General features: G+C 36.7%; 5 protein-coding genes and 1 pseudogene across 19 annotated transcripts; 3 read left to right on the top strand and 3 right to left on the bottom strand.

Annotated features, from left to right (window-relative positions):
* Window positions 1–11,185: 11,185 nt before the first annotated feature.
* DNAAF4 (dynein axonemal assembly factor 4) lies at window positions 11,186–106,626 on the top strand. Of its 8 annotated transcripts, none has more exons than XM_036919410.2 (9): window positions 11,186–11,419; window positions 11,771–11,918; window positions 15,408–15,541; window positions 54,515–54,746; window positions 59,532–59,677; window positions 60,857–60,966; window positions 74,248–74,401; window positions 75,418–75,523; window positions 105,582–106,626. In XM_036919410.2, the coding sequence occupies exons 1-9, from the start codon at window positions 11,297–11,299 to the stop codon at window positions 105,659–105,661; spliced, it is 1,233 nt and encodes a 410-aa protein (XP_036775305.2). In that variant the 5' UTR covers window positions 11,186–11,296; the 3' UTR covers window positions 105,662–106,626. The 8 variants fall into 8 exon arrangements, with proteins under 8 accessions (XP_036775305.2, XP_057344811.1, XP_036775309.2 ...); XM_057488828.1 differs by lacking the exon at window positions 105,582–106,626 and adding an exon at window positions 89,237–89,807; XM_036919414.2 differs by lacking the exon at window positions 105,582–106,626 and adding an exon at window positions 77,657–79,304.
* Window positions 91,357–109,575, bottom strand: PIERCE2 (piercer of microtubule wall 2). 2 transcript variants are annotated; one of them, XM_057488832.1, is made up of 2 exons: window positions 104,915–105,258; window positions 91,357–94,217 (listed from the first exon to the last, which is right to left on the bottom strand). In XM_057488832.1, exons 1-2 carry the CDS (start codon window positions 105,008–105,010, stop codon window positions 93,870–93,872), a joined length of 444 nt encoding a protein of 147 aa, XP_057344815.1. In that variant the 5' UTR covers window positions 105,011–105,258; the 3' UTR covers window positions 91,357–93,869. The 2 variants fall into 2 exon arrangements, with proteins under 2 accessions (XP_057344815.1, XP_036775313.1); XM_036919418.2 differs by lacking the exon at window positions 104,915–105,258 and adding an exon at window positions 109,359–109,575 and having other exon boundaries at window positions 91,364–94,217.
* Window positions 109,576–109,769: 194 nt separating this feature from the next.
* CCPG1 (cell cycle progression 1) lies at window positions 109,770–149,597 on the top strand. 4 transcript variants are annotated; one of them, XM_057488822.1, is made up of 11 exons: window positions 109,770–109,900; window positions 127,647–127,715; window positions 129,986–130,106; window positions 131,771–131,847; window positions 133,414–133,618; window positions 135,650–135,745; window positions 137,501–137,752; window positions 142,755–142,876; window positions 145,233–146,623; window positions 148,809–148,906; window positions 149,451–149,597. In XM_057488822.1, the coding sequence occupies exons 2-11, from the start codon at window positions 127,656–127,658 to the stop codon at window positions 149,465–149,467; spliced, it is 2,439 nt and encodes an 812-aa protein (XP_057344805.1). In that variant the 5' UTR covers window positions 109,770–109,900; window positions 127,647–127,655; the 3' UTR covers window positions 149,468–149,597. The 4 variants fall into 4 exon arrangements, with proteins under 4 accessions (XP_057344805.1, XP_036775296.2, XP_036775300.2 ...); XM_036919401.2 differs by having other exon boundaries at window positions 148,809–149,597; XM_036919405.2 differs by lacking the exon at window positions 135,650–135,745 and having other exon boundaries at window positions 148,809–149,597.
* LOC118929373 (ragulator complex protein LAMTOR5-like) lies at window positions 117,881–126,489 on the bottom strand (annotated as a pseudogene).
* On the bottom strand, window positions 149,568–211,966 carry PIGB (phosphatidylinositol glycan anchor biosynthesis class B). Of its 4 annotated transcripts, none has more exons than XM_057488824.1 (13): window positions 211,738–211,966; window positions 209,243–209,376; window positions 208,704–208,823; window positions 205,242–205,346; window positions 203,479–203,609; window positions 168,043–168,147; window positions 167,173–167,313; window positions 160,987–161,038; window positions 159,762–159,973; window positions 159,080–159,144; window positions 152,282–152,495; window positions 150,246–150,426; window positions 149,568–149,948 (listed from the first exon to the last, which is right to left on the bottom strand). In XM_057488824.1, the coding sequence occupies exons 1-13, from the start codon at window positions 211,868–211,870 to the stop codon at window positions 149,811–149,813; spliced, it is 1,731 nt and encodes a 576-aa protein (XP_057344807.1). In that variant the 5' UTR covers window positions 211,871–211,966; the 3' UTR covers window positions 149,568–149,810. The 4 variants fall into 4 exon arrangements, with proteins under 4 accessions (XP_057344807.1, XP_057344808.1, XP_057344809.1 ...); XM_057488825.1 differs by having other exon boundaries at window positions 203,479–203,597; XM_057488826.1 differs by lacking the exon at window positions 168,043–168,147.
* Window positions 211,954–214,763, top strand: PIGBOS1 (PIGB opposite strand 1). Its single transcript, XM_036919419.2, has 2 exons — window positions 211,954–212,282; window positions 213,450–214,763. Exon 2 carries the CDS (start codon window positions 213,524–213,526, stop codon window positions 213,686–213,688), a length of 165 nt encoding a protein of 54 aa, XP_036775314.1. The 5' UTR covers window positions 211,954–212,282; window positions 213,450–213,523; the 3' UTR covers window positions 213,689–214,763.
* The last annotated feature ends 1,192 nt before the right edge of the window (window positions 214,764–215,955 follow it).

Below are 215,955 nucleotides of genomic sequence, written 5' to 3'. Positions count from 1 at the left end.
TACTATCTGATGAAAAGATGTGTTAGCAAAAGTCGTAGTCAAGATTTTAAAGAAAAATGTTTAATCTCAGAACATTTTAAAGCTTTTTAGAGGCATTTATTTAAGAATACTAGTTTAAAAGCATTCTTTTGTCATTAAAACAAGTATCATAAGAATTGTAATAGGTAATACTTGGCCAATGCAAATTTGTACTTGAAATTACATGCTTGAAATTAAAAGAATGCTCATGAGTGCTTAAACTGCATATCTTTTAAAAATATTCAGATTTTTAGACTTATCAAATCAAATTGTCCTGAATTAATGAGGTTTTACTATATTAGTGATATATGTTTCAAAATAAATGTTTACCTGTTATGTTAATGATATCTATATACAGCATCATTTTTGGCATGGTTGTGGTGTGTCTTGTACATTTGATTGTCAACTATTGGTAGGATTGACTTAGCAATAAGTCTGATTCAGTTCTTAATATTTTTTAAAATGCCAGATACCATACTGTCATAGTCCCATTATATTTTACTTGAATTCCCATTGTATTCACAGGTCTATTTTTTTGTTTTAAAAATCTAGTATTACAAGGTAGGGATTTGTTTTTTTCCTAGTATTTTCACATACAGTCATTTAGAACTGAGTCTGTTTCTATTTAAATCATAGATGTTTAAAGAAGTATTAGTAGTAGGTGATTTATGAATTGCTTTGTGGAAAAAAAATAAAGTATGAAATAACTAGGTTATCCCCAAATCATTTATTTTCTTTATATGGTTAATATACAGGTTACAGTCTTCAGAGAAATAAAATTGGCTTGGTAACTGATTGACTATAGCAGATAATAGTTTGATTGTTTAAGGGCTTCCAAGTATTAAACCAAATAATTCTCAATTCTGAATTATTTTTTAATAACTACTATAAATAGTGGTAAGCCTATTTTCCTTTTTCTTTTTAAGATACTTAACTCACAATTTCCTTCTGATCCCTTTTCCTTCTTTAAACACCATGCTAGAATTAAAAATTAGAAGTTTAGCTTATCTTTCACATTTTAGTTTTTTATTCTACAGGTAAGTAGAAGATTACTAGAGCTTCTACTATCAAAACAGTCCATGTTGGCCATTCTTTTCAGGGATCATGCTAAATGTCATTTGTGCATTGTATAAAGAATGTTATTTATCAATATATAGATCTATTAGTAGAAATTATGTATGGCAGGCTTTCTTGAATAATATGTATTGTAATTTTGTTTCTGATAGTGCTGTGCCTCAGATTCCTTTAAATAAAGGTAGTTTCTAAAGAGAAAAATAACTTTTTAAGTGCTTGACTTTCATTAGGACAAGTAGGTGTGACAAATGTGGCTTTGAAGAGCTGTCCCAGGAAACATTAAGTAAAGCAAAAACCTATAATTTACCAGGAATTTAATTTTATACTGAAGAACAAACCAATATTTTTGGGTAAACTTTGCTACACACATATTTTTTTTCCTGCTAAATTTATACTAAGCACTGAGTCCTCAGTTTTCTTTAGAAAATGTAGCATAACCTATCTCTATTTTCATTTTAACAAATTAGGACTTTAGTTACGTTAATAGAAAATGAATTAGGAGTTCTACAATTCCAGCAGCTTAAAGATCCCTAAAGCAAAGACATCACTGTAGCAATAATAATAACAAACCTGCTTGAATGATAAGATTAGATTTACAAAAGACCTCGAAAGTTTGTTTGAAATAACCATCAAGTGCTTTGGTCTTACTTAAAAGGAGACTGTATAAAATGTGAACATGTCAACTGATGCAACTTGGCATTAGAGGTAATAGAAGTGACAATGAGAAAAAAGTACATCAAGATAAAATTTGGACATGTGAATGTTCTATTTAAACATATGGAAGGGAAAAATGTAAGAATGCGTGTATCTTACCTGCTGTAGGAGAGAGAAAAGATGTACAGACTTCTAATGAAATAACATTATGAACTGATGCTCTAAGACACCCCCTCTGTTACAAGCATATAGTAGTGACAAATATAAAAAGACAAAATTGAGTTCAAAACCAACATCAATATATACAAGGACAAGAAATATAGAAAGAAAGCATAAACCATACTGAAGCAGCAGCCTTACTGACTGGTTCCAGAGCAGGAATTTGCGGTCAGAAGTTCTAATCTGACAGGGTAATGAGGTCTAAAACTGCTACTACATCTCAAAACTTATATGAGATGCAATAATGCAGTATTAACAGGGAAATTACCACTGTAGATACTTTTCAAGGCCAGAATATAATGAGCTAAGTATTTGTTTCAAGAGGATAAGAAAATAAAATATCCTAAGAGAAGTAGAAGGAAGAATAGGAAACAAAATAGAAAAACTCCGGAGAGGAGTAATAAAGCCACTAGCATGTTATTCAAAAGAATAAATAAAATTGATGAGACTCTGGTGAAACTGATCTTTTTTTTAATGATACAAAAAACAGGAATGAAAAGGGGATAAAAATATAGCACTGCTTTTAAGCTAGGGGCTGAGCTGGGATTCCTCTCCAATGCTACAACACTTGTGAAAGAAAGCTAAAAAGCAAAACCTACCTCCAAATGACACCTGGGGCTCTAGCTCATAGAGGATGTGGGCCAAAGGTGAGAAATATGGGCCAAAGGCGACAGAAAAGCAAAATGACAGTTGTGCAATTTGCTTACTTGATAACTGGTACATATTATCACCAAAGAATTGAAATAGTGAATTAAGGTGTACCATTTGTCTGAATTGGGGTCCCAGGATACATGTTGATGGCAATTTAAAACTACTAGAAAGGAAGGGATTAACCCAGAGGAAAGAAGACAATGAAATAAAAGATAAGCCACATCATAAATTAAAATTTCAAAATATATGAAGAAACATGATAAGAAAAACCACCAGCAATCACCTTCTGAAATTTCAGTCTACTCAAAGTGAAAATAATCAAATCGCCTGAAAAAGACTTTAAGATAAATATGTTTAACAACCCTGAAAGGCAAACTGAAGAATTATTAAAATTATGAAATCCAGTAAGTAGACATTCATTCATTCAACATTTATTGAGTGTTTTTTATGTGTCATGCACTGTTCTAGATGCTAAGAATATAGCAGTAAATCAAACAGACAAAAATCACAACTTTCATGAGGTTTTTATTCTAAAGAGACAGAAAATAAGTGAACTATAAAAGTATGTTAGAGAATAAGTACTATGAATAAATATGGAATGGGATAGGGAAAGCTGAGGCTGGTAGGGCAAGAGACACAAAAGAAAATTTAAAATATTAAGAGCTCAATGAAATGATATTTAAATAATGACTTGCAGGAGTAAGGGGGACTGTCATGCAGACACCTGGGGAAGAGAATTCCAGACAAAGATAGCAGCAAGTATAGTTACCCTGTCGGGGGAACATGTTTGATACATTTCAGTTATTTCAAGGGAGACCAGTGTGTCTGGAATGAACAAGAGGAACAGCAAAAGAAGATGGGATTAGAAAATTAACAGGAAACTAGATTATGTGGGACTTTGTAGTTCCTTGTAAGGTTTTGGGCTTGTACTATGAATGCGATAGCTATTGGAGGGCTTTCAAGGGAGAAAGATCATACTGACTGCTGTGTTAAAAATAGATTAGAGCTGTAGGGAGTTGAAGACTAGTTAAGAAGGTATATAGAATTCATTTGACAAATTATTTAACTTGAACAATAGAGACAGCAGTGGAAGGCAGGAGTGAAAAGTAGATCTTGCTTGGTCTTGATTCAAACAAAATTACTGTAAAAACACACAATCAGGGAAATATACTATGAACTGGGATTATATGATATTGATAATTATTTTTGCTTTGTTACAATAGTGACCTTGTGTTTATGTAAGAAAAGATCTACTTTTTAAAAAAGATGCATACTAAAATACTTATTAAATCTACTTAAAAATATTCCAGGGGGGTAAAAATGAGTCCCCACCAAAATCAGTAAGGATATAAGATTTTAAAACATGATTTTCATACGTGATCTAGTTAGCATATATAGAATAAAGTGGTAAAACGTGTTGTCCCACTCAAGATATACATAAAGATACTAATAATTTCAGATTCTTTTAGAATATAGTGAATTATGTATATAAAAAGTCATAATTAAAAAAATGTAAGCCACAACTAAAATAATATAAATACAATGTAGTTTGTAAACTAGCACAGGGCAAAGTAGAACATAGAAAATTTCGTCGAGCCAAAAGAAGAGAGCAAAGCAGATAAAAATAATAAAAAATGCAAATAAAACCAAATCTACCAGTAGTTACAATAAATGTAAATGGATTAAATTCACCTGACACTGTCAGATCAGACCAAGAATATTTTTCTCCCCAAATGCTGCTTACAAGCAACACACATATAGAAATTCCAAAAGCAAAGGAATGGTTTATGTACAATGGTATTCATAAGAAGTGGGAAACCCAAATTCTAAATGACTATATGCTTAAAAAAAAAAAAAGTTAAAGCCATCTATGTAATAGAAAACTGAAGAATCAAAACTTCATGTTTTATAAAAAAAGAAATGGAAGAAATGATCACAATTGTTTAAAAAACTATAAAACCAATAAGTAATATACAGAATGATCACAAATAGTTTTAAAATAAATGCTTTCTATATCTATATGTACTGACCTAGAAATAAATATCTGGAATGATTGTATGCCAAAATGTTGATTGTGGTTATCTCTGATAATGTATTCATGATTTCTCCCCTTGGTATTGTCAGGAGTAAACATATATTCCTTTGGTCATCAGAAAAAAATATTTTTTTAAAAAAAGAGATTGGAAAAGGTATACCAAATGGAATATTAAAAAGAAGGAAATTCTGCCATTTGTGACAACAGGGATGGACCTTGAGGACATTAAGTGAAGTAAGTCAAACAGAGTAAGACAAATACCATATAATCTCACTTTTATGTGGAATCTTAAAAAACTGAACTCGCAGGAAACAGTGTGATGGTTGTCAGAGGCAGGAGGTGGGGGCTGTGTAAACTGGGTAAAGGGAGTCAAAAGGTACAAACTTCAGATATAAATAAGTTTGGGGATGTAAGTTATAGCATGGTGACTAAAGTTACTAATACTGTTATTATCTATTTGAAAGATGCTGGAAGTAAATCTTAAAAGTTCTCATCACACAAAAAAATAATTTGTAATGATGTGAGGTGTTAATTAAACTAATTGTGATCATGTCACAATATATAAATAAAGCATCATATTGTACACATAAAACTAATACAATGTTATATGTTAATATATCTCAATAAAATTGGAAAAATATTTCTGGTTACACATTTTTAGAAAAGAATATAAAGATGAAAAGAATTAAGAAGAATATAATTAAAGAAGGAAAAACCCACCAAAATGATAAAATAATCATAAACATGTATGCTTATAACAGAGCCTCAACATACATAAAAGACAAGACAGAATTTCAAGAATATAATAGTTTGGTGAGATTAAACAAATTTATATCCAAAAATGATAAATCATCTGTGTGTGTCTGTGTGTATACTGAGTCAATATGCATTTAGAATCTTCAGACAAATGTGGCTAAAACAATAGAGTTTAATTATTTTACAAAAGATGAAGTTTGAGGATAGATAGTTCCAGGACTAGTTAAATCATCAGCTTAATATCAGGAAACTGTGTTGATTCTCTTGGCTTTTCTTTCACACTTGCAAGATGGCTACCACTGCCCCATATATCATTTTCTCAGAGAACATCCAAAAGCAAGCAGCGAAGGAGGGTCATGTTGCTCTATTTTCTTCAGGTGGAAGAGGTTTCAGAACCCACAGGAGACTTTCTCTTTGAGAAATAGGAATGATTAGTTTAGGCCAAACATGAGTCATCCTTTTGGGCTAGACTCATCTTTTCTGAAATTATTGCCATCTAATATGGAAACAAACTAAAGTTTTGATAGCAAGGAAAAGGGGAGAATGGCTTTTGGATCAGCAATCACCAATAGCATGTACCACAAAAATTAATGAGCTTGATCTAATAAAGCGCCTTGTACCAAATAAATAAGAAATATACATTTATTCAAGCATTCAAGGATCACTTGCAAAACTTTACTATATCCTAAGTTATAAAAGAAGTCTGAATATGTTTCAAAGAATTATTGTGAAGATTGTGTTGTCTGACCAAAAGATAATGACAAGAAAAATTGTGCAGAAGGTAGAGATTTCCCATAACCACCTGCCCCACATATGCACAGCCTCCCCATTATCAAAATCCCCCACCAGAATGGTACATTTGTTACTACTGATAACCTATACTGACACATCATTATTACTCAAGTCCATAGTTTACATGAGGGTTTACTCTTGGTTTTACACATTCAATGGGTTTGGAAATGTATGCTGACATGTATCCACCATTATGGGATCATACAGAGTAGTTTCAATTCCCCAAAAGACCTCTGTACTCTGCTTTGTCATCCCTTCCTCTCTCAGTCTGTGTATAGTCTTTTCATTCTCTTGATAGTGTCACTCACAGAGCAGGAATTTTTAATTGTAATGAAGTCCAGCTTATCAATTCTTCCTTTCATGGATCATGCCTTCAGTGTTTATCTAAAAAGTCATCATCAAACTCAAGGTAAACTAGATTTTCTCTTATGTCATCTAAGAGTTTTATAGTTTGGCATTTCACATTCAGATCTGTGGTACATTTTTAGTTTATTTTTTTGAAGAGTATAATGGTTGTCTCTAGATTTTGGTTGTGTTTAGTTTATATGGATCCACAAAAGCCAACAATATTGAAAGAGAATAAGAAAGTGAGAGCAATGGCACTACCCAACTTCAAGACTAGGCCTCCTTGGAGATTTCTAGGGGGCTGGAATGTCTGGCCTCATACAGTGAGTTAGGAAGTATATCCACTGCCTCTACCATTCAAAAGAGATCCTAGAGAGTTGGTAAAATTTCTTCCTTAAATGTTTGGTGGAATTCACCAGTGACTGCATCTGTGCCTGGTTCTTTCTGTTTTGAAAAGTTACCGACTACTGATTCAATTTCTTTAATAAATACAGGCCTATTCAGATTGTCTATTTCTTCTTGAGTGAGTTTTGGCAGATGTGTCTTTCAGGGAATTGACCTATTTCGTCTAAGTTATCAAATCTGTGCACACAGCACTGTTCATAACATTCCTTTATTACCCTCTTAATGTCCATGGGATCTGTACTGATGTCTCCTATTTCAATTCTGATATTAGTAATTTATGTCCTCTCTTTTTCTTAGCCTGGCTAGGCTCACTGATTTTATTGATCTTCTGAAAGAGCCAAGTTTGCTTTGTTGATTTTTTCTATTGAGTTCCTATTTTCAATGTCATTGGTTTCTGCTGTGATTTTTATTGTGCCTTTCTCTCCCTTTTTGCTGCCTATTTTGGATTTAATTTGCTCTTTTTCTAGTTGCTTAAGGTGGAAGTTGAGATTAATAACTTTAGATCTTTCTTCTTCTGTAATATCTACCTGCAGTGCTGTAAATCTCCTTCTAGTCAGTTAAAGTCCAATAAAACCCCAGCAGGCTAGGGCCTGATTCTTCTAAGGACAGACATTATTCAGAAGAAAAGAATGCTCTTGCATATTTCAAAATGGTTCCTTTTCCACTCCCCCCTGCTGTGAACATGGAGGGATTTTTCTTTGATACTAACTGTAAGAACATGGAAGAGCTTCAGGAATTAAACTCACAAAGTGTGAGGGATCCCTGATGACAAGGTGTCCTTAGAGTTTTAATCTCTCAGACTTGCCCACAGTGAGCCTCTAGCAATTTGTCCACTATAGTTCAGGTTTTTGTACATCAGCCCTGGTCCCCAGGGAGGTTTCTGCTCTGATTGTGATTCCCTGTAATTATCTGTTGGTCTCTCCAATTTCGGGGCCAATGGTTTGCCCTGTGATCTCACTTTTCCTATGGATGTAAGAAGAGTTACTGAATTTTCATTCTGTTCAGTTTTTCTACATGTTAGGATGGAATAATGATTTCCAAACTTCTTACCTGTAAGAATAGAAACTAGAAGCATTAAAAAAATTAAGTATCTAATATTGTGCTAAAAAAGTTAAGTAGGAATAATCATCATTACACTCTGTAAATGTAAATCTAAGATATTTGGACCAAAAAATAAAAGTAAAAGGATGAAGGGTCATTTTATAATCTTATAATCTCTACATGAGCTACATATTCTTATGTAATTGTAAATCATGTTGTCTTTTCCTAAAGGCCAAATTTAAAATAATAAAATGAATAATGCATTTAAAATCTAGCATAGAGATTTTGGTGTGAAGAGCTATTCTCCTTGAAAAAGAAGTAAGGGTTCTGGGAGAATGACTGACTCCATTGCTTAGAAGTAAAAAGGAAAAAAAAAAGAAAACTTTAGAGTGGGTCTAAATCATCTTATTCCAAGAATAAAGGATTTTTAGGAGGCTTTCAAAAGTTCTGAAATGGTATTTAAAAATCATAGATAAACCTTTCCCAATGGTCAAATTTGACATTTGACCATGAAAAACAAACAAAATTATAGTTAATTAATTTTATGAGACTGATATAGTTAATTAATTTTAGATTAAGAATAATAAACAGATTTAATTTTTGCTTCATAATACACATTTTCAATTTCTAGGAACCTCACAATTTGTAAGAAGAAAATAAGGATTCTCCTCTACTATAGAGCTTGTTTTCAAGATTTTACTTCAATTCTGTAGTATTTCTTACATGCAAAATAATATCAATATTTGTATATGTGAATTATGACTCATAAGATGATTAATACAAATTCATCACCCAAAATCAAAGAGAGAAAAAAATAACTTAGCAATTTCTTTGATGCTCTGATGGCATGCTCTGAATTAAGGAATAGAAACAAACTATAGAAGATGACTTTGGGTGTTCTCTCTGCATTTCCTAGGGGAACCAGCCAATAGGACATAGACCTCCTGTCTCCCTGAAGAATGGACTGCACCTTAACTCAGCTGGCCCTGATACTGGTAGTTTCTTTCTTCCAACTAAAACTTACCATGTGAGTCAAATATCCAGATACCAGGAAGCTGGCTTTCTCAGACAAGTCTTTTAAGTTTTTGCTAGGAAGCTGCTATTAACAGCTACTTCTTTACCCAGTCAGAATTACTCTCAATTTCTGAAGGAACCCAATCAAGAGGAAACCCTCCTTCTCTTAGACTTTCCCCAAACTCTAACACCCTCTTACTGAGACAACCAATAGTGTCTTCTACTTTGCTCAATGAATAATGAACACAACTTGTTCAACTATGGGTGTCCCTGTGGTCTTTCTTTATTGTGCCTTTGGCAAACACCAGTTGGTAATTTTAGTTCAAGATTTCAATCTTTTTCCTTTATGGTTAGTGATTTTTATATCATATTTAAGGATTCTTTTCTTACTCCAACATCTTACAGATACATTTTTTAGATTTTCAGTTTTATGTTTTTAGTTCATCTGAAATTCACTTTTGTATGTAACACCATTTGCCAATCTCATTCTTCCCCATACAGTAACCAATTCCCCTAGCACCAGTGTATTCAATAGTCATTCCTTTCTTTGCTTTTCCCCATTTATGTACAGAGCCACCATTGCCATATATCAAATTAGTTTCTGTACATGGGCTAGAGATTATCTGTTTTTAAATCTAGTAAGAAACACAGATTAAAATGTTAATATTGAATTAATTTCAAGGCTTGTGAAACACCATTTAAATAAGTACATAAGTAATGAAACTATAATAATTAATGATGTTTTAAATTGATATCAGTTGATGTAATGATTCAGTAATAAAACTTACCATGTTTTTTGTTTAATGATATAATTAAGTCAGTAATTAATTAGTAAGACTGTGGTAGGAGAAAAATTTCACTGCAGAGGTATGTGATTACTAACAGATTTTCTTGAAAATCTCAAGTAGCACAAAATATTCTAATTATCTTCCATATGTACAATAGTTCACTTTTTTTATATAGTAGGAGAATCTAGACTTTAAAATGTTATATGAAAGGAGTGCATAAACCCTGTCTTTTGAAGACTCAGGAGAGTTTGAAACCAAATGGTAAAAATAGCAAGAGGGCCAAAGGGGGAAGACTGATAGGTTTCATAGGTTTCTCCACTTAGAGAGACAAAGCAACAGAAGTCTAATGATGGCTCTCAGTATTCAAAGTTATAGAAACTGAAATGATGACCCGCTGACAAAATTGGGTAAGGTAGTGAGGGGTGGCCTGTTTGGGGGGAATGGTGGTTTTTTTTCCCTCCCAAGTTTGCTGCTCCTAAAGTTTCATCAAGGAATTTTTCAAGGGGTTAGAAATTTGCGTTTATGTTAATTTGCGTAAATTTGCGTAAAAAGTTAAAAATCAAAATCCCTAGGCAGCAAGTATTTCTTAGGTGCTTAATTTTCATGTAATTCAGTGTTTTTTTTATATCAAAATCCAGTAATTTATAAACTGAGTCTAGAGAAGATAGCCTGGGGACAGAACAATGAAATGGGAGTTGAGAAGAGAATGTGAATCATGGTTCTGCCACTAATCCATGTGGAAGTGGGGTTAACTGTATGTACTCGATTCCTTAAATAAGCAGGATGACTGTCATCTTCATTTCCTTCCAACAGCTGAAGCTCTAAGTCGTCTTAAGCAATTGTAAAATATATCCGTGGAAATCCAACTTATCCTACCTACAGTTGAGTTGCAGCCAAGCATTTGTTCAGTGAGTCATAGGGCCATTTCTCCCCATTTTTCAAACCATGATGTGAACCCTAGCTACATTCTTTTGGTGGCCTCACAGTTGATAGGATTTGGAGAATTACACTAGTACAGGTAAGCTCCCAGTCCATATTTCCTGCATGATCAGGAAATCTCCAAAACTGTAACGCCAAATGGTGCTCTTACAGGCTCTATCAGAGCAAACAAAAGGCCGGGGCTGCAATGGTGCGCGGGCCTTGCACCTGCTTCTCCAAGGGCACGCTTTCCTACTCTGTGTGCGCACGTCTTTCTTTGAATCCTCAGGCATTAAGATCTTTTCTTAAACAGATGTGAGCCTATTTCTTCAAAGATTCCCTCTGATTGCAGGAAGGGTGGAAGACTCCAGGAAGTGATTTAATAGCCCCGCTACGTTGCCCAGGTAGCTACAAGGTGGAGTCCGCGGGGCTGTCGCAGGGCCGCGCCCGAGGCACGCTGGGAACGCGAGGCTCCGCGGCTCTGTCTGACCCGGAAGGGCTGGCGCTGAGTCACCCCGGCTTCCCTAGCAACCGAGCAGGCGCGAGTCCTAAACAGCAGCATCATCCGCCGCGGCCGCCTCCAGGGATGCCTCTGCATGTTAGCGATTACAGCTGGCAGCAGACGAATGCTGCGGTCTTTATCTCTGTGCCCCTCCGGGGCGTCTGCGTCAGAGACGCGGACGTGTTCTGCACGGAAAGCTACCTGAAGGTAGGAATATGAGTAGTGACTGCCGGTTCCCGGGGGTGTGGTCCGAAGCTTGTAAGAGCGCGGCTGTGTACACGCAACAGGCGCGTACTCGCAAACAAGCGTCCTAAAATTTTAGCCCTATTTTTTAAAAAAGCGAATCCTATGGGTGGCACCCCATCTGTAGACAGATCAGAGATAATTTTTATCTAGGGCTGCTAATCTTTTGCAACCTTCAATAAATTTAGGCATTTAAGAAAATTATTTCGGCTTCTAGCGCTTATTTCTTAAAGGCTGTCTTTAATTTGTAATTAAATCAGCTAAATTTAATTAGCAATTAAATAACTTCAATCCCCCCTCCCCACTTCTGATTAGGTCAACTGTCCTCCATTTCTATTTGAAGTGTTTCTCTATGCTCCCATAGACGATGAGAAGAGCAAAGCCAAGATTGGGAATGACACTATTGTTTTCACCTTATATAAAAAAGAAGCGGCTATGTGGGAGACCCTTTCCGTGTCAGGTGGTAAGTTCTTTATTAAAAGATGTTCATTTGGTTGTGCTTTTTATACTTTATTACTTTTAAAAAGTTGTCTTTGAGACAATTATGTTTCTCTTCTAGAAAGAAAATAGGAACATGAAAATGATTTAAATGAGAGCGCTTTAGGTGCCACATAAGAAAGATAACCCAAAGACTGACTTACTCAAAAGTTAGAGAACACTGAGAGAAGCTTTTAAGTAAATGTGGGCTTGTATCTTCAGGGGTTAAGGCCTCCTGATACGGTCTTTATTGAGCACTTATTTTGTATTAATCATTAACACACCTGTTAACTTCACAACAGCCTATGATTTAGGTACCCCACCCCTTTCTTTTGAAGATGAGGCTACTGAGCACAGAAGGGTTAAGTAATTGTCAAAGGTCACACAACTGATAAACGGCAGACTGGCACAGGAGCCTTAGCAGTTTGACTCTAGAGCAGCAGTTTTCAACCCTGACTGTATATTTGAATCATCTACATAACTTTTAAATAATACAGATGTCTGAAACTGAACCTAGACCAATCAAATCAGTTTCTAGGAGTGGGGTAGTTTTTAAAAAGCTTTCCAGGGATTATAGTGTGCAAAGTTGAGATCCTTTATTCTTTGTATTCTTAATCAGTACTCTTTTCTTCTGCCAAGATCAGCTTTGTTGATCAAGTCATTGCCCTCTACTGCTTTAAGTTCTATTTTCTTGTTCTAGTTTGTCTTTATTTATAGGTCTTTATATCCACTGCATGAAATTTCTCTTACGCCTCTGGCATTAAGCGTTGAGTAGAGACTATTGAAAATGGAGAGGTTGCAGCCATTCTTTATATTCTGCTTTCTTGTTATCTCATAGTGGTGTATTTAATTTTGCAATCATCAGGATCAGGTGGAATTTTTCCCTAAGATACGGTATTCAGCTCAGAAAATACAGTTAAGGTAGATTAACATAGCTAGGTTACTTTAATTCTCAGTGAGTCCCAGACTAACTGAGGAGTTTTTAAAAACTAGATTCTGCTCTCCTACTGTCTTCTTTTGTGATTCAGTAAATGCAAAGTTGGGCCTGGGAGTATGTCATGAAATACACCCAGAGTGTTCTGACTTCTTACCTAAGATTAAATATAAATGCTTTTATTTATTTCAACGCTTGTTGTAATCTTAATTTGGAAGTTAGGTGGGACCAGAACCATCATCTATTATAATGGCTCATTTAAAAATAAACAGATTGGGGGTGTGGAGAGAGACTTCCGAGGTGATTCTGATGACTGGCCAGGTGTGAGAACCACTGATTTAACAAGTTTGAGTGTGTGTGACTGTGTCTCCTGGTGGCCAACAGATTTCTCCAGAAAATGTTTTGTCTACCAACTTTATAGAGAATAAAGAAGGATCATATCTGTATACCTGTTACTTTCCCCTATTTCCGACACGAAACACTCTTCTATGTCACATTCCCTTTTATGTCACCTTATCCATGAGTGGGAAGAGAATTTTCTGTCCTAATCATGATCTTGCTCTCTGTTTTACACATCTGCTTTCATTGCTCAGCTACTTGATTCTTCTCTTCCATGGTTATATGGTCACCTATTCCAAATTTTGACCATTTAAGCCAAAGTTTCATAAACTTTTGTAAAAGACCAGATAATATTTTGGATTTTGTGGGCCATATGTTGTCTGTCATAATTACTCAGCTCTGCCATTGTAGCACAAGAACAGCCATAAATAGACACTGAAATCTGAGTTTACTCTAATTTTTATGTCACAAATATTCTTTTGAGTTTTTCAACTATTTAAAGTATAAAAATTATTCTTAGCTCATGTGCTGGAGGAAAACAGGCCACAGGTTGGATTTGGCCCTAGTTTGCCAACTTCTGATTCAGACTAGTCAAAACAGTCTTAAAGCTAACTTATATAACAAATAATGAACATTGATTTTACTTCAGAAACCAGGTGTGAGATTCCTTTAGAAATTAAACTCAGTTTCACATGCAATTCAATACAATTATTTCTTAACAACCTTTTTTCATATGAAGTATTGTGGAAATCCAGTCTATACTCCAAGCCTATTTTATTCAAAACATATTTGCTCCTTTTTTACTTGAATTTCTTTCCTGATACACTTTTCATTTCTGGATGTGGAGCATTTCATTTGGAAAGTAGATGTTCTTTTAATAATTTCTGCTCCTGAAGCTGCTCCAACCATCTGCCCCTCTCTTACTAAACGGGAGAGTTGGGGAGAGGTTTCAGACCTAATTACAGTGTTAATTCCCAGCCAAGATTTTGCATGAGTAAAAATCCCATACTTTTAATTTAACCTGTAACTGAAATTTAACATTACCTTCAGTTATGAATACAGGCAATAAAGTTATATCAACGAACATCACAAATATGTTTATATCACAGGTGCCTCTATTATACTTACTACTTAGAAATTATAGTATTTATTAGACTTGCTGCTATATGTTATTTAATGCATTAATAAATAAGCACATATTAGTATGTCACAAATTTATTTTTTAATATTTTTTAAGTGTATATATTTTAACATACCTAGTTTTCTTTGTAATCCTGCGTATTTTATTTCCTACATTTTAAAACATTATGAAGGAATCTATGAGGTTTTTAAATTCTGTCCACGGGTCTGCTGCCCAAAAAGGATAACCCTTGCCTAGGGCCTGATTCATCCCTCCACCCCTGCTCCTATTCTCTTCCCCACTTCATTCTCTCCCCCCAAGTTTTCTCTCCCTCCCATTTTTTTGTCCTCAAAGTCTAGGATCCCTTCCTGATCCATCTCCCTCTTAGATAATTTAGCAGAGCCCAGCCTGTAGTTGTAAAACATTGAGTCTCTGAATATATAAATAATTATGAATGTTGAAGTTCTACATATAGTGTCATGTTACTTTATAATTTTTCCTAGGGCTGGCCCTATACTCTTCCTATGTATAAATTACCATTTATGTTTGTGAAGGTGATGAATCATATCAGATGGTCTCAACACATCTCCTCTTGATTTATTGTGATCAGGTTTATAAGCAAATAGCCCTGGTTTCTCAACAGACAGGAGGAGAATAAATGTGTTCTCTTTACCCCCATCTTGTCCCTTCCCTCCCCCAAAGCCCTCTCCCTCTCATTCCACTATCCTCTCTATCCCTCTTGGGTCCCCCGCTTTCCTCCCCACTCACTCCCTCTCCCCATCCTTTTAGTCTCCCACCCTGTTGTTCCTCCTCTCATTCATATTCTTCTTCCCCTCCGCACTCTCTCCCTTTCTCCCCTTGCTCTCTCTCTCTCTCATACACGCATGCGTGTTCTATAATGATTCAAATGGCACCATTTAATGTTAACTTCTTGGCCAGTTTAATATTGAAAAATGTTTTCATTTCTCCCTGTGAAGTTGGACCCCCAAAATTCTCACCCTGAATCAGTATGTTAAGCAGTGTTTTCCTCACTAAAACAAATTCATCATAATCCTAATTGAGTGGTATTCCTTATGTTTTAGTTGACAAAGAAACGATGCAAAGAATAAGAGAGAAGTCTATTTTACAAGCACAGGAAAGAGCAAAGGAAGCTATGGAAGCAAAAGCTGCAGCAAGGCGGGAAGATCAAAAATACACATTAAACGTCATGATGAAGGTAAGCTGAAGATTGGTAGGAAAGCCCTCCACAGAGATAATAGTAAACTGTGTAGGCTTAATTGTTTCCAACCACTGTACTTTCTTACTTTTTTTAGTGTTATTATTTTTTATTTTATCAAATGTACATTACAGTGGTTCAACAGTCCTCCTCCCCCTCGCTCTCCCCCACTTTCCTCCCCCTTGGTAATCACTAGTCACTTCTCAGTGTCTATGAGTCTAATGCTGTTTTGTTCCTTCTGTTTTGCTTTGTTTTTATATTCCAAATAAGTGAAATCATATGATATTTGTCTTTCCCTGCCTGGTTTATTTCACTGAGCGTAATACTCTCTAGATCCATCCATGTTGTTGCAAATGGCAGGATTTCTTTTCTTTTTATGGCTGATGTACTTCCTTACTTTTTGTTCATACTTTGGTTATAGGACTTACTATGTTGTATAGGCTATCTACTGCTTAACATGTGTTCCTGAATATCTGTATGAAAGTCAAGAGTGTAAAGGGTATTTGAAAAATAGACTTACTTGTTTCAGGGAGAGTGTTCTATTTCCAAGGGAATAAAGAATTTATAAGGTTCTATGGTGTAGGTATGTTACTTCTATTTTAATGTTGGAATAATGAACATGATTATTTAAAACAAGAAAAACAGATTAAACACTAAGTATTGACAAATTAATACCTTTTTAACTGTTGAGGCTTTCAAGTTAAAGTTTTAATTAGCAATATATTTTTTGAGATAATGCACATACCATACACGTATTCAAAGTTTTCAGTTCTAGTGGCTTTTAGTATATTTGGAGTTGTGCAACCATCACCACAATCAATTTTGGAATATTTTCATCACACCAAAAGAAACCCCTTACTCATTAGCAATCACTCCCTATTCCTCCCACCTCTAGCCCTGGGGGCCTAATCTACTAGTCTGTTTTCTGTCTCTATAGATTTACTGTCCTGACTAATTTTTACAAGTAATTTCTTTTCTAAAATTGTCATTCTGGCATCTTGAAATGGTTAAGGAATCAAAATAGGCATTAGCTCATCAAGAATTCTGTCAACCCATGACTATTCTTTTGCGTTAGGATCACTATATTGTTTTTATAATCAATAGCTCATAATTCCAAAGATTTCTCCCCTGCTGCTTTTATCACTTCTACTTGATGTTTAAGTGTATGCTTTGGTTATATACTTTGTCCTTTACTTAATTCACCATGTGGTCAGCTGGTTAAAGATTCCTGCTTTCAGTATACTTGGTAAGTTCCATCTTTTATTGATTGCATTATCACTGCTGTCAGCCTTTTGATTTTTATCATTTTCCTGAATTTTAAAAAATAAAAGCAGAATAATACCAAGTTGTGGCAACAAATATTTACTGAACTCATAAAATAGTTAAATAATGGCACATATACTATTTTATTGGTAAAAACAAAACTGAACACTTGATAAGAGACAGTACCACCATGGTATACTAATCTACTGATATATGAAAGCCTGCTTTGGTATTTGGAAAGGTGGTTAGGAGTATTAACATACAAAATATGAAGCTCTAGATTGTATTAAAGTGGATAGAATTTACGGAAGTCTGTAGCCTACCCTACAAATTATCCATTTTTTTGGTCTCTTTCCCTCAGGAGTACTGAGAGTTGGGACTATCTTTTCTTTCATCCTTATAACCATTGCCAAGTAAACAGTAGGTACTCAAATACTGGAATGAGTTAATGTGAATACATTGCTCCAGTACCTTGTAACCATAGCAAAGTTCTATTTTGATAGATAGATGAAGATATTTTTACTCTGTTCAATCTTACACACAATTCAGAAAAGAACTTTGATGGTCCAGTAAGAGCAGATAAAGAGATATGACAACTCCAAGCTTAAGCAGTAAATTAGCATAAAGCTTGAATTACATCTATCAAAAAAATGTTTTTGTAGTAACCTTTTACAGATAATTAGCAAGGCTCCTGCTAGGCTGTATGTCAGTTTGCTATGCTGTGTGTATGAATGTTTGGGCTACCATAACAAAACACCGCAGTCTGAATGGCCTTAAGCAAGGCATCTCACAGTTCTAGAGGGAAGAGAGTCACGGATCAAGGTCCAGCAAGGTTGGTTTCTGATGAGGAGTCTATTCCTGGTTTGCAGATGGCTGATGGCTGAGAGAGATCTCTGGTGTCTCTTCATATTAAGACATTAATCCTATTGTATCAGAGCCACACTCTTATGACCTCATTTAACATTATTTACTTCCTCAGAGTCCCTTTTCCAAATACAGCCACAGAGGCTTCAACATAAGAATTTTGGGGGAAACAAACATCTAATCAATATCGATGTGTAATAAATCATCCAAAATTTAGTGGCTAAAAGCCACAAATATTTATTTCTCAAGATTCTGTGTATTGGCCAGGCATTTCTTGTGGTTTGGGGCTGGCTTTGTGGTAGCAGTGTGTTCTATGAGGACCTCTCACGTGTCTGGAGGCTTGCCTGGGAGAGCTGGAGCCTCTCTCAATGTGGTATTTCATCCTCCAGGAGGCTAGTCCAGGCTTCTTTACTTCACAGTCAAGGTTCCTGGTAACAGAAAAGGGAAAGCCCAATGCACAAGCACTTCGAAAACCTTTTCTGTTCATATTTGCTAATGTGTCCCATTAGCCAAAACAAGTCATATAGCCATGCCCAGATTCAGGGATTGGAAAAATAGACTACACCTCTTCTAGGAAAGAGGGATTAAGTTACATTGCAATGGGGCATACATGCAAATGGGCTTCCCTTTCAGTGTACGTCTGCACCCTAAATTAAATCTTGAATGTAAAAGATTAGGGCTTAAACAGTAGAGAGAAGCTGACTTATCTAACAGGAGAAGTTCAGAGATACAGCAGTGATCAGATGTAGTTAAATCAAGACTCTGACTGCAGCATCCTTAGTACTGCCTCTTTTTTTTGTCTCTGCTTCATCCTCGGACTGATAGTGAAATGATCCATGTCTGCACATATCACGGCCCAGCAGGAGACAGCCTGTCTTTTCTGTTGGCCCCCTTTTAAGCCCCATAAAACAATTGCTGTAGATATTGTAGAATGATAGCCCATTTTACACATGCTGAAATAAATTTTACTTCAAGTCTGTTGCTTCAAACTTGGTTTACTGCATCAACTTCTTGGAATCTTTGCTACTGATCTATCATTTATTAATTTAACAGACATTGAATACTGTGAAAGGTGCTGAGGCAGAGCTGAACAAGTCACTTTTCACGTTCAGTTTACTCATAGTCTAGAGAGGGCTACAGACAAGAAAAAGCAAGGATCACACCATATTATGCATGAGAGGTCATGGGAGGATAAAAAGAGAACACTGGCAAAAGAATGGTATCTCAGCCTGAGTATAATCAGGAAATACGAGGCAGTGTTGTTTGTACTGAATACCCGAGAATGAGTCACAGTTACCTGGGTAATAAATGGAAAAGTGACATTATAGGCAGCTTGGTAATTGCATGACAGACTATGGCTCAGTGAGGGAACATTTGTTGGTCAGAAATAAAATACTAATATTTTGAAAGATTTCCTGAAGGTAATAGGAAACTCTAGGGATTTTCAGCAATAATATCAAATTGATTTGGTTTGTATTTTGGAAAGCTCATTCGGGCTAATGTATTTGAAGAGGTGGCAGGGTGGAGGCAGAGCTTTTGTATTTTTAAGATGGAAGGACTTTGAGCATATTTATATGTTGAAGAAGGAAGTCAGTAAACAGAGAGGTTGATAATACAACCAAGAGACAGGATTGGTGATGGAACAGGTGAAAAATTTCTTCGGTATTAGGGGAGTATTTTATTTTTGGACACTAGAGGGCAGGAATAAGGAATAACTAAGGATCTGGAAAACTCTTAGGGACACAAAGATAATTAAAGGAATCATGCGTTTTCAGGTTATAACAGGAAATGAAAGAGGCAACAGGGAGAGAGATTGAGGTGGACGTAGACATTTTGAGGTGATTAGTGAAAGTTTAGAATACTGATGCTAGACCAATCTTATGAAAGAATGCTTTTTTTCCTCATTGATAGTTTTGACTGTTGATTGCCTGCTTTTCCTCTCTTCACTATTTTGTTTTGTAGGTTGTCCCTTTTCAATTTGAGTTTTTCTTTTGTTTTATTTTCTACTCAGAGAGAAGTACTACTTCCCTTTTTCCCACTAGGCTTTTAACCTAGATAGGTCAAATTTGAAGTGCATTTTCTGTCATTTTCTTAAAATTGAAAGCCAGACACCTCAACCTGTGAAACAACTTTCCTTGTTCATGCAGATGAGGTGTGAGTTGCTTCCTGGAAATGTCTAGGTTATCTACTATAGGGCGTCAAAAAGTTCTTATCAGTGAACTAACTGCATGCGCTGTTCTTTGGAGGCGTATATAATGTACAAAAATGCCCCCAAAACCTGCTTGACCATTTTTTATTCTGTTTTTACATAATAACTTTCATGTTCCCAGCATTTTTTTGTCCCCCAGCCCCGACTTTTGCTGCGTCTTCTTCCCTTCCAGTGTATGTCTGCACCCTACTGACCTTGTTGACTTTCTCAGCACCCTATTTTCTACCTTTACATGGTTAGCATTTTCCCTGCAAGCTCCTTCTTAGGACTCTGTGCTTTTCTGACTTCTTTGGCCTACTCTATATATGTGAAATTTTTATTTTTGTATCTTATTTGTCCAAACAGTTGTTACCATCATAAGACACTTAATGCTACTGTTTGTATACTCAGTCTTTGTATCACTATTCCTTTTGATTTTTTCACCTTTTATGTCTTTGATTTTTCTCGTTCAGAATTTCTTCCCACCAAATACACTTGTCTTTTTGTTTGTTTAGGTTTTTTTCCTTTCGCCTTTAAACTGCTGCCATAATGGCTTATATTTTATATTATTGTTAAGCTATTTTTTCCAGTTTTATTGAGGTATAACTGACAAATAGAAGTGTAACATATTTAAAGTATACAACATGAAGATTTGATATACATATACATTGTAAAAGTAATACCACAGTCAGATTAATTAACGCATTTATCACTTCATATAGTTACCCTTTTTTTTTTGGTGTGAACACTTATGATCTACTCTTAACAAATTTCAGTTATACAGTATGGTGTTATCAACTGTAGTCATCATGCTATACATTAGATCCTCAGCACTTGTTCACCTTATAGATGAAAATTTGTGCCCTCTTATCAACCTCCCCCATTTCCTCTGCCCCCTTGCCCTTGGCAGTCACCATTCTACTCTCTGTTTCTATGAGTTTGACTTTTTTCTTTTTTGATTCCACATGTAAATTATACTGTGCAGTATTTGTCTTTGCCTTATTTTGCTTCGCATAATGACCTCCAGGTTCACCCATGTTATTGTAAATGGCAGGATGCCCTTCTTTTTCAAGGGTGAATAATATTCCTCTGTGTGTGTGTGTGTATGCACATGTGTGTGTGTATTAACATATATATATCACATCACATTTTGTTTATCCATTCATCCAACAGTGGACGCTTAGGTTGTTCATATATCTTGGCTTTTTTGAATAATGCTGCAAGAAACAAGTGAGTACAGATCTCTTTGAGATAGTTATTTCATTTGAACATATAACCAGAATTGGGATTGCTGGATCAAATGGTAATTCTATTCTGAATTTCTTGAGAAATATCTATCCTGTTTTCCATAGTGGCCATATCAATTTACATTCCCTCCAACAGTGCACAGGTGTCCGCTTTTCTCCACATCCTTGCCAGCACTTATTTCTTGTCTTTTTGATAATAGCCCTCCTAACAGGCATGAAGTAATATCTCATTGTAGTTTTGATTTGCATTTCCCCAATGACTAGTGATGTTGTGCACCTTTTCCTGTACCTATTAGCCATTTGTATGTCTTCTTTGGAAAAATGTCTAGTCAGGTCCTTGGCCCGTTTTGAAATTTAAAAAATTTTGTTGCTAGTGAGTTGTAGAGTTCCTTGTATATTTTGCATTTTAAATCCTTATTGGATATTTGGATTGGAAATATTTTGCCCCAGCCCTTACGTTACCTTTTCATTTTGTTGATGGTTTCCTTTGCTGTGCAGAAGCTTTTAAGATAAAGTCCCTCATATTTATTTTTGCTTTTGTTGTCTTTGCTTTTGGTGTCCGATCACAGCCAAATCAATGTCAAGGAGCTTATCCTCTGTGTTTTCTTCTAGGAGTTTTAGGTTCCATTGCATTCAGATATTTAGTCCATTTGAGATGATTTTTGTGTATGGTAGAAGTTAGGGGTTTGGTTTCATTTTTTGTGCATGGTTATCTGGTTTTCCTTGCGCCATTTATTGAAGAGACTGTCCCATCCCCATTGAACATTCTTAGAGCTTTTTTCAAAAATTAATTGTCCATATGTGTATGGGTTTGTTCCCGGGTGTTCTATTCTGTTCCACTGGCGTGTGTGTCTGTTTTTTGCTGATATCATACTATTTTGATTACTAGCTTTTTCAGTATACTTTGAAATCAGGAAGTGTGATACCTCCAGCATTGCTGTTCTTGCTCAAGATTGCTGTAGCTATTCAGAGTCCTTTTTGGTTCAATATAAATTTTAAGATTTTTTTTGTATTTCTGTGAAAAATGCCATTGGAATTTTGATAGGGAGTACATTAAGCCTGTAGACCTCTTTGAGTACTATGGACAATTTAACAATAATAATTCTTCTAATCATGACCATCAAATATCTTTCCATTTGTTTGTCTTCTTTAATTTCTTTCATCAATGTTTTATAGTTTTCAGTATATAGATCTTTCACCACCTTTGTTAAAAATTTATTCCTAAGTATTTTATTCTTTTTGGTGCTGTTATAAATGGGATTTTCTTATTAATTTCTATTTCTGATCATTTTTAGTGTAGAAATGCAACAGATTTTTGTATATTGATTTTGTATTCTATGACTTTACTGAATTCATTTATTATTTTGAATAGTTTTTTGGTGGATTCCATAGGTTTTTCTGTGTTATCTGCAAACAGAGATAATTTTTGTCTTCCTTTCTGGTTTAGATGCCTTTTGTTTCTTTTTCTTGCATAATTTCTTTGGTTAGGACTTCCAGTCTATGTTGAATAGAAATGATTAAGTGGATATTCTTGTCTTTTTCTTAATTTTAAAGGGAAAACTTTCATATTTTCACCATTGATTATGATGTTAGCTGTGGGCTTGTCATATGTTTTCATTATTCTGAGGTATGTTCCATATATACCTAAGTTATTGAGAGTTTTTGTCATGAAATTGTGTTGAATTTTGTCAAATACTTTTTGTACATCTATTGAGATGATCATATGATTTTAATGCCTCACTTTGTTAATGCATATGACATTGAGTAAATTGTGTATGTTGAACCACCCCGCACTCCAGGAATAAATTTCACTTAATCATGGCGTATGATGCTTTAATGTACTGTTGAGTTCAGTTCTCTAACTTTCTTTGGAGAATTTTTGCATCTATATTCATCAGTGATATTAACCTAGTATTCTTTTCTTGCAGTGTTCTTATCTGGCTTTGGTTCAGGGTAGTGCTGGCTCATAAAATGAGTTGGGGAGTGTTCCCTCCTCTTCAGTCTTTTGGAAGAGTTTAAAAACGATTGATATTAATTTTTCTTTAAATGTTTGGGAAAATTTACCAGTGAAGCAATCTGTCCTTGGATTTTCTTTGTTGGGAATTTTTTAGTGACCAATTCAATCTCCTTACTTGTAACTGGTGCTTAGATTTTCTATTTCTTCATTATTCGTTTTTGGCAGGTTGTATGTTTCTAGGAATTTATCCATTTCTCTTATGTTATCCAATTTGTTAGCATAATTGTTCATAGTAGTTCCTTATGATTTTTAGTATTTCTGTATTATCAGTTGTAATGTTTCTTCTTTCATTTCTGATTTTATTATTTGAGTCTTCTCTCTTGTTTTCTTAGCCTAGCTAAAAAGTTATCAATTTTACTTATCTTTAAAAAAAAATAGCTCTTAGTTTGTTGTTTTTTCTATTGTCATTCTAGTCTTTATTTCATTTATTTCTGCTCTGTTAACCATGGGCTTATTTTATTCTACTTTTTCTAGTTTTTTGAGGTGTAAAGTTAGGTTGTTAGAGAACTTTCTTTTTTCTTAATGTAGGCATTTGTCACTATAAACGTCCTTCTTAGAGTTGCTGTTGCTGTATCCCATAAATTTTAATATGTTGTGTTTCCATTTTTACTTGTTTACAGAATTTTTTAAAATTTCCCTTTTGATTTCTTCTCTGATCCATTGTTGTTCAGGACTGTATTGTTTAATCTTTGCATGTTTTTGAATTTTCCAAGTTTTCCTCATTATTGATTACTAGTTTAATGCCACTGTGGTAAGAAAAGGTGCTTAATGTGATCAATATTCTTGAATTTTTTAAAACTTGTTTTGTGGCTTAACATATGCTCTACCATGGAGCAAATAGTACACTTTTACCACCTTGTTCATGTTTTCACTTTGTTTTTTAGTTACCTAGCAATTAAGTTAGGATGTTGGTTGTTTTATTATATGTTTTCCTTATAAAATTGTTGTGGCATTTATTTTCATATATCTTCAAAGAAATATTTTTTTTCATGTAAAGATAATAAACATATCCTTTACATATAGAAAATTCATTGAGATATGAAAGGGCACAGACTTGGAATAAATGAATTTTGTCACTTGTGATCCAGAGCAAGTATTTAAACCTCTCTGACCCTAAGTTTATCTCATCTATAAAAATAGAAATAAAATACAAAATTTATAGACTTATGAGATATATGTGTTTGTTTATGCATAGCCTTGTTCCAGAAAAAAAAAATTGAAGCAGAGTTAACAAAGCTCTAATTAAATAATATACACAGAAATTTCTAGAATAGTACCTGATTGTTAGAGGGGTTGTTATATTTATAATTTGTTTAAGTGATTTTTGGCTGTTGTATTCTTCCTCTGTATTTTCAGGTTACCCTATCTTTTCTATATCCTGCTTTCTGGTATTTTTCTTGTCTTTGCAATAGTATTCCTATAAAATTTATTGTTTAACAAAAGTTAATGATCTTCAGTATTTTTTTCTTTTTAAAAACACAATTTTTATTTACTTTATTGATTATTCTTCCTTATGCTATTCTATATGAATTCAAAATTTGAGTTCCAGAATCTTATAGATCCTGATACTCAGGCCATCTGACACAAAAATCATTTCCATTTTTCAACCAATTAGGTATAGATGGAACACATCTCACATTATTTCTTTTGTCTATGTACTTTTTTACTGCTTTTGAAAAAGCCTCGTAAAGAACTTTTCCTTTGCGTTTTACTTCTCAGTGCCATTAAAAAATATTATGGTGGGATACACAGAACACGAAACTTACCACCCTAACTAATTTTAAGTGATGGTAAGTACATCATTGTTATGCTACCATTACTGCCATCCATCTCCAGAACTTTTCATCTTCCCCAACTGAAATTCTGTGCATTAAGCAGTAACTCCCCATTCGAGCCCCTGGCAACCAACATTCTACTTTCTCTGAATTTGACTACTGTGGGTACCTCATATAAGTGGAATTGTACAGTATTTATCCTTTTGTGACTTGTTTTCACTTAACATGATGTCCTCAAGGTTTATGCATATTATACTTTTTAAAAACTGAATAATAATCATCGTGTGTGTGTGTGTATAGACACACACACACACACACACACACATACACACACATATACACACCATTGAATATATAAACAAAATTTGTTTTTCCATTCATCTGTTGATGAGCATTTGAGTTACTTCCTCTTTTTCACTATTGTGAATAGTGCTGCTATAAACATGAGTGTACAAATATATTTTCTAGACCTTGCTTTATGTATATAATTTATGTATCCAGAAGTGAAATTGTTGGATCATATGGTAATGATAATTCTATTTTTAATTTTTTGAGAATTGTTCTCCATAGCAGCTGCACCTTTATACATTCTCACTAACAGCGCAAAAGGGTTCCAATTTCACTAACCCTTGTTATTTTCTCTTTTTCTGATAATAGCCATCTTACTGGGTATGAGATATTAACTCATTACAGTTATGATTTGCTCCTCAATGCCATCTTAATTAGAAATGGATCTTTGAACCCCATCTGTTCCTCTCTCTCCTCTCTTTCTAAAGTTCTTTGAGATATTGGTAAGTAGAACTTTTAGTTTTGTTTGATATTTTCCTCTGTTTTCCCATTATCTGGCCTGTATTTATTCCTTTTTAAAAATAGTAACTTTATTGAGATATAATTCTTAGACCATAAAGCTCAGTCTTTCAAAGTGAACAGTTATGTGGTTTTTTAGTTTATTAACAAGTTATGTAACCATCATGACTATATATTTTCAGGACATTTTCATCATCTCAGAAAGGAACCTTTTACCCATTGATAGTCACTCTCCACTCATTCCTCCCCTCTTGTTCATGGAAATCACTAATCTACTTTCTGTTTTTATGGGCTTACCTATTATGGACATTTCACATTAGGGCTTTTGGTGTCTGCTTTCTTTCACTAAGCATAATGTTTTTAAGGTTTATCCATGTTGTAACATGTATGAGATTCCTATCCATGTTATAACGTGTAATGTTCCCTCTTATGGCTCAAAAATATTCCATTTACCACAATTTGCTTATCTATTCATCAATCGGTAGAGATTTAGGTTCTTTTTACATTTTAGCTATTGTGAATAGTGCTACTATGAACATTCACTTACAAGTATTTGAGCACCTGTTTTCATTTCATTTGTATGTATACCATGGAATAGAATTACTGGGTCATTTGTAATTGTATGTTTAACCTTTTGAGCAACCACCAAGCAATGTTCTTATAGTAGCTGCACCATTTTGCATTTCCTCCAGCAATATATAATGATTCCAGTTTCTCTACAGCCTTGCCAACTTGTTGTCTGTTTTGTTAATTATGGATGACCTAATGGGTGGGAAATATTATGTCATTGTGGTTTTGATTTGCATTTTCCTAACACCAGTGATGTTGAATGTCTTTCTAGGCCATTGTATACCTTATTTTAAGAAATATTTAAGTCCTTTGCCCATTTTTAAATTGGATTATTTGTTTTTCTGTTGTTGAGGTTTAAAATTTCTTTATATATTCTAGATACTAGATCCTTATCAGATAAATTATCTGCAAATATTTTCTGTTTTTCAGATTTAAAAAATTTTGAGAGTATCTTTTGAAACTCAAAAGTTTTAAGTTTTACCGAAATCCAATTTGTCTACTTTTTTTTTTGCTCTTGTTTTGATGTCAGTCATATCTAAAAATTCATTATCAAATCCAAGGTCATGAAGAATTATCCTATGTTTTCTTCTGAGAGTTTAATGGTTTTACTTCTTATATTTAGATTGTTGATTCATATTGAGTTAATTTGCAGATAAGATATGAGCTAGGTACTGCCTCATTCTTTGGCATGTGGATGGATATTTGGATGTCCCAGCAGCATTTGTTAAAAAGACTATTCTTTTCCCATTGCAAGGTCTTGGCAACATTGTCAAAAATCAATCAGCTCCTAGATGTATGGTTTTATTTCTGTACTTTCAGTTTTATTCCATCAGTCTATATGTCTATACCTATGTCATTACCACACTTTCTTGATTACTGTAGCATTGTTTAAAGTTTTTTTTTTTTTTTTTTTTTTTTTGTTTAAAGTTTTAAAATCAGGAAAGTGTGAGCCATAAACTTTGTTCTCTTGCAGGATATTTTCACTCTTCTGGGCCCCTTGAAATTCCATTTGAATTTATAAAGATTGGCTTTTCCATTTATTATTATATCATATCCATATTTTTTTATTAAGGTATCACTGATACACAATCTTATGAAGGTTTCTTCTGAGCAACATTGTGGTTTCAACATTCACCCATATTATCAATTCCCCCCACACCCCATTGCAACCACTATCCAGCATAGTAAGATGCTATAGAGTCACTACTTGTCTTCTCTGTTCTATACTGCCTTCCCTGTGACCTACCTATATTATATATTCTAGGTAGTGTGCTAATTATAATGCCCCTCAATCTCCTTCTCCCTCCCTCCCCACCCACTCCTCACCTCTCCCCTTTGGTAACTGCTCATCCCTTCTTGGAGTCTGAGAATCTGCTGCTGTTTTGTTCTTTCAGTTTTGCTTTGTTCTTATACCCCACAAATGAGTGAAGTCATTTGGTACTTGTCTTTCTCCACCTGGCTTATTTCACTGAGCATAATACCCTCTAGCTCTATCCATGTTGTTGCAAAATGGTAGGATTTATTTTCTTTTTATGGCTGAATAATATTCCATTGTGTATATGTACCACATCTTCTTTATCCATTCATCTGCTGATGGACACTTAGATTGCTTCCATGTAGCATATCCATATTATCTGAAAATTCATTAAAGTCTCTATGTAAAATCTAATTTTTAGAATTAAAAAAATGAAAATGGGTAGGTGGTAAGATCATTAGTAATATTTTTCTTTTGTTTTTTGTTTTTCCAGTAATAAACATTTTTTATAAGAAAACATTAATTTTTTTAAAAAGGGGCAGTACTTACCCTCTTTATTTTTCACACTTTTAATTTCTTCTTGCTCTAATGAGAATATACTGATTTTGTATGTAAGTCTACCAAATGTCCAAGTGTATGAGAAATTAACAGTAGCCATTAGCAAGGTATCATCAGGAAGGCAGGATGTTTGATAATGCCCTTCTTATACATTCATTTTGTCAAGTTGTACTGACCTACTCCCTTTTTTGTGTATGCATATCCCAGTTTCTCATCTATATAGAAATAAACTTTCAACAGTCATACTTGGATTGGGTGAGCTTTACTTCTTTCAGGTTCTTGGATTCAATTTCAATGTATGTGTGCTGGGGGGGGGGTCTTCCTTCCCCCTGCCCCCCACACAACATCAAGCAATTCTCGAACACCAGTGGGGTGTTTAAGAACTCAATTCAGTTTTGATGCTGTTTGCTTGGAGACAGCACTGGATTCCCCAGGTTAAGGGCTGTGTCTTAAGAAGACCACCTTTTATCCCCTACTCCAGTCACTGGTTACAAGCTTTAGGTTGTTACTTGTGTTTCTGACTTAACTGGCTACAGATTGGAGGTTCTAATGACCTCCATCTTAGGTTCAGTTAATTTGCTAGAGTGGCTCACAGAACTCAGGAAAACACTTATGTTTACTAGTTTAATAAAGGATACTGTAAAGGATACAAGTTAACAGCTAGATGAAGAAATACACAGGGCAAGCTCTTAAATAAAGGAGTTTCTGTTCTCTTGGAGCTTGGGGCCTGGCTCCATGATACATGGGAGCGTTCTGATTCCCCGAGCGTTCTGATTCCCCAATCGTAGAAGCTCTCTCTGACAGAGAAGCAGGATCTAAGAGAGCAGAGAGTGAGAAGCTTTTCTCAGGGCTTTTTGTGAAAGCTTCACTGCATAGTCATGATTGATTAAACTGTTGACCATTGGCTGATTCAACTTCCAGCCACTACCCCTGGATGGGGGTTTCAGAAGTCTCTCATTAACATGACAAGACACCTATTTCACTCTTAAGACTTTGTAGTGTTTTCAGGAACTGTGGCTGAAGATTAAATATAACTGGGGAATATATATTTTGTCATATGAATGACCAAGTGTATATTTCTTTTTTTTAATTAATTAATTCATTTTATTGTCATTAATCTACAATTACATGAAGAATATTATGTTTACTAGGGTCCCCCCTTCACCAAATCCCCCCCACAAACCCCATTGCAGTACTGTCCATCAGCATAGTAAGATGCTGTAGAATCACTACTTGTCTTCTCTGTGTTGCACAGCCCTCCCCATGCCCTCCCCCATTATACACGCTAATTGTAATGTCCCCTTTCTTTTTCCCCACCCTTATCCCTCCCTTCCCTCCCTTTCTCCCCAGTTACTTTCCCTTTGGTAACTGTTAGTCCATTCTTAGGTTCTATGATTCTGCTGCTGTTTTGTTCCTTCAGTCTTTCTTTGTTCCTATAGTCTTTGGGTTTGAGGTGAGTCTCTTGTAAGCAGCACAGAGATGGATCTTGCTTTTTTATCCGTTCTATTATTCTGTGTCTTTTGATTGGTGCATTTAGTCCATTTACATTTAGGGTGATTATTGAAAGATATGTACTTATTGCCATTGCAGGCTTTAGATTCGTGGTTGCCAAAGGTTCATGGTTAGCTTCTTTAGTATCTTACTGTCTAACTTAACTCACTTATTGAGCTATTTAAAACCCTGTCTGGTCATTCTTTATTTTTCTCCCTTCTTATTCCTCCTCCTCTGTTCTTTATATGTTGGTTGTTTTATTCTGTGGTCTTTTGTGCTTCCTTTAACTGCTTTTGTGGGTAGTTGATTTTATTTTTTGCCTTTAGTTAGTATTTGGTTGGTCTGCTTTCTTTGCTGTGATTTTATTTTCTCTGGTGACATCTATTTAGTCTTAGGAGTGCTCCCGTCTAGAGCAGTCCCTCTAAAATACCCTGTAGAGGTGGTTTGTGGGAGGCAAATTCCCTCAACTTTTGCTTGTCTGGGAATTGTTTAATCCCTCCTTCATATTTAAATGATAATTGTGCTGGATACAGTATTCTTGCTTCTAGGCCCTTCTGTTTCATTGCATTAAATATATCATGTCATTCTCTTCTGGCCTGTAAGGTTTCTTTTGAGAAGTCTGATGATAGCCTGATGGGTTCTCCTTTGTAGGTGACCTTTTTCCTCTCTCTAGCTGCCTTTAAAACTCTGTCCTTGTCCTTGATCTTTGCCATTTTAATTATTATGTGTCTTGGTGTTGTCTTCCTTGGGTCCTTTCTGTTAGGAGTTCTGTACACTTCCATGGTCTGATCAATTATTTCCTCCCCCAGTTTGGGGAAGTTTTCAGCAATTATTTCTTCAAATACTCTTTCTATCCCTTTTTCTGTCTCCTTCTTCTGGTACCCCTATAGTGCAGATATTGTTCCTTTTGGATTGGTCACACAGTTCTCTTAATATTGTTTCATTCCTGGAGGTCCTTTTATCTCTCTCAGCATCAGCTTCTGTGCGTTCCTGTTGTCTGGTTTCTATTCCATCAATGGCCTCTTGCATCTTATCCATTCTGTTTATAAATCCTTCCAGAGATTGTTTCATTTCTGTAATGTCCTTCCAGACATCATCCCTTAGCTCTTGCATATTTCTCTGCAGCTCCATCAGCATGGTTATGAGCTTTATTTTTAATTCTTTTTCAGGAAGACTGGTTAGGTCTACCTCCTTCTCAGGGTTTGCCTCTGTGATCTTGGTCTGTATCAATTTATTCTGCCTTTTCATGGTGACATGGTGATATTTGTGGGGAGCTGGCGCATGTGTTGGGTAAGAGAAAGTCCCTTCTTGCCAGTTTGTGGCCTTCCTCTCCTGGGAGAACAGCGGCCTCTAGCGGCTTGTGCTGGGCAGCTGTGTGCAGATGGGGCTTCTGATCTTGCCCGGCCGCTATGGAGTTTATTTAGCTCTGCAGTTGCTGTGGGCGTGGCCTGCCTCAGGCTGCTTCTCCAATATGGCGGAGCCGCGTCAGAGGGGGAACAGGTGGGAGGCTGTTTATCGCAGTGAGAGCCCTCCGAGCTGCGCTGTGGGGGTTCGGGCGCCCAGAGTTTCCTGGGATTCCCAGCTGCTGGGCTAAGTGTCCCGGGGCACTTCTGTCCAGCTGTGGGGTCCCTGTCCCTTTAAGACTTTCAAAAAGCACTCACTTTTCTTTGTCCTGGGTGTACCAGCTGAGGGGACCCGCTCACAGGTCTTAACTGTCCTGTTTCCCTAGTTTCCAGCACCCCACGCACGCACTGTGTGTCTGTGCTCTGGCCCGGATGGCTGGGGCTGGGTGTTCGGCAGTCCTGGGCTCCGTCTCCCTCCCGCTCTGCCTATTCTTCTCCCGCCGGGAGCTGGGGGGAGGGGCGCTCGGGTCCCGCCGGGCCGGGGCTTGTATCTTACCTCCTTCGCGAGGCACTGGGTTCTCGTGGGTGTGGATGTAGCCTGGCTGTTGTCCTGTGTCTTCTGGTCTCTCTTTTAGGAAGAGTTGTTATTTGTTGTTATTTCAAAAATATATATGGTTTTGGGAGGAGATTTCCGTTGCTCTACTCATGCCGCCATCTTGATTCTCTCTCTCCCAAGTGTATACTTCTTATGAGTCATTATATTGCACATATATATGTCCACTTTTTGTTTACTTCAAGCTTTTTCATCTTTTCCAGAGGTGTGTTTGAAATATTTTTTCATTTCATAGGTCCTCTTTGTCTCTCAGGGCTCCAGAGATAGTGTCTGTGGAAGTTTCCCAGAGCTCTTACTACTTGAGCACAGGGCAGTTAGTCTTCTTTCTCCTCTTGCCCCAGGCCCAGAACCTTAATGAGCTTCTTGGAAAGTCACTGAAAGTCTATAATGAGATAATTTTAGGATGATTTTTTTTAAACACTCTGTGTATGGTAGCAGATGGCCCACCCTTTGTGGAGGCAAGTTTGAGTACCAGTTGAGTTCTCAGCAGCTAAAAATAGGACTACAGGAAAGAGGAAGATGGTGTAGAGTCACATATTCGTAATACTGATTAGAGTGTTATTCTTGGAAAGAGCAAAGTATGGAGAACAAATACTTTTGTTTAGAGAGAAGTTGGAAGAATATAAGCTGTTGGATTGTTCCTATCTTCTTGACAGAAAGGTCTTTTGAGATGGAAGTAGCAGAGTGTGATTAGGCCTCTCAAAAATAGAAGTTGATGTAAGTTGGTCACAGGGATGGTAGTACACCATGCAGAATATAGGCAGTGATTCTGTAACATCTTTCTATGTTGACAGATAGTAATTGCACTAAAGGGAGTGGGGATTTAATAATACAAGTAACTGTTTAACCACTGTGTTGTATATTTGAAACCAATATAAGATTTACATCATTATACTTCAATAAAGAAATAGAAATTGTTTGCAAAAATGTTATCAGAGATGAATAAGATAATACTGAGCAGCAAGGATAACATGAAGAGTAGGGTATAAAAGTATATTAACTCATTTTCATTAGTCCAAATCTGTTTTAAACAACAGAATGCTCATTCTTTTTAAATGCACACAAAACTTTCTTCAGGATAGATCACATGTTAGGCCACGAAAAAGTCTTAATTTAAGAAGATTGGAATCATACCAAGCATCTTTTCTGACCACAGCGATATGAAACCGGTAATAAATTACAGGAAAAAAACTGGAAAAACACAAACATGTGAAGGCTAAACAACATGCTACTAAACAACTGATGGGTCAACAAAAGAATTACAGAGGAAATTAAAATGAATTTGGATAGTAATGAAAATAGAAATACAGCAATGCAGAGTCTTTGGGATTTTGCAGCACAAGTTGTTCTAAGAGGGAAGTTTAAAGTGTATAGGCCTAACTTAAGAAACAACAAAAATCTCAATCTAAACCTCCACCTAAAGGAATTAGAAAAAGAGCAAACAGAGCCCGGTTAGTATAAGAAAGGAAATAATAAAGACCAGAGTGGAAATCAATGAAATAGAGACTAAAAAAAGATATGAAAGGTCAATGAAACTATAAGTTGGTTTTTTGAAAAGATAAACAAATTTATAAACCTTTAGCTAGACTCAACAAGAAAAAAAGAGGCCTCAAAAAGAGGAAAATTTACAACTGATACCACAGAAATACAATTATAAGAGATTACTATAAAAAATTATATGCCTACAATTGGACAACCTAGAAGAAAAGGATGAGTTCCTAGAAATACACAACCTCCCAAGACTGAACTAGAAAGAAACCATGAAAGCCCAAGCAACCTTGAAAAAGAAAAGCAAAGCTTTCTTTTTCTGTAGTATATAGTATCTATCTACTGTCTGTAGTACATAGTATTCCAACTATGTACTACAGACCTACCAAAACAGTATGATACTGACACTAGAACAAATAGACCAATGGAACAGAATAGAGAGCCCAGAAATAAACTTATTCCTGTATGGTCAATTAATATATGACAAAGGAGGAAAGACTATGCAATGGGGAAAAGACTATCTCTTCAATAAATGGTGTTGGAAAAACTGGACAGCTACATGCAAAAGAATGAAACTAGATCATTGTCTTAGACTCTACAGAAAAATAAACTCAAGGATAAATACACGATCTTAAGCCATAAAACTCCTAGAAGAAAACATAGGCAGTAAACTCTTAAACATGAGCATCAGTAAGTTTTCTCTGGATATGTCTCCCCAGGGAAGGGAAATAAAAGCAAACATAAACAAGTGGGACTACATGAAACTAAAGAGCTTCTTCACAGCAGAGAAAACCATCAACAAAATGTAAAGGTAATCTACTGTATGGGAGAATTGCAAATGATTTATCTAATAAGGAGCTAATATCCAAAATAAATAAAGAACTCATACAACTCAATACCAAAAAAACCCAAATAATCTGATTAAAAAATGGGCAGAGGATCTGAATAGAGACTTTCCCAAAGACTACAAATAAATGGCCAACAGACAAATGAAAAGATGCTCAACTTCACTAAATCAACACCACAATGTGATATCGCTTCACACCATCAGAATGGGTAATATCAACAAGACAAGAAAAAAGAAGTGTCTGTAAGGACATGAACAAAAGAGAACCCTTAAACTCTCGTGCTGGGATTGCAAATTGGTGCAGCCACTATGGAAAACATTATGAAGGTTTCTCAAAAAACTAAATATAGAACTATAATATGATATAGCAATTCTGGAATTTACCCAAAGAAAACAAAAATAACTAATACAAAAAGATATGCACAACCTTATATTTACTTTAGCATTATTTACAATAGCTAAAACATGGAAACAACCTATATGTCTGTTGCTAGACGAATTGATAAAGAAGTGGTATATATATATTACACATATGCACAGTGGGATATTTCTCAGTCATCATTCTAATACCAGATTTTCATTTGCACAGAATACAACAACTAAATAATTAAATATTTAAATTTCTCATACTATGTTGTATAAAACTGGCAAGAGTGGGCATCCTTGCCTTATTCCTGCTCTTAGAAGAAAAGCTTTTAGTTTTTCACAGTAGAATATAATGTTAGCTGTCTGGGCTTGTCATATAGGGTTGTATGGTTAGCTTATAACAGACCTTCTATGACACTCTCATTATTGTGATCTTTCTGTTAATATTCTTACTAATCCAGCACTCACCTTAACAAGGATCTTATACCTTCAGACTTCAACTACAAATTTTCCCTGTTCATTCTCAAACAGGTCTACCACCTTTATCCACTACCCAGGCTTTCATTGCCCCACCCTGAAATGAGTCTACCCTTTTACCAACAAAGCTGCTGGGTTCTTTTTCTACCTTCATATTGGTAATACTGCCAGTCTTGTTATTCCAGCTGGAAGTGGGTGGTTGGGATCAACTTTAGGCAGAAAGGTACAACTTTTCACTGTTCTTACCTGTAACTTTAGCAGTTTTTCCAGAACAAACACTTCTTAATTTACAGGTTATCTCTGGTTAACTTCCAGTGCCCTGAACTAGTTGTTTTTGATAGATTTGTTCTGTTTTATACTTTATATTTGTGGATGAGAATCGTCAACCTCTTCATGCCTATATAAAACCTGCAAATTTTCTTTTGCAGATGAATTTCACATTTACTTATCAAGCTCCCTAAGAAGTTCTCTTGGTATTTTGATAAGATTTACCTTGACCTTATGAATTAATTTGCAGAATATCATCATATTTACAATGTTAAGACTTTCCTCCAGGAACATAGCCTCTGTTTATTTGTACTTAACTTTATATCCCTCAGCAGAATTATTTAACATACATATAGGACTTACTCATATTTTGTTTAGCTTATTCTTAATATTTTAAGTTTTTCTGGCAATTGCTAATGAAATGAATTTTTTCTGTTGTATTTTTCTAATTACTTATTGCCAGTTTGTAGGAAAGTTAGTTTGGTTTTATGAGTTTGGATAAGTTGATCTTGTATGTGACTGCCTTCATGAATTTTCTCTTTGGTTCTAATAGTTTCAGTTTGTTATTTTGGCTCTTTTAAGTCATCTACAATATATTTTTTTGCAAATAATGACAATTCTATCACCTTACAATCTATATTTTTATTTCTTTTCTTTAAAATTCCACTGTGTAGACTCCAAGAAGGGACTAGCGGTTACCCAAGGGAAGGCCTTGGGGAGGGTGGGTGGGGAGGTAGGGAGAAGGGGATTAAGGGACATTATAATTAGCAATCACAATATAGGTAGGTCATGAGGAAGGCAGTACAGCATGGAGAAGACAAGTAATAACTTTATAACATCTTATTACCGTGATAGTGGCTGCAATGGGGGGTGAGAACTTGGTAATATGGGTGAATGTTGAAACCACAGTGTTGTTCATGTGAAACCTTTATAAGATTGTATATCAATGATACTTCAAAAAAAAATAGAACTACCAAAAGGCAAGTGACTTTCTGAATAGTTCCTCTGAATAATTGAGAACACAGTGGTCCATAAAACTGCCAAAGTGGGAGGTTCCTCAAAAAACTAAAAATAGAAATACCATTTGACCCAGTAATTCCACTCCTAGGAATTTACCTGAAGAAAACAAGAGTCCTGACTCAAAAAGACATATGCACCCTATGTTTATCACAGTACTATTCACAGTAGCCAAGATATGGAAGCAACCTAAGTGTCCATCAGTAGATGAATGGATAAAGATGTGGTACATATACACAATGGAATATTATTCAGCCATAAGAAGAAAACAAATCCTACCATTTGCAACAGCATGGATGGAGTTAGAGGGTATTATGCTCAGTGAAATAAGCCAGGAGGAGAAGACAAGTACCAAATGATTTCACTCATTTATGGAGTATAACAAAGCAGAACTGAAGGAACAAGACAGCAGCAGACTCACAGACTCCAAGAAGGGACTAGCAGTTACCAAAGGGAAGGGGTTGGGGAGGGTGGGTGGGGAGGGAGGGAGAAAGGGATTGAGGGGCATTATGATTAGTACATATAATGTAGGGGACTCACGGGGAAGGGAGTGTAGCACAGAGAAGACAAGTAGTGACTCTGTGACATCTTACTACACTGATGGACAGTGACTGCAATGGGATGTGTGTGTGGGACTTGATAATATGGATGAGTGTAGTAACCACAATGTTGCTCATATGAAACCTTTATAAGACTGTATATCTTGTATGATATCTTAATAAAAAAAAAAGAAAAGAAGAAGCAAAGAAAAAGAAAGAATAAAAAACAAGACTGCCAAACTGTAAGCCAAGCTTTCAAACTGCCAGAGATCTATACTGGTAGTTAAATGCTATTCTGGAAAGGGCCATATAGGAAGACATCACACAGAGTAAATAAAAATAGCCCCTGAACAGGGGTTGGTGCACCATTTATGTACTAGGCCAGCTGGGCAGCACAGAACAACTGCTGTGGGCAATTTTGGTATGTATAATGAGGCTCAGTTGGACTTAGTGCTACACTGTCCCATCTCTGATGGAGCTCTGTCATTTATGCTACCAAATGCTAGATAAAGAGACATTACAATAAAAATTCCACTGTGTAGTTTATAACCTCTAGGAAATTAAGAAAATAGTAGGCATATTGCCCTTAATGACTTTACTAGAAATATTTCTCATGCTTCACCATGAAGAATGACATTCCATGAGTCCTTTTATCAAGCTACAATTTCTCTTTTATTCCTGGCATCAACTGATATTTTGGCATGTACTAAGATAATGTTTTTCTCTTTTGATTTCCTAATATCATAAATAAGAAATACCTATTTGATTAACATGTACTATAATTTTAGTATTTTCCTCAATTCCATTTGCTAATACTGTATGATTTTTATATGTAATTCATAAGTGAGATTGCCTTATAAAAATACCTTGATTAAACAGACATATTCCAAATTAGAGTAAAAATAGGTATCCCTAGAGGGAGCCAAGATGGTGGTGTGAGTAGAGCAGTGGAAATCTCCTCCAAAAACCACATATATCTATGAAAATATAACAAAGACAACACTTCCTAGAATAAAGACCAGAGGACACAGGACAATATCCAGACCACATCCACACCTGAGAGAACCCAGCGCCTCGCGAAGGGGGTAAGATACAAGCTTGGGCCTGGTGGGAGCCGAGCGCCGCTCCCCCCCAGCTCCCGGCGGGAGAAGAATAGGCAGAGCGGGAGGGAGACGGAGCCCAGGACTGCCGAACACCCAGCCCCATCCATCCAGGCCAGAGTGCAGACACAGTGCGTGCGTGGGGGGGCCCTGGATACTAGGGAAACAGCGCAGCAAGAACACTGAGCACGCACCAGAGGCGTGGTGCCGGAGGACAACGGAAAAGCGAACGACCATTTTTTTTTTTTTTTTTTGGTGTTTTGCTTTGGCGAGTGCTTTTTGGAAGTCTTAAAGGGATAGGGACCCCAATACTAGGGAAACAGGGCAGCAAGACCGGTGAGCATATGCCTGAGGCTGACGCCGGAGAATGAAGAAAAACGAGTAGCCACTTTTTTTTTTTTAATAAAATTTTTTTTTTTTGGTCGTTGTTTTCTTTTGGCGGGTGTTTTTGGAAGTCTTAAAGGGGCAGGGTGGGACACTTAATCCAGAGGTAGGGAATCTGGGGATCTCTGGGCACCCTAACCCCTGGGCTGCAGGGAGCAGGGAGGCCCCTTACAGAGATAAATAGCCTCCCAGCTGCTCCCCCTCCAACGTGACTCCACCACTTTGGAGCAGCTGCCCGAGCCAGGCCATGGCCACAGCAACAGTGGAGATAAACTCCATAGCAGCCGGGCAGGAAGCAGAAGCCCTGTCTGCACGCAGCTGCCCAGCATAAGCCACTAAAGGTCGCTGTTCTCCCAGGAGAGGAGGGCCACAGACCAACAAGAAGGGAAGTTCTTCCAGCCGTCACTCGTTCAAGCTCTGCAAACTATTCCTATCACCATGAAAATGCAAAACTACAGGCAGACAAAGATCACAGAGACAACACCAGAGAAGGAGCCAGACCTAACCAGTCTTCCTGTCAAAGAATTCAAAATAAGAATCATAAACATGCTGACAGAGATGCAGAGAAATACGCAAGAGAAATGGGATGAAGTCTGGAGGGAGATCACAGATGCCAGAAAGGAGATCACAGAAATGAAACAAACTCTGGAAGGGTTTATAAGCAGAATGGATAGGATGCAAGAGGCCATTGATGGAATTGAAACCAGAGAACAGGAACACATAGAAGCTGACATAGAGAGAGATAAAAGGATCTCCAAGAATGAAACAATATTAAGAGAACTGTGTGATCAATCCAAAAGGAACAATATCCGCACTATAGGGGTACCAGAAGAAGGAGACAGAAAAAGGGATAGAAAGAGTATTTGAAGAAATAATTGCTGAAAACTTCCCCAAACTGGGGGAGGAAATAATTGAACAGACCACGGAAATACACAGAAACCCCAACAGAAAGGATCCAAGGAGGACAACACCAGGACACATAATAATTAAAATGGCAAAGATCAAGGACAAAGAAAGAGTTTTAAATGCACCTAGAGAGAAAAAGGTCACCTATAAAGGAAAACCCATCAGGCTAACATCAGACTTCTCGACAGAAACCCTACAGGCCAGAAGAGAATGGCATGATATATTTAATACAATGAAACAGAAGGGCCTTGAACCAAGGATACTGTATCCAGCACGACTATAATTCAAATATGATGGTGGGATTAAACAATTCCCAGACAAACAACAGCTGAGGGAATTTGCTTCCCACAAACCACCTCTACAGGACATCTTACAGGGACTGCTCTAGATGGGAGCACTCCTAGAAAGAGCACAGCACAAAACACCCAACATATGAAGAATGGAGGAGGAGGAATAAGAAGGGAGAGAAGAAAAGAATCTCCAGACAGTGTATATAACAGCTCAATAAGCGAGCTAAGTTAGGCAGTAAGATACTAAAGAGGCTAACCTTGAACCTTTGGTAACCACGAATTTAAAGCCTGCAATGGCAATAAGTACATATCTTTCAATAGTCACCCTAAATGTTAATGGGCTGAATGCACCAATCAAAAGACACAGAGTAATAGAATGGATAAAAAAGCAAGACCCATCTATATGCTGCTTACAAGAAACTCACCTCAAACCCAAAGACATGTACAGACTAAAAGTCAAGGGATGGAAAAACATATTTCAAGCAAACAACAGCGAGAAGAAAGCAGGGGTTGCAGTACTAATATCAGACAAAATAGACTTCAAAACAAAGAAAGTAACAAGAGATAAAGAAGGACACTACACAATGATAAAGGGCTCACTCCAACAAGAGGATATAACCATTCTAAATATATATGCACCCAACACAGGAGCACCAGCATATGTGAAACAAATACTAACAGAACTAAAGGGGGAAATAGACTGCAATGCATTGATTCTAGGACACTTCAATACACCACTCACCGCGAAGGATAGATCCACCAGGCAGAAAATAAGTAAGGACACGGAAGCACTGAACAACACAGTAGAGCAGATGGACCTAATAGACATCTATAGAACTCTACATCCAAAAGCAACAGGATATACATTCTTCTCAAGTGCACATGGAACATTCTCCAGAATAGACCACATACTAGGCCACAAAAAGAGCCTCAGAAAATTCCAAAAGATTGAAATCCTACCAACCAACTTTTCAGACCACAAAGGCATAAAACTAGAAATAAACTGTACAAAGAAAGCAAAGAGGCTCACAAACACATGGAGGCTTAACAACACACTCCTAAATAATCAATGGATCAATGACCAAATCAAAATGGAGATCCAGCAATATATGGAAACAAATGACAACAACAACACTAAGCCCCAATTTCTGTGGGACGCAGCAAAACCAGTTTAAGAGGAAAGTATATAGCAATCCAAGCATATTTTAAAAAGGAACTACAATCCCAAATGAATGGTCTAATGTCACAATTATCGAAATTGGAAAAAGAAGAACAAATGAGGCCTAAGGTCAGCAGAAGGAGGGACATAATAAAGATCAGAGAAGAAATAAATAAAATTGAGAAGAATAAAACAATAGCAAAAATCAATGAAACCAAGAGCTGGTTCTTCGAGAAAATAAACAAAATAGATAAGCCTCTAGCCAGACTTATTAAGAAGAAAAGAGAGTCAACACAAATCAACAGTATCAGAAACGAGAAAGGAAAAATCATGACGGACCCCACAGAAATACAAAGAATTATTAGAGAATACTATGAAAACCTATATGCTAACAAGCTGGGAAACCTAGGAGAAATGGACAACTTCCTAGAAAAATACAACCTTCCACGATTGACCCAGAAAGAAACAGAAAATCTAAACAGATCAATTACCAGCAACGAAATTGAAGTGGTAATAAAAAATCTACCAAAGAACAAAACCCCGGGCCAGATGGATTTACCTCGGAATTTTATCAGACATACAGGGAAGACATAATACCCATTCTCCTTAGAGTTTTCCAAAAAATAGAGGAGGAGGGTATACTCCCAAACTCATTCTATGAAGCTAACATCACGCTAATACCAAAACCAGACAAAGACCCCACCAAAAAAGAAAACTACAGACCAATATCCCTGATGAACATAGATGCAAAATTACTCAACAAAATATTAGCAAACTGAATTCAAAAATACATTAAAAGGATCATACACCATGACCAAGTGGGATTCATCCCAGCGATGCAAGGATGGTACAACATTCGAAAGTCCATCAACACCATCCACCACATCAACAGAAAGAAAGACAAAAACCACATGATCATCTCCATAGATGCTGAAAAAGCGTTTGACAAAGTTCAACATCCATTCATGATAAAAACTCTCAGCAAAATGGGAATAGAGGGCAAGTACCTCAACATAATAAAGGCCATCTATGATAAACCCACAGCCAACATTATATTGAACAGCGAGAAGCTGAAAGCATTTCCTCTGAGATCGGGAACTAGACAGGGATGCCCACTCTCCCCACTGTTATTCAACATAGTACTGGAGGTCCTAGCCACGGAAATCAGACAAAAAAAAAAAATACAAGGAATCCAGATTGGTAAAGAAGAAGTTAAACTGTCACTATTTGCAGATGACATGATATTGTACATAAAAAACCCTAAAGACTCCACCCCAAAACTACTAGAACTGATATCGGAATACAGCAAAGTTGCAGGATACAAAATCAATACACAGAAATCTGTGGCTTTCCTATACACTAACAATGAACCAACAGAAAGAGAAATCAGGAAAACAACTCCATTCACAATTGCATCAAAAAAAAAAAATACCTAGGAATAAACCTAAGCAAAGAAGTGAAAGACTTATACTCTGAAAACTACAAGTCTCTCTTAAGAGAAATTAAAGGGGACACTAACTGATGGAAACTCATCCCATGCTCGTGGCTAGGAAGAATTAATATCGTCAAAATGGCCATCCTGCCCAAAGCAATATACAGATTTGATGCAATCCCTATGAAACTACCAGCAACGTTCTTCAATGAACTGGAACAAATAATTCAAAAATTCATATGCAAACACCAAAGACCCCGAATAGCCAAAGCAATCCTGAGAAAGAAGAATAAAGTAGGGGGGATCTCACTCCCCAACTTCAAGCTCTACTATAAAGCCATAGTAATCAAGACAATTTGGTACTGGCACAAGAGCAGAGCCACAGACCAATGGAACAGATTAGAGAATCCAGACATTAACCCAGACATAGATGGTCAATTAATATCTGACAAAGGAGCCATGGACATACAATGGCGAAATGACAGTCTCTTCAACAGATGGTGCTGGCAAAACTGGACAGCTACATGTAGGAGAATGAAACTGGACCATTGTCTAACCCCATATACAAAAGTAAACTCAAAATGGATCAAAGACCTGAATGTAAGTCATGAAACCATTAAACTCTTGGAAGAAAACATAGGCAAAAACCTCTTGGACATAAACATGAGTGACCTCTTCTTGAACATATCTCCCCGGGCAAGGAAAACAACAGCAAAAATGAACAAGTGGGACTATATTAAGCTGAAAAGCTTTTGTACAGCAAAAGACACCATCAATAGAACAAAAAGTTACCCTACAGTATGGGAGAATATATTTGAAATGACAGATCCGATAAGGGCTTGACGTCCAGAATATATAAAGAGCTCACACGCCTCAACAAACAAAAAACAAATAACCCAATTAAAACATGGGCAGAGGAACTGAACAGACAGTTCTCCAAAACAGAAATACAGATGGCCAACAGACACATGAAAAGATGCTCCACATCGCTAATTATCAGAGAAATGCAAATTAAAACTACAATGAGGTATCACCTCACACCAGTAAGGATGGCTGCCATCCAAAAGACAAACAACAACAAATGTTGGCGAGGCTGTGGAGAAAGGGGAACCCTCCTACACTGCTGGTGGGAATGTAAGTTAGTTCAACCATTGTGGAAAGCAGTATGGAGGTACATCAAAATGCTCAAAACAGACTTACCATTTGACCCAGGGATTGCACTCCTAGGAATTTACCCTAAGAATGCAGCAATCAAGTATGAGAAAGATCAGTGCACCCCTATGTTTATCGCAGCACTATTTACAATAGTCAAGAATTGGAAGCAACCTAAATGTCCATTGATAGATGAATGGATAAAGAAGATGTGGTACATGTACACAATGGAATACTACTCAGCCATAAGAAGAGGGCAAATCCTACCATTTGCAGCAACATGGATGGAGCTGGAGGGTATTATGCTCAGTGAAACAAGCCAAGCGGAGAAAGAGAAATATCTAATGATTTCACTCATCTGTGGAATATAAGAACAAAGGAAAAACTGAAGGAACAAAACAGCAGCAGAATCAGAGAACTCAAGAATGGACTAACAGGTACCAATGGGAAAGGGATTGGGAAGGATGGGTGGGTAGGGAGGGATAAGGGGGGGGAGAAGTAGGGGGGTATTAAGATTAGCATGCATGAGGGGGTGGGAGAAAGGGGAGGGCTGTACAACACAGAGAAGGCAAGTAGTGATTCTACAACATTTTGCTATGCTGATGGACAGTGACTGTAAAGGTGTTTATAGGGGGGACCTGGTATAGGGGAGAGCCTAGTAAACATAATATTTGTCATGTAAGTATAGATTAATGAAACAAAACAAAACAAAAAAAAGGCAGTTCCTGTTTGGTAACCTCCAATGAGTTCTAACCAAGGGTATAAAGGGCATATAAAAGTGTAGGCAAAGGGTCTGTTTGTGTTTATACAGAGGATCAAAGCCTAATTGGGCTACCCCGAAAATGAACTAAGGTACGATATGGAAAAGAACTTCCAACATCAGCACTCTCTGGAAGACTCATGCCAGAAGATGATCATCAAAAAACCCCAACAAAGATCCATGCACTGCTACAGCTGTAGATGCACTCATCCCACCAGTTCCTGGACTTGCCATGGGAATGAATTAGGAGATATCTAAGCTGGCCTGTGCATACAGTAAAACAACAAATTTGACTGGATCTGTACTGTTGGAACTCAAACAAGAATTAGGAGAAGTGCAAATTGTAGCGCTCCAAAATCTTACAACTACAGACTATTTACTGTTAAAAGAACATATGGGATGTGAACATTCCCCAGGAATGGGTTGTTTTAATTTGTCTGATTTCTCTCAGACTGTTCAAGTTCAGTTGGACAATATCCACCATATCATAGATAAGTTTTCACAAATGCCTAAGGTGCCTAACTGGTTTTCTTGGTTTCACTGGAGATGGCTGGTAATTACAGGTATGCTTTGGTTATGTAACTATACTCCTATTATGTTAATGTGTGCATGCAATTTAAGTAGTAGTTTAAAACTTATACATGCTGAAGTTACTCTACAAGAAGATATGTCAAAGAAATAATCAATCTTCCCATGTTTTCTTCTGCCTGCTACTTCTATAGCTTTTCTTCTTCCTTCCTAATTACAACCCTTAAATAGAATTCATGCCTCATATCAAATTTACTGAGTATCATAATTCTTCCAAGTGGTAAAGATACCTCAAGACAAATGCTGGGCATAGAAGCTACAGTGCATAAATATGCAAAGAAGTAAAAAGCTAACCTTTTCAAACAATAAGGCTTCTCTCTCACTTACCAACTTTACATTTCCCTGTATGGCCCTGGAAGATGACTGGTTAGCCAGAGACGGGTAAGATTCCTCAAGGGAGGAACAACCTAAGACAGGCACAGTCGCAGGGGGGCCATCAGGTGAGAAATTGGGGATCAACAGAGGTGAGGCTTAGAACCTCACCCCTCCTGTTCTGAGAGAAATCTTCTACATCCGTGGATGTTTTATTACCCTTTTCTAGCTTGAATTAACACATAGTCTATAGGCACACACCTGATCATCTACATTTGCTCTCTTACAACACTAAACTATGTTTTCTACCTTTATCTTGCATCTACCTACCACTTAAGCATTTTATTAAAAATAATAATAATAAAGAGAGAAATGTGGTATCCACATATAAATCAAGTATAAAAACCAAATGAGTATTCATATTTGAACTGACTGTTTATAGTTCATAATGCATGAGCAAAACCGAAAGTTTCTCTGATGACTGCCCTTGTACTGTTCACTATGTAACTTATTCATTATGTAAGAATTTGTTCTACATGTAAGAACTTGTGTGTTATGCCTCAGAAGATTGGAGACTGACGAAAATTAGGCTTGGGGTGGATTAATGATTGTGCATTGAGCACTGACTCCCCTATACAGAATTTTATTGTTGTTAACAACCATTTGATCAATAAATATGAGAGATGCCCTCACAAAAAAAAAAAAAAGGACAGACTTCCAATGGTAAAATAAATAAGTAACCGGGATGTAATGTATAGCATAAGGAATATAGTCAAGATATTGTAACAGCTTGGTAGGGTGATAGCTGGAACCTAGAATTATGTATATAAATGTTGTACCACTGTGTTGTACACTTGAAACTAATGTAATGTAATACTGTGCGTCAACTACCCTTCAATAAAAAATAATTATTAAAAAAAAAAATCAAATGAGTATTCATATTTGAACTGACTGTTTATAGTTCATAATGCATGAGCAAAACCGAAAGTTTCTGTGATGACTGCCCTTGTACTGTTCACCATGTAACTTATACACTATGTAAGAATTTGTTCTCCATGTAAGAACTTGTTTGTTATGCTTCAGAAGATTGGAGACTGACGAAAATTAGGCTTGGGGTGGATTAATGATTGTGCATTGAGCATTGACTCCCCTATACAGAATTTTATTGTTAACAACCATTTGATCAATAAATATGAGAGATGCCCTCAGGAAAAAAAAAAAAAAGTACACACTTCCAATTGTAAAATAAATAAGTAACCGGGATGTAATGTATAGCATAAGGAATATAGTCAAAATATTGTAACAACTTGGTATGGTGATAGCTGGTACCTAGAATTATCATGTATATAAATGTTGAATCACTGTGTTGTAAAAAAAAAATAAAATAGGTATCCGTTTCTTTAGGAATTTGTTCTAAGAGCTGCTCAGTATTCTCCTATTATATACATTTGCTGACTGTATTGAACTAATATTCCATACTATATAGCATCGTTTTTTGAGCAGTACAGCACACTTAAAATCCAGTTTCTTTACGTGTGATGACTGTTTTTCTAGCCCTCTTGAGGTTTTCTCTCAGTACACAGCCTTCATTTAATTGGTATGTTCCTCATATTACTTTTTTTCAAAATGAAAGAGCTTCAGGATTGTTTCACATTTGTCTCTGCCTTTGTTATATTTGACCCTCTTTTCCTTTTATCATAAGCTTTGTGCTATTACCTTCTTCATCTTTTCCTCTTCATTCTAGTTCCTCTGTCACCTGTTCCGTGAAGCCTTGCTTGGTCCCTCCTCTTCATTATTAGTCACTGAAGAGTTAGACTGTTGTTGTGTCTCTAATGCAGCATATTATAAATATATATATGTGATATATACACACATACATACATATGTATATGCATATATTTCCTTTCACTACATCTTGGTTGTAATACCAGAACTTTTCTGTTACTTTGGTTATAAAGACGTCTCATTTTTGGTGACTAAGACTTAGTCTTACGCATTTAAAAAATTTTTCAAAATTCACTTCACTTGCAAGTTTTTGTGAAGGGTGAGGGTGTTCTGACAGTTTACATACTTTGGCATTCTTCCGTGTGTTGGGGCAGAGAAGAAGAAGAGGGAGAATGACAAACATTATTAAACTGGGTAAAGTCTCATTTTACTTTTAGGTTTTGGCCACTTGTGGCTAATACTGACCATCATGCTGTGTTGTCAGGCGTTTAAATGCTGGCTCAGTGCCATGTGTAGGTTCTTCCTGCCCAAAGTATGTGCAGCTCACTGAACTTAGAACATGTAGTAATTACCATCCTTTGTGCTTAGTTTAGGTCTTAGATGGCATTCTGTGACTACTGGAAACTCCTCTTCAATAATCTGTGAAGATTATTTTTAAGTCAGTGTTTCACAGTTCAACAGGAATATAAACAGACTGTCCAGCAGAAGAGGGTACTAAGTCATGCCGATATTACAGAGCCCCTCTTCAGTCACAGTTTTTTACCTATAGTGTAAATTCTGTATCCTAAAATAATTGAGCCTCTAGGAAACTTGTCCCAGCCCATCATTCTAGAGCGGTGCTAGATATACTATTTAAGTATAAATTAATTTTAATTTAAATTAGTGAAACTTACATAAAATTTAAAAATCAGTTCCTCAGTCTGAGTAGCCACATTTTAAGTGCTTAACTTAAATTATTATTAGCACCATCATTGAAAAACTTTCTGCTAGACACTTTCTCTCTAGATAGAGGTGAGAATATTTTTTTTACCATAGGAAAGTCAGCTGCATAGAGCCAGTCATATACATCAAGCAGTTGCTCTATTTCTACGGGCGTTTCCTTGTCCAAATGAGGGCAGTTTTAAAGGGACAAAAGGTGGCACACTCCTGTGCAACATGTGCTACCTTCAAATTCATTTGATATTTAGCTTTTCACATGGGTTCTAGATACCTGCTATTGCAAACATAACTGGTAGCAGGACTCAAAGTTCATACATTCCACCCACCAGAGACAAACTCCCTAGTTTAGCTTCCCATTTCCCTTCTTACTTTTCCTTCATTCTTCAGTGAGATTTGGCACAACTTCAGTTCAGTCCTAATAGAGGTAAGTCTGGCCTAAATGGAAAGGCAAATGTGTATGCTTGTGTATGCGTTTTGGCGGAAGTGACTTGATTTTTAGAAAAATAGTTAATTGTTAAAAGAATAATATTTAATTTAATATTCATTTTTTTGGTATAATTAACCTACAATTACATGAGGAATATTGTTTACTAGACTCCCCCCATCACCAAGTGCCCCCCACAAACCCCATTACAGTCACTGTCCATCAGCGTTGTAAGATGCTGTAGAATCACTACTTGTCTTCTCTGTGTTGCACAGCCCTCCCCGTCCCCACCCCACATTATACATGCTATTCCTAATGCCCCCTTTCTCCCCATCCCCCTTATCCCTCCCTTTCCACCCATCCTCCCCAGTCCCTTTCCCTTTCGTAACTGTTAGTCCATTCTTGGGTTCTGTGCTTCTGCTGTTGTTTTGTTCCTTCAGTTTTTTCTTTGTTCTTATACTCCACATATGAGTGAAATCATTTGGTATTTGTCTTTCTCTGCCTGGCTTATTTCACTGAGCATAATACCCTCCAGCTCCATCCATGTTGTTGCAAATGGTAGGGTTTGTTTTCTTCTTATGGCTGAATAATATTCCATTGTGTATATGTACCACATCTTCTTGATCCATTCATCTACTGATGGACACTTAGGTTGCTTCCATTTCTTGGCTATTGTAAATAGTGCTGTGATAAACATAGGGGTGCATCTGTCTTTTTCAAACCGGGATGCTGCATTCTTAGGGTAAATTCCTAGGAGTGGAATTACTGGGTCAAATGGTATTTCTATTTTGAACTTTTTGAGGAACCTCCATACTGCTTTCCACAATGGTCGAACTAATTTACCTTCCCACCAGCAGTGTAGGAGGGTTCCCCTTTCTCCACAGCCTCGCCAACATTTGTTGTTGTTTGTCTTTTGGATGGTGGCGATCCTTACTGGTGTGAGGTGGTATCTCACTGTGGTTTTAATTTGCATTTCTCTCATGACTAGTGATGTGGAGAATCTTTTCATGTGTCTGTTGGCCATCTGGATTTCTTCCTTGGAGAACTGTCTGTTCAGCTCCTCTGCCCATTTTTTAATTGGATTTTTTTATTTTTGTTTGTTGAGGTGTGTGAGCTCTTTATATATTTTAGATGTCAACCCTTTATTGGATATCTCATTTATGAATATATTCTCCCATACTGTAGGATGCCTTTTTCTTCTCTTGGTGGTGTCCTTTGCTGTACAGAAGCTTTTCAGCTTGATATAGTCTCACTTGTTCATTTTTGCTTTTGTTTCCCTTGCCCGGGGAGATATGTTCATGAAGAAGTCACTCATGTTTATGTCCAAGAGGTTTTTGCCTATGTTTTCCTCCAAGAGTTTTATGGTTTCATGACTTACATTCAGGTCTTTGATCCATTTCAAATTTGCTTTTGTATATGGGGTTAGACAATGATCCTGTTTCATTCTCTTACATGTAGCTGTCCAGTTTTGCCAACGACAGCCGTTGAAGAGGCTATAATTTCCCCATTGTATGTCCATGGCTCCTTTATCATATATTAATTGACCATATATGTTTGGGTTAATATCTGGAATCTCTATTCTGTTCCACTGGTCTGTGGGTCTGTTCTTGTGTCAGTACCAAATTGTCTTGATTACTGTGGCTTTGTAGTACAGCTTGAAGTTAGGAAGCAAGATGCCCCTTGCTTTATTCTTCCTTCTCAGGATTGCTTTGGCTATTCGGGGTCTTTTATGGTTACATATGAATTAAAACTATTTGTTCCAGTTTGTTGAGGAATGCTGTTGGTATTTTGATAGGCATTGCATTGAATCTGTAGATTGCTTTAGGCAGGATGGTCATTTTGACAATATTAATTCTTCCTAGCCAAGAGCATGGAATGAGTTTGCATTTGTTAGTGTACTCTTTAATTTCTCTTAAGAGTGTCTTGTACTTTTCAGGGTATAGGTCTTTCACTTCCTTGGTTAGGTTTATTCCTAGGTGTTTTATTCCTTTTGATGCAATTGTGAATGGAATTGTTTTCCTGATTTCTCTTTCTGCTAGTTCATTGTTAGTGTATAGGAGAGCAACAGATTTCTGTGTATTAATTTTGTATCCTGCAACTTTGCTGAATTCAGATATTAGTTCTAGTAGTTTTGGAATGGATTCTTTAGGGCTTTTTATGTACAATATCATGTCATCTGCAAATAGTGACAGTTTGAGTTCTTCTTTACCAATCTGGATTCCTTGTATTTCTTTGTTTTGCCTGATTGCCATTGCTAGGACCTCCAGTACTATGTTGAATAACAGTGGGGAGAGTGGGCATCCCTGTCTTGTTCCCAATCTCAGAGGAAAAGCCTTCAGCTTCTCATTGTTAAGTATGATGTTGGCTGTGGGTTTGTCATATATGGCCTTTATTATGTTGAGGTACTTGCCCTGTATACCCATTTTGTTGAGAGTTTTTATCATGAATGGATGTTGCGTTTTATTGAATGCTTTTTCAGCATCTATGGAGATGATCATGTGGTTTTTGTCCTTCTTTTTGTTGATGTGGTGGATGATGTTGATGGATTTTGAAATGTTGTACCATCCTTGCATCCCTGAGATGAATCCCACTTGGTCTTGTTGTATTTTTGAATTTGGTTTGCTAATATTTTGTTGAGTATTTTTGCATGTATGTTCATCAGAGATATTGGTGTGTAATTTTCTTTTTTGGTTCGTTCTTTGCCTGGTTTTGGTATTAGAGTGATGCTGGCTTCATAGAATGAGTTTGGAACTATTCCCTCCTCTTCTATTTTTTGGAAATCTTTAAGGAGAATGGGTATTATGTCTTCTCTGTATGTCTGATAAAATTCAGCGGTGAATCCATCTGGCCCAGGAGTTTTGTTCTTGGGTAGTTTTTTGATTACCGATTCAATTTCTTTGCTGGTAATTGGTCTGCTTAGATTTTCTATTTGGTCCTTGGTCAGTCTTGGATGGTTGTATTTTTCTAGGAAGTTGTCCATTTCTTCTAGGTTTTGCAGCTTGTTCCCGCATAGAGTTTTGTGGTGTTCTCTAATAATTTTTTGTATTTCTGTGGAGTCCCTCATGATTTTTTGTTTCTCATTTCTGATTCTGTTGATGTGTGTAGATTCTCTTTTCCTCTTAATAAGTCTGGCTAGAGGCTTATCTATTTTGTTTATTTTCTTGAAGAACCAGCTCTTGGTTTCATTGATTTTTGCTATTGTTTTATTCTTCTCAATTTTATTTATTTCTTCTCTTATCTTTATTATGTCCTTCCTTCTGCTGACTTTAAGCCTCATTTGTTCTTCTTTTTCCAGTTTCAATAATTGTGACTTTAGACTATTCATTTGGGAATGTTCTTCCTTCTTTAGATATGCCTGGATTGATATATACTTTACTCTTAGAACTGCCTTCAGTGTATCCCACAGAAGTTGGGGTTTTATACTCTCGGTGTCATTTGTCTCCATATATTGCTTGATCTCAGTTCTAATTTGGTCATTAATCCATTGATTATTTAGAAGCATGTTGTTAAGCCTCCGTGTGTTTGTGAGCCTTTTTGTTTTCTTTGTACAATTTATTTCTAGTTTTATGCCTTTGTAGTCTGAGAAGTTGGTTGGTAGAATTTCAGTCTTTTTAATTTACTAAGGTTCTTTTTGTGGCCTAGTAAGTGGTCTATTCTAGAGAATGTTCCATGTGCACTTGAGAAGAATGTGTATTCTGCTGCTTTTGGGTGTAGAGTTCTGTAGATGTCTGTTAAGTCCATCTGTTCTAGTGTGTTGTTCAGTACCTCTGTGTCCTTACTTATTTTCTGTCTGGTGGATCTGTCCTTTGGAGTGAGTGGTGTGTTGAAGTCTCCTTGAATGCATTGCATTTATTTCCTCCTTTAATTCTGTTAGTATTTGTTTCACATATGTTGGTGATCCTATATTGGATGCATATATATTTATAATGGTTATATCCTCTTGTCGGACTGACCCCTTTATCATTATGTAATGTCCTTCTTTATCTCTTGTTACTTTCTTTGTTTTGAAGTCTATTTTGTCTGATACCAGTATTGCTACTCCTGCTTTTGTCTCCCTGTTGTTTGCATGAAATATCTTTTTCCATCCCTTGACTTTTAGTCTGTGTATGTCTTTGGGTTTGAGGTGAGTCTCTTGTAAGCAGCATATAGATGGGTCTTGCTTTTTTATCCATTCTGTTAGTCTGTATCTTTTGATTGGTGCATTCAGTCCATTTACATTTAGGGTGATTATTGAAAGATATGTACTTATTGCCATTGCAGACTTTAGATTCGTGGTTACCAAAGGTTCAAGGTTAGCTTCTTTACTATCTAACTATCTAACTTAACTCGCTTATTAAGCTATTGTAAGCACAGTCTGATGATTCTTTATTTCTCTCCCTTCTTATTCCTCCCCCTCCATTTTTGATATGTTAGGTGTTTTATTCTCTGTTCTTTTGTGTTTCCTTTGACTACTTTTGTGAGTAGTTGATTTTATTTTTTGCCTTTAGTTGGTATTTGGTTGGTCTGCTTTCTTTGCTGTGATTTTATTTTCTCTAGTGACATCTATTTAGCCTTAGGAGTGCTTCCATCTAGAGCAGTCCCTTTAAAATATCCTGTAGAGGTCGTTTGTGGGAGTCCCTCAAATTTTGTTTGTCTGGGAATTGCTTAATCCCTCCTTCATATTTAAATGATAATCATGCTGGATAGAGTATTCTTGGTTCAAGGCCCTTCTGTGTCATTGCATTAAATATGTCATGGCATTCTCTTCTGGCCTGTAAGGTTTCTTTTGAGAAGTCTGATGTTAGCCTGATGCGTTTTCCTTTTTAGGTGACCTTTTTTCTCTCTCTGGCTGCCTTTAATACTCTGTCCTTGTCTTTGTTCTTTACCATTTTAATTAGTATATGTCTTGGTGTTGTCCTCCTTGGGTCCCTTGTGCTGAGAGTTCTGTGGGCGTCCATGGTCTGAGAGACTATTTCCTCCCACAGTCTGGGGAAGTTTTCAGCAATTATTTCTTCAAAAACACTTTCTATCCTTTTTTCTCTCTTCTTCTTCTTCTGGTACTCCTGTAATGGAAATATTGTTCCATTTGGTTTGGTCACACAGTTCGCTTAATATTCTTTCATTCCTGGAGATCCTTTTATCTCTCTCTGCCTCAGCTTCTCTGTATTCTTGTTCTCTGATTTCTATTCCATTAATGGCCTCTTGCACCTCATCCAGTCTGCTCTTAAGTCCTTCCAGAGATTGTTTTATTTCTGTATTCTCCCTCCCTACTTGCTCCTTTAGCTCTTGCAGATTTCTCTGCAGGCCCATCAGCATGGTTATGACCTTTACTTTGAATTCTTTTTCGGGAAGATTGGTTAAATCTCTCTCCCCAGGTCCTCTCTCGGGGATTTTCTTGGTAATTCTGGACTGGACCAAATTCTTTTGCCTGTTCATGGTGATAGAGGTAGCTGTAGGCAGGTAGCGCCTGTGTCAGCTGAGAGAACAAAGTCCTTTCCTGTTTGCTGGTCACCTTGCACTTCTCCACTGCCTGTATCGGTTACCTGCACTCCTGGAGCAGCTTCTGGGTTAATCCCCTTAGCTGCTGTGGGCAGGGTCTCCATCAAGGTAGCGCAGAGCCCTGCGGGGAGTGGCAGGTGCACAGGGTGTGTTCTCCTGTGAGAGTGGCACCCCCTCCAGGCAGCTGCATGCTGGCGGCAGCCTTTGGGTCTCGCCTGGGCAGCTGTGCACCGGGAGGAGATTCTGGGTGGCTGTTGGAGGCGTGGCTGCTCCCAGGCCGCTTGGCTGCTGTCGCCGCCATGTCACATGGACTGCTCCTGGGGCCCTCTGGTGCCACCACCAGCACGCACATTTGCACCCTGCTGTGGGCACACACGGCCACTCTCCTGTTACTGGGCCTGTGTGTTGGGGTCCATGCCATCTGGGGGAATGACTGGCAGGCTGCCTATTGCTGTGAGGGGCTTCAGAGCTGCACTGCTGCCCATGGGTTAGGTCTCCTAGAGTTCCCTGGGATTCCCAGCTGCTGGGCTGAGTGTGCCAGGACGATTTTGTCCAGCTGTGAGTTCCCTGTCCCTTTAAGACTTTCAAAGAAGCACTCACTTTTCTTTTGTCCCAGGGTAGCCATTTGCATGGACCTGCTTGCAGGTTTTGCTTTTCCGTTTGTCTAATATCCAGTACAACATGCACCGTCTGTCTGCGCTCCTGGTGAGGATTACTAGAGTTGGTTGTTTAGCGGTCCTGGGCTTTCACTCCCTCCGACTCCCTTCTTCTCACCGGGGAGCTGGGGTGGGGGATGCACTCGGGTCCCACCGTGCCACGGCTTGTATCTTACCCCCTTCATGTGATGCTGAGTTCTCGCAGATGTAGATGGAGGCTGGCTGTTGTACTGTATCCACTGGTCTCTCTTTTAGGAATAGTTGTATTTGTTGTATTTTCAAAAGTATATATGTTTTTCAGAGGAGATTTCCACTGAACTACTCACGCTGCCATCTTGGCTCCTCCCCTCCTAATATTCATTTTTTTGACAAAGCCCTGAGATATCATCTAATTGAATGTGTGCCTTCATTTTACTTATGAGTAAACTGGGGCTTGCAAGAGGGATTTCCCAAGATCACATCAATAGGTCATTGTAAATCTGGAACTAAATCCTGTGTTCCATGATACCTAAATCACTGGGAGTTCATTGTTCCCATTTTAATTCTTTATTCAGTACTATTGCTACAGATATAGGGGAGACTTTAGAGGTAAGAATAACTATTGTAATGAATATCTTATTTAAAAAATGTTGCTTTTGATATGTTTTAATGGGTTTGGTAATTTTAACTTTTGAAGATTGAAGAAGAAGAGAGGAAAAAAATAGAAGATATTAAAGAAAGTGAACGGATAAAAGCAACTAAAGAATTGGAAGCCTGGAAAGAACATCAAAGAAGAGCTGAAGAACAAAAAGGAATTCAGAGAAAAGAGAAATTACATCAACAAGAGAAGCTAATTGAAGAAGAGAAAAAAAAATTAAAACAGAAAAGTCATACTAGAAATTCAGCACCTAGAAGTCTTGCCACAAAAGGTACAATGATTAATATTTTCTGGGAAAGTGAATGCTGTTGGCAAAGATGTTAGTTTTCTTGTGTGTAATCTCTTTACAATTTTAGGTCATTATTTTGGTAAATTGAGAATAAGTACTACAACACAAAGACTGAGGTGAAAGACATTTCATCTTCTAGGAAGTAGTGAAATGTTCATTATAAAACAAGGATTCAGTGTTGATTTTGCCTGTGTGCTTTGTTTTGAAATTTATGCAGGTGTTGAATATGTTGAACTCAGATCCAACTAGACTTGGAGTACACTAGCAGTGTCAGGAGCATTCATTTATTTTCTTATGTTAAGAAACTAGAAATTTCATTAAATACTTTTTCCTCACATGAATCAGGTAAATGAATACTATTAAGCAAACTTAATCTTAAGTAAACAAGGACTCCTTTGGCCTTTGATCCTGATGTGTTCAAAAATAGGTAAAAGAACATATTTCTTTATTGAAAGTCAAGAGTTTGATTTTATCTGGTTGTAGAATATTGAAGTTTATTTTGGGTATATTTAGTAAAAGGATCATTTTGTAGTAAGATCACTTATGTAATATGTTTATTGGGTAATCTCTATTCTAGGTGATTTTATTAGTTGTATCACTCAATCCTCATAACACTTTGGAATAAGTACTGCTATTCTTATTTTAGAGGAAGTAGATGTTCAGAAAGGATAATCAACTACCAATAAGTAAACCTGTGGGATTTGAACCTGGATGTCTGTGCATCTGAAACCTATACTCTTCCTACTAGGCTCTTTACTACTTCAACAGTGAGATGTGTTGAAGTCATTTTGAGTGAATATTAAAGAGTAACCATTATTAGATTTGTATGTTTTATTATGGTTTAATATTTACATGCACTTTAATTACCATATTACCTCCTTCTTTAATGCCATTTCAACAATATATTGATAACAACTAGAGTATACAAAAACATTTCCTTCCGTATTTCAAATACTGCTAAAAAAATTGGATGGTTTCAAATACTATTGGAATCCGAAAAACACTTTTATAGATAAGAAGTATTCTAAAGATATTTAAAAAATATTCCATGGGTAAGGGAAATTAAACATGTTAGAGGTAAAAAAAAATACATAAATTAGATTTTTTTGGATTTTTACACCAGAAGTCCTTTGTTCTTATTTTACAAGCATCATTACAGATACCTGAGAAGTTTGGTTCCTTTCTTCCTTCTTGTCCATCCACTTAATAAATACATATTTACCCAGTGTCTATGAATATCTTCAGTTAGCCGAGATTAAAAAACTATTTCTTGTCCTCTGTTTCTCCTTTCTCTCTTCTTAATATTCCTATTATTTGAATGTTGGACTTTCAGCATCCTGTGGATGCATATCTAATTGTCTTATCTTTCCATTTTTAATTTGTCATTTTTGGTCTGATTTCTATTTATCTTTGCTTCTTACATGTCACTTCTTTCTGGGTCAGATTATCTTCCCTTCAAGTAAATCAAGTAAATCCTTTAGTCATTCTTTAATGAAGATCTCTGAGTGTTAAGTTCAGTTATTATCTTCATATTATACTTGTTATTGAAGGATGGCTTAGCTGGTTATAGAATTCCAGGTTGACAGTTACTTTCCATCAGTAATATGAAGATATTTTTCTGTTGCCTTTTGCCCTCTAATGTTTCTGCTGAGAAGTCTGCTTTTGAACTAACTATTAATCTTTGTAAGATAATCCATCCTTTGTCTCTGGTGCTTTAAAATCCTTCACCTTGGTGTACTTCAATTTTATTAATCTCAGTGCAATTTAATATTTTTTGTCTTATAATATCAGAACTTGGAGTATGCTTTCATTCAGAGTAATTAAGTCTTTAATCAGTGCTGGGAAGTTCTAAGCTATCAATCGTTACCCTCTGTTCTCTCTTTCTTGGCCACATTCTGTATACTATCCTCAGATATATTTTCTAGTTTGCAAAAGCTTATGAGGTGTTATGCCTAATGAGGTGATAAACTTATCCTAGAGATTTTAAACTTTATTAAGAATATTTTTCATTTTGGAAGTTCTATTTGTTTTATTCACTCTTATTTGTTTTTTTGTCACTAGTCTATTATTTTTTATTATAGATTTTAGTCTGTCTTTGCTTTTAAGTGAGCATGTTACTTACTTAATATATAATATAAAATATATATACTTTTATATTATATATATTTATATTATATAACATAAAAAATATATACTTAATATATAATATAAAATTATTATAGTTTCATTCAGATTGTTCTGTTTAAAATTCTTAGGGAGCCAACCCTCCTGTTTGTCATATTGGCTGGCCGTTCTTTGTACTGTATTATTTCCTCATGTAACTTGTATAATTTGTATGCTCATCTTCAGCAAGGATTTTTTTTTAATGTGTGCATATGAGGAAGTCTCATGTTCTGGTTTGCAGAAGTAAGAATTGCTTATAAAGGATACCTGGAGTTTTGATTTCTCACAAGAGATGTTTTCTTCTATCCAGAGCCCCAGGAAGAGACAGGCTTCACTTTTCTGGACTAGAGGGCAGAGATTTTTAGGTGTACTTTACCCTGAGAGGGTAGCTCTTCTGAGCTTCTAGTTTCATTTCCAGCTCCCCACCTCTGCACCTATATCAGCACTAGAGTTCCAGCCTTCATATATAACCTCTAGTTTATATAATATATGTGTGTGTGTGTGTGTGTGTGTGTATATATTGATAACAACTAGAGTACAAAAACATTTCCTTCCGTATTTCAAATACTGCTAAAAAAATTGGATGGTTTCAAATATATATATATATATATATATATATATATATATAATTTCAGATACAGATATAGATATCTTTCCAAACCGCTTTTTGACATCTGTAAATTGCTGATAAGACTTTTCTGGTTTAATTTTTGAACGTAACTGTGTGTTTGAGCTATTTATTTGTTATATTTTTATCAAGCATGTTATGTGTCCATAGCTTTTTATCTGTTTATAAAATTGTAAAAATTTATAAAAATTTAACCTGTGCTGCTAGAAACAGAAAGCTAATTTTATGTTTTGTTGTTTATTTTATTGTAAGACTTTGGAAACTAGATACCCTATTTGTAATGTAACTAGTGGCCACTTTAATAAACATTTAAAAATGTTTAGCAAATTAATAACAAAATAATTTTTGACTTCTCATTATGGAAGAATTAATGCCTATTTCCTTTATGTTTTGTATCCTAGTAATAATTAGTATAATAATCTGAAGTTGTATACTTGATTTTTACTTTTTATTCTATTTTCCTTTTGTACCAACATTTAAAAATCTTACATTTTTATAGTGTTCTCCACTGTTAGAAAACCCATCCTTTTTCATTTTTACTCTCAAGTTCCCCACTTCTGGGTTCATAATTTTATTTCCTCATGTTCTAGAACATTACCTTGAGTAATTTATTCAGAAAAGATGGCTAGGTGGTGTGTTTACTTAGTTCTTATATATCTAGAAATGTTTTTGCCTTCACAAGTAAGCAACAGTTTTCTTGGATGATGTATTAATTAGGTAGGTTCATAATAAAGAGGTCCAAAACTACAGTTCAAATCAGATGGAATTTAGTTCTCTGTAATCTAATACTTGTTATGGCAGAGTGACCTATCTATGCCTGGTAGATGAGTTTGTTTCCACAAGGCCATCCAAACTTGTTGGACCACCTCTGTCATTATATAATTTAGCTTCCATCTCTGGGTGCTGCAGTTGGCATTCTTTTTTGCTAGTGAGAAAAGAGAAAGAGGAATTTTACAGCCAGCAGATTTACCTATAAGAGGACAATTCATAATCACTTCTGTTCACATTCTGTTCTTTCAGGTTTGGCATATAACCACAGCTAATCTTAAGGCAGGCCGGGTTATGTAGATTCTAGCCTGGCACAGTCATGTGCCTAGCTTAGAACTTGAACTCTGTTATTAAGAGGAGGAGGGTAGAATGGATAGGATACTGGAAGATAGCAGTCTCAACCACAAGCATCTGTACTAAATTTTCACTCAAATTTTTGTTGATACTGCTTTCTTTGAGTCCTTATTCTTTCCTTTCTGCCCTATTCCTCCCTCCCTTTGAAATGTCATTTTAGGTCATTTTCAAATTTTTTAATTTAGAAGGTTTTTTCCTTATTTATACATATTCATTTTATATCAAGGATATTACTGTCATATTTGTGGAAATCTGTTTTTCTTAAAATTTTGATATTTGCCTTTTAAATCTATGTATTATATTTTTGGTACTTTTACAAGCTGTGTTTCTTTCCCTTTATTCATATAGTTTATATTCCAACACATTAATTTCTCCTCATCTGTTGGCTTAACCATCACTACATGTAACTACCTTTATAAGAAGATATAGCTTTTCATCATCTTTGCCTGTCCTCATTAGCTATCTCTGATGGCTGAAAATTTTTACTCCATTACAAGGAAGCTTATAGAAGATACTGCTATGGGAGCTCAAGGAAGTAGAGGTAGTGTTGGCAGTGATGGCTCCTTTATAGTGTATGTAGAGTTACCTAGAGTGTGCTCCCCTGGAGTGAATGTAAATTAGACCCTGTGGTTTAACAAACAGAACCCCAGCAAAGTAGCTGGAGTCATTGATTAAAGAACAGATAATTAGCTGCAATACTGTAAGTGATGGATTTTATATCCCTTCTTGTGGAAAGTATCTTTGGTTTATTTGTATAGAATTTTAGAAGTGGTTTTGATGTGTAATTACTTTAAAAGTCAGTTTGACCAGAAAATGAGAGATTAATAACTCACTTGCTAATATTGTTTTCGAAGGGAGAAATTCAGAAAACATGTTTTTTGAGAAGTTAAAGGAAAACAGTATTCCTGCTCCTCGTTCTGCTAGCAGTATTAAAATCAACTTCACCCCTCGAGTATTCCCAACTGCTCTCCGGGAATCACAAGTAGCAGAAGAAGAAGAGGTAGATATAGTTGCTATTAGTTACAATGACCACAAATGAAAATATTTTTTATTTCACCTGTTAAAACCAGTACTGGTTCTAAATTTCTTAAGTATTCATTACACTAAAGATACTACTTCATGAATATACTTTAGTATTTCCTTATGAGAAAAAAAATATATTTTGCAGACTATTTTTTTGCTCCAGAATACTGGTGAAAGAACAGATTCAATAGACAAAAACATTGCTTATTCCAGGAGGTAAACCGTTGCACTTGCCATTTGTTTTATCAAATACATCTTTCTATGTTTGTAAATGTGTTTTGATAAGTAGAGATTTAGGAATGTATTATTAATATGTTGTTACAATTAATTATTAATATTAGGTATTTTTTAATGTGACATTTCAGAATTAATCTTTCATTCATTTATAAATTCCTAGACCCTGAGATTTCAAGCATTGTGTCTTAGTTGTATAAACCCTAAGAACTGGATTTTTTGACTACAGAGTGTAAACTGATGCCTCTCTAAATTGAAAAGTTGTGGAAATAATTGAAGATCCTAAGACAATGACAATTGATAAAAACTTTTTTCTTATTAAACAACATAATCTCTATTTTATTATTTGTAAAATTATTTCTATAATTTCAAAACTATATTATTTAAAATTATTTTTAATATATTTTTCAGTATAGAAAAACAAATATGTTATAAGCAAGTAAAATAATCAAATTAACTCCCAGAAAATTTTAGGAAAGTTTAAAATCATCATCATCAAGGTATTACTCTGCTCAGGCTACAGTAGCAAAATGCCCTAGACTGGGTGGCTTAATTAACAGACATTTATTTCTCACAGTTCTGGAGGCTGGGAAGTCAAGATTGAGGTATGTGGTAGGGTGGGGGGGCAGAAGGGTGGCAAGGGTAGGAGACTATGTGGTCTGGTCTCTTCTTTTTATATGAACACTAATCCAATCATGGGGACCCTACCCTCATGACTTCATCTAAGCCTAATTGCCTACCAAAGGCCTCACTCCAAATGCTGTCACATTGGTAGTTAGGGCTTCAACATACAGATTTTGTAGGATAAAAACATTCAGTACATTACAAATAGTATTTCCATCTTATGTAGGAAGATGAAAAATCTAAAAGTAACTTAATGAAACTAAGACCTTTGTGTTCTTAGACTTTATTCTCATTTCAGTGGCTACACAAACAAGCAGAGGCACAAAGAGCAATGAATACTGATATTCCTGAACTTTCTGATTTAAAAGATGAAGAAAAGAATCCAGAATGGCTGAAGGACAAAGGAAAGTAAGTTGAACTCTGGCCATGAGCTTTATAATAAATTCACAGAGATATTAGTACTTACCACATTTTCTAGTATCTTGACATAACTGTTTGTATGTGTGTGGTTTGCTGGAGAGAGATAATACAAATAAGCACATAGGTGTGTTAGGCCTCCATATTAAAAGAGTCAGATGGCCACAGCCTCCCTCACAAGCAGGAGTCCTAAAGCCCAGACCCTCCCTCCTCATTTCTCTCTCCCTGCCTTCCCAGTGCTGACACACTGGCAGTCATAGGATCCTGGCCAATAAGCTTGTTTCTGCCTCCAGCTCCTCCCCACACCTCAGGAGCCAAAACTACCCCCTTCCTCCTTCAGCGTGGCCTATTGTGAGGGACAGTGTGAAGGAGTGAGCATGGGCAGGTGGTCAAGTCCTGTACTAAGAATAAATGCTGCAAATGTTAAAAGGAATGTGGTAGGGATTAAAGATGGCAGAATGGGAAAGCAAGATGGAAACCTCTCAAAAACACATAAAAGGGGAAAATACAGCAAATGCAACTAGACCTGAAAATGACCTGAGGACTGCAGAACAGACTCCCTACACCTGAGGAAGAAGAGAGGACCACACAGAAAAGGGCCAGGCAGAGGGCATCCCCTCTCACTGCAAGCTCAACAGAGATTTCTGAGCTGATCACAAAGGCAGCTCAAGTGAACTTCCCACCCAGACTTAGACCACTACAGAAGCCAGACAGAAAGGCACCCCACCCATGGCATGCCAACAACTGGGGCCCCAGCAAAATAGAACCAGGAACTAGAGAGTAAAGAATCTTGAGCTTCTGGGCACCATAGCACACCTTCTTCATAAAGCTATTATTCTTTAGACAAGAAAGCATATCAGAGACATCTAATACAAAGTAAGAATCACAGAACCCCTGACAAAATGAGCAGGCAGAGGAATTTAATCCAATCGAAAGTACAAGACACAACCCTGAAAAGAAGGCCAAATGAAACACAGATCACCAATCTTCTTGATAAAAATTTCAAAGTAAAAGTCATAAACCTCCTTACTGATTTAGAGAAAAGTATCCAAGATCTCAGGGAGGACTTCAACAAAGAGATAGAAAACCTGAAAAAGAGCCACTCAGAGCCAAAGAATACAGTATCTGAAATGAAACATACAATGGAGGGATTTTAAAGTAAATTAGATCATGTAGACAAGAGAGTAAATGAAGTAGAAATTAGAGAATAGGGAAACAACAAAGCTGAGGAACACAGAGAAAAAAGGATCTCTAGAAATGAAAGAATGATAAGAGAGCTATGTGACCAATTCAAATGAAACAATATTCATGTAATAGGGGTACCAGAAGGAGAAGAAAAAGACAAAGGAATTATTTTTCTTAAGAAAATAATTCCTAAAAACTTCCCCAATCTGGGGAAGGATATAAACACTCAGGTCATGGAAGCACAGAGATCCCCTAACAAAAGGAACCCCAGCAAGACAACACCAAGACATATAATAATTAAAATGGCAAAGATCAAGGATAAGGAGAAAGTGTTGAAAACAGCCAGAGAGAGGAAAAATATTAGTTATAAAAGAAATCCCAGCAGGGTGTCACCAGACTTTTCAACAGAAACTCTTCGGGCCAGCAGGGAGTGGCTTGATATATTTAATGTACTGAAACAGAAGGACATCCAACCAAGAATCCTCTACCCAATGAGATTATCATTTAAATTTGAAGCACAGATTAATTTAAAGATAAACAAGAGTTGAAGGAATTTGCCACCACTAAATCAGTCTTACAAGATATGTTAAAGGGATTGCTGTAGATGGAAATGACCCTAAGGCTAAATAGCTTTCACCAGTGAAAATAAACCCACAGTAAAGGTAGTACTAATTACTACCAACTAATTTTACCAAGTAAAGGTAGTACTAACACCAACTAATTACCAAGCAAGTACAAAATTAAAAGAAGCAAAATCAAGTATACACAAAATGAGTCAAGGGATACACAAAAAGTGCAGATTATGACATCTAATATGAAAAATGTCGAGGAGGAAAAAAAAGTGCCTTTAGATTGTGTTTGAAATAGAGTAATCAGCAATTTCTGGTAGACTGTTAAATAGTAAAGCTATCCTTGACCCTTTGCTAACCACAAAACTAAAGCCTGAAATAAATATACACACACAAAAAATAAATTTTAAAAAGAGAGAGAAATCCAATTACCACAGTAACGAAAACCATCAATAACAATAAAATAAGACTAGAAGAAAGGAACAGAGAGGAGATATAAAAGACAGCAGAAAACAATAAAATGACAATAAGTACATATCTATCAATAAGCACCATAAATGTAAATGGACTGAATGTGCCAATCAAAAGAAAAAGAGTAGCAGAATGGATGAGGAAATAAGAACTATCCATATGCTGCCTACAAGAGACTCATTTCAGACCCAAAGACATAGACTAAAAGTGAAGGGATGGAAAAAGATATTACATGCAAATACTGGGAGAAAAAAGCAGGAGAAGCAGTTCTTAGACAAAATATCTTTCAAAACAAAGAAAGTAACAAGAGACAAAGGACAGACCATAATGATAAAGGGGTTACTCCAAAAAGAAGATATAACCATTATAAATATCTATGCGCCCAACATAGGAGTGCCAAAGTATGTGAAACTAATAGTAACAGAATTAAAGGAGGAAATAGATTGCAACACATTCATTTCAGGAGACTTTAACACACCACTCACACCAGTAGATCAACCAGACAGAAAATAAATAAGGAAAGAGAGGCATTGATCAATATACTAGATCAAATGGACCTAACAGATAATCTACAGAAAACTCCATCCAAAAGCAGCAAAATACACATTTTTCTCAAGTGTACATGGAACACTCTCCAGAATAGATCACATATTAGGCCACAAGAAGAGTCTCAAGGAGATTCTCAAGATGGCAGATAGGGTGGTGGAAATCTCCTCCCAAAACCATATGTATTTTGAAAAGACAGCAAATACAACTATTCCTAAAAAAATAACCAGAAGATACAGTATACCAGCCAGGCTACATCTACATCTGTGAAAATTCAACATTTCATGGAAAAGGGCAAGGTACAAAGCCGTGACCCGGCGGGACCTGAGCACTCCCCACACCCCCGCTCACTGGCGGGAGGAAAATCAGAGTGGGGAGGGAGTGGAAGCACAGGACTGCTACATAACCAGCCCTAGTAATCTGCACTGGGGGAACATGCACACATTGCATGGTGTACTGGATATTAGAGGAATGGAAAAGCAAAATCCGAGACAAAGACTGCAAACAGGTCCCCACAGCTGGCTGCCCTGGGACAAAAGTAAAGTAGGCACTTTAAAAGTCTTAAAGGGACAAGGGTTTAACAGGTGGACAAAATCATCCTGACATGCTCAGCCCAGCAGGCTGGGAACTTTAAGGAACTTCGGGTGCCCTAACCCCCTGGGTGGCAACGCAGCTCTGAAGCCCCTCACGGTGATAAGCAGCCTGCCATTCATTCCCCACTACCGGCAGTGCAAGCAAACTTGCTGACCTACCATTGCTGCAGAACAGCTGGGGAGCAGCCCCACCTACAGCAACCACACAGAGGCTTCTCCCTGTGTGCCAATAACTGGCCCAGACCCAGAGGCTGCCCTCTGTGCGCGAAGAACTGGCACAGACAGCGGAGACTGGCACAGAGTCCAGAAGACACAAAGGGGCTCTGCTCTCTCAGCAAACACACTCTGCTTGCATGCAACCCCTGCCAATGCCCTAGGCCATCCTGAGGGCTGCCCCCCCAACAGCAGCTCAGGGGATTAACCTAGAAGCTGTCTCCTGTGCGCAGTTGACCAGCACAGAAAAAGGAGAACAGCGCAGAGGCTGGGAAGCACGAATGGGCTCTGTTCTTGTGGCAAACATGCACTGCTCGCCTGCAAACCCTGCCAGTGTCCTAGGCCATCCTAAGGGCTGCCCCGCCCATGGAAGCACAGGGGATTAAACCAGAGGCTGCTCCCTGTTTGCGGTTGACCGGCACAGTCAGCAGAGATGGGCAAGGCAACCAGCAAGCAGGAAGGGACTTTTTCTCCCAGCTGACACAAGTGCCACTTGCCAGCGACCACTCCAATCACCATGAAAAGACAGAAGAACCTTGTTCCATCCAAAATCTCTCAAACACCAGAGAGAGGGCATGGTGAGACTGCAATCACCAATCTTTCTGAAAAAGAATTCAAAATAAAAGTCATAAGCATGCTGACGGAGCTACAGAGAAATATGCAAGAGCTAAGGGATGAATTCCAGAGGGAGATAACAAAAATGAAATAAACAATGGAAAGATTTAAGGGCAGACCTGGTGAGGTGGAAGAGACTGTTAATGGAATAGAAATCAGAGAACAGGAATACAGAGTAGCTGAGGCAGAGAGAGATAAAAGGATCTCTAGGAATGAAAGAATATTAAGAGAACCATGTGACCAATCCAAACAGAACAACATTCGTATTATAAGAATACAAGAAGAAGGAGAGAGAAAGAAAGGGATAGAAAGTGTCTTTGAAGAAATAATTGCTGAAAACTTCCCCAATCTGGGGAAGGAAATAGTCTCTCAGACCATGGAAGTCCACAGATCTCCCAATACAAGGGACCCAAGGAGGACGACAACAAGACATATAATAATTAAAATGGCAAAGATCAAAGACAAGGACAGAGTATTAAAAGCAGCCAGAGAAAGAAAAAAGATTACCTAAAAAGGAAAACCCATCAGGCTATCATCAGACTTCTCAACAGAAACCTTACAGGCCAGAAGGGAGTGGCATGATATATTTAATGCAATGAAACAGAAGGGCCTTGAACCAAGAATACTGTGTCCAGCAAGATTATCATTTAAATTTGAAGAAGGGATTAAACGATTCCCAGATAAGCAAAAACTGAGGGAATTTACCTCCCACAAACCATCTCTATAGTGTTTTTTAAAGGGACTGCTCCAGATGGAAGTGTTCCTTAGGCTAAATAGATGTCACTAGAGAAAGTAAAACCACAGCAAAGAAAGTAGACCAACCAAATACTAACTAAATGCAAAATAAAATCAACTATCCACAAAATCAGTCAAGGGAAACACAAAGAGCACAGAATAAAACACCTAACATATAAAGTGTGGAGAAGGAAGAAAAAGAAGAGAGAGAAATAAAGAATCATCAGACTGTGTTTATAGTAGTGTGATAAGTGAGTTAAGACGGTTAGATAGTAAAGAAGCTACCCTTGAACCTTTGGTAACCACGAATCCAAAGCTTGCAATGACAGTAAGTACATATCTATTGATAATCACCCTAAATGTAAATGGACTGAATGCACCAATCAAAAGACACAGTAATAGAATGGATAAAAAAGCAAGACTCATCTATATGCTGTCTACAAGGAACTCACTTCAAACCCAAAGACATACACACACTAAAAGTGAAGGGATGGAAAAAGATACAGGAGGGAGAAAAAAGCAGGTGTCGCAGTACTGGTATCAGAGAGAATAGAGTTCAAAACAAAGAAACAAGAGACAAAGAAGGACATTACATAATGATTAAAGGGTCAGTTCAACAAGAGGATATAACCATTATAAATATCTATGCACCCAACACAGGAGCACCTACATATGTGAAACAAATACTAAAAGAATTAGAGGAGGAAATAGAATGCGGTGCATTCATTTTAGAGACTTCAACACACCACTCACTCCAAAGGACAGATCTACCAGACAGAAAATAAGTAAGGACACAGAGGCACTGATCAAAACACTAGAAAGGAAGAACCTAACAGACATCTACAGAAATCTGCACCCAAAAGCAACAGGATACACATTCTTTGCAAGTACACATGGAACATTTTCCATAATGGACCACATACTAGGCCACAAAAAGAGCCTCAGTAAATGCAAAAAGATTGAATTTCTACCAACCAACTTCTCAGATCACAAAGGTATAAAACTAGGAATAAACTGTGGAAAGAAAACAAAAAGGCTCACAAACACATGGAGGCTTAACGACATGCTCCTAAATAATAATGGATCAGTGACCAAATTAAAACAGAGATCAAGCAATATGTGGAAACAAATGAAAACAACAGCACAACACACCATCTTCTGTGAGATACAAAGAAGGCAGTTCTAAGAGGAAAGTATATAGCAATCCAGGCCTATTTAAAGAAGGAAGAACAATCCCAAATGAATAGTCCAAATTCACAATTATTGAAACTTGAAAAAGAAGAACAAATTATTTCCCTCATTTCTGGAGTATAATAAGGAAGCCAAACTGAAGGAACAAAATAGCAACAGAGTCATAGACTCCAAGAAGGGACTAGTGGTTAACAAAGGAGAGGGGTGTGGGAGGGCAGGTGGGAGGGAGGGAGAAGGGGATTGTGGGGTATCATGATTAGTGCACATTTTGTGTGGGGGGTCACAGGGAAGACTGTGTAGCACAGAGAAGACAAGTGGGGAATCTGGCATCTTACACACTGATGGACAGCAACTGCAATGGGGTGTAAGGGGGACTCAATAATAAGGGTGAATGTAGTAACCACTTTGTTTTTCTTGTGAAACCTTCATAAGACTGTATATCAATGATAACTTAATAAAAAAATGAGTAGAAAGGTAAGATAAGGTCATTGAGCCAGAATTAGAATTTTGACTGACAGGTATAGCAAAAGAACAGTGTGTGTGTACACACATGTATAATTGACTGTTGGCAAAAGCAATTAATTGGCAGCAACCTAGTGCAAAAGTTTACTTTCCCACTGTCAAGCATGAGTGGTAGATTGTAATTACTTTAGACTTTGATGTTTTGTACCATTTTGCCTTACTACCTTCAATTAGGCAGAAAAAGAAAGAGAAGGAGAGTTAAGAGAAGGAGGAGCTGAAAATGAGAAGAGATAGGAGAAAGTATAGTAACTAATGACACCCAGAGAAACAGAGCAGAATAGTTAATCACAGTGGTAAGTACAAACAGATGAAAGGAAAGATAAAAATTGTTAGAAATGTGTCCTTTCTAGCAGTGTATAATGCAGTACAAAAGATAGAAACAGACACAGTAGGACGCATTCTGAAGCAGTATGTTAAATGTAAGCCAAAGGATAGAATACTTTCATCTCCAGAGGCTTTGCTTCATGTAAGCTTTCTTTATTTACACAGGCAAAACCAATCCAACTGTTTTCACTGTGCTTGAACCAATAGGACGTTTGTTTCACAGAAGAGTAGAGGTGGGCAAGCCTTTCAGAAGAGCAGTAGCTTGAGAAAACTGTTTAGGTGATTGTATTTACTCAATAAGAAGTTATTAGAAAAAACTACAGTACCTAGCCTTTTACTGCTGTGTCTTACTTTTAAATGCCAAGTATACCTTTCAGGAAAATACACAAACTTGGGTAATTTTATTTGCAGCTGAAAGCATCTTACCTTTTCTAATTAACATTATGGATCAGATAGGCTATTGCTGAGAACATCTCATATAAAACAGAGTCTACGTGCCTGATTTAGATATGTGCATGGGGTGATATTACTTAACAGCATTAAAGGACTCAGAATCTGTAAATAACTTTAAGTTTCCCTTCTAGACACTTGTAATCGTGTAAGGTTGATGGACCACTGTTCTGTCCCTCTGACATTACTCTGTACTTGATTTTTAGCATTACTTTTTTCAATAATCTTTCCTAAGCCCAAACTTAAAATCTCTTCTTCCTCCTCAGTAGGGCCACTGGAATCCCAACTGCATACCTCACTCCCTACAGCACATTCTAATTTTAGAAGGGAATTAAGGATATTACATTCTGCAATCTCCTATCCTGCGCAGTATTACTGTTCTTACATAAAATCATCATCTACCCTAGTTGCAGTGTTTAAATTTTCTTTATATTTTCTTGGGCTAAGTGCCAGATTTTGTAGGCCACCTAATACCCCAGTCCTTTTAAGATTGGGGATCTGCTTTGCTTTTGCATTTCCTCTTGCTGCCCAGGCTAAGTCTGCTTCTCAACCTCAGCTTTGTAGGCAGGAGCCTACTATCTGCTGACAGACTAGCCTAGTACTAGCATGTGCCTGTTTGGATTTCCGTATGCTTGCTATTTCTGAATTTTTGGTAGCTGGACTCTCTCTGCCTGTCTGTGTGTCCTTTTACTTCATATTGTACTTAATTGATTGTTGACCTTTTTAATTCTTGATTGATGATTGTGTTGACCACCTGTTACCATCTTCTCCCAACACAATTTATAGTTCTAATTGCCAAACTGAATGTCTTTCTAATACTTAGGTTTGGGTCCACACACTGGCAAGAACTGTGACGGGTTATCCTACCACAGTTTCGTGGATACTGGCAGAAGACAGGAGACTCATCGGTCAGAGACAAAAGAGTATTATTCAAGGCACAGCAAGCAGAGTGAGCTTCGTGTTGTGTCCCTTTGCCTCTTGAGTCCCCCAGGGCCAATGCAGAAGCAGGCCCAGGCTTATATGACATCTGAGAACACCAAGCTTAAGGAACACAGTTTTTCACAAGAATCAAGCAAACCTGTCCAAGCTTTGCTGCAAAAGGAGTTACCACCTTTTTTATACTGAGCAGCAAACAAATCTGCTCTTTGCCTATGAGGGAAACACTATCTCTGTCTTCCAAGGCTGTGTGCTATACCTTTATCTTTGGAAAGATAGCTCCAAATAAAAGCTCTCAGTGTATCTGACATAAGACATGCAAGAACATAAGAAACCCATGGAGAATCATCTCCTAAGAGGCCCTTGCACCTGCCTATTTTCAAGACAGATCTATGAAATCTGCCTTGCTCTGTTGCATTTTTAAAAATTCTGTTAATAGAAATAAGACAGTTTTTTTACATTGCTACATTTTACCTGACTTAAAGAAGTTTAGAAGCCATATTCTAAGATGCCTTCTGTGATGTAATTATAATTTGTTCAGTTGATTGTTTGAATGCATCTTACAGCCCATAATATTCTGTTGCAATATAGTACCTATCATGGCATAAATTGTCATTTTGTTTGGTATGCACCATCCTTTTCCTTCCTCCATTCTGAGTGCTAAACTGGCTGATGTGCCTTCACTAGGGCACACTGATACTCAGCTGTAGAAGCTCTTGAGATACCCAAGAATGTTTTCTACTCACACAAGTTGCTGAAAGAGACAAGGTCTTTCAAAGTCCTTTTAGGGCCAGGTTGGCTGTTACGGTTCCTGTTGCCCACAAAAGCAGAGCTGTTCTGTCTTCTGTTGGATTATGTATTATTCCCTGCCCCTGTTGCTGCTTCTAAACCACACTGCTTATGATTTTTTCTCTTACCTGCCCCTTTCTTTCCTTCTTTATATAGTACTTCTTTCTTATCATTCCTGCCTCTTGTTGTTTCTCCCACGCTCAACTCTTGTACAAAATCTGTGGTCCTTTGGCCATTGCCAATCAGAACGTTTCTTTCTTTACAAAGGCACACCAATCAGTCATCATAAAAATGACAGAATTGCTTGTAATTGTCTATGTCTCTTTTGTTCTTGCTGTACAGTCAGTACAATAAGCACTCAATATGTGTTGAATGAATGCATAATTCTTTTCACTGACAATGTCTTATTTGGAGCATCGGGGGAAATGGAAATGTAATACTTATTAACTTTTCTGTTTAAATTTGGTATTCAAAGACCACTGCCCTTTAGAAAGAAGTTTAATTTTTTTCCCTCTCCTTTTGTAATGTAGCTTTTTCTGATTTCAGAGCTATTCTGAAAGCTGTCAAAGCAAATTTTGGATGGTTGGAGTGGTATTGAACTTTAAAGAATGTAATGTCCATTTTGATTTATACTTTAGTAAACTTTAAAAAAGTTTAATACTTCATATTTCTTACTATTATGCTCCTACAATGGTTTTTAAAATTCTCTTCATTGTAAGCTCTTCTTCGCTTTGAACCTGGGAGAATTTGTCTGATAAAAATGGTGTTTATAAAAACTGTAAACTTCTATTAAAGAAGAAAAATGGAACTTTTTTCTTCAAATGTTTGTACAGATATACAGACCAATGAAATAGGTAACCCAGAAATAACCCTTATGTATATGGTCAATAATTTTCAGTGAGGGTGCTTAAACTGCTCAGTGGAGAAAGGGATGATCTTTTCAGCAAATGGTCTTGGGAAAACTGGATATCCATAAGCAAAAGAATGAAGTTGGACGTTACCTAACACTGTACACAAAAATTAACTTAAAATGGATCAAAGACCTAAACATAACTAAAACTATGAAATTCTTAGAAGAAAATACAGGGTGCTTCTTGACATTGGATTTGGCACTATTGCTTGGATATAACATCAAAAGCACAGGCAACAAAAGGAAACATAGTTAAGTTGGGGTGAATCAAAATTAAGAACTTTTGTGCATCAAGGATGCTGTCAACAAAGTGAAAAGACAACTCATGGAGTGGAGAAAATATTTGTAAATTACATATCCAAAAAAGGGTTAATATCCAGAACATACATGTAAAGAACTTCTACAACTCAACAGCAAAAAAAAAAAAAAAAAAATCTGATTTAAAAAACGGGCAAATGGCTTAAAAGACATTTCTCCAAATAACATAAACAAGTAGTCAATAAGCACATGAAAAGATACTGAACATCATTAATAATTCAGAAATGCAAATTAAAACTGCAACAAGATACCCCTTCACACACATTAGGATGGCTATTATATTTATTATATTAAAAAAAGCAAACAGAAAATGTTAAGTGTTGGTGAGGATGTGGAGAAATTGGAACCCTTGAACACTGTTGGTGTGAATGTAACTAAAAATAGAATTACCATGTGATACAGCAATTCCACCTCTGGGTATGTACACAAAGGAATTGAAAGCAGGCACACAAACATATTTGTACACCCATGTTTATAGTAGCATTATTCACAACAGCCAAAAGGTGGAAACCTCAGGTGTCCATTGATGGGTAAATTGTTAAATGAAATGTGGTATATTCATATAATAGACTATTGTTATTTAGCCATAAAAAGGGAGGAAATTCTGACCCATGCTACGCTATGGATGAACCATGAAGATGTTATGCTAAGTGAAATTAGCCAATTACAAAAGGACAAATAATGGGTGAGTCCACTTACATGAGGTACCTAGAGTAGTCAAATTTACAGAGAAAGAAAATAGAATGGTGGTTGTCAAAGTAGGAGGGAGTCGGGAGTTATTACGGAGTTTCAGTTGGGGAAGATGAAATTGTTTTGGAGTTGGATGGTGGTGATGGTTGTACCACAGTGTAAATGTACTTAATGCCACTAAGCTGTACACTTACAAATGGTTAAAATGGTAGATTTTATGTTACATATATTGTACAGTTAAAAAAAATGTTTGTAGTGGACATGATAGATTATCTAGTCAACATTTATTGTGTTGCTTTATCCTTCATGGCTGAGTCCCTATTTTGTGTAGGTGTGTAGACCTTGCCCATATGACTTAGGGTGGGAGCCCTCTCCTAAGTCCAGGGATGAATTCTGATTAACTTCAATACACCAGAATTGTTTTCATTGCACTGCTCATAGTTTTTTGGTTTTTTTTAAAGATACATATATATAAATGTTTATTATAATATTGTTTATAAAAGCAAAGTACAGTATCGGGCAACAAAAACCCTAAATGTCCATCAGTAAAAGGAGACTGATTTCAGAAATCCTGGCACAAATGAGAGAATCTCTGTAAAAAAAATCTCTGTAAAAATAGTATATCTCTATATTTCTTAACATGAGAAAATGGTCATATTGTTGAATTTTTAAAAATGTTCCAAAACAGCAATATATGGTACTGAAGAATAAAAGTGGGAAGAGAGATTGAGGAAGAGAGGGAGAGACTGGTGGGGTTTTTAGGCAAAAAAAATTTTTTTAAGGGTAGGTACATTTAGTAATGAGGTGGGAAAGGAAGTAAATTGGGATATTTCTGGGAGAAGTTTTTCTTGCTCTTAAAGAACATATACAAGATATTGTCGCCTTTTCTTCTAATGAATTTTGTGCTCGAATGTGGTTCCTTGACCTATGCAGCCATCTTAACACCATGAGGTAAACCAGCCCTAGTGTGAGGCAGCTGCCGAGTACTATAAAATGGAGAATGTAAGGAATCCAAGGCTTTGATAACTCAAAGCTGCTGATTGGGCTGGGCATGGAGTCTTTCTCTCTGGACTTTTTTAATGTGAAATAATTTATTTCCTTACTTATATAAGCCAGTTTGAGTTGGAGTTCTGTTCCTTGTGGTCAGAAACATCCTAGCTGATAGGAGGCATTTCAGAAATGTAAATTCTTACCACAGAATTGGCTTTTCTAATTTGTGCAAGTTATTTTAAACTTGAGTCAGGCTTAGATTATATATCAGCCTGTGGTGTTATCTTACCTTTTATACATGACTCATTGGGTGCCTTTATGGGTCTACTTTCAACGTCATCATGTTCAATATCCTAGAACTGTAAAGTATGCAGTACGAGCAACTGAAAATGAATTTTAAGGTTATTTTTATGGCATTTGGTATTTGGCAAACTATTTTCTGTTTTCCTTTATGCATATTTCAAAATTATGAGCATTGTACATGAAAAAAACTTTTACATTTTAAATAAATCCTTTAATTATGTACATCTCTTTATTTGAAAAGAATTTTGGAATATTTGAACTGAAAGAGTGTATCTACTAGGATGCTTTTCTTTGAAAGTAACTGGAAAAAACATTTTAAAATGGCTTTATGTTAAAAGGAATTTACTGACTTATATAGCTAAAAAACTAATGGTGTGCTGGATTTCAGGAAAAGCTTGATCCAGCAGCTTATCTGTATTACCAAAGACTCCGTTTCCTTATGCCTTTTATTCTTTTCATAATTCCATAATATCAGCTTTATTCTAGTGCTAGTTATTTCTATGGTGTAAAAAATGGTCAGCAACAGTTTGGGCTGAGAGCTTTCTTCATTTATACCCAGCAAGGGGTTTTCTCCCAATTTTTCATTGTCCATCTTTGGAAACAAAGTCACAGATTTCATTCTAAATAGACCATTTTGGGTCACAAGCCCATCTTCGAGTCAATTACTGTAGCCAGGAAATGGAAAAATGCTTATTGGCTTAAACTACTGATTGCTACCCTTGGAGGTGGGAGTGCTGCCAGTCCTATTCAGATTAAATGTTGATGTATGTGAAGAAGAGGAGTCAGCGCAGCCTACAATGTCCACTGTACAGGCAGGAGAAAAGGAGGTTAACTATCCCCTCTGCCAAATATCATTAGATATTATTTCTGTGTTTTGATTTCACTGTTACATTGTTTTTCTTTTCTATTTTTGTCTCATTAGCAAATTGTTTGCAACAGAGAACTATTTGGCAGCTCTTAATGCGTACAACTTAGCCATAAGACTAAATAATAAGATTCCACTATTGTATTTGAATCGGGCTGCTTGCCACCTAAAACTAAAAAACTTACACAAGGCCATTGAAGATTCTTCTAAGGTATGTATATTTATATATAGTGCTTTAAAATTGTTTTCCTCCTATTTATTGGTTTAAATAATGTCCTTATCTTTTTTCTGTTAAATTTAAATAATTAAGAAGAGAAGATTTTAAGAATCACCTTGCTTATTATATTTTTTTTACTGAAAAAATATTTTTTTGAATAGACAAGGAAGTGGTAGTTTTTGAGATTTCAAGATAGATTAGAAATCCTCTATCAATTGCTACTATATTGCCTTGGTGTAGCAGTTGAAGTTCACAAGGAAATTAGTAAATGGTTGCCCATTTGTGCCCACCCTTTTTCTTATTAAAATTTTGCAGACTTAATGCAAGGGAGAAGGAAGAAAACCTGGTATTCCCTTGTTATCATTACCACTGGCATAGTACAAGGTACCTCCATAATCATTTTCCCATTTTCAGAGTAATTTAGTATATCTTAATTTCCATGACAAATATCATGTCATTATCTTAAACTTCTAGTTATTTTTTTTCTTTTTATCCTTATCAAAGTGACCTGTTTTAAGGGAAAATCAAATGCAAAATCTCTTTCTTATGTGACTCCTTGAGATTGAGGATATGGAGGAAATAACCAAGTCCTCATACTCTGATTTCCCTAAGCTGTTGAAAGTCTGAGAATGTTTTTTATCATTGCGTTTTCCTTTTACTAGCACAATTTCATACACAAATATTTTTTGAATGAATAAATGGAACCACCCATTTTGAATATAAAAGATCATAACATCCATTTAATCATTCCTGCTAATAAAGGGAAAGCTGTAGAGGTTTCAAATGATAGGAGGAAAGGGCATGAGTCCTGAGTCTTGTATAAGAACAACTGAACAATTCCTTAAATTGTTCAACATAAATATATATATTTGATAAATTTCTGTATCAGCTAAGCCAAAAATATAAATGGGTGAGGGCTTGAGGCTTGTTTTAAAGTTAAGGTTTTTTATCATGTTCTTGCTCAAATTTAAATTAGAAAATTATGTCTTTCCCTTGTTTTATTTTGTGAGGCACTAGAATTGCTGACACCACCTGTTGCAGAAAATGCTAATGCAAGAGTGAAGGCTCATGTACGACGTGGAACAGCATTCTGCCAACTAGAATTGTATATAGAAGGTAAGAAATTGATAGGAATGTTTTAAGTTCCAAGTTATACTCTGAAAAAATGTCACTGGGATTATTTAAGATCATGACTTTGCAGAACTCCGTTGTTTTATATTTTGAGCGTTTAATTTATTCTTTGTAGCTTATGTGACAAAATAAAAAATGATTTTGAAATATTTAAAAAATCATTGTAGAAGGGAGTTAAAACAAGATGTGAACAAGTTTAGATCTAAGAAAATCCTGTAGTATCAGATAATTTTTCTGTGGAAAGATGTGTGATAGAGGATATACATGAGTCACTTAAGATATAATGGAAATTTAAAAATGAACTTCTTTGGCCATACACACAGATATATGCACACATACACAAACTCAGAAGTAACTGATTTAACACAATGTATGATCACTGCTTATATCTGTGAGACCGTAGTAAGATTTATAATTCAGCCCCATGTGTACAGAAGCCATAGTATTTATTTAACTTACTGCTTTTCATTTTTAATTTATTTAGGGACTATTTTACTCACATTGCCTAAAAGACAAAATTTTGTAGTAGTCGGTGTTGTATCTTCAGTTCTCCTCTTCTCACACTTCCCTACCCAGAGGCCCGTGCAGCTTCCTTTGATTCAGGGCCAAGTTCTCTACTCCTTGATGATGCCTTGTCAGGGAATGGGTTCTAGTCTATAAAGTCTTATTATTTCTGACTTCATTTTTAAACTTGTTTCTGCTGTTTTTAGGAGCTTTTTCTAACCAAATAGTACAAATTAGATTTATATGCCCCATCCTTTTTTTAGTGTCTTATGCAACTTCATGAGGATAAAAATCAAGACAAGAATAAAACATTATAAAACATTCTTTAGAAATAATAGCATCATAGATTTTTTTAAACTAAGAGGACCCTTCATTTTAAAGATGAGAAAATGAAAGCTTCAGGAAATTAATTAATTTGCCTGAAGTGGCATTGCAAATTGATAGCACTTAGAACTCAAGTTTCCTTATTTCCAGAGAAGTTCTTTCCACTGCTTAAAAAATTTTTTTTAAATTGAAGTATCATTGATATACAATCTTATGTTGGTTTCAAATACACAATACAGTGGTTCAACATTTACCCATATTATCAAGTACTCACCCTCTCTAATGTGGTGACTGTCTGTCAACATAGTAAGATGTTACAGAATCATAACTCTGTTCTCCATGCTGTACTACCATTCCCATAACCAACCTATATTGGGAATGCAAATTATTGTGCCCCTTAATCCCCTTCCCCCACCCACAACCTCTCCTCTTTGATAACCACTAGTCCCTTCTCCGTGTCTATGAGTCTACTGCTATTTTGTTCCTTCTGTTTTGCATTGTTTTTATACTACACAGATAAGTGAAAGCCTTTGGTATTTATCTTTCTCTGCCTGGCTTATTTCACTGTGCATAATACCCTCTAGCTCCATTCATGTTGTTGCAAAGGCAGGATGTCTTTTCTTTTTATGGCTTTATAATATTCCATTGTGTATATGTACTACATTTTATCCATTCATCAACTGATGGACACTTAGATTGCTTCCATATATTGGCTATTGTAAATAGTTCTACTGCTTTGTTTTTAAGCAAAGATTTAGATTCAGTTATATATTCTTTAACAACCAGTCTACAGTGCTTTCCTTTTTAACAAGTTTTCCTCAAATGAATTCTGTAGGTATGATAATTACAGAAAAAATCACAAACTATAGTGTATGAATTAAATATAAGTATGGATTGAGTCTAACAAAATTATTTTTTATAATCTAGAATTTCTAAATATACCATTTATGTTTTCATTGGGGTATTAAAATATCCTTTTGATATGTGAATTTTATTGAGTTTGTTCATATCTTTAAGAGTTTAAGCTGTTAGCTTATTTGTACTTGTGTTTAAAATATGTTTTACTGACTCCTGAATGAAATCAGTATAATTATTCTCAAACTCACTGAAAAATTTGTGCAATCTCTTAGACATACTACCATGTGTATAAAGATGGGAATCTGATTTAAAACCTGTTACTTGTCCTGAACCATGTTCTTAGTGGTTATTTTCTTTAAAAATATTGTCTAGATAACATGTATTAATAAGATATTTATTTTATTGATCATCATCACTGTTATATGAATATAGGCCTACAAGATTATGAAGCTGCACTTAAGATTGATCCATCCAACAAAATTGTACAAAATGATACTGAGAAGATTCGGAATATAATTCAAGGAACAGAACTAAAATCTTAGTGACTACTAGGTATTATTTCAAGTTTTTTAAAAGTAATTGGGGGCATTAGAAATCTTTGTACATATTATGGAGACTGCAGAATCACTTTATCTTTAAGTTCTCTATTTCTGTAAAAGGTAAAATTATAAATCTGTAGAAAAGGAAATGTTTGACTTGAATGATTTCTAAATAAGTTAATCAAAATAAGATTAGTCTATTTTAATTCTTCTCTTCATATTAATATATAAATGAATTACGTATTTTTTGTTACTGAATTCAGCTTGCCCTTAAAACTAACAGAATATTTGTTGGTGTGATGATTACCAGCATACTTACTCATTTTTAACAAGGTAGAATTTTAAAATAAATGACTGTCTTTATAAAGTATTTTTGTTTGTAAGTACACCATTTACTTGTCTGAGTAGTTGACCTTGGTATGATCAGTACTGATGTTTTCACTAGTTCCCAAATGCACAGAAGCTCTTTTTTTTGTTTAATGGTTTGTCACATGTTTGAAATTATACCAGTTCAATCTAGTAAAACAATTATTTAGAAAACATTATTTCACCTTTCGTTGTAGTCACTGTTCCCTAAAACATTTATCATATTTCAGAACACTATCTGGTGAAGGTAAGTTTTGTAGTATACCTTTAAGTATACAGGGAATACAAGGCAGCAAAGAGTGAAATGTTAACTTAGTATATTATGAGATTGTCATTGGATTGTACCACCATTTGTGTTGTATCACTGTGATAATGAAAGCATTAAGCAAAAACAGTACAGTTTTCCTTTTGCATACAGTAGTTGTCACAATTCTCTGATTATATAGAGAAGATTTTTAGGAAAAACAAAAAAGTTTTTTAGGAATAACTTTTTACAGTATCTGGTCATCTGATGTCATTCAAGTGATTATAAAACAGCCTCATAATTTTTTTTTAATGCAATGCTTTTGTGATTGTGTAAGAGTATCTACTTCAGCAACTCTGAAACTTTTGCTTACATAAAGCAACTTTCATAACTTCTGTACCAGCCCTGAGTAGGTGTCAGATCGTCTGATGAAGCAGGATTGCTTTTTTCTTATAAACAAACCAGGGTTTGTTTTCTTTAACTTAAAAAAATAAATGTGACCAGAGTAAAGGTTGGTGTTCTTGTGTGTCAAATACCAGTTGGGCATTCAAAATATGTAGACCAACCCACTCAAGCTCTCTATCACCATCCCTATCCAAAAACAAAAGACTGAAACAAATAGCTGCCCTAAGTGCAAAAAATCTAACCTTGCAGGCATAGAGGAAGGGAAAGTCTTAATAGTTATTTATTAATTTTTATCCTATCCTCTAAATAAGGTCTTGGTTTAAAAGCAACAGACACTCATATGCATTCATGAAATACTTGACCTCTATTGAGCAATATCCTATGGTTTACAAGGAACTTTTGTCTTAGATTGAAGTGGTGCTAGAATTAAAATATTTTAACATTCCTATTTCCTTTATGATAAAAACATTCCTCTCAAATAATAGTGTTATTATTAAAGCCTATGAATAAAAGATAATAAAAAATTCTTAGGGTAGTCCTTTGATTTTTTTTTTTCATAATGCCAATTTTTTTATTGAAAATAATTTCGAGATACCAAGTTGTAGCTCTGGGAGGAGAAGGTTCCTCACCTGGGGCAAGTTCTCCATGAATTTAATGAAACTGAAGAAAGGCAAGGGCAAAAAGTTGGGGAGAAAGGGGATTACCACAGTTATTCTCATTGAAGTCACAGGCATCTGGGTACACGCACCTGGGTCAAATGCGCTCCCCAGGCCAGCTGTGGGTCCTGCTCCCCAGCACAAGCTTCAGAGGTCCCAGTCTCTCCTCGCTCCCTGCCCTCCAAGCTCCCTGCTTCCATGCTCAGACTTAATTCTCCAGGAGTGCTAGGACTCCAGTTTCTACTTTCCTGGAAGTGGCCTGCCTCCTACTCCCACACTCTGGGAAGAATTCTTTGTTTGGGTCCCTGCGGACTTGCCGATGCCCGACCAATTATGTACCATAAACACAGGTAGAGGAGAGAATGGGTGTTTCCTCTCTACCCCTCCCCTGGGCAGGTACTCCCTTGGCTGATCAGGGGGTCTGTCCCTGGTAAATGTCCCATAAATGTGCAAACATGCTCTTATATATACATTGGGTGCTATTTTGGCCAGGCGGGAATCCTGGTTAGAAAGTTCTATTTTCCCCACACAAGTGGACAAAAAACTTAAATGTAGCCATTACAAAAAGGTAAACTGGAAAGATCTTAAATCTCTCACTAATGCATGATTACCATATGTAAGTATACAGTGTACATGTTTATTAAACTTTGATTAATTTAGTTATCAACAAATACCAAATCTATATCAAAATATTGCATGCAAGGGAAAGATCAATAGCCCAGTTTTACAATAGGTGCTTTATAGGAATAGGAATAGGAAATAATAGGAACTAGGAATAGGAAATAAGATTATTTTTAGATTAGATTTTTAACAAAAAATATTTCTTTAATGCCACATGCCTCTTGACAGTCACTTTGAAAGTCAGCTGGGGTAGATGGGTAATTAGTTTCACAAAACATGTCTTTATCTCATTTGTTAAGAAGAAAACCACAGGCCCAAAGATGGAGTCTAATGACCCTGTGTCAGCAAACCAATACTTAATACCTAATTGTAGTGTCAGCACCCCACTCCTCAATAGTAGACCTCATCATTTCCCCATAGGAGAGTGACCTTGCTTAACAATGAATTCTCTGCTAACAATTTCCTTTTTATGACTCCCTCTCTACCTTTAAAAACATTTTCTTCTCTGCAGTTCAGTGGAGCTCTCCTCTACTTGCTAGATGGGATGCTGCCTGAATCATGAATCAGTAATAAAGCCAATTAGATCTTTAAAATATAGTTGAATTGTTATTTAACACATTGTAGTGCTTAAGCATTTTATCAGAAATGCCTGTTTCTTTCCTTCTTCCCAGAAAGAGATTGTGAATTACATCTGTTAGAAACCAAAATTCAATGAAATTTGAAGATCTAATTGGTTTTATTAAGCAACTCATGAATTGGGTAGCATTTCATCTGGCAAGTAGAAAAATGCTCTGAGGAGTTGCACAAAATTGAAGGTTTTTATAGACAAGGAAGGGTGGATGTGCATGACATTGCAATATTTCCAGAATCTCTCGCCTGGCCTTAGTGCATCTCCATATCAATAGGTGTTTCCAAGGAGTGGAGAGAAGTAGTTCATCTCCATATCAATGGGTAATTACAAGGGTGAGTGAGGGCATATCTGGACCTGAGAAGTTCGGTGGGTCCCCTTCTGCAGCCTGGTCATGAAAGACATGGGCAAGCAGAAGTGGCTGAATGCTTGTAGGCTGGGTTTCTACCACTTTATTTCTCCCTTTGACTGATTTCGGTTTCAAAGGTATTTTGCCCTGGGCTTCTCCCCTAGAGTTACATCTGGAAGTAGTCAGCAGGACCACTGAACCTGAAATCTGTCTCTTCATGGCTGCGACCCTTGGGCAGGATGCCCCTAGAGATGGTCGGTTGGGAGTTGCTGGGAACCCGTGGGTGGTGGGGAGGCCCCAGTGGCTTCAGTGGCAGAGGGTGCAGCTTCACCTGTGAGCCCCCTATCTGTGGGGCTTCCAGTTGGGGAATGCCCAGTGGGGAATTGGTGTAGGGTAAAGCAGCTCCTAGAGGGGCCTTCCCCTTAATTGGGGAAGGATGGAGACACTGGAAGCTGTGGAATTAGCCCTCCATGAGATAGAAGACTGCTGAGAGGCCCTGAGTGGCTGTGTAGCAGTTGGGGCAAAAAGTTATTAGCAAAAGAAAAGATTAGAGATTGTTTCAGGTAAAGTCACCCTCCCTTAAGAGGATCAAGGCATCTTAAGCATATTACCTTACTAGTGATCAGGACATTCCAGATCGATTGGCTTAAAATTACACTCCTGCTGAAACTGTAGTTAGGTTGGTCATTAAGTCCCAGTTTGGTGACTTGGTCCAGGGAAAGTGATGCCATGATGGGCCTGTATTTTTCTTTTTAACTCATCAAACAAAAAAGGTTTGCTCCCGGCCAGGTTTGGGATAATTTTTCATTCACACATTTAGCTCTTTACTGACAGATGTAAAAGTATTACTCCTAAGAGACAAATGTTATCTAATACTTAAGTGGAAAATAAAACATAAGTGTTTACATAAACATATCCTGTCCCAGTTCCTAGTATAGATAGTAGGTAGAGCAGTAAAAAACAGATTTTACTTAGAACTGTAGCAATAGGGGAAAAGAACCCTCAGTATAGAACTGGAGTTTTTTCCTAATATAGCATGGACAATAGATAAGTGGTGATTGATAGCCAAAGAGCAAGTTGGTGGTTGGGGGTGTGAGGGTGTCAGTTTCATTACTGTATTGAAACATTCTTTAACAGTACTAGAAAATTGTAATAGAAAATTACTAAGAGGAGACATCAGAGGTAGGGAGATTATGGCTAAACTAACAGGATTCTAGCTGAAGGCAGGCTAGATTGGTTAGATATCACTAGGGGATATTGGAGGATGAGAAATTTGGCCAGATATTGAGGGTGGTCAGATATTGATGGTGGTGCTTCTGGCTAAACTGATTTAGCAATATTTTTGCCAAATTTGAGCTCTTGTGGACAAGGCCTAGTTGAAAAAGTGGCTCCTAGGAACCCGTTAAGAGTTTTGTTAAGGTGAGACCACCTGTCACTAGCAAGCTAAGTACTTTCCAACAAACCTCATCCATGTGGGAAATAATGGCAAAGGACTTTTACACATACCATCTGTGGAAAATGTTAGTAAGTGATATCCTAAGAGGCCTGACAACAGGTGTATAGTTCATTAGGTTATTGATCCATCTGGCTTAATCTCACTCTCAAAGACCCGTGAAGAGCATCCTCAAGAGTTGACCCATCTCAGAGGATCAGGTTCACATTAACCAAATTCAAGAGACTGAATAAACAGATTGCCTACTTGTTATTAATTCAGAAACAGAAACTGAATGAGCATGTTTATGGGGACAGTAGCTTATATAATGATTTCTCCTTATAAGCAGATACATATTGTAAACGAAATCATAAAGTTGCTTTGCAAGTGTGTTAAACAACAAACCCAAAATAAAGTCACTTGCCCCCAGGACACCAAATATATGTAACTGCAGCCATGTGACTTTTAACCAGTCAATCTGGAATTTCCTGGTAAGCATTAGTGAGTTAATCTGCATGATAGACCCCTGCTCTTCCCCTAAAGGAAGGTGACTTTGCCTGAAACCATCCTTTCTTCTCTTTTTTTTTTTTGTAGATAATCATTTTTTATTGAAGGGTAGTTGACACACAGTATTACATTAGTTTCAGGTGTACAACACAGTGATTCAACATTTATGTACATGATAATTCTAGGTACCAGCTATCACCATACCAAGTTGTTACAATATTTTGACTATATTCCTTATGCTATACATTACATCCCGGTTACTTATTTATTTTACAATTGGAAGTGTGTACTTTTTTTTTTTTTTTTTTTTGTGAGGGCATCTCTCATATTTATTGATCAAATGGTTGTTAACAACAATAAAATTCTGTATAGGGGAGTCAATGCTCAATGCACAATCATTAATCCACCCCAAGCCTAATTTTCGTCAGTCTCCAATCTTCTGAAGCATAACGAACAAGTTCTTACATGGAGAAAAAATTCTTACATAGTGAATAAGTTACATGGTGAACAGTACAAGGGCAGTCATCATAGAAACTTTCGATTTTGCTCATGCATTATGAACTATAAACAGTCAGTTCAAATATGAATACTCATTTGATTTTTATACCTGATTTATATGTGGATACCACATTTCTCTCTTTATTATTATTTTTAATAAAATGCTGAAGTGGTAGGTAGATACAAGATAAACGTAGAGAACATAGTTTAGTGTTGTAAGAGAGCAAATGTAGACGATCAGGTGTGTGCCTGTAGACTATGTATTAATCCAAGCTAGACAAGGGCAATAAAACATCCACATATGCAGAAGATTTCTCTCAGAACAGGGGGGATGAGGTTCTAAGCCTCACCTCTGTTGATCCCCAATTTCTCACCTGATGGCCCCCCTGCGACTGTGCCTGTCTTAGGTTGTTCCTCCCTTGAGGAATCTTACCCGTCTCTGGCTAACCAGCCATCTTCCGGGGCCATACAGGGAAATGTGAAGTTGGTAAGTGAGAGAGAAGCCTTACTGTTTGAAAAGGTTAGCTTTTTACTTCTTTGCATATTTATGCCCTGTGGCTTCTATGCCCAGCATTTGTCTTGAGGTATCTTTACCACTTGGGAGAATTATGATACTCAGTAAATTTGATATGAGGCATGAATTCTATTTAAGGGTTGTAATTAGGAAGGAAGAAGAAAAGCTATAGAAGTAGCAGGCAGAAGAAAACATGGGAAGATTGATTATTTCTTTGACATATCTTCTTGTAGAGTAACTTCAGCATGTATAGGTTTTAAACTACTAATTAAATTGCGCACACACATTAACATAATAGGAGTATAGTTATATAACCAAAGCATACCTGTAATTACCAGCCATCTCCAGTGAAACCAAGAAAACCAGTTAGGCACCTTAGGCATTTGTGAAAACGTATCTATGATATGGTGGATATTGTCCAACTGAACTTGAACAGTCTGAGAGAAATCAGACAAATTAAAACAACCCATTCCTGGGGACTGTTCACATCCCATATGATCTTTTAACAGTAAAGAGTCTGTAGTTGTAAGATTTCGGAGCGCTACAATTTGTACTTCTCCTAATTCTTGGTTGAGTTCCAACAGTATAGATCCAGTCAAATTTGTTGTTTTACTGTATGCACAGGCCAGCTTAGGTATCTCCTTCTTCATTCCCATGGCAAGTCCAGGAACCGGTGGGATGAGTGCATCTACACCTGTAGCAGTGCGTGGATCTTTGTTGGGGTTTTTTTGATGATCATCTTCTGGCATGAGTCTTCCCAAGAGTGCTGATGTTGGAAGTTCTTTTTCATATCGTATCTTAGTTCATTTTCGGGGTAGCCAAATTAGGCTTTGATCGTCTGTATAAACACAAACAGACCCTTTGCCTACACTTTTATATGCCCTTTATATCATTGTGTAGAACTCATTGGAGGTCACCACACAGGAACTGCTTTTTTTTTTTTTTTTTTATCATTAATCTACACTTACATGATGAATACTTTGTATACTAGGCTCACCCCTATACCAGGTCCCCCCTATATACCCCTTTACAGTCACTGTCCATCAGCGTAGCAAAATGTTGTAGAATCACTACTTGTCTTCTCTGTGTTGTACAGCCCTCCCCTTTCTCCCACCCCCCCATGCATGCTAATCTTAATATCCCTCCCTACCCACTCATCCTCCCCAGTCCCTTTCCCTTTGGTACCTGTTAGTCCATTCTTGAGTTCTGTGATTCTGCTGCTGTTTTGTTCCTTCAGTTTTTTCTTTGTTCTTATACTCCACAGATGAGTGAAATCATTTGGTATTTCTCTTTCTCTGCTTGGCTTGTTTCACTGAGCATAATACCCTCCAGCTCCATCCATGTTGCTGCAAATGGTAGGATTTGCCCTTTTCTTATGGCTGAGTTGTATTCCATTGTGTATATGTACCACATCTTTATCCATTCATCTATCGATGGACATTTAGGTTGCTTCCAATTCTTGGCTATTGTAAATAGTGCTGCAATAAACATAGGGGTGCATTGGTCTTTCTCAAACTTGATTGCTGCATTCTTAGGGTAAATTCCTAGGAGTGCAATTCCTGGGTCAAATGGTAAGTCTGTTTTGAGCATTTTGATGTACCTCCATACTGCTTTCCACAATGGTTGAACTAATTTACATTCCCACCAGCAGTGTAGGAGGGTTCCCCTTTCTCCACAGCCTCGCCAACATTTGTTGTTGTTTGTCTTTTGGGTGGCAGCCATCCTTACTGGTGTGAGGTGATACCTCATTGTAGTTTTAATTTGCATTTCTCTGATAATTAGCGATGTGGAGCATCTTTTCATGTGTCTGTTGGCCATCTGTATTTCTGTTTTGGAGAACTGTCTGTTCAGTTCCTCTGCTCATTTTTTAATTGGGTTATTTGTTTGTTTGTTGAGGCGTGTGAGCTCTTTATATATTCTGGATGTCAAGCCTTTATCGGATCTGTCATTTTCAAATATATTCTCCCATACTGTAGGGATCCTTCTTGTTCTATTGATGGTGTCTTTTGCTGTAGAGAAGCTTTTCAGCTTAATATAGTCCCACTTGTTCATTTTTGCTGTTGTTTTCCTTGCCCGGGGAGATATGTTCAAGAAGAGGTCACTCATGTTTATGTCTAAGAGGTTTTTGCCTATGTTTTCTTCCAAGAGTTTAATGTTTTCATGACTTACATTCAGGTCTTTGATCCATTTTGAGTTTACTTTTGTATATGGGGTTAGACAATGGTCCAGTTTCATTCTCCTACATGTAGCTGTCCAGTTTTGCCAGCACCATCTGTTGAAGAGACTGTCATTTCGCCATTGTATGTCCATGGCTCCTTTATCAAATATTAATTGACCATATATGTTTGGGTTAATGTCTGGATTCTCTAGTCTGTTCCATTGGTCTGTGGCTCTGTTCTTGTGCCAGTACCAAGTTGTCTTGATTACTATGGCTTTGTAGTAGAGCTTGAAGTTGGGGAGTGAGATCCCCCCTACTTTATTCTTCTTTCTCAGGATTGCTTTGGCTATTCGAGGTTTTTGGTGTTTCCATATGAATTTTTGAATTATTTGTTCCAGTTCATTGAAGAATGTTGCTGGTAGTTTCATAGGGATTGCGTCAAATCTGTATATTGCTTTGGGCAGGATGGCCATTTTGACGATATTAATTCTTCCTAGCCACGAGCATGGGATGAGTTTCCATCTGTTAGTGTCCCCTTTAATTTCTCTTAAGAGTGACTTGTAGTTTTCAGAGTATAAGTCTTTCACTTCTTTGGTTAGGTTTATTTCTAGGTATTTTATTCTTTTTGATGCAACTGTGAATGGAATTGTTTTCCTGATTTCTCTTTCTATTGGTTCATTGTTAGTGTATAGGAAAGCCACAGATTTCTGTGTGTTGATTTTGTATCCTGCAACTTTGCTGTATTCCAATATCAGTTGTAGTAGTTTTGGGGTGGAGTCTTTAGGGTTTTTTATGTACAGTATCATGTCATCTGCAAATAGTGACAGTTTAACTTCTTCTTTACCAATCTTGATTCCTTGTATGTTTTTGTTTTGTCTGATTGCCGTGGCTAGGACCTCCAGTACTATGTTACCTTTCTTCTCTTTTGCTAATTATTTCCTTGAAGTGCCCCATTTCTGCCTACATAAGTTTTCCACTTTGTACAGCTCCTTGGAGCTCCTTCCTACTTGTTAAATGGGATGCTGCTGTATTTGTGGATTGTTGAATAAAGCCAATTACATTTTCAGATTTACTTAAAGTTTATTTTTTTAAATATGGAATCAGAAAAAGGAGAATTATTTTGATGAATGGAATGTTTCATGGTATCATCTGTCCAGTTCTACATACAGGCTTCCTCTTTCCTAGGAAGTTTATAGTTCCCTTTGTTTACAAGCCTTAAGGCATACCTCACTGTTACTCTCATGTAGTAACAATAAAACCATGTTCTTCAGGTTATGAACAGATTATCAGCATTTGTCATTGTTCTCTTTAACATTGTTTTTGAAATGTTATTCCCCTTTCTGAAATGTTTTAAAAGCACATGACCCTAAGACCATCTCTTTCAAGGTATGCTCAAGGAACTACTTCTGACAGTAATCATATTTCATTTTACCTTTTTTATGACCTAAATAAACATGGTTTTGTTTAGCAAACAGTGTAGTATGATACCTAGAACATAGTAAACCCACAGTAATTTTGAGCTATTATAGATAGTAAAAACCATTGAACTTTGTCAAATAATTCTTGATGGGGTAAACTGTATTTCAAATAGTCTTTTAGTTTACAGTGAAAAGAGGAAAATGATCTAAATGAACTGGTAAAATATTACTTTGGGAAGATAAGCTTCCGGTTTCATCTGAAACTGAGGGCTTGTGGGTAAAATTGCAATATTTCCAGAATCTCTTGCCTGGCATCGCCATATCAACAAATATTTCCAAGGGGTGGAGCATCTCCATGTCAGTGGAGAATTACCTGGGTAATTGAGGGCTTATCTGAACCTGAGAGGTTGGGTGGTATTTTCACTGGCTTCTGCTGGAGCAGGAGAGACACAGATGACTTCTTGTAAGCAATGAACGGGTTTTAAACTTTATTTCTTCCTTCGAATGATTTTGGTTTCGGCTAGGTGTTTTGCCCCGGGATTTCCCAATCCCGGAGTTACAGGGCTCATGCTATATTTCTAATGATGAGTCAAGAAACAGAAGTAAAACTTTAAAGTTATGATAATTGTATAAAGTGGGTTGAAAGGTTGCCTTAAAGTGTCAGTTTTTTTACCTAATGTGCTTTAAGTATTTTCTAGAAGAATTGATTGTTGAAACTGTTATCTGAAATGGAATCTTTATTTTTAGAAAAATTAGAGTATACTAATTACTTTTTTAGATTTTTATCATGGCATATTCCATAAATGTACTGCTTTATTTATGTATCTCACAAAGTAGTAAATTTAATATTTTACAGTCCATATTTTAATGCTTCTTTTAGGTTGTTCTTATGTATCCTAGTTCTAAGGGCACTCTAAGTTGGTGAGTAATTCTGTGTTAGGACTATCCATGCCTTTGATTTTATACACTTAAGCTGTTTTAGTCCATATTAAAGAAAAATTTCTGTTTTCTTTCTACTCTTTCTCTTTAGAAGAGATTACCAATAGGCCAGTGGTTCTCAAATTGTGGTCCCATCGGAATACAAATATGCTATATTACCTACCTTTAAACATATAACCTTTGACTTCATGTCTACTGCCAGCTATCACCCCATTTCTCTGTTCAGTGCACAGCTAACTACTAAAAAGTGGTTTCAACTCTTACCATTCCTTCTTAAACCTAATCTAATAAACTTTTCCTCTCTACAACCTCACTGAAATACTCTTTTATCCAAGCACTCCTTCTACCTGAACCCTATTTTATTTTTTGCCCCCAGAATAATTATCACCTGGTGGTGCTGGAGTTCTTGTTCATGGAGTTGAAGAATGAACTTAGCAAACATTAAAGGTAGGAGAGCCAGGGAGAGGCTTTTATTTATAGATAAAGTGAGAGAAGAATGAACTTAGCAAACAATCAAGGTAGGAGCACCACAGAGTTTTTTTAGAGATAAAGTAAGAGGAGAGAACTCCTGGCTCATTCCAGGAGGAGACAAGAAAGTCTGTAGTTGTGCTTTGTCTAGAGGATTTATTGGAAGTTGAGGATTTTTAGGAATGTGATAAAGGGCTTAGGGGTGTGGACTTGTTGAGTGGTCTTAGAATGTTCATCCTTGATGAGGCATTAAGTTTCTTTTCTCTTCAGTCCTCCAGGTAATTCTGCAAAATTAACATAAGAAATTTACTGCAGATTCTTTCCCAGAATAGCAGCTTCTTGGTCTGGGAGCATCTTAATCAAGACTGCCTGCCCTGCCCTCAAGGTGGGCTGAGTTATTGTCTGTTTGCTAAAGAGTTTGTTAAGAATCGTACTTCTTAACTTCTTGAGTTTTAAAAGGCAATCTTTAGATGGAATCCTTCTTGCTTTCACTATGTTTTTTATGGCTGGGCTTGCTTGCCATTATTAATTGCCCAGGTTGCAAATCACCCTGAAGGAGGAACAACAGCACATAAGCCTGGGCCTTTTAGCATGCTAAGGTGAATCTTACACATGATTACAAATGATTAGCATAATAAAACATGGGCTGTGCTGAGATACTTCCCTTTATCTGGGGAATATTAACTGATTTCACTGAAGAATGACTCTAGAGCTTAATGTTTAACATGGAGTTTTGGTAGGGGGTTTTCTTGCATGTTGTTACACTGCTCTGACTGAAATTATCTTGCCTTGCTTTTTCCAGGGGCCTTCACCCTACTCTGTCTAAACCCATGGTTCCTGTCTCACTGGTATGATTTATACACATAAACATATATATGTTTATGTATGTGTATAAATGTCTATGCCTATAGATATAAATGTATGTCTGTGTATAAAATATAACAAATATACATACATGTGTGAATATTTATGAATCTGTCTATATAAATACATCTATAACATGTATGTATAACATGTAGACATACTTACAAATATTTACAGGATATATATAAACATGTAAATATGTATGCATATTTCCATGTATACATATCTATACATATTTTTTGGTCTTTTTCCCCCTACTAGAATTTACTAGAAGCTAAGCTCCATGAGACCAGACTCTTAGTATCTGGAATTGTCCCTGGACTTTAATAGGCACTGAATCACTGACTCCATGGTGGCATTCCAGACAATGTGCTTGATTCTGTGATACTCATCCTGAGATTTAGCAACAACAATAAAACAAAAAGGGCCTAACTAAAATATATAACAAACCCATAGCTAATATCATACTCAATGATGAAAAGCTGAAAGCTTTTCCTCTAATATCAGAAACAAGACAAAGATGCCCTCTCACCATTTTTATTCAACATAGAACTGTAAGTCCTAGCCAAAGCAATCAAAAGGCAAGAAAAAGGAAGGCAATGTATTAAAATTGGTAAGGAAAAAGTAAAATTGTCAGTATTTGCAGATGACATGATTCTAGATATAGAAAACCCTGAAGACTCCACCAGGAAACTACTAGAAACAATAAATGAATTCAGTAAAGTCATAGGGTAAAAAAGCAAAATACAAAATTCTGTTGCATTTCTATATATAAATAAACTGTCAGAAAGAGAAAGTAAATCAATCCCATTCACACTTGCATCAAAAAGAAAAAAAATACCTGGGAATAAATTTAATCAATGAGGTTAAAGCCCTGTACTCTGAAGCCTATAAGACATTAATGAAGTAAATTAAAGAAGGCACAAATAAATGAAAAGATATTCCATGCTTGAAAAAATTAATACTGTTAAAATACCCATACTACCCAGAGCAATCTACAGATTCAGTGCAATCACTATCAAAATATCAGTGGCATTTTTTCACAGAGCTATAGCAAATAATCCTAAAGTTTGTATGGAACTACAAAAGACCTTGAATAGCCAAAGTAATTCTTCAGAAAGAAGAACAAAGCTCGAGGTATCACACTCCCTGATTTCAAACTATACTTACATGCTACAGTAATCAAAGCAGTATGGTACTGGCACACAAAAAAGACACATAAATCAATGGAACAGAATAAAAAGCCCAGAAATAAACCCATGCTTATATGGTCAATTCATATATGACAAAGGAGGTAGAATATATAATGGGAAAAAAAACATCTCTTCAATAAATGGTGTTGGGAAAACTGGACAGCTACATGCAAAAGAATGAAACTGGATCACTCTCTTACATCATACACAAAAATTTGAAATAGATAAAAAACCTAAATAAATATAAGACCTGAAACCATAAAAATTCTAGAGAAAACATAGGCAGGACATTGGCATTAGGAACTTTTTTGTTGTTGTTGTTGTTTATTTATTTCTTATTTTGGTATCATTAATGTACAATTACTTGAACAACATTATGGTTACTAGACTCCCCCTGTTATCAAGTCCCTTCCACATACTGGCATTAGCAACTTTTTTCTAGATCTGGCTCCCCAGGCAAGGGAAATACAAGCAAAGAGAAACAAGTGGGACTACATCAAACTAAAAAGCTTCTGCATGGCAAAGAAAACCATCAACAAAATGAAAAGGCAACTTACTGAATAAGAGAAAATATTTGCAAATGATACTAGCCCCTTATCCAAAATATATAAAGAACTCATACAACTCAACACCAAAACAACCACAAAAATCCAATTAAAAGACTGGGCAAAGGACGTGAATAGACCTTTTCCCAAGAAGGTATACTGTTAGCCAACAGACACATGAAAAGATGCTAACATCACTAATCAGAGAAATGCAAATCAAAACCATGATGAGATAGATATTGCCTCACACCAGTTGGAATGGCTACTATCCAAAAGACAAGAAATAACAAATGTTGGCAGGGATGTGGAGCAAAGGAACCCTCCTATATACTGTTGGTGGGAATGAAAATGGGTGCAGCTACTTTGGAAAGCAGTATGGGACTTTCTCAGAAAACTAAAACTAGAAACACCATGTGACCCAGTAATTCTACTTCTGGGAATTTACCCAAAGAAAACAAAATCACTATTTTGAAAAGATATATGCACTCCTATGTTTACCACAGCATTATTTACAATAACCAAGATATGGAAGCAAATTAAGTGTTCATCCATAGAGGAATGGATAAAGAAGATGTGGTGCATACATACTATGGATTATTTCTCAGCAGTATAAAAGAATGAAATCTTGCCATTTGTGACAACATGGATGGACCTAGAGAGTATTATACTAAATGAAATAAGTCATACACAGAAAGACAAATAAGACTTATATGTGGAATCTGAAAACAAAACAAACCAACAAAACAAATTAGACTCATAAGCATGGTGAACAGACTGGTGTTTGCTATAGGGGGAAGGGTGGGAAGATGGGGATAAAGAGGTATAAACTTCTAATTATAAATTACTCATGGGTATGAAAGTATGGCATAGAGAATACAGTCATTAATTTTGTAATTATCTTTTTATGTTGACAGATGGTAACTACACTTATCGTGGTGAGCATTTAGTAGTTATGCAATTGTTGAATCACTGTTATACACCTGAAAACAATATAATACTGTACAGTAAGGAACTTTGGGTTAATATCTAGATTCCATATATTAAAAAGTTGACTTCACTTTCCACAAACTGAACACCTACAGAGAAGGGGTAAAATGGTTTGTATAATTTATGTGGAGAAAAGGCTGTTAACCTCAAGTTCTGCATTTGCATTAACTCACCCTGAAATCTTGTGCCTTGATTTTTGATATTTTAGAGGAAGTGAACAAAACTAATTATTCTTCCTGCTTGTGCCATTACCAAATACCAAATTTTGGAAGAATTTCATTAGGCTGCAGAGTTTGAGCTGTTACCTCACATCAAAACATTTTTGTAAATAGAAGATCTAACTTTTCTAATCCCCTAGTGTCTCACAAGATTATTCTTTCTAATTGATGTTAATATCCGGAACCTGAAACCAGCAGGGAAAAATAAAAAGTGATTTCTTTTTTCAGTAAAGGTACCCAGGTCTAATTGAATGTGAGGTTTCAAAAGACAGCAGCCAAAACTAATCTCTGTATCCTGTGGAATTACAGAGTTTGAAGAACTGTATAGCCCATCATGCGCCACTGCTCACACTCTAAGTTAAAGATATACCAAATTAATTGCATTTATAAAAATATAGCACAACTCTCACATCTGTGTACTTCTATAAATACTGTTTCTTCTGCCTGGACCAATTTTTCCTTTGATTTGGCTTTACCTTCTCAATGATGCTTTTCCTTGGTCTCAATTTGAGCAATTCTGTTTCTCTGTCTGAATGACCTTTTGCATACTTTATTACATAAATTACCACATTAATTTGTTAATATCATTCCCCCAAAATATTGCTCATTGAAAAAATAAAGGATACTGTCTTTTATCTGTGGTCTATTTGCATAGTATAGTGCCTGCCATAAACAGGTGTTCAGTAAATATTTGCCAAATGAATGAATGAATAGTAAGTCCTTTTTTTCAGAAGCCTAGCAGTAGAAACTAACATTCTGGGCAGAGTACTCCTTAATTCATTTTTTTTCTTTGATTTCTTGTGTTCCTTTGTCTTGATAAATAGACAACTGAGATACTGAAAGCCTTTCAAAGCTTTTGGAGTATGTGTGTTAAATAAACCTAGGAAGTCTCTATTTTTTATTCTGCTATTTTGAACATATTTTTATTTAAGAAGTCACTGCCAATCAGTTATCATTTGAAATGCTTTATTTCTTAAAAGTAGTCTTTTAATTTAATTCAAAAAATTTAATATCCCAAATTAGGTATTCTAGCTTTAGATTTAAAACTCATTTTTCCTAAGTATAGTTTTTGTTAAATATACAAAGGAATATATTTTCACAGAGTATGTTGAAAATTAGGAAAATCAAGGGTTCTGGTTCTGTCAGGTGCAGTGTTCAGAGTGTTATTTTGATAAAATCCAGTAGCTCTGATATGGCTTGAAAATACTTGCTCCTTTGGAGTATAACTGCAGGGAAAAAACTGTGGCATAGGTAAAAATGCACCATAATTACTTGAGTTGGTTTTGTACATAATCATCTTAGGTTTAGATAGTGAGGTAGCTGTATAGAGTGTTTTTGGATCCAACATGCATGAAAACACAGGATTGCCAGGATTCACACAAGGAGGCAGTTGTTCAGGTTTCATTTCTGTGTCTGAATTTGAAGCTGAAGTACTTTTCTTATTCTAAAATATAAACACAACAAATCATTCTCAATTATAAAGGTCTGGAAAAAAACTGAAACTTAGTCCCAACTCCATCTTACACCACTCACAAAATTAATTCAAAATTAATTGAAAACTTAAATGTAAGACCTGAAACTGAAAAACTCCTAGAAAATAAAAAAGGGAAAAAACTCTGTGTTGTTGGTCTGGGCAATGATTTTTTGGATATGGTACCAATAACATAATCAACAAAAGCAAAAAGAAACAAGTGGGACTGCATCAAGCTAAAAAACTTCTGCACAGCCAAGAAGCAATCAATAGAATGAAGAGGCAGCCTACAGAATGGGAAAGAATATTTGTAACCCATATATATTTGGTTAATATCCAAAATATACAAGGAACTCACATAATTCAATAGCAAAAATATGTGATTAAAAAATTATCAGAGGACCTGAAAAGACATTTTTCCAAAGAAGATACACTAATGCCTAACAGGTACATGAAAAGGTGTTCAACATCAATATCAAAGGAAAATGCACATCAAAACCCACCCTGGCTTAATTTTCTCAGAATAATTACAACCTGATGGGATTTTCTAAAGTTGTTACTATATACAGGCTCCCTATTTAATAAATTTCACCTTGAGATTGTATTATATTGCTTAATTTGTTCTCAAAGCCTTGCAATGGTTAATCTTTCAAAAATTCAATTTTGTGTTTCTAGTTGGGAAAATCAAACAGAAATATGAGTAAGAATCTTTAGGCATATGTGTAAGATTAATTCTAGCCGAAATAAGCAGGCGACGAGAGGCAACAAAGGGCCAGGCAGTTTATTTGAGCACCATTCCCGGGTGATATTCATCCCCGTCTGGCTATCACAGGCCAAGAATGTCACACCCAGCAGGGCAGGCAGTGAGTTTTTAAAGAAGGTAGGGGGAGGCAGAGCTTAGATTTACAGCGGCGCGAGGATTGGCTACCCTAAGGCACATTTTCCAGGTTGGGAGGGGGCAGCAGCCAGGGACTTTGGCACGTCATCAGTGTCCGACGTGCTCACCCCTCCCCCCAGTGCCTTCAACCTTACATTCCAGCCTTTTGGTCATAATGGGCAACGAGTTGATCTGGCTACTTCTGGCTGACAAGGCGCGTTGTGGGGGTGGGGGTGGGGTTCATAGCATGTAGTTTCATTGCTCTGACTGCAAATATTTTACCTTGCTTTTTCCAGAGGCTCTCACCTCACTCTGTCTAAGCTTATGGTCTCTGTCTTATTTTCTCCTCTACAGATACAGACTCTAGCTGCTGCTAGGGAAAAGGGGTGATGACCGTTCTGGCTGCTTCATGCTGAGAAAGGGCATAGTAAAGGGTGCAGCTAGGTTTCTATCACTGGTCAGTTGAGAGGGCCTCGGAAGGTTGGCGCTTCTATTCTGGAAGGACAAACTTGATGAGATTAAGAATGCATGGTTGAATATGAGAACTAGAAGTAGTAAAACTTTAATTGAAATGATAGGAGAAAACTAAAACATCTGGAAAATCATAGCCAGATATTTTGAAGAAGCTAGAATTCTGGATCTAGTTTATGTTTCAATGACTAGTATTAGGATTTAGTATGGATAAGGCTGCAATTATTGAAACAGTATTTTTCTCTAAAATCACCCTCATTTTTATTAGAAGTAACCAGGTTAAGAAAATAATTAACAGTTGGCTTTATTATTTGCATAAATGCAGCAAGAAGAGCAACTGATTACACAGGCTCTTTTAAATACGCTTTGCTGGAACTTTTATTTTTTATTTTTTTTTATTTTGGTATCATTAATCTACAGTTACATGATGGACATTATGTTTACTAGGCTCCCCCGTTCACCAAGTCTCCCCCACATCCCTGTTCATAGTCACTGTCCATCAAAATAGTAACATGCTGTAAAATCCCTACTTGTCACCAAGTTCACAGTCACTGTCCTTCAACATAGTAAGATACTGTAAAATCACTACTTGTCTTCTCTGTGTTGCACAGACCTTCCCGTGCCCCCCCCCACTATACATGCTAATCGTAATGCCCCCTTTCTTTTCTTCCCACCCTTATCCCTCCCTTCCCACCCGTCCTCCCCAGTCCCTTTCCCTTCGGTAACTATAGTCCATTCTTGGGTTCTGTGCTTCTGCTGCTGTTTTGTTCCTTCAGTTTTTCATTGTTCTTATACTCCACATATGAGTGAAATCATTTGGTACTTGTCTTTCTCCGCCTGGCTTATTTCACTGAGAATAATACCCTCTAGCTCCATCCATGTTGTTGAGAATGGTAGGATTTGTTTTTTTCTTATGGCTGAGTAATATTCCATTGTGTATATGTACTGCATCTTCTTTATCCATTCATCTACTGATGGACATTTAGGTTGCTTCCATATCTTGGCTGTTGTAAATAGTGCGGCAATAAACATAGGGGTGCATCTGTCTTTTTCAAACTGGGCTGCTGCATTCTTAGGGTAAATTCCTAGAAGTGGAATTCCTGGGTCAAATGGTATTTCTATTTTGAGCATTTCGAGGAACCTCCATACTGCTTTCCACAATGGTTGAACTAATTTACATTCCCACCAGCAGTGTAGGAGGGTTCCCCTTTCTCCACAGCCTTGCCAACATTTGTTGTGGTTTGTCTTTTGAATGGTAGCCATCCTTACTGGTGTGAGATGATAACTCATTGTGGTTTTAATTTGCATTTCTCTGATGACAAGCAACGTGGAGCATCTTTTCATGTGTCTGTTGGCCATCTGAATTTCTTCTTTAGAGAACTGTCTATTCAGCTCCTCTGCCCATTTTTTAATTGGATTATTTGCTTTTTGTTTGCTGAGGTGGGTGAGCTCTTTATATATTTTGGATGTCAACCCTTTATCGGATCTGTCATTTTCGAATATATTTTCCCATACTGTAGGATACCTTTTTGTTCTATTGATGGTGTCCTTTGCTGTACAGAAACTTTTCAGCTTGATATAGTCCCATTTGTTCATTTTTGCGTTTGTTCCCTTGCCTGGGGAGATATGTTCAAGAAGAGGTCACTCATGTTTATGTCCATGAGATTTTTGCATATGTTTTTTTCTAAGAGTTTTATGGTTTCATGACTTACATTCAAGTCTTTGATCCATTTCGAATTTACTTTTGTGTATGGGGTTAGACAGTGATCCAGTTTGATTCTCTTACATGCAGCTGTCCAGTTTTGCCAGCACCATCTGTTGAAGAGACTGACTGTCATTTCCCCATTGTATGTCCATGGCCCCTTTATCGAATATTAGTTGACCATATATGTTTGGGTTAATGTTTGGAGTCTCTATTCTGTTCCATTGGTCTGTGGCTCTGTTCTTGTGCCAGTACCAAATTGTCTTGATTACTGTGGCTTTGTAGTAGAGCTTGAAGTTGGGGAGTGAGATCCCCCCCACTTTATTCTTCCTTCTCAGGATTGCTTTAGCTATTTGGGGTCTTTGGTGTTTCCATAAGAATTTTTGAACTATTTGTTCCAGTTCATTGAAGAAAGCTATTGGTAATTTGATAGGGATTGCATCGAATCTGTATATTGCTTTGGGCAGGATGGCCATTTTGACGATATTAATTCTTCCTAGCCAAGAGCATGGGATGAGTTTCCATTTGTTAGTGACGTCTTTAATTTCTCTTAAGAGTGTCTTATAGTTTTCAGGGTATAGGTCTTTCATTTCTTTGGTTAGGTTTATTCCTAGGTATTTTATTCTTTTTGATGCTATTGTGAATGGAATTGTCTTCCTGATTTCTCTTTCTATTAGTTTCTTGTTAGTGTATAGGAAAGCCACAGATTTCTGTGTGTTAATTTTGTATCCTGCAACTTTTCTGAATTCCTATATTAGCTCTAGTAGTTTCGGAGTGGAGTCTTTAGGGTTTTTTATGTACAGTATCATGTCATCTGCAAATAGTGACAGTTTAACTTCTTCTTTACCAATCTGGACTCCTTGTATTCCTTTGTTTTGTCTAATTGCCGTGCCTAGGACCTCCAGTACTATGTTGAATAACAGTGGGGAGAGTGGGCATCCCTGTCTTGTTCCCAATCGCAGAGGGAAAGCTTTCAGCTTCTCGCTGTTCAGTATGATGTTGGCTGTGGGTTTATCATATATGGCCTTTATTATGTTGAGGTACTTGCCCTCTATACCCATTTTGTTGAGAGTTTTTATCATGAATGGATGTTGAATTTTATCGAATTCTTTTTCAGCATCTATGGAGATGACCATGTGGTTTTTGTCCTTCTTTTTGTTGATGTAGTGGATGATGTTGATGGATTTTCGAATGTTGTACCATCCTTGCATCTCTGGGATGAAACCCACTTGGTCATGGTGTACGATCCTTTTGATGTATTTTTGAATTTGGTTTGCTAATATTTTGTTGAGTATTTTTGCATCTACGTTCATCACGGATATTGGTCTGTAGTTTTCTTTTTAGGTGGGGTCTTTGCCTGGTTTTGGTATTAGGGTGATGTTGGCTTCATATAATGAGTTTGGGATTATTCCCTCCTATTCTATTTTTGGAAAACTTAAGGAGAATGGGTATTATGTCTTCTGTGTATGTCTGATAAAATTCTGAGGTAAATCCATCTGGCCCGGGGGTTTTGTTCTTTGGTAGTTTTTTGATTACCGCTTCAATTTCGTTGCTGGTAATTGGTCTGTTTAGATTTTCTGTTTCTTTCTCGGTCAGTCTTGGAAGGTTGTATTTTTCTAGGAAGTTGTCCATTTCTCCTAGGTTTCTCAGCTTGTTAGCATATAGGTTTTCATATTACTCTCTAATAATTCTTTGTATTTCTGTGGGGTCTGTCGTGATTTTTCCTTTCTCGTTTCTGATACTGTTGATTTGTGTTGACTCTCTTTTCCTCTTAATAAGTCTGGCTAGAGGCTTATCTATTTTGTTTATTTTCTCGAAGAACCAGCTCTTGGTTTCATTGATTTTTGCTTTTGTTTTATTCTTCTCAATTTTATTTATTTCTTCTCTGATCTTTATTATGTCCCTCCTTTTGCTGACCATAGGCCTCATTTGTTCTTCTTTTTCCAATTTCGATAATTGTGACATTAGACCATTCATTTGGGATTGTTCTTCCTTCTTTAAATAGGCCTGGATTGCTATATACTTTCCTCTTAAGACTGCTTTTGCTGTCTCTCACAGTAGTTGGGGCTTTGTGTTGTTGTTTGTTTCCATATATTGCTGGATCTCCATTTTGATATAGTCATTGATCCACTGATTATTTAGGAGCGTGTTGATAAGCCTCCATGTGTTTGTGAGCCTTTTTGCTTTCTTTGTACAGTTTATTTCTAGTTTTATGCCTTTGTGGTCTGAAAAGTTGGTTGGTAGGATTTCAATCTTTTGGAATTTACTGAGGCTCTTTTTATGGCCTAGTATGTGGTCTATTCTGGAGAATGTCCCATGTGCACTTGAGAAGAATGTATATCCTGTTGCTTTTGAATGTAGAGTTCTGTAGATGTCTATTAGGTCCATCTGTTCTAGTGTGTTGTTCAGTGCCTCTGTGTTCTTACTTATTTTCTGTCTGGTGGATCTGTCCTTTGGAGTGAGTGGTGTGTTGAAGTCTCCCAGAATAAATGCATTGCATTCTATTTCCTCCTTTAATTCTGTTAGTATTTGTTTCACATATGTTGGTGCTCCTGTTTTGGGTGCATATATATTTATAATGGTTATATCCTCTTGTTGGACTGAGCCCTTTATCATTATGTAATGTCCTTCTTTATCTTTTGTTACTTTGTTTTGAAGTCTATTTTGTCTGATACTAGTACTGCAACACCTGCTTTTTTCTCTCTGTTCTTTGCATGAAATATCTTTTTCAATCCCTTGACTTTAAGTCTGTGCATGCCTTTGGGTTTGAGGTGAGTCTCTTGTAAGGAGCATATGGATGCGTCTTGCTTTTTTATCCACTCTATTACTCTGTGTCTTTTGATTGGTGCATTCAGGCCATTTACATTTAGGGTGATTAATGAAAGGTATGTACTTATTGCCATTGCAGGCTTTAAGTTTGTGGTTACCAAAGGTTCAAGGTTAGCTTCTTTACTACCTTACTGTCTAACTTAACTCACTTATTGAGCTATTATAAACATGGTCTGATGATTCTTTATTTCTCTCCGTTGTTATTCCTCCTCCTCCCTTCTTCATATGTTGGGTGTTTTGTTATGTGCTCTTTTTTGAGTGCTTCTATCTAGAGCAGTCCCTGTAAGATGCCCTGTAGAGGTGGTTTGTGGGAGGCAAATTCCCTCAACTTTTGCTTGTCTGGGAATTGTTTAATCCCTCCTTCATATTTAAATGGTATTCGTGCTGGATACAGTAATCTTGGTTTGAGGCCCTTCTGTTTCATTGCATTAAGTATATCATGTCATTCTCTTCTGGCCTGTAGGTTTCTGTTGAGAAGTCTGATGATAGCCTGATGGGTTTTCCTTTGTAGGTGACCTTTTTTTTCTCTCTGGCTGTCTTTAATACTTTGTCCTTGTCTTTGGTCTTTGCCATTTTAATTATTATGTGTCTTGGTGTTGCCCTCCTTGGATCCCTTGTCATGGGAGTTCTGTGTACCTCTGTGGTTTGAGAGGCCATTTCCTCCTGTAGTTTAGGGAAGTTTTCAGCAATTATTTCTTCAAAGACACTTTCTATCCATTTTTCTCCGTGTTCTTCTTCTGGTACCCCTGTAATGTGGATATTGTTCCGTTTCAATTGGTCACTCAGTTCTCTTAAAATTCTTTCATTCCTGGAGGTCCTTTTATCTCTCTCTGCATCAGCTTCTCTGTGTTCCTGTTCTCTGTTTTCTAGTCCATTAATGGTCTCTTGCATCTCATCCATTCTGTTTTGAAGTCCTTCCAGAGCTTGTTTTATTTCTGTATTCTCCCTCCTTAGTTCTTGCATATTTATCTGCAAGTCCATCAGCATGGTTATGACTTTTGCTTTGAATTCTTTTTCAGGAAGACTGGCTAAATCTATCTCCCCAGGTTCCTTCTCAGGGGAAGATGTAGCAGATGTCAAAGCTGTCTGGGTTAGTCTTGTCTGGATCAAATTTTTTTGCCTTTTCATGTTGATACGTGCAATGGTGAGCTATTTACTTTCTGTCAGCTGGGAGGGCTAAGGCTTTCCACTAGCTCCTGGCCTTTTTTTACTGGGACAACTGCGACCCCTAGTGGCTTGTGTTGGGCAATTGCGTGTAGACTGGGTCTCTGTATCTTGCCCGGCCGGTATGGAGGAAGCTCCCTTGCTGTGGGCGTGGCCAGCCTCAGGCTCCTGCTCTCCTATGATGGGGCCCCCAGAGGGGTAATGGAGGGGGGTGCTGTTTGGCTGTTTACCTCTGTGAGGGGTCTCAGAGATGTTGCCCAGGGGGTTAGTGCACCTGGGGTTCGCTGGAATTTCCAGCTGCTGGACTTTGACCAGGGAAGTTTCCGTCCAGCTGTGGCATCCCTGTCCCTTTAAGACTTTCAAAAAGCACTTGCTTTTCTTTGTTACAGGGGTGCTGGCTTCAGGACCTGCTCCTAGGTCTTGCTGTCCTATTTCCCTAGTTTCCAGCACCCCACGCATGCACTGTGTCTGCACTCTGGTGCGGGTGGCTGGGGCTGGGTATTTAGCAGTCCTGGGCTCCCTCTCCCTCCTTGCTCCGACTCCTCTCCTCCCGCTGGGAGCTGGGGGGAGGGGTGCTCAGGTCCCGCCGAGCCAGGGCTTGTATCTTACCGCTTTCACCAGGCGCTGGGTTCTCGCAGGTGTGGATGTAGTCTGGCTGTTGTCCTATGTCTTCTGGTCTCTCTTTTAGGATTAGTTGTATTTGTTGTATTTTCAAAAATATATATGTTTTTGGGAGGAGATTCCCACTATCCTACTCATGCCGCCATCTTGGCTCCGCCCCGGTGGAACTTTTTGTAAGGAATTTCAGATTGAAGTTTTAAAGGCCTCTTGAGGCCAGATAGCTAAGCCAGACTTGCCATCAGGCTTTGCCTGCAGTACTGTAGATTTGGGTGAATTCTTCTCTTCTCGAGTTCCCCAAGACATCTTGAGGTTCCCGCACCTCCCAGGAAGTGACCTTCTTTACTCACCTGGTAAGGCTGCTGGGAACTCTGTAAGCAAGGTACCAGGCTAGTTCTTCCAAGGGGCTTTGTTGGCTTTATAAAGTCAATCTTAGTTCCTTAAAGCTGTTTATATCTGAGTTTATACACGTGTCTCTTAGGTATGACATTCTAGTCAAAGCTTTGGTCTTATAACCTGTGTTTTTAATTGGTCTTCTTACACGGAAAGCAGGTTATTATTGAACTTATGCAAATAAACATACTGCCATGAAATATAAAAATAGTCACTGAGTTTTTAAATTCTGGAGGGATCAGGTAGAGAGAAAGATAAAGTTTCAGTTCTGCTTATAAAGACAGTCATTTACTAAACTGTTGTCAGCTTAAGATAAAAAGCTTAAAACACTTTATCAGCAATATCTGAAACAAAAAGCCACAAAATCATCATCTTTAGTTTACTTAATCCTATGTAACTAATACTTGTTCTGCTGAAATCTAGTTCTTTACTAGTTTAGGAGTAATAAAACAGTGACTATAAACGACAAAAGATTTACAAATGACAATGGTTAAAGATCTGATGAGAGCTTACTATAAGACAGTTGACATAAGGAAATTCAGATATTTCTGTAACACAAAACATTCAGTAACAAAGGTTAACATCATTTTTTTTTGACAGTGCTTTGCAGGTAATTATATATCAGATAAAGAAGCTAAATTAGCTAAATAACTTTCTTCAATGAGAAAAAATTTTTCTGACATGTTTCAGGGGCTTTCTGGAAAATATTAGAGTCAACTAGAGGTAAAAGTACTTTTTAACTGAAAACAAAATTCTAATTTTGCTGTGTACTTCATACTGAGACCCATTTGCTTTAATTTTATATAGCATGGCCATGTTAAATCTTTCCACACGCTTTCTACAACTTTCCTTTTACATTCAGTGTTCTCTCTCTTTAAATAAATAGCTGTACTTTAGAACAATTACTTTCTTTTACCCTCAACAAAATGAATTTCTATTCTTTATACTTTCTCTTATTAAAACACACATCTTTTTTAGCAAGTAGAGATGTCTTCTTCTTTAAGTAGCTTTAATTAGACCTTAAAACCATTAGGAACTTTAATTTTCAGTGAACACTGAGATGTGGGCTATGTAAACCATTGCCCTAACATTCTTTAGACTAACAAATTTATGAACACACTTTATAATTCCTGAAACCATGTGCTTTACAGCATAATTTCTAAGCACAAAATATGTCTACTTAACTTAGCAAAACTTCAAGATTCTAGGTCATCACAAAAATTCCCAGGCTGCAGGCAGGCACACACACTACAACATACAATTATTAAGGTGTTCACTCATTTCTAACAACTATGCTAGATTATTTACAAAACTTTTACTGAACATTAGACAAAGTCAAGCATCTACGCATTTTATTCTTGAAAGATTTAGCAGATAACATCAACTTAAATGACTTTAGGTAAACTTAGGCAGCTGATAACCAATAAGGACATGTCTATTTCAGTTTAACTTAAATCAGCATAAATGCTTAATATTTTTTATCAGATTTTCTGGAAGTTTTAGAATGTCCAATTTTTACAAGTGCTTGTTTTTAAATCAATTTTTATTAATACCATCTGGAGGTAGGAAAATATTTTTCATCTACACACCTAGACACACAAACATACAAACTGAGACACAACGACTACAGTCAGCAACACTTCTTACACAAAAACATATACACAGACAGACAAAAACAATATAAAGACTTGAGTCACTGATATCCAATTGCCTTCCCTCTCCTCAGCTTCTTGTCCATGGCTTCCGTAACTAGAGGGTGGGAAGAGCGTGTTCTGGTGGGGGAAGAGGGCGGTGAAGGCGGAAGGAGAGGGGGAGGGGGTGGTGCAGCCACCGGAAGAGGAGAGCAGGACAACGGCATGGTTGAGAATGCAGGACTTTAAGATGGTGGTGACACGTGTGAAGAGAAAGTACTTAGAGATGGTGGTGGAGAGAGGGGGAGGGGATCGGGAGCTGGGGGAGGTGGGCGACTGAGGTCTTCTGGGAGATCTGAAAAGGAAGAAGGACTGGGCAGAGTAAGAGGCTGACAATTTTTAACTGGAGATCGGGCTAGGAGAACCTGAGTCTTTTAACACTTAACATAAAGGTCTGGGCAGGAGCGCAAAGTCCAAAAAGCCTGCACATACGTGATTTTACTCTACTCTCCGCTCCGGTGGCAATAATTAATCAAGTCGGTGAGGAGGCCAAAATTGAAAGTTCCCTCAGGGGGCCAGTGAGATTTATTGTCCAAGGGATACTGAGGCCTGGCCTCAGAGCAAAGAAAGACTAGCTTCTGTTTGCAAACTTCCCAGAACAAATATAGAGTAGCCAAATTAGAAATGAGACACCACAGTGCAGTCTGAGCCTCCGCTTTTGAGGGCTGGTTCCCAATGTCTGCACCACTTCCCAATTAATCTTGCTGAGAAGAGCGCCCAGCGTCCCAAGTGCTGCAAGTCAGGGGTGACGGCCTCGGAGCCTGGGTGAGGGATGTCTCCCACACCGCACGGTCAGCGGCAGGTATCCCGGATGCCCACAGCGGATGGGCTGGATGCCCAAACCTGGATGTATATACAATTTCGGACGGACCAGGTGAAATGGAGTTAGGAAGGGAAACAGACCAGGGGAAACTGAGGGACTCACTGGAAAATAGTCCACGCAGGAGAGAGCAGGCTGAGGTCCCAGGTTGGGGAAGGAGGGGGCAGGGCCACCAGTGGCTGGTCGGGGCCCTGTGCTCATGCTCCTTCCCAGGTTTCTCGGCACCAAATGTTAAGATAAATTCTAGCTGAAATAAGCAGGTGACAAGAGGCAACAAAGGGCCAGGCAGTTTATTTGAGTACCATTCCCAGGTGATATTCCCCCATCTGGCTATCACAGGCTGGGGAAGTCACACTCAGCAGGGCAGGCAGCGAGTTTTTAGAGAAGGTAGGGGGAGGCAGAGCTTAGATTTACAGCAGCGAGAGGATTGGCTAGCCTAAGGCACATTTTTCAGGTTGGGAGGGGGCAGCAACCGGGGACTTGGCACATCATCAGTGTCTGACGTGCTCCCACCCCCGCCAGTGCCTTCAACCTTACAATATGTCTTATATCTCTGGTGTTTTAAATGTACTTGTGTCTGATTATAATCTTGAAAAAATTAAAAAGGTGTTATTTGTTGAAATGAACTGTAACTCTAGGGGGAAAATCCCTGGGCAAATTACCTTTGAAACTGAAATCAGTCAAAGGGAGAAATAAAGTGCACGAAACCTGTTTATTTCTTATAAGAATCAGTCGAAGGGAGAAGTGGGAGAAATCTGTTTATTTCTTACAGGTCTCTCTGGACCCTCATGCGGAAGAAGAGAGCTCCACCCAACCTCTCAGATCCAAATAAGTCCTTGCTTGCCCATGTAATTACCTATTAATATGGAGATAGCTATTTCTCTCCACCCCTTGGAAACACCTATTGATATGGAGATGTACTAAAGCCAGGTGACAGATTCTGGAAATACTGCAATTTTACCCACATGAACCTAAGCTAAAATGTTTTCCCCAGTACTACAAAACCATATTCAATCAACCATTCAGTCAACTGAATAGTTTTACTTGAACAGTGTCCTTAATAAACTTTTTAAAAAGTATTTTTCCATGAATAAGGGTTTTAAAAATGTGAATCAAGTACAGTGAAAACACTGGATTAAGAGACCCAGCTTCTGGTCTAGACCTGCCAGAAATGTGAACTTGGGTGTCAGCCTCTCAGTGCTGACACAGGTCTAGAGTTGGGCCAATATTCTGCATTTCTAACAAAGTCCCATTCTATGTTCAAGCTACTGATCCTAGATCATCACACTGTGACTTCTGGGCAACACACTTGCTATGAAAGATGTGGCTAGAGGGAGGTCAGGAGTTAAAGAGGCCTTTGGGAGGCAATCTAAGGAGTGAGAGGATTTGGAGAGAGAGAGGGCCATTATGACATCTGCATGTATTATACAAGAAGATGTCACACAGACTAATTGGGAAATTTGTATTTTTATACCTCCTACCATAAATTATAAAAAGCATGTATTAGTTGTCACCAGTTCTGGGTTCTGATACTGGCACTGATAATGACTTTTATGAGATTATTTTATAAAGATTCAAGTTCCTTGTCTATAAATATGATAAAGGAGATGGATTTGATTGTTTTTTTCCTAATCAGAAGACTCAGATATTAGGGTTCTCCAAATGTAGAAATAGGAACTAGTGAATTTCTGTTATTCAAAAAGCATAAAGGAGGACAGTGACTGTGAACGGGGATGTGGGGGGGACTTGGTGAAGGGGGGAGCCTAGTAAACATAATGTCCTTCATGTAATTGTAGATTAATGATACCAAAATAAAAAAAAAAGCATAAAGGAGAATGTATATTTACTCATGATAAGGCCCTCTACTCTTAATAAGGCCCTTAATAAATGTACTCTGTGGTATCCATGTAGGCAAAAAAAATTGGTAGTTAAAACAAAAAATTTGGCAATTTCTGGAATACTTAAAAATCTAAGTCCTTCTAGATCAGAAATTATATCTAAATAACTTCATAGGTGTTATCAGGGTACTGTAGATCTTTTTAACGTTGAGTTAAATAGAAGATTGCTTATATGCACTACAGTTCTTTCTCCTTGAATTCTCTAGAATCTTGTGATTCATGAAGCTGAGACCCTTTAAGAATTCTAAATCTTTAAGATTAGTAAACATATCATCTCAGTTTCTCCAAGTAACAGAGCTGCTGTGTCAAGTTTAAGTGAAGACAAAGTCTTTTTGAGTTTCAGATTTGGGTTAAATTAGTTAGGTTCCTTGTTAGCATAATCCAGCTCATTTTGAATTCCTGGTTAGTCTACTTAGTATCTCATTAAAGTTGTTTTCCAAGGTCAGGACCCTATTTGTTTTGAAAGCTTAAATCAGATCTGTAAATGTGATGTATTTAGTCCATTTTCTTTTCTTTGTTCAGATTTGAATAATTATCAACAGAGAATTGGAGGAGCAGCAGAAGGCAGGAACTGTGACCTAGGTTCCAGTCCTTATCATTTCACCTTCATAGTGTATCACCTATAAAATTGGTAACAAACCAAAAACCTGCCATAATTCCTGTGGTTGTGAACATAAATGAAAGAAAACTGGATGAAAATGATAAATTGCTACATAAATGGAATCACTTTTTACTGTTTTTTTTTTTGCAGGTTTACATCATTGCATATATAGGATCTTCCAGAATTCAGTTCTGAAATTTACAGGTTAATAACACTTTACATTAATATACTACAGTTTACTAATACTCATGTAATACTCATAATCTTGCAGAAAGCTGGCAAAGCTGGAAGTAGTACTCATCATATGTTGCTATTCTTTGTGAAACTGCCTATTAATTTGCTTTGAATATCAAGAGAATAGACACTGAATAATCACCATAATGCTATGGCATCTCAACAGGTCAGCGTTTCTCAAAGTGTCTAGGTTTTCTCAGCAGAGGGAAGGTTTAAGTGGAAGGTGGCTGCCCTGTGACCAACCCTAATTTACTTTATGGACACCCTCAGGTTGCCCAGGGCAATCTCAGTCACAGAGGCCTCTCATCAAATGACCCTCTACTACTCGGTCTCAAATTCTGATCAGATTTGGCTCAAAATGTAAAACAGAAAACTAAGTGTAGTCAGAAGACAAATAAGCTGCTGATAAACTTTGTTGGTATACTATAATACCACACCATCTGGAAAAATCAGTGTTCACCTAAATCTTTTAGACCTCCAGGTTAACTTACAAATGTTTATAAACTAAGAAAACAGCAATTGCTTTTACTTTTATGTCATAGGGTCTCACTGCAGTTTTCTTACATTGGTTTGACCCTCTTCAAATCTGATTTTCTTAAAATGTGGGGTTCAAACTAGATACAATTAGAAACAAAACATAACAGCCTAATACAAAAAATAATAAAAGGATTGTTTTAAATCCTCTGCTAGGTTACGCATTAGGTCAGCAACTATTATTTACCTAAGGTTAAGGTAATTAAAATTCTAAATGATTCTTTTAAAATTAAGTCTTAAAATTAGTCTCGGAAAGTCTTGAATAAAAATCTACAAATAGATGATATTAGTTTCCTTAGTAAATGTGGGTAAAATTGCAATATTATCAGAATCTCTCGCCTGGCTTTAGTTCATCTCCATATCAACAGGTGTTTCCGAGGGATGGAGAGTAGTTCATCTCCGTATCAATGGGTAATTACAGGGGCAAAGGAGGGCTTGTCTGGACCGGAGAGGCTGGGGGGAGTATTCGCTTGCTTCTGCCGCAGCATGAGAGAGAGACGCGTGGGACGACTGCTTGTAACCAATAAACGGGTTTTAAACTTTATTTTTCCCTTTGCTGACTTCAGTTTCAAAGGTATTTTGCCCCGGTATTTCCCCTTCCCGTTATTAGAGTAATTTAATTTCAGTCTCTCCTAGAATTAGCCAAAGTCAGGCCATCTTGACTTTGCAAAGGCCTTAATTATAAACACATACACGTTTTTTAAAAGTTAAGTAACAAAGCCATTGAATTAATAAAAATACCCATTATGTAAAGTGTAATTACAAAGTTAAAGTTTTCTCTTTTTTAGTGGTGTGTCATAGTTCATATTAATTATAATAACACCAAAAGCAAACAAAAGTCCAATTTTGAGGCACCCTTTTGTTTCTACTCAGACCCACCATCCTCCTTGTTAATGTTTTTATCTTTTTTGGGGGGACAGAATTAAACCTTAATTTTCTACTGTTTCCATCAACAGTGAATGTAAGTGCACCACTTCCTTTTCTGGGTGCTCATACCCTTTTTTGAACAAAGCAGTTAAGTAAATGTAAAATTAAGGTACGATTTTGTTCAAAGCCATCAGTACATTGCTTGCAGTGGGGTACGAATTGCATACCATCCCCAATCATCTTTATACCTTCAGAGCAATTCTGGCTTACGCAATGCACATTTACATCTGTGCAGCCCAATGGTTGCCTAAAAAGGTTTTTTTTTTTTTAGGGGTCGGTTAAGTGGGTGTGCGAGTGCCCCAAATCGATAGTAGAGTACCAAGTCAAAAACATCGAAATCGCTGCCCAAACCCACCAAGTCATACTCGGTCATTCTCGGTGTCTTCGTTAATTTTTCAGCAAACGCGATTTTTTCGTGCAGCGATGTCGAGATCAGCGAGCCCTCAGGAAACGCGGCCTGTTTACTGAACCTGCGAAGGTAACAGGAACGTCGGCCGGATCAATGTGTATAAATGAATCCGCCTAATCCCGCGAATCCTTTCTAGTGGTTGCAACAGCTCGTCTCCATAGCAACCCACCGTGGTGCTTCTGCAGCGCTGAGGCCCGGATGTTGTGAGGATCGCGGCCGCCGGGTACAGCTTCCTGCGGCCTCCCAGCGGCGGGCTGCGCTCCTCCTCGGGAGTCGTAGTTCTTCCCTCCGCTGCCACCTGACGGGAGGCGCGGGCGAGACTACGAGTCCCGGCGTGCGCTGCGCCGCGCCGCCGGCCACCGCCTCCCGGCTGCGGACGCCTGCAAGCAGGTTGTTTTTATGAGAGGCGTCACTACGCTCGGAGCTGTGACCGCCGCAGCGGCGACGGGCAGCCGCGCAGTCGGGCGGAGGTGGCGCTGCCTGTTCAGGTACAGCCCTGGGCGATTGGACTCCTGCGGAGGAGTCGCGGCCTCCAGTGTGGGCCCTGGCCGGCACCTGGCGGGGGCAGTCGCGGGGTCTCTCCGGAGGCGGGGGCTTGACTCCTGGCGCGGGGCTGGTGCGGGACGCAGGGGTAGCAAGGAACGCGAGTCCGTAGCTCCCGCGGCCTGAGCCGGCCCCTGAGGCGTCGGGTCTCGGGTCCTGAACCTCTGACTCGCACGTCCAGAGCCGAGCAGCGGGCCGGGACGGGGGGAAGCCGACAGCTCGGGAACCCTCCTTCCTTCACCAGGCTGGCTTCGGGCGCTTTTTGGTCTTGGTTGTTGGGAATCCATATGGTAAGGTGTTACGTGCGTCACTCTGGGTATCAGCCGGCGCATCTTTTTTGGTGACGTTTGAACCCCGTAATGTTAGGAGTAGAAATACTGAACTTTAAATGATGCAGCTCAAATTTCTGCTCGGACGCCAGAACGATAATGATCGAATCCCCTTCCCTATCCTTTTCCCCCACCACCGCTCCTTCTAGCGTGGTCTTCCTAATCGATAACTCGTCAGTAGTAGCTGTCCACACAGTGCATTGTACTCACTACATATTTATCTGTTTAATAAACCCAAGTCTTTGCCATTGGGAGCGCCAATTTTAACGAACTCAGCCACTGAAGACACTTTGTTGAGTGAGTGAAATACGCTCTGCTTCACTCTAGCTTTATTAAAAAACGAAATGGAGCGTTCTTACAGGTGGAATAGGTAACTACTTTGGTATTGAGAATTTTAAATTTGTCTCCTCCAATAAGGTCGCATCCATAGGATAGTGGTTGAAGTGTGACTTTTAGCGTATCATTATCTTAGTAGCTTAAGCTTTGTATCTTACTGCGCCCCACTTTTCTCAGGGGGATATTTATCACACCTTGGATGTTAAGCGTGAATGGTTTACTCTTTTCCTAAATTCTGATCTTATAGGGGAAGGGAGGGGAGAAAATGAGGGTATTATTTTAATGCATAATTTTCAACCCTTCACTCTTAAGGATGAGATTCTAATAAAAAAGCTATTAAAAATCGTTCTAAAATAATAAAGGGTGTATGAAATACTAATTTTTAAGTGAAAACATTAAAAATTAGTGTAATTCTAATTTTGTAAACTATGGAAGTGTGTATTAGAAATAAGACTCAAAGGATAGCCATAGTTATAAAAATGATTAGATGTTGAAACACAGAATTTTTTCTGTATGCTTTATGGTATTTTCCAAATTTTCTATAGAAAAAGCCTTAATTTAAGAAAAGGATACAGATGCAGTAATTCCATTATGTAGACTAAACAGTACTTTAAAAAGTAAATAACAACAAAAAACATTGTCAGAGTCCTTGTTACTGCATCCACAGACTATATGAATAACATTTTTAAATACAAATAATTTGTCGACAAGAAATGCATTGGTTGTACAGGAAAGGAAAAACAGGTATGATGATAATTCTTAGCATCTGTACATCTCACTTTGTTCAGTTTTCATTTTGCACAAAGTCAAAGTGCTTAACTGTTCTTGTTAAGGCAGTGCAATCTTGATTATTCCTGTAAATCCATCAAGTGGCAATAATGGGCATATTAATCTGAAAAGACTGCATATAGCAGAATTGTTTATTTGCTATGGAAATAGAGAAGTTAAGCAATTATTAAATAGGGTATTTTAAGCTTATTTTCGTGGAATCACTTTGCGCCATATGTCTGATGTTTTGGATGATATTTATTTTCTGTTACAGATAAATGTTGGATATGTGTAGGTGAATACATATTTTAGCTCACGTTTTGTTTTCTGTCATAAAGAAAAGGCCACATTGTTCTTCTATTAGGGGAATATTCTATGTGTTCTTGCAGTTATCAGTCTTGAAAAAAATGGACCCTCAGCTCCAAGTATCCATTAACTCTTAATAAAATGGGTATGTTTTGTTTTTCAAGCTGTAGTACTTTTATTTTATTATCATAGATCGTTATCCTTGGAGCTTTACTTCCTCCCCGAATTTCTCTTTTCAGTATTTTCTGCCTTCTAATTTTGTAGGGTTTGAGTACTGTATTGGCTCAATATCTTATTAGATACTTGGGTCCATTTACAGTATATAAGAAACATTCATAATTGATTAACATGTCTGATTTACTAACTGGTTCCACAGTATTGTTATCTAGGTTGTGTAATTGTTTTCTTAAAGATTTTAAAAATTAGGTGAGTATGAACCTTGCTAAGATCATAGAAGTAGTTTTTGAAATGTGAAGAATATGGACACAGTGGCAAGGCCTGTTAAGCTCCTGGTATTTTAAAACAGAAAATGCAGACTCATCTAACAATGCAGAACTAGTAGAGGCTGAATTGTTTTTGTGTTTGTGTGTGGTTAAGGTGAGGAAGTTGTTGTATTGTAAGTGATAGCTTACATTTTCAAGAGTTTTCTTCCTGGCAGTTCTGCAGTTTTGACTAGTTTAAAACAGTTAAAATATGAGTTCTTTCAAAAGTCACATCAAATGTGTTGCCCCAGATAAACTCGAAAAAAAAACTCAATTTGAGTCCTAAGATCAAATTTAGCCCTATGATATGGAAGGGATCGCAGCTAACTGATAATTAGGGATTTTCTTTTTTTAAAGGGCATTTATGTGTGGAAGCCTGTTTCAGGGTCAGTAGGGTTTTCTGAAGAAAGTGTTAGAAATTAGTAAGGTGAGTTAAAGATTTTTGTCTGTCATTACAGGAAGTCAGAAATCTAATTTTTCTTTAGTATTTGTCTGTAAATCACTACCCTAAAACCTTGCTACTTGTTCATATTGCTAACATGATGAGATATAAAAAGAGCATTGGATTGGGCATCAGGATGTTTAGTGATGTTGAGCAAGTAATTTTAACCTATGAGTCTGTTGTTGCCATTTGTACATTGTAAATAATAGCTAATTGCCTTATTTCATGTGGTATTTGTGAACATCAAATCGGATTTAAAAATAACACTTTGTAAGTGGTGAATTTACGCATGCAAAGTATTATTGGCCCGCGTAAGTCACATTTACATAAAGCATGTTATACATTTGAAGTGTGATGACTTAATGTGATAAAAAATTTTGCCTGGAAAAAGTTTGATGGAAAAAAGTCAAACAGGATCTTCATTTTGTTTTTTTGGTAACACTCTTTGGCTTTTTCTAGGTTGAAGGAACCTGGCCCCTCTCCTGAATGTGATTTTGTACTTTAGTGCACTAAAGCTCCTGGAACTGCAGTGTTCTTTTACGGTTGGGCTTTTAATTTTGGTTTTTATTTGTTTTAATTGCGTTTCTAAAGTGTAAGGAAGATCATCAGTCTAACTTATACAGTAGGAAATGAATGTAGTTTTTAATGTTCCAAATATGTTTAATATTTTAAAATGTTACTTCAAGTTGATTTCATGAACAGTGAGCATACATTGACTATGAAATCCCAGACCTTCTGAGAGATACATTGCATGTATAGGCATTGGTCTTTAGGAAATAGTGTAGAGCCTAGACGCCTCCTTCTGGGGAAGTCAGTCCTGTCTGTTACAGCAGCTACCATTGAGATTAATTTCAAGTTAGGTTAACATACAGGACATTCAAGTAAAAAAGGCTCTTAGAAGCTTGTAGTAGCAGTGGATGTATATCTATTTTATACTTTAAAAAATAGAAAACAATAAAAATATAAAATCCCTTTGTTTTCTAGCTTTTTTCCCAAAAAATAGAGGACAATCATAAAAAAATTAATTAGAGCAAATTATCCTTTCATGAAAAGTATGTTTAAAGTAAACAAAAAATACAGGTATATGATGGGTGTGTATTTTTTAAGAAAAGCATTTTTTTAAAACTTGAGAATAGAAAACAAAGAGCCAAAACCCAGTAGTTTTACTTTGTTTATTCACTTTTTTCCCCCAAACTTTTTATCAAAGGTTTGTCTTCTTTTAGATTGAAAAAAAAGTGATGCTTTTATCTTCAAATATGACAGTAGTTCATTTTGTTTCCCAATTTGTGGGATGTTACTTCATAGGAAACTTGTGAAGAAATTGTGTATTGACTCACTTCTTGCAGAATTTATTTTCTAGATCAGAAGGTTAATGTGCTATATGTAACAGTATGTTAGGCCTGTTCCTGGGCATAGATAAGGGAAATTGCTACTCTTGTTTTGAGATTTTTTTTCTAGGTATTTAGAATAGATTGTCTTTGTATTCATGTACATGATGAATATAACCAAGAGGTAGGACATAGGACCCACATTTTGATGCTGTAATTACTGCACTGTGGACTCATCAAAGCCCTGAGTTATGTTGTCTTTTCTCTAGCCTCAGTTTTCTACAATAAACTTCTGATGACCTCAGATAGTAAACATCTTAATGTGATTCCCTGAAGTCCTTTAATTTGTCTTAAAGAAACTGGTTATCTAGGAGGTGATTAGATTTACATCAGTCACTGTACTTAAAATGGGTTTGTCTTTTCATTTTTAAAAAAGTTTATTTTTTCCTGCTTACTATAAGGGTAATGCCCATTGAAAATATACCAGACACGTATGTAATTTCAGTTTTTTTTAAATTTGAAAGATAATCTAAAATTTTACTCTATTGCATGTAGATTAATATAAATAGGCTTTTATTATACATATTATTTTCTATCTTGCTTTTCTCAGTTAATACATTACTGAAAGCTTTCCGTGTCAAGACATGTTGATCTACTTTTTTTAATGGCTGCATTAACTGTAGATATAAATTTTAATTTTAATAAATTCACTCTTGGTAGACATGTCACTTTGTAATTTTGTATATTAAAAATTGTTCCATCAACCATTCTAATATATATATGTATATATTTTTTCACATTCATAGGAGAATTTCTATCAGATAAATTCGAGGAAATAAAATGGAATTGGTAGGTCATAGGTTATCTGTTAAATTTTATGAAATTATTCAAAGGATAATAGCAGTGTACATTTCCACTGTTTACAGTGCCTTTCCTCCCATATCTTAACTAACCTACTACCTGTCTAACCTGTTAATCTTTATTATGTGATTAGGCATTAAAATCAATCTTGTTTCTCCATGTCCTTGGTAGTAAGATTGAGCATTTTTTCCATATTTAGGTCTGCTATAAATTGCATAAGTGTTCCTTGCTAAATTGTCTACTTTATTTTTTTAACCTTTGTCTTATTGGTTTATTGGTACACTTTTAAGTATTTTCAACACTCTGTCATATGTGACAGATATTTTCCCAGTCTATCGTTCATGGTTTGTAGTGACTTTTGGCAAACAGGTTTATGATTTTTATATAATAAAATCTTTTCCTTTATGATTTCTGTTTTTTGTGTAAAGCTTAGGAAAATATATTTTACCCCAAGATTATAAAACTATTTTCCATTTTGATTCTTTTTGTGGTTTCATTTTGTATATGTAAATCTTTAAGATGTATTTTTACCAAGTTGTTTTAAAGTTTTATGAAACCTTATATTAATAGTGCTGATCTTGAACAAGACAAATGAGATGACATCATTGAAAGTCTTTTGCAACATCACACCTGTAAAGTTTAGTGGAGTCTGTAATGCCTGCGTAACGCAACTTGTCAAAAAACTAATTTTTTTCCTTTGGGAGGCAGGAGAGGGAGAACAATGAAATTGCTTTTTTTTTAAATTCAAAAGCATTTTATATGCCAGTGGCTCTAACATTTCTGCATCTCTTTCGTCCTCTACCTTCCACACCAATATGGGAAGCTTTTGTACTATCTGAGCATCCAAAATGACATCCCAGCATTTAGTTCCATATTCAGAATTGCTTGTCAAATCTTTTGTCCCCTGATGTTGTTGGAAAGCATCTTAGTTTGGCCTTTGCTTGGTGAAAATATGTTGGAAGATTTATTGGCTGTAACAGTTAAAAAGCCCTACAAAACTAGTTTTTCTCAAATGTTCAGGTTCACCTGACCATTCAGGAAGCCTTGAAATCACCTTCTCTAGGGTTGTGCTTTTGTTTTCTGCAGCACAGAGGCCTAGTGGGTACTACGTATTCCTAAGCCACGTTTATTGTTTGCCAGAGTTTGGAGACTGAAAGAAGGTCCACATTATAGATGGTAATAAAAAAGAAAAAGAAAAAAAAGTATAAACTGACTCTTAAGGGGGGAAAAGCAATACAGTAGAAGGTTCTTCTCTTTCACAGTGAACAGGTTTGAAGATCCCTTAATTTCTGAAAGAAAAACATGTCTCACTATTTTAACTCCAGAAGTATTTATGTCAAAATGCTTTTTAAAATGTGAATTTCTGTCAAATTACCATACAGCATAGTGACAGTCAGTCTTAGATGCTTACTTAAACAGTAAAAGCCTTTGATGACTTTTTTCCTGTGTCACCATTTTTCATTGTGATAAAAACCTATCAACAACCTAAACATCATTAATAGGCAAGTCAACTATGATATTTAACAATATATTACACTGTTATTATAGTCACTTTTGAATAATTTTTAAGCCAAAAAAATTTTTAAACAGCTAAGTGGAAAAAGTAAGGCATAAAACTCATTGACCCCAATGCATATATAAACTATTTGGAACGGCATATCCTAGGTGCATTTAAATCAAATTTGCAGCAAATATAAATGGTATCCCCCTATTAAGGAGATTTTCTTCATCCATGCTTTTTGTTGCCATTGTACATGCTCTTCATTTTGTCAGAAATGCCCTTCCTATTCTTGTCTGCATGTTTTACTTCTACTTGTACTTACCTTGAATGTTGCCTAATCCTCAATTTTGAGCCCAAAAGGATAATTAAATAATTAAAGTATAATGGTTTAGAACAATGCTATAGAGTTGGTGCTTAGTAAATATTTGTTAAATGAATGAGTGAATTTATCTTGCTGCCAGAAGGGTTGAAGCTACTTTCAGGAGTAGACTAAATGCAGCAAGGTAACAAAAATTGAAGGAAAAAAATGAGACAGAGGAAATTTAGAGGGAATTATAAAATGGAACCAAGAATGAAGATATTACTTTACACATAATCTACACTATGAGGTCCTATATTCTTACTAATGCTAGGTATTAAGAGGGAAAACTATTAAGAGAGAAAACTCTTAAGTTACCTAAGACAGCTGCTCAGGATCAGCTCAATTATTCTAACACCAAAATAAGAAAAGAAAGAAATTTTTACTGATTTTCTGAAGAAGATACTTGACAGTGTAATGAACTATGTGCTTACTACTACTTCAAGAAACAAGATAATGAGTTCAGTAGGGCCCTTTTTCTGGGTGATTGGTTTATGTAGGTCAGTGGCATTACAACAAAGCCAAAATTTAAATTGGGGGTAAGGTGAAGGCATGGCACTTCTGTCGGGGCTGTAGAAATTGAGTACCATAGAAATTAAAAACAGCATTGTATTGGTGCAAGGAATATAGATCAGTGGAGCAGAGTGGAGGCTATAGGAACATTCATAAATGTATGGGACTTTATGTAACAAAAGGTGGCATTTTAAATCATGGAAAAAATACTGGTTATTAAATAATTGTGGTAATTTCTGGCTTACACTAAAAGTCAAAAATGAGATGCATAAATTAAACAGCTAAACATAAAGGTCAAAACTCTGAAAAGGTATTAGTGATTTTATAATCTTTGGAGTAGAAAAGACTTTCCAAAGCAAGATACAAAATACACATGCTGTAAAAGACACCCTATTCTCCTTCCCCTATATTTGACAGCATAACATTTAAAAACATAACTGTGATAGAAGATAATGTTAAAAAATTGAAGCATGCTATAAGGAAATATTTGTAATAGGTATAACCATTCATGACCCAGTTTCTAAATAATTTCTACAAATCAGTAAAGACAATGCAGTAAAAAAGCGAGCATATGAACATCAGAAAATTCACAGAAAAGGAAATAAGGATAGCCAATAAACATTGTAAAAATGCACAAATCCACTAAGTCATCTTAGTCATGCAGATTAAAAATGAGATTCTTAAAAATTTTTGCTTGTGAAATGTTCAGAGATTAAAGATGATTGCTGCTCTGTTGATAAGGCTGTAGAGAAATAGGTGTCCTCATATACTGTAGGAGACCTTTCCTAGCCTTATTAAAAATTCTTATTCGTGCCTCCCACTCCCTATGTTCAGTTTTCCCCCTCTTGCTTTATTGTTCTCTACAATACTTGCCACCAGCTGGCTTAGTGCATATTCTACTTATTTGTATTGCTATCCCTCGCTAGAACATAAACTCTCTTTGGGGGAGTCCCCTCCCCTGCTGTGCCCCCAGTACTTGGAATACTTTATGGCATATGGTAGGTGCTCAATAAGTGTGTGTTGAATTAATGGATTAATGTAATGTTTATGTTCCAGATCAGTATAAGGTTATTTAAAATAATTGTGTAGGGTTGTTAGTGGACCAAAAAAACCAGAGTATAAAAGACATTTTAAAAGTTTTCATTAGTTGGGATATTGGGTTCTTATCCCTTTATCAAATGAAGTTCTGGTTTAAAGCAGGCATTTTGAGGAGATGAAAGTTCCAGAACCTTTAAAGGCATTCTAGAAATAGGTTCTTGAAAGCTATCTAGACTGACTTCCATCTTTGAAACATTTATATATAATACAGCAGCATTTTGGGGGGACCTTTGCTGATGGCTCATTGGTTGTCCTGTTGGAATTATAGATGTGTGGAAGAATAACGCCCCATTCTTCACCATATGTCTAATTCTAGAAGATACGGTAGGAAACCTCCTCTGTAGTAAAATGTAGCTACTCAGGAATGACTAGGGGCACCATCATAACAGGTGGCATTCACTCCAGTTGGGCTTTATGAGATAAAATTAATATCATTGCTGTTATTATTTCTGACGGCTGTCACCTGAGTGTTCTAAAATTATATCTTTGGCCCATAACCCTCCCCTAAATTCAGTCCCCAGCTGCCTGGCACTTGGTTTTGATAATAGCTGTTTCAGATTTAACATGCCTGAAACCAGTTTACCAATTTTCCTTTCAGAACCTACTGCTTTTGAAGGCTTCCTGTCTCAATGGCAATTCTATTCTTGTATTTGAGTCATCCCTTATACCCTATATTCAGTGTTTCAGGAAGTCCTTTTGGCTGTACCTTCAAAATATTTGTAAAATCTATCCATTTCTGACTGTCTTTTTGCTGCTATGTCCCTGGCCCAAACCACCATCATCTCTTACCTGAATTATTGTGGTAGCTTTGCAAATGGTCTTCCTGCTTCTGCCTTTGCTCCCCCCACAGTGCTGTCTCAATGAGGCAGCCACAGTGATCTTTTCTATTTCCTTCCTCAGAATTTTTCTGTGACTTCTGGTTTCACTCAGAGTGAAAAGCTAGTGTTAGGGTTTGTAAGGCGTTACATGATCTGTCCTCCATCTCATTCTCTCTCTGACCTCATCTCTTCCTGCTCTCTGGCCAGGCCACCCCCCTCTACCACAGAGGTCTTCTTGCTCTTCCGCAGAGATGCAGGATTGGTTCCAGCTCTGCACCTGCTGTGCCTTAGGTCTGGGACACTCTTCCCCCAGTTACCCATTCAAATCTTTGCTCATATTTACCTTCTCAAAGAAGCTTTCCTTGACCATTCTTTTTTTTTTTTTTTTGAGGAACATTATGACTAGATTCCCCCCCATCACCAAGTCCCCCCCACAAACCCCATTACAGTCACTGTCCATCAGCATAGTAAGATGCTGTAGAATCACTACTTGTCCTTGACTATCCTTTTTAAAATGAATCCCTTCCAACCCAGCATTTTCTTTTCTTTTTTTTCCTCCAGCCAGATTTATTGAACATAACAAAATTCTGTATACAAAGTTACCTGGACGTGCTGCTTGAAAACATGATCCTTGCTTACTAATATTTTGATAAGTCCACGGAGTTTCAAAAAGCAGCTTGCTCTTATATTAATAGAAAAGTGTCCAGTGCACACAAAAAGAACAGCCAAACTACTGGAGCTTTAATAATTCTATAAGATGATTAACACAGGTAGGATCGAGTCTCTTTGACAGGCTGCTAGAGAGAACTAATGTGAAATGTCATGAGCCATTTTGTGCTCTGCCACTGTGATGCCATCATGTTTCTGGATCATGATGTTCTGGATTTAGACACAGCACAGGGATATCAGTGGGGTCCAAGGTTAGCTTAGCTGCTTTCTGGGCTAAAACAGTACCATCCCAGAATGCTTATCTGACAGGGTCCCACGGCAGCCCAAATTAAGTCCTTGTGAATATCTGTAGAGGACTCCAATGTGGGATGGATTCTAAATTTTCACTCCAAGTGCTGTTCCAGGGTTACCTTCCCAGCCCAACATTTTCTATTCTCCTTTCCTGCATATTCTCCATAATAGGAAATACCACCAAATATACTGTATATTCTACTGGTTTATATTGTTTATTGAATGTCTGCAGTGTGAAATGCACAAGACAATTGACATGATTTTAATTCAGGCTATTTTTAAGGAGTTTATTAATGAACATTTCAAATAGGGAGAAAATAGGGGGTTTATAGAGGTTAAGTAAATAAAGGAATCATGAGGAGAGGTGTAAGTCAATTTTACCTGGGATTTTATGAGAGTAGATAGGTCCTTTGCAGTTAGTCATTTGTCAGAACACAAGGAGGAGGAGATCAACTTTCCTTGCTTTCCTGGACCACAGGGCTTAGATGGAGCTTAACATAGTCAACTACCAATAGAACTTAAGACCCAGGAGGGCAAGACTCCTATCTGTTTCATATATTGGTATATTTTCAGTATGTAGCATGTGCTAAGAACTCAATAAATATTGACTGAACAGATGGGTAAAAGAATGAATTTAAAGTGGTATTAATCTTAGGCCTCCTGTCTGCTGGAGAATGTATGGTTATACTACTAGAATTGGTCTTTCTACATAAGAAGCCTTTGGAAATGAGAATCCATAGAATAAATTTAACTTAACATTAATGGTGTGTGCTATATTCTATACTGAAACCATATGTTTGTAATACTTATTATCAAATTATAAATTAGTATTAGTAAAGCCCTGTAGGGAAACGGAAGTTCCCATGGCCAGGATGCTCCCCTGACCCTAATCTACGTGCCCACTGTGCACATGTAATGATGTAATAATTGGGCATGTGTTGGCGATGAACTGCTGTTGTATAAAAGAGTGACCACCAGGTGCTTATGCTTTGAGGTTGAGGCAGAGATGTTGGTGAATTGCAGACTTGCCAGATGCAGTCATTCTAGTGCTCCACCTGCCACTGCAAGAATGAAGCTTGGTATAAGACATTTTTCTCCCAACGTTCTGTTGTTGTTACTTGGTCTCACTCCAGAGTGAACTTGCCCAGAGCACAAACCCTCCTTTGCTACAAACCTTTAAAATGGGAAGGGTTTGTGCATATACCTATGGTCAGAATAATGGGAGAGGAACCTCATGGGTTCCTCCAGAATTTTGAATTCCTTGAACAATTTAGACTTGTGTTACTAACTGCATTGTAATCCAGAAATCTATTTCCCTTGTGGGTAAAACTGCAATATTTCCAGAATGTCTCACCTGGGCTTAGGGCACCTCCTTATTTATCAGTAGGTGTTTCCAAGGGGTAGAGGGAAGTAGTTCATCTCCATATCAGTAGGTGATTACAAGGGGGAGCAGGGCATATCTGGACTGGAGAGGGTGGGGGGTGGTCCCTTTTTTGGTAGCTGAGTCACGCAGGAGACACAGGCGAGCCGAAGTGAACAACTGCTTGTAAGCAATAAATGGGTTTCTCTCACTGACTGATTTTAGTTTCAAAGGTAATTTGCCCCGGGCTGGGAAACAAGTTCCCCCCTCCCCCCCTTACCTTCTTCTTTATTGAGTGCCTAATAGGTGGCAAGCTCTGTGCAGTGTGTTGGGAATATATAAGTAATCAAGCAATTATGATACAGCATTCTTTTTTAAGTAGTAGATTAGGGAAAACACCAGCAGAGTCTTCAGTGATGGGGTCAGAATGGTTCACAAAGGAGGTGATGCATTAGCTGATGCACCACCATTTGTTGTGGTGATGTGTGAACAGTAATCTTTGATGCTACTACTGTAATTGTTTTGGGGTGCCATGAATCACACCCATGTAAGATAGTGAACTCAGTCCATAAATGTTGTGTGTTCCAATTGCTTGCCTCACTGGCTGTTCTTCTATCTCCCATTCTTTGGGCTTCCCTATTTCCTGGGACATAACAATATTGAAATTAGGCCAAATTAATAACCCTATATAAGTGTCCAAGGGAAAGAAAGATTGATGTGTCTCACTTGAAGACAAAAGCTAGAAAATGACTTAAGTGATTTAAACTTCGGGAAGCTTACTACTGAAAGTGAGGAGGCGAGGAGGCTTGTTGAAAGCCCAGAGGCTGAAAGCTAGGCCTTTTGTGCCAAACAGCCAAGCTGGGAATGCAAAGGAAAAGTTCTTGAAGGAAATTAAAAGTGCTACTCTAGTGAAGAAACAGATGATAAGAAAGCAAAACAGCCTCACTCCTGTTAATGGGAATGTTTTAGTGATCTAGATAGAAGACCAAACCAGCCACAACATTCCCTTAAGCCAAAACCCAGTCCAGAGGGAGGCCCTTAATTGTCTTCACTTCTCTGAAGTCTGAGAGGGGTGAGGGAGCTGCAGGAGAAAGGTTTGAAGCTAGCAGAGGTTGGCTTGTGAGGTTTAAAGAAAAAAGCTATCTCCATTACATAAAAAGTACAAAGTGAGGAGCAAGTGCTAATGTAGAAGTTGCATGAAGTAAGTTATCCAGAAGATGTAGCTACTATAACGAATGAAGGTTGTTTACACTAAACAACAGATTTTCAGTGTAGGTGAAACAGACTTATATTGGAAGATGCCATCTAGGACTTTTCATAGCTAGAGAGGTGAGGTTAGTGCCTGGCTTCAAAGCTTCAAAAGATAGGCTGACTCTCTTGTTAAGTACTAATGCAGCTGGTAACCTAACTTGGAGCCATGCTCATGGACCATTCTGAAACTCCTCTGACCCTTAAATTTATGCTAAATCTTCTCTGTCCGTGTTCTATAAATGGAACAATAAAGTCTAGGTGATAGCACATCTTTTAACGTGGTTTACATAAAAGCCCACTGTTGAGACCTACTGTTCAGAAAAAAGGATTCTTTTCAAAATATGACGTCTCATTAACAATGTATCTAGTCACCCAAGAGCTCTGATGGAGATTTACAGTAAATTATGTTGTTTTCATGCCTGCTAACCCAACATTCATTCTGCAGCCTGTGCAAGGAGTAGTTTTAACTTTCAAAGTCTTACTATTTAAAAAATACATTTCATAAGGCTATGGCTGTCATAGTGATTCCTCTGATGGATCTGGGCAAAGTAAATTGAAAACCTGTGGAAAGGATTCACCATTCTAGATGCCATTAAGAACATCTGTAATTAATGCGAAGAGGTAAAAATTACAATATTAACAGGAGTTTGGAAGAAGTGATTCCAACCCTCTTGGGTGACTGAGGAGTTCGAGACGTCAGTAAAGGACGTAATTGCACAGGCGATGGAAACAGCAAGAGAACTAGAATTAGAAGTGGAGCCTGAAGATGTGACTGAATTGCTGCAACCTCATGATAAAATCTGAGTGAAAGAGGAGTTGCTTCTTATGGATTAGGAGAAGAAGAGTTTCTTGAGATGGAATCTACTCCTGGTGAAGATGCTGTGAAAATTGCTGAAATGACAACAAAGAATTCAAACTATTAACACAAACAAAAAGAAGTCGATAAAGCAGAGGCAGGGTTTGACAGCATTGACTCCAATTTTGAAAGAAGTTCTGTGTGTAAAATGCTGTCACATGGCATTGCATGGTACCAAGAAACAGTTCATGAAAGAAGAGTCATTCAATGCGGCAAGCTTCATTACCTTATATTTTTTTATTTATTTTTTATTTATTTATTTATTTTTTATTGAAGGGTAATTGACAACAGTATTACATTACATTAGTTTCAGGTGTACAACACAGTGATTCAACATTTATATACATGATAATTCTAGGTACCAGCTATCACCATACCAAGTTGTTACAATATTTTGACTGTATTCCTTATGCTATACATTACATCCCGGTTACTTATTTATTTTACAATTGGAAGTGTGTACTTTTTTTTTTTTTCTTTGTGAGGGCATCTCTCATATTTATTGGTCAAATAGTTGTTAACCACAATAAATTTCTGTATAGGGGGGTCAATACTCAATGCACAATCATTAATCCACCCCAAGCCTAATTTTCGTCAGTCTCCAATCTTCTGATGCATAACGAACAAATTCTTACATGGAGTACAAATTCTTACATAGTGAATAAGTTACATGGTGAACAGTGCAAGGGCAGTCATCACAGAAGCTTTCGGTTTTGTTCATGCATTATGAACTATACACAGTCAGTTCAAATATGAATATTCATTTGATTTTTAAACTTGATTTATATGTGGATACCACATTTCTCTATTATTATTATTTTTAATAAAATGCTGAAGTGGTAGGTAGATACGAGATAAAGGTAGAAAACAGAGTTTAGTGTTGTCATTACCTTATTTTAAGAAGTTGTCACAGCCACCCCAGTCTTCAGCATCCGTGACCCTGATAAGTCATTAGCAATCAACATTGAGGCAAAACCCTGCATCAGCAAAACATTGCCACTTACTGACAGCTCAGATGATGGTTAGCATTTTTAGCAGAAAAGTATTTTTTAATTAAGGTGTGGCCTTTTTTTTAGACAGTGCTGTTGCACACTTAATAGACCGTAGTGTAAATAATTTTTATATGCACTGGGAAACCAAAAAATTGATTTGACTCACTTTATTGTGACAACTGTCTGTATTGTGGTGGTGTGGAACCAAACCTGCAGTATCTCTGAGGTATGCCTGTATATAACTTTAGTTTGAAATGTTGTCTTTATTTAATCTTCTGAGCCATTAGAATATTTTGTTGAAAGGCATACTAGGAACTACCTGTTTAAAATAACTTTTTACATGGAAATTACCTAAAGACAGGTAGAAGATATATGTAGTTTAAATAACCCTGATTGGGTCTGGCAACCCAAACGTTTTGGAAGGCTATTAAGAAAATAAAGCATTGGTAAGCTTCAGGGGTGAGATGGAACAGCAGAATGTGTGATGCTAGAGGGTTAGAAGATAGGGATATGCAAAGGGAATGGAGAAGAGCTTTCACATGGTGAAGAAAGAATGCTTTTTAGGCTTCAGCCAGTTTTCTTTATCTCAAAGCTCTACCTACTTCTTGTTCCATATAGAACGAGTTTTCCAATTGGTCACTTAAACCAGAAGTCTGGGAGTTAACCTACAACCTCTCCCTTCTGTATTTGGTTATTTACTCCTTTTAAAAAATATTTCAGGTTTTTAAAAATCTCTCCTAACATCTTCCCTTCTCCTTTACCTCCTCCCCTTATCAGTACTGGTTAAATTTAGATGCTTATCCTTTTTTATGGACTATTGTTGCATTGATTTCTTGCATCCCAGAGGTTTAGGGCCCTTTACATCCTTCCCCATCTTAATATTTGCCCTTTTAAAGATTCATATCTGACCTTTTAACACTACATTAATGATAGATTAATTGCCTTTCTTAGCACTTTAGTATTTCATTTCTTCTGCCTTTGTTTTTGCTCTGTAAAGCTTTTCCTGTTCTCTCTTGGGAACTTACAGTGTCATTGTATCATCATTATCTTCCTTTTTTTTTTAAATGAGGAACTAGAACTTTATTTTATGTGATACCTCTCAATTTTTAAATTTTGGGAGCTAGTTCATTAAAAAAACATGTTGACTAGTATGACTAAAGAATATTGGAAGCTCATTCATAAAGCCTTCTCTAATCATTCTCCTTTCCTCCAGCAAAGTGAATTGCTGTCTTTGTGTAGTCCCATATGACAACCTGTAATTTTCAAATTGTTACAAAACAATTCAAATACAAATAGTAACATATCAAAAAGTTTTTTTTTAACTTGTTAAAACTGGTTCAGTGTGAAATTGAGGTTTATATATAGTCAATTTAATAAAGAATGCTGAAATAAAGTTGTGAAGATATAAAACTGGTAAATATCCTGTAGGGTATTCATCCTTTGGTATAACCTTCTCCACTGGGCAGAAAAAATTTATTTCACTGTAATAGTTTTCACAAGTTTACCTTTAAATTTATATAGTTGTAAACTGCTTGGGCCCTAATCAGTTTTAAGTGGGAAATCAAATAATAAGATGATCTCAGGTGAACTTACTAGAAAATGCTTTAGCATGACATTAAAAGTCACACAAAATAGGTGAAGAGGGAAAGAATTTAAAAAAAAGTGTTTGATACCTTCATCTGCACAGTAGTTACATGAGTGTATACACATGTCCAAATTCATCAAGGCTATACACTAAGATTTGTGCATTTTATTCTATGTACTTCAATATAAAAAATTTTAGAAAAGCCTTCCTCTGGTCTGAACAAATCTCAAATGTTGATTTCAAAAGCCATCCCTGCAAGGGAGCCTGAATCTAATTGGATCAGGCTAACTGCTCTGCTGCATATTTCCCAAGGCTTGCTGTGCCTGCATACCTAAGCTCCCAGGTGCACATGGCTGCCTGGAGCATCTCCTGTCCTGTCCTCATGTGCATGCTGTTACAAAACAGTAGTGCAAAGACAAAAATTACTGTGCCACATGCCTGCGACACTGGTCTTGCTCATCTGTTGCAAAAAATACATAAAAGTCACACAGTTATCTTTATGTCTTATTTTAGATTTTGAATAAATTGAAAGCATGCTAATTTTTATACTGTTAGTGGTCAATCACCTTTTTATCCCTTTTTAAAATACTCATTTGTGAGAGTTCCAGGATTCACTATTGGAAGCTTTAGATCTATATTTTTGGCTCTTTTCTCATGTGAGCAGTGGTTTCATGTTAGATTGTCTGCAGTAGAGTTTTATTAGAACACCTGTCAACTTGGATCCTAATGTGTTCTCATCTGTGCAATAGGAGTATTTATAAAACTTAAAGGTATAGAACAAATTCAGTACAATACCATTCACTTTAATGAGCTTGGTTTCAGAGTTTAGGAGTTTCATATAGAAAGAGGAGAACAAACCAGGTAGAGTTGACAGTGTGTGCTGCTTTTGGAGTTGGCTCTAGGCTGTTGTGAATGGCTACCAGTTTCTAACCAACCTGTGGTCTTTTTCCCCCCATTTTAGTTCAACTGAAGTGCTGCTTACATGGTTATTTTCATTAAAATGTTTGGTCATGTGTCTCCCCTTCTTGAAAAATTAAAATTGCTTTATTTTTTCATCACAGTAACTTCATTTTGCCTAGAGGATGTTAGAAGCTGGTCTGAGAACTTTTCCATTCCCTCCCACTCCGTTTCTTTAGCTGTGCTTTTTGTACCTTACCATTCATGTAATACATAGGTGTTTTCTCTTGGTGTCCATTCCCCATTCACCGTTCTCTCAACCTTTGATTCCCTCATGCAGTCAAATTGCATTCTTCCCCCTCAGTTCTGCTTGGCCAAATCCTATGTTTTCTTTCAGACCTTGTTTTTTTTTTTTCATTCAAGCGATATGACTGTCTAGACCGTGTTAGCTCAGGAGGATCTCTTTGTCATAAAAGTTGGTTGTATTTATTCATACATGTATGCAGTCATGCCCTGTATGGCAACTCTGGGTGGGATGTCTCAGTTTCACTGGGAAAGCAGTAAGCCACTTTTCATACTCGCATCACATATAGCGCTTCCTATAGGCTTTTAGATGTGTCTCACATATCAATATGTTTTTGTGTTTGTAGACCTGAAAAATGTCTGAAAATTCCAGTGACAGTGATTCATCTTGTGGTTGGACTGTCATCAATCATGAGGTATACTATTTAATACTTTTTATAAGGCAGTTTGTAACATTACAGTGTTAGCAATGATGTACACTCAGTTCTTGAAAGGCCAGTATTTTTCTACATTTAGGCATAAGGTTCCATTGTCTGTAAACTTGAATATTTTTCCACCCACATTAAACTTCATTGAAAACTTGTCACAAGCTAGCAGCTTCTGCATTATTGTACATGGCTTTCCTCAGCTTTGAGACATTAGGCTAATATTTATTGAGGGTTTATTATTGGTCAGGCTCTGTGCTTTACCTACATTCTCGTAAAGTTTTAAACAAGTCTCCCCTCAGTGGTATAGATTATTTGCATTGTCTTTCATAGTTGAGAAAACTAAAGTTTTGAGGGGTTAAGTAATTTGGCTAAGATTATGTAACTAGAAAATATCAGAGTCTCTATAGCATCTTACTACACTGATGGACAGTGACTGCAATGGGGTTGGGGGGCACTTGATAATATGGGTGAATGTTGAATCCACAATGTTGCTCATGTGAAACCTTCATAAGATTATATATCAGTGATACCTTAATTAGAAAAAAAAGAAAATATCAGAGTCTGCATTTAAACAGACCAGAAAGAAGAATGGAGAATTATGTGCCACTTAAGGTATGTTATTAGCAGAACTTGACAGAAAAGGGCTATGGCTCGAACTCTAACAAAATGAACTGTATGGTAGAAAGAAGCATGATGTTACATAACTAGGTCATAATAAATATTTATTTTCTCATACTGTTAATATATGTTCATGATAGAAAAGTGATAAAATACTGATGAATATAAGAAATAAGATAAAAATCATCTATAGCTTTAATAGACTTACAGTTTCCCTGTTTGCTTTTAGGATCTTTTAAGCCTCACTTTCTTTTTTTCCTTCATTAACAACAATTTTAAAGGTGTTTTTTATAATTACTTTGATAATATAAGGCCTAGACAATTGGTTTGTCATAGCCTCTAGAAAACAATACTAACAAAAAAAGATTGCTTTTTCTGCAATAAAGTTTTATAATTGCTATACAATTGATATTGGGGTAATTTCTTTTTGCCTTTTTTTTAGCCTGTTTTCTACAAAGCTTAGATAACTCCCATTGCAGTAACTTTTCCTTCAAGAATAATTAACAGACCAGGAGCAAGGCAGCTGTGGGAGTCTTACTTCTGAGTCTGTAGTGGGAAGCAAGACAGCAGACCTGGCACTTGCCAAGTGTGTCATTAGTATATTCTGTTCTAGAGGTGTCTTGTCACAAAGAAGATCATATTTATACTTTTGTCCCTCTCCCCTCTATATCCAGTTACCAAGTTCTACTCTTTCTTGCTAATAACTCTCACGTGTTTTCTTTTCCCATTGCTGCTATTCTGATTTACGCCAGAACCCTGAGTCCTTGACTCTGTTTCTACCCTTCTCCTGCCACTTTAGGCAACTCAGAGTCTTCCATTCGGAATTCTTGTTAGGACTCAACTCAATACCCACTCCTTTAATAAATTCCTTTAATTTTTTTTGCTTTGAGTTATATGTCAGGAGAATTCAAACATTTCAATTTCATGGATCAGTAAACTATAGGAATAATTGAGAGAGGGGTATGGGGACAGGCAGAATCAACTTAGTGGTTAACTTTACTATGCTAATTAAGAGGTCTGAGGGAAAAAAAGTAACTCTAAAGAGCCACTGTTTTATTAAAGAAAAGGCAGCCTTGACATCCAAATAGGAAGGACAACCTTGGAAGAATGAAGAATAGTCTAAAATTTTATGTTTGTTCCATTAATCTAATAAGGTTCATTTTAATCCTTGTCTTTAAACTTTTTTAGTTACACATTGCCATAATAAGTAGTTATTTGCATGTGGCTGTTTCTGTGAAAAAGCTGTAAATTTGAATTTTGGATTTGAAATTTTTATATTGCACTATACCTGCCTTAGCTAGAGTAGTTCCTGAAATGTTGAGTAAGAATGAATAAATAGAAATAACTAAGTGTAGAAACTTTTATCCTCTCATTAAAATTTATTGCTTGGGCTTATAAAATAAAGTATTAGAGCTTTGACTTTTGGGCTGACTTCTCTTAGAATTTAAACCTGTGACACCATTCTGCTATATCCCTGCCATAGGCCTTTACAGACTAAATTGAATACAAGGTGCTCAATTGATACTGTTCCCTTTAGAGTATGGCAGTATCTGGGACTTTCAATAATGGAAATATCTACATGTAGTCAAATCCAGCTTTGGACAGCTAGCATACATAACTGATGATCACTTCTTCCCTAGGGATCTGATATAGAGATGGTGAATTCTGAGCATGGTACAGCCAGTGATAGCTGTGAGCTCACCCCAGAATGTTCATCTTTAGAGCAAGAGGAGCTTCAAGTATTGCAGTTAGAGCAGAGAGGTAAGATGTTAAAAAAGTCTGATTTTTTTTTTCTTTTATAAGAGCATATGTGAATGACATTATGAATCTTGCCTTTTTTCTAGGTGGGCAGCCTTTTGGCTAGTCTAAATGATCAAGTCACCAAAGCACTAGGATTTTAGTGTGGATTGGTTTGGCAGGCCTGCAGAACTCAGTGGCACCAAGCTGCAGATTGTTTATTTATGGCTGTAGTATATATTTGGGCTTCCGTATGACTCTGATACTACAAGTGTAACCACTAACTAAATATTATTAATCCTGATTAAAACTAGTGATATATAAAATTATAACCACAATGTATTTACTAAACTCTTCTCCAGTTATCACTCTTCAAGAGTGCCTTGGTTAGAGATAGTAAGTGGTATTTAACTACTGTATTGCCTCAGTTTTATATATACTTCCTGAGGGATTTGATGCCCACATTAATTATATAGAGAAATACAATGCCCAAATAATTAATGCATACTCTTATCTCATACTTAAATTACTTTTAAAACTTAAAAAAAAAAATTACATTAAGATGTAAATAGAACATTTCTCCCTGAGGAGAATAAGGTAGATGTGTCAAGGCTAGAAATAAAATACATTATACCTGTTAGTCATGTTTTTAGCCCATGTGCAAAATAATTACTCTTCTCATTTGAAAAGTGATTCTCACCTCTCAAGAGTCAGAGGTCTCTGAAAATCTGAAAGCATCAATGATTTCTCCCAAGAAATGTGTATACTCACATATGTAAAACAAGTTTTCATACTTCTTCAGAAATCCTTGAACACAACTCCACCTTTGTTGAGGAGTCTTATCTCCAAATCAGTACTCTGTTAGGGGCTATATAACACCTCAAAACAGTGTTTTGGTTTTTCTTCTTACTTTTTTTAGGGGGATTAAATTACATGCAAAATACACATTCATGATGGGAAAAAAATGATTAAAAATTTATAAATCACTTAAAATTCTTTTCATTTGGAGATAACTGCTGTTAATGTTTGCTATGCTAAAATTTGTATGTTTATTATATATTGTTCTAATTTTCTAACTTTCGTTAAAATTTTATAGCCTTTTTCATTAAAAATATATTGTGAACTTTATTTTTTTTGTACATTTTTTTGAGGAATTTCTTATAAAATATATCACTCTAGTGACATCTTGTTTTTTGGTGTTCTTTTGAGTCCTTAATTTTTATAGTCTATATTTTACGAAGAATTTATCATTTGAAGCTATAGTTTTGATTCTTCGGATACCAGGCATTGACAGTCATTAGATAATGATAACCTTTAGGATTTTGAATAATTCAGGCAATGTGCTATCAGGTAACTGAGAATTGATTTCCATATCAATAGGTTTTTACAAACACCTTGGATTAAGTACTTTGGTATTGGTACAGATTATGTTTACTTAGAGATTGTACTTTTTTGGTAGGTCTTAAGTGAGTTCTGGTCTGTATCTAAAACTGTTCCTTGACAATTTCAAATAATTATATTTGAAATAGAGATTTTTCATTAACAGTAGAGTGACTGAACAATTGTATATGACATTTGATTAAATCTACTTTAAAAAATTAGGAACAGATTTTATTTATATAGATAATATATGTAGACTACAAAAAAACTGATTAAGTGTAACTGAGTTGACTTTTTCCTTATTTCAGAGAGCAGCCAAAATGGCACATTGTTCATGGGACAAACTGATTATCTGTCTTCTGAGGGAGCAAAGTCAGCATTTGAGGTAAACTTGAGTTTAACTCTGTGGATATGTGATAAATAACATTCCTTAGAGAACACTAATTAAAGCTTCTGTTGGGGCAGCGTTGTGTATTTTCCTCGGTTCTTGTCCCTGCTGCAACAAAGAATTGAAGGGCAGAGACACAGTAGTAAAGCAGAGTAAATTTTATTTAAAGATACTTAGAGAAAAAGTTCAGGCAACCTCAGAGAGAGAGGAACACCCTGAAAGGTTGAAAAGAGAATTTAAAGTTAAAAGGTTACACTCTTAGAAAGTATGGGTGTCCTCAGAGAGGAGCACCCCAAAAGGTTGGGAGTTCCCCTTTTAAGTATTCTTCAGGAATGTGACTAAGAGCTAGGGGTGCAGACTTGTTAAGTGGTTTCTGAATATTTAAAATTAATTTAACACAAGGAACTTCCTGCTCTGATTTCTCCCTGGCATAACTGGCATTGGTCTGGGAGCATATCAAACAGGACCGCCTGCCCAGCCCCCAAGGTGGGCTGAGTTATTGTCTATTTGCTAAAGAGTAAGTTAAGAATCTTACTTCTTAACTTTGCCTGCCTTTTACTGTGTTGTTTATGGCTGGGCCTGCATGCTAAATCAGTTGCCTAGGCTTCAAACTACTTGATTAGGGCCAATGGAGGAAAAAAAACAGCATATAGGTGAAGTTAAATACTCTAGGCCTGCATGATTAACATAGTAAAGACAAAGGCTGTGTTTAGGTACCCTCCTTTATCTGGGAAATATTCAAACATTCCAGCCCAAGTTGCTCCTGGCTTTTTGAGCTTTAACTGATTAACTCTGGGTCTTTTTTAGTGGTCCTTTTCCTGTCCTTATTCTCTTTCCACCCTGCTCATATCTATTTTCCTGCCTAACACTTCTATTTCTAGTTGTGCATTTTATTCCTGTTTGAATTACAAACAACTTTTCACTGTCTTTTAATTTAGAAAAGTAATCTTTTGGTAACGTGTTAAAGACCTGTTCATTGAATCCCTAACATAACTTTCTTTGCATTCTTGAATTTTTAAGAAATTAAGCTATTATGATTCATATCTAAAATAAGATTTTTAAATTTGAGAACAAATTATCCCTTGGCAATTTCCTTTGGCATTTTACTTGATATCTAGACAAAACTAGATATTTTAAATGATCTTTACATGGCACAGCTGTTCAAGTTTATTTAACACATAACGAAAATTCAGCCCTTCTTTTATCTTCTGACTACAGAGTTACACTCAAATAAACCCATGGAACTGGTGAGAAATGAATCCTCTCTTTTCTGTGGTCATTGCTTGTTAAAGTGGCCTTCTCCGCTTTTGCAGCCCATGAGAATTAGGCTGCATTTTGATCTCATTCGGAGAGAGAATCACCAAGAGAAAACACCAACGTGTTTTCAAACTGAAAGATGAGTCCTCTATTGAGTAATCCTTTTCTATTGGGTAGGACTACTATCTTTTATTTTAAACTGAAATTACCATACTACTAAGCACCATTATACACTTTGAATTGTGTAAGAAATATAAGGTCCTTAAATAATTGTTGAATTGACTGTCTATAAAATTATTCCCATAGGGAGAGGAAGAAAAGTCACTTGAAGACAATGTCTATTTTGGAACTGTCAGTGATGATTCTGATATTGTTACCCTTGAGCCACCTAAGCTAGAAGAAACTGGAAATCAAGAAGAAGCTATAATTGTTAAAGAAGCACAGAGTCCAGAAGACTTTAACATGGGCTCTTCTTCTAGCAGCCATTATACATTCTGTCAGCCAGAAACTGGTAAGAACTACCTAAGGAATACACTGATAAGAGACTTAAGGTCTTCTATGACCACATTTTATATGATGGCTTGCTTGTTTTCTAACCCTAAATGTCAATGTATTGGAGTAAAACTCAAAGTTTTTTGTAGAATTTACTGTATCTAGTATTTTCCTATACTCTAGGGCCTAGAGTGCGGTAGTCCTCTGCTATAATAATAAATACCGTCTTCTGTCATTAAGTAAAATACCATCTTCTGTCATTAAGTAAAAGACAAAAAAATTTTTTTCAAGGTTTGTTAATGTCTCAAAGACTCCAGAATGCATTTAACATTTTTTATCATTGAGTGGGATACTGAACCATTCATCTAGAAGCAGAAGAAAGTTAAGATTTTTTTACTTACAGTGATACAAATTTTGTGTTAATGGTGAAAGAAACTTACTGAACTCTTTCAGATTCTTTAAATTATTAGTCATTCAATAAACATTGAGTGCTACCATGTCCCAAATAGGGTTCAAGGAGCAGGCAATACAGCAGCATCCCAAAGCCCCTGACCTTTGCATCTTTCATTTTATGTTGAGTTATGACAATGTGCCTCTCCTAAGTCACATTGTTAATACAGTTAATGCCTGTTGTTCAGACAGAATCATTTGGAGGTTAAAATATGAGTTACTGAGCTAGTTTCCTTTCTAAAATTTTTGGCTCAGTTTAGGGCTTTATATAACATGTCTTAAGGTAGATGTGAATATTTAGACATAGAATTACCATGTAAATAGTTAGACAGAGAAAATATAGGAAACAAACCTGTTATTAACCTACCCTTACTAATCTGTAATTGTAACCTAAGGATGATTTATGAGAAAGATACCTAGTAACACTCCTGATTCCAAAAATTTCCTAATGTGATGGAAAAACGGGAACATGGAGTATCTATTTCAATCATCTTTTTAGATTTCATCATTCTTTTTTTACATTTGCTGGAATCAGACAATGGAGTATTTGTTATTGCAGTTTAAGCTAATAAAATGTCAAATAGAGATTTTTAGCTATCTCATTTAGTGATGAGTTATTTTCCGTTAGTATGTCAGTAGTTTGCCTGTAAATAAAAGTTTGAAAACACTCTATTCAAGTAGTTAAATACTCTTCTGGCATTCTTAGTGGTTGTAGAGAAACTTGAGCCTTTGCCGGAATAGTGTACATTACACCTTTGTTTATGAAGGGGCTAATGTAATTGATCTTAGAATCCTTTTTGTTCACCAGATTTTATTTAAATCAAGGATTTGTGCTGTATTCAAGTAGTCTTCTTCCTTCTGTTTGTTTTTTTATTAAAGACAAGAGGTGCTGGTTTTATTTGCAAATATTCATGGACCAGGAATGGTAGTAAGATTGATCCAGGAGTATTGCAGAAGGGTCAAAGCAGACATTTAAGAAATCGATGCTACAAAACTTTATTTATCTCCTTTTTGAACTTGGATTTCTTGGGAATTTTACAGATTCAGTTGCGAAAAATATTTCCTTAGGTGTAATTTTATCCATTGCTATTCCTCTCAAAGGAATTAATTACTTCAATAAAGAAAATATTTAAAAATAATCAAAAATGACATTTGGACTGTGTTGAAAATACTATACATAGATCAATTGCCAAGAGTTTTTGTTCTCTTTCTCTTACCCCATATTTTTCATGGTATGTTAATTTCCCAGATTCTGCTGCTTAGTTATTTTGAATTTTCCTCTCCATTTCTCCATCTTGTAGGATTTCAAGTTTATTTTCTTCTTACAAATTGGATTCTTGTAGCAATATACTTTTTGTCGATTTAGGAACACTATGCACTGCCTCCTTAAGACCCTCTCCTCCCTCAATAAAACAAAGTTGGAAGTTGGTGAAAATTTGTGTGCTATATATGTTTTTTAAAAAGGCATGATTGTTAGATCTTGATGGAGCACAAATAACAATGTTAAGTGATAATTAAAATAAGTATTTTCAATTCTCTTTTCCTTTTTATTCTTTATAATAAAGCTTTATACATCTTTTTTCCTGTTTATTCACAAAAGAAAGGTGGTGGGAGAAGCTGTGGAAGATTCCTGAATGCATAAGGGGATGGGATGATCAACTGAAACACCATGTTCCTAGCCAACTCGCTTTCCAAGGTGGTGTGACTAAATCTGATCAGCTTTTCTAGAGCTGAATGTGCCTAGTCACATTTACTATTTACTTAGTGCTGTAAAGATATCTGTTGTCATCTCTGATACTCTAAACAGGTGTTTAAAATTGATCTTGTAATAAAGCTGGCTAAGCTTATTGCATGCCTTTGCATTGCCTGCATCTTGGATTATAGGCCAAATAAAGCTTTAAAGGAAGTTTAAAAATCAAAATTATCATATATATGGGTTAAAAAAGATGGAAGCATTAGGTAAGAATGTGAATTTATTAATATGGGTTAGGCTGATTTGTTATAATGAAGGCAATATATTTAGAATTAAATTTATTTATAGAATTTTGAGAAATGATTTTTTATACTTACCCATCTTAATACTGTCAGAAAATCTGAGTTAAATACTCCCAACTATGGTCATGAATGCCTTTGTATTATGTAATGCTTTGTTTAAGTCTTCCTTTCTTTCTCTTTGTCCAAGAAATGTAACCTCACTGCTGAGGCGACGGCATCTTGGAAAAACCTAGTGATCAAGAATAACCAGATAAACATGATGGGCATAAGGGTCATGAACAAAAGATCTCAGTGCATCTGTATCACTAAATATTAGAAATATTCATTCAGTAGTGCCTTTTGTCTTTGCGTTTGTTGATACAGTGTGAAAGTTAACTGAATCCAGTGTGATCCAGCTTGAAAACGTATTGCCTGATCTAAGTTACCAGCTTTCCTGTGGCATGGATATCCTGTGTTCTGAAGAACTGTTTTGCTTTTTAGAAGCATGAATGTTGTTTGGAGCTCTTTGTAGCAAATTCAAGTTGACAGTTTATCCTTACTTTTAGTGTGTTTTTGTTTGTTTTTTCCCTTCTAACTGGCCTGTGGAAATTGGTACTGAGTCATCTAATCATCTGTGTCAAGGTACAGGTCATTGACACATGAAGCAGTGTTAACAAATTATATATAGAAAACTGAAATTGGTTTTCTTCAGTGGAAATATCCAAGACTTGAGATTTCTTGTGGAATTTTTTTTTTCAATTTGTTGTTCTTTACTATTCTTTCATAAAGGAGCAGCGCCAGACTAGTCCTTAATATCGGAGATAGCTGTTGTGTCACTTCCTCATGCTGACATATTTACTAGAGGGTAAAATTAATAACCTTCTAGTAAGAGTGGCAGTCGAAGGGAAGGACTCATCTGACTTCTGGAAACCTGTGTTAAATGATAGTGCTTTGAACCTTGATTGTGGACTCATGGAATGGAAATGAAAGTAGGGTCCAGATACATCTAAGGAAACTTGGTAGTTACTGTATTTTGTTAAGTCACAGGAACTCCTTGTATACTTCCCTGTGTTCTTTAAATAGTTGAGCTTAAATTACCTCTATTTGAAATTGAATGAATAGAGAGAGGGGTTTCTTCCTTCCAGGAATAGTATTTGCTTATGGCTCTAATAGCAAAGTTGAACAGGCTATGAGAATGTTCGTTCTAATGGTGTAACTATAAGAGAAGTTTTTTAAGAAAATAGATGGACCTTCAAAAGCACAGAATATGGTCAACAGATTCTTGTGTATCACAGTTGAAATCCTTTATGTTTTGGCTTTGTGTTGATAAACTTGAAAACTTGAGTCTTGGTGTTGTTTTTTGTTTTTTGGCTGTCTTACATAAAAAGGCATGTAGGGGTGGTGATTATTCTAAATCATATTTACTAGCAAAGCTTTTCAAAATGTTTAATATTTATCTACATTTTTCTTTAAATAGTATTTTCATCTCAGCCTAGCGACGATGAATCAAGTAGTGATGAAACTAGTCATCAGCCCAGTCCTACCTTTAGACGACGCCGTGGTAGGAAGAAGACCGTTTCTAGTTCAGAATCTGAAGAACGGTTACTCACTGAACAAGAAATTGAACCCTCTAAGGAGTTGTGTAAACGTCAGTTCAGTAGTGGTCTCAATAAATGTGTTATACTTGCTTTGGTGATTGCAATCAGCATGGGATTTGGACATTTTTACGGTAAGTATTTGAAAATTTGTTATACATAAACTGATGGGCCAATGGAGAGGCATTAGGGTGAGGAATTCTAGGATCCGTTTTCAGTGTTATCATTAAGTATATGACTTTGGAAAGCTTGCAACCTCTTTGAGCCTCAGTTTTCTCATGAGGAAAATGGGGATATTGCTTCCTATCTCACAAAACTGTTTTCATTAAAATTAGGAAGTATTTACTTAAGAACTGTAAGGATTAATAGCATATCTATGTTTTTTTTTAAAGATTATAAGATTAAAAATCTGAAATTACCATGAGGCAAATCATTTTAATTTAGAATCACAAACTAGTTTTAACAACTGTGATTTTTATTAGGATTATTTAAATCCCAGTTGAAGTAGTTGCATTTGAAATGTCACAATAATTAACGCTCATTACTGCTACCTTCACGTTTCATGTAAGCATTATATTTTGTGACATTTGTTACTGTTCTGTGGCTCATGTGCTTTGAAAATTCATTTGTTTTATAGTTTTTTTTTTGTAGATAATTATTTTTTATTGAAGTATTACATTACATTAGTTTCAGGTGTACAACATAGTGATTCAACATTTATATACATGACAATTCTAGGTACCAGCTATCACCATACCAAGCTGTTACAATATCTTGACTATATTCATTACATCCCAGTTACTTATTATTTTACCATTGGAAGTGTGTACTTTTTTTTTTTTTTGTGAGGGCATCTCTCATATTTATTGATCAAATGGTTGTTAACAACAATAAAATTCTGTATAGGGGAGTCAATGCTCAATGCACAATCATTAATCCACCCCAAGCCTAATTTTCGTCAGTCTCCAATCTTCTGAAGCATAACAAACAAGTTCTTACATGGAGAACAAATTCTTACATAGTGAATAAGTTCTTACATGGTGAACAGTACAAGGGCAGCCATCACAGAAACCTTCGGTTTTGCTCATGCATTATGAACTATAAACAGTCAGTTCAAATATGAATACTCATTTGATTTTTATACTTGATTTATATGTGGATACCACATTTCTCTCTTTATTATTATTTTTTTTAATAAAATGCTGAAGTGGTAGGTAGATACAAGATAAAGGTAGAAAACTGTTTTATAGTTTAGTGTTCTACTTTGGTCACTGTTATCCTTGTTAGTGTTTCTGTACATTGACTCTATCTCCTTAATGCAAAGACGTTAAAAGTCTCTTGGGTTAAAAGAGGAAGGACTCCATGTGGTGTTATTTTTCATTTGGGAGTCTAACCATTGAGTCTTGTTTAACATGTATATTTGTACAAAGATGAGAATATCTGAGAACTGAACATTCACACTCTTAGCTGTATTAGAATTTGGGGGGAAAACTTAAACAAATGTTTAAATCCAGTCAACTTCACAGAGTTCAGTTTGCCCCATATTAACTACCTTTAGGTGTTTTGCCTGCATAATCCATAGTTCAATTTTCTGAATATTCCAGTTTTGTTCATTCCTTCCAACAATGTGTTCCTTATACAAACATTAAAGAATATGTGTACCCTGTGTTTATTTGTGGGAAGGATACATTACTCAACATAGTATAATATTAGAATAAACTTAATATACTTGTTTAAAGTCAGAGTCAGAAAAATGGGTTTCTTCTTGTATTTAACTTTATATTAATAAAAATAAGTATCTAGACTCCTGGTGGATGCCTACTTGAATTTAATACTGAGATACTGTAATTCATATCCTTCCTTGAAGTTTGTTCTAATGAGATGTGACTTGAAATATGTATTTAACATTTATTAGCTAGTTGGAGCAAATGTATAAATATGTTTTTTGAGCATGGTTTTTTTCCCCACAGGTAAACATGAAGGTAACAAAGGAGAAGGTCTTCTCTTAATCTTTTTTCTTACTAAAAAAATTAATTGGGTCGTGGTTTAATGTCAATCCAAAGTACATTGAAACCCCACCAATTGCACAATCTTTAAGTACTTAGAGGAAGATAAATTCAGAGAGGAGTGCTTTCAAAACTGAGAAATTACTGCCCTTTTATTTAGGATTTTAGTTACTTGTAAAATGTACTTTTAATGGATTATGTTTAATATGACATTTTCCTATACTTTTTCAAGTTATCTTTTCAGAATATGAAAAACCTGTGTCTGAAATAGGTCTATGTGGTAATGAGGTTCAAGTTCAGTGAACATACAAAAATTTACTTGAATGACTGTTAGCTTCTCAAGTCACTGTTTAAAGGATATCACATTTTTTTTCTTAATTCTGGTACTGACTGCAACACCTTAGTGAACTCTTTTGAGTTGATTTCAGAGCCAGTTTGAATTTCCAGTGTATCATGAAGTCAGTCGTTGTACTCCATAATCAGTCATTTGCTTTACAGTCATTTAACAAAAACATACTATTAAGTAAATCATTCAGAACATTGACCAGCCTTGGCTCCATATAAATTTGGAATGTCAGATCTGTCCTGGAAGGAAGAGAAAATTAGCAGGACTGTGTGGTACTGCTGCAGGTTCTAAAGATGCTTCAAAAGGTTTAAAAAAAGTCTTCACGTATGAAGCTCCTTTATTTTCTTCAGTTTTTACTTGTAGACTATCCATATTCTAAATCATCAGTGGAATTCAGTTGATTAGGTTTTATCATAGAATTGCTTTTCAAGTATTGACAGACTGCCCTGCTCTTCAACAGACAATATAAGAAAATATAACTAGATGCTAAATTACATGGCACAGATAAGAATTGCAGTTCAGAAGCTGTGCTTACTGAGTCATCCTGGAGGTGGTAGGATGTGATGAGTCTGGTGTTGTTATGCTTATGCTTGGCAGAATGAAAGCGGAGCATCCCAGCAGTGGAGAAGCTGAAGACCTGAAAGTAAACTTGATGGGTTTGGGAACAGTGAGAAGACTGACTGGACAGTAGCAGAAGTTATTCTTTGTATTTAGAAACAATGAAATTTATGTTGGAACATGTGAGATGCTGTTACATTGTAAAACATCTTGGAACCTGGGTAGGAGAGTTTGATTTATGGAGTGAGCTAACAGTAGTAATTTAAGAGGAAAAGTGGAAGAAGGAATGGTATAGAAAAAATTAGAACAATCAGCTGGAGGTTTTGCAATCCTAATATCCAGTGTTCAGGGTCTTGACAATGATAGTGGTAGTAGTGATGGAGAGAAAGTTTGTGAAATACAGAATACTGAAGTAGTAATGTTAAATAATATTTGGAGTCCAGGATACTTGAGATATTAGTGGTTAATTTTTTTAATTCCAGAAAATGTGTTAGCTGCTTTACTTTTGGAGTTATGGGTGTTGCTAGATGGTAAATAGATGGTTTAATGCTTAGTACAGTTTAGTTTTTACTGAACTTTGTTCTAGAATAGTTTAGGGCAGGTGTTTAAATTTGATTCTTTTTTATGAAGACTCCCCCAAATTTTGTCCAACAGGCAGCTAACTTCCAGTTAGCTGGAAGTTCTGGTGAGATTGGGACCTTACCTCTAGGAGAGAAGTCAGAGCAGTCTTACAGTGGTGAAAACCGACAGTGGGTTGATGTGATTAAGATAGGCAGATTTGTAGACATGAATAGAAGGCCAAAAATTATGCCTTGGGCAGTAATGCTTTGTAGTTAGGCAGCTGTTGATGTAGGGAGAGAAAAACCCCAATAGTGAGATTGATAGAGCCCATGTTAAAATGTTATCAAACATATGCTACATAATAGTACTGTGAATTCAGATCTCAATATGTAGTTTTAGATTATTTTCCAGGGGGTAAAGGAATACATCCTATTTGCAGTTTGAAAAGAAAGTTAGAGGTTTTCTGTTTCTCTGGGAACTACAGATGAATTTATTTCAACTTTTTAAAAAATCTTAGTAATACTGAAAATTTTGAGTAATATTGAAACAAATTTGCTGTGCTATTATAAATAGGAAAATTTAAAGATAGGAAGTGAATTGTAACAATATCATAGCTGTCAACTGGTAACAGTGGTCTGTTATTTGGCAGAAGTTTTCTCTTTTGTGTTTTTCAAGATGTATTGTAGAAATTAAAAATTAATTTTTTTTTAGCAGTAAGGGAAGAACTAGTAAACTGTCATTACAGTCTTCCATTATAAAATCCTGTGATGTCTTTACATAAAGCTCCACCACTCAGTACATGTAATGTTAAGGTTGCCAAATGCATTTTGCCTAATTTTTTATTTTGTGTTGGTTTTTTTTTCTCATGCATGAAGCATGTAGCAGCATGTGAATTGCATGTCTTGACAGATTCTAACATTTTGATTTGTAGGGTGGAAATCCAGGGAATACTATTTGGTTTAACATGCCTTTTATCATGCTGGGATAAGGATGGTGGTACTCCAATACAGACCTGACCAATGCAGGATTCTTAAAAGATTTGGCTTTGGAATGGTGGTAATCAAAGTTAGCCAGTTATTTTTCTTGCCATCCTTTTTGGGCTTGTGTTAGATCACTTAGGCAAAATACAGTGAGAAAAAAAATAGTTTTATTTTCCCTCATTGACTTTTAACCTATAAATAGACTCCTGTAAATGGTTGTTTCTTTCTCTGCGAAATGGGGGAATGCAACATTTCATATACCTTAAATATTTCCTCATAAACAACAAACTTGAGTGCCTTCAATATAGTAAGATAAAACACTACATAAATTGTTCTTTGTTAGGGTATTGTGGGCTGGCTTGTTCTGTCAGAAGGATAGTGAACTACTTACATGTCTCTGGGTGTATGCTAAATAAAATAAAAACATATTAACTTATTTAGCCTGATTTTATATTAAGATGAACATCCATCCACCACCATTCTATGAATGACTCCATGAGATTTTACTTTTTATTCTTTATGTAATCAGAATTTCTGTAGATCTGCAAAATGCTGATACTTTGAGGAGAATGGTCCTATCCAGATATAGTAAATATATGCAGATTAAATGTTTTAGTATGTGTTTGAAAAGTTGGTGATTATAATACTTGTTATATATATTCCTAATACAAATTTTCATTTTTAGGCACAATTCAGATTCAGAAGCGTCAGCAGTTAGTCAGAAAAATACATGAAGATGAATTGAATGATATGAAGGATTATCTTCTTCAATGTCAACAGGAACAAGAGTCGTTTATAGATTATAAGGTGTGTAGTACTAACAAGTTTTATAAAATATAATTGTTAGCCAATAGGTATTGTGCCATTCAGATAACTACAGTGCAGATTAGTAAATCAGTAATAACAATGGTAATTGTTCGTTGAGTACTTACTGTGTCCTAGTCACTATTACCTCACATACATTATTTCTTCTTTCTCACTGCAAATTAAGCACATTAATGTCATTTTATAGATAGGAAAGAGATTCACAAAACTAAAGTAACTTTTCCAAGGCTAGCAGTTGGCAGATCTGAACTTAATTCCATTTGTCTGATTCCAAAGTTAATTGTTCCTAATCACTATATTATAATTAACTTTATTTTTAATTGATACATGTAAAACATTATTATTATTAACATTCATTCTTACAGAGATGAGCAAAACATTTTCAGTCAGTGAGAGAAAGAGAAGGAGAGTTTATATTTTCTGTAAGATCGTCCCTTGATCAAGGGAAATAATCAGCCAGTCCTTTTTCTATGGATTATTCTTAGTTCTGAAGGAAGAGAGAGCATGTTAATACTTTTCCTGAAACTCACCTAGCTCCAACAGGATTGTGTTGTTCATTCTGTTCAGTCACCTAACTTTAGCTGGGCTCATGTCTAGTTCTTTAGGAAAGGTGTAGGGATTATAGGTAAACTCAGGATAGAAAAGTAAACTGCTCCTTTTTCCTCCCATTCCCCCAGATGGTTATGGCATTTTAGATATGTATCCTTTTAGGGTTATAATATTTTAGATATGTATCCTTTTAGGGTTATAATATTTCTTTAGAAGAGAGAATCCCCTTCATATCTGAATAATTTTTTTCAGGGAAGGACTCCTGAAGTTCATTGTAAATAGTGTAGATTTTTCCCTACCTTGATCGGAGGATAAAAAGAGTAACCTTTTTCTTCTTAACTACCATGGTTTTTAGTTCCATGGGATGATGTTGACTTTTAGGAAACCTGCCCTGCATAGATCCTTATTGAATCAGTTCTTGCAGATAGCTTGTCTCTAGCTTTTAAATATGGTTTGGATTTTAAAGATCTTCATGGAAGGCCTTGCCAGAATCTGCTAATCAGTCACTTAATTCAAGATTATGGAGTTTACTGGGTACAGAATGATGTACCTGCCAATCACCCTGTGATCCCTTGTGCTCTTGTGTTTAAAGATAATGCTACATCAGTCTGTTCTACTTCTGTGGGTAGACAAAACTTGTTTTTTCTCATACGGGGTGAGCAAATGAAATGACTTTAATGAAATTCTAAAATTTAAGTTGTTCACTGAGAATTGATGAACCAGACAGTAAAGAGAGATTTTTTTTTTTTTTGGCCTATTTCTGTAAATTAGGTCTCTTTCTGGTCTGATTCAAATGGGATAACAATATCTATGGTAAATTAAGCACAGTTAAAGTTTTTGCTGATTTATACATAAGATATTTTAACTAGATAATGCCATAACCATTAACCTGTTTAAACATACTGCTTTAGTTTCTTGCTGTCTTGGTGAAAGTTTGTTACTAATACATATGTCGAAAGAAAAATCATATCATTCAATGCTACCTTGAACTGTAGCAAAATTCTATAAACATGATGAAACATGATTTATTTTTGTTAAGAGTGCTGACTTCAGAGTTACACTGCTAATCTGATTACAGTCTCTTTCTAAAGATTTTAAATTGGAGAAATTAGTTATAAATGTTACCAAGACTCAGTCTGTCCACAAGTGCTAGGAGAATTTGTATGACTTATCTGAACTTAACCTAGAGATATTAATTTACATAGGACTAAGATTTTTCAAATAGGACTAAGATTATTGAAATTTTTTTCCCTCAAAGAGTGCAATGAATTTTTGGAAGCTTGATGTCATCTCTAGCTTTAATTTTACTCTTTAAAAAAGATAATCTCCTTTACTCAAGGATCAGAGAAGCCTTTAGTCCTGCCTTAATTCTCTCTACAAGCCTTTTCAGGGGAGATTGGAGTCCTGTAGTCAAAAGATAGAAGTCTTGTCTCTTTTTCTCCTGACTTATAAGTGGGCCTAGAAACCAGTAAGGCTTTTGTATGATAATGAAAACACTAATCAATTCCCCATGTCTCTTATTTTTAAAATCTTATTAGGGATAAACTAAGCTCTTTTTTTCCTGTTTTTAAATTTTTCCAGCATGCTGTGTTCTTATTTTGTAGATCTCTGATGAGTGTTTTCTTGCATATGAATCTTGTATTTTCCATTTTTTTATACATTCAAAATACTACGTAAAGGATAGTCTGCAGAAATAGACACTAAAATTTTTTGGAGTATTTGTTCTGCCTTAAAGATGTAAATTCAGCTTTTAAAGCACTTTTTTTTCCTTCTTTGTCAAAAAATTTAGTCATTGAAGGAAAACCTTGCAAGGTGTTGGGCCCTTACCAAAGCAGAGAAGACATCCTTTGAAACTCAGAAAAAGACCCTTAATACAGAAAATCAGTATTTAAGAATATCTCTGGAGAAGGAAGAAAAAGCCTTATCATCATTACAGGAAGAGTTAAGGAAAGTAAGAGAACAGATTAGGATATTGGAAGATAAAGGAACAAGTACTGAGTTAGTTACAGAAAATCAGAAACTTAAGGAGCATTTGGAAGAAGAAAAGCTGAAAACACACAGCTTCCTTAATCAAAGGGAGACTCTATTGGCAGAAGCAAAGATGCTAAGAAAGGAACTGGAGAGAGAACGACTAATAACTGTGGCATTAAGAGTGGAACTCCAGCAGTTAAGCTCTCATCAGTCATATGGTGACCCAGATTCTCCCAACATATTGACTGAAAAAAAGGAAATAGAAATCTTACGGGAAAGACTCACAGAGCTGGAGCAGAAGCTAACCTTTGAACAGCAACGTTCTGATTTGTGGGAAAGACTGTATATTGAAGCAAAAGATCAAAATGGAAAACAAACTGATGGGAAAAAGAAAGGGAGCAGAGGAAACCACAGAGCTAAAAATAAGTCAAAGGAAACATTTTTGGGTTCAGTTAAGGAAACATTTGATGCCATGAAGAATTCTACCAAGGAGTTTGTGAGGCATCATAAAGAAAAGATTAAACAGGCTAAAGAAGCTGTGAAAGAAAATCTGAAAAAATTCTCAGATTCAGTTAAATCCACTTTCAGGAATTTCAAAGATATTACCAAGAATATCTTTGATGAAAAGGGCAATAAAAGATTTGGTGCTACAAAAGGAGGAGCAGCTAAAAAGCCAGCAGTTTTTAGTGAATATAAAGCACGTACACAAAACCAGAATAGTAGAGGCCCTACTGTGCATAGAGAGGGAAGGAAAGAAAAGCCAATTCACTTTAAAGAATTTAGAAAAAACACGAATTCACCAAAATGCAGTGCTGAGCATGACTGTAGTGAAAATTATAATTCCTTCAGAAAGGCTTGTTCTGGTGTATTTGAATGTGCTCAACAAGAATCCATTAACCTTTTTAATAATAAAGTGTTTAATCCTGTAAGGATAGATGAATTCAGACAGTTAATTGAAAGATACTTATTAGAAAAACTGGATAGTTTTCATCATTGGAAAGAACTTGATCAATTCATCAATACATTTTTCCTAAATGGTGTTTTTATACATGATCAGAAGCTCTTCACTGACTTTGTTAATGATGTTAAAGATTATCTTAAAGACATGAAGGAATATCAAGTAGATAATGGTGGAGTGTTTGAGAAGTTGGATGGATATATATATAGACACTTCTTTGGTCACACTTATTCCCCTCCATATGGACCCAGGTCGGTTTACATAGCACCATGTTATTATAATAGTTTTTAACATTTATAGATTGAATAGCACTTATATCATTTGATAAGTTTCTTGGAATGTTACTATTTGTAAAGTACTTTTTATTTTTAAAAAATTATTTTTAAAAGTACTTGAATTTCCAGAAAATTTAGATAGATGTAACTTTTAGTAGCTTGTACATATTGAAAATTTCATATAATCAGTTTGACTTGAGCAAATGTTTTAATTTCTACCTTAAAAATCAATTAAGGAGCTATAATTCCTATTTCAGCCCATTTCTTTTCATTATAATGTACATGTAAAGATAATCAACTTAAGGGAAATTGTTTTCCTTAGTCTTTTATTTATTTACTCACTTTGGGAAGCTAGAAGCAATACCAATTTCACTCTGAAATAAGAACCCATATATAACAATTTGGATGTCTTGTTTATTTCCATTTGTCTATTCCATTTACCAACTAAACTGATATTTAATACAGTTACAGAATTATTGTTGTAAAGGTAGAGGCATGAAAAGGCAAACTTAGCAAGCAATAAGTTTTATGTGTGTGCTTTATACAGAAATTAAAATAACTTTGTATCCATTGCTTATCAGCTTTACATTCTGTAAATGAAACTTGCCTCATCTTCAAATATTAGCTTTATTTTTTATCTTTTGAGAGTTATATATATCTTTTTAAATAAGTATAATGTGTCTATAAAATAATGAGATGGATTCTAGTGTCTTTAGTCATTAAACAAATCTCTAGTGCCTAAATGAGCAAAGCACTGTGAGGCTTCCCTGAGGGAAACAAAATTCTTGCTGTCAATGAGCTCACAAGCTTTTGGAGAGTTAGGTCAGTAAAAGAAATGAAGTGGAGGCACAGAAGCATATTGTATATGGTGTGGAGATGTTTGGGAAGGCTTCATGAGTGAGATGGCCTTTGAACTCAATTTGTTTTTCAAACTGGCTTTTGAAGAATGGGAATTTGCCTTGCAGGTAGGGTAGGACATTTACACAGATTTGGAGTTCTGAAGACATGGTACTTTAAGGACACCAGGTAGTGCTGGAGTATGTGGTGAAGAAAGAAATAGATCATGGAGGACCCCATTTTTTGCTAAAGGTATTGCTTTGTCACATTTTGGATCACTGGGAGCAGCCTGGAAGATTGGTTGGACAAGGTGAAGCTAGAAGTTGGTCTTTGAAACAATACACACATGAGCTGATGAATATCTGAACCAGGATAATAGTAGGAGTAGAAAGGAGACAGATTTGAACAATACATAGTAGGTAAAATTGGTGGTATTTCTCGTGAAAAAGAAGTAGAAAGTAACAGTAACTTCCACATTTTTGGGTTGGGTTACTAGGTGGATAGTGGTAACACTAAGGTAAGGAATACCAGAAGGTTTCGGAATTGTCAATGAGGATCGTGTTTGGTGGTACTTATTGATATCCAAGTGGAGAGAATTACTGGCCATTAGTTATATGACTCTTTCACTAGATGTGTGTGTGTCTAGGCTGGAGGTATTTATCAGACTCCTAGGGAATACCAACATTTAAGGGGCTGTAGGGAAAGAAGACTGAGAATGACAAGCCAAGAGTGACATCTTGAATCCAAAGATCATCTCAAGTAAAGGAGTATGTGTAAGTGTGTCAAATGCTTTAAAAAAAGAAAAAAGACCAGATATTTTGGTTGGGAAATTTGGTGAGTTTGGATCGCATTATAGACTGTTTCAGTGAAGTAGTGGTAGAAGGCTGATTGTAGAAATTGAGGAAAGCAGTCCTTATGAACCTTAGCTGTAAGAGGAAAAAAAAGAGGCTTTTCTTTGTTTCTAAGAGATGTGTACAAATCTCTGCTGAGAAAAGAAGCCAATAGGGAGAGATTGATTTTTACAGGAAAAGAAAAATAATGGAAGCACATCTCATTATTTTATTGCCACATTTCTGTTTATCTTGTTAAGTGTCTCCTTTTTTTGCCAGTACAGTTATGTTGGTCTGTTTTTCCTTCTGTAAGCTAAAAGTATAATACTCACTGAATCTTTTTGGTATGGTATGCTAGGATTATATTTCAGATTGATTTAACATCTTTTCTCAGAGTGTTCAAATAATAGATTAATGGAGAAAAACATTAAAATTGTTTCTTGTTTAAATAAATTTAACCTAACATAGATGAAAAATGTGTTTACTGCTTTCAGTCGACCAGATAAAAAGCAACGTATGGTAAATATTGAAAACTCCAGGCATCGAAAACAAGAGCAGAAGCACCCTCAGCCACAACCTTATAAAAGGGAAGGTAAATGGCATAAATATGGTCGCACTAATGGAAGACACATGGCAAATCTCGAAATAGAATTGGGGCAATTACCTTTTGATCCAAAATATTGACCACGATTCGTTTAAATTAGAAAACTGTAACAGAAATATGGATGCTTCTATAATGTTTGTATTGAAACTAAGATGAAATTATCAGGATATCTTTTTATCATTTCTAAATATTAGTTTGATGACTTTATATTATTAATTAGAAGCATCAGGCAAAAGCTTACTAACCTGCAGTTTCCTGTAGTTTAGCTTTGCTGAATTTTTTTGGCGCTGGAGGTGATCAACTCTAGTTTTATTATTAAGGAAGCCAGGCATGCAACAGATTGTGCATGAGATGAGGCTTCCTTTCAGTGTGTGAGCTTAAAATGAGCTCAAATCATACATGACAAAGTGTAATTAACACTGATATTTGTGTTAAATTTGCAGTAGAGCCTGAATAAAGTACTTTGTGATGAAATTTCATCTCTAACATTTTATAATGTTATATTTGCTTCTTGTCTTTTTGTGGGTTCAAGAGCCCGTTGACTTGTGAAGAATTTGCTGTCTTCTTATGAGCTTGCTGACTTGTTCTCTTGTGAAATTTCTTGCACATCTGAATATTGTGGAAGAAACAATAAAACCTACACCATAAGGAAAACCAAAGGCCTTTATTTAAAATCTGGCATTTTGTTAATACATGATTTTATACTTTGTGATATTTTGCATGCATTTCCTCAGTAATGATATTTGGTAAAGCAATTCATAGTGGTTTTTTGCTAGTTCCATGAATCTTACCCAGTGTTGACTAGTGTATTTAAGCAGCATCTGAATATTTCTACCGAGCTTTACCAAATATCTGTTTCTCTGAGAAAGATCTAAACACAGCTCAAGATTTTTCACCTTCTGTCAAGTTTCCCTTTTAACTTCCGTTCATAGACATGTATGTGACTCCCAGTTCGACCTTCTGGCAAATGAGTGTGGAAGAACACAGCGGTTCTCTCATAGTTGCTTGAAATTAGGAAAGCACTTATTTCCTAGAAGCAAAAAAATGTTTAAGTAAATAAAGGTTACATTTTGCTGAGTATTGTTTCAAAATTTTAGAATGATCTATTCTGGTTTGTGCTTCTGTAACTTTTTCTTAATAAAAGAATAATTCATGATAAGTAACATACACCTTGATAGTTAACTGGGGCTGATTCTGATTACGGAAAAGACCAGTTACAAAACACACAGGTTGAAAGAGACATAAAAAAGTTACGTTGTCTCTTTACCTGAGTGTTTGCTAAACCTAAAGTGAAATAAAAATACTGAGTTTCCCCTTGTTTCCTTACCGCCTCCAAAACGCTGAAGATGATCAAGTGAGAAGGCAATGTTGACTCATTTTGAAACTCTTTATACAGCCAGTTTAAGGGACTTAGATAAAATATATCGGCTTCATCAAGGTACTGACTTTTTCCAGTCAGGTTTGGGGGGCACTGGAGAAATCTCATTGGAAGTGGGTAGTGAACATGGCTGTGAAAAGAAAGTTACCATTATAGTTACAAGAAGTTAAAAAAGATACTGAAAGTTTTCAAATTGTTCTTAAGCTATATCATGTTCATGTAACAAAATGACAGACCAGGTTCTAATTAAGGTGAGGGAGCAAAGCCTTCAGTGCAGTTTTCACAAAGATGGAGAATGTGATTGTCACACCGTGTATTTGCACAGCAGCATGACCTACAAGTCTAAACTAAAGCATGAAACTCCATTTCAACGTAGGATAGTAGGCCAGCAGCTTGGGGGGCTGTAATGATCCTTTTCCAGGAAGGTAAGGGCCTTTGGGACCAGGTAGGTTACTTGTCCATAAGAGTAATTCCCCATAGGCTTATTTGCAAGGTAGAAAACTGGTCATGAAGCAGAAAAGATTCTTCCTCTCTTCCCTTTGTGCTCTAAAAGGGATGGATTGCATCCTTAAATGATAAGTTTTTCCTGGGTTTTTTGTTTTTGTTGTTACATATTTATATAAGACTTGGTAAGAGAGAGCAACATATGCCTACTGGTGACATCCAAATAAGTAACGGTTTTATTGTAGCATAGACTACAGTGTATGTAAAAAAGATGGTTGATGAATTATGACAACTTAGGCCAGTTACTTGGGGCATGCAAAAAGCCATGTTTGTAATTGCCTTGGGAAAAATAAATGTGTGGTTCCTGTGAAATGAATACAGTAAATTTATCTAAGGCCTAATACTTTGACTTATAATTTTGGAGATGAAGGTCTTGCTTCAACAGGAAAGCAGAAGCAGTTGAGAAAAAGCTTCCAGCTTTATATTCCAAAGTAGGCACTACACTTTGTTTTGTTCCATTTGTGCATTTTGAAAAAATGTCAGATGGAAATTTGGTGAACTATACAAAGCCTAAGACATCCACTATACCAATCATATATGGAAGTCATCTTTGGTACCTCTAGAATTTCTGTTCTTTGCAGTGTTACCACTAATGTGAGCATTCAGGGAAAGTAAATGTTCCTCTCTCAGCTCTAGTCTTTTTTTTTTCAGGAATGTGCCCACTGTTTTGTTTGTTTATTTATTTATTTTCTGGCTGTAGGTATCAGCTTATGTTTAACTTTTTTTTTTTTTGAGAGGGCATCTCTCATATTTATTGATCAAATGGTTGTTAACAACAATAAAATTCTGTATAGGGGACTCAGTCTAGTCTTTTTTTATATAGTCAGAGAACCTCAGGTTGAATTTGGGGTCTTATATCTAACCTGAGGCTTTTGCTAAGCAATTCTAATTTCCCAAATGGTGTACTACCGATTGGAATTAATGATTCAGTGAAGTAGAGTATTCCAAAGTGTTACCTTAAAATGATACCAACTTTGATAATTGACTGAACATGCACATTAACTTCAGATTATTTAAAGCCAGATTAAATTAAATAGGTACAGAGTTTTCACAAGGAAAGCTCTTTGCTCTTGCATTGTTCAGTGGGCAACTGATAACTAATACAACCTTCTAAAATACAGGCATAGGGTCAAATGGATGTCTTTTTAAATACCCTGCATAGTAAAGGCAGTTCTAGCATTACTTTCCCCAGAAACTCTTTAATTCAAGCATTAGAATATCATCTGAATGAATTCCCTAATTTTTACAGGCAAGACAACTGATACTCAGACTGGTTTAAGACCAACAGTCCGGTAGTAAATCTGGACTAGAATCCAGAGTTCTGAGGTTAATTCAAAATTGTATAAAATGAAAATGTATCACAAAAATTTGTAGTAAGATCAATAATAACTGAATTTCTTTTAAGAACACCAACAAACTATAGAACATTTTATACTCCATTTAAATCAGATAACAGCATATGGTGGAACAACTTTTATTACCTATAGTGAGGAGTAGAATGGCAAGGCATCATTACAAATACTGAAGCTGAAGATGTACTGGGATTTTTGTAACAGAGTTCTTGAATATAAGCCATGACATCAAGAGTGCCTCGTTGATGAACTAAACCAGTGTAGAGGGCGAGGAGCATATTTGAAAAAAACAGGAAACTTAGAGCTGGTTTCTTCCAAGTTTTCATGTGGTGTAGTGAGTACCCTATATGAAAACAGACACATTGAGTCATAATACTGGCAATCTTGTTTTCATAATGGATAAGCCAATGTTAACTGCAGATACATTTGTCATCTTTCAGGGAAGTAGCACAAGCTGTAATGACAAGAAGAAGTAGGTCATCTTTGTAACCTCTCTGACCGTTCACTACCATTGTCCATTGTCATCCATGTCTTTGACCTTTTTCTAGAAAAAGGAATTGAGGTATAGTGGAAAGATTATGGCTAGGGAGTCCAACAGACCCACATTTAAGTTCTAACTCTGGCACAATCTGCTTTACTTTGCTGAGCATAAGTTTCCCAATCTGCAAATGGGATAACAGAACCTTTTTCAAGTACTAGGAAAAAAACGTTCAGTGCCTACTATCCTGGCACACGGTAGTTGCCAAATAAATAGGAATTTTATTCCATTTATCTTCCATTTATCTATTTAATCTCCCAAGCACTAGCAATGGATTGTGTACATAGAAGTTTCAGTCATTCTGGAGGAAGTATAGCAGTATCCTCTTAGAAAAATGCACTACTGGGCTCCTAGGAGATTTTCAGTGGTTAATATGTGAGTGGTGGCCTGGATCTCTCCCTACAAGAAAAGGCGCTGTTGTCTTTTTTCTTTCACTATAGTGTTGGGCAATTTGGAGATGGTAAACTTTTTCTTTTTTAATTTGTAAAATTCTTGCATGTTGCAAAAAGCCAAGTAGAACAAACAGAAGTGTAAATGAAATGGATAAGTTCCTGCACCTTCCTATAGTCCTGCTCCCCTGGAATACTTACTGATAATGAACACATTAGGATGTTTGAAAATACCTTAAAAGAACAGGCCTTTCCACCAGAAAAAGAGCTAATTAGTAAATTCCTTGGTATTTTGTTCATATTCCACATAAATTGTCTCCACAGAGCGAAATATCTTTTGGAATTTGGGTGTCCAGGATCCACTGTGTGGCCTGCCTGAAATTTTAGCTTTAATTCCCACTAGGGCTAAGGCTCTCTCTTCATGACTGTTACCTGTCAGCTATCAACTGACTGCTGCCAGCTACCTTAGCTGAGTCACTAAAAAGCACTGAAATCTTAAGGATGCTCAATTTTGTTCCTCTATGAGTATTTTAGATAGTATTTCCTACAGTTCATTCCATTTAGTAGTTGGAATATCACAGATCTGTCTCACTTAGTACTACTTAAAATAGCTCAGATTAACCAAAGAACATTCTGAAAAGTGTTATGATAATAAATGTAGGTAGATCAAGAAAACAGCCTACATTTAAAACTTAAGTCTAAATGTATGTTTGAAGTGGTAAAATGAGGAACCTGTTAGAGAGTTCACTTTCTTAGAACTGAAACAGAACAAAAGTTCTATCTATAGTAATCCAGTCACAGACATAACAGACCAGCAAATACAACCTTAAAGTGAAGTGTTTCCTTGTGTAGGGGGTAAAAATGAAATCTACCTAGTGGACTCAGATTACAAAAATCTACATTAAAGTCTTTCTGGCAAGGCCCTAGAAGATAACTTGCTCTCAGGAGTGTTCAGTAAATATAAGCATTTGTAAAGTGGTTCACTCACTAACAATTAGTTCATTCACAAGATGTTCATTGAAAGTTGGCATTAGGGATACATTGGTTTGGGTGACAGAAAATTGGGATACATGGTGGTGAATGTTGTAAAAATGACATTCTGGGTAAGAATGCTAGAAGAAAATGCTTGTATTTCCAGTTTCCTCAGCACTGGAGAGTAAAGTTAGGTAATGCTTATATTATTTTGTGTTGATTTTCACTTTTTGAAGCTAGCTCATTTTAGGATGGGTCCTTTCAGAACTATCTCCATATTTGGAACAATAAATATAAAGAAAATGCTGGGGAGAGAAGGAACATTTGAACAATCTCAAGTTGAAGATAAGGTTTTCAAATCATCTGACATTTAAGTTTCCAAAGAGATTTCAGAAGTGAGTTGCCAAAGGGAGACTTGGAAGTACATCACAGCTACAGTGCTAGATTGAGGCACAAAAGAAGCCTAGAATCCATGGTTTTCATACAGTATGGTTGCTTAAGTGTTTAAAAGGAGTAATTAAGGTCCTAGTAGTTACCATCCAGTAAGTCTACTTAATTGTTCATTCAGATAACTTGGAGATGTAGTTCTCACTGAAAGAACCCACCCTACAATGAGCTAGCTTCAGAAAGGGATGGTCACTACCATGTAATGTTGAGTATTACCTGATTTGAAATACGAGACACCCCCCTCCCCCCACTTCCCAGTTACTATAGATTTTGGGAACACAAGCTTTCTGTCTGTCCTATAAACCACTTACAGATAACTTTCAGCCTCATGGAGTTTCCACAAGAACAAGGACTTAGTATGAATCCTGGTGACTACCTGTCAGAATATGCACTCCCTCACCAAGGGAAAAACCCAAGAAAGAAGAATCTACCAAAGAGTACTTCACTTACAGCAGTCCTAAAAGCCCCAATAGATGCCTGAAACTGCAGGTAGTACTGAACCCTATATGTACTGTTTTCCTGTCCATACACACCTATGATAAAGTTTGATTTATAAATTAGGCACAGTAAGATACCAAAAGCAGGACAATTACAACATGTACTGCAATAGAAGTTATTGTGAATGGTCTCAAAGTATCTTATTTTACTGTACTGACCCTTGTGATGATGTGAAATGATAAGATGCCTACTTGATGAAGTGAGGTGAATGACAGGCACTACAACAGTGTTAGGCTACTACCAGTGGTCAGGAGGAGGATCATGGGCTCTGGACCAGAGTTGACGGGGCTAGGGGGATAACTGAAACCATAAGAATGGGGGGACTGCTGTAGTAGTACTTGCTCACTCAATGCTAAATAATATCCAGAACATTTAATTTGTTCCTGTTATCTGAGCCTACAAAAGGATACTTAAAAGAGAGTATAGAGAAGATTTCTGGAAGAATTTATAAGAAAATGATAATTCTCTCTGAGGAACAGGGCTAGTTAATTAGAGGATTAACACTGGGTTTTTTTCTTTTTTTGGTACCAAGAGTATTTTTACAATAAATGCACTGAGTTCTTATAAAATTATCAGACAACTGTTAAAAAGCATCTTGCATTTACTATGTCCCAGCTGACTACTCTCCAGGATAAAATCTAAAAACCTGAGTATTTAAGAAGGTCCTCATGAGTTAGCTCCTTTTCTCAGCTATATCTCCCAATCAGTCTATATTACTTATCTTGATATACACAATCTCTTAAAATTTTGGATATTTAGTGTTGCAGTCTGTATTATTTAGCAGTGACTGATAAGTTCCTTCTTACCAATGTGTAAGGTTCATAGTAATGAGAGGAAGTCCAGGGACTGTACGTTAGTGATCCCATCAAACACTGAAGGGTGGCAAAGATGTCTCCAGGTTTTGGCAAGAACTATTTTTTTAAAAATCTAAAAACCCAAGAAAGAAAAATTACAAAGTTCTACTGACTACTGCTATTTCTAAGTTATTAAATACTTTCATTTTTAAGTACTTCTTGAGAAGGCTAAGGTCAACTTAAATTCAGTTTTACATGAGAAAAATAAAGGGTGGTTTAATTCTGGAATGGGATATACAGGAGAATGGGCCTGGGGAGAAGAGACTTTGAACTCATAGAAACTACAAGGAGAGTAGTGCACATGCACAGAGGGTGGTATCAGGAAGAATTTCATGTTGCTACTTTGCTAACTAAACTGTATTTTCATCTTCCATAGTGAGAAGTCAATAGATAATGCCAAAAACAAAGATCTTTAAAGGCATTATTAGCATTTTATTTGGAGAGGGAGATAAGTATCAAAAGAACCATCTGAGAGTGTAAGGATTGCCTCTGAGGAGGTACATGGGAGGGAGGGCAGGGGAACCGTTGTTTAAAACAATCTCCTTATGGAATGACTTTTGAAACAATGTTCATGTGCAGATTTAATAAAAAGATTAGCATATGGAGAAACTGCATTGGACACTGTGGTAAAAAAAAAAAAAAGGTTAAGCAGATACCCAACCCAGAATGAGTAGCAGGTCCTGGAAACAATCAGCACAAGTGACAGGTTCAACTAAGGTGTCAACATTCAGTAATTACTTAGCATTACTTCAGCAATGGTACCTTTCTTTTATAGATAAGGAAACTGAGGCACAAGGTCATACAGTTTACTAAGGATCAGAGCCAGTTACAGAAGTATGTTCTCTAGAGTTAGGTCCTATTTTGGATAGGACAGGGAAATTCAGATTAGACAAGAGTACTTACTGTAGATTGAAAAAATGGCTGTAATGATTCCTCTTTCTGTGTTCAGTCCCTACATGAGCCTGAAGTTTATTTTCCATCTCTTCACTCTGGCCTGGCTTTGTGACTTGCTCTGACCAAAAGAATGTGGTGGAAGTGACAGTGTGCCAGTTCCATGCTTGGGCCTTAAAGGGCCTTGTGCATTTCTGCCCCCTCCCTTGGAACCAAGCCTACACCAAGTGACCAACAACCCAGTTAGCTTGCTGGAGAATGAGAGCACTAGAAGACTTAAGATAGTTTGGTCTACAGTCAGCTAGCTGAACCCAAACATAAGAGAAGTCATAAGAGGTCAATAGAGTAGGCCCCAACTGCAGCTAATCCAGTTTGCATAAGTGAGCTCAGTGGGGACAAGAACTGCCCAGCTAAATTACTGGCTTGTAAATAACAATAAACGGAGTTTTGAGCCACAAAATTTTAAGGTGGCTTGCTATACAGCAATTGTCAATAATACATCTGTCATGTATAAACAGGTGCTATTGCTGAAGTAATGCTAAGTAATTGCTGAATGTTGACACCTTAGTTGAACCTCTGTTACTTGTCCTGATTGTAACCAGATAAAAATCAGGTTAAAATAGGCCGCACAAGAATATAGTAAAACAAATCTGAGGTAGTTAAAGAAGACTCAAACTGGCCATTTAAAAACACCAAGAACTCCAAAGAGAACTGTTGTCTGACATAGTTCCTAAATATCTGAAGACTGTCTAGCTGAGTTCACTAATTGATCCTATTGGAATCTGTTGGCCTTAAAGAATTCTCATTCAGTGGAAGTAGAAGTTAGGAATCAGAATCTTTTGGCTTACTCAAGATCCTTAGGTCTATGTGTTCAGAGGTAAAAACCACATCCTGAGAGTATCGGGTTTTGCTAGGTCTCAGTCCTTTAGGGATCCTTCTGGAGTGGACACAGGAGAGAGGAAAAGCTGACTGTTGTCCATTTGAAGGGGATCTCTTCAACCCTCACCAGCAGTTTATCTCATTCTTTGGGACTGGTAACACAGGGTTATCAGGATCCTGCCACTTAAAGATTTAATATTTTCGACTGGGAGTGAGGATTCCCACAACACAGTCTTTCTCTAAAATACTTTACAAAGACAGGGCACGGAGGTAAATGCTGGAAAAGCCCACATTATAAAAATGGAACCAAATCAAGTTCCTAAATTGACCAAATGAAACAACGTACATGTATTTGTCCTCTGGTAGTCTGGTAATGTTCACAGAAACTAAACGTTAAGTATAACTAATCCCAACTCAAGTGGTTATAAAACCTTTTTTTTTTTAAATCTCAATAGTGATTCATGAACAGATTGGCTCTGGTGAATGGGCCCACTATTAGACTTGTCACATAGCTATTAAATGCCTACATATTTATTTATATACCTGCATTTGTATATGTAATGATTATAAAGATACAAATTAACTTAGGTTTCAGTACTTCAGATATATCAAGTATATAAATGTGTATGTTGTGTCTAAACTCAACAGAGGACATAGATATCTGAAATTTGTAGGAGGTGAGCATACTTGATCCATCAAAGCTGCTTAAGTCAGTGGGTTGGAGGGGTGTTTTTTAAGTAAAAATTTATTTCCTTAGTTTTTCCCAGCCTCCAGCCCCAGTTACTCATTTCTTCCCTCTGCAGCCCAGTGATTTCTTTTTAGTGATTAATATTTGAAGGAAGCCAACAGTCACTTACTCTGAATTAAATTAATAACTTTCATTATTTTTCCAAACCAGCCAGTGTAAAAATTAGTATTTCCAGAACTGAGTTTATGAAAGATATTTTAGAAGTTACATGTAAAAAAATTATTGCAAAGACCTAGTAGAAAATGGAGAAAATGCCCCAATCAGAGGTGTGAGTGACTAAAAACTGCATATGCACTACAGTGAATCTTAAAGGAGTAGAGGTACGTAAAGCATTAAAAACTAGTTTCAACAGCTAAAATAATGTTTTTCATTTGTGGAATAAACTTTGTAGTTTAACTATAAACCTACATTAGCTATTCTAAAATAGACATATTCTGTTCCATTTTAGTGTCAGATTTCCAATAGCCAGAAACATAGTCACAAAAAGCTGCTTTAGATATTGTATCCTTCTGTTCTTGATTCATGTTTTAAGACATGGGAAAAAGGATATTTAGGGTGTAAAAAGTAATTCTGTAGTAATTAATTTGTAATTAAGAAACAGTTCTCATTTAGCCTAGTTGAAATTAAATAATATTTTAGAATCAAAGGAGCATGTATTGTCTTTTCATTATTTCTGTAAAATTTTTTTCTATACTGAACAAAACTACTTACCACTAAACACCATACAAAATGGTAAAACTGGATAGATAAACCTGAATTCTTTGTGGCTCAACATGCTGTAACAAAAAAAAAGATATTAAAAGAAAATATTTTCTCATATTACATGATAGTTTAAGAAATTAATGTATTTAAATTTATATAATTTATATCATAATTACCATGATCTGTTTTTCTAAGTACTGAGACTGAATATTATGCTCAGGAATCAGCCTCATTATTTTTTTAGTTATAAGGTGATGGCGATGTGTTAAAAGTAATCCTAACATTTGATGTCAGTGTGAAATTCTAAAGTATAATTAATTACATGCTAAAAAAGAGATTTCTATTAGAAATCCAAGTTAAGTCATATTACTCAACTTTGGAATACAGATGCATTCATATTCATTTAAAAATATTTTTGTTCCTTTAATACTTAAAATGTAGGTAGTTTCTATCTTTTAAAAGCAAATGAAATCTGTTCAACTTTTAAAAATTAAATGTAATCCGTGTTAAGCTAACTATATGTATCAGAAGTATACATTTTATCTGAACACCAGTATCATTACTACCTTTTCTGTCTTCTAAATAATCCCCACTACAAACCTTAAGAGTTAATACATCTTCAAGAATCTAGTTAACTGAATTTCTTGGTAATGTTAAAAAAGGTTAATTATTTGAACAAATAAAATGTTACCTATAAACTAGCAGTGTCCACAGTACAGTTACCAAAAGTATCCAGTATTTCTTTGGGGCGAGAAAGCAGCCATGAATAAAGAAGGGTAAGTGAGTACCCAAGACAACTGGAAATCCTTGACTGAAGTACCAATGCCATGGATGAGAACCATAAAATGTTCCCAAATTCTGCAGCACATTAAATTTCAGAAAGTTGTATTGAACCAGAGTCCACTGGCATAGTTGAAGAAAAGAGAAATAGAAATGTGTTAGTGCTAAGTATGAATATTTGGCAGAATTGACATTAAATTAGGATTGGAGCCCAAAAACCAGCTAATAGTTTATATGAATAATTTTGATTAATGACCATATGAAATAATATTTTTAAATATTCTAAGTATTAATGTATTCTTTGTTAATTTGTAAAACTCTATAGATTTCTGGTATTCAAGAAAGTAAGAATAAATGTTCATATTTTGACAATGTAAGTTTCATATAATTAGAGATAAAGTTCTCAATACTTTTTTTTTTGAGTGTGTTACCCATATTAACAGTTTTACTCTAGTATCTTAAAATAATACACATTTATTAAGATAAATCTTCAAAATGTTAAAATTTGAATTATGGCACACAGCAGATAAAAACACCAATAATAGCTGCTAACAGTACTTAGTTGTGCCAAGCACTATTGTAAGCATTTTATGTATTACCTCAATCTTTCAACCTTATGAGAGAGGTATTTTTAGATGAAGAAACTGGCAAGGAAGGACATTACTTGCCTAAGGTCACATAACTAATAATGAGGGCACTAGGCCTCAAACTGTGTCAGTCTGATTTCAGAGCCCATAAAGTGACTTAAAATCCGGGAACTTAAAAATAACCAAAGGCCATTACCAATAGTATGAGATTAAAATGTGAAACCAAATGCTTAAAGAATAGAGTATTCTGGTTAATTTGAATTCTGAATGATAAATTTGAGGTTAAATAAAAATCATTAAAAAATTTAACCTTAATTACAAACCTGACAAAGATGCCTTAAAACAGACTCTGTTGGACACACAATTTTATTACATAGAAAGCACAACATATTGAACGAAAAGCATATGCCAGGAGTTTTCTTAAATGTACCCCATAACATTTAAAAGAAATTACTTGCATATATTCCCAAATATTCAGGGATTTAAAAGTCATTTAGTAATAAATGGTTAAATTAAAAATAGCTGTTAGATAAACACATTTTTACTTACTTGACCAAAAAAAATACGATCAACTATCAGAGAGAAACTCAGAGTGACAAATCTGAAAAACAAAATAGAAGGGTGATTAGCATTCTGAACTTACTGCAAATCAAGTATTGGCATATAGCTTTGCAAGTGCCCTGTATCAAAAGCCACTTGAAAAATGCTATAAAATTTTACTAGTTGAGTGGATTTAAACATTTGAAAAATATTTTATTGATAGAAGCTGTACTGAGCAAACTTTTTTCAAAGTAATGAACACTGTATTATCTATTGCTGCAGTGTTCTGGGTCAAGGTCGCATGAATTGTCAAGATGCTGGCTGAGGCTATAGTTTCATCTTAAGGTTTGAATAGTGGGGGCTGCTGAGGGAGACTTGCTTCCAAGCTCACTCACATGATTACTGGTAGCACTCAGCCTCCCACGTGACCCTCTCTTTAAGACTCCCTCATGACAGGGTAACTGGTATCTTCCAGGGTAGCCAGCCAAGGGAGAGTGAGACAGGCACCCAAGATGGAAGCCAATGTGTTTACCCAATTGTGGAAGTGACATCCCTTTGCCATACTTCTGTTTGTTAGAATTGAGTCAAAATGTCCAGCCCCCTGGTCAAGGGAAGAGGATTACACAAAGGCATAAATATCAATAGGATGGGATCAGTGGGGCCATCTCAGAGGCTGCCTACCACAAACAGAGAAGTACACTATAAGGTCTCAACAAATCATCACTATATAAGCACAATTTTAACTGTCCTGTTATAAATCAGGACACAGAGCATTAGCAGCACTTCAAAAGGCCCCCTTATCCCTCCACCCAGTCAATCCACTCCCTTCTCGAAAGTAACCACTCTCCTGACTAATGATAGCATAGATGTTTTACCGTTTTTTGAATTTCACAAAAATGGAATCATACTATATGTACTTGTGTCAGTTTCCTTCAATCATTATGTGAAATTTAACCATGTTTTTTGCATGTTGCAGTAGTTCGTTCATTTACAGTACCATATAGTCACTAAATATACCACAGTATATTTATTCAGTTGATAGTATGCTTCCCTTTTTTTTTTCAGTTACTGCGAACAGTGCTATGAACATTCTTTTATATGTCTTTCATCTCCTATATATATATATATATATATATATATATATATATATATATTTCTGATTATATATCTAGGACTGAAATTACTGGGCCCTTGGGTATAAATGGGATCAGCTTCAGTAAATACTTAGTTTTCCAAAAATGGTTATATCAATTTATATTCCCACAAGATTATATAAGGGTTCTATATCCTTAGATGCATAGTAGCATGTCATGGTGGTTTTAATTTGATGACTAATGAGGTGAGTACCTGTAAATTCACCTGGTCATTTTGAGTATTTTTTGAAATACATGTTCAGATCTATTCATCAATTTTCTACTACAATATCTTTTTCTTATATACAGATTTTTACAAGTACTGTATATAATTGATATGAGTCTTGGTGTTTTTGTATTGCAGATATCTTCTGGTCTGTGGCTTGCTTGTTCACTCTCTTAATGGTGAATCTGATAAACAAGTCTTGAATTTTAATGTATTTATCTTTTCTTTATAGGTAATACTATGTTCTATTTAGGAAATCTTTGCCTGCCACAAGGTCATGAAGCTATTCTATCATATCTTGAGGAAATACTACTCTTTTACCGTTACATTAAAATCTATAATTCCCTTGGATTTCTCTTTTTGCTTATGGTGGTATGTAGGGGTCAATATATATATATATATATATATATATATATTTTTTTTTAGGAGAGCAAGGTACAGGCTTTTATTTAGAAATAAAGTGAGAGAATAGAGCTCCTGGCTTACGCCAGGAGGAAACAAGAGAGCCCCTGTAGGGGTCAATATTAACCTTTTTCCTAAATGGATATCCAGCTAAGTCTGTATTTATTGAAGAGACCATCCTTTCTCTATTATACTACAGTATCACCATTATCATAAATGAAGTGACCCTTTATGTCTGGCTGTGTCACTCGACTATGGTGTTCCACCAGGCTATTTGTTTTATTTTGCCCTAATTTTGTCTTAATTACTGTAACTTTATAATAAGTTTTAATATCTAATAATGTAAGTCTTCCAACATTGTTTTTTTTCCCCAAGATTCTTTTAGTTAATACGGACCTTTTGTAGTCTGCTTAAAAATTTAAAATCAGCTTGTCAATTCATGAGGACACACACATCCCCCATATAGGGATTTTAATTGGAATTGCATTGAATATATGTATTGGGAAAAACCAGTACCTTTAAAATACTGAGTCTTTGTCCACGAACATGGAATATTCTTCCATTTATTTAGGTCTTTATTAGTTTTACCCAATAATGTTTTGAAGCTTTCTGTGTAGTGGTTTCATATATCTTTCATAATTTTATTCGTAGGTATCTGATGTTTTATTCCACTGTAAAAATACTTGTTTTCCATTTTAATTTTTTATTTTGACTGAGAAGTTGCAAAAATAGTACAAAGAATTCTCATATGTCTTTCACCTAGATTCCCTAAATGTTAGCATTTTATCATATTTGCTCACTCCTTTTCTCTCTCTTTACGTATTTTTTTTTTCCTGAACTGTTTGAGAGTAAGTTGCAGACATCATTCACCTTTATTCTTAACTACTCAGTGGGCATTTCCTAAAAATTCTCTTACAGAAACCACAAATTATCAGAATCAGGAAACTAACATTAAATCTTCATGTCTATTCAACTTACACCTTGTTCAGATTCTTCCCATTGTCCCAATAATGTACTATAGACAGGAAAAAAACCCAAACAAACCCTGGTCATTTGTTGGGTTCACTTGTCATGTCTCTTTAGTTTCCTTTAATCTACAATACTTCCATAAACTTTCCTTGTCATTTATGACCATGGCATCTTTGAACACAGGTCAGTTATTTTCCAGAATGTACCTCAATTTGGGTTTGTACAGTATTTTTTATCATTAGATTCAGATTATGCATTTTAGCAGTAATACCACAGAAGTGAAAGCATTTTTTTTTAGGGAGTCTCATCATACTGATTTGTCCTATTACTGGCAGTATTAACTGATCACTTGGTTAAGGAGGTGTCTGTCACAATACTCCACTGTAAATTATAACTTTATCCTTGCAATTAATAAATATTTTATGGGGAGATACTCTGAGACTACGTAAATATCCTGTTATTCCTCAAACTCTTACCCACTACTTTTAGTACCCAAATGCAATCAATACTTCTATATTGACCTTATATCCAGTGAGCATGCTGAATTTATTTCCTAATCCTAGTTTATCTCTAGATTCTTTTTTTCTACCTATACAATCATGTCATGTAGTTTTATTTCTTTTTTTCCAACCATTTACTTGTTTTTCTTGCCTAATTGCACTAGAGGGGACATATACTGTTAAATATGGGTGGAAATAATGAGCATCCATGTATTGTTCCCTGTCTCAGGGGAAAGGATTTAAGTACTTCAACACTTAGAATGATTTTGCTATAAGCATTTTATAGAAATATTTTCATATTAATGAAGTTCTTCCTATTGCAAGATTTCTAAGGGTTAATTTCTTTCCCCCAGGGTCATGAATGGGCTTTTAATTTTATTATATGCTTTTTCTGTGTCTATTGAGATAGTCAAATGATTTTTTCCCTTTATTCTGATAATGTCATGAATCATACTGATGGTTTTTCAAGTAGTAAACATATCATATTCCTAGAAGAAAACCAATCTTGGCTGTGATATATTCTTTTAATATATCACTAGATTCAGTTTGCTAGGATTTTTGCATCATAGTCACAAGAGATTCTGGTTGAAAGTGAGAGAATGACTTTACTTGTAATGTCCTTGTTAGATTTTGGTATTAAAGTTATGCTGTCTTCATAAAAGGAGTTGGGAAGTGTTACTCTTTTTCTATTCTATGGAATGACTCATGTGAATTGATACTTCTTCCTTAAATGTATGGTAGAATTCACCAGTTAAGCCATCTGATCTGAGTATGGTATTTCTTTATTTAAAGGCCTCAATGACAAAATCACTTTAATATACATAGTACTATTCAGATTTTCTATTTCTTTTGTCAGTTTTTTGGTAAGTTGTATTTTTCTAGGAATTTGTCCCTTTCGTCTAAGTCGTCAAATTTACTAGCTAGAAATTGTTTATAATATCCTCCTCTTAGCTCTTTAATGCATGTAACATCTATAATGATGTCCTATACTTGATTTTTGTCTTGCTAGTAATTGGTTAGAGGATGTGGCAAATGAACTGTGTTTGATTTTACAGAATGACTTGTAAAACTCTTAAAGTTGTGTAAAAGGTACAGAAATAGGACCACATGTATTAGAAATTTTCCTAAGAGTAATGTAAGCTTTTTCTTTATAGTTAGAGATAGTATTCCTGTCTGGATATGCAACTGGTTATTTTAAAAGCATGTTCAATACATAAAAGGCTGTTACATGGTTCAAATTTGGGGGCAACTCTATGCATCCAGCACTTGGGAGTATAAGACAAATTAGGACTGTGAATCATATTAGTGATACACTGCACAATTTCAAAGTGTTTTCACATGCATTATCTCACTTGTTCTTTCCTATATTTCCCTTCAAAATAAATAAGACAAGCATTTTGATCTATATGAATAGGCTTCTTCAGGCATTTTCATCATGAAGCTAGCTGATTCCCTATGTCTGGCAAACTCATGTTCACTCTTGATATTACCTGAAACATTACCTACTTCATAAACCTCCTATTAAATATTCCTCCTACAAGCACAGCTAGGTTCTTTGTTATCTGTCCTCCTATAGCATTTCATTGTATATCTATCTATGTTGCTGAGCAAGAATACCATTATAATCTCTTTTCCCTCACAGACTTTATGACTTTGGGAGCAGATACTGAATCTTATTTCTTAGTCATCAAATGCTTTACAAAGTAGGTTAAATGCTTGTTGAATGAATAAACTATATCATACTGCTGATGAGAGTAAAAGGCTTTTTTCATCTCTCTCAGTGTAAAAACCTACATGATCTGAGCCCCTGCTATCTCTGTGACCTCATTATCACATTCTCCAAAGCTCTTTCTCCTTAAGCCACACCAGCGTCCCTGCTGTTTCTTGGAAATGCCAAACACACCCCTGCATCAAGGTCTTTGCACTTGCTGCTCCCTTTGCCTGGAATATCCTCTCCTCTATTACTTTAGCTTTTGAGTCCAGGGTCACCTTAATTGTGGTGGTCTTCCCCAGTTACTCTACAAAACCTAAATCCTTCCCCCCTGCACCGGCATTCTATCCTTACCTCTCATTATTTCCCTATGGTACTTATTATCACTTGATAAATATATATTACTCGTATGTGTTTAGATGTCTGTCCCCCCACCCCCACTAGAATGTAAACTTCATGAAGGCAGGGACTTTGTTTTCTTAAATCACTATACTTCAGCATTTGGAAAAGCTGGCACATACCATGGCAAATAAATATATGGTGATGAATGGAATACATTCAAAACAATGTTAATAAATCTGGAAATGATAACAGTGGCAACATAGCCACCCAGATGACTTAGTACTTTTTAACTGACCAAAAATACTTGTTTATAGTGAATACTAATATTAAAAAGATTGTTGTTCTAAGAGTCAGAATGCATTCATCCCTTCAATAAGTAACTATTTTGGATAATCTACTAAATACTTGGGATAAGTCTGATCGTAGGGGCTCCAGATATAGTTAGAAGACCTGGGTTTTGATCCCAGTTCTACCACAGCAACCAACCCAGGCCCTTTTGCTACCTCAGTTTTTATTTCACCAAGCCCCATTTCTTCAAAATAAACACCAATATTGCCTACATCCAAGAATTGTGAAGATCATGAGGTAACGTGAATACATGTTATAACTTACAAAGCATTGTAAAAATGTAAAATAACCAAGTATCTTTAAAATGCATTTGAGAAATACTTTGCAAATAAAGTGGAGGAAAGTTCCAAGTTAGAAAAGTTGCAAAGTACTCATTTAAGCATATTAAAATACTTAATCAGAATCATAAATATAAAAATGTACAATATAAGTTTGGAAATATTTTATTTCTTTGGTCTGACAATTTTCATTGATACTGATATAATTGACTAAAAGATGTAAGATCTTGTTCATAATCTATAATTTATAGGTTATCAAAAATAGATGGATTGTAGCCATACTTACCCTACAGGTAAAAACTGATGTAGAATAAGATCAAGCTTTCTCTGTTCTTGCCAAAAATGTCTGAAGAGCAAAGGTATCCACGGAATGAGAGCTGTGGGACGAATTATGAAGGCAAGTGCCACCAGGAATGAGTACTTGACACTATAAGCAAGGGAAATATGCTGTCAACACAACTAGGAAATGAGTTTATGAATCATCTACAATTAATGCTGTGATATACTTTTTTAAAAAATGAGAGCTATTTCCTTTTGATGTAAGTAGCTATGTGAATTTAAGGAAATTACTTATACGTTCTGGCTCTGATTTTTCTTATCTCATAAGAAAAGATAATATCAAAGGTTTTTTCCAGCTCTAACATCCTAATTCTAATATTTTCCAATAAATTTTCTGTCTTAATGTTAGCCTTGTTTGTGGAAAGGTATACTAACTTTCAACCATACACTCTGCCAATTGCTTTCCTAATGGAAAAATGATCAAGTCTCTCCTAAGGAGATAAAGTCACACAGAACCATTTTCTAAGGAAAAAGTGTGCATTTCAAAACCATTAGGAAAGGGCAATTCAAGATGGCAGCATGAGAGGTGAGACAGAGAACTCCTCCCAAAACCACACAGAGTACGAAAATATAGTAAATACAACTAGCCCTAAGGTAGCAACAGGAAAGAAGGCTGCACCAGACTGCATACAGACCTCATGAACAGAGCAGACATCATGAAACAGGGTAACGTAAGAAAGCCTTGATAGCAGGACCCAAGCCCTTCCGCCACCCCAGCTCACAGGCAGGAGGAAGAGAAACAGAGCAGGGAGGGGGTGGAAGCCTAGAACTGGTGAGCGCCTAGCCCTGAAGGTCTGCTTTGCGAGCAGAAACCTACATTGTGTGGTGCTCTGGAGGTTCGGGAGCTGGGACAGACAGGCGGAGTGCTTGAGACCTGAGATTATGGCTGTTTGTGGAGGACAGGAATCCACATCCAGCCACTCTGGGATAAGATCACTTATCTGGGATAAGAGGAAAGACAGGCGATCTGAGAGGCTTCCTAGCAGCGAGAGGGCTGCTGAAGGGGTGGGGTTTCCAAGAAGCTTGCATGGGAGAAGGGAGAGCTGGACACGGTTGTCTGGATGTGCTCTGCCCAGCAGGTTGGGACTTTGAGGAGCTTCAGGAGCTCCATCCCCCCTGGCTGCCTACTCAGTTCCGAGGACCCACACTGTGACAGCCTGCTGCACCTTCCTCCTGGCCTGAAGGCACCTGCTTGCAAACCAGCAGTCACTGCACTGGCCTCAGCCCAGCCAGAGGGAGGCCCCGCCTACAACAGCAGGAGACACCAGGCACAGAGGCTTACACCTGTGTGCTCAGCACACTGGCTCTAACACTAGAGAAAGGCACTGCAGCCAGAAAGCAGGAAAGAGCTCTTTTCTCCCCCCAGGCAACAGTGCCACTCCCCTATGACCCACAACTTCACTCTAGAGGTTGAGCAGCTCCAGAGAATGGAGCTTCTGGGCACTAGTGGGCACCACACAGAAACATGAAACGTCAAAAGAACATGGTTCAGACCAAAATGTGACAAACCCCAAAAAATGGCCAAATGAAACTGAACTCACCAATCTGCCTGAAACAGAGTTCAAAATAAAAATCATAAACATGCTTACGGAGGTACAGAAAAATATTCAAGAACTCAGGAATGAATTTAAGACTGAGATTCAATCATTAAGAAATTCCATATCTGAAATGAAACATACAATGGAGGGATTTAAAAGCAGATTAGATGTAGTAGAGGAGATGGTAAATGAAATAGAAATTAGAGAAGAGGAATACAAAGAAGCTGAGGCACAGAGAGAAAAAAGAATCTCTAAGAATGAAAGAATATTGAGAGAACTGTGTGACCAATCCAAATGGAACAGTATTAACAGTATAGGGGTACCAGAAGAAGGAGAGAGCGAAAAATGGATAGAAGCTGTTATAGAGGAGGTAATCGCTGAAAACTACCCCAGTCTGGGGAAGAAGATAGTCTCTGAAGCCATGGAGGTGCACAGATCTCCCAACACAAGAGACCCAAGGAAGACAACATCAAGACATATAATAATTAAAATGGCAAAGATCAAGGATAAGGACAGACTTTTAAAAGCAGCTAGAGAGAGAAAAAATCACATACAAAGAAAATCCCATCAGGCTATCAGATTTCTCAACAGAAACCTAACAGGCCAGAAGGGAGTGGCATGATATATTTAATGCAACGAAGCAGAAGAGCCATGAACCAAAAATATTCTACCCAGCAAGGTTATCATTTATATTTGAAGGATAAGCAAACAATTTTCAGATAAGAAAAAGCTGAATTTACCTCCTACAAACCACCTCTGCAGTGCATTTTGGAGGGACTCCTACAAATAGAAGTATTCCTAATGCTAAATAGATGTCACCCAAGGGATAGACAAAGAGTACAGAATATGATTCATAACATACAAAGAATGGAGGAGGAAGAAATAGGAGGGGAAAAAAAAGAAGAACCATTAGGTTGTGTTTGTAATAGCATATGAAGTGGGTTAAATTAGACTGTTAGACAGTAAGGGAATTACTCTTGAACCTTTGGTAACCATGAATCTAAAGCCTGCGGTGGCAATAAGTACACGCCTATTGATAATCACCCTAAATGTAAATGGTCTGAATGCACCAATTAAAAGACATACAGTCACTGAATGGATTAAAAAACAAGATCCGTCTATATGCTGCCTACAAGAGACTCACTTCAAACCCAAAGACATACACAGACTGAAAGTAAAGGGATGGAAGAAGATATTTCATGCAACTAAGAGGGAGAAAAAAGCAGGAGTTGCAGTACTTGTATCAGACAAAATGGACTTCAAAACAAAGAAAGTAATAAGACACAAAGAAGGACATTACATAATGATAAAGGGGTCAGTCAAACAAGAGGATATAACTGTTATAAATATCTATGCACCCAACACAGGATCACCTACATATGTGAAAGAACTACTAAAAGAATTAAAGGGGGAAATAGAATGCAATGCATTCATTTTAGGACACTTCAACACACCACTCACTCCAAAGAACACATCAACCAGACAGAAAATGAATAAAGAGACAGAGAGACTGAACAATGTATTAGAACAGACGGACCTAACGGACATCTACAGAACACTCCATCCAAGAGCAACAGGATACACATTCTTCTCAAGTGCACATGGAACATTTTCAAGAATAGATCATGTAATAGGCCACCGAAAGAACCTCAATAAATTCAAAAAGACTGAAATTGTACCAACCAGCTTCTCAGATCACAAAGGTATGAAACTAGAAATAAATTACACAAAGAAAATGAAAAACCCACAAATACAAGGAGGCTTAATAACATGCTCCTAAATAATCAATGGATCAATGACCAAATAAAAACAGAGATCAAGCAATATATGGAGACAAATGACAACAATGATTCAACAACATAAAATCTGTGGGACATAGCAAAGGCCATGCTAAGAGGGAAATATATTGCAATACAGGCCTAGCTCAGGAAAGAAGAACAATCCCAAATGAACAGTCTAAACTCACAATGAATGAAACTAGAAAAGGAAGAACAAATGAGGCCCAAAGTCAGTAGAAGATGTGACATAATAAAGATTAAAGCAGAAATAAATAAAATTGTAAAGAATGAAACAATAGAATCAATGAAAGCAGGAGATGGTTCTTCGAGAAATAAACAAAATAGAGAAACGCATAGCCAGGCTTACCAAGAAAAAAAGAGAGTCTACACACATACAATAAGAAATGAGAAAGGAAAAACTACTATGGACAACAGAAATACAAAGAATTATGAGAGAATACTATGAAAAATTATATGGTAAAAACTGGATAACCTAGAAGAAATGAACAACTTTCTGGAAAAACACAACCTTCCAAGGCGGACCCAGGAAGAAACATAAAATCTGAATGGACCAATTATCAGCAAAGAAATGGAATTGGTAATCAAAAAACTACCTAAGAACAAAACACCTGGACCAGATGGTTTCACTGCTGAATTTTATCAAACTTTTAGTGAAGACCTAATACCCATCCTCCTTAAAGTTTTCCAAAAAGTAGAAGAGGAGGGAATACTCCCAAACTCATTGTACAAGGTCAACATTACTCTAATACCAAAACCAGGCAAAGACACCACAACAAAAATTAAAGAGCAATATTCCTGATGAACATACATGCAAAAATACTCAACAAAATATTGGCAAACCGAATTCAAAATTACATCAAAAAGATCATCCATCATGACCAAGTGGGGTTCATCCCAGGGATGCAAGGATGGTACAACATTCGAAAATCCATCAACATCATCCACTACATAAACAAAAAGACAAAAAACACGTGATTATCTCCATAGATAATGAAAAGTCATTCGAAAAAATTCAACATTCATTCATGATAAGAACTCTCCACAAAATAGGTATAGAGAGCAAGTACCTCAACATATAAATGCCATATATGAGAAACCCACAGCCAACATCATACTGAACAGCGAGAAGCTGAAAGCTTTTTCATTAAGATTGGGAACAAGACAAGGATGCCCATTCTCACCACTTTTATTAAACATGGTACTGGAAGTCCTCACCACAGCAATCAGACAACACAAAGAAATAAAAGGTATCCAGATTGGCAAGGAAGAAGTCAAACTGTCATTGTTTGCAGATGACATGATATTGTACATAAAAAACCATAAAGAATCCACTCCAAAACTACTAGATCTAATATCTGAATTCAGCAAAGTTGAAGGATACAAAATTAATACAGAAATCTGGCATTCCTATACACTAATGATGAACTAGCAGAAAGAGAAATCAGGAAAATAATTCCATTCACAATTGCATCAAAAAGAATAAAATACCTAGGAAAACACCTAACCAAGGACGTGAAAGACCTATACCCTGAAAACTACAAGACACTCATGAGAGAAATTAAAGAAGAAACCAATAAATGGAAACTTATCCCGTGCTCATGGATAGGAAGAATTAATACTGTCAAAATGGCCATCCTGCCTAAAGCAATCTACAGATTCAATGCAATCCCTAGCAAAATACCTAAAGCATTCTTCAGTGAACTAGAGCAAATAGTTCTAAAATTCATATGGAATCAGAAAAGAACCCAAATAGCCAAAGCAATCCTGAGAATGAAGAATAAAGCAGGGGAAATTATGCTCCCTGATTTCAGGCTCTATTACAAAGCCACAATAATCAAGACAATTTGGTACTGGCACAAGAAAAGACCCATGGAACAGACTAGAAAGCCCAGATATAAACCCAACCATATATGGTCAATTAATATATGATAAAGGAGCCATGGATATAGAATGGGAAAATGACAGTCTCTTCAACAATGGCTATTGGCAGAACTGGACAGCTACATGTAAGAGAATGAAACTGGATTATTGTCTAACCCCATACACAAAAGTAAACTCAAAATTGATCAAAGAGTTGAATGTAAGTCATAAAAACCATAAAACTCTTAGAAAAAATATAGGCAAAAATCTCTTGGACATACACATGAGCAACTTCTTCATGAACATATCTCCCCAGGCAAGGGAAACAAAAGCAAAAATGAACAAGTGGGACTATATCAAACTAAAACGCTTCTGTACAGCAAAGGACACCATCAGTTGAACAAAATGACATCCTACAGTAAGGGAGAATATATTCATAAGTGACATCTGACAAGGGGTTGACATCCAAATTATATAAAGACCTCATGCACCTCAACAAACAAAAAACAAATAAGCCAGTTAAAAAATGGGCAGAGGAGCTAACAGACATTTCTCCAAAGAAGAAATTCAGATGGCCAACAGGCACATGAAAGATGCTCCACATCGCTAATCATCAGAGAAATGTAAATTAGAACCACAATGAGATACTGCTTCACACCAGTTAAGATGGCCACCATCCAAAACACAAACAATAGCAAATGTTGGTGAAGATGTGGAGAAATGGGAACCCTCCTACACCGCTGGTGGGAATGTAAACTAGTTCAACCATTGTGGAAAGCAGTATGGAGATTCCTCAAAAAACTAAAAATAGAAATACAATTTGACCCAGGAATTCCACTCCTAGGAATTTACCCTATGCAGCAGCCCAGTTTCAAAAAGACATATGCACTCCTATGTTTATTGCAGCACTATTTACAATAGCCAAGATACGGAAGCAACCTAAATGTCCATCAGTAGATGAATGGATAAAGAAGATGTGGTACATATATACAATGGAATATTCAGCCATAAGAAGAAAACAAATCCTACCATTGGCAACAACATGGATGGAGCTAGAGGGTATTATGCTCAGTGAAATAAGCCAGGCGGAGAAAGACAAGTATCAAATGATTTCACTCATCTGTGGAGTATAAGAACAAAGCAAAAACTGAAGGAACAAAATAGCAGCAGACTCACAGAAGCCATGAATGGTCTAACAGTTACCAAAGGGAAAGGGACTGGGGAGGATGGGTGGGAAGGGAGGGATAAGGGGGAAAACGGGCCATTAATATTAGCACACATAATGTAGGGGGTTGGGGACATGGGGAAGGCAGTATATACAGAGAAGACAAGTAATGATTCTACAACATCTTATTACACTAATGGACAGTGACTGTAATGGGGTGTGTGGTGGGACTTGATAATTGGGGGAGTCTAGTAAACATAATGTTCAAGTAATTGTACATTAACAATGTCAAAATTAAAAGTTTAGGATTATTTTGGCAATGATGCGCTTCTGAGTACATATAATTTTGCTCTGAAAGTAAGCTGCTAATTTTATCTAATAGAGTTATGTACAACTGGCAAAAAGCCAACTTATAAAAGCTTCTATGATGATGGTTAGAAATGTGGATTTTTACTATGAGGAGTACACTCAGCAAATGGTTGAAGGAGATTATTTGATAATCATGAGGATTATAGCAGATTATTATATGGAAAGAGCCCTGCTAAAAACTCAAAGCAAGCAAATTATGGTATCATTATATGCCTACTAATAAGTAACTATAAAGAAATTTCTAATGTTAGAATGTTAAGAGAAGGGATTTCAAATCTAAATGCTTATAGTGATGTAAGCTATGTGTGGTGCTCTGATGTTCTCATGAGGTAATCTTGCCCCAAAATGTTGAGAGGCCTTCCATTTTTCTAAGAGAAACCAGAAATCCAGATTTTATGTAAAATCTCCTAATTTCAGAACTGTGCCAAGTAGTTTACTTAAAAAAACAAAACACTGTGCAGATGAAATAAAACATTTGTGGCTTTGTCTGACTTGAATATAGCCTAATTGCAATTTCTGCTATACTGACACTACCTAGAGGATGCCCAAATACATATTTCTAGTCCTAACCTCATTCTAAATTTTCTGACTTAGATTTCTTACTCCTTTGTGAATTCTACATAGCTCTCTTACTGGCACTCAAGATCAAAGTGTCTGTAAGAAGCCCCACACGTTGTTCCCTTTGCTTCTCCAGTTTATATAAGCCCAAACCAGGTCCATATATATATATATAAGTGTAAATGAAATGTAATCGACATAGTTATTATTTCAGGTGCACAACATAGTGATTTGACATATATACACATTACTAAATGCTCACCATAAGTGTAGTTACCATCTGACAGTGTCAAAATACAAAGTTATTACAATACTACCTAACATTATGCTATATTTTCTATCCTTGTGATGTATTTTATAACTGGAAGTTGATACCTCTTAATTCCCCTCATTTATCCATCTCCCACTCCCTCCCCTCTGGTACCACCAGTTTCTTCTTTGTACTTATGAATCTGTTTCTGGATTATTTTCATTGGTTTTTTAGATTCCACATATAAGTGAAATGATAGTGTTTGTCTTCCTTTATTTGACTTATTTCACTTAGCATAATACCATCAAGGTCTATCTATGTTGTTCCAAATGGCAAGATTTCATTCTTTTTTTCTCTCCCTCTCTCTCTCTCTCTCTCTCTCTCTCTCTCTCCCTCTCTCTCTCTCTCTCTCTCTCTCTCTCTCTCCCTCTCTCTCTCTCTCTCTCTCTCTCTCACACACACACACACACACACACACACACACACACACTTTCTTTACTCATCTATCAATGGACACTTAAGTTACTTTCATATCTTAGCTTTTGACAATAATGCTGAAAAGAACATAGGGGTATGTGTATCTTTTCAAATCATGTTTTCTCTATCTTCAGGTAAAAACCCAGAGGTGGAATTGCTGGGTCATATTATAGTTCTGTTTTTTGTTTGAGGAACCTCCTTACTGTATTCTGTTGTAGCTATCCCAATTTATATTCCTATGAACAGTGCATAAGTTACCTAATCTCCACATCCTTTCCAACATTTGTTATTGCCTTTTGATACTAGCCATTCTGACTGGTGTGAGATGCTTTTGATTTGAATTTCCCTGATGATGAAAGAAACATCTTTTCATGTGTCTGTCGGACATCTGTTTTTAGAAAAACGTCTACTCAGGTCCTCTGCCCATTTTTTTATTGGATTGTTTGTTGTTTCGGTGTTGAGCTGTATGAGTTCTTTATGTATTTTGCATATTAAACTCTTATTGGATATATCATTTGCAAATACGTTTTCCCATTCAGTAGGTTGCCTTCTCATGTTCTGATGGGTTTATTTCACTGTGGAAAAGCTTTTTAATTTGATTTAGTCCCAGTTGTTTACTTTTGCTTTTGTTGCCTTTATCTGAAGAGACAGATTCAAAAAAATATTGCTAAAAACGAATGTCCAGGATTTTGCTACAGTTTTCTGATTGGAGTTTTATGGTTTGGGTCTTTTATTTAGGTCTTTAATACATTTTTAGTTTATTTTTGTATATGGTGTGAGAAAGCAGTCAAGATTCATTCTTTTGCATGTTGCTGTCCAGTTTTCCCAACACCATTTATCGAAGAGAATTTCTTTTCCCCATTTATATTCTTGCCTCTTTTGTCATATATTAGTTGACCATATATGTGTGGGTTTATTACTGGGTGCTCTCTTTTGGTCCATTAATTTATGTGTTATTTTTGAGCCAGTGTCATACTGTTTTGATTACTATAGCTTTGTAGTATAATCTGAAGTCAAGGCATGTGATACTTTGACCTTTGCTCTTTCTCAAGATTATTTTGTTTATTTGGGGTCTATTGTGGTTCCATACTAATTTTTGGATTATTTGTTCTAGTTCTTTGAAAAAATGCCATTGTTATTTTGATAGGGCTTGCATTGAATCTGTAGATTTTGGGGGGTAGTATGGTCATTTTAACAAAATTAATTCTTCCAATTTGTAAGTATGGTATATCATTCCACTTGTGCCTTCTTCAGTTTCTTCCATCAATGTCTTATAGCTATCAGTGTACAGGTCTCATACTTACTTGGTAAAACTTATTCTTAGGTATTTTTTCTTTTTAAGGCAATTGTAAATGGGATTGTGTTCTTAATTTCTCTTTATGATAGTACATTATTAGTGTATAAAAATGCAACAGATTTCTATATTGATTTTGTATCTTACAACTTTACTGAATTCACTATTAGTTGTAGTAATTGCTTTGATGCACTCTTTAGGGTTTCCTATACACAGTATTCATGTCATCTGCAAATAGTGACAGGTTTACTTCTTCTTTACCAATTTGGATGCATTTCTTTTTCTTGCCTAATTGTCACAGTTAGGACTTCACTTACTATGTTAAATAAAACTGATGAGTGTGGAATCCTTTTCTTATTTCTGATGAAGAAGAGCTTTTGGTATTTCCTAATCAGTATGATGTTACCTGTAGGCTTGTTAATTTTGGCCTTTATCATGTTGAGGTATATTTCCTTTATTTGTGCACTGTTGAGTGTCTTTATCATAAATTGATGTTGAATTTTGTCAATTTTTTTTCCCTGAACTTATTGAAATGATGATTCTTATCCTTCCTTTTGTTAGTGTGGCATGTCACTCTGATTTTTAGATGCTGAACTGTTCTTGTATCCTGGAATAATCCCACTTTATTGTGGTATATGATCCTTTTAACTTACAGTGGACTTTAGTTTGCAAATATTTTGTTGAGGATTTTTGCATCTTTGTGCATCAGGAATATTGGCCTGTAATTTTTATTTTGGTGGTGGGCAGTCTTTGGTTCTGGTGGCAGGGTAATGCTAGCCACACAAACGAATTTGGAAGCATTCTTTCCTCTTCAGATTTTTGGAATAGTTTGAGAACAGGTATTACCTGTTCTTTATATGTTTGCCAGAATGCACTTTTGAAGCTATCTGGTCCTGGAAATTTGTTTATTGGGAGTTTTTTGATTACCAATTCAATTATATTATTAGTAATTGTTCCTTCAGATATTCTATTTCTTCCTGATTCAGACTCAGAAGATAGTGTGTTTCCTATGAATCTATCTATCCATTTCTCCTAGGTTGCCCAATTTGTTGGCATATAATTTTTAATAAGTCTCCTATAATCCTTTGTTATTTTTGTGGTGTCAGTTGTAACTTCATCTGTTTCATTTCTGATTTTGAGTCCTTTCTTGTTGGGTTTGACTAAAGGTTTATCAATTTAATCTTTTCAAAGAAAAATCTTGTCATTTCATTGATCCTCAAAATATTCTTTTTGTCTCCATTTCATTATGTCTTTATTATTTCCTTTGATCTACTAACTGGCTTTGTTTGATCTTTTTTTTTAATAATTTTTTTATTTTGATATCATTAATGTACAATTACTTGAATAGCATTATGGTTACTAGACTCCCCCACTATCAAGTCCACCCCACATACCACATTACAGTCACTGTCCATCAGCATAGTGAGATGCTGCAGAATCACTACTTGTCTTCTCCGTATATACTGCCTTTCCCATGCCCCCCCACCACATTATGTGTGCTAATCGTACTGCCCCATTTTCCCCCTTATCTGTCCCTTCCCACCCATCCTCCCCAGTCCCTTTCCGTTTGGTAACTGTTAGTCCATTCTTGGGATTTGTGAGTCTGTTGCTGTTTTGTTCCTTCAGTTTTTGCTTTGCTGTTTTACTCCACAGATAAGTGAAATCATTTGATACTTGTCTTTCTCTGCCCAGCTTATTTCACTGAGCATAATACTCTCTAGCTCCATCCATGTTGTTGCCAATGTAGGATTTGCTTTCTTCTTATGACTGAATAATATTCCATTGTGTATATGTACCACATCTTCTTTATCCATTCATCTACTGATGGACACTTAGGTTGCTTCCATTTCTTGGCTATTGTAAATAGTGCTGCAATAAACATAGAGGTGCATCCATCTTTTTGAAACTGGGCTGCTGCATTCCTAGGAGTGGAATTCCTGGGTCAAATGGTATTTCTATTTTTAGTTTTTTGAGGAATCTCCATACTGTTTTCCACAATGGATGAACTAGTTTACATTCCCACCAACAGTGTAGGAGGGTTCCCCTTTCTCCACAACCTCACCAACATTTGTTGTTGTTTGTCTTTTGGATGGTGGCCATCCTAACTGGTGTGAGGTGATATCTCATTGTGGTTTTAATTTGCATTTCTCTGATGACTAGTGATGTGGAGCATCTTTTCATGTGTCTGTTGGCCATCTGAATTTTGGAGAAGTGTCTGTTCAGCTCCTTTGCCCATTGTTTAATTGGCTTATTTGCTTTTTCTTTGTTGAAGTGCATGAGGTCTTTATATAATTTGGATGTCGACCCCTTATCAGATGTCATTTATGAATATGTTCTCCTATACTATAGGACGTCTTTTTGTTCTAATGGTGTCCTTTGCTGTACAGAAGGTTTTTAGTTTGATATAGTCCCACTTGTTCATTTTTGCTTTTGTTTCCCTTGCCTGGGGAGATAAGTTCATGAAAAAGTTGCCCATGTTTATGTCCAATATATTTTTACCTATATTTTTTTCTAAGAGTTTTATGGTTTTGTGACATACATTCAGGTCTTTGATCCATTTTGAGTTTACTTCTCTGTATGGAGTTAGACAATAGTCCAGTTTCATCCTCTTACATGTAGCTGTCCAGTTTTGCCAATACCAGCTGTTGAAGAGGCTGTCATTTCCCCATTGTATATCCATGGCTCCTTTATAGTATATTAATTGACCATATATGTTTGGGTTAATGTTTGGACTCTCTATTCTGTTCCACTGGTCTATGGGTTTGTTCTTGTGCCAGTACCAAATAGTCTTGATTACTGGGGAGTAAGTCTTGATTACTCTTATAGTAGAGCTTGAAGTCAGGGGGCGTAATTCCCCTGCTTTAGTCATCCTTTTCAGGATTGCTTTGGCTATTCGGGGTCTTTTGTCATTCCATATTAATTTTAGAACAATTTGCTCTAGTTCATTGAAGAATGCTGTATGTATTTTGATAGGGATTGCATTGAATCTGTAGATTGCTTTAGGCAGGGTGCCCATTTTGACAATATTAATTCTTCCTAACCAAGATTATAGTATGAATTTCCATTTATTAGTGTCCTCTTTAATTTCTCTTGACTGTCCCATAGTTATCAGGGTATAGGTCTTTTACTTCCTTGGTTAGGTTTATTCCTACGTATTTCATTCTTTTTTTTTTTTTTGTAGATAATTATTTTTTATTGAAGGGTAGTTGACACACAGTATTACATTACATTAGTTTCAGGTGTACAACACAGTGATTCAAAATTTATATACATGATAATTCTAGGTACCAGCTATCACCATACCAACTAGTTACCATATTCTGACTATATTCCTTATACTATACACTACATCCCGGTTACTTATTTATTTTACAATTGGAAGTGCACACTTTTTTTTTTTTTTGAGAGGGCATCTCTCATATTTATTGATCAAATGGTTGTTAACAACAATAAAATTCTGTATAGGGGAGTCAATGCTCAATGCACAATCATTAATCCACCCCAAGCCTAATTTTCACCAGTCTCCAATCTTCTGAAGCATAACAAACAAGTTCTTACATGGAGAACAAATTCTTACATAGTGAATAAGTTACATGGTGAACAGTACAAGGGCAGTCATCACAGAAACTTTCGGTTTTGCTCATGCATTATGAACTATAAACAGTCCAAATATGAATACTCATTTGATTTTTATACTTGATTTATATGTGGATACCACATTTCTCTCTTTATTATTATTATTTTTAATAAAATGCTGAAGTGGTAGTTAGATACAAGATAAAGGTAGAAAACATAGTTCAGTGTTGTAAGAGAGCAAATGTAGATGATCAGGTGTGTGCCTGTAGACTATGTGTTAATCCAAGCTAGACAAGGGCAATAAAACATCCATGGATGCAGAAGATTTCTCTCACAACAGGGGGGGTGAGGTTCTAAGCCTCACCTCTGTTGATCCCCAATTTCTCACCTGATGGCCCCCTGCGACTGTGCCTGTCTTAGGTTATTCCTCCCTTGAGGAATCTTACCCGTCTCTGGCAAACCAGCCATCTTCCAGGGCCATACAGGGAAATGTAAAGTTGGTAAGTGAGAGAGAAGCCTTATTGTTTGAAAAGGTTAGCTTTTTACTTCTTTGCATATTTATGCCCTGTGGCTTCTATGCCCAGCATTTGTCTTGAGGTATCTTTACCACTTGGGAGAATTATGATACTCGGTAAATTTGATATGAGGCACGAATTCTATTTAAGGGTTGTAATTAGGAAGGAAGAAGAAAGGCTATAGAAGTAGCAGGCGGAAGAAAACATGGGAAGATTGATTATTTCTTTGACATATCTTCTTGTAGAGTAACTTCAGCATGTATAGGTTTTAAACTACTAATTAATTTGCGCACACACATTAACATAATAGGAGTATAGTTACATAACCAAAGCATACCTGTAATTACCAGCCATCTCCAGTGAAACCAAGAAAACCAGTTAGGCACCTTAGGCATTTGTGAAAACTTATCTATGATATGGTGGATATTGTCCAACTAAACTTGAACAGTCTGAGAGAAATCAGAGAAATTAAAACAACCCATTCCTGGGGACTGTTCACATCCCATATGTTCTTTTAACAATAAATAGTCTGTAGCTGTAAGATTTTGGAGAGCTACAATTTGCACTTCTCCTAATTCTTAGTTGAGTTCCAACAGTATCGATCCAGTCAAATTTGTTGTTTTACTGTATGCACAGGCCAGCTTAGATATCTCCTTCTTCATTCCCATGGCAAGTCCAGGAACTGGTGGGATGAGTTCGTCTACAGCTGTAGCAGTGCGTGGATCTTTGTTGGGGTTTTTTGATGATCATCTCCTGGCATGAGTCTTCCAGAGAGAAGTTGGAAGTTTTTTCATATCGTATCTTAGTTCATTTTCGGGGTAGCCAAATTAGGCTTTGATCCTCTGTATAAACACAAACAGACCCTTTGCCTATAATTTTATATGCCCTTTATACCCTTGTGTAGCACTCATTGGAGGTCACCACACAGGAACTGCCTTTTTTTTTTTTTCGGTATCATTAATCTACACTTACATGACAAATATTATGTTTACTAGGCTCTCCCCTATACCAGGCCCCCCTATAAACCCCTTTACAGTCACTGTCCATAAGCATAGCAAAATGTTGTAGAATCACTACTTGCCTTCTCTGTGTTGTACAGCCCTCCCCTTTCTCCCACACCCCCATGCATGCTAATCTTAATACCCTCCTTCCTCTTCCCTCCCCGTTATGCCTCCCTACCCACCCATCCTCCCCAGTCCCTTTCCCTTTGGTACCTGTTAGTCCATTCTTGAGTTCTGTGACTCTACTGCCATTTTGTTCCTTCAGTTTTTCCTTTGTTCTTATACTCCACAGATGAGTGAGATCATTTGGTATTTCTCTTTCTCCACTTGGCTTGTTTCACTGAGCATAATACCCTCCAGGTCCATCCATGTTTCTGCAAATGGTAGGATTTGCCCTCTTCTTATGGCTGAGTAGTATTCCATTGTGTATATGTACCACATCTTCCTTATCCATTCATCTATCGATGGACATTTAGGTTGCTTCCAATTCTTGGCTATTGTAAATAGTGCTGCGATAAACATAGGGGTGTATTGGTCTTTCACAAACTTGATTGCTGCATTCTTAGGGTAAATTCCTAGGAGTGCAATTCCTGGGTCAAATGGTAAGTCTGTTTTGAGCATTTTGATGTACCTCCATACTGCTTTCCACAATGGTTGAACTAATTTACATTCCCACCAGCATTGTAGGAGGGTTTCCCTTTCTCCACAGCCTCGCCAACATTTGTTGTTGTTTGTCTTTCAGATGGCAGCCATCCTTACTGGTGTGAGGTGATACCTCATTGTAGTTTTAATTTGCATTTCTCTGATAATTAGCAATGTGGAGCATCTTTTCATGTGTCCATTGGCCATCTGTATTTCTTTCTTGGAGAACTGTCTGTTCAGTTCCTCTGCCCATTTTTTAATTGGGTTATTTGTTTTGTGTTTGTTGAGGCATGTGAGCTCTTTATATATACTGGACGTCAAGCCTTTATTGGATTTGTCATTGTCAAATATATTCTCCCATACTGTAGGGTTCCTTTTTGTTCTATTGATGGTGTCTTTTGCTGTACAGAAGGTTTTCAGCTTAATATAGTCCCACTTGTTCATTTTTGCTGTTGTTTTCCTTGCCCGGGGAGATATGTTCAAGAAGAGGTCACTCATGTTTATGTCTAAGAGGTTTTTGCCCTATGTTTTCTTCCAAGAGTTTAATGGTTTCATGACTTACATTCAGGTCTTTGATCCATTTTGAGTTTACTTTTGTATATGGGGTTAGACAATGGTCCAGTTTCATTCTCCTACATGTAGCTGTCCAGTTTTGCCAGCACCACCTGTTGAAGAGACTGTCATTTCGCCATTGTATGTCCATGGCTCCTTTATCAAATATTAATTGACCATATATGTCTGGGTTAATGTCTGGATTCTCTAGTCTGTTCCATTGGTCTGTGGCTCTGTTCTTGTGCCAGTACCAAATTGTCTTGATTACTATGGCTTTATAGTAGAGCTTGAAGTTGGGGAGTGAGATCCCCCCTACTTTATTCTTCTTTCTGAGGATTGCTTTGGCTATTCAGGGTCTTTGGTGTTTCCATATGAATTTTTGAATTATTTGTTCCAGTTCATTGAAGAATGTTGCTGGTAGTTTCATAGGGATTGCATCAAATCTGTATATTGCTTTGGGCAGGATGGCCATTTTGACGATATTAATTCTTCCTAGCCATGAGCATGGAATGCGTGTCCATCTGTTAGCGTCCCCTTTAATTTCTCTTAAGAGTGACTTGTAATTTTCCGAGTATAAGTCTTTCACTTCTTTGGTTAGGTTTATTCCTAGGTATTTTATTTTTTTTGATGCAATTGTGAATGGAGTTGTTTTCCTGATTTCTCTGTCTGTTGGTTCATTGTTAGTGTATAGGAAAGCCACAGATTTCTGTGTGTTGATTTTGTATCCTGCAACTTTGCTGTATTCCGATATCAGTTCTAGTAGTTTTGGGGTGGAGTCTTTAGGGTTTTTTATGTACAGTATCATGCCATCTGCAAATAGTGACAGTTTAACTTCTTCTTTACCAATCTGGATTCCTTGTATTTCTTTGTTTTGTCTGATTGCCGTGGCTAGGACCTCCAGTACTATGTTAAATAACAGTGGGGAGAGTGGGCATCTGTGTCTAGTTCCCGATCTTAGAGGAAATGCTTTCAGCTTCTCGCTGTTCAATATAATGTTGGCGGTGTTTTTATCATACATGGCCTTTATTATGTTGAGGTACTTGCCCTCTATTCCCATTTTGCTGAGAGGTTTTATCATGAATGGATGTTGAGCTTTGTCAAATGCTTTTTCAGCATCTATGGAGATGATCATGTGGTTTTTGTCTTTCTTTTTGTTGATGTGGTGGATGATGTTGATGGACATTCGAATGTTGTACCATCCTTGGATACTGGGATGAATCCCACCTGGTCATGGTGTATGATCCTTTTGATGTATTTTTGAATTCGGTTTGCTAATATTTGGTTGAGTATTTTTGCATCTACGTTCATCAGGGATATTCGTCTGTAGTTTTCTTTTTTGGTGGGGTCTTTGCCTGGTTTTGGTATTAGGGAGATGTTAGCTTCATAGAACGAGTTTCAGAGTATCGCCTCCTCCTCTATTTTTTGGAAAACTTTAAGGAGAATGGGTGTTATGTCTTCCCTGTATGTCTGATAAAATTCCGAGGTAAATCCATCTGGCCCGGGGGTTTTGTTCTTTGGTAGTTTTTTGATTACCGCTTCAATTTCGTTGCTGGTAATTGGTCTGGTGAGATTTTCTGTTTCTTTCTGGGTCAATCTTGGAAGGTTGTATTTTTCTACGAAGTTGTCCATTTCTCCTAGGTTTCCCAGCTTGTTAGCATATAGGTTCTCATAGTATTCTCTAATAATTCTTTGTATTTCTGTGGGGTCCGTCGTGATTTTTCCTTTCTCGTTTCTGATACTGTTGATTTGTGTTGACTCTCTTTTCCTCTTAATAAGTCTGGCTAGAGGCTTATCTATTTTGTTTATTTTCTTGAAGAACCAGCTCTTGGTTTCATTGATTTTTGCTATTGTTTTATTCTTCTCAATTTTATTTATTTCTTCTCTGATCTTTATTATGTCCCTCCTTCTGCTGACGTTGGGCCTCATTTGTTCTTCTTTTTCCAATTTCGATAATTGTGACATTAGACCATTCATTTGGGAGTGTTCTTCCTTTTTTAAATATGGTTGGATTGCTATATACTTTCCTATTAATACTGCTTTTGCTGTGTCCCACAGAAGTTGGGGCTTAGTGTTGTGTTGTCATTTGTTCCCATATATTGCTGGATCTCTATCCTGATTTGGTCATTGATCCAGTGCTTATTTAGGAGCATGTTGTTAAGCCTCCATGTGTTTGTGAGCCTTTTTGCTTTCTTTGTACAGTTTATTTCTAGTTTTATGCCTTTGTGGTCTGAAAAGTTGGTTGGTAGGATTTCAATCTTTTGGAATTTACTGAGGCTCTTTTTGTGGCCTAGTATGTAGTCTGTTCTGGAGAATGTTCCATGTGCACTTGAGAAGAATGTGTACCCTGTTGCTTTTGGATGTACAGTTCTGTAGAGGTCTATTAGGTCCATCTGCTCTACTGTTTTTTTCACTGCTTCCGTGTCCTTACTTATTTTCTGCCCGGTGGATCTATCCTTTGGGGTGAGTGGTGTGTTGAAGTCTCCTAAAATGAATGCATTGCGGTCTATTTCCCCCTTTAGTTCTGTTAGTATTTGTTTCACATATGCTGGTGCTCCTGTGTTGGGTGCATATATATTTAGAATGGTTATATCCTCTTGTTGGACTGAGCCCTTTATCATTATGTAGTGTCCTTCTTTATCTCTTGTTACTTTCTTTGTTTTGAAGTCTATTTTGTCTGATATTAGTACTGCAACCCCTGCTTTCTTCTCACTGTTGTTTGCCTGAAATATGTTTTTCCATCCCTTGACTTTTAGTCTGTACATGTCTTTGGGTTTGAGGTGAGTTTCTTGTAACAGCATATCGATGGGTCTTGCTTTTTTATCCATTCTATTACTCTGTGTCTTTTGATTGGTGCATTCAGTCCATTAACAGTTAGGGTGACTATTGAAAGATATATACTTATTGCCATTGCAGGCTTTTAATTCGTGGTTACCAAAGGTTCAAGGTTAGCCTCTTTAGTGTCTTACTGCCTAACTTAGCTCGCTTATTGAGCTGTTATATACACTGTCTGGAGATTCTTTTCTTCTCTCCCTTCTTATTCCTCCTCCTCCATTCTTCATATGTTGAGTGTTTTGCTCTGTGCTCTTTCTAGGAGTGCTCCCATCTAGAGCAGTCCCTGTAAGATGTTCTGTAGAGGTGGTTTGTGGGAAGCAAATTCCCTCAGCTTTTGTTTGTCTGGGAATTGTTTAATTCCACCATCATATTTGAATGATAGTCGTGCTGGATAGAGTATCCTTGGTTCAAGGCCCTTCTGTTTCATTGCATTAAATATATCATGCCATTCTCTTCTGGCCTGTAGGGTTTCTGTCGAGAAGTCTGATGTTAGCCTGATGGTTTTTCCTTTATAGGTGACCTTTTTCTCTCTAGCTGCCTTTAAAACTCTTTCCTTGTCCTTGATCTTTGCCAGTTTAATTATTATGTGTCTTGGTGTTGTCCTCCTTGGATCCTTTCTGTTGGGGGTTCTGTGTGTTTCCGTGGTCTGTTCGATTATTTCCTCCCCCAGTTTTGGGAAGTTTTCAGCAATTATTTCTTCCAAGATACTTTCCATCCCTTTTCCTCTCTCTTCTTCTTCTGGTACCCCTATAATACGGATATTGTTCCTTTTGGATTGGTCACACAGTTCTCTTAATATTGTTTCATTCCTGGAGATCCTTTTATCTCTCTCTATGTCAGCTTCTATGCGTTCCTGTTCTCTGGTTTCAATTCCATCAATGGCGTCTTGCATCCTATCCATTCTGCTTATAAACCCTTCCAGAGTTTGTTTCATTTCTGTAATCTCCTTTCTGGCATCTGTGATCTCCCTCCGGACTTCATCCCATCTCTCTTCCGTATTTCTCTGCATCTCTGTCTGCATGTTTATGAATTTTATTTTGAATTCTTTGTCAGGAAGACTAGTTAGGTCTGTCTCCCTCTCTGGTGTTGTCTCTGTGATCTTTGTCTGCCTGTAGTTTTGACTTTTCATGGTGATAGGAATAGTTTGCAGAGCTGGGACGAGTGATGGCTGGAAGAACTTCCCTTCTTGTTGGTTTGTGGACCTCCTCTCCTGGGAGGACAGCGACCTCTAGTGGCTTGTGCTGGGTAGCTGCATGCAGACAGGGCTTCTGCTTCCTGCCCGGCTGCTGTGGAGTTTGTCTCTGCTGTCGCTGTGGGCGTGGCCTGGTTCGGGCCTCTGCTCCAAAGTGGTGGAGTCGCGTTGGAGGGGGAGCGGCCTGGAGGCTATTTATCTCTGTAAGGGGCCTCCCTGCTCCCTGCAGCCCAGGGGATTAGGGTGCCCAGAGATCCCCGGATTCCCTACCTCTGGATTAAGTTTCCCGCCCTGCCCGTTTAAAACTTCCAAAAAGCACCCACCAAAACAAAACAATGACCACTTAAACAAAAAAAATTTAAAAAGTTAAAAAAATTTTAAAAATAAATAAATAAATAAAAAATGGCCACTCGTTTTTCTTTATTCTCTGGTGCCAGCCTCAGGCATCTGCTCACTGGTCTTGCTGCCCTGTTCCCTAGTATTGTGGTCCCTATCCCTTTAAGACTTCCAGAAAGCGCTCGCCAAAACAAAACAGAAAAAAAGAAAAAATGGCCGCTCGCTTTTCTTATGTCCTCCGGCGCCAGGCCTCCGGTACCCTCTCACCGCTCCTGCTGCCCTGTTTCCCTAGTATCCAGGACCCCACGCATGCACTGTGTCTGTGCTCTGGTCCAGATGGCAGGGTCTGGGTGTTCAGCAGTCCTGGGCTCCATCTCCCTCCCGCTCTGCCTATTCTTCTCCTCCCGGGAGCTGGGGGTATGGGTGCTCGGGTGCCACTGGGCTGGGGCTTGTATCTTACCCCCTTTACGAGGCACTGGGTTCTCGCAGGTGTGGATGTGATCTGGATGTTTTCCTGTGTCCTCTGATCTTTGTTCTAGGAAGAGTTGTCTTTGGTATATTTTTATAGATATATTTGGTTTTGGGAGGAGATTTCCGCTGCTCTACTCACGCCGCCATCTTGGCTCCTCTCTATTTTATTCTTTTTCATGCAATTGTGAATGGATTTGTTTTCCCGATTTCTCTTTTCTGCTAGTTCATCATTAGTGTATAGGAATGCAACAGATTTCTGTGTATTAACTTTGTATCCCACAACTTTGCTGAATTCAGTTATTGGATCTAGTAGTTTGGAGTGGATTCTTTAGCATTTTTTATGTAGAATATCATGTCATCTACAAACAGGGACAGTTTGACTTCTTTCTTGCCTATCTGGATGCCTTTTATTTCTCTGTGTTGTCTGATTACCATGGCTAGGACCTTCAGAACTATGTTGAATAAAAGTTGAGGGAGTGGGCATCCTTGTCTTGTTTCCGATCTTAAAGGAAAAGCTTTCAGCTTCTCGCTGTCAAGTATAATATTGGCTGTTGGTTTGTCATATATGGCCTTTATTATGTTGAGGTACTTGCCCTCTATACCCATTTTGTTGAGAGTTTTTATCATGAATGGATGTTGAATTTTGTCAAATGTTTTTCAGCATCTATGGAGATGATCATGTGGTTTTTGTCCCTCTTTTTGTTGATGTGGAGGATGATGTTGATGGATTTTCAAATATTGTACCATCCTTGCATCCCTGGGATGAATCCCACTTGGTCATGATTATCTTTTTGATGTAATTTTGAATTCAGTTTGTTAATATTTTGTTGAGAGTTTTTGCATCTATGTTCATCAGGGATATTGGTCTGTACTTTTCTTTTTTTGTGGTGTCTTTGCCTGCCTTTGGTATTAGAGTGATGTTGGTCTCAGAGAATGAGTTTGGGAGTATTCCCTCCTCTTCTACTTTTTGGAAAACTTTAAGGAGGATGGGTATTAGGTCTTCACTAAATGTTTGATAAAATTCAGTAGTGAAACCATCTGGTCCAGGTGTTTTGTTCTTAGGTAGTTTTTTGATTACCAATTCCATTTCTTTGCTGGTAATTCATCTATTCCGATTTTCTGTTTCTTCCTGGGTCCACCTTGGAAGGTTGTACTTTCTAGAAAGTTGTACATTTCTTCTAGGTTATCCAGTTTGTTACTATATAATTTTTCAGAGTACTCTCTCATAATTCTTTGTATTTCTGTGGTGTCCGTAGTGATTTTTCCTTTCTCATTTCTGATTCAGTTTATGTGTGTAGACTCCTTTTTTTCTTGATAAGTCTGGCTAGGGGTTTATCTATTTTATTTTCTCAAAGAAGCAGCTCCTGCTTTAATTAATTCTTTCTGTTGTTTTATTCTTCTCAATTTTATTTATTTCTGCTTTAATCTTTATTATGTCACACCTTCTACTGACTTTGGGCCTCATTTGTTCTTCCTTTTCTAGTTTCATTCATTGTGAGTTTAGACTGTTCATTTGGGATTGTTCTTCTTTCCTGAGCTAGGCCTGTATTGTAATATATTTTCCTCTTAGCATGGCCTTTGCTATGTCCCACAGATTTTATGTTGTTGAATCATTGTTGTCATTTGTCTCCATATATTGCTTGATCTCTGTTTTTATTTGGTCATTGATCCATTGATTATTTAGGAGCATGTTATTAAGCCTCCTTGTATTTGTGGGTTTTTCATTTTCTTTGTGTAATTTATTTCTAGTTTCATACCTTTGTGATCTGAGAAGCTGGTTGGTACAATTTCAGTCTTTTTGAATTTATTGAGGTTCTTTCGGTGGCCTATTACATGATCTATTCTTGAAAATGTTCCATGTGCACTTGAGAAGAACGTGTATCCTGTTGCTCTTGGATGGAGTGTTCTGTAGATGTCCGTTAGGTCCGTCTGTTCTAATACATTGTTCAGTCTCTCTGTCTCTTTATTCATTTTCTGTCTGGTTGATGTGTTCTTTGGAGTGAGTGGTGTGTTGAAGTGTCCTAAAATGAATGCATTGCATTCTATTTCCCCCTTTAATTCTTTTAGTAGTTCTTTCACATATGTAGGTGATCCTGTGTTGGGTGCATAGATATTTATAACAGTTATATCCTCTTGTTTGACTGACCCCTTTATCATTATGTAATGTCCTTCTTTGTGTCTTATTACTTTCTTTGTTTTGAAGTCCATTTTGTCTGATACAAGTACTGCAACTCCTGCTTTTTTCTCCCTCTTAGTTGCATGAAATATCTTCTTCCATCCCTTTACTTTCAGTCTGTGTATGTCTTTGGGTTTGAAGTGAGTCTCTTGTAGGCAGCATATAGACGGATCTTGTTTTTTAATCCATTCAGTGACTGTATGTCTTTTAATTGGTGCATTCAGACCATTTACATTTAGGGTGATTATCAATAGGTGTGTACTTATTGCCACCGCAGGCTTTAGATTCATGGTTACCAAAGGTTCAAGGGTAATTCCCTTACTAACAGTCTAATTTAACTCACTTTGTGTGCTATTACACACACAATCTAAAGGTTCCCTTTTTTCCCCTCCTTTTTCTTCCTCCTCCATTCTTTGTATGTTATGAATCATATTCTGTACTCTTTGTCTATCCCTTGAGTGACATCTATTTAGCCTTAGGAATACTTTCATCTACACCAGTCCCTCCAAAATGCACTGCAGAGGTGGTTTGTGGGAGGTAAATTCTGTCAACTTTTTCTTATCTGAAAAGTGTTTGATCCCTCCTTCAAATTTAAATGATAACTTTGCCAGGTATAGTATTCTTGCTTCAAGGCCCTTCTGCTTCATTGCATTAAATATATCTTGCCACTCCCTTCTGGCCTGTAAGGTTTCTGTTGAGAAGTCTGATAATGGCCTGATGGGTTTTCCTTTTTATGTGATCTTTTTTCTCTCTTTAAATGTCTGTCTTTATCATTGATCTTTGCCATTTTAATTATTATATGTCTTAATATTGTCTTCCTTGGGTCCCTTGTGTTGGGAGATCTTGGCACCTCCATGGCTTGAGAGACTATCTCCTTCCACAGATGGTGGAAGTTTTCAGGAATTACCTCGTCAATGACACTTTCTATCCCTTTTTCTCTCTCTTCTTCTTCTGGTATCCCTATACTGTTAATATTGTTCCATTTGGATTGGTCACACAGTTCTCTCAATATTCTTTCATTCTTGGAGATTCTTTTTTCTCTCTGTGCCTCAGCTTCTTTGTATTCCTCTTCTCTAATTTCTATTCCATTTACTGTCTCTTCTACTACATCTAATCTGCTTTTAAATCACTCTAGTGTATGTTTCATTTCAGATATGGAATTTCTTAATGATTGAGTCTCTGACTTAAATTTGTTCCTGAGTTCTTCAATATTTTTTTGTATCTCCATAAGCATGTTTGTGATTTTTATTTTGAACTCTGTTTCAGGCAGATTGGTGAGTCCAGTTTCATTTGACCCTTTTTCTGGGGTTTGTGAGATTTTGGTCTGAACCATGTTCTTTTGACATTTCATATTTCTGTGTGGTGCCCACTAGTGCCCAGAAGTTCCAGTCTGTGGAGCTGCTTAGCTCCTAGAGTGAGGTTGGGGTTTGTAGGGTAGTGTAGCTGGTGCCTGAGTGCAAGAAAGATCTATTTCCTGATTCCCAGCTGCAGTGCCTGTCTCCGGTGTCACAGCCAGTGGCCAAGCACACAGGTGCAAGCCTCTGTGCTTTGCGTCTCTAGCTGTTGTAGTCAGGGCCTCCCTCTGGCTGGCCTGATGCCAGCACAGTGACTGCTGGTTTGTGAACCAGTGTTGGCAGGCTAGGAGGAAGGCACAGCAGGCTTAGTATCATAGTGGGGGTCCTCGGAGCTGAGCAGGCAGCCAGGGGAATGGGTTGCCTCCCAACCAGCTGGGCAGAGTATGCCCAGACAACTTTGTCCAGCTCTCCCCTCCCCTGCGCAAGCTCTGTGCAAACCCCGCCCCTTCAGCAGCCCTCTCGCTGCTAGGAAGCCTCTCAGACTGCCTGCCTTCCCCTTGTCCCAGAGCAGCTGGGTGTGTATCCCCCCCTCCACAAGTGGCCGGAATCTGTCTCTCAAGCACTCTGCCTGTTCCAGCTCCCCAACATGTAGAGCACCACAGTGTTGGCTTCTGCTCCCAAAACAGATCTCCAGGGCTGGGTGTTCAGTAGTTCAAGGCTTCCACCCTCTCACCCGCTCTGTTTCTCTTCCTCCCACCAGTGAGCTGGGGTGGGGGAAGGGCTCAGTCCCGCTGGATTAAGGCTTTTGTATGTTACCCTGTTTCATGAGATCTGCTCTGTTCATGAGGTCTGTATGCAGTCTAGTTCAGCCTTCTTGTTGTTTTAGGGTTAGTTGTATCAATTAACTACATTTTCATACTATTTGTGCTTTTGGGAGGAATTCTCCATCTCACCTCTCACTCTGCCATCTTGAATCTCTGCTCTTCTTTTTATAGTTTATTCAGATAAAAGATAGTTTGAGATTTTTTCTTATTGCTTGATTTAGGACTGTATCACTATAAACTTCCCTCATGAAGTCCTTTTGCTTCATCCCAATGATTTTAGAATGCTGTTTCCTTTTTCATTCATCTCAAGGTATTTTTGAATTCCCCTTTCTTTGTTGATCCATTGGTTGTCTAATAGCATGCTGTTTAAGTGTAGCAGTTAGATGTAGAGAAGGTACATGAAATGTGGATCTGTGGCATCATGCTGCACTGATGGACAGTGACTGCATTGGGATATGGGTGGGGACTTGATAATATGGGTAAATGTAGTAACCACATTGTTTTTTCATGAGAAACTTTCATAAGTGTATATCAATTATACCTTAATCAAAAAAATGGCATCCTGTTTAGCATCTATGTGTTTGTGTTTTTTACAGGTTTTTTTCCTTGTAATTGATTTCTAGTTCCATGATTTATGGTCAGAAAAGATGTGTAATATGATTTCAGTCTTATTAAATTCAGACTTGTGGACCAATGTGATCTGGTTTGGAGAATATTCAATGTGCATTTGAAAAGAATGTGTCATTAAAAACCAGTTTCCTTATTGACCTTTTGTCCAGATGACCTATCCATTGATGTAAATGGGAAAGTTAAAGGCTCCTATCATTACATTACTGTCAATTTCTGCCTGTAGATCTCTCAATATTTATATATTTAGGTGTTCCAATGTTGGATGCATAGATATTTACAATTGTTATATCCTCTTTATTATCATGTAATGCCATTCTTTGTCTCTTGTTACAGTCTGTTTTAAAGTTTGTTTTGTGTGGAAAAAGTATTGCTACCCTGGCTTTTTTTCCTTTCTATTTGGATGGAATAACTTTCTGCAGTACCTTCACTTTCAATCTGTGTCTTTTGGTCTGAAGTGTTTCTGGTATGCAGCATATAGATGGGTAATTTTTAAAAATCCATTCAGCCACCTAAGTCTTTTGATTGGAGCCTTTAGTCCATTTACATTTAAAGTAATTTTTGATAGGTATGTACTTGTTGACATTTTGTTAACTGTTGTTTGTTTTTGTAGTTCTCTGTTCCTTTCTTCCCTTTTGATGACTTTGTTTAGTGTTATACTTGGGTTCCTATGTCTTAGGTTTTTAGTTTGTAGTTATAATGATGTTTATATATAAAACCCTATGTATATAGCAGTCTATTTTATGATAGTCACTTAAGGCCAACGACATTCTAAAAGCACTACATTTCTGTCCCTTTCCCTAATTTATGCATTTGACATCATATTTACATTATTTTGTGTATCCCTTAATTATTATACAGTTGATTTTATCTTTTAAAGTCTTTAACTTTAATACTAGGTTTGTAAGTAATTGATCTACTACCTTTACTATATGTTTGCTTTTACCTGTGATGTTTTTTCCCTCACAACTTTCTTACTTCTAGTTATGGTCTTCTCTTCTGAAAGTAGTCCACTTCACGTTTCTTATACAGCTGGTTTAGTGATGATGAATTTTGGTTTGTCTGGAAGGAACTCTCTCTCCATCAATTCTGACTGATAACCTTGCCAGACAGAATATTGTTGGTTTTAGGTTTTTAACTTTCTGCACTTTGAATGTATCATACTGCTACCGTCTTGTAGCCTAAAAAGTTTCTGCTGAGAAATCAGCTGATGGTCTTATGAGTGTTCCCTAGCATATAACTAGTTTTCTCTTGCTGCTTCTCAGATTCTCTTTATCTTTGCTATTATAGTTTTGTGTCTCAGTGTGAACTTCCTTGGGTTCATCTTCTTTGGAGTTCTCCACACTTTCTGAACCTGGATGTCTGTTTCCTTCCCCAGGTTAGAAGTTTTCAGTTCTTATTTCTTCAATAAGTTTCATAACCCATCTTCCTTATCTCCTTCTGAGATCCCAATAATGTGAATATTGGTTATGTTTGATGTTGTCCCAGAGGTTCCTTAACCTATACTTATTTTTTTAAAATTCTTTTTCCTTTTGCTGTTCATTTAGGATGATTTCCATTACCCTGTCTTCTGGATTGCTAATCTGTTATTCTGCATCCTCTCATCTGCTGTTGATACCCTGTAATTTCATTTGTTATTGTATTCCTCAGTTCTGATTGGCTCTTTAAATATTTTCTATCTCTTTGTTGAAGTTCTCACTGAGTTAATCTTCTCCCAGTTTTGGTGAGCATCTTTATGACCGTTACATTGAACTCTTTATTAGAGACTGCTTACCTCTATTTTGTTTAGTTGTTTTTGTCTTGTTCTGTCATTTGGAACATACTCTTCTGTCTCCTCCCTTTGACTCTGTTTACTTTTTGTTTTAGGTAGGTCTACCCTGTCTCCTGGGCTTTGATGGTAGTGATTTTATGTACAAGACGTCCTGGGAGGCCCAGGACTGCAATTCCTTCTGGTCCCAAGACCCATGTGCTCCTGAGTTATCCCCTGTTGTGGGTGCATGTGCCCACCTGTTGTGCTAGGTCACAACTACTATGGGTGCATTGGTGGGGAGGTTTGGCCCCCAGTAGTTGGTCGAGAGGTGTTGCTGTGGCTGTTGTGGACATGGTTAACCCTTAGAGTGGCCTGCTATGAGACCTAGGTAGGACTCTTGCAGGCATGCTGGTGGGTGGGGCTGGTTCCCCTTTACCCCAGGGTAGGACTCACTGTGGAGGAATGCCTGCTGGGATGGGCAGGTTGAGTAGGATGGTTTATGGGGAAACAATGGGGCAGGGCAGGTACTGCTAGCAAGGAAGATGGTGATTGTCAAAACTGACTGGAGTGGAGGATGGAAAACTAGCACCCACCAATTCTGTTTCTGGAAAAAGTTCTTAGAGATCCTTGCCCTTCCGGCACACACCTTAAAATTAGTCAATAAATCTTCACATTTGGCCCAAGCTCTTTCCAAACTGTTGCCTCTGTGCTGAGGGCGTTTGTGTGCAGGCCCTTTGAGTGGAGTTTACATTTCCTGCAGCATTCCAGGTCCCCTGGAATTGGCCCTATGCATTTGCAAAGCCAGACATTATGGGGGCTTGTGTTCCTGGTGCAGATCCCCCCAGGGCAAGGTGCATCCAATGTGGGGCTGAACCTCTTGCTCCTCAGGGAAGACCTCTGCACTGGTGATACCTGTCCTGCTGTGGGTCACTGCTAGGTGTTTTTCAAAGTGTTTTCTTGTTCGGTCTTGGTGTGAGATTGCACGAGCCCCCAGTAGGGGAATCTCACTTTCCTACAGCACTTTGGAATCTCCAAATGTCAGCCCTGGTGGTTTTCCAAGTCAGGTGTTCTGGGATCTTCTTTCTCTGGTGCAGATTGCAGGGGCCTGAGTTCTTGATATGGGCCATCAACTCCTTGCTCCTCTAAGAGCCTGTCTAGTGAGATTCCCTTCCTACTAGGTGTCACCATGCTGGGGATAGTTTTTAATTTTTTTTGTGAGACTATGTCTCTGCCTCTCCTCCCCATTTTTATCCTTTTTGAGAGCAGCTCATCTAGTTTTCATATCTTTTTCATAGATAAATGATCCACTATGTACTTGTAGATTTTGTGTGTGGGGGGAGGTGGATCTTCCTACCCAACCATCTTGGACCCAATCTCCTGGGTCTATGTATTTCCTATGCCCTTCCAGATTGGTTCTCCTCATGTGTATATGTGGAATATAGTTTACATACAATATTATATTGGTTTCAGATGAACTTAGCGATTCATTTATATACATATTACTAAATGCTCACAATAAGTGTATTTACTATCCTCAAAGATACTAAAATATTATAAGTTATATTGACTGTTATACTTACATCCCTGTGACTAAACTATTTATACTTTGAAGTTTGTACCTCTTTATCTCCCTCACATATTTTATCCATCCTCCCACCCATGGTAACCGTCTGCTGTTTTTGAGTCTCTTTCTTCTTTGTTCATGTTTCTCAGATTCCACATATTAAGTGAAACCATATGGTATTCATCTATCTCTGACTTATTTCACTTAGCATAATATCCTCTGGGACTATCCATGTTGTCCCACGTGGCAAGATTTTTCATTTTTATAGCTGAGTATTATTGTGTGTGTGTGTGTGTATACCTTTATCCATTCATCTATTGATGGATACATGGGTTTCTTCCAAATGTTGGCTATCATAGATAATGTTGCAGTAAACATAGGAGTCTGTATATCCTTTCAAATTAATGATGATTTTATTTTCTTCAGATAGATTCCTAGAAGTAGAATTGCTGGGTTATATGGTATTTATTTTATTTTATTTTTTTTGTAAAACGTATCACTGATATATACTCTTATGAAGGTTTCACATGAAAAACAGTGTGGTTACTACACTGACCCATATTTTCAAGTCTCCTCCATACACCATTGAATTCACTGTCTATCAGCATGGTAAGATGCCACAGAGTCACTACTTGTCTTCTCTGTGCTACACTGTCTTAATTGTGAGCCCCCCACACAACGTGTACCAATCATAATACCCCTCAATCCCCTTCTCCCACCCTCCCTCAGCCCTCCCCTTTGATAACCACTAGTCCTGTCTGGAGTCTGTGTCTGCTGCTGTTTTGTTCCTTCAGTTTTGCTTCATTGTTATGCTCCACAAATGAGGGAAATCATTTGGTACTTGTCTTTCTCCACAGGGCTTATTGCACTGAGCATACCTTCTAGCTCCATCCATGCTCTTGCAAATGGTAGGATTTGTTTTCTTCTTATAGCTGAATAATATTCCATTGTGTATATGTACCACCTCTTCTTTATCTATTCGTCTAATGATGGACACTTAGGTTGCTTCCATGTCTTGGCTATTGTAAATAGAGCTGTGATAAATAAAGGGGTGCATATGTTTCTTTCAATCTGACATCTTGTTTCCTTTGGGCAAATTCCTAGGGGTGGAATTCCTGGATCAAATGGTATTTCTATTTTTAGTTTTTTGAGGAACCTCCATATTGCTTTCCACAATGGTTGAACTAATTTACATTCCCACCGGCAGTGTAGAAGGTTCCCCTTTCTCCACAACCTTGCCAGCATTAGTTGTTCCCTGTCTTTTTGATGTTGGCCATCCTAATTGGTGTGAGGTGACATATCATTGTTGTTTTTATTTGCGTTTCCCTGAGAACTAGCAATGAGGAGCATCTTTTCATGTGCCAGTTGGCCATCCAAATTTCTTCTTTGGAGAAGTGTGTGTTAATATCCTCCGCCCATTTTTTAATTGAGTTACTTGCTTTTTCAGTGTTGAGGCATGTGGGTTCTTTGTATATTTTGCATGTTAACCCCTTGTTGGATATGTTGTTTACAAATATATTCTCCCATACTGTAGGATGCCTTTTTGTTCTACTGATGGTGTCCTTTGCTGTACAGAAGCTTTTTAGCTTGATGTAGTCCCATTTGTTCATGTTTTTATTTCCCTAGCCCAAGGAGATGCGTTCAAGAAAAACTTGCTCATGTTTATATTCAAGAGATTTTTGCCTATGTATTCTTCTATCAGTTTTATGGTTTCATGACTTACATTAAGGTCTTTGATCCATTTTGAGTTTACTTTTGTGTATGGAGTTAGACAATAATCCAGTTTCATCCTCTTGCATGTAGCTGTCCAGTTTTGCCAACACCAGTTGTTTAAGAAGCTGTCATTTCCCCATTGTATATCCATGGCTCCTTTATTGTATATTAATTGACCATATATGCTTGGCTTTATATCTCAGCTCTCTATTCTGTTCCATTGATCTATAGGTCTGTTCTTGTGCCAGTACCAAATTGTCTTGATTACTGTGCTTCGTAGTAGAGCCTGAAGTTGTGGATCATAATCCTCCCCTCCACAGCCCCCCGTTTTATTCTTCCTTCTCAGGATTGCTTTGGCTATTTGGGTCTTTTGTGGTTCCGTATGAATTTTGGAACGATTTGCTCTAGTTAAAGAATGCCAATGGTATTTGGATAGGGATTGCATTGAATCTGTAGATTGCTTTAGGTAGGATGGCCATTTTGACAACATTAATTCTTCCTATCCATGAGCACAGGATGTACTTCCATTTATTGGTATTTTCTTTAATTTCTCTCATGAGTGTCTTGTAGTTTTCAGGGTATAGGTCTTTCACCTCCTTGGTTAGGTTTATTTCTAGGTATTTTTTTCTTTTTGATGTAATTGTAAATTGAATTGTTTTCCTGATTTCTTTTTCTGCTAGTTCATTGTTAGTGTATAGGAGTGCAACAGACTTCTGTGTATTAATTTTGTATCCTGCAACTTTGTTGAATTCAGCTATTCTAGTAGTTTTGGGGTGGATTCTTTAGGGTTTTTTTATGTACAATATCATGTTATCTGCAAACAGTGACAGTTTAACTTCTTCCTTACCAATCTGGATGCCTTTTATTTCTTTGTGTTGTCTGATTGCTGTGACTAGGACCTCCAGTACTATGTTGAATAAAGGTGGGGAGAGTGGGCATCCTTGTCTTGTTCTCAACCTTACAGAGGAAAAGCTTTTAGCTTTCTGTTAGTAGGCAGAATGTTGGCTGTGGGTTTTTCATATATGGCCTTTATTATGTTGAGGTACTTGCCCTTTATACCCATTTTGTTGAGTCTTTATCATGAAGGGATATAAAATTTTGTTGAATGCTTTTTTCAGCATCTATGAAGATGATCATGCGATTTTTGTCCTTTTTCTTGATGTGCTGTATGATGATGGATTTTCAAATATTGTACCATCCTTGCATCCCTGGAATAAATCCTACTTGATCATGATGGATGATCTTTTTGATGTATTTCTGAATTCTGTTTGCTAATATTTTGTTGAGTATTTTTGCATCTATGTTCATCAGGGATATTGGTCTGCAATTTTTTTTGTGGTGTCTTTGCCTGGTTTTGGTATTGGATTGATATTGGCTTCATAGAATGAGTTTAAAGGTATTCCCTCCTCTTCTACTTTTTCAAAAACTTTAAGGAGGATAGGTGTTAGGTTTTCACTAAATATTTGATAAACTTCAGCACTGAAACCATCTGGTCCAGTGGTTTTGTTCTTAGCTAGTGTTTTGATTACCAATTCAATTTCCTTGCTGGTAATTGGTCTGTTCAGATTTTCTGTTCCTTCATGGGTCAGCCTATTACTCTAGAAAGTTGTCCATTTCTTCTAGGTTATCCAATTTGTTGGCATATAATTTTTCATAGTATTCTCTAATAATTCATTGTATTTCTGTTGTGTCTATGAGGAGTTTTCCTTTCTCATATCTGTGTATGTGTGTTGAATCTCTTTTTTTTCTTGATAAGTCTGGCTAGGAGTTTATCTATTTTGTTTATTTTCTTGAAGAATCAGCTCCTGTGTTCATTGGTTCTATTGTTTTATTCTTCTCAATTTTATTTATTTCTGCTTTAATCTTTATTATTTCCCTCCTTCTACTGACTTTGGGCCTCATTTTTTCTTTTTCAATTTTCATTAATTGTGAGTTTAGACTATTCATATGGGATTGTTCTTTCCTGAGGTAAGCCTGTATTGCAATATACGTCCCTTTTGGCATGGCCTTTGCTGTGTCCCACAGATTTTGTGGTGTTGAGTTATTGTTGTCATTTGTCTCCACATGTTGCTTAATCTGTTTTTATTTGGTCATTAATCCATTGATTATTTAGGAGCATGTTGTGAATCCTCCATGTGTTTGTGGGCTTTTGTTTTCTTTGCATAATTTAGTTTCATACCTTTGTGGTCTGAGGTGATTGGTATAATTTCAATCCTTCTGTATTTACTGAGGCTCTTTTTGTGGCCTTGTATATGATTTATTCTTGAAAATGTTCTGTGTGCACTTGAGAAGAATGGGTATCCTTCTGCTTTTGGGTGGAGTGTTGTAGATGTCTGCTAGATCCATCTGTTCTAATATGTTGTTCAGTACCTCTGTCTTCTTTATTTATTTACTGTCTGGTTGATCTATCCTTTGGAGTGAGTGGTGTGTTGACATCTCCTAAAATGAATGCATTGCATTCTATTTCACCCTTTAATTCTGTTAGTATTTGGTTCACATATGTAGGTTGTCCTATGTTTAGTGCATAGATATTTACAATGGTTGTATCCTCCTGTTGGACTGACCCATTTATCATTATATAATGTCCTTCTTTGTCTCCTTCGTTTTGAAGTCTATTTTGTCTGATACAAGTACAGCAACTCCTGCTTTTTTCTCCCTATTACTTGCATGAAGTATCTTTTTCCATCTCTTCACTTTTAGTCTGTGTATGTCTTTGGGTTTGAAGTGTGTCTCTTTAAGGCAGCACATAGACACGTCGTTTTTTTTTTTATCCATTCAGTGACTCTATTTCTTTTGATTTGTGCATTCAGACCATTTACATTTAGGGTGATTATTGATAGGTATGTACTTTTTGCCATTGCAGGCTTTAGATTCATGGTCATCAAAGGTTCAAGGGTAACTTATTTACTATCTAACAGTCTAACTTAACACACTTAGTACACTATTACAAACACAATCTAAAGGTTCTTTTTTCCCCCTCCTTTTTCTTGCTCCTCCATTCTTTATGTATTAAGTATCATATTCTGTACTCTTTTCTATCCCTTGACTGACTTCAGAGGTAGTTAATTTTGCATTTGCTGAGTAAGTGTGTTGGGAGATCTGTGCACCTCCATGGCATGAGAGACTATCTCCTTCCCCAGATTGGGAAAGTTTTCAGCAATTACCTCCTCAAAGACACTTTCTATCCCTTTTTTCTCTTCTTTTTCTGGTACACCTATAATGTGAAATATTGTTCCATTTGGATCTCAATATTATTTCCTTCCTAGAGATCTCTCTGTGCCTCAGCTTCTTTGTATTCATCTCTATTTCATTTACCATCTCCTCTACTTCATCTAATCTTTTAAATCCCTCCAATGTATGTTTCATTTCGACTGTATTTTTCAAAATTTGCATTTCATTCTTCAATTCCTCCTTGACTTCTTGAATATTTTTCTGTACCTCCATGAGCATGTTTATGATCTCTTTCAGGAAGATTGGTGATTTGTTTCATTTGGCCTTCTTTCTGGTGTTAGTGGATTTTGGTTTGAATCAGGTTCCTTTGATGTTTCATATTTGTAGGTGGCACCCTCTAGTGCCCAAAAGCTCTACTTTCTGGAGTTGCTCAGCCCCTGGAGTGATGGCAAGGATTGCAGGTAAATGGCGCTGGTGCCTGTCAGGAGGAAAGAGCTCTTTCCTGCTTCCCAGCTGCAGTGCCTGCCTGCACTGCCATGGTCAGTGCACTGAGTGAACAGGGAGGAGCATGTATGGTATACACTTGTAGCTGCCATAGGCAGAGCCACCCTCCGGCTAGCCTGGCGCAATGACGGGGGCTGCTGGTTTCCAAACTGGTGCTGGCTGGAAGGAGTGGCAAGCTGTGTATCTCAGTGTGGTGCCTTGTAGCCGCACTGACAGCTGGGGAGTGGAGCATCTGAAGCTCTTGAACGTTCCCAACCTGCTGGACTGAGTGTGCTGGGACAATTTTGTCCACCTGTCCTTTCCCCTGAGCAGCAAGCTCTGCACAATACTTGCCTCTTTAGAATCCCTCTCCCTGTAAGGAAGTCTCTCAGATTGCCTGCCTTTCTTTTGTACCAGAGCAGCCGGTTGTGGGTACTTGTTCTCCACAAGTGGCTGGAATCTCAGTCTCTCCAAGTATTCTGCCTGTCTTAGCTTTCCAACCCCACTAATCTCCAGAGAACCATGTAATGTAGGTTTGTGCTCCTAGAGCAGATCCCCAGGGCTGAGTGTAAAGCAGTCCTAGGCCTCCATCTGCTCCCTGCTCTCTCTTCCTCACACCGCTGAGCTAGGGTTGGGGAAGGGCTTGGGTCCCGCTGTATCATAGCTTTGGTACTTTACCCTTTTCTGAGGCCTGCTCTATTTCCCAGGTGTAGGCAGTCTGCTGCAGCCTTCTTTCCTGTTGCTTTTTCAGGATTAGTTGAGTTTGCTATATTTTCATGTTATATGTGGTTTTGGGAGGAGGTGTCTGTCTCACCTCTCACACCACCATCTTTAAGCCCTTGTATGGTATTTCTATTTTTACTTTTGTAGAAACCTCCAAACTGCTTCCCTTAGTGGCTGCACCAATTTGCAATCCCACCAGCAGTGTTAGAGGGCTTTGTTTTCTCCACATTCTAGCCAGCACTTTTTATTTCTTGTCTTGTTGATACTAGCCTTTCTTATTGGTGTGAGGTGGTATCTCATTGAAATTTTGTTTTGTATTTCCCTGATGGTTAATGATGGTGAGTATCTTTTATGTATCTGTTGAACATCTGTATTTCTTTTTGGAAAAATGTCTGTTCAGGTCCTCTGCCTTTATTTTAAATCAGACTGTGTTTTGGTATTGAGTTGTATGAACTCTTTATCTATTTTGGGTATTAGTCTCTTATCAGATAGACCGTATGCAAATATATTATCCTATACAGGTTGGCTTTCCATTTTGTTAATGGTTTCCTTGGCTGTGCAAAAGTTTTTTAGTTTGATATAGTCCCACTTGTTTATTTTTGCTTTTGTTTCCCTTGCCTGGGGAGACATACCCAGAAAAAAAAATTCTAATGTTGATGTTCAAGAGTTTATTGCCTGGTTTCTTCTAGTAGTTTTAAGACTTCAGGTTTAATATTTAGGTCTTTAATCCACTTTGTTTATTTTTGTGTATGGCATAAAACACTGATCCAGTTTCATTCTTTTTCATGTAGCTGTCCAGTTTCCCCAACACCTTTTATTGAAGAGACTGTGTTTTCCCCATTGCATATTTTCCTCTTTTGTCATATATTAATTGACTGTATATGTGTGGGTATATTTCTGGGCTCTTTATTCTATTCCTTTGGTTTACGCATCTGTTCTTGTGCCAGTACCACACTGTGTTCTCCTCTGCTCTTTACATGCTCAATGTGCAGGGAAGCTGATCTGTATGGACTATATCAATGGGCTAACTTGCTTTCTGGCTTCTGATTGGCTTTGGCTAATTGCAGTCAAGTCAGGGCATTTTATTCCCTCTGCTCTCTCCTTGCCCAGGCTAAAGGCTGACTGTGCCTGTGTCTAGTTAGGGCCTTCTCTTAAAGTTATAGCTGTATCGATTCCTGTAATAGTTTCCTCTCCTTGATCCTTGGGACCAAGAGGCGATAGAAACTTAGTGGTGTTACTACCCCTGGGATACAATGGTACCCTTTACTGGTTTTTCTAAATGTTGTCTACAGCTTCATAAACAGTCCTTTTATTAAACGCTGCTTGATTTCCCAATTTCTGTTTCCTGCTATAAGAAATTATCAATTGACATTTTGTGGTTTTAATAACCTTCATGAATATTAGCAGGTCTGCTGAACACTGAAGCATGTTAATATTTAAGATTTTTCAAACACATGCCTTAGAATTTTGCATAAAATTATTAATAGTAATATACGTTACCTATTCATAGACTTTGAACCTTCCAAAGGATAGTAGAAAAGAGCGATCATAGTGAGTACAGTTTCCATGGTGTTCGTAAGAGTTCTGGTGCAGCAATACCATGTGAACCAAGAGCATAACTGGCAGAAAAACTAAGAACAATTACGGGCAAACATATATGGAGTGGAAAATAGAAAATCTTGGTATAACCTTCTATAGAAAACAGCAAGCAAATCTAAATACTGCAAAAGTCAAATCAAAAGGAAAATGATGCTAAAAGTAGGCATCATAAACATTTTTAAGAAGTTATCAAATACAGGCCTATAATCTATATTAAAGTTAAGTTTGTACTTTCAGGTACATTTTTCTGGAATTGCATTTAATTTAAATCAAACTTTCTACTAACAGAAGACATAAACACAGATTCTTTGATGATAGAGTTTATGTAGGATTGAAATTCTTAACTAGGTTCTTCCAATCAGTAGTCCTCAAGCTGTCTTATATTATTGACAAGTATTTTAACTTTTTAATTGACCTTGGCTTGGACTGTTGATTTCTTGATGAAAAGATAACACAGGAGAGAAAAAACACAACTATAAGGAGACATCACTAAATTTTGGTTTGGAAATTGGCTAAATTAATAAACCTGTTCTTGAAAGAATAGACAAACAGAAGCATCATTATATGTGTAAAACAAATGTCTGAAAAGAAACTTGTTAGTTGATAAAAGGGTGTCAAGCATGGTACCAACTTTCTATCATTTTTTAAAAAAACCTTTAAAAAATGTTCCAAATTTTTGTGAAGTCAAAGGCTTTTCTTCAACTAGAAGAACCCAGAACTGCTGCTTTGTAGGAAGGATTTCAAAGGCATTATGCCTTTGTGATTTCAGGTTGAGTCTTTAGCAGTGTATGTAAGCACAGAGTCTGACTTTATCCTTGAATCAATTAGCAAGGACTGAACTACTAAACCAATCAGTCTTTTTAATGCAAATCAACACACTATCTGCAGAAATATGTCCTGTTAACAGTTAATGAATTGTTAATATTTATTAATAAAATAATAATAAATTACATTCCAGTAATGTTTTGATAAATTAGTTACTTGAAATTTGGAATATATTTTCCAACAGAAGCAATATTAAAAATGTGGTAGGATTTCAAAGCTGGCTCATGTAAGCTTATTTCATTTAAGAAAGAGGCAAGGGAAATACAAAAGAGTACAAGATCCAATTGTCTTCAGAATATGGTTTAAGTAGGAAAATCCATTCAAGATTTGAATGAGAGATGAAGAATCTCCCTCCTTACAGTGAAGTAAGCCAAATGATAAAAGACAGGTTTCCACACTACATTCTCTTACAAAGTCCAGCTGTTTCAAACATTCTAGCTAGAGGTGAAAGAGTACTTCAATGAAAAAATATTTCTCAGGCTCAGTCTCAGGTAGCTAAAGGAATAATAAACAAGGGTTTATAACTATCAAAATTGAATTTTATGGCAAGTGAGGCAAGGACTGAAAGTTTGAAGAATGAAGGTGCTTCCTGAAGGCTGTTTCCTAGGGTTCAGCTTCTCACAGGGTTTGAGGGCACCAGTGGCTTCTACTGCCTAAGGACTCAATCAGAAGGAGAGGAATGGTATGCACCACTTGCATTTTGCCATTCTTAATTATGGAAGTACCTCCATAACATTGTGTGAATTATCTTCTGAAGCTCTTTTCAGAATCAATATTGTTTCACTTGCTTCATGTCCATAGGAATGAAATAATTGGCACATAAGTTGTTTAGAACTTACCACCCATCTTGCCACTTGCTGATTTTCCAGTTGCTTCATTAAGGAATAAAGCCTCAAGTCTGCTATAGCAGACAGAAGTGCTTGGGCAAGTCTAGGAATCCAAATCTTCATTAATTAAAAAAAAAAAAAGAGACATTAAAAAACACAGAACTGACACACAGAACTGTCCTAAGAAAATCAACAAGCTGATAACTATCAATTGAAAGTCTGAAAACAGACTACATATTATTGTATTCTTTTGCAAATACCTGTTTTTCTACAAAAATTTCATTAATGTTTCATGCTAATGTCCAAGGTAGTTTTACCATTCTCATTCTCTCTCCAATTTCTATATTAAAACACTACTAATTTTAATAGCCAGCAACTCATTTCATCATTAAAGTTCTATTTTAGAAGTGCAGTTATTTTTATTAGCATAACAATAGATCACTTAATGAAACATTACAGTACCATGCACTAGGTATTATACTAAGTACTTTATGTATATCCGCTCATTCAGTCCTAACAATCCCATGAGACAAGGACTATTTCATAAATGAGGACTGAGGCACAGAGAGGTTAAAAAATTTTCCCAAAGCTGCACAACTGGTTAATGTAGAAACCAGGATTCAAACCCAGGACTTTCTGACTCCAAAGCTTGTGCTCTTAATACTAAGTTACATTGCTTTACCATCCTGCAACATAGACAATAAAGTATTACGAGTTTCTTCTTTATCAAAAAAAAAAAAAGCATAAGTACTCTCCAATTATAGAAACAAGGTAATCAGATGACATTAAAAAGTAAATTTAAAAGTAAAAATAAAGAATAAATGTATTATAATTTCAGTTATTCCAATGCTATACATTAATATCTTTGAGTTAAAAAAAATGTGTCATAGTTATCATTAACAAAATAACACTTGCTGGTAGACCACAAATTGGTTTATTCAAAAGATGTTTCTAAAAACTTATTTGTAAATTTGTATTTTTGTTCGATCAAACTTTAACTTCACAGAGTGCCTTTACTTTCAGTTGTCAGTGGCTTCTAATATTTTGGCTTTTTGTTCCTTTTCTTTGTCAATAATCTATAAATAAATGTTTAAGTCTTAAGAGTTAAAGGTATGCTGTACTTCATAATTCTACTTAAACTTTAAAATACAGTAAAAGGCAACTATGTATGTAGCTTCTGTTTATTCTGCATAGAGAGCTATTAGCTTCATTCTCACTTCTCAAGCCTGAAAGTAGTTCAAGTTGAAAGGTCAATTTGGCTACAAACTTAATATGAGCCAAAAGAGTGAGGCAGCCAATAAAAAACTCAAAGAATCCTTGTGCACTGAGAGTAGAGTATATATGGAGTTAATGGTCCCAATATATTCTGAACTAGTTAACTCACCTTTTAATACCGTGTTCAGCTTAGAGACCCACATTTTAAGACGGATGTTAATAAATTATAAGATGTCTAAAGGACATTATCTGATCATAAGGTTTAGAACTGGGGATGTTTATCTGGAATAAATAAAAATGTTTGAAGAACACTTAATGTAGAAATCTTGAATTTAAAAGGTAAATTTTAGCTCAACACAAACATAAGTGGAATTGTAAATTCCCAGTTATTATTAGTTGTCTCTCCAAACTTTTAAGATGCCTTAATTTTCCAGGTTATAAGGACCTGACAAGAATTAAATAATAGTTGCACATGGCTTCTGCAATATAAAAAGTAGTGGAACGGGGTAAAGAGAAGAAGGGACATGCCATGGGTAAACCTCGAATACAAAGCCAGTGTTGGCAGTTTACCATTCTATACTCCCATTCTTTAAGCTCCAGATTTTTCCCTTAAGCTGCAGAAGCCAAAGGCCCTTGTGCAGTCTTCTGACTACTTACTGAAAGCCCCCACTGTGGTACCCCATTCAGGTTTCCCTTTTTATCCCTCTTTTTTCTCTCATGTTCTATGCCAGTGCTGTCCAGTAGAAAAAGAACATGAGCCACATATGTAATTTAAATTTTTATAGTAGCCAAATTAAAAAGTAAAAAAAAAAACCCCACTTAAAATTAATTTCGTTTAGTTTAACCCAATATATCTAAAATACTATCATTTCAACAATTCATCAGTATAAAAAATTACAGAACATTTTACATGCTTATTTTGTATTAGGTCTTTAACATCCAGTATATATTTTATTTCTCAGTTTGGATTAGCTACATTTCAAGTATTCAAAAGCCACGTGTAGCTGTAGCTACCTTATTAGATAGTACAGCTCTAAGCCAACCTTTTGTTAACACACAAGTTTAGGGAGAAGGTATTTGGAAAGAGCACTAGGCTGTGAACACGTAGACCTAGGATTAGTTTTAGCTCTGTTTTTAACATGCTGTGACCTTGGTCTATTTATTTCATTTCTCTGGCCCCAGTTTAAAAATTACATAATCTGTGTTTAATCAATATGAGAGTATGAATGGCTACTGATAGCATCTTTAATGTTTCTCATCCTGGTAGAAACAAGTTCCAGGTAGGATAGAAGTATTTTGGAGAGTAGTTGGGTGGGACAGGAATGGGGACCAGGGAAGGTTTCCTTTAAATGACAAAATGGCTAAGTGGGTCAGCTACAGGTTAAGGGCAGTAGACAGGTCTTCCATGATATTACTACGTGAAGCATCAGGTTCATAGGCCTGATCTTTGTTTCTCAATAATGGAATCAAATATTGTAAAGGGGAAGGTACAATCCTGCCTAAAAAAATACCTTAGAAACTCAGTGTCTTTCCAGGCTTCAAAATACCCTCAGGACTTGGACTGCTTTTGGAATTCTCCCTAACAGAAAATGGGGAAGGCCCAAACTTCTGAGTTCAACCTGATGATAGCTTAAAGGATCTTGACAATGAGGTCAGAGAAACTTTTGCACTGTTAGTTCTTCCTTTGCACCCTCTCCAGGCAACTGACCCCAGAAATTCATGATCTAGAAATTACGACCTTACTGTTGACGTCTCTTTACTAGACACAGAGCGCAATGACTATATATATCATTAAATTTTTGTCAAATTAATTTTCTCCAAGTTTTAACTTCAACACTAAATCTTGAGTGGGTTTATATGTATTTAGTCTTCACAAGCTCATATAGTATGGTCTTCTGCTCAAAAATTAAAAAATAAGATGTAACACTGCTCTCAAGTCATTCTTTTATGAAGGAAGAATATTTTTGAAGTTCAAATAACATACAGTGTAGCCATTCTGAAAAATCTGCTTATCTTAACAGGATTCCTCAAAGCAGGACACCTCCATGCTCAGTCTTGTGTTTTAGCACATATTAAAGAGTTAAACATCACAGTGTGCTTTTGGAACTATAGGCTTCCTAGATATGGTCACAGTTTGGCAAGAGTAGTCTTTTAAAACAAACATTGTGCTACCAGTAATATCATTTAGTTAATATACATTAGCCTTTAAGAATAGACTAGCTACTTTTAACTATTTTGATTTCTTTTATTTAAACTTACCAGCAATTGAACACTATCTTTCCCCAAAAGATGCAGAATCTTGTAAATACTTGCAAAGATTAAGGGGTAAGTATAACCCCTCAATCTTTCTGTCCATTCCCAGGTCAAAGAACCATAATTAGTAATATTAAGGACTAATGTTGAATAGCACTGAAACAAAACCTGTTCTCATTTCCATGTATAAAACTAAACAAGGAAGCTTAAAAACACTGCATTTTATACTGGATATTTGAATTAAAAATGCAACTGGCGAACTAAACTCTCAACTTCTTCAAGGAAGGAATGTGTTTTCTACTTCATCTATATTCTCTATAGTATTGAACACTGTGGGAATATATGCTAGTTAAAGACAAGAACATTAACCTCAAAGAAAAGATAATGAAATACTAGCATAAAATAATGAATGGCATGCTTTGATAAGTTAAAAATATTTAGAAAAAATAAAGGAAAAATGTATAATCTGTAATAAAAACTGACACTATTACTAAAATGAAATTTCAGTAAAATTTAGTCTGGAAAAGAAACTACAAAGGATATTTGAAAACCATGTGATGCGCAACTTCAAGAGACTGCCAGTATTCATCTGGAACAAAACTTGTCTGGACTAAAAAGCAGTTAGATATTCGTAATGCTATGGTAAACAACACCAGATAAATGTTTTCACCAAGAAGAGCTGAAAAACAAAACAAAATAGGTAATTGTGGCACAAAAGTTAGGCAAGTTACACTTGGAAAACTGAAAGCTGCTACTCTGGTCTGCCCCTTGGTCTGCTAAGGCACAGTAGTTAACTCTGGCCTCTCCAAAGTACCCTCAAAGCAGACTTAGGACGAAAGCTATATGAGGGCCAGAGTCTCACCTGTGGGTGATTATCACTCCTTTTATTTAACCAATGTTTCTTGCACCTTAACTGTATAAAAAGAATATCAAGATAAATATTGAATAAATTATTGGGTTAACTAAGACCCTAGGCTAATTAAGTTTCCTATTATATGTGTATCTAATGAAAGAAATGAGCTTAGAAATTACCAACTCAGGAACAAGTCTGTATATGTGCCAAACAGTGAAATATAAAATGGTGCTTCGCACATTTTAAAATAGCCCTTATTGATGCTCACTATATGCAGAGCACTGAGATCATTCTTTCAAATGCATTATCTCATTTAATCCTCAAAACTTGCCTCCGCTAAGGGGTAAGTATTATCGGCTCCATTTTACATGTGAGGAAACAGATGTGAAGGTAAATTACGTTGGCCAAAGTCAAAAAGGGTATAAATGACTAAGCAGGATTCAAAACCAGGTCTGTCTGCTGACTCCAAAGCCCTGCTCTTAACCACAAATGGGCAGCCTGTCAGCTGAATGGAGTATTTTTTTAAAATGTGAATTTAGTTGCCAACATTTAAAAATCAGATTTTATATTAAAATATGTATTGAAACATTTCAAAACAAAGGTCTGGCAACACAGAGCTCAATCAGCAACAACTGGCTGGTACTGAAATATAGGCTGTTTTGGCTTTGTTTAGCCTTGCTTTTCCAGCCTCCTGAGGGTTTGAGTTTGCAGCATGCCTGCGGTCCACTGAGCCTTTGCCATCATTCTGGGTTCTCGCCACTCTTCCTCGTTCTCCAGGATTAAATGTTCCTCAGACAACGGGTACGTTTAACAACATATATGCTCCATTTGACTGTGTATCTTTCAGAAACGTTTAAAGAAACCTCCAGAATAAACTATTTGCTGTAAGAAGCCTTGTAATCTGCCCCCACCCCCAGAAAAAGCACACACACTTTACTGTGGCAGAAGAAACATTACTCAGTTGTGAATTTAGACTGCTTATTTGGGGTTGTTCTTGTTTCTTGAGGTAGGCCTGTATTACTATATACATCCTTAGAACTGTCTTTGTGACATCCCACAAATTTTTGACTGTTGAATTTTTGTTTTCATTTGTTTCCATGTATTGCTTCATTTCTGTTTTAATATATTCATTGATGCGTTGGTTATTTAGAAACATGCTATTTAGCCTCCATGTGTTTGTGAGGACTTTTGTTTCCTTCATGTGATTTATTTCTGGTTTCATACCATTGTGGTCTGAGAAGTTGCTTGATATAATTTCAATCTTTTTAAACTTACTGAGGCTCTTTTTGTGGCTAGTAAGTGATCTATTCTGGAGAGTTACATGTGCACTGGAGAAAAATGTGTATCCTGCTGCTTTTGGGTAGAATGTTCTGTAGATAACTGTTAAATTCATCTGATCTAATGCGCTGTTCACTGCCTCTGTTTCCTTATTTATTTTCAAGAAGCAGTACTCGGAATGGGCCCTTGAACAACTAATAGTGAACACTTTGAAGTTCAACTAAACGTGATAAGTTTGGTAATTTACTCTCCTTACTGTCCTTTGCCCAGACCGGATCCAAATTCTACCAAGCAGTGCCTTAGGGCATGGAAGCGGGAGAGCTCTCTCGCCTCTCCTTTCCCGCGTCACAATCCTCCCTCTTCATTTAGCAAAAACGATTCTCCTTCGTGTTCTCAGGTATCCAGAGGGGGATCCAGGCATTCTTTCCTACCGCTTACTCTGTGTTGGCACATAAAAGGTGCGCAATATTTAATGAATGAGTGAAGAGCCCATCTTTATATTAAATATCCTCTCCAACAGATCAAAATCCCACTTGATGGAGTGCTTTTCTCCTGTCAACATCACATCAGGACCAAAGAGAAGGCAGAGCGGGCAGGGGGAAATAAGCGGGGTGGCAGTCAGACCTGGTCCCACGGCAGCCCCTCTGCAGCCAGGAAGCCCTGAATAAGTCCGCGCCTGGGTGTCCCCTCTCTAAACTGGGGGTGGCCACGTCAAGCCGGTTTCACACGGCCGCGGGGAGAACGGCCTAAAATAACATGGAAAAAAGCACCGAGAGCCACAAGGGTGAGAATCCCCTCTGGAGTGCAGGGCGATTTCTAGGCAGCCCGCCCAGCAGATGGAGCCCTCGCTCAGAGTCTGCGGACCGCACCTCTCGGTTCGGCTGCGACTCCCCCGCTCCCCCCACTCACCTCCGCGGCGCCCGGTGCTCTTCGCGGGGCTCAGGTACAAAGCCGACTTTCTCTTTCGCAGCTTCATCTTCTCGTGCGAGCGGTTCTGAAGACCGCGGAAAAAGAGTCTGCCGTCGCTTCCCTCTCGCTCCATCTGCCTTTGCTTCGAGGTCCGCTGGGGACCCCCGGCCGTCCCAGTCCGAGACCCAAAGAAGGAGGTTGAAATCGCGCACGCTGCTCTTCCGCTCACGAAGTTTGGCCGCTGCGGTCCACCGTCGCACGCAGACGCTGAGGTGGCCGGGAAGGCGCCGCTGGCTCACGCCCATCCCGGCGGGCCCTGCGCGGAGTGCTGTCGTCCGCTCCCGCTGCCTGGCCGCGGGCTTGCCCGCGCTTCTCTGCGGTATCTTCGCGGGGTTGCCGCCCGCCTTTGGCTTCGTGGTCTCCGCCCCCGGGACTCGGAAACTCGGCTGGAGGAGCCGGAGCTCACCTCTGCCCCGACGGGACGGAGCCGAGCGGCCGCAGATGTTCGAGCGGCGGTGGTGGTGATGACAAGTGTAATTGTAAACGTGAGTGTTTACACACGTTTCCCTGTTTGGGTGACCCCACAATAACTGTTGAACGAGGTAGTAGAGGGAGGGATGGTTTATCCTATGGTACAGATGTGGATAATTGTCTCCAAAAAGTTTAATGACTTGGTCACTGTCACTTAGTGGGAGAAGGGGAACCGTCGCATTTCCTCTTGGGTTAATTATCTATTTTCCAAGGACTTGCAAATGGTTCCTTTTTTTTTTTTAAACACTTAGAAGAAGTGTTTAAAAGAAGTTGAAACAACCCATGTTTAGTAAAGTTGTCAATTATCTAGTTAACCTTAGAGTCGAGGAGAAAACGGGCTTTTCTTTCCCGGATTGGTTTAGATTACATTTTAGCGATGCTAAGAGCAAGCTAGTTTCTAGTGTCTCTAGGATCAGTTCTGCCACTAATGCTGTTTGTGACCTCGGAGGCTGGTATCGGAGGCGGTAAAATATTATAATAATGAAAACATGTAAATCCTTCACTCCGCCTGCTCATTCATAAACAACTGCCTACTTCCTACAGAGACTAAGGTGTTGGCACGGACTGTAACTTACCGAAAAGAGTTGTAACTCGTTTTGTGTTGAAAGTAAAACTAGCCAAATTTCTGTTATATTTTTGTCAAAAATGGGTGGTAGATGATATATTCGATAGCTGCTTGTACTTACCAAAGTATCAAAGGGAAATCAAAGTCATTTAGCCTGTTTAAAAAAACACAATGGTTTTTTTAAAAACTATGTTTTTAATCATACATATTGCTAAAAATAAAAAATAAAACCAAACATGAAATAGTCAAGAAGAGCTAACAATGAAAAGTAAATCTCTTTCGCCTACTTCCAGATCAGATTGGCAATCATGTTCAGCTTTTTGGGGAACTGTTTCTTTTAGTAGGTCTGAAGAAATGCCCCTCCCCTCTTTGCTGTTTTTTAAATTATGCATTTAAAATCGTTGAGAACATGTTATAATAGGATTTAGCTTTGTATTACACCATCCCTTAACCCTTTTTTGCCATACTCATTATATATTTGTATCTTATTTTAGTTAATACGTGATATTTACATATTATGATAAAAATACTTCACTCAGGAGCAAAGTGACATGAAATCTTTTTTAAAAATACTGTCCTAAGTTATTGCTTTGCTTCCCATTTTCTCTGTACACAGATCTGAAGAGGTTTCCCGGATGTGGAGCATAGTTTTTCAAAACCACATTTGTACAGTGCAGCATTTGTTGAAAAATGTTTGGAAGATTGACTCTTCCGCAGCTGCTTTTTGCTAGCATTCTTGGAATTGCTGGAGGAATATACATTTATCAACCAATATTTGAACAGTTTTCCAAAGATCAGAAGGAATTAAAAGAGAAGTTGAAATTGGCACAAGAATCAGAAGAGAAGAAAAATTAATACTATGTAGAGTTGAACTGTAATTGCTTAAAGTTCCACTGAAATTGTACACTAACTACAAATAATCTAGTAAAAACTTTTCAAATGTATTTTATATGTAAATAAATCATAGATCATTTTAAAACTAGCATGTCAGTTTTATTGTTTACTGTACTTTGCCATTTTATATCTTCACTAGGACAGATTAGTAATTTCCTTTTTTTAGCAAAAAAGAAAATTACAAAGATTAGTTACTTAGATTTAGATTAGTCATTTCTTAGCAAAGATGAATGTCTTAAGGAATGTTTTGTTTCCTAGTCACAGTTCATTTTTCTGGGACTGCAGCATATACAGTGTCATGGAATGACAGTCTAGACTGTGTTTATAAAATAGCTGGGAATGGTGTTTACACTAGTGTTTGTGGATGAAGTGAACCAAATTGACCACCGCAGGCAGAATGCCCCTCAAGTAGCCTACAATTAGCCTAGTTTAATATATGTCACCAGCCCTCCAGCCCCAACCCTTTGTCATCCCAGGCAGAATGGAGGGGACATTGAGAATTGGGGTGGTTCAGATCAAATTGCGGTTTTAGAGAATTAGATGGTATTATTTAGAGGAGCAAACAAGACACAGATCTTTGTTTAGCCCACTAAGCAAATTTGCATTAATAATAATGGTAAGGGAAGAGTGGATTTATTATAAAGCTGTTATTCATATAGTTAAAGGGTTTTTGCAGTTGCTAGGAACTGATAATTACTTACTACTCTAATTGTCTTAAGCTTGTATTTTCATTAACTATAACTATAATCACATACATGCAAAATGCTTTATTTAAATCAACTTATTTTTATTATTGATTTATTCCTTGAAAAGTAAATTCATTATAACCTAATCTATCTATGTTGAATGGAGACCAGCATGGGTAATTTTTTTTTTAATCAAAAAATTAGAGAAGTAGTATATGTTCATGAACAAAGTGAAAAGTGAATATTGCTTTAATCATCACCTTCAACAGTTTAGTGTGAACTTTCACACTCGTTTTCTCCTATGTACATAAATACATATATATATAAAAATTTTAATTTATATACCAAGATTTATTGTGTGACAGGCTTGGCTTAGATTGGCTACAGGTAGTCTGGGTTCTATTCTGTGGTTCTTGTGGGAATCCAGACTCAAGAAGCAGGCCTATCTGGGTTATGACAGATTATATAATTGAGGGAAAAACTGGGAAGAAACATGGAATTTTAACCTTCTGCTTAATTGTGGCAAATGTCACATCTTCTCATATTCTTTTAGAGTATGTTACATGGTCAAGCCCAACATCAAGGGCAGGGACAAAGGTTTTTCCCACAGGATTCACAGTCAAGTCACATGACAATGGGCAGGACTACATTATCCTAGAAATAATAACTTTATCCAAGGAAGAATGTTATCTAACATGAAGTTAAACTAAACTGCTTTTGATCTTTCTTTTGAGAAGGATACTGGATCAGTTGTAGTAGTTGCATACCGAGTGTCAAAGCATGAGTTGATTTTTTTTCCCAATAAAGATACTGCAGCCATTCAAATCAAAGCAACAAAGAGATACCACCTCACATATTGGGATGGCTACAATCAAAAGGATGGAAAATAACATGTTGGCAAAGATGTGGAGAAACTGGAACTCTTGTATGCTCCTCGTAAGAATATAAAACAGTGGAGCTGCTGTGGAATAGTTTGGCAGTTCCTCAAAAAGTTAAACTGTTAACATATGACCCAGCAATTATACTTCCAGGCATATACCCCAGAAAAGTGAAAATATATCCACAAAAAGTGGAAATAACCAAAATATCCATCAGCTGATGAGTGGCTTAATTGCAGTATAGCCACACAATGGAATATTACTCAGCCATAACAAGGAATGAAATACTGACACATGCTAAAGCATGAATAAACTTTGAAAATATGGAAGAAGCTGAGCATTAAAGGCTACATATAAATGATTCCATTTATATGACAAATGTGTCCAGAACAGGCAAATTCATCTTCTCGTGCGAGCGGTTCTGAAGATAAAGAGCTTCCAGGGACTGGGGGTGAGGAGGGATAGGGAGTGACTGCAAATGGATATAGGGTCTCTTTTTAGAGTGATGAGAATGTTCTGGAACTAGATAGTGGTAATCAGTGACAACCTTGTGATTGTATTAATGTCAGTAAATTATACACTTTAAAACTGAACTTCATTGTACATGAATATTTGAATAAAGCTGCATCCAGAACAGCAGCTGTACTTCAATAGCCCATTGTTT

Source organism: Manis pentadactyla, chromosome 11 (assembly GCF_030020395.1).
Source record: "Manis pentadactyla isolate mManPen7 chromosome 11, mManPen7.hap1, whole genome shotgun sequence".
In the NCBI taxonomy this organism is placed as follows: domain Eukaryota; kingdom Metazoa; phylum Chordata; class Mammalia; order Pholidota; family Manidae; genus Manis; species Manis pentadactyla.
Note: the sequence above shows the minus strand (reverse complement) of the source record. Positions and strands in the feature narration are given on the sequence as shown.

Coding starts and splice junctions, on each gene's coding strand:
- PIERCE2 (XM_057488832.1), bottom strand. CDS start 105,010: ATGAGCACAGGGCCCCGACCAGCCACTGGTGGCCCTGCCCCCTCCTTC. Junction 94,218..104,914: donor CCTGCGTGGACTATTTTCCA/GTGAGTCCCTCA, acceptor TTTATATTTTAG/AATAAGAAAAGTACTTCAGC.
- PIGBOS1 (XM_036919419.2), top strand. CDS start 213,524: ATGTTTGGAAGATTGACTCTTCCGCAGCTGCTTTTTGCTAGCATTCTT.
- CCPG1 (XM_036919401.2), top strand. CDS start 127,656: ATGTCTGAAAATTCCAGTGACAGTGATTCATCTTGTGGTTGGACTGTC. Junction 131,848..133,413: donor GAGCAAAGTCAGCATTTGAG/GTAAACTTGAGT, acceptor TTATTCCCATAG/GGAGAGGAAGAAAAGTCACT. Junction 135,746..137,500: donor TAGCCAACTCGCTTTCCAAG/GTGGTGTGACTA, acceptor TTCTTTAAATAG/TATTTTCATCTCAGCCTAGC.
- PIGB (XM_057488824.1), bottom strand. CDS start 211,870: ATGGAGCGAGAGGGAAGCGACGGCAGACTCTTTTTCCGCGGTCTTCAG. Junction 159,974..160,986: donor ATCGTATTTTTTTTGGTCAA/GTAAGTAAAAAT, acceptor CAACTATGCCAG/TGGACTCTGGTTCAATACAA. Junction 149,949..150,245: donor TCTTCAGCGTTTTGGAGGCG/GTAAGGAAACAA, acceptor TTTTGCTTCTAG/GAAATAAGTGCTTTCCTAAT.
- DNAAF4 (XM_036919414.2), top strand. CDS start 11,297: ATGCCTCTGCATGTTAGCGATTACAGCTGGCAGCAGACGAATGCTGCG. Junction 11,919..15,407: donor GACCCTTTCCGTGTCAGGTG/GTAAGTTCTTTA, acceptor CTTATGTTTTAG/TTGACAAAGAAACGATGCAA. Junction 15,542..54,514: donor CATTAAACGTCATGATGAAG/GTAAGCTGAAGA, acceptor TAACTTTTGAAG/ATTGAAGAAGAAGAGAGGAA.